The sequence below is a fragment of the Adiantum capillus-veneris genome, chromosome 15, assembly GCF_014529385.1.
Source record: "Adiantum capillus-veneris isolate H3 chromosome 15, ASM1452938v2, whole genome shotgun sequence".
In the NCBI taxonomy this organism is placed as follows: Eukaryota; Viridiplantae; Streptophyta; class Polypodiopsida; order Polypodiales; family Pteridaceae; genus Adiantum; species Adiantum capillus-veneris.
This window is the reverse complement of record NC_140945.1, coordinates 54407151-54695508: the sequence shown is the minus strand read 5'-3', so window position 1 is coordinate 54695508 and position 288358 is coordinate 54407151. Positions and strand designations below refer to the sequence as shown.

Below are 288358 nucleotides of genomic sequence, written 5' to 3'. Positions count from 1 at the left end.
GATGGCTACGAGAGAAAGGTAAGTTGGTAGTAGTTCAGGCTAAAATGTAAGGAAAGCAAGCTCGATGTGATGAGAGACTAAGAACTCGGGTAGGGTATGATGCTCAAACTTTCAAATTTGCAAAGGAACATAGTTGTATACATGAAGAGACTTTGCCACAATGCCTCAATATTGTGTCCTACATTGAGGGGAGCAGGAGCTATGCTAGATGGCTACTATGGTGCTGTGTGGATAAAGGAATAGGCTCGATCATTTAAAGCAAGCTCGATGTGATGAGAAGTTGTGCGCTCAAGTTGAGTATAAAGCTCATAAATTCACGAGAGGCATAATGTGCATACACAAAGGGACTTTTTCAATACCTCAACATTGCATCTTGCATCTAGACGTGTGGAAGCTAAGCCGGATGGCTATTGTGCAGAGTGTGGGGGAGGGAATAGGCTCCATCATGTGGTCTCCTATCCTAAGGAAAAACATACTTTTGAAATTAGAGGAGGGGGGGGAGCGAAAGAGAGATCATTGTATGCTTACAAGTCACGTGTGGAAGCTAAGCCGGATGGCTATTGTGCAGAGTGTGGGGGAGGGAATAGGCTCCATCATGTGGTCTCCTATCCTAAGGAAAAACATACTTTTGAAATTAGAGGAGGGGGGGGAGCGAAAGAGAGATCATTGTATGCTTACAAGTCAGGACTTCAATTTTGTAGCATCCCCTTCAATCTAGCATAATGCCCGAAACACTTGTGAAGAAAAATAACTAAAGAATTTATTTATTGGATCTCATTGCCATCAGATTTTGTGGGGTGCCAATGGTGCTTGAACACAGCTATGAAGATTTTCTGTCATATATTACTAACCTGCATATGCATTGTTGTGATTGGATTAGGATGTGTGATATTATCATATCTTGGTATGTAACACAAAACATAGATCAATATTTGAGATACAAGCATGTGACACATGTAAAGAGCATTGTAGATGGGTGGACCAATTACCTTTTGAATATTAAAAGAAAGCCAACTCAACGCTTAGCCCTCATCTTTTTTTATGTTGTTGGTTTATATACCACTTGAATTTGTAGCATTGTGATCCCAAGGTAGACCAAGGAAATGTGACATCTTTGACTATCACTTTGAAGAATATATATGCATGTATGTCTGAACGATTCGGGAAGTCTTTGTTTAGCAGGAATCTACAAAGATGCTAGTATGCCTTAGAGAGAGAAACGAGGGGATGGCTTGTGGAGGAGAGAGAGAGAGACAGAGGGGTGGGGGATGCCGTGCGCATCAGGATGTCCGAGAGAGAGAGAGAGAGAGATTTGGCTGCAATGGCTCAGGCCGAGTTGGGACATAGATTTTCTTGATGTGCTTCGCTCCTGACTGTACGTGCAAGGCCTCTCTCTCTCTCTCTCTCTCTCTCTCTCTCTCATCGACCACACCACCATGTTGGTGTTCACGTCTGTCCAATTTTTCGGCAAACCGTTGAATTATGTGAATTTTGCATAAGCTACTTCTACCGGCATTGCATGCCAAAACTTGAGCAAGGGGGAGGGTGATGTGGCGGAATAGAAGACGAATGCAAGAGAAGATGGTTGTGCTAGGGCCTCGGCCACACTGTGAACATCGCATGCAGGGGGGAGGGGTTGCTCTTTTCTTTGGCAGAAGAAGGGAGGGGGAATCTATGTAGATTCCACCAAATAATAGTGAAAAAGAGCCAAAAAAAAAAAAAAAAGCTAATTAGTATATATGCCAAAATAAAGCTTTGATTCTTTTCTACCTGGAAGGGAAGAGAGCATTTTAAGAATATACATGTTTTTTTGGGTCTAGCAACATGCAAATCACATACTAGTGGTTTATATATACAAAGAGTCCCACATAAACAATAAGGTCAAAGCTGCACATTGCACATTAGCATTTTTTTAAAAATGAAATCAAAAACATTAAAATAGAAACAATAAAATAAATAGACATTGGCAAAGTAAAACAAAGGAAATTTTAATGCTTTCAGAAAACAAGGTGAAGAGTCATTAAGACCTACTAAAGGTAAGACCCATCATCACAGGGGATAAGAGCTATGAAGAGCGGGTATGGATGAGTGATTACAATCACATGTCATTTTTTGTATTTTACCATAAAATTTTATTTTCTATTATACCCATATAATTACAAATGGTTTATATGTTACGGAGGGTCCCACCTAAACAAGAAGTTGAAAGGTTCACACTGACATTTTAAAACAAAATAAATGTAAAGAAAGTAAAATAAATAAAGAAACCATTGTCAAATTAAAACAAAAAAAAAGTTGAATGTTTTTGTAGAAAAAGATAGCATAATAGACATAGAATACAATAAAATTAAAAAAATTAGTAATTCTTACATTTTGTGAAAAATTTATATATAATAAAAATAATAAAATAAAATAACATTTTAAACATTAAAAAATTAATATTTTTTTTAAAAAAATATAAAGTTAATAAACATAAAAAATAATAAAACAATTTAATGAAATAAAAATTTTTAAAGTCCTTAAGTGAAAGGATCCTTTATCAATACCTCATATCATGGAATATATTGTTTAGTCCTTTGTTCTCCAAACTTTTATGAATATATTGTTTAGTCCTTTGTTCTCCAAAGCTTTTTTTTTTTAAAAGCATTCCAAAAAAGTGAATGCAGTCTTTTAAGTTTTAGAGAATAGCATTTGAAGGTTACTTCTTCTTTCTATTAGAAGACTTTTAAGCCACTTAGGGGACAGTCTCGCATTGAAAACTGAACAATCTTCACCCTTAACGTACTAAAGCATTTAGATGCCAAAAAAATGGTTTAATAAACATAGAAAATAATAAAACAAGTTAATGAAATGAATCTTTATGAAGCCAAATGAAAGGACTCTTTATAAATTAAAATATCAATAAAATTTCATTGAGTCAATGGTTCAGATCATGGCATCAAATTCCTATAATGCACTCTTAAATCCTTGTTTTCTAAAGCCCTTTTTAGCATACCAAAACATTAAGGCAAATGTTTCACATCATGGGACATACTGGTCTATTCATGACTTCATTAGTTAATTATCCAGATTCGATTCGTTTTGAATCTTTCAACTTAAAGCAAAATTGGATAAAGCTCGTTCTTGTGTGTGTTTATTGTTGGAATTAGGGTTGCAGAGAAACACACACAGCTTGGAGAAGACGAAGGAAGCTCAAGGCACACAATAGAGAGTGTGTTACTTAGTGTGCAATGAAAAGATAGATAGCCCTAGAGTGATGGGCGTATATACAATGCTCGGGGGGAAAAACCTCCTAAAGAGGGAAAAAATGCCCTGGCGGTCCTAGTGTGTTCACACACATCACTACCACATGTATATGGTAACAAATCCCCCCTGGAGTGATGCGGTGAACGAGAGCTGGCACATGAGTAAAGGGAAGTGCCATGCCCTGAGGACATGATCAGTCCACAAAGGGGAGTAAGCCCAAGGCTTTGCGGAAAGCTTCAAGCTTCTCACGAGACAATGCCTTTGTGAAAAGATCTGCAAGGTTGTCCTGTGTTGGCACATAAGCCAAGCTGATCTCTCCTGCTGAGAGCCTCTCCCTGACATAGTGGTAATGCACCTCAATGTGCTTTGTGCGAGCATGAAAAATTGGGTTCCTCGCAACTCCCAATGCGCTCTGACTGCCAGTGTAGATAGTGTTGGCAGTGTCCTGTCCAACACCCAAATCAGCCATAAGGCGTCTGAGCCATACACACTCAACCATAGCTGTGAAGACTGCCCTGTACTCAGCCTCACAACTCGAAGTGGCCAGAGTAGGTTGCTTCTTGCTCAACCATGATATACATGAACTGCCAAGCATGAAACAAAAACCACTTGTGGACACTCGCATGTCAAAACAACCAGCCCAATCTGGGTCCGAAAAAGCATGTAAGTCTGGCGGCAATGATCCCCCCTTGGGATAAAACAAGCCAAGATGTAAAGTGCCACTAAGGTAGCGGAAAATTCTCTTGACAGCCTGCCAATGCTTAGACCCTGGGCTATGCATAAATCTGCTGACTTGTGAGACTGTAAACTGAATATCCGGCCTCGTGTTGCATACATAAATGAGGCAGCCAACAGCAGTTTGGTAAAGAGTGACATCAGCAGGATCGCCAGCATCATGTAGACTCAACTTCAAACCTGTTTCCATGGGAGTGGCAATAGGTTTGCAATCCTCAAGTCCAAACTTACATAGCAATGTCTCTATGTAACTTTTCTGACACAAGGCAATACCACCATCACATTGCTTAAACTGTATGCCCAAATAATGATGCAACAGCCCCAAATCTTTCATCTTGAAAGTAGCATTCAAATCAGCCTTAAATTCAACAATATGTCTCTCATTTGGTCCAGTGATCAACAAATCATCAACATAAAGAACCACGATGAGAAATACATCACCCTCACGCTTTACATACAATGTGCTTTCTTTTGGACTGTTACGAAAGCCTTGTTTGACCAAATGAGTGTCAGCTTTCTCATACCAAGCACGAGGAGATTGCTTCAACCCATACAAAGCCTTGTTACATTTGCACACTTTTTCCTCTTGTCCTTTTATGACAAAACCGCGAGGCTGCGTTACATAAACTTCCTCAAATATGTCACCATTCAAGAAAGCAGTAACAAGGAAAGCCTTGTTTGACCAAATGAGTGTCAGCTTTCTCATACCAAGCACGAGGAGATTGCTTCAACCCATACAAAGCCTTGTTACATTTGCACACTTTGTCCTCTTGTCCTTTTATGACAAAACCGCGAGGCTGCGTTACATAAACTTCCTCAAATATGTCACCATTCAAGAAAGAAATAACAATGTCTGATTGATTTACATCCCAACCAAAATGAGCTGCCAATGCACATAGAAAACGCACAGTAGTCATACGACAAGTGGGAGCAAAAGTCTCTTCATAATCTATGCCTTTTTGTTGTGCATAACCCTTTGCAACAAGTCGAGCCTTATGGTGATCAATCTCACCATCCGGCTTGCGTTTCAACTTGTAAACCCACTTCGTACCAATGGCCTTTTTGCCAGGAGGCAAATCACATAAAGTCCATGTGTCATTTTCTATAAGTGCATCATATTCTGATTGCATGGTAGCCATCCAATTTTATGAATTCTGTGCTTCATCAAAAGACAGAGGCTCCTCAACATCATGTAAACTAGACACAGCCAAAGCATAACAATCTGATGCATAAGATGCATGGCGAGAGCCTGAACGAGTACGACTAGACAAAGGTGCATCCAATTTACTGTCACGCAAAGTGTGCACCGGCCATTTTGGCATACCTCTAGCCTGCTCATTTTTAGCCCTTTCCTCATCAAGTACATCATGTACATCTGCATCAGTAATAGGCTGATCTAAAACATTTTCAGAAACCACCATAGGTTGTACATTTGCCTCATTGGAACTTACATTCGTATTTCCACCACTGAAAAGAGGCAACAAAGTGTCATAAATGTCCTGTGAGCTTACATTACTGTCTCTAGTACATGACAGCAAGGGCTGAACAGAATCTTCCACAAACACTACATCCAGAGAAACTAGAATACGTTTTGTTTGCGGATGATACAACCTGTAACCTTTGCTTTCAGCACTATAACCAACAAAAATACAGTTGACAGCCTTATCATCCAATTTTCTGAGCTGCACTTGTGGCACCAAAGCATATGCCAAACAGCCAAAAACACGCATGTGCTCAATAGAAGGTTTTTTATCATGCCATGCTTCATATGGAGTAATAGACTGCAAAGCTTTCGTAGGACACCTGTTAAGTACATAAGTGGCACACATGATGGCCTCAAGCCAAAAAGAATGCGGTAAAGCTTGACTTTTGACCATACATCGTGCCATTTCCGTCAGTGACCTGTTTTTCCTCTCAGCAACACCATTTTGTTGAGGTGTATAAGGCACTGTACATTGGTGTTTTATCCCACGACTAGCCAGAAATGCATTAAATTCATCAGACATATACTCCCCCCCTCAATCGGAACGGAGGGTACCCATAGTACATTTCGAGACATTTTCAGCCAAAGCCAGAAATTTTTTGAAGCACATAAAAACTTCGGACTTCGCTTTATGCAGAAATACCCATGCATGCCTGGAGTAATCATCAATGAAAGTCACGAAGTACAGGTAATTGCCCAAGGACGGAGTTTGCATGGGCCCACAAACATCAATATGCACAAGCTGCAACCTGCATGTGGCCCAAACTGAACCATCCTTTGGAAATTTCGAACGCTGCATCTTACCCAACATACAGCCTTCACAAACATGTTTGACAGGTGCTTCAAGAGGTGGCAAAGAAGCAACCATATCAGATTTCTGCAAACGCAGCAAACTGGCAAAATTCAAATGACCAAAACGTGCATGCCAAAGTTTTGCATCTGAAATAGCCCTTGAATCTGCAACAGCATTTGCAAAGTTTTGTCCACACTTGTCATACAAAGTGAGCTTATACAGCCCACGGCACAAAAGGCCAGATGCAACAATTTCATAACCAAAACTGAGATCATGAACTTTACATCTATCATCCACAAATTTGACTGCAAGTCCAAGTCTAGCAATTGCGGATACAGACAAGAGATTCTTCTTGATCCCAGGAACATAAAGTGCATCAACAAGTGTGAAGGAACTGCCATTAGCAGCAGTGAGCACAATCTTTCCAACTCCCTGAACTAGATAAGAGGCGTTGTTGGCACAAGTGACTGAATTCCCATGAGGGACAGACTCAAGAGAGGTAAACAATTCACGATGTGAGGTAATGTGCTTTGTAGCACCACTGTCGAAATACCACACATGTGAATCTGCTGCAACGACTGACAAGCATGCATCATGGACATCAGGATTGTAAGTGCACTCTGCGCTAAAAGCCCATTCTGCATCAACATCAGCAACACAGTCTCCTTTCACAGAAGACTCAACAATGGCTGCATTTGTAGTGGAACCAGCATTTGCAGTGCAACCACCCTCTTTCTTGTTAGCCTCTTTAGCCTTCAACTTAGGACACGACTTGATCAAGTGATCATTGGCTTTACAATAATGGCAACGCGTCTTCTTTTTGCCCTTATCACCAGAATTTCCAGACGAAGTACTGCCAGCAGAAGCATTAGGAACATAACTTTTGCCACTCGCAGCAGAACCATAAGAAGTGGCTGCATTGCTGTTACCACCCTTTCTTTGAGAAGCAATAAAAGCCTGTTCAACTGCACGCTGCCTAGTCCTGTTTTTTCTGGAAAGTGACTCTTGCAACAGCAATGTGCATAATGCATCAAACTTGACAACTTCAGGATTTCCTTGGGTCATCAGTCTCCAAGTACTAGCAAAAGTCTGGTAGGAATCTGGTAAGGTATCAAGAATAGTCTGCACAAGGGAACTGTCTGAAATGACTTCACCTGCAAAAATAAGCTGCTCATTGATCTCCTTGACACTAGCAAGGAAAGTGTCCATATCATCTTCCTCATGCATAATCTTCGACTCCATCTCTTTACGCAGCAAAGCAATTTTAGCCTCATTGCGGCTTGCATAAAGACCTGCTAAAATATCCCAAGCCTGTTTTGCAGATTTTGTTGAACGGATGTGAGGAACAATGGTGCGCTTCACAGACAACGCAATCAATGCATGAGCCTGCGCATCCTTAACATCCCAACGAGCTTGTTCTGTCGTAGGCAAAACAACTCTAACGGCTGCAATCCTTGCAGCAAGACGTGCAACATCCTCAACATCACCTACAACCTCAGAACCAGGACGTACATCAATGCCCTGCACAATGCTCCAGACACCCTTTGACACAAGAACATGTTGCATCATATAAGCCCACATAGGGTAGTTGTCCCCATCCAACCTGTCCTCAGCAGCAAACATCTTGAACACATCTGTGTTGTTGTTGTCAGCCATGGTAAATGTTGCACCTGATGTGAAAACTGCCCGAAAATAGGAGAAACGGAGCGGGAACAACCTGTGCTATATAGCACAAACCGTAGAAGACTGTAAGGCACCTGTTATGCAGAAAACGGCACTGAGAAAAATTATGCACAAAATGACGAAATAGCCTGTGCAGTACTGCCTGTAGTGGAAACGGAGGCTGAAATGAGCCCAAATCAAAATTCTGAGCAGACCTAGCTCTTTGAGCTATCCCAAGAATTTTGTGGACCTGCGAACGCTCGCCAAAGCTCACTGAAATCGGAGAAGGTGATCAGGCGTGTGCTGGAGCAGCTGGCGACTAAGCCCGGGAGGACGTGACCTGCTCTGATACCAATTGTTGGAATTAGGGTTGCAGAGAAACACACACAGCTTGGAGAAGACGAAGGAAGCTCAAGGCACACAATAGAGAGTGTGTTACTTAGTGTGCAATGGAAAGATAGATAGCCCTAGAGTGATGGGCGTATATACAGGTGGTAGTGATGTGTGTGAACACACTAGGACCGCCGGGGCATTTTTTCCCTCTTTAGGAGGTTTTTTCCCCCGTACATTGTATATACGCCCATCACTCTAGGGCTATCTATCTTTCCATTGCACACTAAGTAACACACTCTCTATTGTGTGGCTTGAGCTTCCTTTGTCTTCTCCAAGTTGTGTGTGTTTCTCTGCAACCCTAATTCCAACAATTGGTATCAGAGCAGGTCAGGTCCTTCCGGGCTTAGTCACAAGCCACTCCAGCACACGCCTGCTCACCTTCTCCGATTTCAGTGAGCTTTGGCGAGCGTTCGCAGGTCCACAAAATTTTTGGGATAGCTCGAAGAGCTAGGTCTGCTCAGAATTTTGATTTGGGCTCATTTCGGCCTCCGTTTCCACTACAGGCAGTCCTGCACAGGCTATTTCGTCATTTTGTGCAGAATTTCTATCAGTGCCATTTTCTGCATAACAGGTGCCTTACAGTCTTCTACGGTTTGTGCTATATAGCACAGGTTGTTCCCGCTCCGTTTCTCCTATTTTCGGGCAGTTTTCACATCAGGTGCAGCATTTACCATGGCTGACAACAACAACACAGATGTGTTCAAGATGTTTGCTGCTGAGGACAGGTTGGATGGGGACAACTACCCTATGTGGGCTTATATGATGCAACATGTTCTTGTGTCAAAGGGTGTCTGGAACATTGTGCAGGGCATTGATGTACGTCCTGGTTCTAAGGATGTAGGCGATGTTGAGGATGTTGCACGTCTTGCTGCAAGGATTGCAGCTGTTAGAGTTGTTCTGCCTATGACAGAACAAGCTCGTTGGGATGTTAAGGATGCGCAGGCTCATGCATTGATTGCGTTGTCTGTGAAGCGCACCATTGTTCCTCACATCCGTTCAACCAAATCTACAAAACAGGCTTGGGATATTTTAGCAGGTCTTTATGCAAGCCGCAATGAGGCTAAAATTGCTTTGCTGCGTAAAGAGCTGGAGTCGAAGATTATGCATGAGGAAGATGATATGGACACTTTCCTTGCTAGTGTCAAGGATATCAATGAGAAGCTTATTTCTGCAGGTGAAGTCATTTCAGACAGTTCCCTTGTGCAGACGGTTCTTGATGCCTTACCAGATTCCTACCAGACATTTGCTAGTACTTGGAGACTGATGACCCAAGGAAATCCTGAAGTTGACAAGTTTGATGCATTATGCACATTGCTGTTGCAAGAGTCACTTTCTAAACAAAACAGGACTAGGTAGCGTGCAATTGAACAGGCCTTTATTGCTTCTCAAAGAAACGGTGGTAACAGTAATGCAGCCGCTTCTTATGGTTCTGCTGCGAGTGGCAAAAATTATGTTCCTAATGCTTCTGTTGGCAGTACTTCGTCTGGCAATTCTGGTGATAAGGGCAAAAAGAAGATGCGTTGCCATTATTGTAAATCCAATGATCACTTGATCAAGTCGTGTCCTAAGTTGAAGGCCAAAGAGGCTAAGAAGAAAGAGGGTGGTTCCACTGCAAATGCTGGTCCACTGAAAATGCAGCCATTGTTGAGTCTTCTGTGAAAGGAGACTGTGTTGCTGATGTTGATGCAGAATGGGCTTTTAGCGCAGAGTGCACTTACAATCCTGATGTCCATGATGCATGCTTGTTAGTTGCTGTAGATTCACATGTGTGGTATTTCGACAGTGGTGCTACAAAGCACATTACGTCACATCGTGAATTGTTTACCTCTCTGGAGTCTGTCCCTCATGGGAATTCAGTCACTTGTGCCAACAACGCCTCTTATCTAGTTCAGGGAGTTGGAAAGATTGTGCTCACTGCTGCTAATGGCAGTTCCTTCACACTTGTTGATGCACTTTATGTACCTGGGATCAAGAAGAATCTCTTATCTGTATCCGCACTTGCTAGACTTGGACTTGTAGTCAAATTTGTGGATGACAGATGTACAGTTCATGATCTCAGTTTTAGTGATGAAATTGTTGCATCTGGGCTTCTGTGACGTAGGCTGTATAAGCTCTTTTTGTATGACAAGTGTGGACAAAATTTTGCAAATGCTGTTGCAGATTCAAGGGCTATTTCAGATGCAAAACTTTGGCATGCACGTTTTGGTCATCTGAATTTTGCCAGTTTGCTGCGTTTGCAGAAATCTGATGTGGTTGCTTCTTTGCCGCCTCTTGAAGCACCTGTCAAACATGTTTGTGAAGGCTGTATTTTGGGTGAGATGCAGCATTCTAAGTTTCCAAAGGATGGTTCAGTTCGGACCACATGCAGGTTGCAGCTTGTGCATAGTGATGTTTGTGGGCCCATGCAAACTCCGTCCTTGGGCAATTACCTGTACTTCGTGACTTTCATTGATGATTACTCCAAGCATGCATGGGTATTTCCGCTTAAAGCGAAGTCCGAAGTCTTTATGTGCTTCAAACAATTTCTGGCTATGGCTGAAAATGTCTCGAAATGTACTATGGGCACCCTTCGTTCAGATCGAGGTGGGGAGTATATGTCTCATGAATTTAATGCATTTCTGGCTAGTCGTGGGATAAAACACCAATGTACAGTGCCTTATACACCTCGGCAAAATGGTGTTGCTGAGAGGAAAAACAGGTCACTGACGGAAATGGCATGATGTACGGTCAAAAGTCAAGCTTTACCGCATTCTTTTTGGCTTAAGGCCATCATGTGTGCCACTTATGTACTTAACAGGTGTCCTACGAAAGCTTTGCATTCTATTACTCCATATGAAGCATGGCATGATAGAAAACCTTCTATTGAGCACATGCGTGTTTTTGGTTGTTTGGCATATGCTTTGCGGCCACAAGTGCAGCGCGGAAAATTGGATGATAAGGCTGTCAAATGTATTTTTGTTGGTTATAGTGCTGAAATCAAAGGTTACAGGTTGTATCATCCACAAACAAAACGTATTCTGGTTTCTCGGGATGTAGTGTTTGTGGAAGATTCTGTTAAGCCCTTGCTGTCATGTACTAGAGACAGTAATGTAAGCTCACAGGACATTTATGACACTTTGTTGCCTCTTTTCAGTGGTGGAAATACGAATGTAAGTTCCAATGAGGCAAGTGTACAACCTATGGGGGTTTCTGAAAATGTTTTAGATCAGCCTATTACTGATGCAGATGTACATGATGTACTTGATGTGGAAAGGGCTGAAAATGAATAGGCTAGAGGAATGCCAAAATGGCTGGTGCACACTTTGCGTGACAGTAAATTGGATGCACCTTTGTCTAGTCGTACTCGTTCAGACTCTCGCCATGCATCTTATGCATCAGATTGTTATGCTTTGGCTGTGTCTAGTTTACATGATGTTGAGGAGCCTCTGTCTTTTGATGAAGAACAGAATTCAAAAAATTGGATGGCTGCCATGCAATCAGAATATGATGCACTTATAGAAAATGACACATGGACTTTATGTGATTTGCCTCCTGGCAAAAAGGCCATTGGTACAAAGTGGGTTTAAAAGTTGAAATGCAAACCGGATGGATCGATCGATCGCCATAAGGCTCGACTTGTTGCAAAGGGTTATGCACAGCAAAAAGGCATAGATTATGAAGAGACTTTTGCTCCCACTTGTCGTATGACTACTGTGCGTTTTCTATGTGCATTGGCAGCTCATTTTGGTTGGGATGTACATCAATCAGACATTGTTATTGCTTTCTTGAATGGTGACATATTTGAGGAAGTTTATGTAACGCAGCCTCGCGGTTTTGTCATAAAAGGACAAGAGGACAAAGTGTGCAAATGTAACAAGACTTTGTATGGGTTGAAGCAATCTCCTCGTGCTTGGTATGAGAAAGCTGACACTCATTTGGTCAAACAAGGCTTTCGTAACAGTCCAGCAGAAAGCACATTGTATGTAAAGCGTGAGGGTGATGTATTTCTCATCGTGGTTCTTTATGTTGATGATTTGCTGATCACTGGACCAAATGAGAGACATATTGCTGAATTTAAGGCTGATTTGAATGCTACTTTCAAGATGAAAGATTTGGGGCTGTTGCATCATTACTTGGGTATACAGTTTAAGCAGTGTGATGGTGGTATTGCCTTGTGTCAGAAAAGTTACATAGAGACATTGCTATGTAAGTTTGGACTTGAGGATTGCAAACCTATTGCCACTCCCATGGAAATAGGCTTGAGGTTGAGTCTACATGATGCAGGCGATCCTGCTGATGTCACTATTTACCAAACTGCTGTTGGCTGCCTCATTTATGTATGCAACACGAGGCCGGATATTCAGTTTGCAATCTCACAGGTCAAGAGACTTATGCATAGCCCAGCGTCTAAGCATTGGCAGGCTGTCAAGAGGATTTTCCGCTACCTTAGTGGCACTTTACATCTTGGCTTGTTTTATCCCAAGGGGGGATCATTGCCGCCAGACTTACATGCTTTTTCAGACTCAGATTGGGCTGGTTGTTTTGACATGCGAGTGTCCACAAGTGGTTTTTGTTTCATGCTTGGCAGTGCATGTATATCATGGTTGAGCAAGAAGCAACCTACTGTGGCCACTTCGAGTTGTGAGGCTGAGTACAGGGCAGTCTTCATAGCTACGGTTGAGTGTGTATGGCTCAGACGCCTTATGGCTGATTTGGGTGTTGGACAGGACACTGCCAACACTATCTACACTGACAGTCAGAGCGCATTGGGAGTTGCGAGGAACCCAGTTTTTCATGCTCGCACAAAGCACATTGAGGTGCATTACCACTATTGCAAGGAGAGGCTCTCAGCAGGAGAGATCAGCTTGGCTTATGTGCCAACACAGGACAACCTTGCAGATCTTTTCACAAAGGCATTGTCTCGTGAGAAGCTTGAAGCTTTCTGCAAAGCTTTGGGCTTACTCCCCTTTGTGAACTTATCCTGTCCTCAGGGCATGGCACTTCCCTCTACTCATGTGCCAGCTCTCGTTCACCACATCACTCCAGGGGGGGATTTGTTACCATATACATGTGGTAGTGATGTGTGTGAACACACTAGGATCGCCGGGGCATTTTTTCCCTCTTTAGGAGGTTCTTTCCCCCGTGCATTGTATATACGCCCATCACTCTAGGGCTATCTATCTTTCCATTGCACACTAAGTAACACACTCTCTATTGTGTGCCTTGAGCTTCCTTTGTCTTCTCCAAGCTGTGTGTGTTTCTCTGCAACCCTAATTCCAACATCATGCTCTACTGCTTGATGGCACTTTCACTCCCTCTGCATATTATGCTCTCACTAAAGTCTTCCACAGTTGCGCTCTCCTGTAAGTCACCTTCGCTACCTCTCTATCTCTATCTCTGCCATCATGTTCGCGTCCTCAGACTGGGGAACAGCACTGGCATGCGACCCTTCGACTCCCTGCCCTACAATCTTGTTCCTTCCCATCGACCACCATCAAGAGCAGGTTTCGTCCACCTGTAACACACACACACACACACACATGGCCCTGTGCTGTCGCCTACCGACCTCGACGATATCTCTCTCTCCGCCCTCCTCTCGACATATGGCACATCTCTCTCTCTCTCTCTCTCTCTCTCTCTCTCTCTCTCTCTCTCTCTCTCTCTCTCTCTCTCTCTCTCTCTCTCTTCCACGGGCCCTCTCCTACATTTTTCTCTTGGGCCCATGCAGTGTTCCAAAAAAACATTTTTTTTCCAAACATACCAAATTCAAGAGGAAATTTTAGGAAATCAAGTAATTTTTTTTTATCTCTCACATTATTTTTCTCTATTTTGAGACAAAATTTCTCCTTTTCCCCTTGCCCTCAATCGACATTTCAAAAATTGAAAATGACACAAAATTCCCCCTTTTCCCCTCGCCCTCGACCAGCATTTCATAAGAGAGAAAACAATGAAGCAAATCGTCTCCAAAGCGTACATAACCAACCAAAATTCTAGTTTTACCAGTCTCTATCGAAAAGCCACTAATTTTTAAAGGTTTTAAGATATTTAATCTCACAACCAACCAGGTGTATTTTGGAAAATTTGAAGGGCATTTTGGAAATCCATGAGATTAATGAGGGTATTTTGGGAATTTCCACAAACTAGAGGGGCATTTTGGTAATTTTCCCTTTATAAAATTAGATTTTCTTGGGATTTCACACTGTTTTTGCCCTCGAATGTCATGGATGCTTGCGAGTCAGCCATCATTGATATCATCGCCTGTGTCATCACCTGCATCATTGCTGATGTCATCGCCTGCATCATTGCTAATGTCATCGCCTGTATCATCGCTAGAAGATTCTAGAAGCTTGGAGGAGGTTTCGGAAGAATCTAGGAGTTTTTGGAAAGCTCTAGAAAGTGGAAGAAGGATCTAGAAGGTTCTAGAAGAACTAGCACGAACAAGAAGGTTCTAGAAGATTCTAACCTCCTCAAGCACTAGTATAAATAAGGGTCTTGAGCCACAAGCCCCCCAGTCTTGCCAACCAAAAAAACTCTCTCTTTTTGTCTCGCTATCACATCCACGTGCCATGTCTATGTGAAACACACACACACACACACCCCCCCCCCCCTTTTTTAATTTTCATCCAAACTTTCACAAAAGCTTCTTGGCTGACTCTTATAAAAAGAAACGAAAAAAAGATTGTAGGACATACTGGGATCAAAGTCCTATAATGCACTCTTAAAATCCTTGCTTTCTAAAGCCTTTTCCAACATCCCAAAACATTAAGTCAATCTTCACATCATGGGATCAAACTCCGATAACGCACTCTTGAATCCTTGTTTTATAAGGGCTTTTTTAGCATGCCAAAACAGTGAATAAACCCGTATTAACAGAGGTGTTTTTAGTCATCTCTCTATGTACTAACTCCATCCTCTCGATTCACAAGAGGCGACAAATTATCTAGAGAAAAGCTCATGAGATGTACAATCAATGATTGAAAATAAGATGGAGGCTAAGCTACCCCTAAGACCATGTATCCCACTAAAAAGGTAGGTGGAAGGTTTCCTTTTTCGAGAGGGAAGGTATCGCCCACCTCTAAGGTGGGTCTAGAAGCTCAAATTTGAGGGTGCACTAATCAAGCAGTTCCATCTTCTCTGCAAGTCCCTTTCCCTACCTTTGCCACCAACTTGCCTAAACCCAGTCTTAGGCCTCAAAAACATGTATGTTATCAAATTTAAAAACCAATTTTTACTATTTTTAATATATATATATTTATTTAAATATTGCACTTTTTTAGGATAAATGGTACGCATTAGGATCTCAATGATATTTTATACCCATGGTCTCTTAAAAAATAGTCAATTTTAGAGTCATTTTTGTAGAATGAGGTGTCAAGCCACTATTGTGGCTCAAACACAAGCCAAGTGTTAAAAAAGGATAAGAAATTCCAAAATGGCCGAATGGAATGAAGATTTTCTTATGGAAGGTGTATGGGAGCCCTACCAACAGGGGTGAAGATATGCATCAAGGGGATTGGTCCAGATAGATGCTCGCAATGCAGAACATCTTGTGAAGACCTCCCCCACCTTTTCAAGGAATACCCTGGAATATGTGGTCTTGCAGGGAAAGATTTTAAAATGGGTTCAAAAGACGTGGAAAATAGGATTTTTCAAGAACGATCTCTTCTTCGGAGTGAAGGAGTTCAAGAGCCACACTTTGCTCATCGCAATTCAAATTGTGAGATTTTACTACTTTAAATCTATTTGGAAGGTGAGGAACTTCCGTCAGGAACACCATGGGATTTGCAAAGTTTACAGAGATAATCCAAGAAATCAAAGGGACTACCATTGCCATCGCCCTCTTGTGTCCTTCTTCAAATGAGAAAAATTGCAGGTTTTTGATAAGGCAAGTATTCCCCCCAGCTTGATCCACCATGTTGGTGCAACCAAAGAGTTTCGATGCTAGAAAGCATGGAAAGCAATGTCAAGGGTTCTTAGAGATGTATACGAGAATGTCAAGGTAGAGATGCGATGTTTTAAAGAAGGTTCTTCATGTGCAAAGACACTTAGGACATGCAAGGCAAGTTGAGAAGTGATGGCCATGTGGTTAGTGATAGAAAAAAAAGTGTGTGTGTGGCTTAACTTGACTACATGACGATGGCCAAAAAGTCCTAATCTGTAAAATTATTGCAAAATTAATTTTGTGTAAAAATCTTTCCGAACATTTTTTGGTCTCACGCACGTAGGCTAATTCTATATCCTTTGAGAGATATTTCAATTTTTGTAACCTTCTGTTTTTCAGGCTCCGGGCAACAGAGAGAAGGAGAGAGAGCTTTGAGAGAGCCTTTTTGTGTATGCTCCACCATAGTCAATCACTTGGGAAAGAATAAAACTTAGATTGCATCGTCTCTGGTGTTGTATCCCACATTCCTTCTTCTCTTCTCTTCATTTGTGCAAGGGCATCAGTGTGTGTAGGCAGTGTGTGAGTCCCCCAAGCCAATTGAGATGCGTGCAAAGAGAGAGGGGGACAGAGAGATGGTGGTTGAGAATTGCAAAGCAATTATGATGATTTAAATGCAATAAAATGTGCTTTTGGGTATAATTGTTTGGTTATGTTTATACAAGTGACTGCATTGAATTTTGGTTATTCGATGTGTTTTTTTGAAAGGATTGCGGTGCTATGATTCCACTTGAGCTATAGAGAGGTGTGTGTGTTGTCAGGTGCGTTTTTCCTTTCTTCCTTTTCATCTTATGATGCCCCCATGGGAGTTGAGGTTTTGAGGGAGATTTTGGAGGGAGCTTTTTTCCATATTTTTGCTCAACTGAGCAATTTTTAAAAAATGCTCGCTTCACTATAAAATTGATTTTTGAAGCGAGCTTTTTGGAGCAAGCTTTTTTTCTTAATCCCTCAATATCTCTCTCTCTCTCTCTCTCTCTCTCTATATATATATATATATATATATATATATATATATATATATATATATATATATATATATATATATATATATATTCCTCTCTCTCTCTCTCTCTCTCTCTCTCTCTCTCTCTCTCTCTCTCTCTCCCCAATTGTATTACCTTCGGGTCCGTCCCTCCCCTCCAGTGCTCGAAAACAATCATTATGTAAATTCCTGTTGCTGAATTTGCCAAAAGGAAACTTTAGAAAATTAGGTTTATTTTGTGGGTAATTATTATGCTCTCTTTCCATTTTTACTAACAGTGAGTTGATGTTGTGTCTATTGGAATTCTGAAAGTTGAGGAGAAGGCATCGCCTAAGTTGCATTTATATGCCCATATAACAAAACTTGTACGTATATTTTGGTATTATACGTTGTATACCCATATTATACGCGTATCTTCGAATAAACCATATTGCAATCAAACCATATTTCGATCGAAATATTGTTTGCTTTATAAAAAAAGGCACATTAAAAGTTCAAACGAGCTGTCACGTCGTGACACCGACTTCGCTGATAGAGAGAGAGAGAGAGAGGGAGAGAGAGAGAGAGCAGAGAGACAACTTGCATCGATAGCAACAGTACCCTTGCAATAGTCAGGTAATCTCTTCTTTTGTTTTTTATGTTTTTTTTTTGTGAAATTTATTTGCTAGCGTTGTTGCTGTCGCGCTTTGCTCGCACCTCAGTGTTAGTTTGCAGGTTGTTTTTGCTAGCACTATTGTTGTGGAGCTTTGCTCACACCTCAGTGTTAGTTTGCAAATTTGTTACTCTCTTTGCCTGTGTTGACTCTCGTGTCACACTATAAAGAGAGAGAATTTAGATACCCATCCTTGGCTGTGTTGATCCTCGTGACACACTACAAGGGGGGTTAGAATTTAGACGCTTTGTCCTTGCCATGCTGCTGACCTCCCTGATGCAGTGCAGGGAGTAGCTTAGGATGTACAATTAGATTTTCCATCTCTGGTTGTTGCTGACCACCTTGTCGCACTGCAAGGAGGGATTAGCTATCTTACATCCTTTCTTCCTAGTTGTTGATGACCATTGCGTTGTACTACTGGAAGATCGGATTTAATAGAATAGATTCTTTGTCTTTGTTTGTTGCTAACCACGTGTTGCACTGCAGGGAGGGGTTTAGGATTTTCAAATCCTTCGTTCTTGGATGTTACTGACTATTGCGTTGCACCGCAAGAAGAATGGATTTAATAGATTCTTCATCTCTGTCTGTTGGTGACCATCGTGTTGCACAGCAGGGAGGGGTTTAGGGTTGTCAAATCCTTCATTCTTGGTTGTTGCTGACCATCACGTTGCACCGCAAAAAGATTGGATTTATTAGATTCCTCGTCTCTGCTTGTTGCTAACCACCATGTCGCACTGCAAGGAGGGGTTAGGGTTTTTAAATCCATCGTTCTTGGCTGTTGCTGACCATCACGTCGTACTGCAAGAAGATTGGATTTAATAGATTCTCCGTCTCTGGTTGTTGTTGACCATCGCATCGAACTGCAGGTTGATTGGATTTAATAAATTTCTCATCTCTAGCTGTTGATGACCACCATATCACAATGTAGAGAGGGGCTAGGTATTTTAAATCCTTTATCCCTGACAGCTGTTGACTTTCACGTCACATTGTAGGGAGATTGCTATTATACTCTTTTTTGTCTCTGGCTGTTGTTGACCACCCATCGCAGTGCAAGGAGGAATTATATATGTTTAGGTATTTCGTTGCTAGTTGTTATTATTGTCCATGAAATGTTTTTGTTTAGAACTATTTACAATCATATATGTCAAATTCATATATATTCTAGATCTACCTTACTTATATTTGCTTCATGTATTTTTAGGCTTCAGTCATGGCAGAGACAAAGTTGACGTATCAGCATCGCAAAATCATTTATGATGCTCTAGTTTTATCTCTCTATGTAACTTCAGACGATCATTTGCGTCGGGAATTTGATCCACTGTAGGCAAAGTTCGATGATTTCGTGATTGAACTTGTGGAACAATGTTAGCTGAAACTGTGCAGTGCATTCCCTGTTTCATGTGACCCGGCTCTGCGCACTAATAGAGTAATGCATAACACAATAAGGCAATTATTAGGCCAGGTCACTAGAAGCTTTGAGAGTATGGTTCATCCAAAACTCAAAGACAAACCTGGAATCAAAGAGCAAATGCAGCTTGTGGCACAGCTACATTCAGAATTGAAGAGCAAGGATAAGGTCGAAGGCTCTTCAAAACGTCCTAGGAGAGAAGAGTATGTGCCTCCTCCTTCAAGTGTCGAGCCCTTAGCTGTACACCTGGATGATACTACATGTCCTCCTATCCTACACTTACTTGGGGAACATTCTATCTTTCACTTGTAGGCACCCCAATTAGGTGAAGGACGTTTTGCAAATGTGAAACAAGTTTCAGTGGCCCATCCTCTCTTCAAAGATCCTGTCTATGAGGAAAAGATCTACAAGGACCAGATAGGAAGCAAGCCAACATTACAAATTGTGCTAGAGGAAGCAAAGCTAATAGTGTTCAACATCGTGGCATGATATTGCCCCGTGCTCTTTTTCGTTATAGCAAAAGGCCTATGTTGGTCTTCAAGCTTTGGAATGGAGGTCACCTTGAGTAGTGGATTCAGGCATGTCATCATGATGGAAGCAAGCCTGCAGTCAAAGAGTTTCAACACACATCTGGAATTGTACAACACCTTATAAAGAACATTTTGCTGATCTGCAATGCTCTTCTGCAGACGATGAAATTCGTCCATAGTCACGACTTCATTCACAACAATCTACACACTAGAAATATTCTACTACATTTTGGCGAGCAAGGAGTGTATGCTGGGATCGCGGACTGGGGACAACTTACACCATCAAACACTTTGGCAACATTTCCCAAGCTGCCATATCTCACCCCTCAAACTAGAGCTCAATTCTAGCGAGATTATCCATGGACTGCCCCTAAAAATATCAGCACCAATCCTCCTCCTTTCACCAAAGCATCTAATATATATAGTCTCTCATATATTCTTAGACGCTTGGTTACATGTACTCTAGAGCCCTCTAAGGTTCTCAATCCATCTTGTCATTGGAAAATTCTGCAAACCCTTAGATAGGCCTAAAATATGGGATTTAAGTCTTTTTTTGAATGGAGCTCATAATGTTGGCTATCATGTTGTAACCAAAATTGGCTTGAAGCCTGTTGATGATTAGACCAGTAACAATATTTTTTGTCATTAACGGTGTGCAATGTGTGGTGATATTTGAAACTAGGTCATTAATCATATTTTCAGTTACGTCTTTAAAGTTCTTCAAGTAAGGGTTTTAAAGTATTTCAAGTTTGATCGTTCAAATCCTTTAAACTATCTCTCTTTTCTAAGTGCTAAGACTTCGCTCATTAAAGTTTATTGTTTTGCATTTCAAGTATGGAAGATATTGCTCCCGACCAGAATGCACAGTAACTTAATGATCCTTTGCTTAACCATGCATTGGCACAACAAATTTACAAAGAGGAAGAGATTCGGGTGGCTCAAGGAGATCTTAGCACTTTGGCTGCGTCCCAAGAAGACGAATCAGAACTTCAAGGGGAGCCACTAAATTACAGGCAATGCGAGCAGTTATGCCCAAATCATTTTATACGCAATACATTATTTCGAATTAGTGGAAATGCTAAGGCTTCCACTCCCTTGAAAGTTTCAGGTTTGCAACACACTGTCCTCGCGAGAAGTATTCTTTCAAGATATATCCAAGTATATAGATCACCACCAAATAATAATCAAGTGGCAATTTACTTTGTGCAACAATGCTATTGTTATTATGTTTTGCAGCTCAAAGTAGATTGGAGCGATCATCCCACTACAGGAGGCATCGGCAAAGGACGCCCAACCGAGAAGATTCATGCATGGGAAGCCAATCAAGAAGACCCTCCTCGCAAGAGAGGTTACACATATTTGGCCTAAGAAACCAAAGTCATTGAGCAGCTCGCAACCCAAGGCATGGATTTGGCAAGTCAAGGAGAGACCCAAGCCATGTTGTGCGCGAGTATAGCAGAGCTAGAAAGAAAGTTAGCATGGTACGAGGCAAGATATGGACATGTTATCGAAGAAGAGATGGTCAATGCGGGTCCAAGAGATTCATTTGGCAATTCAGAATTTCGTGTATTTGATCTTTTAGGGGATCCATCCCATGATTTAAATTAAATTTCCCAAACAATACTAAGCTCTTCTTGTATCTTAAATCTCAAGATTTGTAACTAAAACCTCTTTTTATGTAAATCTCTATTTGTTGGAACAAATGAACATGTCGGATGCTGTTGTAATTGTGTAAGTTTTATTCTCTCTTCCTCCCTCTTTCTGACAATGATAGAAAGAAGATGGAGAGAAAGAGAGACGATGAGATAGGAAGAGAGAGATTGTGAAGCTAAACTCCACACAACTTTTGCATTACAAAATTAATTGAGAATATAGTACAAACTTTATAGCTCATCCATCCCCTCAATCACAGGCACCATGTCATCAGTTTCTTCGACATCTGAACATTCCGTATCAATATCTTTTGGGTTCCATTCCATTTCATCATCGGAGTTGAGCTCATTTGCAATTGCTTTGTATATTTGAAAGCACCCAAAGCTTTCTTCTGTGGCACGTGTGGCTAACTTTGCTGGCATGCATAAGTCACATGTTACAAAATACATACACCACTCGTTTAGGACTTGATCGATTTTTTTTTTAGTATGCATGAAAGCAAACAAAGATCAATTTCTTTCACAACTACCACTTGAGGCAGCAACAAACAATAATCTCATAGCCACATGTTGAAGCTCCACTTTTTCTCCACCATACTCTTTCCACCAAACTGGTGTGCTCATCGTCTTGATAGCATCTATATGCCAAGGATCCCCAAACATTCCTTCTCTGCTAGTATATGCCGTCTTTTGTGTGTATGCCACATGTCCTTACACATTGCCTAAAAGTTGGGCACACACTTTCTTGAAATCATTGATCACTTTATTGTTTGAAGATTGCTCGTGCATCTAGAACTTAGGATCTAAGACAAACCCTGCTCCATGTAAAGGAGTATGCAGCTGCTCCCATCGTCTTTTGACAAATGACATCATCATGGATTTCTCTTTTCCTACATAAGACGTACAATATTTTAACTTGCGAGAGGCTTCATGCATGTACCAGTAAACCTGTCCAAAAATAGAGGCTTTTTTGTCCACTAATCGTATCAGATAAGTGAAGGGTTCTGCGAGAGTAATAATTTTGTCTACATTTCTCCAAAAAACATGAGAGTTTACAAGCTGATAGCATTTGGAAGCATCAGGTTCATAATTGGGATATTTATCAATCCAAATGTCCCATCTTCAATCTACCACTGTTTCAACAAGGGTTGCTCTAACCTGTTGTAGTGTAGAGAGAACGTAATACGCTGTCGCAAAACGGGTCACACAAAAAATCTGTAATTTTCTTGTTGGGGACTTTGTTCTAAATAAAGCGTAAGAAAATAAATGCTCTCTTATAAAATTCATCAATGCATCTAGTAGAGTTTGCTTAATAGAAGGAACTTTTCCAAAGTCCTTTAAGAGCAGATTCAAAGTGTGAGCAGCACATGGAACCCATGTAATCTTTGCATACTTTCCTTCAATTGCTTTTCCAACTGCTTTGTAGTTAGATGCATTATCTGTGACAATGGCTATCACATTTTTATGTGCCCTTGCTCATCTGATCAAATGCTCATATACGCCAGCAAGATGTCAACTAGTTTTCTCTTTCAAGGATGTATCGATCGCTTCAAGAAAGATGGAACCTCTTGGAGAAATCAACATCACATTAATCAATGGTTTCTTTTGACAATTTGTCCAACCATCTAGAGCGATTGTGCATCTATACTGTGGCACATAATCAAGAGTTGTGTGCTTCAAAATACTCTTTGATGTAGTTTTTACTTTATCTAAATATTTTGTACGCATCTTATTATAATCAGGTACCACAAAACCCTTCTTCGTTGTGCTCATTAAAGCATCTTTGAAGATAGGATTTAGAATGACATTAAAAGGAATTCCACATGCAACAAATGCTTGCGTCCACTTAAGATGGAGTTCAAGCAGCCAGTGTTTATCAAATGCTTGATGCAAAGTAGGACCACTTGGTGCAGGTTCTCCTCCAGTCCATACTTCCCTTCGGCTTATGTTAGCAAAGCTTGCGGTAGGATTAGAGCTACAAGCCCTAGCAAATGATGAATGACACCCTCCTTGACCTTGAGCACAGGGGTCAAGGGAGGGTTTTGATCATTCTCGAGTGTCATCTCCACGTCCCTAGCCATAGATGGAGCCATCATTTGAGACCTCCCTTTTTTTTCCCTCAAGATGTACTCTCTTTGCACTGAGGGCCCAGTTGGGAAATTTTTCTTCAATACCTCTTGGGGGATTTTTGCAAGCTGTCACGTTTCCAAGAATTTTGAACACATGTTCTTTTATCCTGTGAGCATTTTCGCTAAAATTATGGCCGCAGGTCTTACACCTCAACTTTGATATAGTCTTTTCACTGACCAATTCATCTACATAGTTCCACTCATATCCTTTCACCATCTTCTTAAAATCTGCAAACTCAAACATGACTAATTACTAAATACTGATCTAAAATTGAACTCTAATGCCATTTACATTACTTTATTTGTCAACGTTAAAAAAAAAACATAAATTTTCAACCTCTTTAAATTATAAATACCAAAAATAATTTGTTTTCAAGTGTTAGCTTCTATTACCTTCTGAGTGTGAGTAAACTCTACACAAAGAAAGATATCTTTAAAAAACCTACCTAAATTACCTCCAAGTGTGAGTGTAACTCTATACATGGCAAGCAATCAAAATTCACTACTTATCTAAATCTCTTCTAGGTGTGAGAATACCTCTACACAAAGAAAGAGATTATTATTTAATCTACCTAAATGTCTGTAGTGTGAGTATTTCTCTACACATGACAAACAATCATTAGGTAAATCTAACCTAAGTTAGTTCCAAGTGTGAACATAGTTCAACACACAACAAGTAACTCCTAACTTTAACTATCTAACTTAAGTTACTTCTAAGTGTGAACATAGTTCAACACAAAGCAAATAATAGTTACTCGACAATTTTTATTTGCATAGTGTTATAGTTTATTTTTCCAATAAGCTACTATGGCTCGCTTGTAAATAATTGGTGAGAACTCACCCTAAGAGGTTCATGCAATAAGTGATAGCCACCACACAAAGCCTAAGTGGAACTAAGTGTAAAGAGGGACCTCCAATTTTTGGCACCAATAAATAATATCAAATATTAAATACTAAACTTTATAAGAGGTTCCATGGACTTTGGGGCTACAATTTGGAGGCCATTAATTTGAAGACGGCCTTGAAAGTTATAAATTTAAACCATCTGAATATAAATTTAGTACATATGACAAAGAATTGACGGCTGTAATGCATGCTATGAAAATTTTGAAACGCTATCTAATGGGTACTGGACTTGATAAATAAAACGGATCAACAAAGTATCAAATACTTATTATCTCAAACCCTAATAGATGATTTGCATATTAAGTGGGTTGTTTTTATTCAGAGTTTTTGACAAGTACTAACCTGGTAAAGAAAACGGTGTTGCTGATGCTTTGAGTCAAAAGACGTTCTCTTAATAATCTATATATTATTATGGGTACTTCTTTTTATTCTATGTCTGATACTTATGCACAAGATGATGAATTCAAAACCACCTGGTTACATATGCTTGAAAATTCAATGCACACCTCTCTTTCATACAATTTACAAGAAAATTTCATTTACTTCAAACAGAAACTGTGTGTCACAAAACCATTTCGTGTCTTACTCATTGAAGAATTATATAAACCACCATATGTTGGACATAGCAGTTTTAATGTTACTTTTTAGAACTTATGTCGTGATTTTTATTGTCCTACTATGAAAAGTAATGTTAAATAGTATGCTTCATCTTGTTTGATTTTCCTAAAGATTAAAGTAGCAACATGTAAGAAATGGAGTCTTTTAGACCCTCTCTCTATTCTTGAAAGACCTTGGGAACACATTTTTATGGAATTTGTTATTGCTTTTCCACTCACTGCTCACAAACATGATATGATTTAGACTATTATTGATCGTTTCTCTAATCACGCATATTTTATTCCATGCAAGAAAACTCTCACTAAACATGAAGTTGCACTTCTCTTTTTAAAAGCTATTTTTTCATCATCATGGTTTGCCAAAACTAATCATATCTGATAGAGATTCCATATTTTGTAGTGCTTTTTGGACTACAATTTCTAAAAATCTTGGCACTACACTTGATTTCACTTTTTCATTCCATCATGAGTCTAATGGTCAAATAGAAGTCACTAATCACACTATTATTGATTTAGTGAAAGCTTATGTGTCTTCTCAACCCAAGAAATGGGATGATTATTTGCATATTTTACAGTTTTCTTATAACAACACCACTCACTCTTCTACATGTAAATCTCCATTTGAAATTGTGTATGGTCACTCTCTCCCTAAGTCCTACTTCAAGAGTTTCTAACATTGTGTCTGATGCTAATACTTTCCCTACATATTTTCATGATATTTATGAAAGTGTACAGTTTGCTATTAAGCATTCACAAGAGCTGTACACTAAGCATGCTAATAAGCACCGCAAAGCACATGAATTTAAGGAAGGAGATTATTTTATGCTTCGAATTGAAAAGAGAAAATTTAAAAGCATTGATACAAATATTTTTCTTAAGCATTCTCCTCATTTTTATGGTCCATTTAAGATCTCGGTTGTGATAACTAATGTTTCATTTTGCTTAGAATTACCTTCACACTGGCACGTTCACAATGCATTATACATTAGTTTATTACAACCCTTTCGAGGACCCTATCTATACATCATATATATGAGGAACCACCTACACTTGTAGATCAAGAAGAGCAACTTATTCTTGACCAAATAGTTGATCATCAAACCACCACTACACGCACTGGCATGGTTTATAATGATTATCTTTTGACTTTTAAAGGCCACCCTAGAGAAGATTCTAAACGGATGTCTGAAAAAAATTTCAAAATTTCCTAATCTTCTCCACACTTTCGGTCCAGTTGTTGATAATCTATTGAGCAACTGAGTATACTTACTATCCTTGGAGGGAGGCATGTTATGAGATTGGACACCCTTCTGTTGTATGTGGTTAACTACAATTGGGATAGCTGGCATCTACAGGTTAATTATTATGATGCCTTTCTATTTTTACTAGCACTGAGTTGATGTTGTGTAGATTGTAATTTTGGGAGTTGAGGAGAAGGCGTCGCCAATAAAGTATTCTCGGCAATTTTTATTTGCATAGTGTTATAGTTTATTTTTCCAATAAGCCACTATGGCTCATTTGTAAATAATTAGTGAAAACTCACCCCAAGAGGGTCATGCAATAAGTGGTAGCCACCACACAAAGACTAAAGTGGGACTAAGTGTGTTTCATCAAAAGACATAGGCTCCTCAACATCATGTAATCTAGACACATCCAAAGCATAACAATCTGATGCATAAGATGCATGGCGAGAGCCTGAATGCGTACGACTAGACAAAGGTGCATCCAATTTACTGTCACGCAAAGTGTGCACCAGCCATTTTGGCATACCTCTAGCCTGCTCATTTTCAGCCCTTTCCTCATCAAGTACATCATGTACATCTTCATGAGTAATAGGCTGATCTGTAACATTTTCAGAAACACCATAGGCTGTACATTTGCCTCATTGGAACTTACATTCGTATTTCCACCACTGAAAAGAGGCAACAAAGTGTCATAAATATCCTGTGAGCTTACATTACTGTCTCTATTACATGACAGCAAGGGCCGAATAGAATCTTCCACAAACACTACATCCCATGAAACCAGAATATGTTTTGTTTGCGGATGATATAACTTGTAACCTTTGCTTTCTGCACTATAACCAAAAAAAATACATTTGACAGCCTTATCATCCAATTTTCTGCGCTGTGTTTGTGCCACCAAAGCATATGCCAAACAACCAAAAACACGCATGTGCTCAATAGAAGGCTTTGTATCATGCCATGCTTCATATGGAGTAATAGAATGCAAAGCTTTCGTAGGACACCTGTTTAGTACATAAGTGGCACACATGATGGCCTCAAGCCAAAAAGAATGCGGCAAAGCTTGATTTTTGACCATACATCATGCCATTTCCGTCAGTGACCTGTTTTTCCTCTCAACAAAACCATTTTGCTGAGGTGTATAAGGCACTATACATTGGTGTTTTATCCCACGACTAGCCAGAAATGCATTGAATCCATGAGACATATACTCCCCCCCTCGATCGGGACGGAGGGTGCCCATAGTACATTTTGAGACATTTTCAGCCATAGCCAGAAATTGTTTGAAGCACATAAAAACTTCGGACTTCGCTTTAAGCGGAATACCCATGCATGCCTGGAGTAATCATCAATGAAAGTCATGAAGTAAAGGTATTTGCCCAAGGAAGGAGTTTGCATGGGCCCACAAACATCACTATGAACAAGCTGCAACCTGCATGTGGCCCGAACTGAACCATCCTTTGGAAACTTAGAACGTTGCATCTTACCCAAAATACATCCTTCACAAACATGTTTGACAGGTGCTTCAAGAGGTGGCAAAGAAGCAACCATATCAGATTTCTGCAAACGCAGCAAACTGGCACAATTCGGATGCCCAAAACGTGCATGCCAAAGTTTTGCATCTGAAATAGCCCTTGAATCTGCAACAGCATTTGCAAAATTTTGTCCACACTTGTCATACAAAGTGAGCTTATACAGCCCACGACACAAAAGACCATATGCAACAATTTCATCACCAAAACTGAGATCATGAACTGTACATCTGTCATCCACAAATTTGACTACAAGTCCAAGTCTAGCAAGTGCACATACAAACAAAAGATTCTTCTTGATCCCAGGTACATAAAGTGCATCAACAAGTGTGAAAGAACTGCCATTAGCAGTAGTAAGCACAATCTTTCCAACTCCTTGAACTGGATAAGAGGCATTGTTGGCACAAGTGACAGAATTCCCATGAGGGACAGACTTGAGAGAGGTGAACAATTCACGATGTGAGGTAAAGTGCTTTGTAGCACCACTGTCGAAATACCACACATGTGAATATGCAGCAACTGACAAGCATGCATCATAAACAGCAGGATTGTAAGTGCACTCTGCACTAAAAGCCCATTCTGCATCAACATCTACAACACAGTCTCCTTTCACAGAAGACTCAACAATGGCTGCATTTGTAGTGGAACCAGCATTTGCAATGGAACCATCCTCTTTCTTCTTAGCCTCTTTGGCCTTCAACTTAGGACACGACTTGATCAAGTGATCATTAGCTTTACAATAATGGCAATGCATCTTTTTTTTTCCCTTATCACCATAATTTCCAGACGAATTGCTTCCAGCAGAAGCATTAGCAATAGAAGTTTTGCCACTCACAGCAGAACCATAGGAAGTGGCTGCATTGCTCTTACCACCCTTTCTTTGAGAATCAATAAAAGCCTGTTCAAGTGCACGCTGCCTAGTTCTGTTTTTTCTAGAAAGTGACTCTTGCAATAGCAATGTGCATAATGGATCAAACTTGACAACTTGAGGATTTCCTTGGGTCATCAATCTCCAAGTACTAGCAAAAGTCTGGTAAGAATCTAGTAAGGCATCAAGAACAGACTGCACAAGGGAACTGTCTGAAATGACTTCACCTGCATAAATAAGTTGCTCATTGATATCCTTGACACTAGCAAGGAAAGTGTCCATATCATCTTCCTCATGCATAATCTTTGACTCCAGCTCTTTACGCAGCAAAGAAATTTTAGCCTCATTGTGGCTTGCATAAAGACCAGCCAAAATATCCCAAGCTTGTTTTGCAGATTTTGCTGAACGGATGTGAGGAACAATGGTGCGCTTCACAGACAACGCAATCAATGCATGAGCCTGCGCATCCTTAACATCCCAACGAGCTTGTTCTGCCATAGGCAAAACAACTCTAACAGCTGCAATCCTTGCAGCAAGACCTGCAACATCCTCAACATCGCCTACATCCTCAGAACCAGGACGTACATCAATGCCCTGCACAATGTTCCAGACACCCTTTGACACAAGAACATGTTGCATCATATAAGCCCACATAGGGTAATGTCCCCATCCAACCTGTCCTTAGCAAAAGCAACAAACATCTTGAAGACATCTGTGTTGTTGTCAGCCATGGTAAATGCTGCACCTGATGTGAAAACTGCCCGAAAATAGGAGAAACGGAGCGATAACAACACGTGCTATATGGCAGAAACCGTAGAAGACTATGAGGCACATGTTATGCAGAAAACGGCACTGTCAAAAAATCTGCACAAAATGATGAAATAGCCTGGAAACGAAGGCCGAAATGAGCCCGAATCAAAAATCTGAGCAAACTAAGCTCCACGAGCTCTCTCGAAATTTTTGTCAACCTGTGGACGCTTGCCAAAGCTCACTGAAATCAAAGAATGTGAGTAGGCATGTGCTGGAGCAGCTGGCGACTAAGCCCGAGAGGACGCAGCCTGCTCTGATACCAATTGTTGGAATTAGGGTTGTAGAGAAACACACACAGCTTGGAGAAGATGAAGGAATCTCAAGGCACACAATAGAGAGTGTGTTACTTAGTGTGCAATGGAAAGATAGATAGCCCTAGAGTGATGGGCGTATATACAATGCTCGGGGGGAAAAACCTCCTAAAGAGGAGAAAAATGCCCCGGCGGTCCTAGTGTGTTCACACACATCACTACCGCATGTATATTGTAATAGTATCGGTGCAAGGCATCGGTGTGTATAGGCTGTGTGTGAGCCCCCCAAGCCAATTGAGATGCGTGGAGAGAGAGAGGGGGAGAGAGAGATGGTGGTTGAGAATTGCAAAGCAATTATGACGATTGAAATGCAATAAAATGTGCTTTTGAGTATAATTGTTTGGTTATGTTTATACGAGTGACTGCAATGAATTTTGGTTATTCGATGTGTTTTTTTGAAAGGATTACGGTGCTATGATTCCACTTGAGCTATAGAGAGGTGTGTGTGTTGTCAGGTGCGTTTTTCCTTTCTCCCTTTTCATCTTATGATGCCCCCATGGGAGTTGAGGTTTTGAGGGAGATTTTGGAGGGAGCTTTTTTCCATATTTTTGCTCAACTGAGCAATTTTAAAAAAAAGCTCGCTTCACTCCAAAATCGTTTTTTGAAGCGAGCTTTTCGGAGCAATCTTTTTTTCTGAATCCCTCAATATCTCTCTCTCTCTCTCTCTATGTGTGTGTGTGTGTGTGTGTCTATATATATATATATATATTCCTCTCTCTCTCTCTCTCTCTCCCTCTCTCTCTCTCTCTCTCTCTCTCTCTCTCTCTCTCTCTCTCTCTCTCTCTCTCTCTCTCTCCCCCCCCCCCCCAATTGTATTACCTTCGGGTACGTCCCTCCCCTCCAGGGCTCGGAAAAAATCATTATGTAAAATTCCTTTCGCTGAATTTGCCAAAATGAAATTTTAGAAAATTAGGTTTATTTTGTGGGTAATTATTATGCTCTCTTTCCATTTTTACTAACAGTGAGTTGATGTTGTGTCTATTGGAATTCTGAAAGTTGAGGAGAAGGAATCACCTAGGTTGCATTTATATGCCCGTATAACAAAACTTGTACGTATATTTTGGTATTATACGTTGTATACCCATATTATACGCGTATCTTCGAATAAACCATATTGCAATCAAACCATATTTCAATCGAAATATTGTTTGGTTTATAAAAAAGGCACAGCAAAAGTTCAAACGAGTTGTCACGCCGCGACACCGAATTCGCTGATAGAGAGAGAGAGAGAGAGAGAGAGAGAGAGAGAGAGAGAGAGAGAGAGAGAGAGAGAGAGAGAGAGAGAGAGAGAGAGAGCAGAGAGACAGCTTGCATCGATAGCAATAGTGCCCTCGCAATAGTCATGTAATCTCTTCTTCTGTTTTTTAAGTTTCTTTTGTGAAATTTATTTGCTAGCATTGTTGTTGTGGAGCTTTACTCGCACCTCAGTGTTAGCTTGCAGGTTTTTTTTGCTAGCACTATTGTTGTGGTGCTTTGCTCGCACCTCAATGTTAGTTTGCAGATTTGTCACTCTCTTTGCCTGTGTTGACCCTCGTGTCACACTGTAAAGAGAGAGAATTTAGACACCCATCCTTGGTTGTGTTGATCCTCGTGACACACTGCAAGGGAGGTTAGAATTTAGATGCTTTGTCCTTGCCATGCTGCTGACCTCCCTGTTTGCAGTGCAGGGAATAGCTTAGGATGTACAATTAGATTTTTCATCTCTGGTTGTTGTTGACCACCCTGTCGCACCGCAAGGAGGGATTAGCTATCTTACATCCTTTCTTCCTAGTTGTTGCTGACCATTGCGTTGCACTACTAGAAGATCGGATTTAATAGAATAGATTCTTTGTCTTTGTTTGTTGCTGACCACGTGTTGCACTGCAGGGAGGGGTTTAGGATTTTCAAATCCCTCGTTCATGGATATTACTGACTATTGTGTTGCACCGCAAGAAGAATGGATTTAATAGATTCTTCATCTCTATCTGTTGCTGACCATCGTGTTGCACTGCAGGGAGGGGTTTACGGTTGTCAAATCCTTCATTCAAGAAATAGGTACAAAAATGTTGAATTTTTACCATTCTGCAAACCTATCATCAAAGTTTCTATAGTCACGCAGGGCTAGGTATTTTATATCCTTTATCCCTGTCAGATGTTGACTTTCACGTTGCATTGTAGGGAGATTGGTATTATACGCTTTTTTGTCTCTGGCTGTTGCTCACCACCCGTCGCACTGTTGTTGCAGGGAGGAATTATATATGTTTAGATATTTCGTTGCTAGTTGTTATTATTGTCCATGAAATGTTTCAGTTTAGAACTATTTACAATCATATATGTCAAATTTATATCTATTCTAGATCTACATTACTTATATTTGCTTCATGTATTTTTAGGCTTCAGTAATGGCAGAGACAAAGTTGACGCGTCAGAATCGCAAAATCATTTGTGGTGCTCTACTTTTATCTCTCATGGAACTTCAGATGATCATTTGCGTCGGCCATTTGATCCACTGTAGGAAAAGTTCGCTGATTGGTGATTGAACTTGTGGAACAATGTTGGCTGAAATTGTGCAGTGCATTCCCTATTTCATTTGACCCAGCTCTGCGCACTAATGGAGTAATGCATAACATAATAAAGCAATTGTTAGGCCAGGTCACTAGAAGCTTTGAGAGTATGGTTCATCCAGAACTCAAAGTCAATCCTGGAATCAAAGAGAAAATGCAACTTGTGGCACAGCTACATTCATAATTGAAGAGCAAGGATAAGGTCGAAGGCTCTTCAAAATGTCCTAATATAGAAGAGGATGTGCCTCCTCCTTCAGGTGCCGAGCCCTTAGCTGTACACCTGGATGATACTACATGTCCTCCTATCCTACACTTACTTGGGGAACATTCTATTTTTCACTTGCAGGCACCCCAATTAGGTGAAGGACGTTTTGCAAATGTGAAACAAGTTTCAGTGGCCCATCCTCTCTTCAAAGATCCTGTCTATGAGGCAAAGATCTACAAGGACCGGATAGGAAGCAAGCCAACATTACAAATTGTGCTAGAGGAAGCAACTCTAATACTGTTCAGCATCGTGGCGTGATATTGCCCCGTGCTCTTTTTTGTTATACCAAAAAGGCCTATGTTGATCTTCAAGCTTTGGAATGGAGGTCACCTTGAGCAGTGGATTCAGGCATGTCATCCGGATGGAAGCAAGCTTGCAATTAAAGAGTTTCAACACACACCTTGAACTGTACAACAGTTCATAAACAACATTTTGCCGATCTGCAACGCTCTTCTGCAGACGATGAAATTCGTCCATAGTCACGACTTCATTCACAACAATCTACACACTAGAAATATTCTACTACATTTTGGCGAGCGAGGAGTGTATGCTGGAATCGCGGACTGGGGACAAAGTACACCATCAAACACTTTGGCAATATTTCCCAAGCTGCCATATCTCACCCCTCAAACTAGAGCTCAATTCGAGCGAGATTATCGATGGACTTCCCCTGAAAATATCAGCACCAATCCTCCTCCTTTCACCAAAGAATCTCATATATATAGTCTCTCATATATTCTTAGACGCTTGGTTGCATGTGAGCCCTCTAAGGTTCAAGCCATCTTATCATTGGAAAATTCTCCAAACCCTTAGATAGGCCTAAAATATGGGATTTAAGTCTTTTTTTGAATGGAACCCATAATGTTGGCTATCATGTTGTAACCAAATTTGGCTTGAGGCTTGTTAATGATTAAACTAGTAACCATATTTTTTGTCATTAACGGTGTGCAATGTGTGTGATATTTCAAACTAGCTCGTTAATCGTATTTTCAGTTACGTCTTTAAAGTTCTTCAAGTTAGGGTTTTAAAGTATTTCAAGTGTGATCGTTCAAATCCTTTAAACCATCTCTCTTTTCTAAGTGCTAAGACTTTGCTCATTAAAGTTTATCGTTTTGCATTTCAGGTATGGAAGATATTTCTCTCGACCAGAATGCACAGCAGCTTAATGATTCTTTGCTTAATTATATGTACACTATATAACATATGATGCAACTTAGGGCATCGACAATAAATTATACTCGACAATTTTTATTTGCATAGTGTTATAGTTTATTTTTCCAATAAGCTACTATGGCTAGCTTGTATATTATTGGTGAGAACTCACCCTAAGAGGTTCATGCAATAAGTGGTAGCCACCACACAAAGCCTTAGTGGAACTAAGTGTAAAGAGGGGCCTCCAATTTTTGGCACCAATAAACAATATCAAATATTAAATACTAAACTCCATAAGAGGTGCCATGGACTTTGGGGCTACAATTTTGAGGCCATTAATTTGCAAGATTCCTCTCTCTCTCTCTCTCTCTCTCTCTCTCTCTCTCTCTCTCATGCTATGCTATGTGTGTACTCTCTAATCTTGTCTACATCATCTTCCCCTTACAATCTTTCGCTATCAATTCTATATTGTGTGTGTGTGTGTGTGTGTGTGTGTGTGTGTGTGTGTGTGTGTGTGTGTGTGTGTGTGTGTGTGTGTGTGTGTGTGTGTGTGTGGTGTCAGTCTAGGTGTGTGTACTTGGGTTTTGGAAGAGACGGTGAGAGGTTGACAAGTATGCATGTGAGCAAATTGGAATTGAAGCAACCGTTTTCCCCTTCTCCTCCCAGTAGTGGTATTAGAGCATCTGGTTTGAAGGGAAATCAGCAATTGATTTCAAATTTTAAGGAGCAATTTGCAAATTTGTAGCACATCAAGTTGGCAAATCAAGGCTAATCGACGACTAATCGACAAACCGACCAACTAATTTTGCTTATCGATGATCGAGATTTGGTGAGTTAAGTTTAAAATACAATTTAAAGGCTAAACTTGTGGATTGTGGATTGTGAAGGCGAAAGTGGGAGAATCGGAGGAGCAAGAGATCTTAAAGAATATGAGTCAATCGACGATTCCGGTTTGACATCAAAAAAAGAAGCTTGGGAAGAGGTAATTTTGGCTTAAGTAAAGAGAAATGGGAGATCAAGGCTCCAAGTGAGAGATTGGAAGCTGCAAGGATTACCCATGACGTCTCACTCCATGATGCGAGCTCCAATCGAGGATAGCAGACGGCCTTGAAATATAGTCTTCAAACCTTTGCACTAGTACTCGGCTACCTTTTTGAAACCCTGTGTTAACAAAACCATGTGTGGTACATGGCTCGATGTCGACCTCCACCAAATCGAATCTAGTAACCATCAACTTGATCGCCCTGGCAAGTGGAATGTTTTTCCCTTCATGCTCGCAGGCCAAGGAGGTTTCTATTGGTTGCCATCATTATTTCTCTCCCTCGCGTTGTCTATTTCTCGCTACCAGTGCTTTTTCTCTATGCATTCACATTCCACTTCAGTTTTTTTTTTTTTAAAGTGCTTATTGAAGTATTGTCCGGCCAGTCGTCCACTGCATGCCCCAAGCCCCCTTGGCCACCCATTCATTCTCAGGTCCTCAAGGGTGAAGACACCCCCCAATTACCTTAAATACTTGGTCAGTCATCGAATACCAAAAGAGAATAGAAAATAAATAAATTTTCTTCATTTCCGTGGCCGCCTACAATCAAAAACCTTGACTTCCCTGCTTCACCTTGTCCGGATAACTTTAAAAACCCTTTGTCGGAACATACCTATGAAAACTTCATCAAAATTCCTTCAACCTCAGATCGTCAAAAGCTTCTCAAGCTCTACGATTTCCATTAATCAAGGATCTCGTCGATTCACATTTCTCATTCAAAATATATTGTGAACACAAAATTATGTGTCTATTGACATTGCCATTGGAAACAAGGGAGTTGAGACATTAGGCAAAAAATCAATTTTCTTGCAGATCGACTACTCAACTGATCTCAAACGTGCCTGGGTACCGCATCTTCGAACTGGATGCCATCATCAACCATCAAGCTAAGTGGAAATTACTTCTTTTATTTCCTTATTTTCTCATTATTTTGCATATCAATTGTTTACACCTGTATATTTTATATTTATATATATATATATATATATATATATATATATATATAAGAAAAAAAGAAGAAAAATCACGCCAACATGGCCCATTTTCCACAGCCACCTAGTATTGCTAATCAGCTTGCAAACTTGCATCGATCACTTGCATATGAATGCATGCAAAGGTAGGAACTAGAAGATAAGTTGTTGCACGCTGCTCGCATTGAATATGAACTTGCTCCAAAGAAAAATAAAAGTAGCAGAAAAGCTTTCATGTTTAAAGATTTTGATGACTCTAAAGATGCCAGCACGATACTGGCATGGGTTAGTCAACTAGACGACTACTTCCATGATGAAAACGTCCTCGAGCATGACATGGTCAAGTGTGCATCAAATCACCTTAGAAGTAGAGTTGCACTATGGTGGAATGCCACCAAACAGCACAATAGAAGACATCACACCAGAAGTTGTTTTTACCCATTTCTTACCCACACTGTACAAAGCTAAAGCATGGCCAATGGGACTTGATTCACCAAGGTAGAAATGAAGATGTACATACTTATATTGATCGTTTTTGGAATTGTCTCATTCAGCTTCAAGCTATCTAACATGTCAACCACAGGAAACTAAAGCGTAAGTATATATCTAGGTTAGCATTGCCAATTGGTGCTGAAGTGGACATGTTTGAACCAGATTCATTGTCAAATGCCATCAATTTGGTACTCAATGCAAGGCGGACATCAACTTCACATTGATCAATCTACTAACACTAATTGTAACAAGAAAATTACTTCCTCTCCTAACCTTGATAGGAACAAAAACTAGAGTCGTACTTTCTTCAAGAGGTGTAGATTTGACAACTCTACTACATCTTTTCAACCTCATGGCAACAACAACAACCCCATGCAGCAGAGAGGCGACCAAACCCCTTCCAATAATCAATGCCCTAATCAATCTTCCAAAGGTAATAAAAAGGTCAAATGTTTCAAATGCTTCTAGTTAGGCTACTATGCAAATAAGTGCACAAACAACCTTGCTAAGAGCAACGGTTATCCCAATGGCTAATCTAATGGAGTCACATGCAACCACAACCAAAGACCATTCAACAACAACTGCCCAAACAATGCACAAATTAACCTCATCGAAGATGATAATCCCGACAACAATGAAGTCAAGGTCAATTATGTTGAGGGCTATGATCCTCAGTATGATGCCAATGATGATCCTTCTCCACGTACGTATTCCTATATCTCCACACACTCTTCTCAAAGTGAAAGGCATAGTTAAAGGTGAAGATATCACAATACTTTTAGATGATGGTAGTAGTCATGATTTCATCTCTACACAATTGGCACAACAACTTTCTCTTTCACAACTCTCTTCACCTCACAAAGTAAGAAATGTTTTTAATAATCAATGTTTCAACTGTAAAACTCAAGTCACTGTTGAATTTTGCATTGGTGAATTTTCTCATACACGTACATTTATAGGTGCACCACTGCATGGTATTGATATGATTTTGGGGATGCCTTTTTGACATAAATTTAACCCACCAATCAATTATAAAACATGCACTTTAACTCTCACTCATGAAAACAAAACCTACTCCATCCAAGAAATCCTAGAACATCAAAAAAATCTGCAACTCTCTTACACTCAAGCCAAACAAGCAATTCAAAAGCAAGGAAAAGCATATCTAGTGCTTATACATCAACTATCTACTCAAACTTAAACTCCTCAAGACTCTTCACATGATGAATTTCTCTCACAATTTAAACATTGTTTCATGCATGATTCGCCTCTTGGAATACCATTATCACGTCCTAAAGACCATAAAATTGGTATCATACCGGGTAGTGAACCACCCTGTAGAGCACCATATTGTGTAAACCCAACCACACATAGGGAAATACAAAATCAAATCACATATCTACTGGATTGGGGCCTTATTAGACCTAGTAGTTTACCATACGGAGCTCCAATACTTTTTTAGAATTTACAAGAAAAATGGAACATTACGTATGTGTATTGACTGTGTGGCTCTAAACAAGATCACCATTAAGAATAGATTTGCTATTCCCAGAGTGGATGATTTATTGGACAAACTCAAAGGGGCGATCATTTCTAGCAAAATAGACCTTAAATTGGGATATCACCAAGTTAAAATGTTTGAAGAAGATGTTTACAAAACTGCATTCTAAACACAAATGGGACACTATGAATTGCTTGTCATATTTGGTCTGACAAATGCACTAGCTACTTTCACTCGTATGATGAATAAAATTTTCATAGACCACATCAAGACTTTGCCATTGTATTTTTTGATGATATTCTTGTGTTTATTAGCAAATTTGAGCAAGAACATAAGGAGCATTTAGCACGTGTCTTGACCTTCTATCACAAAACCACCCATACTTGAATCTCAAAAAGTGTTCATTTTGTCAATCTGAAATTGAATATTTGGGACACATTGTCTCACGAAAGAGAACACATGTAGGCCTCAAGAAAATTTAATCTATACAATCATGGCCTAGACCCAAAAACCTGCATGAGCTATGTTCTTTCATTGGTCTATGCATTTATTACGAGAAGTTTGTTCGTAATTTTGCTTACAAATCTCATTATTTGACTCTCCTATCAAACAAAAACACCCCGTATGTATGGATTCACTTACAAGAAAGCTCATTCATTGCACTCAAGAATGCTTTGACTAATACACCTAGGTGTGTTACAATTGCCTGATTTTGATCGACCATTCTTTGTGGTAGTCACTGATGCTGGTGAAAAAGGTATCAGTACAGTTCTTATGTAAGATAATCATACACTTGTATTTGAAAGCTATAAATTTAAACCGTCTGAATATAAATTTAGTACATATGACAAAGAATTGACAGTTGTAATGCATGCTATGAAAATTTTGAAATGCTATCTAATGGGTACTGGACTTGATAAATAAAACGGATCAACAAAGTATCAAATACTTATTATCTCAACCCCTAATAGATGATTTGCATATTAAATGGGTTGTTTTTATTCAAATTTTTTGACCCAAAATTAAGTACTAACCTGGTAAAGAAAACGTTGTTGATGCTTTGAGTGAAAAGACGTTCTCTTAATAATCTATATATTGTTATGGGCACTTCTTTTTATTCTATGTCTGATACTTATGCACAAGATGATGACTTCAAAACCACCTGGTTACATATGCTTGAAAATTCAATGCACACCTCTCTTTCATACAATTTACAAGAAAATTTCATTTACTTCAAACAGAAACTGTGTGTCACAAAACCATTTCGTGTCTTACTCATTGAAGAATTACATAAACCACCATATGCTGGACATAGAAGTTTTGTTGTTACTTTTTAGAACTTATGTCGTGATTTTTTATTGTCCTACTATGAAAAGTGATGTTAAATAGTATGCTTCATCTTGTTTGATTTGCTTAAAGATTAAAGCAACAACATGTAAGAAATGGAGTCTTTTAGACCCTCTCTCTATTCTTGAAAGACCTTGGGAACACATTTCTATGGACTTTGTTATTGGTTTTCCACTCACTGCTCACAAACATGATATGATTTAGACTATTATTGATCGTTTCTCTAATCACGCATATTTTATTCCATGCAAGAAAACTCTCACTAAACATAAAGCTGCACTTCTCTTTTTAAAAGTTGTTTTTTCATCATCATGGTTTGCCAAAACTAATCATATCTGATAGAGATTCCATATTTTGTAGTGCTTTTTGGACTACAATTTCTAAAAATCTTGGCACTACACTTGATTTCACTTTTTCATTCCATCATGAGTCTAATGGTCAAATAGAAGTCACTAATCACACTATTGTTGATTTAGTGAAAGCTTATGTGTTTTCTCAACCCAAGAAATGGGATGATTATTTGCATATTTTACAGTTTTCTTATAACAACACCACTCACTCTTCTACATGCAAATCTCGATTTGAAATTGTGTATGGTCACTCTCTTCCTACTCCTACTTCAAGAGTTTCTAACATTGTGTCTAATGCTAATACTTTCAGTGCAAATTTTCATGATATTTATGAAAGTGTACACTTTGCTATTAAGCATTCACAAGAGCTGTACACTAAGCATGCTAATAAGCACCGCAAAGCACATGAATTTAAGGAAGGAGATTATGTTATGCTTCGAATTGAAAAGAGAAAAATTAAAGCATTGATACAAATATTTTTCTTAAGCTTTCTCCTCATTTTTATGGTCCATTTAAGATCTCTGTTGTATTAACTAATGTTTAATTTTGCTTAGAATTACCTTCACACTGGCACGTTCACAATGCATTATACATTAGTTCATTACAACTCTTTCGAGGACCCTATCTATACATCATATATATGAGGAACCACCTACACTTGTAGATCAAGAAGAGCAGCTTATTCTTGACCAAATAGTTGATCATCAAGCCACCACTACACGCACTGGCATGGTTTATAATTGTTGTCTTTTGACTTTTAAAGGCCACCCTAGAGAAGATTCTAAATGGATGTCTGAAAAAAAAAATCAAAATTTCCCAATCTTCTCCACACTTCCGGTCCAGTTGATAATCTATTGAGCAACTGAGTACACTTGCTATCCTTGGAGGGAGGGATGTTATGAGATTGGACACCCTTCTGTTGTATGTGGTTAACTACAATTGGGATAGCTGGCATGTAAAGGTTAACTATTATGATGCCTTTCTATTTTTACTAGCACTGAGTTGATGTTGTGTAGATTGGAATTTTGGGAGTTGAGGAGAAGGCGTCGCCAATAAATTATTCTCGGAAATTTTTATTTGCATAGTGTTATAGTTTATTTTTCCAATAAGCCACTATGGCTCGTTTGTAAATAATTAGTGAAAACTCACCCCAAGAGGGTCATGCAATAAGTGGTAGCCACCACACAAAGACTAAAGTGGAACTAAGTGTAAAGAGAGGCCTCCAATCTTTGGCACCAATAATCTATATCAAATATTAAATACCAAACTCAAAAGGAGGTGCCATAGAGTTTGGGGCTACAATCTTCAGGCCATTGATTTGCATGCTCTCTCTCTCTCTCTCTCTCTCTCTCTCTCTCTCTCTCTCTCTCTCTCTCTCTCTCTCATGCTATGCTATGCTATGCTATGTTGTGTATTCTCTAATCTTGTTTTGCATCATATTCTCCTTACAATCTTTCATTATCAAATCTATACTGTGTGTGTGTGTGTGTGTGTGTGTGTGTGTGTGTGTGTGTGTGTGTGTGTGTGTGTGTGTGTGTGTGTGTGTGTGTGGGATAGTCTTCATGTGTGTACTTGGATTTTGGAAGAGATGGTGAGAGGTGGACAAGTATGTGTGTGAGAAAATTGGAGTTGAAGCAATTGTTCTCCCCTTCTCCTCTCAAAATCTCTACACATGGATAGGAGGTCATTTGGTAGGTCAAACCAACCCCTAGAAGGATGCATATGAGTTCTACCCATGCTTCTCTCCCAAGTGCATGAACCCTAGAAGATTTTACACATCACACATGATGTTACACACTTATATACTCCTTATCCTATATATTGAGCCCAGTCTATGCTCATTTGCAATACAAAAGCTATGTGATTTTGTTCTACATTATGTAATGAGAACTTGATCACTTTCATTATCTCTTGTGTCATTAGCATTGTGGATTAGCTTAATCTTCCATTGCTAAGTATGATGATTAGCCAACCATGAATGCAAGCTTGACACATCCACCTCATCACACTAAGCCCATCACATTTCCCTCACACTTAAGAATATCTCTTCTTCACTTTCCATGAAAGTGAGGTGCCGACTTTTCTCATCAGTAAACTTCTTGTATCTGTTTTGTGTTTGAATGCATTTGAATGAGCAGTGTTGAGCATATCCATATGATCTTGGATGAAGTCCTTGACTTGTTGAATGGTTTTTGTCATCAACCCCATTGTTACTCGTGACTTAGGTTGAGAACCGTATACAAGACTCAAAAAATACTTGACTTTTTTCGGCTAAAGGCTTTAGAAGTAGTCAAAGCAATCCATTTGTATGTTGCTGCATATATGTCTATGCTAAACACTAGGGCCTATCAAATCTAGTGTGCATGCCTTAGCAAAAATTTATCCAAGCCTCTAGTTCCATTATTGGATTGTTGTGTGCTTGGCTATGCTCATGGCTAAGCTTATTCTCATAGCATACCTTTGAAAAGAAACTAAACACTTCCCACCTTAAACCGTAGCAATTCACAATATACAAGGAAAAGACAATGAAATATTTTCATTGGCATGAAATAGCTTTTGTTATGTCTATACTAGGCATGCATAAGTGCAACCAAAAAAATTGGAAACAACCATCCGTTAATGTTTTTTGCAGTACTTGTTACATTAACAAGTCTTACTAGATTTCTAGCACTGAAATTGTTCCCAATACCTCGTCCTTCAAATGGTCTAATGATGGATTTGACCAGCACATAAGTACTTTGTCTTGACACATAATTAAGAAAAAGGCCCCAACATCAATCCTAGAGACTCATATTCTCCACATGTGTAATATGTCTCATATAGTGATGTCAATTAATGCGACATCCGTCAAGTGTAAGAAGTACTTTTGTGTGGAGGAAACTTGAAACACTCAACGATAGGAGTGAGAGAGACCCTAATAAACCTTTCTTTGCACTGGCTAAATTGAACTACATGAGTTCTTAAGCTGTGACTAACAACATGTGCCAAAGAATAGTTCCCACTTTGTAGTCCTATGATTTTGTTAAGAGAGATGACCCCTAAAAGAGTATATCATACCCAGAGTGGACCCTTGATTCCATCATAAGGAAGGATAAGGAAAAAATATTAGAGGAGGTACCTAGTACAGCTAACCTCTAATTCTTCTCGTAACGGATACCATGTAGCTGTGCATGACCATGTCACTTGCATCAAGAGAAGTTGTGCAAAACCATTGTGCAACCTCAAATAACTCTTGGTTTTATGTTGGACACGTGAAACCCTTGGTTGGATTTGTCTACATTGAATCTTGCTACCATTAGTGATTGAAAGCAGGTTGATAAAGTTGACTTATCTATTGCCACTTGATAGTTTAGAACTTCTTTCCTTGAAAGCACAAGTGTGATGGGTCAAATAAGAAACCATCAACCTTAAAGAGTTAATTGGCATTCATAAACTTGGTCATACACAAGCTATACAGCTCATATAGACATAGTCAATTCTATAGACTAAACATTCGATCCTGTCAAGTTGGAATCTTATTCACAACTGGGGCATTGAAACAAACTTATCTTCCCATTTAAAGACAAATAAGATTCTCGACACCCCAGCAAAACTACTTGGACAAGGTTTTCCCCAAATATGCCTTGCATATTCACAAGAGATATGCCCGACAACATAACCCAATTATAAATGTGCGGTTGCACGTCCATAGATTTGTAAGGGAAACAAGAAGTTTCCTTCCTTGAAGCTCTTTGAATCCTTGTCAAATGCAATAAAATGTCCTTCACAATGATGTAAAAGGACATACCATGCATGGAAGCAAGTACATAAGCTACAAAAGTTCAAGGAAGGGGCCAGGAGCATCACCTTGTTTTCTTTTGATGGCACTTATGGCCACACAAATAAGGTGCTCAATTTCATTCAACAGTTTGATGCCGCATTTGAGATGAGAGATTCACTAAGCAATCCAAGTTATGCCATGTAGCTATGTACCTCCAAAAGTCCACATGTCAATGGTGGGCTAGTATGAGAACCCAAGAAGCCGAGCCAAAGACTTGGAAAGAATGTAGAATTGCTATTTTATGATAGTTATTAATCGATGAATCCAAAGATGATATGGTTATGTCTTGGGACGGTTTTAAGCTTGAGAAGAGAGAGAGTCAATCCAAAAGTATGTTTTGGGATCGCCATCTCAAAGCCACTTTCTTCAAAATAATTGACTTCTCATAGAAAAAACAACAATATTGTGATGGTATTTTTGAGGATATATGCACATATGTTAATGCACAAAATCCAAAGACAATCTCAAAAGTCATCCACCACTCCATGATTTCTAGCAAAATATTCTATTCCAACAAGATACCTTATAAAGATAAGGTATATGAGCAGAGTCAGAAGGATCCCTATAATGAGTGTGTTTCTCAAGATCGAAAGGTCAATGAAAAGAAGAAGGAGAAGGGTATATACAAAGGGAAAAACAAGCTCTCACCTAAAGATCGTGAGAAATATAAGAAGGAGAATTAGTGTTTTCAGTGTGGAGACCAAGGGCGCACACATCGTGCACGCCTCACAAAGAACACCAAGAAGAGCGCCCCTTATGCTACCCATGTGTCTCTTGTTCTATAGAGGTCACTAAAAAAGCTACTCATGGGGTAGGACTAGGGATCAAAGTACTTTCATTCTCTTTGATCATTTACCACTCATAACTTGATAGTATCAAATGCAAAAGATAGGACTAGAGACGGCCTGCTCTTGTGCTTTTAGTAGGTTGTGTTGGTTCCTCCAAGGGAGTGGTTCCCTGTTTAGTCAGTGTCAGGTGCTCTCAGAGTGTATGGTTCTTTCAATTTTCTTGGGGTGGCTTCCATATTAGCTGATGTATATGATGGTTGGGGTCTATTGGTTGTTTTGTCATGGGTCCGTTGTCTAGTCTATGGACCCTGATGATAAATGCGGCTCATGTTGAGCATGGATGTTGATGTAAGTTTTTTGGATTTTATTATACTATTGTGGGTTGCAAAAACAAAAGAGTGAGGGCATGCGAGATGAGAGACAGAGAGCAAGTGGCATGTCCTTATAGCAAGTAATTCTTTTGTGGCTCATGTTGCATAAATACTTGCTCGGATTTTTGTTCGCTCGGAAAATGTCGCTCGGTGTATGGTAAGACTCTTTTAGTCTATATTTAAGCCATGAAGGAACTTGTAGTATTGCATAAAGGAAGAGAATCCTTTAACTAGTCTTTGCATCCAATTCAGCATCTTCAAGTGGATAATTGCTAAACTTAATCAAATGCCTACATATTACCTTCTCATTTTGCAAAACGTTGTCTTCATGTTTAAGGATAGCCTCGGGTTGTAGGATCTACCCTTGCTCATCAAACTTTGAAGGATCCTCTTCAATGGGTTCCATTGGAGGTGTGCCCTTAAACGGCTCAAGTAGACTCACATGAAATGCATTATGTATATACCAATGCTTAGACAACTTGAGTCTATAAGCTATTGTATCATTAATTCTTTCTAAAATCTAGAATGTGCCATAGTACCTCTTACTCAGTTTAACATATAACTTTTGATGTCCTATGGATTTGCCTTGCCAATTCTTGCCCATCTTTTGAGATAATTCAACCTAAGGGAATTTGAGTAAAAATCATTCTTCTTTCTTACTCTAAAGGACTTCTATGTTTATCAGCAACTCTTTTTTTCTTCAACTCTTTTTTTCTTTTGTTGTGACACTTGAATAGCTTCTTTTATCTTTTGAAAAGCTATTTCAATGTCACGCACGTTCTCATCGACTAAAAATATATTTTAATGCATCAGTTAAGATAGATGGAGGCATGAAAAGGCCTTCAATTATCTCAAATGGAAACTTACTTGTAGAAGTATGCATCGTGTTATTATATGCAAACTCCACCAAAGGTAAGTATTTCTCCCATTGATGACCTTGGTCTTTCTCACCAATGTAGTTGAGAAGATCAAGAATAGTCAAATTTGGGATTTCACTGCCCATTCATTTAAGTATGATATGTTGAAGACATGTGCCCATGTTATCAAATAGCCCTCTAGAAGAAACTTATCTTACATGGATCTCTCTCAAAGATCATTGAACTTGGCATACCACGACACTTAAAAATTTGGGAAATAAACAAAGTAGCAATGCAATGCAATTTAATAGTTTTTTTAATAGGAATAAAATGATCTTGTTTACTAAATTGATCAATCATTCTCCAAATGCTTGTATTTCCATGTATTGATTTTGGCAAGCCAAAGATAAAGCTCATAGATATATTCTCCCATATAGCTTCTAGGATTGGCAAAGGTTGAATAATCTAGGGGCCTTGTATCTATCATACTTGACCTTTTGACATACTATACACTGCTCTACATAGTCTTGAATGTCATGTCGCATAGTGGGCCAATAGAAATAAGTTTCTATTGCTTGGGTTGTGGCTTGAATTTCATGGTGCCTTGCATAAGGAAGTGCATGGGATTCACACATTACCTTCTCACACAGATTCTTTTGTTATGCATGTTCATGAACCATGCAATAAAAATATGTCCTTTAGTGAGAAAGGTTCATGGGTTGGTCTTATCCTTCTCTAGGTTATTCATAGTAACTACATAGTCTCCATATTTTGTATAATTGTTAATTATACTTGTAAGGTCATGATTGTATGCCATAAAGATAATGTTGACCCTAGGCTGACATGAGAGTGCATTGGCAACTGCATTGTGATTTCATGGAATGTGAGCTATATGAAAGTGAATTGCAAAAGAAAATAAGCCCACCTCATTTGTTTGTCAAAAATCTTGGTTTGTATTAGAAAGTACTTGATACTTTAATGGTCTATCCGTATGATGAAAGGTGTGCCTACCAAGTAATGCTTCCATGAATCTAATACATGAATAAATGCAAGCAATTCTTTTTCATAGATTCCTAGTACCTACTCTTGTGTGTGTAGTTGGAAAATTTCATACACAATTGAATGTCCTTCTAGCTTCTCAAAAATGTCCTCTATGCAAGGAATGGAAAATGATTCTTTATTGTGCTCTTATTTAGTGCATGACAGTTCACTCGTATAGGGTAGGACCCCTCCTTTTGCAGTAAAAGCACAAGTGAGAAAAAAGGAGACGAGTTTGGATGTACCATCCACTTTTCTATAAGATCATTAACTTGGGAGATAATATCTTCTTGTTGGACATGAGAAAAAGAATAAGTTTTGAGATGACTACGACACTGGAACTACTTTTAGATTTGCCATCTAGCTTAAGGAGAGTATTTGCGCTTAAATGTGGATCCCAAGTGAAAATGGACTACCTTCCACTTGATCCATGCATCTTCGAGGACGACTATAATTTCAAGGAAGGAGTATGTCATTAAAATTAAGTTTTGATGGATTTTAGACTTTACAGTGGCCTTTCTCTCTCTCTAGAAATGAATATACTAGAGAGAGAAAGCACATGTTGAAGGAAAATGAGTAATGTAAGGAAGTTCAATAATGTCTAAGAAAGTGTCAAAAGATGAGTTCCACTTTTTAAGTGCATGAAAACTCATCCTTAGATCTCACAAGAACTTTACAAAACTCAAAACAACCAAATACGACTTACAACGGTGGAAACTCGAGGCAAAGTGGGTAGAAGCCATGTGGATGGGTATGAGGACTTAGAAAGTTCATATGACTCCTCAAAGTTTCTAAAAGTGTTCAAACCTCCATATGTCATACTCCCATGCTTTGCTCTTCCACCTTCTCCTAAAAACTCAAAGATTTCAAAACAATTTAAACCTCTATGTGTCATACTCCCATGTTTGGACTCTTCCACCTCCTCCTAGAAACTCAAAGCCACTATTTTTGAAAAGGGAGGGAAAAAGTAGTTTTTATAAAATTGAGCATAACTCCCTCGTACGAGGTCAGATTGCAAAAACTTTAATCAAAATTTATCTCCTTTCAAGCTCTACAACTTTGTAGAAACTTTGTAGAAAAAATTGAGAGCTAATTCTAAAGCTACAGAGGTCATCTAATGGGATTGTCTGAAATTTCAAGAGCCTTTACTTGTAATCTCTATACTACCATTTAATAGAGCTTCTTCTTATCAAGCTCATGATCAAAGACCTATGGATTCCACTCATTTTATTAGCTATATATTCTATGTTGAACATTCATTGATGCTTTGACGAGGAGGAGAATGACAAATGATGATCAAGGAAGCCAGTAAGTTGCTTGGGTCATGGAGATCTTAGCCTCCACAATCTTATGTATACTCAACCTTCTCTTTGTTGTAAAGAGCTTCAAGAGCATGAGTAATGAAAAGCCTTTTAAGAGGGGTCGGCTTTATGAAATCCAACCTTCAGCTTTGTGTCATTTCATGTTAATAATCTTCTTCTTAATTTTGGTTATAACCATGCTAGTTGAAAATGTATGTGAAAATGATGCTTGGTTATGCACCTAAAAATGTAGCCTATGCTAAGGTGAATTTATGCATAAATCAAGCTAAAGTTAATTTAGGGTTCATTGTCCCAAAACTTCAACCTTCATTTTAGCTTTCTACCATTGTGGCATAGCAAAACATACCTCTCCCCACACCAAGAATCCTTAGATATAGAGAAGGCTTTGGCTTATCAAAAAACGCGGGGGGGGGGGGGGGGGGGGGGGGGGGGGGGAGGAGAGAGAGAGAGAGAGAGAGAGAGAGTTAAAGGGAGGAATTTGATTGGCAAGTCACTGCAAGAATGGTCCCCAAAAAAAAAGGTGAACCTTTAGATAGGGTGGCATTCAAAAAGAACATTGCAAACAACATCACATAAGGCCCTTAAATAGAGGGACCCTTTCACTAGCTAAAGAAAGGCACACACAAATTCTCGTCGGTATCTCCCATGTGGTTCCTTAAATGAGATACAAGGTTCAAATTAGGCGACGACCCACCAGATCACCATGTAAAGAAGTGACAAGGGGAAGCAAATTTCCGAGAGGTCACCCATTCTAGTGTTGTTCATGCACATGTATGCTTTCACAAAGTGGTCTAGCCATTTAGACCCCAAAACCTTAAGGTGCTATGGACCTCCAATCCAACCAATTTATGCAAGCGTTACAACTAGGCACCATTTATAGTTCACACGTTGGGTTTACATCAACAATTGTCTCCGTAATCCGGCTTCCTTCATCATTACCATTTTATTGTCCTCCACTTGACATTAGATCCTTCATATGGAACTTTTGGCTTTCTCTCAACCATGATTTTTTAGTTTACTCATCAACCGTGGGTTGGTTTACTCCAGAACCAAGGGTTTTAGGTTTTCCTATAACCTAGTACTAAAAAAAGAGCCTCCCCTCAAACTAGGTAAAGCGGTCATCAACTTCATGAGGTTTGTGGTTCACAAACATTTGGTTTATGAGGTTTACCCAACAACCTTGGCTTATACCGATTGCAGTGACATGGGGGAGTAGCTTCTCAGGACGTCACCCATCCCAATGTTGTTCTTGCATATCACACTAAACTGCAAGGTTTTTACAAACTGATTTGGTCATCTAGACCCCAAAACTTGGTATTAGGAACCTATGATCCAACTAATTCATGCAAGCTTTACAATTAGGCACGACCCCAAAACTTGGTATTAGGAACCTATGATCCAACTAATTCATGCAAGCTTTACAACTAGGCACCACTTATAGTTCATGAGTTGGGCTTGCCCCAACAAAACTACGGTGATCTAGGGTGTGGTGAACTAACATGAGCTAGGGTAGTGTCCACATGCTATTGTCACATGAACATCTGATGCGCTATAGCATGGTGGTAAGGTTTTTGCAAAACCATGAGGTCCTGGGTTCAACCCCGAGAAATACAAAGGCAATGAGCTCGGGGCGACATTTTTGTCCCTTTGGAGAATTGGTCGATTTAGATCACCCAATGATTCAGGGTCGTTGATCCCCCTTAGACGAGTGTGCTAACACCTCGTGTGATCATAGTGATGCACTCGAACGAGATGATGGCTTGCATGTTCCACTTAGTCTCTTTGTCCTCTTTGTGTGTAGTCACACAACATGATGGACAAAGCAAGTAGTAGATGACGTGCTCTTCCAGCTCGCCTCCACTAGTGCAACCCTTGTATCCAAGGGGTAGTGATAACCCTACAACACCCTATGTGTCTTCAGCCAATGAGAGAAAGAGCTCTTTGACTTTCAACAACTACTCTTACAAACTTCCATTATTGAGTGGGATAGAGAGGGTGCCCTAGGCATCTGATTTTTACATGACCACCATTACGGCTCCCCACCAGGTCAATGTTGTTCAGCGGCAACATCTTACAAGGGCTTTAGAACCCCATTCCATTGAGGGGCTAGGGAGACTACAAACTTTGTAACAATGTTGTCCCAAACAAAATTAAAGAGCATCAAAGGGTGTGTTGCATCCCCTACAAATGTTTGAATTTTGGTAAATATATTGCAGTGCATAGTGATTTTGTTGATGCACTGGTGATTCTAGCTTGTGATGACAAGTGAAACCCCTTACTTAGGCATTGCAGCTACATTGGCAACTTTTTCCATGCAGCTACCGGTACCTAGGATAAAATGATGCACGGCTACTGCAACGCTTCTATTGTTTGCACTATAACCTTGCAAAAATGGGGCTCTTAGATAGGGAAGTTTTTTGGAGGCCTTTCTTCATTCTTTGTAAGGCAACATTCAGACTATGCACTTAAGTAGCTGAGACAAGGGCGAAATCCTTTCATGGAAAGCGCGAGTTAGTTGGAAAAAAGTTCACACTTTTCTAGACCCACCATTTCAGTGGATGACACTCCCACCTTGAACGCAAAGGCTTCCAGCTTGTTGAATGGCGGGAGGCAAATCTTTGTAAGATGAGCTCGGGACCGGAGTTGGAGACTTGTTTAATCCAACAAGCCTATCGAAGCCCATTGGATGCCTTGAGTGGTGTAAGCTTTGTGATACAGGGGAGCATACGCAATCTGAACTGGAAGGTGGAAGAGGCTTTTCGTTTGAGTGCACCTTGTTGGGCAGTCTGAATGAGCCCTAAGGCATGTTTCTGTAAGACATGTTTTTAGCATGCCAAAACAAGCTTGCTTTTTCATTTGTTTCCAGATTTGTGTTAGAGCCGAGTCCCACTATGCATTAGGGGCATTAGTCATATTTAATATAATTTGGAATATTGTGGTCACACAATACTAATTATGATTTTAGTAATATGTAAGGGACAACACCCTAGAAAATAGTAGTGGTACTAAGAGCCCCATCCTGCCTAGTGCTAGGGGGGACTCGTTGCTCTGCAACCACTAAGCGCTATGGTCCCATACGATGCTTGCAACGTTTAGAGAGGTTTAACCAATGCATTGCACCCTCTACAAGTTTTTTACTCAAAACGAGATTTTATAGTGCATAGCCTCACCAACGGGCAATTCTAGGTTTTATGAACTCATCAAGACTTATGCGTTGATTCAGGATGAAAAGAATAGTATATAGACCTACCGCAATAGTTCGCTTGCGCACTCCACAAAGATTCCTTCAAAAATGCGAACTTAGTGTGACGACAATCATTACATGCAGTGAGTGATTGTCAAATCCCTCCCTAACCCACACAAGTGCTGGGCGGGATGGGGATCTAATACGCATGACTTTCTTTGTATTAGGGAGTTACTACCATGATGAAGCAATGAGAATTTGGAACTAAAAGCTCTCCAAGATTGTGGGTGACACAAGCATGGGGGCGTGGGATCTACAGTGAGACCATCGAGCATCGTAGATTTTGTCAGCATCGTTAAAAGTAATCTTTTTGTACCCGAGATTACTTTCGATCACATTTGGTATGAGAGTAATCTTGGTCCCATACCATCACAAAAAATGTGTGGGTGCTCGTGGATAGGACATGGGAGTCGCAAAGGTGTCAAGGTTCAAAGCTTAGCTGCGAAGTAATCTCGGGTACAAAGTAATTACTAATTGGGTGCCATGCCCGAAATTACTTTTCCACGATCTACAGCTCTCCTTCATCCCACCGTAGATCCCACCCATCAATGCCTGTGTCACTTAGTCCCGAGGGTTGCCCGCCCCCTTTCCTATTTGAAGTTACGTTCTCCTTTGCTTTTATTGGCACTATCGTAAGGCAGGGTCTATAGGGAGGAAATTTTCTAGCATGGCCATAGGAGGTTTGGCCAATGAAAATTTGTAGCGGGAGAGTGTTTTTTTTAGGTGGAGGACATGCATGAAAAATGCTATTTTTGTTGGGTCTTTTGGGCGTGAAGACTAGAAAGTATGTTTTCGTGTTGTGGTTTTTGCATTGTTGTCGCTCAGCACCCCAGAATGAAAGGTGTTCTTTTTGTCAGAGGGTAGTTTTTTGCAAGTATGCAGTACATCCATGGCAAGATGATGTTGATACACAGGGCTCGTATAGTTAGGTGTGCTGATGATAGCTGAGAAGTAGTGCATGCCGTCTGAGGTGGAGCCGGCATCTCTCTCTCTCTCTCTCTCTCTCTCTCTCTCTCTCTCTCTCTCTCTCTCTCTCTCTCACACACACACACACACACACACACACACACACACACACACACACACACACACACACACTCATTCTCTGCGGTTATCTCTACACATACAGCAATGAAAACGCGTGCAAGCTATGGAAGGAGTCCAAAGAGAAAGAAGTAAGAGGGCGCCCAACATGAGGAGTGTGTTGCTTGGACCCTTGAAGCTTTATTTGCACAAGCGTCCAACTGGAGTCTTGTGAGGATGGAAAAAGTTCTCATGGAAGTTGAAATTATCAAGCATGCCTACGCTATTAAGTAGAAAGCTCTCCTGGAAGCTTTTTTTGGTGATCATCCACCCTAAAACAAGTAGCCGAGGGAGATCTTAACTTGATGCAATATCCCAGCCATCAATGTTGGTTCAAGAGTAGCTTAGCTCTCTGCAAGTCACCAGTATGAAGAATGAGAAGTCACTTAGGCAAATAGTTTCCTTCTGGCCAATGTGGGATTCAAGCCCTGATGCCAAGCGCTCTCTTTCTCAAAAACCATGAAAAAATTTAAGTTTCAGGGCAGAAGGAACATTGACTTTTATGAAGCTCGATTCTGTTTGTGATTTCCTACCGCACAAAGGTGAAAGATGAGAACAAGTTTAAGGTCTCTTCAAATCATGTTCTCATGCCATCTCATAGTGATCCAGTAAAGCATTGGCTTCCTGGATGAGGTTGAAGCATCGAGGTAATGATTGCAGTCCTGGGAGGAGCAGTCTTTTTGCAAGGTCCACTAGTTTTTGTGTCTCATCCATTGTTAAAGCCTACAGACAAAGCTGGAGATGAGCCCTAGCAAGTGCAGTTTTTTTGCAAGATCTAGCAGCTTTCGTGGTTGCCAATACTTAGCAATTCTCAAGTAGGATTTGGAGTTTGGTTTTGACATTGTAAAGGAATGTTGGTGTCCCGCTTTTTGATCCCTTGATTTTAGCCACCTGTGAGGAAGCCATTGAATGCCAATCTGACGACAACGCCCATCACAACTCAGGCTTGAATACAAATGATATTAATTCGTCAAGATTCAAAGTCCGAGTCCATCTCAGATTTGGAAAGTCTTGCCTCAAGAAGGCATGGTGTACCTTGAAATTAGGCTTAGTGCAAAGAGCTAATAGACTAGAGTCATCAGCTTGTCCTCTGTTGAGCTTCATTCATATCAGTATACAACCTCTTGTCTCATGTCTTATGCAGAACATCCTATACATGACCCTCTCCACCAAATCATCCGAATCATTCACATGGCGACCTATAATATTGCCAACAACTATGAAAACCCTCACCTCAGAATTGGTGGCTACGATCCTCTTTGGCAAAGACAAATGATGCAGTCACACGACCATCCTACCTATCGTATTGCTTTGAGGGAGAGCTTACCATGCTTAAGGCTAGCTAATCATGAAGAATTTCAATTTCCAAAGCCATGAGGATTTTGATTCTGGAAATCGCCATGATGTTAGGATTTTGAGGAAGCCCATCTGCATTGAGAGAAAGTGCTTTCTTTAGCAGGAAAGTTGCCTTCTCCTTCAAGAATGATGAAAACTGGGCTGGAAGAGGCTACCTTGACAGCTTTGAAATGTTCAGTCCTCCTGGTGGAGAGAACAAGGTTCTTCTTTACGTTGGTTTTGTGAGGGAGACACTTGAATGCTTATAAGATTGATATTGAAGGGATTGCAAATACGCGTTGATGAGAGAGATGTATGGATGCATTTCAACTTGAGAAAGGATCACGGCAATTCATACCTTGTGACCTACTTTTAAGTCAGATGTCCCGATTGCAATGAAAATGGGCTTATAATGTGTCACCATTGTGATTGGTAACTTATGTTGGGTATTAGTAGGCAGTCGCAGTGTCACGCATAATACTTTTGAAAGTAAATGTCGAGAACTTTGGGTTCTGTAAATAATCACTCAAGCATTTTAGGAAGCTTAGTTTCTACTAAATCCTAAGCTTTGAGAGAACAGAAAGATCAAGAGATGGCTAGAATGTCACACGAAGAGGCCAAACTATGTACAATTACTGCTATTTCTAATTCTGATTGGATTTTGTCCTGTAAAAAGAAAGTCCACAGGCGGAACTAGGCAACTCCCAGGGGATGGGACACTAACTTCGGTGGAGCCTTGGTCATTTAGCGGCTGGTGGCTCACATGAGTTTAGCTATTGGAACTTGGTTCTAGTACATTGTTCCTTGGTCAAGGTGTTCCATCATGCATGGTCCAGTCCTTGTCTAGTACCTTCCGGGATTTAGCAACCGATGCATTAATCCTGACCTTGAACTCCTCATGCTCTCTCTGAGAGACAAAACACATAATAAATCAAATAATGCTCTCTATATTTTCAAACTGGTGAAATGTAGATCTCAAACACAAAAAACCTTCATTGCTCTACGCTCCTTGACAAAAGAGGGATGCACTTTGTCTTTCAGGTAGTCAATTTATTGTACAAAGTACATCTCAAGAGATCTAGGTTTGATGGCAAAGTTCTTATAAAAAGGAATCCACTTCCTAGCAAACTCGGAGGTCTCTGACACTGCCTCAAACATCATCATTGTAGCTCCTTCATCAAAGAGATAGGAAGAGACCTTGTCGACTAGATAGTCGATAGCCATGATAGACAAAATTATATTTGCAATAACAATTGGAGGTTCCTTCATGGGTGCACAGTACTTACAAATACATCGATTGCTGCTAATTGTGATGGCCTTTCATCCTTCTCATACCTAACCATACAACGACCAATTCTCAGCCCACAACATCTTCAACTTCAAGAGGGTTTGGATCATAACATCAGCAATCAATTAGAGCACCTAAGGGGAGGCTCTCTAAATAAGTTTCTTGATTGATAGGAAGCAACTTTGGAAATCGATCAAGGATCCAGGAGAATGCAAACCAAAATCTCACAAATTATTGAGACCATCCATAACCCATAAGCATCAGGCAGAGGGTTCAAAATTCGGAAACGGAGGAAGAATGTGAGCACTGCAAGCCGTATGCCAATAATCATCCTATAAGGATTGATCCGTGCTGACAATATGGGAATCTTTTGAGATAGAGGGTGCCTTTCCTCATCCATTCTGTATAGCCTCTTTAGATAATGGCTCTCTATGTTGTGTGTGTGTCTGATGGTCTGAGTGGAAGCATTGAACACCCCTCAAATATATTGAAGCGATGGTCCTATGAACCACATAGGGAGGTTGCCAATGTGCTTTCCCTGCTCATCCCGGTCCTAATTCGAGGAGTGTGTCATGAAGACTTGGGAGGGAGCCAAAAAGAGGTGACCAAGCTATTGCACCCCAAGCAAAGTTTATGTGAGGAGGGATAGCAACTATGAGGCACAAGATCGGATGCCAAATCTGTTGTAGTAAAGTGCAGTCTCAATGGCACTATCTTTAATGAAATGATTTTTTATGAAGTTTTTAAATGAAAGGACTTTATAAATACCTCATATCATGGGATCAAACTCCTATGAATACACTTTTTAATCCAAAAAGTGAATGCAACTTTGGAAAATAGCATTTAAAAGACTATCATGTCTTTCTATGCACAAGACGTTCAAGGCCGCTTGGGACACTTGGCAAGCAATGAAAATTGAACGACTTTCACCCATAGTGCACTAAGACCTTTAACATGCCAAAATTACTATGATATAGCCCCAAATTTAAAGGACCATATACATTGTCTATCCTATGAACCATAATCTTTAGAGATATCCATCCACAACATTGAAGGAAGATCCAAATAGTGTTTGGGATATTGTTTTAGATCTTTTGAATACTGATAATAGTTCAATAATATTTCTAACTAGCTATTCCAATTTTTAATGAGAGGGCAGTGCCCTCGTCTACTATAGACGACGTTGTTGAGAAAGAATTTTGTTCTCACAAACATCTAGTGGGACTAACACTAACAATTTCACTAAAATCTTAAGAGCATAGGAGGATTCTTCTTGGGAGAAGCAAGCGCTTATATTTGGAGCATTTGCCACTTCAAGAAACACCACCTCTGTTGCATTCTCGGGAAGAAGATGCCCATTGTGTCGGGAACTAGCTATGCTCTCTGCAGGATTGCTTGCAGCTGGAGAAGGAAAGGGCTCGCCATCATTAACGCTGTTATGGCGGCACCTCCGCTTATTCTGGCGGCGCTACTACTCATCGTCGCGGCGGGCAGCTACGAGTTATACAGCACGGTACCCTTCGCCGTCTTGCTCACTACTTGCAAAGGCCTGCCTTCTTGCTCCCAACAGCAGCCATCGATGGCACAGCCCTGCAGCAAGGGAACTCAATTTCTCGAGCTTCTCCGCTTGAACGGGTCCTCTGCTTGCCACCATGTGCGCACCCATCATGCCCTTGCCCTCGGTTTGCCTTCGGAGGGCAAGCTTTTGCGCCTCCGCACTGGCCACCCTTTCACTTTTCACCTCATCTCTGTGGCCAAAAACGGCACCCAACGCTGCTCTGGTGGCGACTTCTACGAAACACAGCTTGCGGGCACACATTGGATGTCGCGTCCTCCGGTGGTGGATATGGGTGATGGTACGTACTCTGTTACCATCTCTGTTGATGAGGGCTTTCCTGGTATGTATGATTTCAAGGTTGTGCTGTTGTTTGACAACATGCATGGGCTGGACTTTGATCCTAGGATATGGGGGTTGCAAAGAGAGGTATTGAATTTACGAGTGGAGATGATGGGCTCGCGGGCGATGACGATAGCCACACCATATGACTTGCCGTATCGGTCTGAGGAGCAAGAATTGATGCTGAGAAGAAAGATAGGGAAAGTAGAGGCCCCAGGAATGCAACACAGAAATATATGCAGAGATGCTGGTGGCGTAGATGAAGCCGGGCACTGGACGAGAACATGGTACAATCGCACATGCACAGCTGATCAAGACGGTAGGTACAAATGGTGTGTCGATGAAATGCATGCAGGTAAGGCCTCTTTACTAGAAAGTAATGGCTGGATTTACTCTAAGCCAACTTGTTCTTTCATGATTTGGGATAAGGAGCAAGCCTGGCAATGCTTGCAGGGGAGGTGGCTTCTCTTCTGGGGGGACTCCAACTTGCAAGATAGCATCTCCAACCTCCTCTTCTTCATACTCGGTTTTCCCAAGCGACCTCACACCAACCGCATCTCGCACAAGCTTTGCACCAACCCTCACAACTCCTCTCAAGCTGTGCTCATTTCTCTCCTCTTCAATGGTCATTATGATGAGTCCAAGAATGGCCATGGCCTTGCCTCATTGTACAACTCGTCGTACCGTCTTCGTCTTCGACATTTGTATCGATCAGGATGGGAAGACGGCTTTAAGCCAGATGCGATTATCATCACATCAGGCCTCCACGATGCAGAGCATTTCCGGACCGCGCATGATTTCTCTACGGCGGCAGGCTTTGCCGCTGATTTTTGGCGTAACCTTCTCATCCATGAAGGAGTTGATCCTAAGAAAACAAATTCCACAAAGAGGAGCCATGCACCTATTGTGGTTCTTCGCACTGCAGTTGCACCGGCAGGTGGGGCCCGTGCTAAGGACAAGCAAGCCAACCCTCACAAGATGGAGGCATTCAATGCAATTATGGTAGAGAGGTTTTCTAGGGAGCTTGGAAGAGAGGGTGTGGTGGTGCATGTGTTGGATGCTTATGATGCCACATTTCCCTTTCATTTTGACCACAATCATAGTGATGGGCTGCATTATGGAAGGGAGCCCAAGAGCGGGCTTTCACCGTGGTTTGGGCGCCCACATCATTATTTTGTGGACAACATGCTGAATCACATGCTTCTAAATTGTTTGTGCTCACATTTTCCTCCAAGTAACTAAAGGAATTTTGAACAGAATCAATGCTAGGAAATTAAGCAATTCATCATAGAGTTCAACTTATTGCTCAATACAAAGGCATTGGTGTGTCGGTTTACAATTTTCTCCTGAGCAATTTGCGAACATTGACAAGTATTATCATTGAATAGTCATATAGAGATGAGTTGGGTGTCCAGCAAGTGGATGTGAATCCACAGCTTTGATGTATCTCGGGCTCGAATGGGGCAAAGATTAACCAAGTATGACCATGTCCTCTCTCTTATCATGTCTTGGGTCTCTTAATTTTGGTAAGGAAAACACTTGTGGGCTCACAAATCATGTTTTTAAGCATAAACTTGATCATTGCGCTTTTGTGGCATGTCTAGTTTCAAGTTCAAATATTATAATACAACCAAGAGAAATCTACAAATGAAAATGCTCTCACATAAACTTTACTAATGCACACTTCAAAGAACCTTATTTTCTTATGTATCATTAAGAAAGTGTAATCTCTATTGTGGATCACCTCTACAGAGGACTTTACACGAACTACCTCTATACATTGTAGTTGTGTCATACATTGGCTTTCTTTTTTTCTAAATTTCGTGAATTCTTTTGCCCATATCAGTGTCTTACGTAGTCGCACATGCCTTCAAAACTCAAGTGTAGGTGATTGCATCTAGAGAGATGCTCTCACTTTCCATCCTCTAAAAAAAGCCCAGAGCTTCCTCTTGGCCTTGCCCCTGTTGGGCATATCCTATAATCAAAACATTCCAAGAGAGGGTGTCCCAGGAAGGCAACTCTTAAAGCCCTTTTTGTGCTTTTTGAAGTAGACGACATGTGGTAGACATGTCAACCAAGGCATTGCCAAGAATGATGTTTTCTTTCAATAGTCCTTGACTAACAATATAATCATGAATTCTTTTGTCCATATCAATTTCTTACAGAGTGCCACATACCTTCAAGGTGAAAGCGTAGGTGATTTCATCTATGTTTTCTTTCAGTAGCCCCTAACTAACAGTATCAACATGAAATGTATTGCCCCTATCATCATCTTCAGTAGTGCCACACGCCTTCAAGATGTAATTGTAAGTGATTGCATTTAGAGAGATGCCTCACTTACTATTTGCTGAAATGAGCCGTAGCTTCCTTGGGCAACATGTATGCCAAATGCGGTCTACTTTAGAAAGCACAAAAAGTGCTTGAGGAGCTACCTGTCCGAGAACTCATTGCTTGGAGTGCACTAGATTTTGGATATGCCAAAGAGGGGTAGGGCTAGGAAGCTTTGGGCTATTTTCAACATATGTGAACCGAGGCATCTCTCCAATTGCAATCCTATGCTTGCATATTGAAGGCGGGTGGCACTACGCAAGACACCGATATGGGCAAAAGAATTCACAATGATATTAATAGTCAAGGGCTATTGGAAAAAAACATAGTGCTTGGCACTACCTTGGTCAACATGTGTGCCAAGTGTGACGTACTTCAGAAAGCACAAAAGTGCTTGAGGGGTGTTGGAAAAAAACGTAGTGTTTGGCACTACCTTGGTCAACATGTATGCCAAGTTTGAGGTACTTCAGAAAGCACAAAAAGTGCTTGAGGGGCGTCCTGTCCAAAATGTCAACTCTTGGCCTTGTAGTGATTGTGGGATATGCCAAATAGGGATAGGGCAAGGAGTTTCTCGGCTATTTTTAGCGGATGCAAAGGTAGTACATCTCTCCAGATGAAGCCACCTATGCTTTTGTCTTGAGGGCATGTGGCACTATGCAAGACGTTGATATGTCAAAAGAATTCACAATGATATTGTTAATCAGGTGTGCTAAGAAAAAACATCATGCTTGGCAGTGCCTTGGTTGACATGTATGCAAATATGCTTGAGGAGCTACTTATGCGGGATCTCATCTCTTGGAGTGCACTGATTTCTAGCTATGTTGTCACAACTTGGTGATTCGGCAAGCTCCAATAAGCAGGCCAACTCGCAGATCTCGGCCAAGAGGCCTAAACCTTAAAAGAAGTAGCAAAAGGAGCAAAAAAAAAGATCCAACTTATGAAGTTGGCTAAGTGGCCCAAATAATAAATGTGTTAGGATTTTTTAATCCTAACCCCCAACAACTTATGGTACCCCCCCCCCCCCCCCCCCCCCCCCCCCCCCCAAATGGGGCCTAAAGTATATAAAGCAAACATCCACACACACAATCTCAAATTTGGACAGTCTATGGCCACTTGCTTTTGGACTAGATACTTTTGGATTAAGTGCTCTTCATGAGATGCTTTTGGTAGGCCAAGGGCTTTAAAATATGTGCTTTGGCTCTTTCTCTCGCATTCTACCCATGAGAGAGGTAGACTAGAGCCACAAGAGTTGTACCTTGTTGAAGAAATATAAAGAAATATTGAAAGAGGCACCACAATTAGGGGTAGTGCAGTGTGGGGGTGGGACTATGGCACTCCATGTACCTTGCATGGATTCTCTCTCTCTCTCTCTCTCTCTCTCTCTCTCTCTCTCTCTCTCTCTCTCTCTCTCTCTCTCTCTCTCTCTCTCTCTCGTTCGTTGTTGAAGTTCCTAAATTTCTATTCATGTTGTTCTTTTTAGTTGGCATGTGGTTCCCTCATGTTACATATGCCCAATAGCAGCAGGAGCACAAAGCTTTGGGTTGTTTTTAGCCGATGTAAAGTGAGTGCGTCTCTCCATATTAACTCACCTATGCTTTGGTCTTGAAGGCTATGCTTACCGCACGTACAATTGCCTCTCTCTCTCTCTCTCTCTCTCTCTCTCTCTCTCTCTCTCTCTCTCTCTCTCTCTCTCTCTCTCTCTCTCTCTCTCTCTCTCTCTCTCACACACACACACACACACACACACACACACACACACACACACACACACATACACACACACACACACAAATAAAATCACAAGCAATAAACCATTAGGATTAGAGCTTACATAATTCTCTGCAAAATGTGTATTAAGCCTCAATACAGTTGGAGGTCAGTACAAAAAAAGCAGAGTTTTCAAATCATTGATATGACGCATATAGCATTGCATGAGGGAGTTAAAATCCCAAGTGCTAGTCTCATTCTGCACAATCCATATAGAACCAATGGGGGGCAAGGACTTACTTGCAGCAGCTAGTGGCTCCAATGAAAATTTTGCAGCTCCGTGGATTACCTCTCTTGGAATGTTTGATTGCAAGATATGCCAAACAGGGGCAAGGCCAAGAAGCTTTGGGCTTTTTTTTAGAGGATGCAAAGTGAGGGTATCTATCCAAATACAATTACCTTTGCTTGAATTTTCCATGGAGCTACAAAATTGTGATTGGAGCCACCAGCTACTGCAAGTAAGTCCTTGCCCCCCATTGGTGCTACATTCAAGCGTCGGTAATTGTTTTTGAAGAGATACCCTCTCTTGGAATGTTTTGATTGCAGGATATGCCCGACGGGGACAAGGCCAAGAAGCTTTGGGCTTTTTTTACAAGATCCAAAGTGAGGGTATCTCTTCAAATACAATTACCTACGCTTGAATTTTGAAGGCATGTGGCACTACGCAAGACATTGATATGTGGAAAAACAATTCATGATAATATTTTTAGTCAAGTCTTTTTGAAAGAAAACGTCGTGTTTGGCAATACCTTGGTTGACATGTATGCCAAATGTGGTGTACTTCAGGAAGAACAAAAAGGGCATGAGGAGCTACCTATCCGGGATGTGGTCTCTTGCACTTCATTGATTGTAGGATATGCTGAATAGGAGCAAATCCAAGAAGCTCTAAGCTAATTTCAGTGGTGGATGCAAAGCATGGGCATCTCTCCAAATTCAATCACTTATAGCTGCAACTTGAAGGCATGTGACACCGTCAAGATGTTGATACGGGCAAAACTCTTCACGATGATATTGTTAGTCAAGGGCTGGTGAAACGACAAAAAAGATGAAATCATCTTCAAAAGGCATGTGGCACTACTGAAGACACTCATATGGGCAAAAAGTTTCAAATCATATTGTTAGTCAAGAGAGATTGAAAGAAAACATCATGATTGGCACTGCCTTAGTCGGCATGTATGCCAAATGTGGTCTACTTCATAAATCACAAAAAGTAATTGAGAAGCTGCATGTATGGGATGCCTCTCTTGGAGGGTTGTAATTGTGGGATATGCCCAACAGGGGCATGGCCTCGAAGCTCTAGGCTATTTTTAGAGGATGCAAAGTAAGGGCATCTCTCCATATGCAATTACCTACACTTGCATTTTGAACGCATGTGACACTATGCAAGACACAGATATGGGCAAAATAATTCATGATGATATTGTTAGTAAAAGAAAACATCGTGCTTGGCAATGCCATGGTCGACATGTATGCCAAATGTGGTGTACTTCAAGAAGCACAGAAAGTACTTAAGGAGCTACCTATCCGGCATGTGGTCTCTTGCACTTTCATTGATTGCAATATATGCCAAACAGGGGCAAGGGGAGGAAGCTTCGGCTCATTATATAGCGGATGCAAAGCAAGGGCATCTCTTTAGATGCAATCACTTATGCTTGCATCTTGAAGGCGTGTGGCACCATTCAAGATGCCGATAGGGGTAAAAGACTTCGCGATGGTATTGTTAATCATGGGTTGTTGAAAGAAAACATAAATTAAATGAGCTACGCTTTTTTCCTAACTTGGCATGTGGCACTACGCAAGACACTGATATGGGAAAAAGAATTCAAGAATATAAGGTTGTTGAAAGAAAACATTGTGCTTGACAATGCCTTGGTCGACATGTCTCCCAATGTCTACTTCAAAAAGCACAAAAGGTGCTTTAGGAGCGTCCTGTTTGGAATGCCCTGTCTTGGAGTGTTTTGATTGTAGGATATGTCCAACAAAGGCAAGGCCACGAAGCTCCATGTTTTTTCCAGAGGATGCAAAGTGAGGGCATCTCTCTAGATGCAATTACTTACGCTTGAGTTTTGAAGGCATGTTGCACTACGCAACATTGATACGGGCAAAAGAATTCACGAAACATGGTGCTTGGCATTTCCTTGGTCAACATGTACGCCAAATGCAGTCTACTTCAAAAAGTGCTTGAGGAGCTACCTATCAAAGATGTCATCCCTTGGAGTGGATATGCCCAATAGAAGTAGGGCCAAGAAGCTTTGGGTTGATTTCAAGAGATGCAAACCGGGGCATCTCCCTAGTTGCAATCACCTATGCTTGCATTTTGAAAGCGTATGGCATTGCACAAGACATTGATATGGGGAAAAGACTTGAAAATGATATTAATAGTCAAGGGCTCTTGGAAAAAAAAACATAGTTCTCGGCACTGTCTTGGTCAACATGTATGCTAGGTGTGGTGTACTTCAGAAAGCATGAAAAGTGCTTGAGGAGCTTTCTGTTCAGAATGCCAACTCTTGGAATGCTTTTGTCTTGAATGCATGATGCAACATGCTGATATGTTCAAAAGAATTTATAGTGGTAATGTTAACCAGACGTTGTTGGAAAAAAACATCATGCTTGGCAATGCCTCGGCCGACATGTATGCAAAGATGCATGAGGAGCTGTCTATGCAGGATGCCATGAGTCTTGGAGTGCACTGATTTCTAGTTATGCCCAACAGCGGCAGCATCACAAAGCTCTGGGTTGTTTTCAGCGGATGCGAAGTGAGGGTGTCTGTCCATATTAAATCACATATGCTTTGGTCTTGAAGGCTATGCTTACCTCATGCTTATCCATAACTTGATAAAAAAACACCATATAGGCCATGACCGTACCTTGAAATATGTAAACCTATGCTCCATCCAAAACAACCAACTAGGTGTTAACTAAGTATAAAAAAGATTGAAACAAGAAACGCTCACTCAATCCTCTAGGATCACCAAACTCACTCTTTATAAGAGATGTCGAGGGGACTTTAAAACCCCCATCCTCATTTACATATGAATTAGATGGTCCCCTTTTCTCCATAAATTTTTATCCTCTCTCAAAAATTCATTACATAAAATGGGGACCTTGTAATAAATTATCCTCTACATTTATCACTCACTACACTTAAATATTTTTAGGTAGACCCTCATAACTGACTCGTGCGCGCGTATGCTCCATCAACCACCCAAAAATAAAAAGTCAAAACTAGATGAAAAAGGAGTAAATAATGGCCATTGGACAGGAGGTTTCACAAGATCTTCTTATTTTTTTAAAAAGAAATACTCACCAATGGTGAATGGAAAATATATTAAAAAACCAAAAAATTATATTACACATTCCATGCACACCAAGTGCCATGAGATTCAATCCAAAGCGTAACAAAGAAGACCACAGTACTGTCTAGGGCTTTACATGGAGCCCATATCCATTGCATATAAAAAAGAGGCTGATTACAAATAGGTAGATAGCATACAACACTAAGGGGGGAACCATGACCTCCGTCACCATCCGAAAAGACTTCATCAACCGCCCATCGCTTGAAAGAGCCAGATTTGAGAAGCTTCCAAGTCACCAACAACATGAAATCTTAGGCTTCCAATGGAGAGCCAAGCACCATTTAAAGAAGCTATCCATAGGGAAGATATGTCGCCCAACCTTCGAAGAGCAAGCCTCTCCTGATACACGAATAATGGGTTGGGGGGGGGGGGGGTTGGGTTGACCAAACAGCAATGGGTGGGGCTCTCGGGCCTTCCTCCCAAGGCAATCCTAGCCCCTCATGCCTTTTCCCTTTCCCCACACTGCAAGTATGCCCAGCACATGACGCCAAGCAATTGTTGGGTTTTCAAGCCCTTGTCATCTGTGTCTAATTCGTGTGGGAAACTACTCTGTCAACAAACTAATGCAAACTGGTCTTTTGTGGAGTTTACATGATCACAAAAAGTGAGGCTAATATTAGCCTTGCAATACTATATATGTAAAAAGCTTCATCAATTAATAGCGTGGCTTTATTTTTGGTCAATTTGCTTCTCTCTCTCTCTCTCTCTCTCTCTCTCTCTCTCTCTCTCTCTCTCTCTCTCTCTCTTCCTCTTCTACATGTGCTATCCAACTCTATGGAAAAGCTCTGTCTTCATCCCCCATAGGCCCACTGCCCCATTAGTGGTATCAAAACCCATGCGGTGCTCGACAACATATCAAAATGTCATCACAGAGCACCCAGGTAGTTTGGGTAGCATATCAACACACCATTGTTAGTAAGCATAGGTGGTTGCAGTAAGGCACGTCATCAATAAGTAATTGTGAAGCTGCATTTTAAAATGCTCCTAGGCGGGGAGAGCGGGGAGACAATTTTGTAGAGCATTTTAAAATGTTGTCTACCACATGTGGCATAGTGCAAAGGTTGAAGTTTTTTTTTTTGCTACGTTTCAAAACACCCTTGGCAACAACGATGGGCAATAGTTCAATAATTCAGCAATGACCAGCATGAAGATCTTGAGCATAAAAGCCATAAGTACTCTTAATTTGAACCCTATAGGCTATATTGTAGGTCATGGAAATCTCATCGTCTAGTCCCTAGGTATCGAACTTGGCAAGGTGCTATTTTTTGTGGGTTTCCCCATGAATATGTATGCCATTTTTGTCAAATTAGCGACTTTTCTTGACAAAGAAAATTACAATACATTTTGGACATCTTGAAGGTCACTTAAACCATAGAAATTTGCTTTCAGAACATGGTACAAGTCTTAAAAGATTTTTTTAAATCAAAAACATTGTTACATGTCTTAGGTTTGTCATGTCCCAATTGTACGGGTTATAGTCATGGCCACGAATAAAAAGTTGGTAAGACCTCCCAAGTTATTTATTTGGTTTGAATCCTTGTTGTTCCCACTCTGATTGTTGTTCGAGGGAAACACACACACCCCAATGTTGTTAAGGGGGGGAGGAGGGGGGGGGGGGGGGAAGGGGTTTCTACTCATTCTTTCAGGTGATGTGTTGAACTCTTCATGGTATGTACTCAACCCATTTTCAACAGTTTGGACTTGACAGAGGGATTGTTAGGTTTCAAGCCCTTGTCATATTTGTCTAGCTCATGTGGGAAATTGCTCTATCAATAAAATAAAGCACACCGATCTTTTGTGGAGATTACATGGTCACAAGAAGTGAGGCTAATATTAGCCTTGTAACTCTATATATGTAAAAAGCTTCATCAATCAATAGCGTGGCTTTATTTTTTGTCAAGTTGTTATTCTCTCTCTCTCTCTCTCTCTCTCTCTCTCTCTCTCTCTCTCTCTCTCTCTCTCTCTCGTTTTATTTCGATTGCACGTGCTCTCCAACTCTATGGAAAAGCTCCATCTTCATCCCCCATAGGCCTGTTGCTGCCCCAACAACAATCTGCCCTACCACATGCCACCTTCAACAACTAGATTGTGTGAGCCTCATAGGCACCAGAAGGGAAATGATAGAGATCCTCACAACCCCTAGTTATGTGGGGAATTTTTTTGAGGCAACACTCACAAACAAAGAGTGAGATTATATAGAAATCCAAGAAAAATTACAAGGAGAACCTTGCTCAAACCAAGCCAAGGTATCAACTAATCACATGGAAATCATAACGGACGCACTACATCATATATGAGTCCTAAAAGGCTGGCATTTTACAAGGAATCCAGTAACATGTTACATTGAACAAAAACAAAGAGTCACGGTCAGGAAGGGTGCCACCATAGAAGACCTCCTCACACAAGGTGAGTTGTGCCCAAACTAGCCAAAGCATAACATACATAACCAACCAAATCAAGTAGAGAAACTGGGATCAACCCCAGCAGGCAAATGGGGAGGATGAAGGTTGCCACCAAACTAACAGACAACACCTACCTATCCCCAATTTGTCCTTTGTCTCCACATAGCACACCACTCCAAGACTTTTTATAGTAGTAAATCACCAAACCGAGAGACTTCACAGTAGCAATTTTGAGCGACTACACTAGAATATTGCAACTCACAATTTCCACAACACATAGAACCATTTTGCTACAATAGAAGGGACACCTTCCACCATTTCCAAAAAAAAGAGCTATTGCTACGAGGTGGCCTAGCAATGGACATTGGGTAGTCGGGAGCCTCCCACCTGGGGCTATTCCTTCCCTACCGTGATGCATTGCTCACCAGTCCTAGATGACCTATCACTATTGTTCCCAGCTTCCCTTTTGCAAGGTAGAGAGCGAGGCAGAAGATGAAGCGTAGAGCGTCCCAAAAGCTTTTGGCCCTCAAGTTTCTTAAGAAGCTCAGCAATTGTGTGGGGATCTTATTAGTTGATAGTCCTTGAAGCAAAGATTTACACATATGAGTTTCTTTCACTTATCTCTTACTCATTGTTTACCGCCCATTGTAGAAGAATTCCACAACATATTAGCATCATAGACCTAAAGCAAGAATCTACACACACGGTCTGATTGTACTTTTTCTTGAAGTACTGAAAAATGTGAGTTAATGTTATATTAGCATAACATAAAGAAGTACATACCAGCAGCCATGCTCAATATGAGCCATGGGATCCAAGAAACATAATAAGAACACCGGATACATCAACTAGCAAGGGAAGTCACCCCAAGAAAATCAACAAAAAAAGATAACTAAGATGTTGTGATGTTGTGCATCCAAAGGGGGAAACTCAGAGAAGATACCGCTACCTTGGTGTTGTCAACTTTCAAACAGATTTGTGGCAGTTGTTATTGGACTACCATGGTTGATATGTATGTCATATCTTGAGGGGAATCTTACCTGGAATGTCATCTCTTGAGTGCATTGATAGCAGGGTATGCTGATAGACTTGTGCTCGGCACTACCATGGTCGAGATATATGCCTAATGTGGTGATTTGGTGATACATGGTTGGCAAATAATTGAGCTTGGCAGCTATGCTTTGATTAATATGCAAGCCAAATGTAATGTCAGATAGTGCCCTAGTTGATATGCATGCCAAATAATTGCACTTAAGAGTGCAACAAGTGTTTGAGGAGCTATTGAGTGTGATATCATGCCAGATAGAGTAAGCGCAAGCAGACCTATAAGGGAAAAATGTCATTCTCAGCATTGCCTTGGTCATTATGTAGGTCCAATGTGGTGCCCTCCCGAAAGCGCGTAAAGTTCTTGATGAGCTTTCAATTCAAAATGTCTTCTATTAGGGCACTTTGATTGCAAGATATGCCCAACCTAGCTATCATAGAGAAGCACTGGGCGGTTATCATCCGATGCAAAGTGATGGCTTCTCACCAAAGGCGGTCACTTATGCTGGCATTTTAAAGGCATGTGGCATTACGCAAGAACTTCTCATGGGTTAACAAATTCATGACGATATTGCTAGGCAAGGGCTCTAAAGACAAAGTATTTTGTAGAGCTTTAGTCGACATGTATACCGAGTGAGGTGGCTGCACAATGGCCGCCCAAGGGAAGGAGCTATGGCTTCTTAGAGGAGGGCCGCCCAAGGCCAGTGGCTCTATGGCCGCCCAATAGGGTTTTAATAAAGGAGCTAATGTGAAAATGAAGAAAAAGGATGAAAGGAGCATGGCGGTAGGCAACGAAGAGCACAAATGGGGGGGGGGGGGAGGGAGAGATAAGCTCGTAGCACCCATGGTAGGCCTCGGATGACAACGCTCAAGAAGCAAACGAGCAGCTCACCGTGCGCCTTTTTGGCCCTTCTCTCGAGATGGTTTTTGCATTGCTCCATCCAATCGATTGCCACATCATCACCCGGGTTCATGTGCCACGTCAGTCACGGCGCCATGACTGATGGGCTGGGGAAAAAAGGAGAAAAGGGGGAGGAGATAAGTAGAGGAGAATAATGTGAAGGGAAAAACAAAAAGAACAAGGTGTGAAGGGAAGGCAATTGGGGGGACGATGAAGCTCTCTCCCTCTCTCGGTAGGCATAAGGTACAGCTCGAAGGGATTTTGCTCTCTCTCTCTCTCTCTCTCTCTCTCTCTCTCTCTCTCTCTCTCTCTCTCTCTCTCCCTCCCGACAAAACAAAGGCATAAGCTCTCTCTCTCTCTCTCTCTCCCTTGCTTGATCTCAACCTAAAGCAAAGGGAAGGAAATGAAGGGAAGGGATCAGCTCTAGATAGAGAAGCATAGGCTCTCTTGCTCTCGACTTTGGTACAAAGGAAGACGAAGGAGGAAAGGTAAGCAATAACAGCTCTCGCCCTCTTGACTTTGTGAGTCAAGCTAAAGAGGAGGAAGCAAAGAGGGGAGTTAAGAAGAAAGGAAAGTAGGGAGCAGGAAGCAGGTAAAGAAGAAGAAGAGGAAGAAGGGATTGTTTGATCTTATTCTCTACTGAATAGGCTATGGGCAATGGAAGTCTCAAACTTGGTAACGCCTCTCTCCTTCTTGACCTCGACATTGTCAAGGATGGCATGAAGAAAGGCATATTAAAGTAGTTACCTTCAAGGTGTAACCAGGGTTGATTTTCTACTCTCTCGGGCGGATTTTGGGAGGATTAAGCTCTCATTAGCTCAGGAATTAATCTAGTAGTGTCGTTAATGGCAGCTTTTGTAAACAAACTCCACTGTGGTTAACTGTTAGCAGCTTAAGGCTTTCAGGTTGTCACTTTCATATAATCTAAGTGTTATTCGAGTTATTTGCTTGGTGTAGTGCATCTGGTCTCTCATTTTTTTCCACGGCGAGTAGCCCGGTGCTGACTCGGCTCACCTCGTGAATCCATTATCCCCGACATCTTTGGTGAACCCGACGCGAAACTGAGCTGGGGTGGGAAATTTTTGCAAAGAAGATGACTACGTTGCAAGAGGCAGTGATGCAATAGATGATGCAGCAATTTTCTCCCTACATGTAGTAATAGCAGACTGCACAACAACAATATTTGCATGAGCGGATTCAAAAAGCTCGACAAGCAGTTACAAAAAATTACAGCGATTCGAAGGTCGAGATGTTTCAATTTTTTTGCCAAGTTTATGAGCAATCCATGGAGGATAATGGGATTGATGATCATGAAGTAGTTGAAGGTTTTCACTTGATTGTCGTGCCAGAGCTTAGGGCTCGAATTGGGGAGAGACAAACTGCACAAGGACCAAATTGAGAGAATTTTAAAAAGGCATTACAAGAGGAGTATTTTCTTGAAGATTCTCGGAGGGTAACTAAGCAAAGTTTTATGAAGTGGATCCAGCAGAAAAACAAGGACTTATTCGCAGATGCTCATCAAAGAGGTTAACCAAAGGTTAAGAGAGAACTTTGGGGTGTTGTTACTACCCTGAGGTCTGACAAAGAATATTTCATAGGTGCTTCAATTGTGGTAGAGACAAATTGTTTACCATTGATAGGGATGATTGCAAACTGCACTACTCCAGACATTGCAATGTTGCGATGGATAGCCTTTATTAAGTCTCTTAACCCTGAGTTTTGTCACATTGCAGACAGAGATAACCCTATAGCAGATATGTTGTCAAGGGCCAGATATGGAGATGCTTACCACTAGTGATGATGTGGGCTTAAAGTTCTACACCTCTTCTCATTTACATGCAAGTTGTGGTACTCATGCTTGTGTTCTTGAAGTCTTTTATGAAGAGATGTATGATGGAGGATGGGTTTTGATAGGCCGTTACCTTGGCACTCTTACCATACAAGAGGGATGGAGTGATCAAGAGTACAAGGGATCATGAAAAAGGCTTATGGCTATTTCTTAAAGGATGGTCATCTGTGGAAGCAACCAAAGCATTCAAGAGGGGTACCACAATGGGTTGTTTGTGATAAAGCAACTCAACAGAAGGTGATTAAAGAGTTTCATGAAAGCTTATGGGTTGGACACAGAGGGGTATGGGCAACTTTTGTAAAAATCAAGGACCGCTATTGGTGGAAGGGAATGTACAAATTTGCAATAGGTACTCTAAGCTCATTGCCATCGAACTCACATAATTTATATGTTGCATTATCATAAGCATGAAGTACAACATACGGCCCAAAACAATGTTTGACCATCTTTCGCATAGCAGAGTATTGGTTTTCCAAGCTACTATCATAAACAAGTACCCAATCTCCATCTTTGATAGCATAAGGCTGTAGTCTATGCTTCTCATCAAATGCTGCTTTATTCTTTAACCTTGCCTCCTTGAGCTTTTCTGGCCTGGTCAATATCTTCTTGATGCCTCTCAAATTGGGGAATATGCAAATCAAGTAAATCTTTTGTAGACAGACCTACGTCCCATGGCATTACAGTCCAAGACATAACCGCCTCCTCTGTAGGCATAATGGGTTTTTTTCCATGCATCAATTCAAATGACATATAACCTGTAGAATATTGTTGGCATACTAAATGCAGGGGAAAGGATCAAACTATTCAAGAAATGGGAAGGTGAGTTCTTGCTCCATTCCAATCCACATGTGTGTGCAATCAAAGGATGCCACTCCGGCTGAATACTCTTCTCTATAAGCACTGAAGAGTGACTGCAAATCATCTCCAAATAGTGAACAAAGCCCTCATGATGATGAATCCCTCATGATACTCTCCTCTGTAAGCACTCAAGAGTGACTACAAATCATCTCTAAATAGTGAACAAAGCACTCACAATGATGAAGCTCTCTCGTTGGCAACCATCGACTCTAATACCACAATGAAGGGAAGCAGAAGAGTGGAGTCAAATGCGTGCAAGCAAGAGAGAGAGAGAGAGAGAGAGAGAGAGAGAGAGAGAGGAGGAGAGAGAAGAGAGAGAGAGAGAGCATAGACACACCAATATGGTGAGAGAGAGCACAAGACACATTGATATGGGGGGGGGGGGGAGAGAGAGAGAGAGAGAGAGAGAGGGAGGGAGGGAGGGAGGGAGAGCACAAGACACACCGATATGGTGAGGGAGAGCCAGTCCCCTTCTTCATGGCAGCACACAATAGTGCATTAGTTTGTGTGTGGCTCATAATTGTATATCTATACAGACATAAGTTATTGATGGGCGATGGGTGCCGCCGGCCTATAAAGTCGGTAACCCAATACCTTTGGCTCTAGGTCCCTATCCACAATGGTGAGGACTCCACTATACCCATATATTCCCTCTTGGTAGAATGCCATCTTCTTGCCCACTGCTTGCTTTCTTTTGTTGAATGCATCCAGGCAATGCTCTTGGATGGCCTAGGAGTTACCTTCCCTATCTTTAATTTCTTCCCAAAAGAGGGCGTTTTTCTTTTGGGTTTATATTCCCTTCACCTTCTACAACTAGATAACAATATCTTCCATCGTTGGGAGAGGGATACAAAATCCTCTACCTCAAGGAACTCGTCCTCTGTATTCTCTCTCTTGTTGTCCTCCTCCATTGGCATTCTTTCAACCTTAGTCTAAGAGCTTGACAACTTTGTTGTCGTGAGGTTCTCAGGATTGGTATCCTGCAACACATCAAAAAGGTTGTCATACAAAAAGGGGGTTTTGGGATTATTTGGTGGAGTTATATGTGTTATTGTTGTCCAATCGCCTATTGCTCGGAGATTCTCATGGACTTGCATCGAGTTGTAAGAGATTGTTCTTACTTATTTCTCAATGGTTGGTATTTAAGTGGGTGTGAGCTGTATCAATCCTTTTGTATCAAGAGGGTAGGTGTTTTCTGTTTGGTGGCATATGAGAATCAAGAGCGAGGGGCTTTCCACTGCTATGCTTGGCTTGCAAGGACTTCTCTAATTTCTCAAGGGTTTTTTGTGTTATTAAGGTTTTGAGAGTTGCCATTGAGATGCCTATCCTTCCCTAATTGTTCACTATCCTTTTGTGGTGGATTTTGAGCGTGGTGTAGGCTTGTCTCTTTCCCCACCCAAAGGGCCTGCTACCATGACTATAAAAGCAGGGTAAGCTCTTGCAGAGTGCCCAAATTTGTTGCACTTAAAGCAATCTCTTCCAAAGTCTATCCAAAAAAGCTCTCAGGAGGAGGCTTAGTAAAGACGCAGATTTGGCAAACCCTAAAGGTTGGGATATATTTGCCAGGAGTATACTGTTACCATATACATGTGGTAGTGATGTGTGTGAACACACTAGGACCGCCGGGGCATTTTTTCCCTCTTTAGGAGGTTTTTTCCCCCGTGCATTGTATATACGCCCATCACTCTAGGGCTATCTATCTTTCCATTGCACACTAAGTAACACACTCTCTATTGTGTGCCTTGAGCTTCCTTCGTCTTCTCCAAGCTGTGTGTGTTTCTCTGCAACCCTAATTCCAACAATTGGTATCAGAGCAGGTCACGTCCTCCCGGGCTTAGTCGCCAGCTGCTCCAGCACACGCCTGCTCACTTTCTCCAATTTCAGTGAGCTTTGGCGAGCGTTCGCAGGTCGACAAATATTTTTGGTGAGCTCGTAGAGCTCGGTCTGCTCAGAATTTTGATTTGGGCTCATTTCGGCCTCCGTTTCCACTACAGGCAGTACTGCACAGGCTATTTCGTCATTCTGTGCAAAATTTCTGTCTGTGCCGTTTTCTGCATAACAGGTGCCTTATAGTCTTCTACGGTTTGTGCTATATAGCACAGGTTGTTCCCGCTCCGTTTCTCCTATTTTCAGGCAGTTTTCACATCAGGTGCAGCATTTACCATGGCTGACAACAACAACACAGATGTGTTCAAGATGTTTGCTGCTGAGGACAGGTTGGATGGGGACAACTACCCTATGTGGGCTTATATGATGCAACATGTTCTTGTGTCAAAAGGTGTCTGGAACATTGTGTAGGGCATTGATGTACGTCCTGGTTCTGAGGATGTAGGCGATATTGAGGATGTTGCAGGTCTTGCTGCAAGGATTGCAGCTGTTAGAGTTGTTTTGCCTACGGCAGAACAAGCTCGTTGGGATGTTAAGGATGCGCAGGCTCATGCATTGATTGCGTTGTCTGTGAAGCGCACCATTATTCCTCACATCCGTTCAGCAAAATCTGCAAAACAGGCTTGGGATATTCTAGCAGGTCTTTATGCAAGCCGCAATGAGGCTAAAATTGCTTTGCTGTGTAAAGAGCTGAGTCGAAAGAGTATGACATTAGAGGAGGATGATATGGACACTTTCCTTGCTAGTGTCAAGGATATCAATGAGCAACTCATTTCTGCAGGTGAAGTCATTTCGGACAATTCCCTTGTGCAGACTGTTCTTGATGCCTTACCAGATTCCTACCAGACTTTTGCTAGTACTTGGAGACTGATGACCCAAGGAAATCCTGAAGTTGTCAAGTTTGATGCATTATGCACATTGCTATTGCAAGAGTCATTTTCTAGAAAAAACAGGACTAGGCAGCGTGCAGTTGAACAGGCTTTTATTGCTTCTCAAAGAAAGGGTGGTAACAGCAATGCAACCACTTCTTATGGTTCTGCTGCGAGTGGCAAAAGTTATGTTCCTAATGCTTCTGCTGGCAGCAATTCGTCTGGAAATTCTGGTGACAAGGGCAAAAAGAAGATGCGTTGCCATTATTGTAAAGCTAATGATCACTTGATCAAGTCGTGTCCTACGTTGAAGGCCAAAGAGGCTAAGAAGAAAGAGGGTGGTTCCACTGCAAATGCTGGTTCCACTACAAATGCAGCCATTGTTGAGTCTTCTGTGAAAGGAGATTGTGATGCTGATGTTGATGCAGAATGGGCTTTTAGCGCAGAGTGCACTTACAATCCTGCTGTCCATGATGCATGCTTGTCAGTTGCTGCAGATTCACTGTGTGGTATTTCGACAGTGGTGCTACAAAGCAACATTACCTCACATCGTGAATTGTTTACCTCTCTCGAGTCAGTCCCTCATGGGAACTCAGTCACTTGTGCCAACAACGCCTCCTATCCATTCAGGGAGTTGGAAAGATTGTGCTCACTGCTCTACTGGCAGTTCCTTCACACTCGTTGATGCACTTTTATGTACCTGGGATCAAGAAGAATCTCTTGTCTGTATCCGCACTTGCTAGACTTGGACTTGTAGTCAAATTTGTGGATGACAGATGTACAGTTCATGATCTCAGTTTTGGTGATGAAATTGTTGCATCTGGGCTTTTGTGCCGTGGGCTATATAAGCTCACTTTGTATGACAAGTGTGGACAAAATTTTGCAAATGCTGTTGCAGATTCAAGGGCTATTTCCGATGCAAAACTTTGGCATGCACGTTTTGGTCATCTGATTTTGCCAGTTTGCTGCATTTGCAGAAATCTGATATGGTTGCTTCTTTGCCGCCTCTTGAAGCACCTGTCAAACATTGTTTGTGAAGGCTGTATTCTGGGTAAAATGCAGCGTTCTAAGTTTCCAAAGGATGGTTCAGTTAGGGCCACATGCAGCTTGCAGTTGTGCATAGTGATGTTTGTGGGCCCATGCAAACTACGTCCTTGGGCAATTACCTGTACTTCGTGACTTTCATTGATGATTACTCCAGGCATGCAGGGTTTTCGCTTAAAGCGAAGTCCGAAGTTTTTATGTGCTTCAAACAATTTTTGGCTATGGCTGAAAATGTCTCAAAATGTACTATGGGCACCTCCGTTCCCGATCGAGGGGGGGAGTATATGTCTCATGAATTTAATGCATTTTGGCTAGTCGTGGGATAAAACACCAATGTACAGTGCCTTATACACCTCAGCAAAATGGTGTTGTTGAGAGGAAAAACAGGTCACTAACGGAAATGGCACAATGTATGGTCAAAAGTCAAGCTTTGCCGCATTCTTTTTGGCTTGAGGCCATCATGTGTGCCACTTATGTACTTAAAGGTGTCCTACGAAAGCTTTGCAATCTATTACTCCATATGAAGCATGGCATGATAGAAAGCCTTCTATTGAGCACATGCGTGTTTTTTGGTTGTTTGGCATATGCTTTGGTGCCAACAAGTGCAGCGCAGAAAAATTGGATGATAAGGCTGTCAAATGTATTTTTGTTGGTTATAGTGCTGAAAGCAAAGGTTACAGGTTGTATCATCCGCAAACAAAAACGTATTCTGGTTTCACGGGATGTAGTGTTTGTGGAAGATTCTGTTCAGCCCTTGCTATCATGTACTAGAGACAGTAATGTAAGCTCAAAGACATTTATGAAACTTTGTTGCTCTTTTCAGTGGTGGAAATACGAATGTAAGTTCCAATGAGGCAAATGTACAGCCTATGGGGGTTTCTGAAAATGTTTATAGAACAGCCTATTTGATGCAGATGTAAGATGATGTACTTGATGAGGAAAGGGCTGAAAATGAGCAGGCTAGAGGTATGCCAAAATGGCTGGTGCACACTTTGCGTGACAGTAAATTGGATGCACCTTTGTCTAGTCGTACTCGTTCAGACTCTCGCCATGCATCTTATGCATCAGATTGTTATGCTTTGGCTGTGTCTAGTTTACATGATGTTGAGGAGCCTCTGTCTTTTGATGAAGCACAGAATTCAGAAAATTGGATGGCTGCCATGCAATCAGAATATGATGCACTTATAGAGAATGACACATGGACTTTATGTGATTTGCCTCCTAGCAAAAAGGCCATTGGTACGAAGTGGGTTTACAAGTTGAAACGCAAGCCGGATGGTGAGATCGATCGCCATAAGGCTCGACTTGTTGCAAAGGGTTATGCACAGCAAAAAGGCATAGATTATGAAGAGACTTTTGCTCCCACTTGTCGTATGACTATTGTGCGTTTTCTATGTGCATTGGCAGCTCATTTTGGTTGGGATGTACATCAATCAGACATTGTTACTGCTTTCCTGAATGGTGACATATTTGAGGAAGTTTATGTAACGCAGCCTCGCGGTTGTGTCATAAAAGGACAAGAGGACAAAGTGTGCAGATCTAAGAAGGCTTTGTATGGGTTGAAGCAATCTCCTCGTGCTTGGTATGAGAAAGCTGACACTCATTTGGTTAAACAAGGCTTTCGTAATAGTCCAACAAAAAGCACATTGTATGTAAAGCGTGAGGATGATGTATTTCTCATTGTGGTTCTTTATGTTGATGATTTGCTGATCATTGGACCAAATGAGAGACATATTGCTGAATTTAAGGCTGATTTGAATGCTACTTTCAAGATGAAAGATTTGGGGTTGTTGCATCATTACTTGGGTATACAGTTTAAGCAATGTGATGGTGGTATTGCCTTGTGTCAGAAAAGTTACATAGAGACATTGCTATGTAAGTTTGGACTTGAGGATTGCAAACCTATTGCCACTCCCATGGAAACAGGTTTGAAGTTGAGTCTACATGATGTTGGTGATCCTGCTGATGTCACTCTTTACCAAACTGTTGTTGGCTGCCTCATTTATGTATGCAACACGAGGCTAGATATTCAGTTTGCAGTCTCGCAGGTCAGCAGATTTATGCATAGCCCAGGGTCTAAGCATTGGCAGGCTGTCAAGAGGATTTTCCACTACCTTAGTGGCACTTTACATCTTGGCTTGTTTTATCCCAAGGGGGGATCATTGCCGCCAGACTTACATGCTTTTTCGGACTCAGATTGGGCTGGTTGTTTTGACACGCGAGTGTCCACAAGTGGTTTTTGTTTCATGCTTGGCAGTTCATGTATATCATGGTTGAGCAAGAAGCAACCTACTGTGGCCACTTCGAGTTGTGAGGCTGAGTACAGGGCAGTCTTCACAGCTACGGTTGAGTGTGTATGGCTCAGACGCCTTATGGCTGATTTGGGTGTTGGACAGGATACTGCCAACACTATCTACACTGATAGTCAGAGCGCATTGGCAGTTGCGAGGAACCCAGTTTTTCATGCTCGCACAAAGCACATTGAGGTGCATTACCACTATGTCAGGGAGAGGCTCTCAGTAGGAGAGATCAGCTTGGCTTATGTGCCAACACAGGACAACCTTGCAGATCTTTTCACAAAGGCATTGTCTTGTGAGAAGCTTGAAGCTTTCCGCAAAGCTTTGGGCTTACTCCCCTTTGTGGACTGATCCTGTCCTCAGGGCATGGCACTTCCCTTTACTCATGTGCCAGCTCTCGTTCACCGCATCACTCCAGGGGGGATTTGTTACCATATACATGTGGTAGTGATGTGTGTGAACACACTAGGACCGCTGGGGCATTTTTTCCCTCTTTAGGAGGTTTTTTCCCCCGTGCATTGTATATATGCCCATCACTCTAGGGCTATCTATCTTTCCATTGCACACTAAGTAACACACTCTCTATTGTGTGCCTTGAGCTTCCTTCGTCTTCTCCAAGCTGTGTGTGTTTCTCTGCAACCCTAATTCCAACATATACAAAAAGCAATAAAAGGTACAGCCCAAGAATGAAGAAGTCATGCAAGGATTGTGTGAAGCAATTGAAAGATGAAGTAGATTTGCTAACCATTCAAAAGCGCGAAGGGTCGGCCTCCGAAGTGGAGCACAAGAGGTGACTGGAAGCAAAAGCATGCTTGGCTGAGCAACAGCTTGAGGATTTTCAAAAGGCAAAATTAGTATCTAGAGAGATCTACCTTCAATCGGAGGCTACCAATCAAGCGTACTTCTTCATGGCCCTAAAAGTGAAGAGGAGTTGAGGCCTTATCCACTCGCTCACAAATGGGGACGGGAATGAAATGCAAGACCCAGATGAAATGGCTAAGTTGATGCTTGATCACTTATGCCAGATCATAGTCCAATAAGAGGCCCACTCCTTTGAAGTGGATGAATCTAGAGTAGCTCTTCTCAATTTTTTCTATTAGAGGATTTCACAATCGGAAGCAAACCTGCTAGAGAAGGTTTTCATCGAGCATGAATGCTCACTCATGCTGCAAGCATTAGGCAAGGAGAAGTCCCCTAGATGGGATGGATTGATGACTAGGTTTTTCAAGGAATTCTGGGAGGATCTAAAGTCCTTGATCACACGAATGGCTAACCAAGCCCTACTTGAAGGAGTACTGGATTCAAGCATAAAAAGGGGGGCTTATAAACCCTATCCCTATGCAACTTTGTTGCTCTCAAGTGAAACACTAGTGGCCCATCACTATGATGTCGGTGGCATATAAAATTATTGCAAAAATTGTCACCCTCATGCTCTCTCCCCTCAAGGACAAAGCCATTAGCCCCCACGAACATGGATTTATCAAAGGAAGGTATCGAGTATGCAACCTTCACCAAGCAAGAGTGTATCCTACTTCAGCTTGACCTTGACAAAACCTATGATCTAATCACATGGTCTTCATAGAAGATTTCATGAAATTGTTTAGCTCTGGACCTCGGCTATGTCATTTGGTACACACGCTTGGTGCTCTCGCAGGCAATTTAAGCTCATGTTTGATAATAGAACTATGGGTGCATTTGAAGTCAAAATATCAATCAAGCAGGGATTCCCACTAGCCCCTTTGATGTTTTCCATTTGATCTCATGCCGTGGTTACCATGCTTGAAGCCAGTGATTCAAGAGGGGAGATCCAAGGGTTGACCTTGCCTAACAACAATAAACTCTAGGCAAAGCTATTCGCGGATGAGTCTCTACTCTTCTTGAAATCTAACCCTCACATAATTAGGAAGGCTTTGGAGATTGTTCAAATGTTTTTCACAGCCTTAGCAATTGGCTTTAGGCAAAGGACAATGATTCTCTACAAAGCTATTCGCGGATGAGTCTCTACTCTTCTTGAAATTTGACCCTCACATAATTAGGAAGGCTTTGGAGATTGTTCAAATGTTTTTCACAGCCTTAGCAATTGGCTTTCGGCAAAGGACAATGATTATCACAAAAACAAAGTCTTTGATTCATTTTTGTACATCATAGTGAGAATGAGGTATCATTCTAGTGTTTTGTACATAAGATAGTCAAGAACAACTTATTCTAAAGGGAAAGAGGTCAAGTTCGACATTGATGGACAACAGCTTAACCAAAAAGATCCTCAGTAAAGATAGAGTCCTCACATGCATCTATATAAACAAGATAACAGATTCTTTTGCCTTGAATACGTATTACAAGTGTCAACAAACCTATTAGTTGGTATCCATTTCCTACTTAAAACATTTTTAACTTATACCTACCATCCATGTAGTGTTAAATATCAGCAAATATCCATCCTCAGAACAGTAAGCCACAAATGAAAGTGACATGTGTGTGTGTGTGTGTGCACGCGCACGCGCACCTGCCCTAACACAAGGACTATACTCAATGAGTCGACAGTAGGTCCATTGAGTATGGGCCTACTACCTCATCAAGTTGATGAGAATAGAATAGTCAAGTGTGAAGCCAAAGAGCTGTATCATATTAAAAATCCCATGAGTCTCATCGGAGCTATAAGTGACAATGTTAGGATTATGCTTAAGTTGGGCTTTTAAGGCTTTGTTAGCTAGTAGAGAATGGTATGGATGTCGTTCATAGTCAGTCATAGAATTTTTTCATGTTTTAATCAGTTTCTGGATCATCCTAAAATGAACCATCCATCCGAGAGTAGTTTGTTTATAGGTAAAATGTTCTTAAAATCGTAAGAATCAAAATAATTACACAAGGGTAAGTAGTTTTGGATTAACTTGCAACCTAAAACTAGCAGAGTCAAAGACTACAATAGTTGTGAGCATGAATCCGATCTATAGATAAGGAAAGACCACTTAACACCTGTCAACCTAACAAGGAATTACAGACAATGGGTCCATCAATGCCTATAGACAAAAATCTCTAAAGCCAACCTCTTGGTTTCCCATCTTTCTAGGAGAACCTTGTGTTTAGGACGTGTGTGTTATTATTTTTAGACTTATACTTATACACAAAAGAACATAACAGTTCAAAAGACAGGTGACTTTAGAGAAAGAACAATGATTAGCACAAAAACAATTCAACCTTTGATTCATTTTTGTACATCGTAGTGAGAGTGACGTATCATTCTCGTGTTTTCTACATAAGATAGTCAAGAACAACTTATTCTTAGAACACTTTTCACACAAACACACACACAAGCTTATAGCTAGGGAGACCAATTAAAGATTTATATGACTTGCAAATGGGGTTGTAACCTAGAGGCTAAGGTGGATAGGTGATCCAAGATTGACATGCAGGCCTTGTGCATGCATCTCTTACACCATATACGTGGCAATCCTTCCTGTCAAGCTAGACAAATCAGTTGATGGGAAAATAAACCCGCAAACACTAGTAGTGTAGGTACAAACCTCATGTAGCTTGCTTTTTGAGGGAGTAATAACCATGACTGACTTGTAGGTGCATGTGGAAGTAGAGGATGAGGCAAGAATATTGAGCGCAATTGACATGTTGGCATGTCATGACATGGTGGTGTATAAAATCCATGTTGTGCCTTTGCACATGTAGGAGTGCATGTAGCATCCCTAACAGCCTACTCTTGTCGCCAAGGGGGGCTTTAACACACACATACACACACACACACACACACACACACAAATGGTGCCTCAAAGGCTCTTGAAAATTTGGTATTTGAGATGCACCCATGCCTAACACACACACAAGCACACACACAAAGATGTTTCCACACACACACATACACACACACAAAGTTAGAGAGAGAGAGAGAGAGAGGGAGGGAAGAAGAGGAAGTGGAGGAGAAGCAAGAGGAAGAAGAGAAGCTTAAACATCATAGGAACAATCCCACGAGATCTCGAAGATCTCTCCGATGAGTCTTGAACTCAATGACTACCCGTTACTCAAGAGGGAGTTAGGATAACCAATCACCCATGAATACATGTTACTCAAGAGGGAGTTACAATAACCAATTTTCCCACTTGGGCCAAAAACACAAACACCCATGAGAAGAGAAGGTTGTAGGAATAACCCTAAGAGACCACAAAGATCTCTTCGACAAGTTTTGAACTCAAGTTTTATTACCAAAGAGAGAAGTGAGATAACCGATCTACCACACTTGAGGGACATACAATTTTTTCTTCTTATTCCCACACACACACACACACGAGAAGAGAATTTTTATGTCCTGAGACCAATCAAGAATGATACGATGAGTCTTGATCTCAATACCTATTGCTCAAAAGGAAGCTGAGATAACCAATTCACCACACTTTAGAGAGAGAGAATTTTGAGCATTGTCTTATTTGGGTAGACGAAACAAGTCCACAAAAATTTCTACTTGAGGCTTTAAGAGTCTGAGACTACCTGCAATTGTCTAAGTTTTTTTCTATAGGTTAAAATAATCAAAAAGGATTTTTTTTGGGATTCTACTCCAATGCAAAGTTTTATCCCACTTTTTGGGATGGTGTATACAAAAATTCAACAAATCTAGCATCATGGAGGATCAAACCGCACTATGACACATGCATTAGCATTAGTCTTCAGTAGCCTATAGTGAGGTAAAGGGCTAACAAAAAGTAGAATCAAGCCAATGTAGTCTCAAATTATTTTATATTGTAAATGTCTCAAACATATTTGATTATAGATGTTCGCTGACTAGAAACAAGTGTGCCAAATTAGTCTTAAATTGAAGACCTACTTAGAGAGAGAGAGAGAGAGAGAGAGAGAGAGAGAGAGAGAGAGAGAGAGAGAGAAGAAACAAAATGGGATATTCATGGCATCAAAGGGCTAAAATTCTAGGGTGATGGAACCAAAAGTTTCCACTTGATCCATCAATGCGTGCTACAATTATACAAATAAAAGTTGTGCCATATGAATAATATTCCCGCAAATATCTCCTAGACTTATTCGATGAGCTTAAACTCGAGCCCCACTCTACAAGAAAGAGAGAAATAAATAGAATAGTGATAGATAGAGAGGAAACCAAATGTAGCATTAATGTCTTCAAGAGGCTAAATAAAACATGTCAGATGCTCTATGCCAAATATGCCTTATGAGACCAACTGAATGTTCAATTGCCACCCTCATATCCACAATCCTCAAGCATCAAGAGTCATAGGTCAACTCATCATAGAGAATTTTACATGTTTGATTTGGTCCAATATGTCATCGTATAACCTCTCTCTCTCTCTCTCTCTCTCTCTCTCTCTCTCTCTCTCTCTCTCTCTCTCTCTCTCTCTCTCTCTCTCTCTCTCTCTCTCTCTCATATTCTCATTTGATGGTACTGTACATCAAAATTTATTAATCTAATTCCCACTCCCATTAGCTCTATGAGAAAATGCTCTCTCTCTCTCTCTCTCTCTCTCTCTCTCTCTCTCTCTCTCTCTCTCTCACACACACACACACACACACACACACACACACACACACACACACATATTATTGGACTCTCTATATATAATTTTTCTGACCTAGCGCAGGTTTGGATGGATGATTACACACACCAAAAAATTGCTCCACTTGAGATTTTTGTAGGAACCTTCCCATAGTTTAAAAATTCCCATCATTAAGTATTTTTGCCAAATCTATAAGGGTACCAAGTGACGTGGGCAACTCTTATGCAAGAGGGGTAAAATCAAAGTACCGCCTTACACGAGTCCATTATCCACTATCTGGACTTAACCCTGCATGGTGGGTGCGAGCTAAACAACCTTCTACATGTCTACCACCCCTCCCACTGCTCTCGCTCCCTCACAACCACACTCTACATTCTGACTGCCATCAAATTCCGCCTATATTCTCTTGCATGGAGCACCTTCAATTGTATATGAAGGTGGTGGTCTTTGATCCTCAGGCCCTCAGCTTGCAGGACTTCCTCATTGGGCCTTACAGCGCCAACCAATTTTACATGGATCTCCCTACTTAGGTTTAAGGCAAAACAAGTGTACTTTCTCTCTAATTTGTGTTTAGAATATAGAGGACATTGATAACAAGTGCCCCACTTACAAGACACCTGCAGCCTATGAGTTAAGTACTAACTTGTTCTTTTTCTCATAATGGATGGAGGTATCATTTGTGAAGCTTTCTATATTCTACACACAAATCCCTCTAAAAGTCTTTTGTAGCTGCCAACCTTAATGGAAGTATCTTTTTTTTTAAAGAATCCTTGTGAGGTACTTGTATTAAAGTTGATTCTTTGGCTCCCTTCATTGAAAGCTACCTACACACATGCATCCATTTGAGTAATAGATCTTGAGTTCGACTTGTTGGATCGATCTATGAGGTCTCTCTCTCATCGATCTTGAGTTTGACTTGTGAAATCAATCTTTGAGGTCTCTTGGGATTGTTTCTACAACATTAAAAGTTCTCCTCATGTGTATGTGTGTGTGTGTGTGTGTGTGTGTGTGTGTGTGTGAGTGAGAGAGAGAGAGAGAGATACAAACACACACACACACACACACACACACACATGTATGTATGTATATGAGAAGAATTTTTTTATTTTCTAGATGTATAAATTGGTTATCCATATTTCATTTTGAGGAACAGGTTCAAAGTCCTAGATTTACTAGAGATAGAACATATTTTATTGTTATTGTTATTGTTATTGTTATTATTATTACTCTCTCTTTCTCTCTCTACGTGTGTGTTGAGTCGAGCCGTTGTCTCCGAGCCGTTGTCTCATCGCAAGAAAAAACCCGTTGATGATCTCCCTAGTTCTGCCTAGCGTTGACAAAATGCTACCAACTCAATAAGTACAAATTGGATAAGTGAGCAAGGTCTTAAAACATGATCACCTATAATTTCCAATGTAACCGTAGAGCTTCACATGCCCAAGATTTGAGTTGGCTCCAAAATAACCATACTGCTTCAAGTGCCCAACAATGGAGGTGACTTTGACATGGCTTCCACATTGGCAATATGGTTAATTGGCCTCAATACGCCTATGGCTCTATCTTGGTTTCTCCCATCATTTTTTCTTGATTAGATACAATATAATAAACATGATCACCTTATCTTTAAAGACTCAAAAAGGTCATACTCCTTTTGGTCTACCTTGGGCTTGCAATGATACAATGTGGTTGCCAATGGCATAGTAGAGTATCAAGTTCTCGAGAGTTAAGTTGTCTTTCAGCATTGGTGATGTGATTGGCACTGCCATCTAGGATGTTATCTAGAGTTCCCACTTCCTAGGTAGGTAGCAATGCACATCCATCATCTAGTCACAATAGGGCAAATGTAGGTTAGTACTACAGGGTGCATGTAGTTTATTGGGTACATATGTAAGCCCTTAAAACCTAACAACAAAAAAAGCAAAAGAAGGCTGCTTAGTAATTTATCTTTGCAAGCGTATTAGGCATTATGCTAAACCAAAGGGTGCATTGAAAAATGGAGTTTGTGACCATATGCATGCTCTCTCTCTCTCTATATATATATATAAATAGAGAGAGAGAGAGTATATATATATATATATATATATATATATATATATATATATCTTCTCCCCCAAAAAAACATAAAATAATTTTTTTCTCTCAGAGAGGAGTCATGCTCAACATACCAAGCCTATCCTGGCATTGTAGAAATCCATACCAAATCAAAAATCCGGCTTTGCTTTGACTCTCGTTGTTTTTAGACCGGGCATTAAGGCACATGGGAAGAGTCTCTTCATGTGTGTATGCTATTGATTACTACTAAGGTGCAAAGTGTAGATGGGGAGATAGGCCCAAGCATCTATGGGTGGTTTTAGAAGATCATCTCTCAGAGATTGACATACTTTTGCAACCGATGGCAATGTGGTAATTTGGATTGTTATGTGTTTTCATAACTCCAATATTTTAGCTTTCTATTTGAACTCTTCAATTATCATCATGGCATGATTCAATGTCACTCTCTCAAATCACCATTCATCACCAAAGCAGTAGTGATTATATGGGGATGATGATAAAGAGTGGGGTGTCACTTTCAAGGACAAATTCTTTGGCATGTAATTTCATTCTCCAAAAACATGGATATCCTACTTCATTTGAGTGTGTTGGGGCAATAGAATGATGACATGACCGCTTCAAGAGTTAATGAGAATTTTGGATAGCTAAAAATCATTGATGCTTGCTTTTTGTCACTCTCAATCTCATGTTTGCCTAGCTATGTTAGTAGACCGAGTTGCTTGCTAGCCAATGAGCATCAAACAATATCCAGTTCAATGGAACGATATGGAACTTAAAGAAACCATCAATTACTTAATGTTTCAAGTAGGTTATAAGGATAAGTTAAACACATTAATGTTAGCATTACTCTATCCAATAGAAAAAGCTCAATTATAAACAACAACCACACATACAACCCATGCTCAGAATGAGCCATAGGTGCTCAAAAAGAATTACAAGTAGTTCAAAGGATCAAACCATAACAGGGGAGGACAACCCCATCACCAGATAAACAAACCATATGAGCACCATACAATGAGCATACCAGTCATAAAGTTGTTTGAAGGGTGGGGCCCTGAGTCCCAATCAGATACACAGTTCACTCGGGATGTCAACACATCGCCGTTACTACTACTAGCACACAACATTTCCCGAGGGAACAATGAAGTGCAACCAAACACGAGACATGGGATACACTCAACTTCAATCTCCACAATTGAAGCACCCAAGTAGATCCATAAAAAAGAAACAAAGAATCAAGACAAAGGAACTAAGCATGAAGCAGCCCCTTCCCCTCGATCAGACATGCTATCAAAGGGAGCCATATCCTTTCCAAGAACACCATCAGTTGCCATAGAACTTGCCTCCATCTATCACCCAACAAAGGAATTAGCGATGGAGTAACAACCCAAGTTGGATGCCATTTGTCCTCCCTAAGAGGAGATAGGAGGGGTAGCCTCTCCCAAGTTCCAAAAATGGGGGATGACAAGGAAGGGTCGCTATCACAGGAGCCTGATCCCTCACTCCAGAGGAGGCCGATGTCCACCTGCAAGGAAACAATCCTTTAGCGGATCACGCCCATGCCTTGCCCTGCTCCAAAACACACTATGAGCCTCCCTACTCCTGTGAACTCGCAAACAACGAGGAGAAGATGAGAACGCCTCCAAACATGAAAACTTCTTAAAAATTATCACTATTGGTGGATCTTTATTGGATTGTCTTTTGAGATGTTCTAGATGTCATCTCCTCTATTGTTCTATACAAGGTGTCACTATCGATAGTTAGCTAGAGTTGCCTTATCGTAGCTTTAGAGGATTATCTTATTTAATAATAAAGGGTCCAAGAATACAATTGGCACTACATTATTGATGTATAAATAGTATTTGCACATGTTGCAACCTTGGGAGGAAGGCAAGGGAGGAGATTTCCACAGAGTTAGGATTTTCTTCTTCTTAGCTGCAGCCTGCAGCAACATGCAGGTCATAAACTAGTCCCCATAAAACCCTCGTGTCTTTTGAAAATTTTCAATGCCTTGAAGTTTTGAAATAACATCATCTCTTGAATGAGGTGTGCTACCTATCATTCATCCTTTGAATTCTATATTTATAAGAACATTCTATTGGGAAATTTTCATCTCCTCACTATTCATCTTAGCATTTGCTACCAAAAAGATCTTCTCTAGCTACTTAGTGGAGGGTTAAACCACATTTTTTTGCATCCCCAAATTTGTTTCCAAAGAGCGACAAATCTCTCTCTCTCTCTCTCTCTCTCTCTCTCTCTCTCTCTCTCTCTCTCTCTCTCTCTCTCTCTCTCTCTCTCTCTCTCTCTCTCTCTGGTGTAGAACCTTAGCAATTTACAAGAGTATTGAGGGACTCAAACAATCTTTGCATGCAGAGTTTCTCTCTCTCTCTCTCTCTCTCTCTCTCTCTCTCTCTCTCTCTCTCTCTCTCTCTCTCTCTCTCCTCCCCCCCCCCCCCCCCCCCCCCCACATAGTACAAGTGCAAGGGCAACACGGGTGGCTGAAACAAGGGGGAAGGCGGGCACTTTTGAGTGTTGGGCTGAGACAATAGAGGGGGGACCAACTATGGCAACATTGAAGACGCTCATTCTTCATTATGTTTGTTTTTGCGCTTGAAGTTACCAAGTTTCCATTTAGTTTTAAAAATGACTCTCATCAAATCATTATTATAAGCGAAATGAATACTTGAAGTTAATGAAAAAGAAGAGTGCTTGCTAGATGTGAATCATGTTAAGTATGGAGCCTGATTCACCCCTTGTAAATTTTTTTACAATAAAAAAACGAAATTTGTAAGGCTCCCATTATGAGGAGAAGCCATCGTGCGTGAGAAAAATCACTCGCTGGAAAACCAAAAATTCACGTCCGATCAAGAGCTTTGCATTTTTGAAAGTGTTTGGATGTGAGGGTTTTATGCACATAGATAGAAGTCTAAGGTTGAAGCTAGATGCAAAGCTCAAGAAGTGTTTCTTTATTGGCTATGGAGAAGTGGACTTTGGGTTTTGCAGTAATATTATGGCTGGACGGTGGCCAAAAATTATTTAAAATGGTGGGTTGGGGGCCGGTGGCTAGTGGTCAATGTCCGGTGGTCGAAAGTCTTTGGCCAGTGGCCGAATTCAATGGTCGGTGGACGAGTTTTAGGCGGACTTGTCTATTTAAGGATGGTCACACCATGGGCGCATGGGAGAGTTCTACTCAAACTCATCTACATAAAGGCCGCTACACATGGGTGTCTCTCATGAGAGAGGGTAGCCCTTTTGGCCTATAAAAGGAAGCCTCTTCTACACACAAAACGGATTGAAGTGGTGAAGAGTGTAAGGTGAGGTAAAGGTGTGTGAGCTGGTGAGAGTGAAGCAAAGTGTTGCTAATCCCTTTGCAACCTACTTCTAGTTTAAAGTGCAAAAACCATTAAGTGGGTGACTTCTAGTAGATGTATCCCACATTGTAGATGTATCCGACATTGGGTGAACCATGTATATCATGTGCACTCTCTCTCTCTCTCTCTCTCTCTCTCTCTCTCTCTCTCTCTCTCTCTCTCTCTCTCTCTCTATTATCTCTCGTGTGTGAAAATTCTCTCTCCCCATTAACTAAACCGCTCTAATCTCTATTTAGCTACACCTTTATTCCTAACAATTGGTATCAAAGCAAGCTTTTCTTATAGCTAAAACATATAAAGAAAATTATTCCTTGAATTGAGTGGGAGTGATGGTAGAGGAAGGAAGGTAAGGTCAAGATATCAACACTGGAAAAAAATATCAACATTGGAAGATACATATTGAAGAATATCTCTACCAGAAGGATCTTTATTTGCCACTAGGAAGCCCGCAAAGATGGCTGATAAAGCTTGGATCATCCTTGAACGAAATGCATTGGGAACAATCCGGCTATGCTTGGCGTTAACGGTAGCCTTCAACGTTTCAGAGATGAAGACCACGGAGGACTTGATGAAGTCGCTTGACGGATTCTATGAGAAACCATCCGCATCCAATAAGGTATTTCTCATGAAGTAGTTGTTCAATCTAAAAATAGAAGAGAGTGGTTCGGTTGAAGAACACCTAAACGACTTCAACACCAACATAAGTCAGCTTCGTTCGGTGAAGATCAACTTCGACAATGAAGTGGGAGCTCTCCTTATACTATCGTCTTTGCCGGATAGTTGGGACCACCTTGTGATGGCTGTAAGTAACTCTATCTTTGGTTCAAATACTCTCAAGTTTGATGATATTGTGCGTGTTCTCTTGAGTGAGAAAACGCGAAGGAGAAGCACATGTGGATCATCAAGTGTTGCACTGTCAATGGAAACAAGAGGAAGGCCGAATGAGAGGTTCAACAATCAAAAGGGTCGTGATCGTTCAAGGAGGATCAAGTCACACACAAAGTTAGTTCTCAAATGATGGAACTGCACCAAGAAGGGCCTCATCAAGAAGGATTTTTGGTCCAAGAATAAGGAGGAGTCAGAGTCTCAAGACAACAATCCAACATCAAAGGCCATGTGGCAAGTAAAATAGAGCAAGATGCTCTGATTCTATCACTAGACAATGTGTCTAATTCTTGGATAATAGAATCTAGGGCTTCATTCCATGCGACTCCCCACAAGTAGCATTTCTAAGATTACACCAAAGGTAATTTTGGGTATGTATACTTGGGAGATGATGAAGCTTGTGAAATTGTTGGCAAGGTACAATTTGAGTCAAAATTGCAAATGGAAATGAATGGAAGCTAAAGGATGTTAAGCATGTTCCCTCTCTTCACAAAAACTTGGTCTCTACAAGTCAATTAGATAATGAAGGTCACAATATTACATTTAGAAACAAACTTTGGAAGATCTCAAAAGGATCTTTGGTGGTTGCAAAAGGAGATAAGGTGGGTACACTTTACTTGTGTATGGTCAATGCACAATCTTCAATTTGTGCAAGAGCTACGAAATTTGATGGTGCGGTGTGGCACTATCGACTTGGGCATATGAGTGCTAAAGGAATGCAAATCCTTCAATCAAAAAGGCTTCTACCAAGTTTGAAAGAAGTGGACTTTGAATTTTATGAAGATTATGTTTATGGTAAACAAAAGAGGGTGAAATTCCTTAAAGTAGGGAATGAGAGAAAAACTAAAAAACTTGAATTAGTTCATTCTAATGTATGACATCCTGCAAGTACACCATCCGTTGGTGGTTCGTTGTACTATGTAACATTCATAGACAATGCAACTAGGAAAACATGGGTTTATACAATGAATACTAAATTCGATGTGTTTTTCATATTTCAAAGGTGAAAAGCCTTTGTGGAAAATGAAGCAGGTACCAAGCTTAAATGCCTCAGATCTTACAATGGAGGTGAGTATTGTAGCCAAGCTTTTGAAAGATTATGTGCTAACAATGGCATTCGGAGGAAAAGGACAACCCCAAGGACACCTCCACAAAGCGGAGTTTCGGAAAGAATGAACATGATCATGGAGCAAGCACAAAGTATGTGGCTACATGCAGGCCTACCACTTGAGCTTTGGGCAAAAGCAGTAAGTACGCCAGTGTACTTGATCGATCGATCACCCTTGATGGCACTAGATGCTCACTAAATGGAGGAATTCCAGAAGAGGCATGGATAGTTAAATCGGTGAATTGTGCATTTCTGAAAGTGTTTGGATAAAAGGCTTTTATGCATATAGATAGAAATCTAAGGTCAAAGCTTGATACAAAGTCCAAGAAGTGTTTCTTCATTGGCTATGGAGAAGGAGACTTTGGTTATCCCTATGAGATCCTAAAGATGGTAAGATCTTTAGGGATAGGAATGTAATTTCAACAAACAAATATGTACAAAAATTACTTGGAAAGAAAACAAACAAAAAGTGCACGTGATGAGTACATGGATCTTGAGGATAGTGAATAATCAAAGAGTGCAAGTGGTGACAACTTGCAACAACGTCAATCTGATGACGAAAACCTATGCCCCAAAGATCTACAAGAGTAAGTAGACCTCTAGAGAGGCTCATTCCTTCCTTCAACCATCTCTTAGTCTCAAATTCTGGAGAGCCAGAGTCATACGAAGAAGCCATGCAACATGAATCCAAAGAAGAATGGATGAAGAGTATGCAAGCAGAGATGGACTCATTGCATCACAATCAAACATGGAGTTTGGTTGATTTACGTAAAGATAAGCGGACATTGCAAAACAAATGGGTGTACAAGCTGAAGGAAGAAGAAGCTGGGAAGAAGAGGTACAAGTCAAGGCTTGTGGTAAAGGGGTTTTCTCAAAAGAAAGGTATTGACTTCAATGAAATATTTTTTTCTACTATGAAAATGAATTCAATTAGGCTTCTCTTAAGCCTTACCGCTGCTCATGACTTAAATCTTGAGCAAATGGATGTAAATATGGCATTCTTTCCCTCATGGAAACTTAGAGGAGGAGATTTACATGCCTCAACCGAAGGGGTATGAAGAAAAGGGTAAGGAGAAAATGGTTTGTAGGTTAAAGAAAAGCTTGTATAGTCTAAAGCAAGCATCAAGATAGTTGAAGTTCGACCTATGGATGTTGGATCATGGATTTAGAAGATGCAACTCATACTAAGAATTTGGGAGATGGAAATTGTATCATCCTAATGTTGTATGTTGATGATTGTAAGTGATAACATGCAGGATATCAGAAACTTGAAAAAAGAGTTGTCTAAATATTTTCTAATGAAAGATTTAGGTGCTGCAAAGTGTATACTTGGTATGAAGATATCAAGGAACGGGGAGAAGAAGACACTAAAGCTATCTCAAGAGCATTACATCAAGAAGGTACTAAAAAGGTTTGTGATGCAAGATGCAAAATCGGTTTCTACACCTTTGGCTAGTCACTTTAAACTAACCAAGGATATGTGTCCAAAGACACATGAGGAGATAGCTTATATGTCTAAAGTTCCATATGCTGCAACGGTAGATTCTCTAATGTACGCTATGGTTTAGACAAGGCTAGATATTACAAATGTAGTGGAAGTTGTGAGTAGACTCATGGATAATCCAGGTAAAGAGCATTGTCAAGCTATAAAGTGGATATTAAGGTATCTTAAAGGGACAACAATGAATGCTTTGTGTTTTGGAGGCACTAATATTTTCTTGCAAGGGTATGCTGATGCAAATATGCCAGGTGACAAAGATACTTGAAGGAGCACTACTGGCTATGTCTTCACGATTGGAGGCACAATAGTAAGTTGGGCTTCAAATTTGTAGAAGTGGTCTCACTTTCTACCACAGAAGCAAAGTATACACAGATACAAGTCTACGGTCAAAGCTAGATGCAAAGTACAAGAAGGGTTTCTTCATTGGCTATGGAGAAGCAAACTTTGGGTATCATTGACATATTCCCTTTTGTTGGAATATTATGGCCAGACAACGGCCGAAAAGTGGCAAAAAAATGGCCGATTGGTGATCGATGGTCAATGGTCGGTTGGCCGGTGGTCGGAAGTTTTTGGTCGGTGGCCGAATTCAATGACCGATGGAAGAGTTTTAGGCGGACTTCTCTACGGCTATACATGGACGCACGGATGAATTTCAGGCGGACTTGTCTACCTAAGGACGGCCACACATGGGTGCATGGGAGAGTTCTACTCTAACTCATCTACACAAGGGCGGCTACACACGGGTGTCTCTCATGAGAGAGGGCAACCCTTTTGGCCTATAAAAGGAGACCTCTTCTACAAACAAAACAGATTGAAGTGGTGAAGATTGTAGGGTGAGGTGAAGGTGTGTGAGGTGGTGAAAGTGAAGCAAGGCAAGAGCTTCATAAAGGGTTGCTAATCCCTTTTTAACCTACTTCTAGTTTGAAGTGCAAAAGCCATTAAGTGAAGCAAGGCGGGAGCTCCATAAAGGGTTGCTAATCCCTTTTTAACCTACTTCTAGTTTGAAGTGTAAAATCCATTAAGTGAAGCAAGGCGGGAGCTCCATAAAGGGTTGCTAATCCCTTTTTAACCTACTTTTAGTTTGAAGTGCAAAAGCCATTAAGTGGCAGCTTTCCCGTAGATGTAGCCCACATTGGGTGAACCATGCATATCGTGTGTGCTGACTCTCTCTCTCTCTCTCTCTCTCTCTCTCTCTCTCTCTCTCTCTATTATCTCTCTTGTGTGTGATAATTATCTCTCTCCATTAAGTATACCACTCTAATCTCTATTTAGCCACGCCTTTATTGCTAGCAAATCCTTCCCTTTGAGTAAGTAGGTCAAAAGCACATTCTCTCTCTTGACCTCTCTCTTTAGAGAATTCAACCTAATTCACAACAGAAACAGGACGAAGTTGAAGCATTTATCTTTTTTTTTTGTCAATATTTATGTAAGATAAGGGAAACTAGGGTCTGAGAGTCCACCACCCAACCACCCTTTATATAGGCAAGCCCTTGGCCCTTTGCCCTAGTTGGACTCCCCGTTCCACACCTCCTAGCCCGGCCCTGCCCTTGTCTTGTTCGGCCTTGCCGGTGTCCTGACATTACTCCCCCCTTAAGAAGTGTTTTCGTCCTCGAAAACAAAAGTGGGAAGGTTCTTCTCATGAACACTAATGTTTTCTCAAGTGGCATCCTCCATGGATCCAATTGTTTGGTTGACCGAAACACAGTTCCGCAGGAGGTTCAATGAAACCAAGAGTAACATCTTGATTTTCCACATTGTTGTCCATTTTCAACCATCTAGTGTGTAGACTCCATTTAGAATGCACATGAGCATGCTAACCGAGTTATCACGACAAAGATATACCTGAAAGAGTACCGCTTTTCACTTTCTGTGAAAGTGACTTGCTTACCTAAATCATCAGCCAAGTGTAAGTCCTTGACTTGTTCTCAAATTTCATCAGTAAACAATCCCACCCTAACGAGTGTCAAAGTTGAGAACATGACTTATACATGAAGAGACTACCTAGTCGCAACATGCGTTAACTGATATTAAATAAACTCCAAGAAGAGAAATAAATGCTTATTAATTGGATTGCTTCGTACTAATGTATGAACTTTGCATATCCTTTAGCACAAGATTACACTTTATAATCTGCATATCCCCTTGGATAAGTGACAGTATTGAAGTGTGTTTTCCTCCCGGTTTACAGCCAGACGTTCCAGATGGCTGGTAAACGGGATAACAATATCATACCACATTGCTGAAGAATCAACAATGGAATGAATAACCCTCGTGGTTAACTTGAAAAATCTACAAGCATCCAAACCGAGCCATGACCTCTATTGGTGATTGGTAGACCTAAAAAGTAATCGCATAGAGATACTGCACTTAGAGTGCAAAATGCTTCATAAGCAACAACTTGAGGAATATGCATGCCATTCCAAATCAGCCTTTGCTAAACACTAGGGCCCATAACACCTAGCGTGCATGCATTTAGCAAAAAACAGATCCGAACCTGTATATCCATGGTGATCCTTGCCAATACTTATGGCAAATGTGATGCACCTAGCACACATTAAAAAGGAATGTAAATAGGTCTGAAAAGAAACTAACTTCTTTCAGTTGCAATCTTGTGCAAGCCTTGCTGAAACGTCTGAACCATAATAGAAGGTGAAACAGTGATCACTTCTAGGTACAAACAATGAAACTTTTTCATGAACAACTTAGAGCCTTGCTATATGTATAAACAACTATTTGTAATGTTGTTTAGTAGTACTTGTACCTTAACAAGTCATTCTAAGTATCCGACAATTTTTGGCCACTGAAATTGCTTCTGATACGCCGTGCTAAAAATGGTCTAAAAAATAGATGTGACCAGAACCTAGGGACTTTGATGTGACACATAATTGAAATAATGGCACCAGTGTTAGTCCGGAGACTCATATTCTCTACATGTGGAATATATCTCATGTAAGGATGTGAAAAAAAGAACAGTAGTCAAGTACAAGATGTACTTGTGTGTGGAGGTAACTCTAAACACTCTGCGATAAGAGTGACAGGGACCCTCATTCATTGCTCCACACTGGCTAAACCGAACTCCTTGAGTTCCTAGACCATGTTGTATCCCATTGACAACATGTGCCAAATTGAACCCTACAAGTAGGTTCGTAATAGCATAAGGCAGAAAGATAGATTGGACACTTGGCCCAAAATACTTTGTACCGACATACCCTTGGCATGGCTTGGTAACATTCAAGCGTACTTATACGTCTTGAAAAACCAAGCAAAGCATACTAAAAATGGAATAACACCAAATCAATAGATTCGTACCTGGAGATTTGAATGTAATGTTCACTTACCCGTATTCAAATGGAGAGGAGCACGTCCCCTACCTGAAAAAACAAACAACATTGCACTGGGAACCCTGGGTGCTGCCGTTGCAATCCAAGCCCTTGGATTAGAATCTATGTAGTCAAACCCCTTGGTAAGACTCTTTGTAGAAACTTCTCAACTAGCAGATAACGGTAACCAACATAGTCAACCGTGTACAGAATGATTGGAATCAACTTGAAAAGTGTGTTCGTCCGCTACCGTGTGGTAGATTGTGGAATTCTTTCCTTGAAAGTATAACTGGGAGAGATCAACTGTGATCCTCAATGCATATCAAACTGACTGCCGAGCTCTTATGGACAACCATGCTATCGCAACTGATTGCTGTATCTATACTTCCTTGTAGAGATCAGATGTGCTGTCAGTTGAAGATTATCAAAAACTCAAATTGAATGTTGAACTGAAAACATGTAGTGCAAACATGACACCCTAGACATTCGTAATGACAAGACTCTTGCTTGTCCAGTGACGTCGATGTGTACTTCCCTGGGTAGATCTTGTTCGATCTTGAGAATAATCACCCAGAGAATGAGGTCTTACCTTTGCCCTAACAATGGCTCTTAGCCAGTGTGGCTCATAGCCATTATGCAAATTAGTGTTCAATGGACGAACTGATGAAGACTAGTTTGAGTAGCATCTTAGCCACGTGTTAGCTGAGAGTTAGAGCACCGTGGCTCAGGCTGAGTTACGAGCAAAACATGTATCGAATGCTTCTTAGAAGATTTTCATTATTCCTGTGAAGAGAGAGAGAACATGCTAGGCTGAGGAACTTTCCTTAAGTGGCGAGTTTGTATATGTTGTGCCCAATCTGTGTCCTCTGATGCATCTTATGCCGGACTTGCAGCTTATCCTATAAGCATGCAACAATCTGCCTGTATACCACTCTCATCGAGAGAGGGAACAGAAACATAAGCCACAGCTTGACCCTCTTACCATGTATGGGGTCGTGACTTTAGAAAAATGACTTAAAATGGTACTTTGCTTGTGAAATAAGTCGAAATATTATGTTCTTTTTAGTGTTTTGTGTGTTGATAGCAACCAACAATCATAGTAATAATCCATCCTTAGTCTGTCCTTGACAGAGTTGTGAGTGTGATAGCGGAAGCGTAATGCATGAAGCGGTAGAATTGAATCCATCACCCTAGCATGCCTTGCATGCAGAATTGTAAGCCCTTGCAGAGAGTGATGGCCTCAACTGTGAGAACCAAAACTATAAGTGCCTTGCACAGTGTAGACTGGTAGGGATTCTGAAGTGCCTTGCACAGTTTAGACTGGTAGGGATTCTAAAGTGCCTTGCACAGGTTAGACTGGTAGGGATTCTAAAGTGCCTTGCACAATTTAGACTAGTTGGGATTCTGAAGTGCCTTGCACATGTTAGACTGGTAGGGATGCTGTGAGTTGATATTCCCTATTGTGCCAGTTCCCCGAATCCCCGTTTCCTATAAAATTGCCAAAGCACTTTGCTTTGCACAATGACAGTAATTGCCAAGTAAAGTGTAAACCGGAAAAAACAAGAAAAACTTAAACTTGGCTAACATGGTCGTTGCTGTAACCAATTGGTCCGATATTCTGTGGAAGAAAACTCGCTTAAAAATGGCGCATAACCCTAGCCATATCTGCTGCACCGGTGGGAGCTGTCGTATGTACAGATACATCCCTTGTATCATGAACGCCCATCTTTCATGTAATGAAATAACTTGCAAGCATTTTGTCAAGTCCATCCCAAGTTTGTATGCTCATAGCATAGACCGAATGTGGCAAGGCGTAGTGCAAGATGCATTAATTGAAGCCATTTGTTTCAAGCAACCTTTGCTTGACGAGTTGGCATTGTGAAAATTCATATGGTGGTCAACAGTGCATTCAGCTTCTAGCTCTAGATGTCAATGTTTTTTCCATGATGCTTCATGTATCTATATTGCCCGTTCCCTAGTAGGGTGCAATAGCTTTTAAATGAGTATGCCTCGAATGCACGGAGACATGCTCCCAAAAATCATGTTTTACTTCGTCTCTAGATAGCACAACGAGGAGAGATCAAAAATTAACAACCGACGTAAGGCACAAATCGGTTTATTGGAATGTCGAAATTGAATGAGAGAGAAAGAATTCGTGCTTCACGGATAATGGACATGCCATGCCTGTCAAAAATTGTGCCAAGAATCGGCAAAGAAGCAACCTGCGGTGCATCATCATTCACTGCTACCTTGATTGGACAAGAATAATTCTTGAAGCAAGAATTAACTTGTGCAAATCTCTAGAATATCTCCTGCAATTTAAATCATACATATAAAACAAGGAAACCTTAAAAGCATGAAACCTCAAATCTGTTGATTAGTCTGAATCCTTGTGCTCTGGTTGAACCATGGTCTAGTCAAACCACGAGCACATCCCTTGGAGCATCTTGAGAACATGCTATTTGTCGAGTTTTTTCTTGAAAGTTGGCTAACACTTTGTGTTGCCAAGTGCATGTGTTAATAGGCCAGTTACGGCTTTCAGCAACCGCCCAAAACACACCTTGATTTGCAGACCTATGTGACATTCAGATATTGTTGAAGGTTTGCATGCTATAAACCGGATGCTTTCCAGTCTCGTTCTTACGTTTTGCATGCCTAATATGCTCGAAAGCTTGTGTTCGGGCCCACCATGGCAAAACCCTGCACCATGAATGCCTTGCCATGAAGTTGACTGGCCATGGCGTTGCACAAAGCCTCAACCCGCTGAATTCTGTCGCAACTGAAGCCGTGGGCCAAAGCCCTTAATTGGGTAGGGCAAAAATAAGGATTTTTTTTTAAAAAATAAAAAAAAAAACTCAATTCTCTGCTGCCGCCATGGCCGACTGCGCAGGTAGGGAAGCACTCCTCTACGCCGGTGTGGTCGTCTTGCGGCCGTGCAACAGAACCGAAGGTTGCTGCTGTAACCGGCGCACATCCAGAGAGCCGCTCCCTGCAGGTTTTCATGCAAGTCGAAGGTTCGGCCCTTCCTCCCGCTAAGCGGGCTTGCCCGCGGTGCTTATGGCCTCGGCCTTCTTGCCTAGCAAGGGCGTCTGCACATGCGGGTGCCTTGGCCCCGACTACTTGCACAACCGCCTTCTTGCCTAGCGAGAGAGAGAGAGAGAGAGAGAGAGAGAGAGAGAGAGAGAGAGAGAGAGAGAGAGAGAGAGAGAGAGAGAGAGAGAGAGAGAGATTGAGATTTTATTATCGTCCTCGAAGGTCAAATATGACATATGGGACCATAGTTACATGTGATGTAGTATGTGTATGGCTGATGAGTGACTCTCGATGCTCCAAAATTGTGGTGATGAGAGTCGCAATGGAGAGCCCACACTTTGGCTGGGAGAGGAAAGTGTGTAGGTCTAAGTTATGGCTGAAAATGTGAGAGAAGCAAGTTCGGATGTGACCAAAAGCTGAGCACTCTAGTAGTGTGTGGTACTTGTTGGGGTATAAAGCCCAATGTGGTCGCCCAGGTAAGTGGGCGGGCCGCCAGGTATGTACACATATTCTTTTGTAAAAACTTAATAAGAACTCACTATGCTCTGTACATTACAACATAGCGAGTTCACCATATCATCGTGCTCTTCTTCTCGCACTCTCTCTCGCGTCGCACTTCCGCTCGTACTCCTTCAACTGGTATCAGAGCTCAGATCGAGGCTCGGGGTAGCATTTGCAGGTAGCCAGAGTCGCCTGCTCAGATTGGAGTGAGATTCGACAGGCGAAGACATGGCCCCAAATCCTATGGGAGTGCCCAAAGGGCTTGGTGTTCTCAGAATTTCATTCTAAAGTCATCTCGGCCACCGTTCGGCTTTGACAAAGTTCTGCGCAGGCCATTTTCGACTACGTGGTTTCGGTGGGTGTAGATCTGACTCTGCAAATTTGGGGTTTCGGCCTACGACTGCAGGTGCTGAGGATATCGGCACTTCCAGAGTGCTGATTTGTGGCTGTCTACACATCGAAGGACGGCTCACAGTTCTTGGAGGCATGTCACATACTACACGGGCGCATCTACACACAGACTATAGGCGACATCCACTAGTTCATCAGGTAGCTTGTGTTTGCTGCTTGATATTCCAGATTTCATCCTAACATTGCAGGTACTACCACATGGGATGTATTGTCAGAGATGATGTATGTCTGTTGAGGGTTTGATGGCTGTGAGTCACGCAGCAAACAACCGCCGCAGCGGTTACAACATACAGTGGGAAATTTGTGGATGTATGACTTTGTGGGAAGTCTATGTATTGTCAGATTTATTGCAGCCTTTGTTGAGGGTCGAGTGAGGTTTTATTGAGCTGGGGGATTCTCGAATGTTAAGATCCTTTCGGTGATACAGGTCTTGGAGCGATCCCTCGAGCACCCTTAGATAGGCAGCTAGGATGTATTGACTGTGAGTTAGACAGTTGGGATTGCATCTTTGCTTTACTGCCGTTGAGGCATTGTCACAGTCTATGCTTACAGGACAGTGACAGGACAGTGAGAGACAGTACAGGTGCAGGACAGGTTTACCCACAGCTTACAGTGTTAGAGAGATATTGGATTTTTGAGCTGTTTTTAGTCTGTTTTTTGAGTACACCAGAGCCATTTTACAAAGGAGACTCTGCCGAAATTTTTGTAGAATATGAAGCTTTCTTGGTTCATTTGACAGGTTGATATTGGTTCAGAGGTCAGTTTACAGGGGAAACTCTGCCGAATTTTTCCCAGGAAAGTGAACTACTGTGAAGCGTAGCTATGGCTGGATCACAGGACACTGCTCTTTACAATATAAGGAAGCTGGATGGAACCAATTTCCCATTGTAGAAGAAGCAGATTTGGCACGTGTTGGTACAAAAGAAGCAGATAAAACCTATAAAGCTCAAGGGGATAAAACCACAAGATATGGACGAAGATGAATGGAGCAAAATGGATGAATTGGCACTTTCTACCATTATGCTGACTTTGGCAGAAAGCGTTTACTTCAATGTAGCAGACGAGATGTCAGCTTATGAAGCATGGACAAAGCTGAGTGATCTTTATGAGAAGCAAAGTGCAACTTCACAGGTATACTGGCTTAAGAAGCTTGTTGACTTGAAGATGAAAGAAGGGACACCTATGTCCAATCATCTGAATGAATTCAACACCATCTACAGTTAGTTGTTAGCTCAAGGTGTCAAGTTTGATGAACGTGTTAGAGCTATGTTCCTGTTGATCACATTGCCGAAACGTTGGGACACTTTTCGCACAGCTTTGAGTAATTCTGCACCTCCAGATGGTTTGACCATAGCAGGTGTAGAAGGCAGTCTGCTTACTGAAGAAACCAACCGAAAGACAATGGACAAAGTCAAAGGAACAGCCTTAGTTGTCACGGGAAGGACCAAAGAAAAGTACAAAGGTGGAAAGAGGAATCAGTCTCGTAGCAAGTCCCGCAGTGCTAAAGGCAAGAGTGACATAGAATGCTACCATTGTGGCAAGAAGGGTCACATGAAAAGAGACTGCAGAGAATGGAAAGCAGAAAAAGGCAAAGAGAAAGCTGAAGACCATGGTGAGAAGAACAAGTCCTCAGTGAAGATTCAAGAAATAAATGTGACAAACACTGTTGCAGAGGATGACAGTCTAGTGTCAGGAGACATCTACTTCTTGAAGAATACAATGGACTCAGCTCTTCTTACAACATCTGATGGACATGCACTGAGTGACTGGATTATAGACTCAGGGGCATCACTTCATGTGTCTCCAAACAAGGAGTGGTTTACCTCTTATGTGACCACTAAAGATCATGTTCGGCTAGGCAATGGGCAGACATGTGAGATCTTAGGTGTTGGAGATGTTCAATTGAAGTTTCAGAATGGCTCTTCTTTCACGCTGAAGAATGTGAGACATGTTCCCGCAATTACAAAGAGCTTGATCAACACAGGTTTACTTGATGATGCTGGCTACGTCACCACTTTTGGACAGAACATGTGGAAGATATCCAAGGGTTCGATGACAGTAGCACATGGAGTAAAGTCTGGAGGACTTTACATGATTTATGTATCAAATGTCTTTAAAAATGTAATCAATGTAACTGAGCAGCCGAACGTTTCTTTGTGGCATAGCCGGTTAGGACATATGTCCAAGAAGGGAATGGAAATCTTGTCTCGTTCTGGTTATTTGCCTGGCTTTTCATTTTAATGATTTTGAATTCTGTGAACATTGTCTATATGGTAAGCAAACACAACAGCCACATAAGCATAGAAGCAATAGAAGAGATACACAGTTGACACTTGTTCATAGTGATTTGTGTGGACCTATGCCTAACCTATCTCTAGGGGGAACTTCTTACTTTATGACATTTATAGATGATTACTCAAGGAAAGTATGGGTTTACTTTCTCAAGCACAAGGATGAAGCGTTTAGTGTTTTCAAAACGTTTGTGACACTTGTGGAGAATCAGAATGGCAAGAAGCTTAAATGCTTACGCACTGACAATGGTGGAGAGTATGTTTCAAAGGCCTTTCAGGACTTTTGTGAGTCAAAAGGTATAAAACGTGAACTTACTGCTCCTTACAATCCTCCTCAAAATGGTGTTGTTGAGAGGATGAATAGGACCATACAAAAGAAGGTCAGAAGTATGTTGTCTAATGCACAGCTGCCAAATGGGTTTTGGGCTGAAGCTGTATCAACAGCTGTTCATCTTATAAATAGATCTCCTAGCAAGGTTTTGCAGAAGGATTCAATGCCAGAGATGGTATGGTCAGGCAAAATGCCCTCATACAAGCATCTCAAAGTCTTTGGCTGTGAGGCATATACTCACGTTCCAAAGGAATTTAGGAACAAACTTGAGCCAAAGAGTAGAAAGTGCATCTTTGTAGGCTATGGTAATTCTGGTGAGATGGGGTACAGACTTTGGGATCCCGAATCCAGAAAGGTTATCCGCAGCAATGATGTTCACTTTAATGACTCCAAATATCATTCTAAACCAGAGAGGGTTGAGGAGATTAGAAGAGTTGTCTTCCAAGAAGATGGACCTGCACATGCAAGACAAAATGTCAGGGCTCAAGAGGAGCAAGGACAGGATAGATTGGAACCACAAGTTGTGGCTGAGCCTGAGCCACCTATTTTGCGTAGATCTGGACGTATCACGCGACCTCCTGATCGGTTTGTTCCATCTATGAACTATGTCATGTTGAATGATTGCAATGAGCCTTCATGTTACAAGGAAGCAGTGCAAATGAAGGACTTCGGGAATTGGCAATTGGCCATGCAGTCAGAGATGACAGCTCTGCATAAAAACCAGACATGGAAGCTAGTTAAATTACCACAGGGCAAAAAGGATCTACCTTGTAAATGGGTTTACAGGTATAAGATCACCGCTCATGATAGTCAGCCAAAGTACAAATCAAGGCTTGTTGCCAAAGGCTTTAAGCAAGAACAAGGCATTGACTTTGATGAAGTCTTCTCTTCGGTGGTCAAGATGACTACATTGAGATGCTTTCTTGCATTGGTTGCCATATTAGATTTGGCATTGCACCAAATGGATGTCAAGACAGCGTTCTTGCATGGTGATTTAGATGTGGAAATTTACATGCAGCAGCCAGAAGGGTTTGTTGAGAAAGGCAAGGAAGATTTGGTATGCCTGTTGTTAAAGAGTCTTTATGGCTTAAAACAATCACCAAGGGCATGGTACCATAAATTCCACAAGTTTATGCTTTCTCAAGGCTACAAACGTAGTGAGTTTGATCACTATCTATATACAAAGAAGGCTAAGGATGGTAGTTGGCTGATCCTTATTTTGTATGTGGATGACATGTTGATTGCTGGCAAGCACTTGGAAGAAATTTCAGCTTTGAAGTCAAAGATGGCAAAATCGTTTGACATGAAAGACATGGGTGAGGCAAGTCATATACTTGGTATGCGCATTGAGAGAGACAGATCAAAGAAGTTGATTTGGTTATCTCAAACAGAGTATATTGACAAGGTTTTGCAACGTTTCAATATGGAGAAGGGAAAGGCATTGAGTGCTCCATTGCCACCATATGTGAAACTTAGCAAACAAGATTGTCACGTGTCTGAGGAAGAACAGGCTGAAATGGATAAGATTCCATATGCGTCTGCAATGGGTAGTTTGATGTATGCAATGATTACTACTCGCCCAGACATTGCATTTGCAGTGGGAGTAGTAATTCGATACATGTCAAACCCAGGCAAGAAACATTGGGAGGCAGTGAAAGAAATATTGAGATACCTGAAAGCTACAAAGAGTATGCGTATATGCTATGGGAGTCAGGAACTAAGTGTAAAGGGTTTTACACACTCAGATTATGCAGGTGACTTAGACAACCAAAGGTCTACGTCAGGGTATGTCTTTACATTGGCTGGTGGAGCAGTATCATGGCGTTATAGATTACAAGATTGTGATACTCAGTCTACTACAGAGGCTGAATATGTTGCAGCACCAGAGGCATGCAAAGAATCAATTTGGCTAAATCGACTAGTAACAGATTTGGGAATCAAAGAAGAGATGCCTGTGTTATATTGTGATAGTCAGAGTGCTATACAATTGGCTCGCAATCCAGTTTATCACTCAAAGACAAAGCATGTGGATGTGAAATATCATTTCATCAGGGAAATGCTCGAGGAGAAGCAAATTCAGCTTGTCAAAGTTCACACCACTGAAAATCCTGCTGATCTACTTACTAAAGGACTTCCCTCAGAGAGCTTTGCGCATTTTCGCAAGCAGTTGGGGTATAAAGCCCAATGTGGTCGCCCAGGTAAGTGGGCGGGCCGCCAGGTATGTACACATATTCTTTTGTAAAAACCTAATAAGAACTCACTATGCTCTGTACATTACAACAGAGTGAGTTCACCATATCGTCGTGCTCTTCTTCTCGCACTCTCTCTCGCGTCGCACTTCCGCTCGTACTCCTTCAGTACTCAGACTCTCGAACTTGCAGTGAGCATAATGTGCACAGTCGATTTGACTCTTCTCCATTGCCCCCAACTACAAAACCATGTTCTTCCCTGAAAGAGGAAACCATACGCACACTTACATGCTTAAGCCTATCCCCTTGTCGGCGATACGGACTATCGCAGCCATTCGGCTAAGCTCCCATTTCCTTCGATGCGAGATAGGACGTGAGAGAGAGAGAACACCAGCATGCTTTCATGCAACCTCCCCCCTCCTCCATGGCTCCTTCTCCCCTAGCTCTGATACTAGTGTAAGACAAGGGAAACTAGGGTCGGAGAGTCCACCACCCAACCACCCTTTATATAGGCAAGCCCCTGGCCCTTTGCCCTAGTTGGACTCCCCATTCCACACCTCCTAGCCCGGCATTGCCCTTGTCTTGTCCGGCCTTGCCGGTGTCCTGACAATTTACCCTACATAAGAGCCTAGGGTAAAGTAAAAGGCCTTCCCTTAAACTTTATGGAGGCACCAACAAGAGAAGCAAGAGACACACCAACTTCATGGCCAAGGAAGTTGGCTTTAGCAAGTGAGAGTATTTGGTGAGACTAGTAAATCACGCATGTAAATTCTAGACAGATGCATCGGACTTAGAGCCAGATAAGGGCGTGCAAAAATTGATGCAAGGAGTTCAAGCATTTTAGGCACCCTTAAGTTTTGCAGTCACCTTGGGAAAGGTATTTTTAGTGGAAACTAGTTCATCTTGCATCTATTCTGAAGCTAGGACTACAAAGATGTACATGCCACATACACCAAGGTCAACTATATGTCGGTCAAAAGAGAGAGGCGAGCATGCTCTCAAAGGAAATGGACACTCTTCAAAGGATAACACTTTAAAAAGATTCCTTTGCCTACCATAATGATGTCCTTGAAGCATCCATGTTGAATGGCAAGGGATGTTTGTATCATGCCTAATCACTCTGCATGAGTAAGAATTGGCCAATAAGGGTCTCTAAGAGAGGCTGCAGTTTAGAACTCGTACAACTGTCCTCACATTGTTAATCAAATAAGGACAAAAGAAGACTTTTGATTAGAGGGAAACAAAGTGGAAAGTTACATTGGCCTACATAAGATGGTTAGAGAAAGTGCATGATCCCCTTCTAAATGCCCCTCTTAATACAAATGGGAAAAAATAGTTTGACATCATTGAATTTGCAACATGGCTATGCATTGCCCTAGCAGTTAACACACCTCTTGAAACAAATAAGAAAGAAAAAGTTTCAAATTATTAACTTGCCATATGGCACTAATCAGGAAGCTTTATCCAATGTTCCACAATTGCTTCCCAAGAGTTCCAAGACTCCCCTAATGTCTTCTACATGCGAAAAATGTGGTTAACTTGCTAGAGCAAGTCGCCTACATTAGTGAGAGTGACTTGCTCTCCCCTCACTTGGAGGCATTCTAAAATTTAGAGAGTGGTTTAAATGTCGTCGCATTCTAACATTTAGAGAGCGGTTCAAATCCGGAGCTTCTTCTTATAAAGGGAAGTGGAGGTGTAAAAGTGCCTACCCACAGGTGTACTAAAATAAAACCACCTACGTTCAAGTGGACACCTCTAATTAAAGGGCCTATTACAGTTCATGCACACCCATACATCACCTTGTAGTTGGTTGACGGCCCTCACTTTTCGGTAACCATTATGAATAACTAGCACGGCGGGCCGCCTTTGGCGGGCTCTCTCTCTCCCCCTCTCTCCCTCTTTATCACGTGCAAAGGGGCTTGTTTTTGTTTTGGACTTTAGCCTTCAGGTCGTAGGTTGCGACAAGTGTAAAGGGCTTCCCCTTCCACCATATTATGTTAGTAGATAGTAGATAGTCGATGTTCCTGAATCCTCACTCTTCAGTAACCTTTATGACATGTTCTCTTTCTCTGTACATGGCTTTGGGTATGCATTCAAATTTCACCTACGTGGCCCTCTGCTATCTAGTCTATCTGTCTGTCCTTCATGTGCTGGCTATTTTTTTAACGTACGCTTTATTTGAGACAGTGAGTTCGCAAGTGATTCGCGCGTTGCGCTCGCGCGCGCAGAGAGAGAGAGAGAGAGAGAGAGAGAGAGAGAGAGAGAGAGAGAGAGAGAGATTGAACACCCACACAGAAAAGAGTCGACAATCACACAATCAGCCCCAAGAGTCTATTATGACACAATTTAACCAGTGAACCCAATCTATGAGCGGTGATGGAAGATGTACTGGGAGCTGCTTCGAAGCTGAATAGTGATGGTGAGTTATCCTGTTTCTATCAAACTCTAATGTACTTAGAATGTTTGCGGGCATGTCTTGTGCTGTTTCTATATCCAATTCAAATTTGTGGATATTCTTGACAAATGCTGAAAATGTTGTGCATCAAACTGGTATTGATAATAGTTTTTAAAGACCTTTGGAGTCCAAGAGAGGCTTCCTTTGTGATGGCACTACCTTGAGAGATCTTCCTTGAATTGATCAATCTGGTCAAAAGTACATCAAGAACGTAAACAAAGTGTTATGTCAAGGTATGTAGGACGTCTTGGCCTAACACATTGTCATTGCATCACTAATGCGTCCTCCATTACCGCCAAAATGTAGGACGTCTTGGTCTAACACATGTCATTGTATCACTAATGCGTCCTCCATTACCACCAAATTTGAAATGAAGTTCCTCCAGCCATTACCTGAAGTTTTAGATGATGCAATCACATGTCAATATGATATGCAACTAATGACCTTGAGGATCAGAGGAAATGCCAGCCTGGCAGGGCTCTCTCTCTCTCTCTCTCTCTCTCTCTCTCTCTCTCTCTCTCTCTTTTCAAAGGAAAAAGTGGGGCTTGTGACCCTTTGCATTACACAAAAGTGATCATAGGTCCACATACTAGAAATATGGAGAAACCTTGAAATATGAACAATGAGATCAAGGGGAAAATCCCAAACAAACCACAAGGTTCAGCAAAGGTTAAAGATACTCTAATTAGGAAGTGATGAAGAGGCTCTCTAGCTATAGAATCCTTCACAAATCTGCCAAAAGGTTTTCCACCTCTCTGCGGTCTTGATGGAGTTGCTAATGCCCCCCTATCTCTTAGGGGATGATCTTAGGGAGATAGTTTTCTAATTTTTGGCGTGTTTCCGCCATTGTTTTGCCCACCTTGTACTGTTGGCGGTGAGATATAGGTTGCCTCTTGGTGGCCCCAAGCCTAGAGTATTTTTCCTAGATACCCTGTCCCATTGGTTCCCACATATGGGCCTCGTTATTATTTCTTGACCTATTTTCTTGGTTGTGGGGTTTTTGGGGGAGGTCTGGCAATTGGACCTGGTCCCTATATAGGGAGGGGGGTGCCCACGCCATGTATAATTTTGTGCAATTGCAATCAGGGCCAACATTTTGGGCCTCTTACTCTCCAACATTTTTCTCTCTCTAGCAACATTTTCTCTCTCCAATGTTTTCTCTCTCTAGTTTTTTTTGAGATTGCCCTCCCTCTCTCTGGATCCCTTGGGTTATTGTAGGTCTCTTTCCTTCTGTGCTCATGCCCTAGGCTACTCTCCAACTGTGCGCACCTTTTAGATCTAGGAGATTACTGCGATAGGGTTGCTCTCAGCGGTTCCACATTTGGAGGTTGTTGCTATTGATCATCAAACACGAGAGGTTGTACCGCACACCTATTGCAGCTGTTTCGTAACTGTCCCGCCATGAGAGATTGCCCAGGCACTAACGTAAAATTTTTAGGTGGAGCAGAATTGAAATGATGACAAGATCTAGGCTTTACACTTCCACAAATCTTTACTTCTTTCCTTGCTTGAATGTGTGCTACTTAGCACGAATGATGGTTCCTTTGAGAGAGAGAGAGAGAGAGAGAGAGAGAGAGAGAGAGAGAGAGAGAGAGAGAGAGAGAGAGAGAGAGCAAGGTGGTACAATACGTATTTGTACGTACCGTATGTCGTTCCGTATGGATAAATTTTTTATGTACGTAAACATAAGTAAAAGAGAACATTTAAAAAAAAATTCTATTCCTCATTAGAGATTTAGAAAATGTCTATCATGAAAACTACGTGGGGACAGTTTAATCATAACCCTAGGTGCAAAAGTTTAATCGATATGCTGGCCGCTCGCATCCGGACGCCAAAATCACCCAAAAAATTAAATAAATAAAAATGCCGTATAGTACGATCAGTCTCGTGTACTGTACGGTTGATCGTACTGTACGGATCAATACGGACGTACTGTACATTACGGTTTAGTACGTACGGACTGGTACAACCTTGAGAGAGAGAGAGAGAGAGAGAGAGAGAGAGGGAGGGAGGAGAAGAAGAATAAGAATAAGAAGAAGAGTATTTTAATGTCGTAGGAAACTATCCCAAGAGACCTTAAAGATCTATCCCACAAGGAGAGTTGAACTCATGACCTATTATTCAAGAGGGAAATGACATAATTAATCTACCACACTTGGGTGATAGAAATTTTCCTCTTTTTATTAGCACACGCACACTTGCATACACACACACCCGAGGAGAGAGAGAGAGAGAGAGAGAGAGAGAGAGAGAGAGAGAGAGAGAGAGAGAGAGAGAGAGAGAGAGAGAGAGAGAGAGAGTCACAAATTGATGATGTGGCATTCCTGCCCGGACACACACGCAGGCAGATTGTACGGGCATTGACGTGGCAAGCCGTATGGATCACGTAATTCGTACTGACAGCTGACGTGGTAGAACATACGGAATTCTGCTTTTTGCGTTGACATCTGTACGGAATTTCCGTAAATTGCGCTGACTGCTTTTCTTGCAGTTTTTGGACCAAGATGCTTTTGGAACACTTTGCTTTTGAGTTTATGGCTTTTGAGGCTCTGCTTTTAGCATCCCTTGTAAGAATAAAAAGGGCCCCTCACTTCTCAGAGCATTTGGATGCAGAGTCTAAGAGCTAACGACCCACGGAAGTTGTACTTTGCTCAAAGATTAATACAAAAAGAAATACCCAAAGGAGGCGCCAGTCTTTGGGGCCGATCTCTCTTGGCACGGAACTCCGCCGGGCCGTGTCGACTCAATAATTGTGAAGTGTTTTAAGTGAATCTCTCTTGTGTCGCGACAAAATCTAGACTTGGGGTGCCCAAGTTTGTCACAGTGGTATCAGAGCACGGCCGATTTCTCTTCAACGGGGAAATCCGATCTTTCTTCTCGCGGCACCTATGGATTCCAAAAAGAATCAGACGACTCCATCTACCACCCCTAAAGCGAGAGGCAGTACGGGAAATTCAAACGAATTAGCAGAGAATGAGTACGGGCCACCTTGGCCCTCACAGTATGAACTCATGGAGATGCAACGTCAACAGCAGGTTGACGAGTGCGCAAAGCAGATGCTTCAGTTTGCGAAGGATCCCCAGTATGCAAATTTTTTGACCCAACATTCGATGGATGAAGTGCACACCCGGTGGCAGAAAGTCATTAAGACACCAATCAAACCGGCAATCAAGAAACCTCCTACTCCGAGGATGTTCACTGAAGAAGAACTTCATGATGTTGTCGAGACCCGAATCAATCAGCTTCTAGACACGAAGAAGCAATTGAAGAAGCGCAACAAGGGGACTGACTACCCCTGTTACTTGGGCTGTCAATCTTCTTTTGCAACTGCATGAAAACAGAAGAAGCGTGTGCGTTTTGAAGGACTACCCAGTTCTTCTTTCTCTTCTTCCGACAGTTCTTCTAGCTCTTCCTCTTTCGACTCGGGCCAGGAGGATAGAAAGGGAAAGAAGCGAAGCAAGAAACAAAGTTTTGGAAAGAACAAGAAAAAGGCAAAGAAGATCAAATTCCGACCAGTTTTTGACAGTTTTACGGAGGAGTCATCCTCTGACAGTTCAGACTTCGACGATCACATGTTTTATGCAAAGAAGAAACACTTTTACAGAGCCAACTAGTATGATTTCCTCGAAGACAAGAACAAATAGAAGGAATTTAATAAGGGTGGACAATCAGTGAAATTTGAATCTTTTTCCGGATTCCGAGATGCTCCGAAGGCTTTGGCTTTTATTCAGCAGTTTGATATAGCCTTCTTCGGAGAACATTACTTAGAGCACTCCAAGATTAGGAGGGCAACATCATTTTTGAAGGGAAATGCACGAAAATGGTGGTCCACTCTTCTTCTGAGGAAAAAAGCCCCGACCAAGTGGTTGAAGTTCAAACGGATCTTTATTTTTTCTTGGTTGACCCAGGAGTACGAATGAGATTTGAGAACCACTTGCAACCATCTTTGGATGACTAAGGGTGACACTTTGGACGCATACTGTGAAAGGTTTTGGGATTCTTTTCTACCGAAGGTCACTTTCAAAGAACAAATTGAGTGGTTTTGCTGCAGACTCCCTATAGAGATCCGAGATTACTGCCTTGGAGCAAAAGTCTGAGTCCATACAACAACTGATGGGACATGCTAAGTGGGGATTCTCGATACATTCGGGTAACTTGACCTATCCCACTGATGAAGTTTTGACTTAGAGGACCATACAGACCTTGACAAACGACAATAGAAAGAAGAAGAATTCCCAGAAAAAGAAGAATGCATGACCCTGTTTGATTGCGGAATAGAGAGCCGACTATCTCAAAGAGGGGAAGTGTTTTGGTTGTGGGGAACAAGGGCACATCTCCGCGAAGGGCCCCAAAATGGCACGAGGACAAACTGAAGAAAGGCTTGAGAGTTCTAGAGTAGCGGAAGAAAAGGCAAGATGAAAGCAGGACTGGTACCGGATTGCATGGAAACCGACCCAAGTTAGATAGATGAAAGTACGGAACTTTGCTGCGCATGGGGCAAAGTAAAAGATCAGGAAGCCCTCATTTTCTTTGATGGAGGAGCCAAGGTCAACTTCATTTCACCTGAATTGGGGGCTCGATTCGAGATTACGCCCGACAGGATGGGGCCACCGGCGGAGGCAGTTCTGGCGGCACCCGGACGGGATGTAGCCATTACACCTGTCATTGGCAAACTTCGGTTGCATTGTCAGGGGTATTAAGGGCACAAGGACTTTTACATCATGCCTTTGGAAAAGTGTGGCGTCCTCTTAGAAATCCCTTGGTACCATAAGAACAATGCCGTGGTCGATTATCGGGTAGGAAAATTGTACTTGATGTAAATTGAAGGGCAAGTCCGTCCCTATTGTATCGGCGTTGGCCATTTTAAAATTAATGAAATCCAGTCTTTTGTTTACTCGATCTTTTTGGAAGAATTGAATGATGAACGACGAACGAACATGTTTGAATTGGACAAAGAACGGCAATAATTTCTGCACACATGCTAACTGTTTCTCAGAAGGCCTGCCAGGCGTGTTACCTCCATCTCGTCCTGAGGACCACACTATTGATCTGATCCCTAGAACCACACCACCGAACTGGCCACCTTACCGTGTTAGCCGAGCCTAGAATGAACAAACCATGAACCAAGTGAAAGACCTTGAAAAGGGTCTCATCTAGCCTAGTACTTCACCTTAGTGTTCTCCGGTTTTACTAGTACTAAAGAAAGATGGATCTTGGAGAATGTGCATTGACTATAGAGCTCTCAATAAAATCACCATCAAGAACAAATTCCCGATTCCAAGGATCGATGATATTCTTGACAGACTTCAGGGATCCTCTTGTTTTAGCAAGATTGATTTGAAAAGCGGATATCATCAGATCAGAATCGCTCTGGGAGATGTCTACAAGCCAACCTTTCCGACAAGCTTTGGTTTATATGAATTTTGGTGATGCCTTTTGGACATAGAAATGCTCTAGCAACTGTCAACTGAATGACTGATAGGATTTTCCAAGAGCATAACTGATAGGATTTTCCAAGAGCATCGATCTTTTGTGGGCACTTTCTTTGATGATATTATAGTTTTCTCCAAGAATGAAGCAGAGCACCGACACCATCTACTACATGTCTTTCAGGCATTGCGCGATCATAGATTGGTTATTAATGCCAAAAGAGAGTTTTTCTTGCGGGAAGTACATTTCTTGGGACACATCGTCTCAGTAGCAACCCGTCCAAAATTGAGACTATCCACGATTGGCCTGACTTGAAGAATGTTCATGAAGGCTGAAGCTTTTTAGGCTTGTGCTCTTACTACCGGCGGTTCATTCGCGGAAGTTTGCAGAGATAGCTTTGATTTTGCACTTATTGACTCAGAAGGAGTCCCTTTCTCGTGGGGACCGATAGAGGTGACTGCTTTTCAGACACTTAGGAAAAATTGACTACTGGACTAGTGTTGGCTTTGCCAAATTTGCAAAAGCCATTCGAAGTTTATTGTGACGCTTCTGGTCGTAGTCGGGGAGCGGCCTTGATGCAAGAAGGCCATGTGATTGCTTATGAAAGTAGAATGTTTTCAAGGCTAGAATTGGTAGCCCAAATTTATGAGAGAGCAATTGGTAGTGATCCATGCTTTTACACAGTGGCGACATTATCTACTCGGAGCCGGTTTCACAGTTTTTATGGATCATTAGAGTCTGCACTACTTCTTGTCATAGAAGCAGCTTCCGGAAAAGCAAATGCAGTAGGCTCACATCTTGTCACAGTTTCACTTCGAGATTGCCCGTGTTCAGGGACATAAAAATTTAGTGGCAGATGCATTGTCTCGAAAGCCCCTTGTCTTGGCTATTTTCGCGATCCATCATAGAAGCTTCGAGGATATGGTTGTCCAATATGCCACAGATCCAGACTTCAGCATGTTACTCAGATACAAAATGGGGAGAAAGTTCCAGGATATTCCATACGGGATGGCTACTCGATGAAGAAAACGATGTTGTGTGTCACACAGCCTTTGAGGGAAATGGTCTTGACAGAGTGCCATTGTCCACCGTTTACGGGTCACCGCGGCATCGATATTACCTTGAAGGGGGTAGAACGTTATTTCTTTTGGCCGAGACTCAAGAAGGCTTTGGACAACTTTGTTCGCGGTTGTTTAGTATGCCAAAAGGTCAAGTTTGACAGGCATAAGGCACAAGATTACTACAGCCTTTACCCATTCCCACCCGCCCTTGGGAAAGTATTGCAATGGATTTCATCTTTGATCTCCCGAAGACACAGAGTGGGCACGATGGCATTTGAATTGTCCGATGGCATTTGAATTGTCATTGACAGATTTAGCAAGCAAGCTCACTTTATTCCAGTGAAGAAAACAGTCAAGCCGGACCATTTAGCGAGACTGTTCATTGCAGAGATATTTTGGTTACATGGCATGCCTGAGACAATAGTCTTCAACAGAGATCTCCGATTCACGAGTTTGTTTTGGAGGGCTATTTGGGAGAACATTGGCACACGGTTGCAGTTCTCGTCATCTTTCTACCCGCAGACAGTTGGGCAATCTGAGATCACAAATTCAGTTGTTTTTGATTTGTTGAAGTCTTATATCTATGATCAGAAGACTCAATGGGAATTTTTTTTGCCTTTGGTGGAATTTGCCAATTTTGCCTACAATAACACGGTTCACTCTTCGACGGGGAAAGCGCCATTTGAGATAATTGAAGGTGCTTAGAAGGTTCCTCCCTTTCTCAACACTAAAGACAAGATTTTTGAAGCCGACCAGTACACAAGGGACTTGGACACTGCTTTTGCCAAGGTCTGCGAGGCTCTAGAGAAGTCTCAAGTATGACACAAGAAGGCAGCAAATCGACATCGAGGCGACTTGAAATTAAAGGAAGACGATTGGGTGCTGACAGTATTCTGCTGTATGACTTTACAGAATGGAATTCCTGAGATTGACATGAATGATTTGTACTCTCTCATGTGTCTTGTTTGAACTTTGAGTGCAGGAACTGAAAGACGAAATGACTGCAGCATTTCGGTATTAAAATTCTTTATAGACATGATCGCAATAAGGATTAGTTAATCCGACATCAGTGTGGTCCGGGATGGGTCTAGATGCGGTTACTAAATACGTTGTTGCAGTCATGGTCTGAGATTTGGGATGAATTTTTTTGTGATTGATTTGTCATGTGATGTCCTGTGATGTCATGTGCAGTGATGTGATTGTCGTCTTGTACAAGTGCTAGATGTGTTGTGTCTAGTGCATCGGTACTTAGAGTCAAATGTCTACTGAAATGGTTTATGGCCTCTGTCTGTTTTGCAAGAGTAATCGAGGGCGATTACAATTCTTTCAAGAGGGGGGTATGTCACAAATTGATGACATGGCATTTCTTCCCGGACACACACGAAGGCGTTTCACTGTACGGGCGCTGACGTGGCAGGCCGTATGGATCCCGTAATTTGCGCTGACAGCTGACGTGGTAGACTGTACGGACGCGTTGGCTGTTGACGTGGTGAAACGTACGGAATTCTGCTTTTTGCGTTGACAGCTGTACGGAATTTCCATAGATTGTCTGGCTGCTTTTCTTGCAGTTTTTGAACCAAGATGCTTTTGGAACACTTTGATTTTGAGTTTATGGCTTTTGGGGCTCTGCTTGTAAGGTGCAGCGGAAGTGATTGTTGAACTTTGCTCAAGATGAGTGCTCCGAACTATGCTCAAGGGTTCCTTTTACTTACGAAAGGGAGAGCCTTCCGTTCCTTTAGTGAGAGAGTGCAATGATCACAAACAAAGTGAATGACATTGTGAATGAAGGTGGAGAGAGAGAGAGAGAGAGAGAGAGAGAGAGAGAGAGAGAGAGAGAGAGAGAAGAATACGACACTAGACGGTTCTCAAACCCTCCTCCAAGGGCCCCTCCTCTCTATGGCGCTAGGTTTCATTTATAGTAGCTTAGCAAATTTTCCCTACCCAGTTTTCCAACAAAAGTCACTTATTAAATAATAAGTGAAAAATGGATAAATTTGGAAAATGGGTTCTATGCACTGTAAAATGCTCATGATGGGTACTGAATGTCATGCTGTGCGCAACCAGAGGATATGCAACTACTCTTAAGTGCCTGGACATGCACGGCCTTCGCACAGGCTCACAAAGGTGCCATAACACTTCCTAAGCTGACCTGAACCCTAGACCTGAAGTAGCTTGTCCACATGCACATAGGGTTAGATGTGCACGTGACACTGCTTTCAGCATCCCTTTGTAAGAATAAAAAGGGCCCAAGGGCCTTACTTCTCAGAGCATCTGTACGTAGAGTCTAAGAGCTGAGGACCCGCGAGAGTTGTACTTTGCTCAAAGATTAATACAAAAAGAAATACCGAAAGGGACGCCAGTCTTTGGGGCCAATCTCTCTTGGCATGGAACTACGCCGGGCCGTGTCGACTCAATAATTGTGAAGTGTTTTAAGTGAATCTCTCTTGTGTCGCGACAGAATCTAGACTTGGGGTGCCCAAGTTTGTTAGAGAGAGAGAGAGAGAGAGAGAGAGAGAGAGAGAGAGAGAGAGAGAGAGAGAGAGAGAGAGAAAGAAAGAAAGAAAGATTTTTAACGTCTATGTCAGGCCGAAATCGGCCTATGAGACAAATCAAATGTACATGGTGTGTATGTCATCCGTCTATCGGAAAGACAAGTGAAACAAAAACTGATACAAAACTGAACTGAGTGTAGGTAGTGGGGTATCTGAGGAGGGATGGAGCTCTATCTCTAGGGGTATATGCATGTCTATATGCTCAAGGTAGTACAATCATGAGAATGCATCAAGCTATCTAGCTCCATCCTGTACTAATGGGGGGATGTAAGATGTGGTACATGGGCGGGTCTGGTGCCAAGGCTGCCCGGATGAAAGCTGTCGGGTCGGCCCTCATCCGGGCCACTCGCTCCTCAGTGGCACGGCACTCCCGGGCTCGGATCTCCTCGATCTGTCGGTGGTGGGAGCTCGCGCCCATGTAGCCTGTGACTCGTGGTCGTCGTCTAGCTCGGCTCACCTCCGCCTGTGGGAGTGTCACTCCCCTCTGAGTGTCTGGTGGGGGAGGGGCGGTAATCCTCTGAAAGAAGTCTGTGAGCTGCGACTGTCTCCCCTCTGTCTGTGTAGCTGTAGTAGTGTGTCCCGATGGCTCTGTATCTCTAGTAAGAACCGTCCGAGCTGTCTCTGATCTCGAGAGTCCATGATCTCTCGGAGAGTGGGCTGTCCTCTGAATAGGGCCTCATACCTGCCTCTGATCTCAGTGTATGCTCTGCATCTACATACAAAGTGCTCCTCACTCTCCACCTCCTCTGTGCAGGCTCTGCAGACGCGCTCCTCCCTGGGAACACCAGTATGTCTCCCGATCTCAATCTCTAACCTGTGTGAAGCCACTCTCAGCTGACCAATCGCCACCCGTGAGCTATGTGGCATATATGTGTCCATGTAGCGTGGTCTCTGTATGAACCCCCCGGACAATATGGTGAGAAACTGGTCTCTGTAATCTGACATCCTCGTCCCCAAGCCAGGTGACTCCCAGACTCTCCTAGTGTATAGCTGCCACAGATCCTGTCTCAGTACCAAGTTCCTCTCACTGCGAGAGAGGTGAACATATGGTGAGTGGGGGTCGTACTGGAATGGTGGTAGACTCTCCATGTCAAGACCGTGTCCCTCAAACCATGCTCTGACCTGTGAGTACCATGCTCTCTCATGCCCACTCTCTGATAGCTGTATAGCTGCCTCAAATGCTCTACGAGTAAGTCTGTCAGGAGGTAGCTCTCTCATCCTCTGGATGAAGCAGACTGTTTGGAATAGTGCCTCTACCACCATGGGTGGTGTGGCGAGCTCGGCTCTAATAATGTCATGTGGCACTGTCTTCTTGCTGCGGAGCAAGCGTGAGATCATACATACCTGTGGCCTCTCAAGCTGTGTCCACTGGTCAGCTGTCAATCCTGGTGCCCATACTGCTGCCGAGTACATCAAGGCCGGGGTGACTAAGGTGTCGAAAAGCCACCCCTTCGTGCGGGGTTCCTGAAAGTGTGCCTGGTGGCATCTCCGCTCTAGCATGGCCAGAGCTGCATATCCTCGGGTGAGCCTGTCAGCAGCAGCCTGCCTCATAGTGAAGGGTCCTGGTAGGCTGGTGAATGTGATGCCAAGGTAGACATAGGAGGTGACTACATCAACCTTTCCTCCTGCTGCTGTGAAGGTGGTAGCGCTCCTCACTGCACTGGATGTGTGAAAGATCATAACCTTGGTTTTGCCAAGGTTCACAGTCAACCCCCTGTGTGTGTTGAATTCGTCCAAGGCCTCAAGATGGCGTTGCAAGCCCTCGGGTGACTCTGAAATCAACACAATATCATCAGCATATAACATGATGTGGACCGGAGTACCTGCCAAGTCGCTCCCCTCTCCCCCTGCTCGCAGTATGTAGTCGGAGATCTCGTCGATGTAGAGCCCAAAGAGTGTCGGGGAGAGTGGGCATCCTTGCTTAACACCAATGGTGCTAGCAATGGTCTCTGAAAAACCGCCTGGGCAACGAACTCGACCCGTCACCTTCTCGTAGAGAGCATATATGGCCCAAATCATCTCTGTTGGTACCCCAATGCTGTGAAGGCGCTGGAAGAGTCTCTCGCGTGGGACTGTATCAAAGGCCTTGCGGAAATCCACAAAGCAGCAGTAAAGCCTCTTCTTCCGCGCCTTTGCCCCATCAATGAGGCAGCGCAGAACGAAGATGTGATCAGTGGTGGAGAAAGCTCGTCTGAAACCTGCCTGGCCTGGAGCTCGTAAACCCTCGATCTCTGCGTAGCAGCTGAGCTGTGCCTCAAGTACTGCTCCATATAGCTTGGCCATCGTGTGGCCAATCATGATAGTCCTGTAGTTCCCTGGATCCAGGGTGTCGCCAGATTTGTGGATAGGCACTATGGTGTGCTGTGTCCACTCCTCTGGGAAGCCCTCCCCTATAGCCCGGTTGAAGACATGTGCAATCAACGGGGCTATAGTGGAGGCCGCATAAATGATGTGCTCACTCTGTAATCCAGTATGGTCAGCTGATCGTCTGTGCTGCATGCGGCGTATGGCCCTCTCTACCATCTGTGCTGTAAAGAAGGAGGAGCACGTGGGGCGTGGCTCGTGTGGCTGTGGGATAGGAGGCTGTCCTGGCACCTCGTAAAGTCGCTCTGCATAATCATGCCATATCTGTGGATCCTCAATAGTTGTAGTCGGACGTGGCTCGCGCAGGGTGCGCCATGCTGTCGCGCTATCCATGCTCATGAATAGGCGGTATAGCTCAAGCTCCTGTGCCTCTTCGAATGCTCGCCGCTTTTGGCGTGTCAGCGTCTTCATATGCCGTCTGGCCTCTCTCTCTGTGATCTCTCCTAAGGCTCGCTGTGCGCGGAGGCGTCGGTATAGCTCTCTGCACTCATCATCATACCAGCGGTTCTGAGGCATAGTCCCGGGGGGGGAGTGCGTCCTGTGTGAGTGGTGTGTGGAAAGGAGCTAATAGCTGAAGTGTGGAGAACGGAAGAGATATGTGATGTGAGAACTGAGAGTGGTGTGGATGGGTGGAGGAGGCATAGGCCATGCTCGACCTCGGCCGAGTAAAGAGAGGCTAGCTCATGTGTGAAATGGATGGTGGTGTGTGGAGTGTGTGCTGTGGAGCTGTGTGGGATGGTATCTCCGGTGATGGAGAAAGAGAGGTATGTGTGGTCGGCTCCGATGGGTATGGGTGGAATGGTGAAGGATGTGATAAGGTGTGTAGCCTCCCTGGGTCCCAGAATATAGTCGACTGTACTCCCCCCTCCCTCTGCAACTCCATGTGGCATACAAGTCAGGCCCCCTGAGGTGGGCCGCTGGACCATCCCGTTATAAATAACGAGACGGTGCTGGGAGCCAAGTCGAAGTAGATGTCGTCCGTAGGCTGTGACTGGAGCTCTGTCTGCTGTATCTCTCATAGTAGCCTCCTCATCTAGAGTGTGTAGTGCCTCTGGGTCCTCGTGGTCATATGCCTCACACTGCTCACTGCGCGTACGAGCATTGAAGTCTCCCATAAGGAAGACTTCACCCAGTGTGGAGTACTCCATAATCTCCTCCGTGAGGCATGCGTACGGTGACTCCTGCTCAATAGGGGCGAATCTGGAGCCTGTGGGAGCAAAGTAGCAAAGGGCAATGTAGACGATCCTGTCTCGTGAGAGCTCGAGGCGAATCCACATGTAGCGGGCCTGTGGGTCCCGGGCAACAATCTGTAGTTTACTGTGAAGCCCCTGTCTAAAGAGTATGGCCACTCCTCCTGAGCCACGAGTGGTGTGCTGGCGCATACACCCCCGATGTAGAGACTCCCACTGGAATCCATGTATCTGTGGTAGCCCTCTCTCTGGGCTCTCGTGTGTCTCTGTAAGTAGAATGATGTCTCGACCTCTCATCACCTCCTCAAGTCTCTCTGGGTGTGTCCATAGGTCTCCATTGCAATTCCAAACTGTGACATGAATCTCCTCGTGTGTCCCACAGGCCGCGAGTCGCTATGCGATGGTCTTGCCATCAATGATAACCCTACCATCTCGATATATTGCCTTCTTCCCTTCTTTGCGGGCTTGGTGGACTCTAGGCATGCACGCGCGACGGTGATCTTGTTGCATCTTTGTGAGGTCATCATCAAGATAAATCGGGGGGCCTTCTAGCCCTCTCAAGATGACCCTCTTTCGGAGGAAAGAAGTTCGAGACTCCTCGGAGGCGAATTGGAGGATGAGAGCTCTCTTCTTTGGATCTTTGCCGGCTCTCCAAACTTTGGAGAAAGGGATCTCTTCTTCCTTGTATCCCACTTTCTTGCATAAAGCTTTCCCATCGCTCTCGGGTGTAGACCCTTCTTCTTCTTTGATGCCGGTCACTCGCACATTGAGACGGCGAGCTTGTCGCATCTTCTCCTCCTCGATGGTTGTGTGTACGATGAGTACCTCATCTTTTTGGGCTTCCTCTCTTGCAACCTTCTTGATGTTCTTTTTGACCACTTCGACCCATCCTTCTTTGGTGGCCTCTAATTTGTCCTCAATGCTTGCGGTGAGGGCTTTGGTGATCTCCTCCTTGAGGGCTTCCTTAGCCTCCTCTTTAATCTCTCCTTCTTCGGGGGTGAGGGATGTGATGGAAGCATGAAGGAGATCGATTTGTGCCTTCATCTCTTCTTGCTCTTTCCTCCATCTCTCCCTCTCCTTCCCGTTCTCCCGTTCCCTTCTCTCCTTCTCCTCTTTGAGATTTTGGATTTCCGCTCTCATGTCCTCCTTCTCTTCGTTCCATAGCTTGATGAGGGTGGCTTTCTCCTCCTCCCATATCTCTCTCTCCATCCGCCATTCTTTCATGTCCTTCTCCAATTGTGCAAGCCTCTTGTTCGTGAGCATGAACGTTGTCTTCATTGTCGATGCCGGCGTCTTGATGATGGGGGAAGACATGGCTGTCTTCGTAACTACCCTCTCTTCATATTGTTAAGAAGAGGGGAGAAGGGGAAGAGAGGGAGTACTTGTGTGTATGCGTGTATGTGTGTAGTGTGTGTGTGGGTATGTATCCGTGTGTGAGAGATTGGGGGCAGCGGGCCTGGTGCACTTGGTAATGCTGCCACAGTGAGGCAGCGGCAAGTGCTACAGCCTTGGCAGCGTGCAGTCGCAACAGGTCAGCTACAACGGGTTCAGCAGCAGCAGCAGTGGCGCGCGCAGGGGGTGAAACAGCAGCAGCAGTGGCGCGCACAGGGGGCAGCAGCAGTGGCGCGCGCAGGAGCAGCAGCAGAGAGAGATAGTAGACACAGATGTAGGGGAAGAGGGGAAGAGAGAGAGAGAGAGAGAGAGAGAGAGAGAGAGAGAGAGAAGAATGACTCCTGATGGAGTCCCAACCAACCCTCTCAAGGGGCCCCCACACCGTTGCTGATGTGGTATTTGCTTTTGATTGCGTAAATGGAATGTACATACATGCGAGACCTCAATGTAGTCTCTACTGACCCGAAGGGGAATGTTGCCGCAGTGACTCTTCAAAATGAAGCACCTCTCGGGCACCTTTGGATCCGTCTTGATGAGGGGTTGCTGATGGCCAAGGGGTAGATCTAGGGCTGATTGACGTGAGAGGATTGAAGGGCTGAAGGCTTGCTGCAAATGCAGCAGATCTGACGCGCAAAGCAGGGCTGAAAACGTAGCTGATGATGGAGCAAATGATGGACAGCGATGGGAGCACTCAATGCGGCGAGGGAATGGCTGAGAAGAGGTTCAATGGGCTACCGAAGGTCTAGGATAGAACGGAGAGTTTGTGTTAGCAAACAGGAGGATTTCTGGCAAGGAAGATGGGCCGAAAGCTGAAAATGCTGGCTGCAGGGCTGATCCAAAGCAGAGGGTGCTCGTGATGGGAAGCGAAAACGCCAAGGCTGCAAATGCAAAATGCTGGGGCTGATCTGGCACTGCCTGATCTAATGAAAAAATGCTAGGGCTGATGCTTGTTTTATACTGAATTTTTAGTGCCAAGTCGGGAAAATTGTGGCGGGTCAGGAAAATGTGCAAATGTGCACATATCGGAGTTTTCAGTCGATAACTCACTATACTGTGAACCATCTGACGAAAGAAGAGGACCGACACGTTCCTCTAGCCTAGACCTACATGCACATTGTGTCAGATGCTTATCAAAGTGTAATAACATTTGTCAAAACGCGTGGACAAACCAGTTATGAAAGAGGGTTCCAAAACTGAAAAACCTAATCTAATGGACTTGTCCGGCCATGCAAGTCTTGCAAATGGGCTCATAAAATTGCCGGTACTAATCCTCCTAGGATTTTATTCACTCCTATCTAGAGATACGTACAGAATTGGCTCTGGAAGTCGATGAAGCATGTTTACGTGGTAGATAGAGCCATGTGCACATGACATCCCCTCTTGCTCAAGGTGAGGTACGAGTTGTCACGGGGACAGGCACCACGTGCCAATGGAAAAGAACAAACTGAACAACTTTAAGCACCTCAGATAACAACTCAACTGGAAGAGATGCACGACACACGAGACGGGGAGTGGTGGAGTTCCACCCCAAGAGAGCAGTGGCCCCAAACTTGGCGCCCCTTTCGGTATTTCTTTATATTGCTTGAACTTGGTACAACGCCGGTACTCCATCTTCTGCACCATCACGCGGAAGCATGCCAGAGAATGAGCCCTTGGCTCATATTTTAAGGCCCTTGGCCTCTCAAAAGCAGTTACATGAAAAGCTATCAACTCAAAAACATCTGGTCCAAAAGCACTAGCGTCAAAAGCTGCCAGCACGTTTCACGGAAATCCGTACACTTGCCACGTAAGCAACGCAAATCGCGGAAGTCAATACAATCTGCCACGTGGCACTGTAGCGCAAAACGTGGGCATCCGTACAGTTGCCACGTCATTAGACTCCACGCAAATCTTTGTGTGTGTGTGTGGGTCCCGCTTTAATTAATCTCTTTAGGTTACTTAAGCCCCATCAGAGGGGGTCCCATAAGTTGGTGTCCCATAAGTTGGTGGGAACTCTTCTTTAGAAATAGGCCTCTCGGCAAGACTTTGCAAGTTAGTAAAACTTCTTGTGCCGCTTCTACTTCTTTTGCTTCTTCTAGGGTTTAGGCCCCTTGACTGGGATTTGCAAGTTGGCTCCGTTCTTCAGTGGCTTGACACGTCAGCAGTTTGTGACATCCCCCCTTCTTGAAAGAAATTAATCGTCCGTAATTACAACATATCTGCAAAACAACTCAAGTTAGCTCAAAAATTTCCGAGGGTCATTTCGAGGGACAATCCGAGGACAATCAGTTTTCTCATTCCAGATTGGAGCTCTTGATATCCTGGGTCGTTGGCTTCCTACAAAAAATCTCATCCAATGAAGAGTCTCATTCGAGATTGGAGCTCTTGATATCCTGGATCGTTGGTTTCCCAGAAAAATCTCATCCAATAAGGAGTATTCAGAGGTTGGCACATTACAATGCAACACAAATTCATGCTCACATATGCATGTTACAAGACATAGAAACATAAAGCCGCCGATGAACACCCCCGCCCCGCAATAACCATCTTGGTCCGGGCCATGAGCTGTTCAACGACTCCCGTCACTCCTCCCGCAAATAACCTAAAAAAGGTTCGGGCCATGAGATATAGAGGCCTTTTACAATCAAACGGCCCCCAGACTGCAGCTTGCGTCGTTTGGAGGTGCTGAGAGTAACCATTGCTCTGACTTCTCAATACTCCCCCAGTAAATAACCATCCAAGTTTAGGCCATGAGTAAAAACAACACTTTTCAAACATTCAATACTCCCTTTGCAAATAACCACAAGGGTCCGGGCCTCCATCAAGCATATCTATGGTGACTCTCCCCCACCACCCTCCCCCTAGTTAGTGGTAGCAAATTTTGAGCTCGTGGGTGCAAAGTAACAAAGGGTGATGTATATAATCTGCTCTTGTCTAGTCTCCAAACGGATCCAAATGAAACGGACCTCTGAATCTTGTGCTAGAACCTGTATCCTGCTTTGTTACTCCTATCTGAAGAGAACAACTCCTCCTCCAGACCCTCAAGAAGTGTTCTGGCGTGTATACTTCCGGTGGCTGGACTCCCATTGGAACCGGTGGATCCTCGGTAGGCCTCTCTCTAGGCTCTCATGCCTCTGTATGAGTAGGAAAATGTCTCAACTGCTCATCACCTCCTCTAGTCGCTCTGGATGTGTCCATAGATCACCATTCTAGTTCCAGACTGCAAGGTGAATCTCTTCATGTTGTGTCCCATAGGCCACGAGTTCCTATGCAACGACCTTGCCATCAATGATGACCCGGCCATTGTGGTATGATGCCTTCTTCCCTTCTTCACATGCTTTGAGCACCCTAGGCATGCATGCCCATCTATGTTCTACTTGTATCGGTGTGGTGTTAAGAGTTCATATTCGTGTCCGCTGGTGGCTCGAGTATCTCCGAGGAGCTTAGGGAGTGGGGGCTGTTTTGTGGCTGTGCCCAGCCGTATTTGAGGTAGACGTACCTTTTCTCAGCGGTGCACTCCACAGTGTTGCCGACCCAGTAGGCTGGTGTTCCCCTTCCCCTCTGTGCTGAGCCCCTACTTTCAAGCAATCTAAAGATTTCAGAGAAGTGTGGACATCATCTGTCTCCCTCGAAAACTAGTATCGAGGATTTTCTAGCTTTTCATGGGTTGTGCACTATAGCGACAGTCTAGTATAAAAGGATGGATGATCTGCAGCAACTTCAATAGGTCTCACTGAAACGGAGAGCTCTTGGATAAGTGGTATAAGAGCAAGCGGGGCAATATACATAATCCACTGTCCTGGCACAATGCTGGGTAATTTTCAGCCTGTCCGCCAGAACATGTATCGGAGGGAATGAGCAATACTTGTAAAAAGACAGGCGTGCATGAATACTATCAGATAAAGTGAATAAAGTGATTTAGGTTTCATAGCAAATAAACTGATTTAGGTTTTTTTTTTCTCTTTTCTTTTCTTGTGTCCCTTGCTTTTATAGTTTTATGAGTGCTTTATTCCCTCTTATAATTCGTGAGTTCAGACTATTCTGAACCTATGAAGGTATACATAATCCACTGTCCTGGCACAATGCTGGGTATTCAGCCTGTCCGCCAGAACATGTATTGGAAGGAATGAGCTATACTAGTAAAAAGATAGGCGTGCATGAATACTATCAAACACCTCTTCATTACATGTGCCTCATGACAAGGCAAATATGGATTTTGTGTTTGTACCACAGCTATAGCTATACCAGTTGCTTGCACGGATTTGGTTTTGCTCGAATCTCCATTCAACTAGGGCATATTATGCCATTCCCTCATGGCTTATATTGTGATAGGGAATGGCATGTCCAGATGATTAGGAATGCCTTTATCTTTGTCTCTCAGTGAGGACTCAGACGTGGACTTATGGTGGTAAGGTGAGGGCTGTAGTGCTGAGGCAACTGTCTTTTTCTCCGTGTGAAGGCCCAACTGCTTCTTCGGTATTTAAACCCTCTTTGTGGAGCTTATCCTGCAGGCATTGTAGATGTTAAGAGATTCTGAAATTGTCGTGTAGATGATGATGATCAAGAGCCACAAGTACTGTGCATTGAGAATTCATTTTGTGTATAAGGATAGACAGGTGCTCTGCAAAGATGTATATTTGACATGCTTTCATATGTCTGATGCAGGTAATTTTTGCCCGCCAAGAACTGAAGCAGAGCAAGAATTAATATCCTCTGGCTATTCCCCTGGTTTATGTAGCCAAATGCGTCTCCTGGAGTATGATGATCACTTCATTATTGAGCCAACAGATAGCAAAGTTTATCCATTTCTTGTTATAAGTCGTAGTGAAGGGAAGCTACAACTGCTAGGTGCGACAAATTTCAAAAACTTTTACTGCTCTAGAAATGCACATTTGTATACAAATTTTAACTTTTTGTTTATTTTTTCCTCTGCTCTAGAAAATGCACAAACAACTTCAACTTGTTGTTTTTGCTCTTTCAAATTCTTATGTTATTAGTCCACGATTCAGCTTTGCTATTCCTTTTCAAGTCTGAAACTAGCAAGAGAATAGGGTTGTTGGCAAGGTGTATGTAGAGCACCTAGTGATCCCAAAGAGCAAAGTGGGAGATACGATCCAATTTCGAGTGATAGTCGTCTCTAATGGAGCTTGTCATCTATGACAATTAAAGGTGCTGGGTGCTTTTTGGTATAGAGATTAACTGCAAGGCCCGTTGATTTACCAAAATGGTCAGCATATTCTTGTCCAAGCATTCGTTAACTATATGCAGATTAGAAGTGTCAAGCTTTGCTTGTGGTTTGATTAGAGGTACCTCCACACCGCTTTCAATTTAGGTTTCTATGCTTATTGTCATGCTGCAAGGACTTCCACTTTTCCCCATTATTTAATTGTAGTGCCTTTAGTGACGTGAAGCATACATGCCTGATTTGAGTGATATAGCATCACATTCAGATTGCTTGCTTCAGCTCCTCAACCTTTCTTTGATTACAAGAACAACCTTTTTTTTTTTGTGATGCTTGCTTCCCAGATGTGATGCCGCAACTAAATGGACAACAGCTGCTGAGGTCAAGCACCATCTATGGAGTGCTCGGTGTCTTAACTCTGTTAGCAGGTATATCCAAGGCTGAATCTAATGTCTTCTATTGTTGCTAGGTATCAAGCTAAACCTAAGGAGTCTTCATTAAAATTTTAGACTTTGTATCCACACTTAAAGTCAATGGCATTATAGTCTCAAGAAAGTGTTCTCTATTTCACGCAGAAGGGGGTGGGGGGGGGGGGGTGCGGCTTTGTTTAATGTTTGTGGATTTTTGTAACATGCAAAGAGGTAGCTGGTAGGAAGAGACCATCACTTGAACTTTGTTTTTCTGAAAGAATTAAAGAAGGTCGTATTAAAAAGTTCCAAAACCCCAGCTTGAGCCAAGCGATAATAAGGTACAACAAGATCGTCAGGTGTGAACTCCATTGTGGAATAAAAGAAAAAGTCCTAAGTGCATTGTCCTCATGATATGTGACAAAATATAGTGGCATAGAATAAAGGCACCATACAATGAAAGAGGGGATATCTAATGAATCTTGATGACACTTCACAAAGGGTAGCTTTCTTATTGGCCTAAATGTTGAGACATACATTTTAGTATTCTAGGCAACTAGCTTTCTTTTTGTAGCATCTTTCTCAGCAGAGCAATCTCACTGTCTTTCTGGTCCATCTAAAAGTGGGGTTGTCAGAAGAAGCTATGTCTACTCAGGATGTTGTGGGTTATTATTGTCTGAACCTGAAGTTTACGAAATTTTGGACAGGATCCTATGTGTTAGTCATCACAGAAAGATTGCATGCTGGCACATACAAAGAAAAGGCTGTTTACCTCGTTCAGTCTATGCAGTTTCTTTTTTGTAACTCAAGCCTGGGCACATTAACACCACAAGAGGTTGTTTTTCAATCCTTTTATTTATAACTGACAGTCATTTCATTTGCACCTGTCCTTATACTATGGTACACTATCGTTGCTGTCCACAGTCCACTTGACATCGCTTATTGTTGCAACAAATGCTTACAGAAAAAAGATGAAGCTCACTTTGTCAGCTTACTACGGACTGTTGAAAGAACTCCAGGCTTATTTTTCTCATATGACACTGATCTTACTTTGAGGTAGCTGTAAATGATTTTTATCTTATTGTTCATGATACAATATTATCAGAAACTGCCATTAGCTGAATAGCTGCTAGGTTGTCAATGTAACTGTCTTTTTTTGACCTGGTTTTTAGCTTGCAAAGAGCAAACAGTTTTATTGAAGTCAGGAGATCACAGCCACTTTGGAAGCAGGTGCTCCTCTGTTTTGCACGTTAATTTTGTTGCTGTATTGGTTTGGATTATCTATTAATGTATGTTATTCGTGTTTTCAATCCATGATCTGACAGAAGCTTTTGAGAGGCTTGTAGTCTTAGATGATCGTATTTCTGAGGCAGCAATTTGAAAGAGATGGTTGCCTCATCTCTTGATGGCTAAGAACAGCAAGTAACCAAAGATCCTTACCAGGAGATGCCACTCAGGAAGTGACATATCTGGAGTAACTTGAGAATGTTCCAACTAGAATTGCATCTGCGTAGCTCATTATAAACAATCTAAAGACCTGCTATGAAAAGAAATCCATTTTTGCAAACAGTTCTAATACACTCAGCTCCGTTCTTACTTTTCTTTGCCCAGAACTAAATGGTGATCGACTGATTTTCGTGGAGATACCAGGACTAGATTAGAGGGATTTCTCAGAAGCCACCCAACACAGAAATGTGTCTTGCCAGCTTCTGCCTCATAAAAAGAATCACTGATTCGATCAAAAGACACTTAATGGGGAAGAGTATTTCTGGTTCACAAAGCAGTTGTAAGTCAGCTGCAGAAAGGAGCACTCTGGCAGGGTACCTCCCTAGGGCTATTGTTCTTTCTTAAACAAGATGAAATGCTTGCTGAGCCTACTTTATTCCAAAAACATACTGAAGGCTTCTGTGCTAGATAGTTAATGTTGATGATCAAGCCATCATTGTATGGTTTATCTGAAAAGGGGAGGGGTCGGTTGTCTTGGCAGTAGAACGCAGTCTCAAATTTTCATTCTGAGAGTGAATCGTGATTCTGCTCAGACCAGGATAAAATTAAGCTAATGCAAGTTTATAAGACAAGATAAAAATACCATGAAGAACCCAATGCATTGTTTCAAGGTTTGAGTTGATATATACCAAAAGGAGCTGATTTCTAATAAAAAGAAACAACCAAGGAGGAGAATTAAACCTATCTTGAACCTTCTACACAAGATGCTTCATTTGGAAAAAATGTGGCACTTTCGGACTCATGGTAGTCTTATCTCCCAGGTGGCACAAAAACTGCATGAGTACCACGAATGTGTAGTTATGTTATCCAGAACTCAACTTCCCTCATCTCAAGTGCATTTTTATGTGGAAGAGAGGAGGAAATAATTTGACATTAAGTCCCTTCTAAGAATTATCCAGCATTCACTACTCTCAACAACTGGCTCTTTCTTCTACTTAGTCATTTCACTTTCTAATACTTGTTGCAGTATCATTTGTATTGGACACTGTGATCATGATGTAATCATTTGGTCTCATAGGTCTTTAAGGCCTTTTGCAGAAGTTAATAAACATTTCAATCTCATTTTCAATTTCATCTTAAGTGCAGTTTGTGAGTGGGACAGAGAAGGAAAATCATTTAGTCGATCATTAAGGAAAATTACGTGCATGAGAAAAGATGTATTTTTCATCCATATTATGTTTAATGTAGGCTGATCCAAGATTTCTATGGAATCACTACATTTCAGAGGACTTAATCGAAAACAAGGTGACTCATTTTACTTGGTTGTGTTGGAACATCCTGCTACTTGCTCTAAATTTTTGGTTCCGATGTTGGTTTGAAGTAAAATGCTGTTTGCAGCTAGATCCATATATTCTGCCAGTTGTTCAAGGCAATATCCTTCAATTTGGAAAATTTAGTCTTTGATTCTTCAATTGATTTCTCTGCAAAGAACGTTGCTCCCCTTAATTTCTCAATACGTTTTCAAGAAATTCGGCTACCTGTAAGAGAGCATCAGTTGAACATAGTTCTAATTGCACGGAGGTGTAATCGACGCATGGGTATATTTTTGGATTTTCAGATCCTCTGTACTGTAGAAAGTTTTGTTCTTTTAGATTGTGACATTTATGATTACTGGCAGGAACAAGAATGTGGCGAAGAGGAGCAGATCGTGAAGGACATGCGGCCAATTTTGTGGAGACAGAACAGATAGTAAAGACCGACTTCTATGTTGCTTCTTACGTGCAGGTTCATGCCGCTTTTACAGCTTTCATCTTTTGTCTTGTTGCTAGTGTGTCAGAAGGTCAGGTTTCACAATCCCTCAAGTTGGTACAAGCCACATCAATGAGATGTAATCATAGATATTGTATCCTGAGATGTGGTTGGACATTAAAAGAAGTAGATGTAATTGTAGACACTGTATCTTGAGTTGTGGTTGGACATTATGTTGCTTCGTATGTGAAGGTTCTTTTACAGCTTTCAATGTTTGTGGTGTTGCTAGAGTGCCAAAAGATCCAGTTTCACTGGTACTAGCCACACCATGGGCTGATGTATTAAGAGATGTAATTGTAGATATTGTATCTCTAGATGTGGTTGGGCAATGGATTCTTAACGCCTGAGGTATGAGGCTTTCAGCAATAGTGGAAGCGGCAGAGGAGTCTTCCGTTGACTGGCCGGAAGACATGTGGAAGGTTCCAGACGGCATTGAACAGAAAGGAGGGGTTGGAGTCTTTTTGTCTTTCAAAATTCTAAGTAGTGCCTTTGCAGGCTTGAAAACAATGCTGGGCCTGTATATGCATATTTGCCTGTTAAAGAATGGACCTGTTAGAAATGTGCAAATGAGGAAAAGGGAGATTGTGTGGAGTTTGTGGCTGGCAGAAAGTTTGTGGGTGACGTTGGATATCTGTCATGATCCTACTTCTGAGACTTTATTTTTTGTTTCAGAGCCATTTTAGAGCTAAACCTGAAAATGGAAACTGAAATGAGGAGATTTTTAAAAGAGTGCAAGCCTTTTGGAGCACAAGGAGCAAGGCTGTAGAAATAATTTTTTTCTTTTTTTTGGAAAGTGCAGGAATGTATTAAAAGGGAAATAAATAGTTTAGTTAGGCTCATACCTCTAGGCATGAATATTGGTATATGCTAGTGGTTATTTGATCAGTCAGAAAATTGACGTGTTCATATAGTTTCTGGCCTTTTGTAACCGCATAAAAGTAGCTTCTGAGTGTTAGTCAGATAGTTGTCGTCTACATTTCCTTCTGGCTTTGTAAAGATCATAAAAACAGTTCAGAAAATTGTGGCGTTCATATACTTTCTGGCCTTTTGAACCACATAAATGTAGCTTCCAAGTGTTAGTCAGGTAGTTGTAGTCTATGCATTTCTGGGTTTGTTAAGAAACATAAACACCATTTTTGAGTTGCCTGTGCTATGGTTGACTATGATATCTAGACAAAGGTACACATTACTGAACATATGTTTATGGTTCTGGGCAGGTTCGAGGCTCCATACCATTGCTATGGGAGCAAATTGTGGACTTAACCTACAAGCCTCAACCAAGACTCGTCCATATTGACCAAACAGTATGTGTGCACGCTTGTGTGTGTGTGTGTGTGGGGGTGGGGGGTGGGGGGGGGGGGTCTGTGTGTGCATGTGTTTGTTTTTTTATTGTATTCTCATTTTTGTAAGCAAGAGTGGGCAGTCTCATGAAAGATTCTCTTTAACTTTGCACAGCTCCTTCCTTGCTTGTACTACTCTGTCTTTTGCTCAGTAGACATTTGTGGAACCGTGGACTTCTTTTTTTGAATTAACATTTTACCCTTCGTCTTTCCCTTGGAAGTTTCTATATCCGAAGTATTGGATATAGGTGTACGCGTAGCGAATGTCAAGGAGCTTGTCAACATTGAATAGCCATCTAAAGCATGGTCTATAAGTCATTGAATACTGGAAGTTTCTGCTTCAGACAATATCTCTGAAGTTCTTTAGGTAGACTGCAACAATATCGCTCCATCTGCTCTTTAAAGGAGAGGCTGCCTGGAGACCTTCCAAAAAGAAGCTACTAGTATAGAAATATCCCAAAATCTCTAACTGTAGGTGGAAAGTGTATCTTCCTTCTGCATCCTCAAATGATTCCATGCAGTTAATACTTGTGCTTCATATTGTGGTGTCAACCAAAGAGACGAAAACAGTCTCTTAAACCCCACCCAACTGCGAGGTGCCTTTCGGTGGTTGGATTTTGACTTATATTCCTTGCATGCCTTTTAATGTCAGAACTTGAAAACTGTTAATGCTTCTACCTGAAAACAAGTTGCATCGAGACACGATAGAGCGCAGTTGTCTACCCAGATGCTAAGTTAGGTGCCCCTTTTGGTACTTCTCTTTATAGTAACAATCCATAGAGTTACAACTGCCAGGTAGTTGCTCTGCGGATTTGCAACCATGCACTCAATCTGGCAATGAGGACCGCCAGTGCACTAGTTAATAGGCACTGAGGCCAGGAGAAACATTTATAAAAGCTGGCGTTCCCAAAAGCTCTATCAGCCAAAAACAGAAGATGACCCAAAAGCTTGTCAAGTCAACTGTTGTCACAAACAGGGGCGCACAACAATATCAAATGTACTCTGATACTTTACTTAAGCTAATGAGATAGAGAGAAGGAGAGAGATAGAAAGAAGATCGACATTGTAGTGGGACCAAAAGATTGGCTGGTCCCCCCTCAAAGAATATCTGTATTAATGGTGACTTCTAAGCCAATGAGATAGAGAGAGATAGAAAGAAGATCGACACCGTACTGGGACCAAAAGATGGGCTGGTCCCCCCCTCAAAGAATATCTTTATTAATGGGGAGAATTTAACATATAATCAATCAGACTCGATGGGACTTGGAAGCGTTTGCTTCCTAATCTCAGGGCAAAACCCTAATTTGAGGAACTTTTGTTCCTCACTCAAAATCCTTGAGAACCAAGGTTTTCAACTGTGGAACACAATATCCAGTCTCAAGGCACGGTATCCCTATAACTCTATTTCGACTCTATACCCAGAGTCCTCTTGAATAGAAATCTTTGCATCAACTCTTCTATCGTGGACATGAAGTCCCTCCTCGGGAATCTCTACTCTTTGATCCAAACTCGAAAGTCTACAACACTCAGATCTATAAATCTATTCAGAATCTTAGGGTGCGGAACCCGTTGGGCTGATCTGGCTTTGTTTCCACAAAGCGCTTTTCTCTTGTAGAGGCACTTGCCGTCCTTTGCTCCTACTCCTCCGTGCGAAGGGAGAGCACCTGCAAACAAACACTTTAGATCAAACCATCTAAACATAAATAGCATCTCGTGTGAAGATTCATCGGAAAGCAACTCCTTAGAACTCTGTGTAGAGGACCTTTCCTTTCAAATCTATACACCAGAAAGGCGTGCTCTCGGGTTCTTTCTCATAGATCAGCCTTGTCTACGATGTAGGCTGAAAACAGAGAAAAATAGCAGCTTGTCGTGATGGAAACAATCTTTGGAGGTATTTCTTCGCAATGAAACTCTTCTACTTGGTCCTGGGGACATCTGGTACATTGTGGTCAGCTATAGGGGTCGTTGGCATCATCATCTTGGTAGCTGAAATCTGCAGCAGCCTATAGGAAGCTTTGGCCCTTCTCTTCCTGATGCTTGAGAGTGGGGGAGGAGGCGCTTTCATATGTCCAGGTAGCCCCGTACGAAAAGGGGTCCTCTTCCTGTCTTTGCAGGAATAGAGGAGAGAGAGAGAAATAAAATGAAATGAAATGTTATATTAACGTCTTCGAAAGGCCAAAATGACCTCTCCATACATCTCCATCCATCTGTATTACCAGATCTCCCATGGTGGTCTACTGAGGGTCCCCCTACCTGAACTCCATAGAGCATAGCTGGAGTCACTAGAGTGTCAAAGAGCCATAGCTTTGTTCGCGGTTCCTGAAACTGAACCTGCGAACACATCCTCTCCAGTCCTCCCAAAGCTGCATATGCTCTCGTCAGTTTAGTCTCTGATGCTCTCCTTAGTGAAAACACTGGTCCACTGAATACTACCCCAAGATAGGTATATGCATCTGTGTACTCCACAGTCTCTTGGCCATACATAAATGTGGGTGCCGACCTCCTGACCCACTGTGGTGTGGTGTTGAACACCATAACCTTGGTTTTTCCCAGATTGACGGACAATCCACTGTCACGAGCAAATGTATGCAGAGCATCCAAATGACGCTGCATCCCCTCTGGGGAGTCTGAAATCAGCACAATATCATCAGCATATAATAACAGCGGAATCCATGTCCCTGCTAGCTGAGCCCCCCTGTCTCCCTGCCGCTCTGCATAGTCTGAAAACTCATCCACATACATCCCAAAAAGAGTCGGGGATAGTGGGCATCCCTGCTTTACTCCAATAGTGGGGTGGACCATGTCAGACATTCCCTTAGTGGTGCGTACCCGTCCCATCACTGTCCTGTATAGAGCCAGAAAACCCCATATCAGCTCTATAGGCACACCCATGTCCTGTAGTCTGTGTATAAGTCTGGCTCTCGGTACTGTGTCAAAAGCTTTGCGGAAATCCACAAAGCTACAATAGATTCTCTTGCCATGGTGTTTACCCTCCTCAATAATAGCTCTGAGTGTCAGAATCTGGTCAAGAGTGGAGAAACCTCTCTTGAAACCTGCTTGCCCTGGTGCTCTTATTCCCTCTCGCTCTGCCCATCTACTCAGCTCCTGCTCAAGGACGGATGCATACAACCTAGCTAATGTGTGGCCAACCATGATGGTGCGATAATTCGCGGGAATCATGGGATCTCCTGACTTGAAAATAGGCACAATCGTAGACATACTCCAGGTCTCCGGGAAGCCTTCATACATGGCTCGATTAAACATCATAGCCAGGAGCTCTGCAAGCATATCCCTAGCATGGATGAAGTGCTCTGCTACTAGACCATCATGATCATGCTCTCTCCTTGTCTTCATCCTGTCAATGGCTTTCCTTACCCTCTCGGTAGTAAAGAAAGAACATGTCTCTGGGCATGTCTCTAGTGGGTCCGGCAGAGGTGGTTGCCCTGATGCTGTGTAGAGAGATGTGGCATATTCCCCCCATGTCTCAGTGGAGGTGACCGCGGGTGGTGGTGAATGCTCGTGGAATAGCCTCCATGCTTCGCCCGAGTCCTGACTTATAAATAGCTGATATAGATCCCGCTCTAGCTGAGATAGATAGGCCCTTTTCTTTCGTCGCACTAGGCGGCGAAAGATAATCCGTGACTGTCGATGTGTGGTAATACCCGTGAGCACTTCCCTCTGTAGTTTGATCCTCGTCTCTTTGCACTCCTCATCATACCAACTGTTCTGGGGCATGTTCCCAGATCGTCTCCTTGTGGGCTGGCTGTGGGGGTATGCCTCTGATGCTACATCATGGAGCGTCTCTGTCAAAATCTGAGTGAGTTCATCTAGTGGCCGTCTCGGCTCCTGGGTGCATAGCTGCTCCCCCCCCCCCCGTAGAGAGAGAATGGCCCCTTTTGAGAGGAGGGAGTTGTAGCGTAGAGAGAGAGTGGTCTTTCCTAGCGTAGAGAGAGAAAGAAGTTTAGGCCTAGAGAGAGAGTGGATGGATTTGAGGGGTAGAGAGAGAAAATCCGAGAGCATATATATATATATATATATATATATATATATGAATGATATATTAACGTCTTCAAAAGGCCAAAATGACCTATGAGACCATCAGATACAAAGTGGTGAATCTAATACAATGTCTGAAGTACAAGTACTGAAAGTACAAAAAATGAAAACTGAAAATGGAGTGTGAGATATGAAATGTGAAATGTGAAAAGTGAAAATGTAGAAAAGGCCCTCAATGGCAATTTGGGTGTCGTGCTAGAATGCCTCTGATCCTCTGCTGGAGTCTCCGTCGATGGAGTGTGCTCCTGTGTCTCGGTCGTGGTCGTCTCGATCTCCCGAGCTCGGTCGCCCTGTCAATGAGGGTGCCTCTGGTATGAATGCGGGTACAACCCTGTGCTGGTGGTTGGTCTCTTGGCTCCCTCGATCCAAAGAAGTCTGTGATTTGTCTCTGCGACTGTCGTACTCCATGTCTCCCCAGCAGACTATCTCTATGTTGGTGTAGCTCAAGTAGATATAAGCCAAGGCATCTCTGGTCCTGATACCTCATGACTCTATCTAGGGGTCCAAAACCCTCCCTGAATAAGCAATGGAAGCGCCCTCGTATCTCATAATACACAGTGCAGTGGCATATGTAGTGTAGCTCTGTCTCTGGCTCTCTACCGCATAGTTGACATATCCTAGACTTTGGTGGTATCCCTCTGAATCTACCCGTCTCAATCTCCAGCTGGTGTGAGGATGTGCGAATTTGACCAATAGCACATCGCAGACCATGAGATAAATGAGTGTCCATGTAGTTCGGACGAGTCACAAACCCATCTCTTGAAAGTTGGAGAAGGTGCTCTTTGTAGAAAGCCATCTTCGTGCCCAACTCCTGTATCGGCTCTACCCATGTCCTCCTGGTGTCCAACTCTAAAAGATCCTGACGAATGAGTCTAGTGATCTCCGTCCGTGTGACTGGCAGGGAGGGTGCATCCAGGGAATACTGAAAGGGGGGCAATCTATCCATGCTGAGACCATGCCTCTGAAACCATGAGGTCATCTGTGCATACCAACATGATGCATCTCCCTGCATCGCTAACTGTCTAGAGGACTCAAGAGCCAGTCTAGTATATCTGCCTCTATGTGTATCCCATAGACTGTGCATAAAAGACACTGATCTAGTAAGAGCCTCAATCTCTATAGGAGGGGCGGCTACCTCCGCTCGAATAATCGCATGTGGTACAGAGGCCTTGGCTCTAATCATCCGGGATATCATAAATACCAAGGGTCTCTCCATATTCCTCCAACTGTCATGATTCACAGATGGTCCCCAAACTTGGACCCCATAAAGCATAGCTGAAGCAACCAAAGTATCAAAGAGCCATAGTTTTGTTCGTGGTTCTTGAAACTGAACCTGCGAACACATCCTCTCTAGCCCTCCCAATGCCGCATAGGCTCTAGATAGTCTAGTCTCTGCTACTCTCCTCAGGGTAAACCTCGGTCCCGTGAATACCACCCCCAGATATGTATATTCATCTGTGTACTCCACAGTGTCCTGGCCATATACGAGTGTAGGTGCCGATCTCTTGACCCATTGTGGTGTTGTGTTAAACACCATAACCTTGGTTTTACCAAGGTTCACAGATAGTCCACTATCCTCTGCAAAGTTGTGCAATGCATCCAAATGTCTTTGCATGCCCTCTGGCGACTCTGACATCAACACAATATCATCAGCATATAATAACAAGGGGATCCATGTCCCTGCCAGCTGAGCGCCTCTGTCACCCTCTCTGTCAATGTAGTCAGAGACCTCATCTACATACATACCAAAAAGTGTAGGGGACAAAGGACACCCCTGTTTCACTCCAATAGTGGAATGAACAATGTCATAAATCCCCTCAAGAGTGCGTACCTGGCCAGTCACTGAGCCGTATAAAGCCATGATCCCCCATATGATCTCTGTGGGTACTCCCAACTTCAGTAGCCTGTGCATCAATCTGGCCCTCGGCGCTGTGTCAAAAGCCTTGCGGAAGTCCACAAAGCAACAATACATCCGTCTCCCATGTGCCCGACCCTCCTCAATAATGGCTATGAGTGTAAGAATATGGTCCAAAGTGGAGAAACCCCTCCTGAATCCAGCCTGTCGTGCTGCTCGTATGCCCTCATTTTCTGCCCATTTACTCAGTTTGCTGTTCAAGAATGGATGCATACAACGGTGCCAATGTGTGCCCTATCATAATAGTACGGTAGTTCCCTGGCACCGTGGGGTCCCCTGCCTTGAAAAGAGGTACAATAGTAGATAATCTCCAGGACTCGGGTAGTCCCTCACACATGACACGGTTAAACAACCGCGCAAGAACCTCTGACAGTAAATCTCTAGCATGTATCAAGTGCTCTGCCACCAAACCATCATGATCATATGCTCTCCTAGTCCTCATCCTGTCAATGGCGTTCTTCACCATCTCAGTGGTAAAGAAGGTACTAGTGGCTGGACATGGCTCTAGAGGGTCTGGTAATGGTGGTTGCCCAGGTACTATATATAATGATGCTGCATATTGACCCCAAATCTCGGGAGAGGTAATCACTGGAGGAGGTGAGTGCTCATGGAAGAGACGCCAAGCCTCACCTGAATCTCGGCTCAAAAAGAGCTGATACAAATCACGTTCCATCTGGGCTAAAAAGGCCCGCTTCTTCCGTCGCACTAAACGCCGAAGGGTAATCCGAGACTGTCTATATGTAATGACTCCAAGTATAAGCTCGCTCTGAATCAGAACTCTCATCTCTCTGCACTCCTCATCATACCAACTATTCTGAGGCATGTTCCCAGAACGTCTTCTCTGATCTGGTTGAGTGTGTGGGTATGCCTCTGCTGCTGCCCCATGCAAGATCTTCGTCAATAAAGTGGTGATCTCCTCTACTGTATATACAGGCTCGGCTGCCCCCATCTGTCTGTAAATCTCTTCCACATAAACTGAATCCGTCTCTGGTGTAAAAGTATACCGTGTGTGTGCACTCCTCCGTGGTGTCTGAGAGACACTATACTGGAAAGAGACTGAAAAAGTCAGGAGAGCATGATCCACTGCTACTCCAACAGGCCTAGTGCCCACACTAAGATCCTGAATATGAGAGATGAAGCTCGGTGAAGTCATGACATAGTCCACTGTACTGGCCCCATGTCTGTGTGGAAAGCATGTGAATCCCCCAGACGAAGGAAAAATCTCTAGACCATTAAGTATGGCCAGACCATGCGTAGTTGTCATCTCCATGAGATATCTCCCATACTCTGTGTGCTCTTTATCTTGTGAGTGTCTGTCAAGTCCCATCTCCGATATATCCATCTCTCTAAGCATCTCCTCCGAGGTATCATAAAATACCGTTTGGGAGTTGGCCATCCTGGCATTAAAGTCTCCCAAGAGAATGAGGGGATTGCCCTCTAGGTGAGGTATAGACTAATGTGCTAGGGGGAAAGTAACATATAGCAATGTATAAGAATCTGCCTGTCTCAGCTCTCAGTCTCACCCACATGTATCTCGCCTGGTCATCTCTCCGGACAATCTGTAATAGCGGTTGCAACTCTTCCTTGAATAAGACTGCTACCCCTCCTGAACCTCGACTTCCATGCTGGGATCTTGCGTCTGGCCGACAAGCTGTCTCCCATAAATAACCAGTCACACTTGGCATCAACTGTCCAGATTTTTGATGTGTCTCTGAGTAAAAGACAATGTCTCTATCTCTGAACCTGTCTTCAAAGGCACCCACATCCAGCCTATATGATCCATTACAATTCCATGCCGCCATCCGGAGTGTGGTCCCATATGTCTCGCACCGTCATGCTGTGCGTTTTTCCAAAACCACTACTTTCCCTCCTCTGTAAAAGGCAATTTTTCCCTTCTCCCTTGCTGCCTTGATCTCTGGCATCAACTCTTGCATATGTGCTATTTGTGCTAAAGTAAGGTCATCCCCCATAAATATTCCAGTTTTCTTAAGTGCTGGTCTCTTCTTCAGGAATTCCTTCCTTGCTTCCAAAGTCGGGAAACGCAAAATAAGTGCTTTCTCTTTGACGTTTCCCTTCTCATCCACTCCCTTCTTTCCTACTCTCCAAGCACCTGTGTGCATAGGTTCCGGGATGCCCATGCGCTGCAAGAGTTCCTTCACTCCGTCTTCTACATTTTCGGTGTCTTTGATACCAGTAATACGCACATGGAGGGCTCTAGTCCTCCTCTTCTGTTCCTCCTCAATGGTCATATTGATGATGGTAGAAGTTTGTGCGGCTTCTTGCATCCGGGCCTTCCCTTTCTTTGCACCTTCGATCCATTTTTGTGCTTCATCAACTTTCTCCTGTGTTTTAGAAAGGTGCTCTGCCCATGAGGAAGCCTCTTTCGAGTTTTGTTCTTCTCCTTCGCGCAGAGTTTTCACCTGCTCCTTAATATCTTCGAGCTCCTTTAACATCGAGGGCTGATTTCCCCCTTCAGTTTTGGGCATAATTTTGCAAGCTGCAAGTTCCCCTTTAAGCTCTGCAATCAATGCATCTTTTTCCTTCATGCATTTTTCCACATTGGTTTTCCAAGATTCAAAGCTTGTAATTGCCTCATCCAACTTTTTCTGCATAATACATTCCATTACATTCACTTCTGCACGCATTAGAGCCTGCATCTCCCCTTTCACAGATAGATACATCTCATCATGCCTACCGAGCATCGCTTTATCTAATTCTTTCCTCATATCTGCATACATAAAATTCTTATAACTATCTGCGTTTGCGTACATCTCTTTCCTGATGTCATCTCTCATAAAGCTGAGCTCAGATTTAATCATCACTTGAACCCTTTCCATCATTAAATCATCTTGGACTCTGACGGTTTTCCTGCTCGCAGTGAGCTTGGTGAGAGTATACTATCTCTGTTCCTCTGCTTGAAAGTGGCTTTCATTTTTTGTGGGGTGGTGAAGCCACTTGCATCACCATCCTCAACTGGTTGGTCCATCTAAGAAAGAAGAACAAAGCGAGCACTGAGTCAAGGCCCTCACCAGCGGAGGTCTCGCCTCCGCCCTGGTTGGCCTCTCCCTAGTCACCAGGTACTTGCCCTCGTCTTGGCTGACTCCTCGCCCTAGCCCTGGCAGGCTGGTCTCGTCCCGCCCTCTTGACACAGGACCAGCAACTTGCCCAGGCCTAGCAGCTCGCCCTTGATCAGGTTCAGCAGCTCGCCCAGGACCCTCGTCCAGTAGAGAGAGAGCTCGCCCCCTCGTCCCTCGTCCAACAGGTTGGCAACGCGACCGCTCGCCCTCGCCTCAGCCAGCTCGCCTTCGCCCACGATCCTCGCCAAGAGCCTGCTCGCCCTCGCCCTCGCCCTGAGCCTGCTCGCTCTCGCCTCAGCCAGCTCGTCCCTCAACCATTAGGTTGCCCTCGCCTGAGCCTGCTCGTCCCTCGTCCCACGTCTGAGCCTGCTCGTCCCTCATCCACAGCAGGTTGCCCTCGTCCCTTGCCACAGCAGGTCGCCCTCGTCCCTCGTCCACAGCAGAGGTCGCCCTCGCCCTCGCCACAGCAGGTCGCCTCGCCCTCGTCCACAGTAGGTCGCCCTCGCCCTTGTCCAGAGAGAGAGAGAGAGAGAGAGAGAGAGAGAGAGAGAGAGAGAGAGAGAGAGAGAGAGAGCGTAGAGAGAGAAAACCCGTGACTCTGTCCGTTTAGAGAGAGAAAAAAAAACTCTTCCTCTCTCCAGTACCCCCTCTCCCCCCCCCCCTTTGTCGCGGCCTCTCAATCATGAGAAAGCCAAATAGCAAGGATGACCCGGTGGAGGATGCCATCCAAAAATGCAAAGAAGAACTGAGCGAGTCCGTCAGCAAGATCAACCGCCACCTCTTAGGTACTATTAACGGCCTCGACGCACACGTGGCAGCACAAGAAAGCACGATACGTACACTCGAAGATCGTGTGAAGGCCCAAGATGAGGAAATCGCACTACTCAAGAAAGAGCTTGCAGAGGTTCTATCGCAGAATGTCCTTGAAGATAGAGAACTTCAACCCTCTATCATTGAAGAGCTTAACACGATCAAGGAACAAGTACGGGCCATCAAAGAAGGTGGGGAGCAACAAAAAGAAATGACGACCTCGTGGGTAGATGTCATCACAAAGACCCAGCAGAAAGCAGAAAAGGCCGAAAAATGGATCGAGATTGTCAAGAAAGGGAAAGGCAAGGAAATGACTCCCACCCCCACACCAACCATCATCAACCTGACACTCGAAGAGGAGCAAAGGAGACGTGTGCGGGCCTTACACGTAAGGGTATGTGGCCTTAGAGACCAAGATAATGTAGACAAAGAGGTGAAAGAACTCATGACCTTGGTGGGGGTCAACGAGCAGACACATACAAGGGCTTGGAGAGTGGGCACTAAGAAAAGTGGGAGCAATGGAGAAACCTCGAAGGAAAGGGCACTCATTCTCCGCTTCCCCTCTATGAACGTCTTCAAAAGGCCAAATGGCAAAATGACCTATGAGACCAAAAGGTTACATGTGGTGAATCTAATAACAGGTCTGGGTCCAAAAAGTACAAAGCATTGAAAAGAAAATAGTGGGTAGGGGTGGGGTGAAAGCTGATACAAAGGGGATACAAAGGGTGAGCTGATACAATGGAGCTCTCTGACAATAGAGGCGTCATATACATATACATAAGTATCCAAAAGGCTGTAGAGGTTTGATGTCCTCCAAGGTAAGCACTTTGTTGGGACGGCTCCTATGTTGTGCCAGTATGGTATGGATCCTGTGTCGCAATCTGCGTCGATGTCGAGAGGGCCCCCTCATCCGTGGGCGATGGGACCGCCCCAACTCTATCGCTCGATCAAGCAATATGGCTCTGGTGCCTTTGGTGGTGCTATGCTGTGGGGGCTGCTCGAACTCTTGTGTCTGTGACTGAAAGAAATCTGTAATCTGCCGTTGTCGTTGGATCTCTCTCATTGTGCCCCTCTTCAAGAGGTCCTCTCTGCGTCTGCGAATCTCCAGTAAGTATAATCCGAAGCATCTCTGATCGTGGTATCTCATGACTTTAGAAAGTGATCCAAAACCCTCTCTGAATAGACAGTGAAAGCGGTCTCGTATCTCAATAATATATTGGCAGTGATGTATGTGATGTAGCTCTGTCTAGGGCTCTATGTGGCACACCTGACAAATCATGGACTCAATGGGTACTCCTCTAAATCTGCCCGTCTCGATCTCTAGCTGATGTGAGGATGTGTGTATTTGACCAATAGCATATGATCACAAAACCATCCTTAGTAAGCTGGAGAAGATGCTCTCTATAGAAAGACATCTTCCTACCCAACTCATGTGTAGGATGTCCTCTTCGTATCCAACTGAATCAAGTCCTGTCTGATGAGCCTAGTAATCTTTGCCCTAGTGAGAAAGATGGAGGGTGCGTCCAGAGAGTATTGAAATGGGGGTAGCCGATCCATACTAAAGCCATGTAAGTGAAACCAAGATGCCATCTCTGCATACCAACATGATCTATCTCCCTACAATGCCAGCTATCGCGAAGACTAGTGCTAATCGAGTATATCTGTCTCTAGGGAGAGCCCAGGTGCTATGCATAAATGAAATTGATTGAGTGAGTGCCTCCAGTACCAATGGAGGTGCAGCAAGCTCCGCCCTAACAATGTCATGTGGTATTGAGGCCTTCGCCCTAATCATATGAGAAATCATAGACACCAAGGGCCTCTCCATACATCTCCATCCATCAGTACTGCCAGCTCTGCTATGATGATCAATTGAGGGGCCCCATATCTCCACTCCGTACAACATGGCCGAAGTGACCAAAGTGTCAAAGAGCCAAAGCTTTGTCCGAGGCTCCTGGAACTGAACCTGTGAGCATATCCTCTCAAGTCTCCCCAATGCTGCATAGGCTCTGGTCAATACACGCCTCAGGGAAAATACTGGACCACTGAAAACCGCCCCAAGATAAGTATATGCATCTGCATACTCCACAGTCTCTCGACCATATGTAAAGGCGGGGGCGGACCTCCTTACCCATTGTGTCGTAGTGTTAAACACTATTACCTTGGTCTTACCAAGGTTCACTGACAATCCACTGTCCTAAGCAAATGCATGCAATGCATCCAAATGACGTTGCGAGAATTTGAGATCAGCACAATATCATCAGCATATAATAGCAACAGAATCCACGTCCCTGCAAGCTGAGCACCTCTATCACCCTCTATCTGTACATAATCTGACAACTCATCTACATATATCCCAAAGAGAGTGGGAGATAGGGGACAGCCCTGCTTCACCCCAATAGTGGAGTGAACCACGTCGGACATGCCCTGAGTAGTGCGTACCCGCCCTACCACTGTCCTGTATAAAGCTAAGATCCCCCAAATCAGCTCTGTGGGCACCCCCATGTCCTGCAATCTACGTATGAGTCTGGCTCGTGGCACTGTATCAAAGGCTTTGCGGAAATCCACAAAGCTACAATAAATCCTCTTGGCATGGTGTCTACCCTCCTCAATAATGGCTTTGAGTGTCAAAATCTGGTCAAGAGTGGAGAAACCTCTCCTGAACTCTGTCTGTCCTGTTGCCCTTATGCCCTCTCTCTCTGCCCATATACTCAACTCATGCTCAAGAATTGATGCATATAGCCTAGCCAGAGTGTGACTAACCATGATGGTGCGGTAATTCCCGTAAAGCATAGGATCTCTCGACTTGAAGATAGGTACAATCGTGGACATACTCCAAATCTCAGGAAAACCCTCATACAGGGCTCTATTAGACATCGTAGCAAGAGGCTGCAAGCATATCTGTGGCATGAATTAAGTGCTCTGCTACCAGACCGTCATGATCCTGTGCTCTTCCTTTCTTCATCCTGCCAATGGCTTTCCTTACCCTCTCAGCAGTAAAGAAAGTACATATCTCTGGACATGCCTCTGGAGGGTTAGGCAAAGGTGGTTGCCCCGATGTATAGAAAGATGTAGCATATTCCCCCCATGTCTCTGTGGAAGTAATGGCTGGCGGTGGAGAGTACTCGTGGAAAAGCCTCCATGCCTCACTAGAGTCCTGACTCATAAACAACTGATACAGATCACTAACTGAGATAGGTAAGCCCTCTTCTTTCGTGGCACTAGGTAATCCATGACTGTCTATGTGTAGTATACCCATGAGCACCTCTCCCTATAATCTAATCCTCTCTGTATCTTTTGTTGCAGCCTTCGTCGGTAGTGGGACCCCCCTGAGGTGGTGGACGTCTGGATCTGCCAAGCTCAATGGCTCGGTCGAGGGAGAAATGAAATGAAATGTTATATTAACGTCTTCAAAAGGCCATAGTGACCTACGAGACCAAAGAGTTACAAGGTGGTGGATCTGATACAAAGTCAGAGTAACAAAATAACAACACTACAAAACAAAGATATATACTATGGGATCCTAGAGTGGTCGATGTGAACTAAACAAAATACTAAGCAAAAATGGGCGGCTTGCTGGGATAGGTGAATCACAAGAGATCTAGCATCGGTCGTTGGCGGATCTCATCAATCTCCTCCATGGTAAGTAGTCTGACCGGGCGTCGTGCATGCTTGGCTAGCGTGCTCCGAATCTTCTGACGTAGCTTCCGTCGATGCTGTGTAGTACTCCGCAGTCGTGGGCGCCTAGATTTCCCCAGTTCAATCGCTCGGTCGATCAGTGTGCCTCTGGTGTGAGACGAGGGGGAGCTCTGCTATGGGAGTGGCTCTTGCGGCTGTCTCGTGTCTGCTCTGAAGAAGTCTGTGATCCGTCTTTGAGATTGGCTAGCCTCGCCATTCATCAGGCTATATCTGTGTCTGCGTAGCTCGAGCAAGAACAAACCCAGGCATCTCTGATCTTCGTATCCCATGACTCTTAAGAGTGGTCCAAAACCCTCTCTGAACAAGCAATGGAAGCGGCCTCGTATCTCGTAGTAGACGGGGCAGCGGCATGTATAATGCAGCTCTGTCTCAGGCTCCATGTCACACAAGGGGCATGTCCTGGCCTCTGCTGGTACTCCGCTGTATCTCCCAGTCTCAATCCGCAGGTGGTGAGAAGATGTGCGTAACTAGCCAATAGCACATCGTATCCCATGAGACAAGTGGGTATCCATGTATCTGGGTCTCGTCACAAAACCATCTTCCGTAAGCTGGAGAAGGTGGTCTCTGTAGAAAGCCATCTTCGTGCCCAATTCGTGTGCTGGTTGTATCCATGTCCTCCTGGTGTCTAGCTGGGTCAGGTCTTGGTGATCTCTGATTGTGTAAGAGTGAGAGATGGTGCATCCAATGAGTACTGGAATGAGATGGTCGTATCCAATGAGATGGTGCATCCGCGAGAGAGAGAGAGAGAGAGAGAGAGAGAGAGAGAGAGAGAGAGAGAGAGAGATGAAATGATATATTAATGTCTACAAAAGGCCAAAATGACCTATGAGACCAACAAGTTACAAACTGGTGAATCTAATACAAAGTTTGTGTGCTAAAAGAAAGACTAACATCCTAAACAAAATGTTGTTGTGAAAGTGAAAGTGGGGGGAAGACTAGAGACTCTCTAGTCAATACAAAGGTACAAAATATTGAGGGATGCAAGAAACTTAAGCTACTAAGAAGGGGATAATCCTCCATCTCAGAGTACATCCAACATCGGTCGGTGTCGAATCTCCTCGATGTCCTCCATGGTCAAAAACCTGACTGCGTATCGTGCTTGGCGTGCCAAAATAATTAGAATCCTCCTCTGTGATCTCCGTCTATGCTGGGTTGCCCTCCTCTATAATCGTGGACGCTTGGATCTCCCTAAGTCCATTGCACGGTCAATCAGTGTGCCTCTAGTGGAGGTGGGATCCAAACTTTGCTGCAGAACCTGTTTGTCTAGCTGTCTAGTGGTAGTGACTGGCTTGAAATATTCTGTAACCTGCCATTGAATCTATCTCTCTGGTCGCCTCAACAAGCAATCTCTATGTCTCCTCAACTCAAGCAAGAACAGACCCAAGCATCTCTAGTAACAAACTTGGACACCCCAAGTCTAGATTCCGTCGCGATGCAGTAGAGATTCACTTAAAAATTCTTCACAATTAAAGAGTTGACACGGGCCGGCGTAGTTCCGTGCCAAGAGAGATTGGCCCAAAGACTGGCGCCCCTTTCAGTATTTCTTTTTATTTGAGCAAAGTACAACTCTAGCGGGTGCGCGCTCTTAGACTCTGCGTCCAGATGGTCAGAGAAGTGAGACCCCCTTGGGCTTATTTATTCTTACAAGGGATGCTAAAAGCAGAGCCTCAAAAAGCAGTGCTTCCTAAAGCAACTTGGCCAAAATCTGCCAACGAAAAGCAGTCAACGCAATTGGAGGAATTCCGTACAGTTCAGTCAGTGCAAAAAGCGGCGCCCATACAGTCAGCCATGTCAGCTGTCAGCGCGTTTTGCTGCTCCGTACAGTCAGCCAGAAATTCGTACGATCTGTCCGGGTTCTGCCACGTCATCAATTTGTGACATACCCCTCTCTTGAAAGAATTGTAATCGCCCTCGATTACGCCCGCAAAACAGACAGAGGCCATAAACCATTTCAGCAAACATTGACTCTTAAGTACCAACGCACTAGACACGACACATCTAGCACTTGTACAAAGACGACAATCACATCACTGCACATGCCATCACATGACAAATCAGTCACAGAAAAATTCATTCCAAATCTCAGACCATGACTGTCAGCAACGTATTTAGTAACTGCATCTAGATCCATCCCGGCATCATTGATGCCGGATTAACTAATCCTTATTGCGATCATGTCTATAGAGATTTATGAGACCGAAATGTTGCAGTCATTTCGTCTTTCAGTTCCTGCACTCAAACAAGTCAGATGAGAGAGTACAAATCATTCATGTTCAATTTCGGGAATTCCATTTTATAAAGTCATAGAGCAGAATACTGTCAGTATCCTTGAAACCCAAAGGGATATCAATGACTCTATTCAATCGAGGTAATCTGTGACAAAGGAGCGGAGTGACTCCCCTCTTGTGCAATCCCTCTGCACCATATTCAACCCTGTTGATCTGCGGGATCTGTCACAAGACGGGCACCACGTACCAATAGAAAAAAAACAAACTGAACAGACTTTTAGCACTTCAATAACAATTGAAACTGAAAGAGAGAGAGAGCACACGCGACACGGAGTGGCGGAATTTCACCCCAAAGGGTATTGGCCCCAAACCTTGGGGCCCCTCTCGGTATTTCTTTATATTACTTGAACTCAGTACAATGCCGGTACTTGCTCTCTGCACCTTCTCACGGAAGCATGCGAAAGACTGAGCCCTCTGCATTTATTTAAAGGCCCTTGGCTTGGAAAAGCAGTTTACATGAAAAGCTTGAAACTCAAAAGCAACTGGCCGAAAAGCTGGTGCTGAAAATCAGCCAGTGTAAATCACGGAAATCCGTACAGGCTACCACCTCAGCACAGTCAGCATGAAACGCGGAAATCCGTACAAGCTGACACGTCGGCAAGTCAATGCAAAATTCGGAATTCTGTACTGGCTGCCATGTTGTCAGGATCCACGCAAATGTGTGTGCTCACTTGGGCCCCATCGGACGGGGTCCCACAAGTTGGTGGGAACTCTTCTTTAAAAATAGGCCACTCGACAAGACTTTGCAAGTTGGTACACTTGTTATGCTGTTACTGCTTCTTCACTTAGGGTTAAGGCCCCTTGGCCGAGATCTGAAAGTCGGCTCCGTTCTTCAGTGGCTTGACACGTCAGCAGTTTGTGACAGGATCTCTCGGAGTAGATGTAGCTAAACTGAATGCTTCCAGGTAAAGTTCCAAAATCTGAGTAGTATTTGCTAGGTCCTCCTCCTCCTCCATCTACTTCGCATCTAATGCATGATAGTTCTTGAATTTAACTAAGAACCGCCGAATCACTTTACTTTTCACTTTTCTTTCCTTGTGTGCCAAAATCTGTTCAGGAACGAGTATCTCCTCGCTCACTTCCACTTCGGGTTGCTCATCTGGCTTCCCATCAACTGGCACCTCACTTTTAAAAGGTTTCAAGAGACTCACATGGAATGCATTGTGAATCTTCCAAGTATCTGGCAGCTTGAGTCGAAAAGAGACATCATTTATCTTTTCTTTAATCTGGAAAGGGCCATAATACCTCATGCTAAGCTTTGGAAAAAGCCGCTCCTTTCCCTTTCGTTTCCTTAGGCGTGCCTTTTCAAAACGTAAGAGCAACCAATCGTCTTCCTTTAGTTTCAAGTCTTGTCGATATCGATGTGTTGCCTTCTTATGTCGTGCTTGAGACTTCTCTAAAGCCTTGCGGACCTTGGCAAAAGCAATGTCCAAGTCCCTCGTGTACTGGTCGGCTTCAAATATCTTGTCTTTAGTGCTGAGAAAGGATGGAAACTTCTTAGCACCTTTAATTATCTCAAATGGCGCCTTCCCCGTCGAAGAGTGAACCGTTTATTGTAGGCAAATTCCACCAAAGGCAAATTTTTTTCCCATTGAGTCTTTTGATTAGAGATATAAGATTTCAACAAATCCAAAACAACTGAATTTGCGATCTCAGATTGCTCACGTGTCTGCGGGTGGAAAGATGACGAGAACTGCAACCGTGTGCCAATGTTCTCCCAAATAGCCCTCCAAAACAAACTCCTGAATCGAGGATTCTGTTGGAGACTATTGTCTCAGGCATGCCATGTTGGAATTAGGGTTGCAGGAAAACACACACAAATTGGAGAAGACGAAGGAAGCTCAAGGCACACAACAGAGAGTGTATTACTTAGTGTGCAATGGAAAGATAAGTTAGCCCTAGAGTGATGGGCGTATATACAATGCATGAGGAAAAAAACCTCCTAGTGAGGGAAAAAATGCCCCGGCGGTCCTAAGTGTGTTCACACACATCACTACCACATGTTTATAGTAACAAATCCCCTCTGGGAGTGATGCGGTGAACGAGAGCTGGCACAGTGCCATGCTCTGAGGACATGATCAGTCCACAAAGGGGAGTAAGCCCAAAGCTTTGCGGAAAGCTTCGAACTTCTCATGGGACAATGCCTTTGTGAAAAGATCTGCTAGGTTGTCCTGTGTTGTCACATAAGCCAAGTTGATCTCTCCCTGACATAGTGGTAATGCACCTCAATGTGCTTTGTGCGAGCATGAAAAACTATGCTCCTCGCAACTGCCAATGCGCTCTGACTGTCACTGTAGATAGTGTTGGCAGTGTCTATCCAACACCCAAATCATCCAAACGTAGCTGTGAAGACTACCCTGTACTCAGCCTCACAATTGGAAGTGGCCACAGTAGGTTGCTTCTTGCTCAACCATGATATGCATGAGCTGCATGAAACAAAAACCACTTGTGTACCAGCCCAATCTGAGTCCGAGAAAGCATGTAAATCTGGCGGCAATAATCTCCCCTTGGGATAAAACAAGACAAGATGTAAAGTGCCACTCAAGTAGCAAAAATTCTCTTGACAGCTTGCCAATGCTTAGACCCTGGGCTATGCATGAATCTGCTGACCTGTGAGATTGCAAATTGAATATCCGGCCTCGTGTTGCATACATAAATGAGGTAGCCAATAGCAGTTTTGTAAAGAGTGACATCGGCAGGATCACCAACATCATGAAGACTCAATTTCAAACTTGTTTCCATGGGAGTGGCAATAGGTTTGCAATCTTCAAGTCCAAACTTATATAGCAATGTCTCTATGTAACTTGTCTGACACAAGGCAATACCACCATCACACTGCTTAAACGGTACACCCAAGTAATGATGCAACATCCCCAAAACTTTTATCTTGAAAGTAGTATTCAAACCAGCCTTAAATTCAGCAATATGTCTCTCATTTGGTCTAGTGATCAACAAACCATCCACATAGAGAACAACAATGAGAAGTACATCACCCTCACGCTTTATGTACAATGTGCTTTCTGTTGGACTGTTATGAAAGCCTCGTTTGACCAAATGAGTGTCAGCCTTCTCATACCAAGCACGAGGAGATTGCTTCGACCCATACATATCTTTCTTACATTTGCACACTTTATCTTCTTGCCCTTTAATGACAAAACCGCGAGGCTGCATTACATAAACTTGCTCAAATATGTTACCATTAAAGAAAGCAGTAACAATGTCTTACGGATGTACATCCCAACCAAAATGAGCTGCCAATGCACATAGAAAACGCACAATATTCATACGACAAGTGGAAGCAAAAGTCTCTGTATAATCTATGCCTTTTTGCTGTGCATAACCCTTTGCAACAAGTCGAGCCTTATAACGATCAATCTCACCATCCGGCTTGCATTTCAACTTGTAAACCCACTTTGTACCAATGGCCTTTTTGCCAGGAGGCAAATCACATAAAGTCCTTATGTCATTTTCTATAAGTGCATCATATTCAGATTGCATGGCAGCCATCCAATTTTCTGAATTCTGTGCTTCATCAAAAGACAGGTTCCTCAACATCATCTAAGCTAGACTTAGCCAAAGCATAACAATCTGATCCATAAGATGCATGGCGAGAACCTGAAGGAGTACGACTAGACAAAGGTGCTTCCAATTTACTGTCACGCGAAGTATGCACCAACCATTTACGCATACCTCTAGCCTGCTCATTTTCAACCCTTTCCTCATCAAGTACATCATGTACATCTGCATCAGTAATAGACTGATTTGTAACATTTTCAGAAACCCCCATAGGCTGTACATTTGCCTCATTGGAATCTACATTCAAACTTCCACCACTGAAAAGACGCAACAAAGTGTCATAAATGTCCTGTGAGCTTACATTACTGTCTCTAGTACATGACAACAAGGGCTGAACAAAATCTTCCACAAACACATCCCGTGAAACCAAGATACGCTTTGTTTGCGGATGATACCACCTGTAACATTTGCTTTCAACACTATAACCAACAAAAATACATTTGAGAGCCTTATCATCCAATTTTCTGCGCCGTGTTTGTGGCACCAAAGCATATGCTAAACAACCAAAAACACGCATGTGCTCAATAGAAGGCTTTCTATCATGCCATGCTTCATATGGAGTCATAGACTGCAAAGCTTTTGTAGGACACATGTTCAGTACATAAGTGTCACACATGATGGCCTCAAGCCAAAACGTGCAGCAAAGCTTGGCTTTTGACCATACATCGTGCGATTTCCGTAAGTGACATTTTTTTCCTCTCAGCAACACCATTTTGCTGAGGCGTATAAGGCACTGTACACTGGTGTTTTATGCCAGAAATGTATTAAATTTATGAGACATATACTCCCCCCCTCGATCTGAATGGAGGGTGCCCATAGTACTTTTCGAGACATTTTCAGCCATAGCCAGAAATTGTTTGAAGCACATAAAACACTTTGGACTTAGCTTTAAGTGGATATACCGATGCATGCCTGGAGTAATCATCAATGAAAGTCACGAAGTACAAGTAATTGCCCAAGGACGGAGTTTGCATGGGCCCACAAACATCACTATGCACAAGCTGCAACCTTCATGTGGCCCTAACTGAACCATCCTTTGGAAACTTGGAACGCTGCATCTTACCCAAAATACAGCCTTCACAAAAATGTTTGATAGGTGCTTCAAGAGGCGGCAAAGAAGCAACCATATCATATTTTTGCAAACGCAACAAACTGGCAAAATTTAGATGCCCAAAATGTGCATGCCAAAGTTTTGCATTTGAAATAGCCTTTGAATCCATAACAGCATTTGCAAAATTGTGCCCACACTTGTCATACAAAGTGAGCTTATACAACCCACGACATAAATTGCCAGATGCAACAATTTCATCACCGAAACTGAGATCATGAACTGTACATTTGTCATTAACAAATTTGACAACAAGACAAAGTCTAGCAAGTGCAGATATAGACAAAAAGTTCTTTTTTGATCCCAGGTACGTACAATGCATCAATAAGTGTGAAAGAACTGCCATTTGCAACAGTAAGTACAATCTTTCCAACTCCCTTGACCGGATAAGAGGCGTTGTTAGCACAAAGGACTGAATTCCCATGAGGGATGTCTCGAGAGAGGTAAACAAGTCACGATGAGAGGTAATGTGCTTTGTAGCACCACTGTTTAAGTACCACACTTGAGCATCTGTAGCAACTGACAAACATGCATCATGGACAGAAGGATCATAAGTGCACTATGCACTAAAAGCCCATTCTGCATCAACATCAACATCACAATCTCCTTTCACAGAAGACAACAATAGCTGCATTTGTAGTGGAACCAGCCTCTTTCTTCTTAGCCTCTTTGGCCTTCAACTTAGGACATTGCTTCTTTTTTTTTCCCGAGAAAAAGATCCTTTTATAAGTTAATGAAACTGCCCATAGGGCTACAACCACCTCTACAAGAGAGGGCTACAACAATAACGAGGGAGAGACTCTCCCTATGAAAAAACAGCATATGTACAATGAGGCTAAATAAAGAGATGAGAGAAGGGAAAAGCCATATAGGTGGACGGTAGTGCCATCTGAGCACCCCCTGGACCATGGTGAAGAAAGGCCCAGGGCGCCAGAGTCGAAGGAAAGCCTCTCTACACTCCCGCATGCGATCGGAGGTGCCCTGGAGTCTCTCAAACTGTCCTTTGAGAGTATGGATCAGGTCTAGCCAAAGTTCCCGAACAGTCTCTGCTGGTGGTACAGGGCGAGCCTCGAAGAGGCGGAAGCAGCGGGCCCGCTAGATGAACCAGAGTGTCAGGCCGCAGATGAGCTCCCAACACACCTCTCTCTCATTGCACCACTCCTATGGAGTATGCTCTGTAGTAGGCTGGATTGTAGGTCGACCCCCCTGCATCACTATCATCCTGCTGGTGGAGGATAGCTCAAATTGAAGTGCCGAACGCGTGAGAGTGGACCAAGCAGCTGCCCCCAGAGTGTACTGCTGAGCTGTGGAAAGAGCCGGCATCAGCCGAAGAATACGAAGCCAAACCTACTGTGCCAAAGGACAGTCCCAAAGACAGTGGCGCTGACTCTCCATAACATGGTCACAAGCTACGGATGCTACCGAGAGACCACTATGTACAAGCCAACTCCCAACTGATGTAGCTCGATGTGCAACCAGCCACTGGAACAAAGTGACTCTCCGCGGCTGTCTGGAGTCCCACAACCTCTTCCAAAAAGCTGCCAAGAACTCAACTGTGAGACCCTCCTCCTGCCAATGAGGTGCTGTAGCAGTCCTCACACATGCTCTGCACCCCTCTCATGCCCTGTAGCTGGATGCCCTGAAGCTCCTCTGACAAGCCTGAGAACTGTAGCCAGTCACCTAAAGTGCGTGCTGGACCCTATGCCATGGGACCCCACGAAACATGAGGCCTACTACCAACCAAGTGGCCTCTCTGAGTGCTAACCATGGGGTTTTAAACAAGGGGCTATCTCAAGCGCTCCTCCGTGTAAGTAGGCTGGCGTTGCTCCAGGCCTCTCCAGTTGCTCCCAGGATCGGAGCAGACTCACAGCGAAGCGCTCTCTGCATGCATTCTGACGCTCTGACTGTGGCTCTACAGAGAGTAGATCACGATAAAAGTCAATAGCAACTGCATGCATGTCCTCTGACTTTGACGCAACCGACCCGTCGGGCCTCCTCAACTGGCTGACCTTGGCATGTGAATGCCTGGGTCCCACTGTCTCAAAGAAAGTGCCTGTCACTCTGTCACCCACCTGGGTCCACTGAGATGCCTGTTGATGGCGCCTCTCCTCTGTGCGAGCTCCTAGCGAGCCTGTTGCAACTGCTCCTCCAACCAAGGACTGTCTGGATGTTGCTCCTGCCTCCTCTGCAAGGAAGCAACGCCCCGTCGGAGACGCTGCTCCTCTCTCGCTGCAGCCAGGTGAGCCGAAGACTCCTGAAGAAAGAGTCGACTGAGCTGAGCAAGTCCTGAGGCCACTTCGTCAATAGGAGAAACTTGTATGTCAAAGCTCTTTGTCCAGAGAGCCACCACTCGCTCTCTGAGCGCAGACTCCGACTCCAGAGTCCAGCAAGACCCTCTCAGGGATGTGTAGCATCATGCTCCCCCTCCTTTGCCTATGTGTCACTGTGAGGATCACTGGTGCATGGTCCAAAAAGGAAGTCCCAGCCAGAATGCCAACTGTCCCACCCAAGTCACAGAAGTGGTCACTAGTGTAGAAGCGATCTATCCGAGATAGATTCACTCCTCCCACTCTGCGGTCCGAACGAGAAAAGGCCAGGTTGTCTGGGGGCCTCACAAAGCTAGAATGCTGCCACACATTTGAAATCCGCAGTCATACAAAACCTCTCCCAAGCTGCCAACTCAACTCCATGCACAGTAGTATGGCTACCTCCAATCTTGTCAGAGGGGTCCTCCAACATGTTGAAGCCACCCCCAATGCACATTGCTTTGGCTGCGGCAGAGACTGAACAATCTGAGACCAAAACTCTGCATGTGTACTCGCCACATTGGGCGCATAGATGTTCAGAAGCCCACGAGGCAACCCTTGAACCTGCATAGTGATCCACCGAGCCCTGCCTGGCACAATAATCCCGCTGCCCACAATGGCTTGCTGCAAAGAATCGGCAATAGTCATACATATGCCGCCCTGGATGCTTCCAGGTCCAAATGCAGCTGACCAAAAAGTCTCATATCATCCACGCAAAAGCTGACCACAACGTTTAATGCGGCTCTCACACAGATGATGCTCCTGTAGCATAAGAAGGTGAATCTCTCCTCCCACAAGGCATCGCTGAAGCTCCTGACGCAGTCGGCCCCTTTTACGTTGAAACTGGGGTCCACCTAATCCTTGCATGTTCCATGAGACGATCCTCATGGGGAGCGAGAGAGAACTGATGCTGCAGCAGCAGCTAACCCTGCTATCTTCGAGGCAGGCTTGGATGGGAGTAATCCGCATCCGAGCGTCCCCGAGATAGGCGTGGCTGCAAAGAGTGTCTAGCCCAAGCCCAAGTAGAACGAGCCGTGCGCAAAGCAACCTCCTCTGTCTAGGAGTCCTCATGTATGTGTACATAACATAGCGGGCTCTGCGTGCCAGCAAAGAAGTGAACCACAATGTGTCTACATCCTGCTGAGTCTGGAGGTTGTGACAGAAAACTTGGCCAATGGCCACAGAGTCTGAAGCAAGTTTGTAACCCCTAGGTCTCCCATGTGATGAGAGAACTCTAGGGCTTGTGTCTGCAGCCACTCCAACACTGAGTCTAGAGTCCACTTAGCCTGGTCCCTGCCGCATAGGGGAAAAGAGAAGCCAACCACTGAGTCCAAGGCCTCTATCCCCCTACCTGCAAGGAACAGAACATGAACTTTGAAGCAGGTTGCCTCAAGGTCTGGTGAGGGGTCGCCGAGAAACCGTGTAAAGTCGTAGGCAAAGAAATTCCAACGACGACAAATGTCGAAGCTCGTCAGACCACGAGGAACTGCTGCAAAGGGGGGCGTTTGCACCAGAAGAGGGGGTCGCAAGAAAGGCTGGCCCTCTCTCACCAAGCGACTCGTGGCAAAAGCGATGCCAAGAGATCTCCTAGCAGCCGGGGAAAGCCCTGCCCCGTGGGACGACTGGGGGGATGGAACGGGAGCAAGGGGGCTCGAGGGAGAAGGGGGGGGGGGGGGGGGGGGGGGGGGGGGGGGGGGGGGGGGGGGGGGGGGGGGGGGGAGGGAGGAGGGCGAGATAGAAAGGTGGAGGGGGCCCGGGGGGGGGGGTGTTGGCGGAAGAGGGGGGAACTCAGGGGGAGGAGGGGCTGTCGAGGGTGAGTCTGAGGTGGAGGCTGGAGCAGGGATCTCGTCCTGCTGAAGAGGGTTGAAACGGTTCCCTGTGGGAACCCACTACTGCTAGGCAAGATCCTGGGGACCACTCTGAGTGCCAGGCTGGCATGGTGGCCCTTGCGGACGTCGACCACGAACCTGCTGCCAACCCTCCTCCGCTTGAGCCCCAGGTTCGGAGGGTGGCCCAACCTGCATACTCTGAGACTCTGTCTGCTGCTGCTGGCCAACCCTTGAGGGCTGGGGTTGGGCCTGTGGTGCAAGTCGGGGTCTCCTCCATGGACAAGCCTTCGCAAGATGGCCCATCTGTCGACAAATGAAACAGTGATTCAGGAGGCCCGAATACTCCACGCTCTGTCATAACCAACCCCCACTCACCCAAGGAAGTAGGGTGACCTTCGAGAGAGTGTGGGTGTCCCTAACGAGAACACGTATTGACCATCTCCGTCTGCTTTCCAGGTTTGAGGAGGGAGTACCTGCCACTCTTGTCCAAGATAGACTCAAAGATTGGGAATGTCCTGGAGACACCTCGCAGGCAGCCTCTGTAGCTGCCAAGGCGACTGGCATCCCCACAATAGTTGTTTATGTTCGGGACACCCACACTCTCCCGAAGGTCATCCTACTATCTCAGGTGAGTGGAGGTTGGTTCCGTCAGAGCGTGGAGGATTCGAGCCTCCCGAATCAGTGTTTCATTTGCAGACAGATGGGCCATTTGGCAAAGGCTTGTCCTCACAAGAGACCTGGACCCACAAGGCATGCGCAACCTCCCAAGGCTGAGCATGCCCAGCAGCCAGACACATAGGATGCACAGGCTGGTACCTTGACGGAGACCAACGATCAGACAGCTGACGGTTGGTAGTAGGTGCCTAGCCGCCGCCGACAGGTGCGCAGTGTCTGCTCTAAAGAAGTCTGTGATCCGTCTCTGAGATTGGCTAGCCTCTCCCCTCATCAGGCTCTCTCTGTGTCTGCGCAGCTCGAGCAAAAACAGACCCAAGCATCTTTGATCCTCGTACCGCATGACTCTGGAGAGTGGTCCAAAGCCCTCTCTAAACAAGCAGTGGAAGCGGCCACGTATCTTGTAGTAGACGGGGCAGTGGCATGTGTAGTGCAACTCTGTCTCAGGCTCCATGTCACACAGGAAGCATGTCCCGGCCTTTGCCGGTACTCCACTGTATCTCCCAGTCTCGATCCGCAGTTGGTGTGAAGATGTGCGTATCTGGCCAATAGCACATCGTATCCCATGAGACAAGTGGGTGTCCATGTATCTGGGCCTCGTCACAAAACCGTCCTCCGTAAGCTGGAGAAGATGCTCTCTGTAGAAAGCCATCTTCGTGCCCAACTTCTGTGCTGGCTGTATCCATGTCCTCTTGGTGTCTAGCTGAGTCAGGTCCTGGTGGATGGGCCTGGTGATCTCGGACTGTGTGAGAGTCAGAGAGGGTGCATCCAGTGAGTACTGGAAGGGGACGTTATTAAAGAGACTCAACAGAAGGCAAATGAGGCCGAGAAATGGATTGAGGTTGCCAAGAAAGGGAAAATCAAGTAAACAACAACGTCCACACCTACCATAATTAACCTGACACTAGAAGAGGAGCAAAGAAGGCGTGTGCGCTCTCTACATGTGAGAATTTGCGGCCTTAAAGACAAAGATAATGTGGATGAAGAGGTAAAAGAACTCATTGCTTTGATGGGGGTTCATGAACCGATGCACTTAAGAGGATGGAGAGTGGGCAACAAGAAAAATGAGAGCAAGGGGGAAACCTCGAAAGAAAGGTCACTCATCCTTCGTTTTTCCTCCATGGAAGCGAAGAAGAACTTTACCAATGCAAAGAGACCAACTCTTAAGAAAACGGGCATCTTTCTCGGGGATGATCTTACCCTCTCACAGATCGCTCATATGCAGGAGGTAATGCCAGAGATTAGAGCGGCAAGGGAAAAAGGTAAGATTGATTGTTACCGAGATGGAAGAGTGGTGATATTGGAGCCACGCTCCACATGACGGTGTGAGACCTATGGGACCACACTCAAAGTTGCTACCTAGAAGTGTAATGGATTTATGTGTCTTGATGTGGGTGCTTTTGAGGAAAGTTTTAGTGGGAGAGACATCATCTTCTACTCTGAGACACATCAGGCCCCTGGACAGACTATGCCTAACATTAGTGGATACAGATGGGAGACTGCTTGTAGACAGGAGACACGATCAGAGCACAGAGGGCGGGGCTGAGGAGGAGTGGCAGTGTTATTCAGGGAGGAGTTGCAACCATTGATACATATAGCTCGCAGGGATAAGCAAGCTAGGTACATGTGGGTGAGACTGAGAGCAGAGACAGATAGATATCTTTACATTGCTATTTGTTACTTTCCCCCGAGTACGTCAATGTATGCACCACCCAGAGGACAGTCCCCCTTTTCTATTTTGGATGATGACATTTGGGAGTTCTCTAGAGATGGTACAATAGGGGACTTCAATGCTAGGACTGCCCACAGTTTTTTATGATACTTCAGAGGAGATTGTAACACACTTGGACACTCCAAGTCAAGAATCAATCACGACAGCACCAAATAACCACTTCAAAACAGTTCATAGTTCACAAAGATTTGCACTGCCCTTGCGGAGTTCCGTGCCTAGAGATATTGGCCCCAAAGACTGGCGCCCCTTTCGGTATTTCTTTATGTATTAATCAATGTTCAAAGTACAAGAGAGCGGTTAGGGTTTCACTCTCAGACTCTGCGTCCAGATGCTTTGCAGAGTGTGAGCCCTCACCGCTTATTTAGATTACAAGGGTTGCCAAAAGCAGAGCCCCAAAAGCTTCAAAAATAAAAGCAAGGTTTTCTCTCTCTCTCTCACACAAGCTCTCTTGAGCTTTTAATAAAAATAAAAGCAAGGTTTCTCTCTCTCTCTCTCTCTCTCTCTCTCTCTCTCTCTCTCTCTCCCATGCGTAGGAAAACAAAGCAAAACTGCCGTAGCCCTGCTTTTGCTTCGCAATTCACGGAAACAGGCCATGTCAGCAGTTCAGCGCTTTTCACGGAAATTCAACTGCTGCTTTTTAGGGTTAGGGTTAGGGTTAGGTCAGGGCAGATTTTAGGGTTAGGGTTTCTGGCAGAAATTATGTTTTAGGATTAGGGTTTCCAGCAGCAGTCAAGCTTTCCTCTCGGGCAGACACGTCATCACTTTGTGACATACCCCCCTCTTGAAAGCATGGTAATCGCCCTCGATTACACTTGCTAAACAGACAGAGGCCATAAACCGTCTTAGCAGACACTGATTGTTAGTATCTACGTACTAGGAACACACATCTAGCACATGTACCAATCGACAGTCACATCACACGACATCACAGGACATCAGTAGACATCACAAGACATCACATGGCATTCAACATTCATTCGGATCTTAGACCATGATTTATCGGCAATATAGTGAGCAATCGCATCTAGATCCAGTCGAGACCTCATCGATGTCCGATTGACTAACCCCTATTGCAACCATGTCTATTCGACATCAATCAGACCAAAATGCTGCAGTCATTTTGTCTATCAGTTCTTGCACTTAAAAGAAGTCAAGAACAAATCAGTATCATAATCAGGAATTCCATTTCATAAAGTCATACAACAGAATACTATCAGCTCTCAGTATCCCTGAAGCTCAAAGAGACATCAGTGATTCTAGTATCAAAATCGAGGCATCTGTTGACAAAGGAGCGGAGTGACTCCCCTCTTGTGCATCCCATTGCACCAGATCTCCGGCCAAGCTGAATTCTGGGTTCCATTTGGAGTAGATTATGCTAAACCAAAAGCCTCGAGGTAAAGTTTCACAATGTGAGGAGTATCTGCTAGGTCCTCCTCCATCCACTTCGCATCCAATGCACGATAGTTCTTGAAGTTAACCAAGAACTGCCTTCGGACTTTACCTTTATTCTTCGTATCCTTGTGTGCCAAAATCTGTTCAGGAACAAGATTCTCCTCGTTTTCTTCCACTTCGGGTTGCTCAATCAGGCTCCCCATCATCAGGCACATCATCTTTAAAAGGTTTCAAGAGACTCACATGAAATGCATTGTGAGTCCTCCAGGTATCAGGCAGTTTCAAGTCGGAAGGAGACATCATTTGTCTTTTTAGTGATCTGGAAAGGTCCGTAGTATCGCATACTAAGCTTTGGAAAAAGCCTCTCCTTTCCCTTTCTCTTTCTCAGGCGTGCCTTCTCAAAACGTAAGAGCACCCAATCATCCTCCTTCAATTTCAAGTCGCGACGATGGCGATCCGCTGCCTTTTTCTGTCGTTCTTGAGATTTTTGCAAAGTCTCGCGAACCTTGGCAAAAGTCGTATCTAAGTCTCGCGTATATTCATCCGCTTCAAAAATCTTATCTTTCGTGCTTAGGAAGGGTGGAACCTTCGTAGCACCTTCAACAATCTCAAATGGCGCCTTCCCCGTCGAAGAGTGTATCGTGTTATTGTAGGCAAATTCCACCAAAGGTAAATACTTTTCCCATTGAGTCTTCTTATCCGAGATATAAGACTTCAATAAATCTAGAACCACTGAATTGGCAATCTCATATTGCCCATCAGTCTGCGGGTGGAACGATGACGAGAACTGCAACCGCGTGCCAATGTTCTCCCAAATTGCCTTCCAAAACAAACTCGTAAATCTAGGGTCTCTGTCGAAGACAATCGTCTCAGGCATGCCATGTAATCTGAAGATCTGGGCCACAAACAATCTCTCTAAGTGATCCGGCTTGACTGTTTTCTTCACTGGAATGAAATGAGCTTGTTTGCTACATCTGTCAATAACAGTCCAGATACCATCGTGACCACTGTGTTGTCGGGAGATCAAAAATGAAATCCATTGCAATACTTTCCCAGGGGCGGGTGGGTATGTGTAAAGGTTGTAACAATCCCTGTGCTTTATGCTTGTCAAACTTGACCTTCTGGCATACTAAGCAACTGCGCACAAACTCTTCCACATCCTTCTTGAGTCTTGGCCAAAAGAAGTATCTCTCTACCCCTTTCATAGTGGTAGCAATGCCGCGGTGACCCGTAAAAGGTGGACAGTGGCATTCAATCATAACCTTTTCCCTCAACGGCTGTGTAAGGCACAACATGGTTTTTCTCATCAAGTAGCCATCCCGAATGGAATATCCTGCTACTGTCTCACCATCCCGTATCCGTGTGAAAACGTCTGCAAAATTTGTATCTGTGGCATACTGGTCAACCATATCCTCGAAGCTCCTATGATGTATCGCAGAAATAGCCAGAACCAATGGCTTCCGAGACAAAGCATCTGCCACCACATTCTTCTGTCCGTGCACATGGACAATTTGGAAGTGAAACTGTGACAAGATGTTCGCCCATCGCATCTGCTTTTCCGAAAGCTGCTTCTGTGACAAGAAGTAGCGCAAACTCTGATGGCCTGTAAAGACAGTAAAATCTGCTCCGAGTAGGTAATGCCGCCACTGAGTAAGAGCATGGATGACCGCCAAAAGCTCTTTCTTATAAATCTGTACTGTCATCTCCGGCCTTGAGAACAATCGGCCTTTGTAAGCAATGACATGGCCTTCTTGCATTAAGACCGCACCCAGACTATGACCACAAGCATCAAAATATACTTCAAATGACTTCTGCAAGTCCGGCAAAGTCAAAACTGGTCCTGTAGTCAATTTCTCTTTCAATGTCTGAAAGGCAGTCACCTCTGTGGATCCCCACGAGAAAAGGACTCCTTTCTATGTCAAGATATGCAAAGGGGAAGCAACCTCTGCAAACTTTCGAATGAACCGCCTGTAGTACGAACACAGTCCCAAGAAGCTTCTAACTTCATGGACATTCTTCAAATCGGGCCAATCACGGATAGTCTCTATCTTGGCCGGATCCATTTGACTCCTTTCTGTGTCAAGATATGCAAAGGGGAAGCAACCTCTGCAAACTTTCGAATGAAGTACGAACACAGTCCCAAGAAGCTTCTAACTTCATGGACATTCTTCAAGTCGGGCCAATCACGGATAGTCTCTATCTTGGCCGGATCCATTTGCACTGCTGCTGCTGAGACAATGTGTCCAAAACGTGTATCTCTGGTAGAAAAAAATCACTTTTCTTTGCATTAATCACTAACTTGTGATCTCGTAATGCCTGAAAGACCTGAAGCAGATGATCTTTGTGTTCTGCCTCATTCTTGGAGAAAACAATGATATCATCTAAGAAGGTGCCAACAAATAGCCTGTACTCTCGAAAAATCCTATCCATCATCCGGTTAAATGTTGCAGGAGCATTGGTTAAGCCAAAATCCTGTCCATCATCTGGTTAAATGTCGCAGGAGCATTGGTTAAGCCAAAAGGCATCACCAAAAACTCAAATAACCCAAAAGTCGTCCGAAAAGCTGTCTTGTGGACGTCTCCCGGCGCGATTGTGATCTGATGATATCCACTCTTCAGATCAATCCTGCTGAAGCACGAGGATCCCTGTAATCTGTCGAGTATATCAACGATCCTAGGAATTGTAAATCTGTTTTTGATGGTGATTTTGTTGAGAGCTCTATAATCGATGCACATTCTCCAAGATCCGTCTTTCTTCAAAACCAACAACACTGGAGAGCAATACGGTGAAGTACTAGGCTGGACAAGACCCTTTTCCAAGAGGTCTTTCACTTGGTTCATAATCTCTTCATTCTGTGCTCGGCTCACACGGTAAGGTGGCCGGTCGGTCGTGTGCTTCCAGGTATCAGATCAATGGTATGATCTTCAGGACGAGCAGGTGGTAACTCTCTGGTAGGCCCTCTGAGAAGCAATCGGCGTGAGAGTGGAGAAAATCTTGGGTTCTTTATCAAGTTTAGACATATTTGTCCTATCCTTATCGCTCAATTCTTTCATAAAGATCGAGTAAACAAACAGACTGGATTTCATTAATTTAGAAATGGCCGAAGCCGATACAATAGGGACAAACTCGCCCTTCAGTTTAATATTAAGTACAATGGTCTGCCCTTCTGTGTAGTCAATGTCGCTTTCCTCGCCCATAATCAACCATGGCGTTGTTCTTGTGGTACAAGGGAATCCCTAAGAGCACATCACAACCTTCCAAAGGCATTATGAAAAAGTCCTCATGCCCCAAATACCCCTGACAATGCAACCAAAGTTTGCCAGTGACAGGTGTAATGGCTACGTCCTTGCCGGGTGCCGCTAGAACTGCCTCCGCAAGTGGTCCCATCCGATCGGGAGTGATCTCGAGCCACGCTGCCAATTCCGGTGAAATGAAGTTGGCCTTGGCTCCTCCATCAAAGAAGATAAGGGCCTCTTGATCTTTCACTTTGCCCAAGCTCGGCAAAGTTTTGTACTCTCGTCCATTTTGTTGGGATCGGTACCCACACAATCTGGAACCAGTCCTGTTTTCATCTTGCCTTTTCTATCACGTTCCTCAGTTGCTCTCGAACTCTCAGGCCTATCGTCGTCCTTATCATTTTGTTCTTTCTGTGCCTTTTTAGGGCATTTCACGAAGATATGTCCATGTTCCCCGCATCCAAAGCACTTCCCCTCCCTGACGAAGCGAGCTCGCTCCTGATGAGTAAGCTTGGGTCGTGCATCCTTCTTCTCTGGGTTGTTGTTTCTCATTCTACTTTCATTCCCTGAAGTCTGTTCGGCTCATTGTGTCATGACCTCATCAGTGAGGTAGGTCAGACTGCCAGAGTGAATGCAAAGCCCCACTTCGCATGACTCATCAACTCCTGAATAGATGCTGACTTTTGTTCCAAGCAGTGATCTCGGATCTCTGTAGGTAGACCCAAGGTAAACCGCTCAATCTGTTCTCTGAACGAGATCTTCTTGAATGAAGAGGCGGGTAGAAAAGAGCTCCAGAATCTCTCACAGTAAGCATCCACTGTATCGCTCTTGGTCATCCGAAGATGGTTCCAAGCAGCTCGTATATCGCGTTCATACTCTTGTGTCAACCAAGAAGAAATAAAAAGCTTCTTAAATTTCAGCCATTTAACTGGCGTAGTCTTGTTTAAAAGAAGCGTGGACCACCAAGTTGGAGCATTCCCCTTAGAGTAAGAGGCAGCTCTCCGAATCTTGGAGTGCTCTGAGTAGCATCCTCCCGCGAAAGCGATGTCAAACTGCTGTATAAAAGACAAAGCCTTCGAAGCATCTTTGTATGTCAAACTTGATCGACTGTCCACCTTCCTTAAACTCTCGAACTTTCTTGCTTTTATCTTCCCGTAGAAGAGAAATCGGCTGTGCTCTAATACCACTTGTAACAGACTTGGACACTGCAAGTCAAGAATCAATCACGACAACACCAAATAACCACTTCAAAACAGTTCACAGTTCACAATAGATTTGCACTGGCCTGACGGAGTTCCGTGCCTAGAGATATTGGCCCCAAAGATTGGCGCCCCTTTCGGTATTTCTTTGTGTATTAATCAATGTTCAAAGTACAAGAGAGCGGTTAGGGTTTCACTCTCAGACTCTACGTCTAGATGCTCTGCAGAGTGTGAGCCCTCACCGCTTATTTAGATTACAAGGGTTGCCAAAAGCAGAGCCCCAAAAGCTTCAAAAATAAAAGCAAGGTTTTCTCTCTCTCTCACACAAGCTCTCTTGAGCTTTTAATAAAAGTGCTCTCTCTCTCTCTCTCTCTCTCTCTCTCTCTCTCTCTCTGACTCTTACACAGTCAGAGGCACCCTCTCTGACTCTTACACAGTCCGAGATCACCAGGCTCATCCGACAGGACCTGGCTCAGCTAAACATCAGGAGGACATGGATACAGCCAGCACAGGAGCTGGGCACGAAGATGGCTTTCTATAGAGAGCATCTTCTCCAGCTTACAGAGGACGGTTTTGTGACGAGGCCCAGATACATGGACACTCACTTGTCTCATGGGATACGATGTGCTATTGGCCAGATACGCACATCTTCACACCAGCTGGCGGATCGAGACTGGGAGATACAGTGGAGTACCAGCAGAGGCCAGGACATGCCCCCTGTGTGGCATGGAGCCAGAGACAGAGTTGCACTACACATGCCACTGCCCCGTCTACTATGAGATACGAGGCCGCTTCCACTGCTTGTTTAGAGAGGGCTTTGGACCACTCTCCAGAGTCATGCAGTACGAGGATCAGAGATGCTTGGGTTTGTTTCTACTCGAGCTGCGCCGACACAGAGAGAGCCTGATGAGATGAGAGGCTAGCGAGTCTCAGAGACACATCACAGACTTCTTTAGAGTAGACATTGGACACCCGGAGGAGCTACTACCACAGGAGAGCTTGTCGCCTCACACCAGAGGCACACTTATCGATCGGCGACCGAGCTGGGGAGATCCAGACGCCCACGACTGTGGAGGACTAAACAACACCGACGGAGGCTGCATCAGAGGATTCGGATCACTTTGTCCCGACATGCACGACGCCCAGTCAGACTACTGACCATGGAGGAGATTGATGAGATCCGCGAGCGACCGATGCTGGATCTCTTGTGATTTAGCTACCCCAGCTAGCTGCTCTGCCCCATTCACACCTAGCAGTCCAGGATTCCATAGAATATTTGTTTTGTCATTTTGTTACTCTGACTTTGTATCAGATCCACCACATTGTAACTTTTTGGTCTCATAGGTCACTTTGGCCTTTTGAAGATGTTAATATAACATTTCATTTCATCTCTCTCTCTCTCTCTCTCTCTCTCTCTCTCTCTCTCTCTCTCTCTCTCTCTCTCGGAAAATAAAGCAAAACTGCCGTAGCCTTGCTTTTGCGCCGCAATTCACGGAAACAGGCCATGTCAGCAGTTCAGCGCTTTTCACGGAAATGTAGCTGCTGTTTTTTAGGGTTAGGGTTAGGGTTAGGTCAGGGCAGATTTTAGGGTTAGGGTTTCTGGCAGAAATTAGGGTTTGCAGGTTTTAGGGTTAGGGTTTCCAGCAGCATTCAAGCTTTCCTCTCGGGCAGACACGTCATCACTTTGTGACAGAGATGCTGAGAGAGCTGGATGTTGCAGAGACGGGCCTATCCAGACTATCACAGGATGGGGAACGTACTGAGTATGGATGACACTTGATACACATGGGGATTCCACATGGATTGGTCATCTTGAATGGCCTACAGAGATTTCCCGATGTGGGGGGTTTTACATGCTTTCCACACAGACATGGAGCCAGCACAATGGATTATGTCATGGCACAGAGTCTCATCTCTAGTATCCAAGATCTCACAGTTGGACCCAGACCTGTTGGTGTGGTAGTGGATCATGCTCTTGTGTTGCTGACCATCTCTTTCCAGTTCAATGTAGCACATAGGCCACAGGTAGCAGCCCCTACTCGCTGCACTTTCACGCGGGAGCCAGACTGTGTATACATACATGGGATCTACAGACGCATGTGTACAGAAGAGCCAGGGCGCCCTCTAGAGGAGCTTATTATATACTGACACAGACATTACATGATGCAGCAGCAGAGGCATACCCACACACCCAGCCTGAGAAGAGATGCCGTTCTAGGAGCGTGCCTCAGAACAGCTGGTATGATGAGGATTGCCGCGAGACTAGAGCTAGACTTCAGAGTGAGGTGCTTTTGGGGGACATCACTCACAGACAGTATAGATTGACTTCCGGTGCCTAGTGCGGCGGAAGAAGAGGGCATTTTTGGCTTGCCTAGAGTAGGACCTATACCAGCTATTCTTGAGTCGGGACTCACGTGAGGCATGGCGGCTTTTTCATGAGCCCCCCCCCCCCCCCCCCCCCCCCCCCCCCCCCCCCCCCCCCCCCCCCCTTGCCATTACCTCCACAGAGGCCTGGGGCCAATACGTGTCATCTCTGTACACAGATCCTGGACAACCGCCCCTCCCCCGATCCATGTCCCCACACATGTGCTTTTTTCACCCGCTGAGATGGTGAGGAAGGCCATTGAGAGGATGAGGACTGGGAGAGCATATGATCATGATGGCTTAGTGGCTGAGCACTTCATGCATGCCAGAGATCTACTAGCAGAGCTTCTAGCAGCTATGTTTAACCGTGCCATGTGTGAGGGCTTGCCTGATACCTGGAACCTGTCTACTATTGTACCTATCTTCAAGTTAGGAGACCCTATGGAGCCTGGGAATTATCGCACTATCATGATCGGAAACACATTGGCACGGTTGTACGCATCCATTCTTGAGCAGCAGCAGCTGAGCAGATGGGTAGAGAGAGAGAGGATACGCGCAATCGGGCAGGCAGGGTTCAGGAGAGGTTTTTCTACTCTTGACCATATCTTGATACTCAGAGCCATCATTGAGGAGGGCAGATCACTTCGGAGACGGATCTATTGTAGCTTTGTGGACTTCCGCAAAGCTTTTGACACAGTACCCAGAGCTAGATTGATGCGCAGATTACAGGAGATGGGAGTACCCACAGAGCTCATTTGGGGGGTCATGCCATTATAGAGGTCAGTAGTGGGGCATGTACGCACCCCAGAGGGCCTATCTACAGCGGTTCACTCCACTATTGGGGTGAAGCAGGGTTGCCCGCTCTCTCCTCTATTTGGTATGTATGTGGATGAGGTTTCTGACTACATTGAGAGAGATGGTGTTAGAGGTGCACAACTCGTAGGGACATGGATTCTGATGATATTGTGTTGATCTCCGACTCTCCGGAGGGGATGCAATGTCACTTGGATGCTTTGCATAGGTTCACCCATGAAAGTGGTTTGTCTGTCAACCTTGGTAAAACCAAGGTTATGGTATTTAATACCACCCCACAGCGGATCAGGAGGTCAACGCCCGCATTCACATACGGCCAGGAGACAGTGGAGTATACAGATGCTTACACTTACCTTGGAGTGGTTTTCAGTGGACCAGCATTTTCATTGAGGAGAGCAGCAGAGACTAGACTGACCAGAGCCCATGCAACATTCGGTAGATTAGAGAGGATGTGTTCACATGTTCAGTTTCAGGAGCCTCGGACGAAGCTCTGGCTCTTTGACAATTTGGTGGCTTTTGCATTGTTCTATGGATCTGAGATTTGGGGACCTTGATTGGACCATCACGGGAGGACAGGTCGCACTGATGGATGGGGGGACATGGAGAAGCCACTAGTCTCTATGATCTCGCGGCTCATTACAGCCAAGGCTTCAGTACCACGTGCCATTATCTGGGCAGAGCTAGCTGCCCCTGCACTAGTGGTGGAGGCGCTCACCAGATCTGTCTGCATACGCTGCACGTGGGAACTTCCAAGAGACAGATATGCCCGCCTTGCACTTGAGTCCTCTCGACAGTTAGCCATGCAGGGAGATACAGCATGCTGGTATGGGGAGATGACCTCATGGTTTGAGAGAGAAATGAAATGAAATGTTATATTAACGTCTTCAAAAGGCCATAATAACCTATTAGACCCGAAAGTTACAAAGTGGTGGATCTGATACAAAGTCAGAGTAACAAAATAACCTAACAAAAGTACAAAACAAAGATATATACTATGGGGTCCTAAGTTGATCGATGTGAACCAAGCAAAAAACTAAGCAAAAAATGGGCGGCTTGTTGGGATAGCTGAATCACAAGAGATCTAGCATCGGTCGTTGGCGAATCTCATCAATTTCCTCCATGGTTAGTAGTCTGACCGGGCGTCGTGCATGCCTGGCGAGCGTGCTCCGAATTTTCTGTCGTAGCCTCCGTCGATGCTGTGTAGTTCTTCGCAGTCGCGGGCGCCTGGATTTCCCCAGTTCAATCGCTCGGTCAATCAGTGTGCCTTTGGTGTGAGACGAGGGGGAGCTCTGCTGTGGGAGTGGCTCTTGCGTTGTCCCGTGTCTGCTTTGATGAAGTCTGTGATCCGTCTTTGAGACTGGCTAGCCTCGCCATTCATCAAGCTATCTCTGTGTCTGCACAGCTCGAGCAAGAACAAACCCAGACATCTCTGATCTTCGTATCCCATGACTCTTGAGAGTGGTCCAAAACCTTCTCTGAACAAGCAATGGAAGCGGCCTCGTATCTCGTAGTAGACGGGGCAGTGACATGTATAGTGTAGCTCTGTCTCAGGTTCCATGTTACACAAGGGGCATGTCCTGTCCTCTGCTGGTACTCCGCTGTATCTCCCAGTCTCAATCCGCAACTAGTGAGAAGATGTGCATATGTGGCCAATAGCACATCGTATCCCATGAGACAAGTGGGTATCCATGTATCTGGGTCTCGCCACAAAACCATCTTCCGTAAGCTGGAGAAGGTGGTCTCTGTAGAAAGCCATCTTCGTGCCCAATTCTTGTGCTGGTTGTATCCATGTCCTCTTGGTGTCTAGCTAGGTCAGGTCTTGGCATATGATCTTGGTGATCTCTGACTGTGTAAGAGTGAGAGATGATGCATCCAATGAGTAATGGAATGGTGGCAGCTGGTCTATGCTGAACCCATGTGCCTGAAACCATGATGTCATCTCCCCATACTAGCATGTTGTATCTCCTTGTATGGCTAATTGTCGAGAGGATTCAAGTGCTATGCGAGCATATCTGTCTCTAGGAAGTTCCCATGTGCGGTTTATGAAGGAGACTGATCTGGTGAGCGCCTCCACCACAAGTGGGGGGGCCGCTAGCTCTGCTCGGATAATGGCCCATGGTACTGATGCCTTGGCTCTAATGAGCCACGAGATCATAGAGACGAGAGGTTTCTCCATGTTCCCCCATCCGTCTGAGCGACCCGGCCTCCCGTGGTGATCCAGTGAAGGTCCCCATATCTCGGTTCCATAGAGCAATGCTGAAGCCACCAAGGTGTCAAAGAGCCAGAGCTTTGTCCGGGGCTCCTAAAACTGAATCTGCGAACACATCCTCTCCAATCTACCCAATGATGCGTGTGCTCTAGTAAGTCTGGTCTCTGCTGTTCTTCTGAGTGAGAATGAAGGTCCGCTAAAAACCACTCCAAGGTAAGTGTAAGCGTCTGTGTACTCCACAGTCTCCTGGCCGTATGTGAATGTAGGTGTTGACCTCCTGATCCACTGTGGGGTGGTATTAAACACCATAACCTTGGTTTTACCCAGGTTGACAGACAAACCACTTTCGTGGGCAAATGTATGCAAAGCATCCAATTGATGTTGCATTCCCTCTGGGGATTCGGAGATCAACACTATGTCATCAGCATATAACAAAAGTGGAATCCATGTCCTTGCCAACTGAGCACCTTTATCCCCGTCGCTGTCAATGTAGTCAGAAAGCTCATCCACATATATACCGAAAAGAGTGGGAGAGAGCGGGCAGCCCTGCTTCACCCCAATAGTGGAGTGAACCGGTGTAGAAAGTCCCTCCGGGGTGCGTACATGCCCTACTACTAATCTGTACAATGCCATGATCCCTCAAATGAGTTCTGTGGGTACTCCCATTTCCTGTAATCTGCGCATCAGTCTAGCTCTGGGTACCGTGTCGAAAGCTTTGCGGAAGTCCACAAAGCTACAATAGATCCGTCTCCCATGAGATCTGCCTTCCTCGATGATGGCCATGAGTGTTAGGATATGGTCAAGAGTAGAGAAGCCTCTCCTAAATCCTGCCTGCCCAGTTGCACGTATTCCTTCCCTCTCTGCCCATCTACTCAGCTGTTGCTCAAGAATGGATGCATACAACCGTGCCAGCGTGTGCCCAATCATAATAGTGCGATAATTCCCAGGCTCCATGGGGTCTCCCGATTTGTAGATAGGTACGATCGTAGATAGGCTCCAAGTGTCCGGTAGGCCCTCACACATGGCACAGTTAAACATAATTGCTAGCAGCTCTGCTAGTAGGTCTTTGGCATGCATGAAATGCTCAGCTACTAGGCCCTCATGATCATATGCTCTCCCACTCTTCATCCTGTCAATAGCTTTCTTCACCATCTCAGCGGTGAAAAAGACATATGTGTGTGGGCATGGGTCGGGGGGGTTGGGGAGGGGCGGCTGTCCAGGTACTGTGTACAAAGATGATGCGTACTGACCCTAGGTCTCTGTGGAGGAAATAGCCGGGGGGGGGGGGGGGGGGGACTGCTCATGAAAGAGCCGCCACGCCTCACGCAAGTCTTGACTCAAGAATAGCTGATATAGATCCTGCTCGAGTCGAGCCAAAAAAGCCCTCTTCTTCCGCCGCACCAGGCGTCGGAAGTCGATCTGTGACTGTCTGTGAGTGACATCCCCCAACAGCATCTCCCTCTGAAGTCTGGCTCTAGTTTGGGGGCACTCCTCATCGTACCAGCTGTTCTGAGGCATGCTCCCAGATCGGCGGCTCTGCTCAGGCTGGGTGTGTGGGTATGCTTGTGTTGCTGCCTCATGTAATCTCTGTGTCAGTATAGTAGTTAGCTCCTCCAGACGTCGCCCCTAGTCCTCAGTGCATAGGCGTCTGTAGATTCTGTCCATGTATATATAGTCCGTCTCCCTTGTGAATGTGTAGCGAGTAGGGGCTGCTACTCGTGGCCTGTGTGCTACACTGAACTGGAAGGTGATGGTCATTGACACCAAAGCATGATCCACTGCCACCCTGACCGGTCTGGGCCCAACTGTGAGATCCCTGGATACTAGAGGTGGGAAGCATGTAAAACCTCTCGCAGCAGGAAATCTCTGTAGGCCGTTCAAGATGGCCAATCCATGTGCAGCGCCCATGTCTATCAGGTGTCGCCCATACTTAGTATATTCCATATCGTGTGATAGTCTGGAAAGGCCCGTCTCTGCCACATCTATCTCTCTTAGCATCTCCTCTGAAGTATCATAAAACACTGCCTAGCATTGAAGTCCCCGAGGATGATAATGTCACCGTCCCTAGAGAACTCCCATATGTCATCATCCAAAATAGAGAAAGGGGACTGTCCTCTGGGTGGTGCATAAACTGATGTACTCGGGGGAAAGTAACAAATAGCTAGATAGAGGTATCTGCTTGTCTCTACTTTCACTCTCACCCACATGTACCTAGCCTGCTCGTCCCTGCAGGCTATATGTATCAGTGGTTGCAGATCCTCTCTAAATAACACTGCCACTCCTCCCGAGCCCCGCCCTTTGTGCTCTGAGTGTGTCTCCCGTCTTTAGGCTGTCTCCCACCTATATCCACTGATGTGAGGCATGGATTGCCCAGGGGCCTGGTGTGTCTTAGAGTAGAAGATGATGTCTCTTCCAGTAAAGCTATCCTCAAAAGTACCCACATCAAGACGCATAGATCCATTGCAGTTCCAGGCAGCTACTTTGAGTGTGGTCCCATAAGTCTCGCACCGTCATGTGGAGCGTCGCTCAAGTATTACCACTTTTCCGTCTCGGTAAAAAGCGATCTTGCCTTTTCCCCTTGCCGCTCTAATCTTCGGCATTACTTCCTGCATATGAGCCATCTGCGAGAGGGTGAGATCATCCCCGAGAAAGATGCCAGTCTCTTTAAGAGTTGGTCTTTTCTTCAAGAATGACTTCTTTGCTTCCATGGAGGGAAAACGGAGGATGAGTGCTCTTTCTTTTGAGGTTTCTCCAATGCCTCCATTTTTCTTTATGTTGCCCACTCTCCATGCTCTTGTGTGTGTCGGCTCATGAATCCCCAGCAAGGTTGTGAGTTCTTTTACTTCTTCGTCCACAATGCCTTTGTCTTTAAGACCGCAAATTCTCACATGTAAAGCGCGCACCCTTCTCCTCTGCTCCTCCTCTAGTGTTTGGTTAATGATGTTGTTGGGTGTGGACGTGGGCATTATCTCTTTGTCTTTTTCTTTCTTGGCCACCTTGATTCATTTCTCGGCTTCATCCGCCTTCTGTTGGGTTTTGGTAAGAACATCCACCCAAGAAGTTGTCATTTCTTTGTGTTGTTCTCCTCCCTCTTTGATGGCCCGTACTTGTTCCTTGATTGTGTTGATTTCTTCGATTACTGAGGGTTGCAGTTCGCCCTCTTCCAGTGTGTTTCTTGATCGGGCTTCGGCGAGTTCTTTCTTGAGTGACGCGATCTCTTCCTCTTGGGTCGTCACTCGGTCTGCCAGCGTGCTTATCTTGCTCTCTTGGATCAGCACACGTCCTTCAAGCATGTTTATTGTGCCCCAGAGATTGCGGTTCATCTTGGTAATGGTCTCCGTCATTTCCTCTTTGCATTTTTGAATGGCATCCTCTAGGGGGTTGGCTTTATCGTTCGTCTTCCTTATGCTTGATCGTCGTCCGCAAGGGGGTTAGATGTACGTGTGCACCCACCCTAGCAGCGGGCGCGGCAGTTGGGCGTGTGGGGGAGTCGTCCGCAAGGGAGTCGCTAGATGCACGTATGCACCCACACTAGCGGCGGTCTCGGCGAGTGGTGGAGCGCGACGCGGTACGGCCCGGGGGAGATAGCGGTAGTTACAGATTGGAGAGAGAGAGGCGGGGGGGGGGGGAGTATGGTAGATAGAGTGGAGGGAAGGGGTGCGGGCAAAAAAATAATAATAATAATTTAGAAAAAAAAATAAAAAAAAATAAAAAATAAAAATTTAGCTCCCTACGCGTAGAGGATGGACGTCCTACGCGTGAAAGAAAAAAAAGGCGGGGTAGGGGGGGGGGGGGGGGGAGAGACATACTACGCGTAGGAGAGGGGGGGGAGACATACTACGTGGAGAGAGAGAGAGAGAGAGAGAGAGAGAGAGAGAGAGAGAGAGAGAGAGGACTGAATTAAGTGCTGAGAGATAATGTGTGTGTGTACTACTGAGAGAGGGCTACAACAGGTAGCGCTACCTCTTTCTAGCCAAGCATATGAATTTGTGCTACCAAATGGTGCTAATGAGAGAGAAAGGAGAATCGTAAAATTTCCACGCTGGTCTTTTTCCAAAATCTCTCGCTACTTGTTGATTTTTTAGTCTTATTTTAATGTTATAAAGTGCGATCCCTTTCGTACTAGCTTGGCTACTCATTTTAAAAGCTTTTTTAACTTTTAGGCTTAAAAATGAGTGCTAAAATGTGGGTTTTTGGCCACTTGGAAGCATGTTTGGCGTTGTTGTTTCCACACCTCTCCATGCTCAGTCTGCCTGCTCTTGCCTACACATTTTTATACTATGTCCGGCTGGCCACTCTCTTGGGTGGCCGAGTAAAAACGTTAAATCGTGACTTTTTAGAACAAATTGGGGACACCATCTTATTCATGTGCTTGTTCTGATATGTTCTGCACTGCGTCCAGCTACTGTTCTACTTATCATACTAACCAGATATCGACAAATTTCCAAATACACATTGCACCGGAAAATTTACCTGTCTTTTAAATTATTAATTGGTACCAATAAATACATGAATTAGTTCTGTGCGCACAAAAATCATTTTTACTCATTTAGAGTCATAGCTAAAAATATTACAGTTGGTTGGGATGCCATCTGTGCATCTTTCTCCTCTTTCTCTATCTCTGCATCCCTACCTTATCTCTGTGAGCCTCTCTCTCTCTCTCTCTTTCTCTCTCTCTCTCTCTCTCTCTCTCTCTCTCTCTCTCTCTCTCTATATATATATATATATATATATATATATATATATTATATATATATATATATATATTATATATATATATATATATATATTATATATATATATATATATATATTATATATATATATATATATATATATATATATATATATATATATATATATATATATATAAACTTTGGCCTTTTGAAGACGTTAATATAACATTTCATTTCTCTCTCTCTCTCTCTCTCTCTCTCTCTCTCTCTCTTTAGACAGGGGCTTCACAGTAGACTACAGATTGTTGCCCGGGACCCACAGGCCCGCTACATGTGGATTCGCCTCGAGCTCTCACGAGACAGGATCGTCTACATTGCCCTTTGCTACTTTGCTCCCACAGGCTCCAGATTCGCCCCTATTGAGCAGGAGTCACCGTACGCATGCCTCACGGAGGAGATTATGGAGTACTCCACACTGGGTGAAGTCTTCCTTATGGGAGACTTCAATGCTCGTACGCGCAGTGAGCAGTGTGAGGCATATGACCACGAGGACCCAGAGGCACTACACACTCTAGATGAGGAGGCTACTATGAGAGATACAGCAGACAGAGCTCCAGTCACAGCCTACGGACGACATCTACTTCGACTTGGCTCCCAGCACCGTCTCGTTATTTATAACGGGATGGTCCAGCGGCCCACCTCAGGGGGCCTGACTTGTATGCCACATGGAGTTGCAGAGGGAGGGGGGAGTACAGTCGACTATATTCTGGGACCCAGGGAGGCTACACACCTTATCACATCCTTCACCATTCCACCCATACCCATCGGAGCCGACCACACATACCTCTCTTTCTCCATCACCGGAGATACCATCCCACACAGCTCCACAGCACACACTCCACACACCACCATCCATTTCACACATGAGCTAGCCTCTCTTTACTCGGCCGAGGTCGAGCATGGCCTATGCCTCCTCCACCCATCCACACCACTCTCAGTTCTCACATCACATATCTCTTCCGTTCTCCACACTTCAGCTATTAGCTCCTTTCCACACACCACTCACACAGGACGCACTCCCCCCCCGGGACTATGCCTCAGAACCGCTGGTATGATGATGAGTGCAGAGAGCTATACCGACGCCTCCGCGCACAGCGAGCCTTAGGAGAGATCACAGAGAGAGAGGCCAGACGGCATATGAAGACGCTGACACGCCAAAAGCGGCGAGCATTCGAAGAGGCACAGGAGCTTGAGCTATACCGCCTATTCATGAGCATGGATAGCGCGACAGCATGGCGCACCCTGCGCGAGCCACGTCCGACTACAACTATTGAGGATCCACAGATATGGCATGATTATGCAGAGCGACTTTACGAGGTGCCAGGACAGCCTCCTATCCCACAGCCACACGAGCCACGCCCCACGTGCTCCTCCTTCTTTACAGCACAGATGGTAGAGAGGGCCATACGCCGCATGCAGCACAGACGATCAGCTGACCATACTGGATTACAGAGTGAGCACATCATTTATGCGGCCTCCACTATAGCCCTGTTGATTGCACATGTCTTCAACCGGGCTATAGGGGAGGGCTTCCCAGAGGAGTGGACACAGCACACCATAGTGCCTATCCACAAATCTGGCGACACCCTGGATCCAGGGAACTACAGGACTATCATGATTGGCCACACGATGGCCAAGCTATATGGAGCAGTACTTGAGGCACAGCTCAGCTGCTACGCAGAGATCGAGGGTTTACGAGCTCCAGGCCAGGCAGGTTTCAGACGAGCTTTCTCCACCACTGATCACATCTTCGTTCTGCGCTGCCTCATTGATGGGGCAAAGGCGCGGAAGAAGAGGCTTTACTGCTGCTTTGTGGATTTCCGCAAGGCCTTTGACACAGTCCCACGCGAGAGACTCTTCCAGCGCCTTCACAGCATTGGGGTACCAACAGAGATGATTTGGGCCATATATGCTCTCTACGAGAAGGTGACGGGTCGAGTTCGTTGCCCAGGCGGTTTTTTCAGAGACCATTGCTAGCACCATTGGTGTTAAGCAAGGATGCCCACTCTCCCCGACACTCTTTGGGCTCTACATCGACGAGATCTCCGACTACATACTGCGAGCAGGGGGAGAGGGGAGCGACTTGGCAGGTACTCCGGTCCACATCATGTTATATGCTGATGATATTGTGTTGATTTCAGAGTCACCCGAGGGCTTGCAACGCCATCTTGAGGCCTTGGACGAATTCAGCACACACAGAGGGTTGACTGTGAACCTTGGCAAAACCAAGGTTATAATCTTTCACACATCCAGTGCAGTGAGGAGCGCTGCCACCTTCACAGCAGCAGGAGGAAAGGTTGATGTAGTCACCTCCTATGTCTACCTTGGCATCACATTCACCAGCCTACCAGGACCCTTCACTATGAGGCAGGCTGCTGCTGACAGGCTCACCCGAGGATATGCAGCTCTGGCCATGCTAGAGCGGAGATGCCACCAGGCACACTTTCAGGAACCCCGCACGAAGGGGTGGCTTTTCGACACCTTAGTCACCCCGGCCTTGATGTACTCGGCGGCAGTATGGGCACCGGGATTGACAGCTGACCAGTGGACACAGCTTGAGAGGCCACAGGTATGTATGATCTCACGCTTGCTCCGCAGCAAGAAGACAGTGCCACATGACATTATTAGAGCCGAGCTCGCCACACCACCCATGGTGGTAGAGGCACTATTCCAGACAGTCTGCTTCATCCAGAGGATGAGAGAGCTACCTCTTGACAGACTTACTCGTAGAGCATTTGAGGCAGCTATACAGCTATCAGAGAGTGGGCATGAGAGAGCATGGTACTCACAGGTCAGAGCATGGTTTGAGGGACACGGTCTTGACATGGAGAGCCTACCACCATTCCAGTACGACCCCCACTCACCATATGTTCACCTCTCTCGCAGTGAGAGGAACTTGGTACTGAGACAGGATCTGTGGCAGCTATACACTAGGAGAGTCTGGGAGTCACCTGGCTTGGGGACGAGGATGTCAGATTACAGAGACCAGTTTCTCACCATATTGTCCGGGGGGTTCATACAGAGACCACGCTACATGGACACATATATGCCACATAGCTCACGGGTGGCGATTGGTCAGCTGAGAGTGGCTTCACACAGGTTAGAGATTGAGATCGGGAGACATACTGGTGTTCCCAGGGAGGAGCGCGTCTGCAGAGCTTGCACAGAGGAGGTGGAGAGTGAGGAGCACTTTGTATGTAGATGCAGAGCATACACTGAGATCAGAGGCAGGTATGAGGCCCTATTCAGAGGACAGCCCACTCTCCGAGAGATCATGGACTCTCGAGATCAGAGACAGCTCGGACGGTTCTTACTAGAGATACAGAGCCATCGGGACACACTACTACAGCCACACACAGCTACACAGACAGAGGGGAGACAGTCGCAGCTCACAGACTTCTTTCAGAGGATTACCGCCCCTCCCCCACCAGACACTCAGAGGGGAGTGACACTCCCACAGGCGGAGGTGAGCCGAGCTAGACGACGACCACGAGTCAGGCTACAGGGGCGCGAGCTCCCACCACCGACAGATCGAGGAGATCCGAGCCCGGGAGCGCCGTGCCACTGAGGAGCGAGTGGCCCGGATGAGGGCCGACCCGACAGCTTTCATCCGGGCAGCCTTGGCACCAGACCCGCCCATGTACCACATCTTACATCCCCCCATTAGTACAGGATGGAGCTAGATAGCTTGATGCATTCTCATGATTGTACTACCTTGAGCATATAGACATGCATATACCCCTAGAGATAGAGCTCCATCCCTCCTCAGATACCCCACTACCTACACTCAGTTCAGTTTTGTATCAGTTTTTGTTTCATTTGTCTTTCCGATAGATGGATGACATACACACCATGTACATTTGATTTGTCTCATAGGCCGATTTCGGCCTGACATAGACGTTAAAAATCTTTCTTTCTTTCTTTCTTTTCTCTCTCTCTCTCTCTCTCTCTCTCTCTCTCTCTCTCTCTCTCTCTCTCTCTCTCTCAAGTATCTAAAGGGAACTATCAATAATACAAAGTTGCATTAGAACAAAGGGTTTTGGAAATGTGAATTCTCGATTCTACCTATTCTCTCAATTCTGCTGCATTTGACAATATTTATGACACGCGTTAGATTAATTTTTATTCAAAGTTTTCTGCACGTATGCAGGCCAATGTAGTGAAGCGTCATTTTCATGACCTTAAGCAACGGTATGGTTCAATTCTAGTGGTGGATCTGTTAAATCAAGTAAATACATTCTTCCTTATCATCAGAAGCAATATGTTTTGCTGCTTTTGAGAAGCTTTTCGTGCTTAGTTTTCCTTGCCATTTTCTTTGGTTTAAATATGGCAGAAAGGAAGTGAAGAGATACTTAGCTTGGCATTTGGCAATGCCATGCAAAATCTTGTCAATGAAAATGTTAGGTATGGACTTTCCTTTGTAATAGATTAGAAAATATTCTACTGCTAAAAGATGTTCTGGCCCTTTCTTTGACCAGTCCCTTTGGTTCATTTTTTAAATTGTGAAACAATTGCTTATTGTGTGTGAGATAATTATTTCGTTTGCATTGTCTGAAAAGCAGGAACGTCTCAGAATTAGAATATTTAAGCCTAGGTTTATTGATCTGGTACGCCTGAAAATATGGCTTCAATAAATCATGAAGTATGTCACCCCATGCCTTTTGCTAGACTAAACTTCTCGTACAAACGGGGAGTCTTGTGCAACTCTTGTGATTTGCTAAGAGATTCATGTATGCCCTTTATTGGTGATAGACGGTGACAGAGATTTTGTCTTTTACATTGTTGGGAAAGTTTGTTTCTAATAATTTTTACTTTGCCTGAGCTGTTGCATTTTCGTATTATATGTGGTTGTTGGCACATGCTGGATGTTCTGGGGACACTTGGTCTTCATGCCTTGGCTATGATCTGACCTGTTTGCACTCCTCTGCCTGCGGAGCCCTTTCAGCCATCACTGAGTTTTAGATTGCCCAGAGACTCACATGGTATGGCGCACATTCTCCACCCTTCTGAATCTTGTGGGCCTTGTTGATGGAGTTCTCACTATATTGGCTTTTGTAGTGTCAAGGTCCTCGTCTATATTTTTTAGGGGAAAGCTGAGGATCCTGTCTTCATGCCTTCAATCACAGGCAGCTTTTATGGGACTTTGAACATGTTGCAATCTTCAGTGCATGAGTTCTACATGCAGTCCCTGAAGTCTAGTTTCTCATCTTTCCCAGGAGCCTATTTTCTTTATTATCTCGGACATTCTCTTGCAGAACCCTCATTGTAAGCACACTTTTAGCCGCCAGTATGTTATTTTTCTTTTCTCAGGTGTTGGGGCAGGACTTCCTTCCTTCAATTTTCTGGCAAGGTAGGTTACTTTCTGCCTCATGGTTCGTTCTTCATTCATCTCACAGACAACCTTCATATCTGGTCCCCACAATTGTCCCCCGCACCCTCCCCAACCCCACATCAATTGATGTATGCCATTCTACACCCTTCGCTATGGTATCTAATGGAGTTAGCTAGATTATGTATATCATACTTGTATACCAAATGCATGTAGTTTTGCAGTCTGATCCTCTAGCCATAGAGCTCCAACCTTCTCTACAGCACATTACCCTCTCCCACTTATTGTATACTAGAGTCGGTTACCTCTTTGAATATTAGCTTTACTTTTAGTTTTGTCATTCTACTTTGTCTTTTTTTGGGATGAGATATCACAGGTGTACATTGATTTGTCTCATAGGCAGAGTTCGGCCTCTAGACATTGTTTATAAAATCTTTCTTTCTCTTGTTAATAAAGCTTATACATCTAGATGGAACTCTTTAATCCAAAGTTGGAATCTCTTAGTTGTAGTCCCCTAGAATATGAGAATAATATTGAATCCAAGGTATGTTAGAATGGTATGAATATTTCTGCAGGTATATACCATTTGACTTCCATAAAATCTGCGGGCACATACATTTTGGGCGCTTGTCTCTTTTGTACGATCAGATTGAAGAACATTGCAAATGGCAAGGGTAAGTGCCAGAGCTTATGAAGCAAAGTTTAATTATTCACACATACTAAGTATCACTTAATCTTGTGAATTGCCTTGTTAGTTTTTTTTTGGAAAAATCTCATGAAGTAATCCAAAACCAACAAGGCATTATTCGAGTGAATTGCGTGGATTGTTTGGATCGAACGAATATCACACAAGTAGGTTTTCTGAAGCCCCTAGTTATTATTTCTTTTCTTGTTTCTTGCTGTGTTCTTATTTATTTGAGGCATTCCTTGACTTTCATAGTTTGATTGCAAATGTCGGAACCTAGAGCATTAAAATGTCATTTGAAGAGTGTCAAGTCTTTAACTATTTAGTAAAGGTGGGCTTCTTGTGAAGTGCACAATGTCTGTAGGAAGGGCACTGATTTTCTTTGTTTTTCTAAATCAAAATGAAAATGGCAAGCTTCAAGGCTGAGTAGGTAATTTCAAGTGTGAGAAGTTTAGAAAACCATGCAGGAAATCGAGGGGGACAAACTTCCTTGGAGGTCACCCATCCCAGTATTGTCGTCGCACATGCATGCTAACTGGAAGATTTGTCTAGCCATCTAGAGGGCAAAACCTTAAGGTGATGGGAACTCCTGTCTATCCAATTTGAGTCCTCTTACATGTTGGCAATATTGCCAATTTGTCTAGGATTATTGGAAAGGACACAATGCAAGAGGCCATTTTGTAAGCCAACGAGTCTTAGAACTCACGAATGCCAGCAGTTTCGCCTTTAGAGTGCAAGGCACATGCCTAGCTATGGTACGATATAGAAAACCATGCAGGAAATCTAGGGGAACAAACATATAGGGAGGTCATCCATCTCGGTACTATCGCCATACATGCGCGCTTAACTGAAAGCTTTCTCTTATTGGTCTAGCCATCGAGACCCGAAAACCTTGAAGTGATGGGACCTCCGTCTATCCAATTTGAGCTTCTTGCATGCTGGCAACATTTACCCAACAAGAATATCTAGCGACAAGTACCTAAGACATAGTTACAGGGGACGGGGGGGACGGGCCCTAGGGCCGGGGAACGGCCGTAACCGGGCCGGGAACGGCTGGGAACGCCGAGGGACGGACGGAAAACGGGCCGGACGGGCGGGTCGCAGGGGGGACGGACCGGGGACGGTCGGGGCCGGACCGGGGTCGGACGGACTGGACGGGGACGGCAGGGGTCGGCCGGGGTCGGATTCAAAAAAATGGCTGTTTTTGACCGTTTGCAACGGCTCTGTGCAGCCCCAACTGCCATATTTTTTAAGCCTTGGCCCTTGGGAGGCTATAAAAGGCTCCCTTGGGCCTCTTAATACTCATAGTCTCAATGCTCAATGCTGCATTCCATTTCCCTCAAGCTCATTCCATTTCCCTCAAGCTCAAGGCTCAAGTTTGAACTTTGAAGCTCTCCTCTCCCTCTTCTACCCACTTTGAAGCTCTCCTTTACTCTCTCTCCACACAAGCTCTCCTCTAACCCTTCTAACTTCTAAGCTCTACTCTCTCGAGTCTCTCCACCATCATGTCATCTCAAGCCAACTCCACTTCTCAAGCCGCTTCTTCTCGAAGGAGGCCCGCCGTGCAAACGTGGTCGTGGTGGGATGAAGTCGACTTTAGCTCACGTGGCAAAGGTGGCGGTGCAAGACCATGGACGTGCAAGCTATGTCCATACAAGAGATCGGGTGGTTCAAACAAAGTGTGAGCCCATCTTCTTCATGAACCCGGTCACGAGGTGAAGTTTTGCCCTCATGTAGCCACATTGCCCTCAGTGTGTACAGCAACATTGCCTCTAAGAAGAGGAATCGCCTTGGCGTTCAGAGGGCCAATGATTTGGTGTTTGTGAGCGCTAACTTGCGCATGCTTGCCAAGAGCGTCACACACAAGGCAGATCCTTTCACTGAGTGGGAGATGGCACAAGAGAATCCATCTATGGCCGATACTCTTTTGGAGGAGCTAGAGGAGGATTTCGAGCCTCAATGCGAGCCTCCCGAGCCGGAGCCCTCATACGTTGCTGACGACCTCGACTACGACGACGATGTGGAGATTCTGCAGGCGAGCACTTCTTGAGTTTGATGATCATTGATCACTTGACTCTCGACTCTAGACTCTTGAGTCTACGACTCTACCTACTACATAGCCCTTTGTACTTTTTGTTATCCTTGAGGCCTCAGGCTTGTCCTAAGTCCTTTAGGCTTTTTGACTCTTGAGCCCTTGTGGCATGCACTTCTCATTTTGTATCCATCGATCATCGATGTTTTATTAGCACATTTCAGCCTATATGACTCGTGTTCTTTGGTCTATTTAGTGTAAATTTATGGTCAAAGTGATGCTCTATGTGTGTGGCATGTGTGTAGGTCAAAAAATGCCAAAAAAACTCTTTTTTTTTTTGCCATTCCGACCCCTGTCCCCGTTTCCTGACTTTTGCCGTCCCGACCCCGTTCCCGACCCCGACCTGCCGTCCCATGTAACTATGACCTAAGAGGTTCGAAGCTCATTGGAGAAGTTACTTTGTTCCAAATCTGCATCAATGTCTCCATGGGTTGAGGCTGACATCTATATATTCCCTTCTGTTGAAACTTTGTTTAATTTAATCATTGTTAGATAAAAATTTCTGAAGCACCCTATGCTAACTTTTATCGCATTTTAGCTTAATATAGATGCTTTGATTGTTCACAAGGTAGAGGCTTTGTCACTTCAACACAAAGAAGGAGATTTAAGAAATTCAGTCTTCATATAAGTCCATCCATGAACATTAAGGCTTGTTGGGCTTGGTAAATAGCTTGTCTACGGGAAGTGCTTCTAGTCAAATTTAAGAAGGATGGGAGAGAAGAAGGGGAAAGTTTTGTTTTTTTTTTTTGGGGGGGGGGGGGGGGGGGGGTACGGTTGGAACACCGCACTCATTATCTCCGCTATAAGGCAGTTTCAGAGCATTAAGGTCTCAAAATTTGTATTGGAGGTAACCCCAGCAGGTAGTACTAGATGTTAGAGACAGCAAACTTTGCTCACTTAGCTGCTGACAAGTTATTTTCTCTTTCTGAAAAGTGGTTTCTCTCTCTAATTGTTTGTTTGCTCTTACTAAGCTTTGCTTTTTGGATCACAAACCTACGGGCTGATTTGCGTTGATTTGTCCTGCCACTAGATCTGCTTTTTTCCTACACGTGTATATTTTTTTTGCAGATGCTTTTGGGCAGGAAGCTTTTGGAGCTAGGACCTATAAAAGTGATCGTGGGCCCACACAAACACCTTGCTTTGGCCCACATGCTTCCCATGCTTAGCTACACCAATATCCAGCTCTAAGGCTAAATAAAGAAACTTCTTAGCGGGGCACTGTTTGTGGCTGATGACAATCACTGATATTCTCAAAGCATTCTAGCTCTGCACGCTGTTTGTATATCTGTTTGCAATGTTTAACAGTTTTTGGTGCAATTACATAGTAACAAGAAACGACGTTTTGGGCTGGCTGAAACGGAATGCCATTTCTTGATGATTTCGGCCATTCTGAAACAGCGTCTCATAACATTTTTCTTCAAGAGGCTCAAAATCATTTGTCCTCTTTTAATATGAATGCGTGTTTTTCTGATGGTAGTCTTTTTTTTTCAAATCTGTGTTTCTATGCATGCACTTTGTGTGCCTGAGCTCTCTCTGTCTAGGGTTCAAACATGCACCTGGAGTGCTTTGCATTATCTTCTTGTGGCTTCTGAAGGCATTTCTATCGCTTTTGGGCATTTTATGTGGCTCTATGTGTGCATCATGTGTTGGGTAGGGAGTTTGTACAATATATTGATTTTTTTTTTTAAATGAAAAAAGAAACTCTGTTTCTTGACTGTTTTGGTCTTGGTGGAAACTTGGAAACACTGGCTTTTCAGTTTATATTTCTTCCGTTTTCGTAGGCCGCTAATGAGAAAAATGCTCACAAAGTGCTTGCTTAGGCAACAATTTAAGCAAACCCTCTTTCCATGATACCAGCAAATCTTCATTCCCAATGCCGCATTCATCATGAAAAGCAAAGGCTCTTTAAGAATCTCCTAGAAAGAAAGGAAGAACTCCGCATTAAGCCCATCCCAACCAGGGGATCGCCAACGGCCCAATGCAAGCAACGCACATTGCAATTCAGAATCCGTGAAAGGTTTCTCAAGGCATTGTGCATCTTGAGAAGAAATGATTAGTTGCACATGAGAGAGCAACATCTTTCGTACCTGATAAACTGCTGTAGATGGTTCATGAGGTGCAGCAAACACCTGTCTATAATGCGAGACCATAGCATCAACAAGTTTTTGTTTGGATGATGTCCAAGCACCTGAAGAGCTTTACACGCTTAATGTCCTGGGAAAACCTCGAGTGATGCAGATTCTTTAAAAATTGTTTCGAAGCACAACCTTTATCCACAAAGGCCCGTTGACGAGCACGCATATGCCATTTGTCAAGATATTTATCAAGGTGGCATAACCCGCCCACATTGTAAGAGATGCATCTTATGTGATTATGCATGGGAAATCATATGTATAGGTGGCAAAAGAACATAAGGAATTAGGTAGACGTGCCCATGTGCACGTCTTCTTCCAGCACATCCGTGTTAGAGCTGATCTGTTGGTTCAGTGCAAAAAAAGTTTCCACAAAATTTACATGCGAGGTGGAAGCTTCACCAACAAGTACATCTTTATAAGAATGCATCACTTTCTCCCATGTGTCAATCAATGTGCGATTATCATTGCATGGAAGTTGCTTGAACATTGCATTCTTATTAGCATTGACATGCGGAACATAATTGTGAGAGGAGGGCGGAGTGCGAATCTTCACCGTCTTCTTAGGCACCTTCCAAGCGTTAGAATCAATAGACCCCACATTCTTACTCTTCATAGCATTGCCATTACCAAGAATTGCAGACTGTGAAGGCTTGACTTTCCCTTTTTCTACATTGTGAGCTACTGTAACCATTGAGCCTCCATTCTGCTTAGCCTCACGGATAGGTTTTCCGGTAGGGACTGGAGCAGACGACGGGACCCCTGAAGGAGGGGGCTGCAAAACGGGTTCAGGGCATTCAAATTGCATGCGCCCAAATTTACCACATCGAAAACATGAATTTGTAAACTTGCCCATTTGAGTTTGAATGGGCACTTGCGGGCACTTGCCCGGGTCCCCCAATTCAACTATAATGCCTTCAGGGATAGGTGTGTCAGTATCCCAAAGAATGCAAAACTTATTGGTGTTCGCATCCAATTTCGGAGGACAGATCACCTTTCCCAATTGTGCAGCCAACAATGGTAAAAAGTGTCTTCATGTGCGAGGGAAGTCCACTATCTTCACCCACACCGGGCATTTATGGCGGATTAGACTTTGATAATTCTTTGTCAATGCCCACCACAAAACATGGATCATCTGCATGCTATAGATTTCTGGCTTCAATTTGCGCCAACAAGACTTCATAAAATCCACGAGCATCAAAATAAACACCACAGATAGCCTGACGTTTGAGAAGAAAATCAACGCATTGCTCGATATCCTGCGCAGTAGGCATTTTCCCGGGGAAAAACAAGATGACTGCATTCATAGCATATTGCGCAATCGGGTCCATGAGTTCATGCATTGGAATACGCACTTCAAGAGCTGGTGCCAGACCGCTTCAAGCTTTCCTGGCTTCCTCAAAGTCCTCATACAGACAAGTTTTGATCTCAGAAGCTTAAATACACACAAAGATTTGGACACATATCAACAAAACCCTACCCAAAGAGCAAACGCCTAGAAGAAGCATTGCGAATCAGTACTCCCTTGATGCACCAGTGTTGTCTCTTTACACAGGTGGAGATTACTAGACTCATTCGCCAGGACTTGACCCAGTTGGACACCAGGAAGACATGGATAGAGCCGACACAAAACTTGGGTACGAAGATGGATTTCTATAGAGAGCATCTTCTTCAACTCATAGGGGATGGGTTTGTGATTCGACCCAGCTATATGGATACACATCTATCTCATGGGTTATGGTATGCCATTGGTCAGATATGGACATCTTCACACCAGCTTGAGATTGAGATTGCTAGATTTAGAGAGAAACCAGCAGCTAACAGGATATGCCGCCTATGCCATACAAAGCCAGAGACGGAGATGCATTATATATGTCAATGCAAAGTGTATTACGAGATACGGGGTTGCTTCCATTGTCTATTCAGAGAAGGCTTCAGTACCTTCTCAAGAGTCATGAGCTATCAGGACCAGAGATGTCTTGGACTGTATCTACTTGAGTTACAGAGACACAGCGATAGTTTACCGAGGAGATCTGGAGAGAGACAATCCTAGAGACAGATTACTGATTTCTTCACACCAAACACTAGACAGATAGAGGAGCAGCCACCATTGCAAAGCTCAGCTGATACTCACACCCGTGGTACTCTCATTGACCAAGCATTCGAGCTAGGGAGATCGAGTCGCCCACGATTGAGGAGAGGAGCTTCACAGCATCGAGGGAGACTACAACAAAGGATTTGAACCATACTATCCCGACATCCAGAGGACAGATGATGATGGATTCATCACCCATTGTATCTCTGTCTTGTATTGGGCACCCATTGTATCAGTGCTCACACATACCCCACGCAGTTCCAGCTAGTACCACTTCAAGTTTCAATTTAGTATCTCTTTTTTTGTACTCAGACATGGTATCAGATTCACGAGTATGTGATAGATTAGTGGCTTTCTATAGATTGCGCTACTCGAGAAGGAGCTTGCAGAGGTGCGATCCCAAAACACTCTTGAAGAGGGAGAATTGCAACCCTCAGTAAAGAAGAATTCAACACGATAAAAGAGAAATTGCGGGCCATCAAAGAGTGGGAAGAGAAGCACAAAGAAATGATGACTTCTTGGGTGGATGTCATTACAAAGACTCAACAGAAAGCGGATGAGGCTGAGAAATGGATCGAGGTTGCCAAGAAAGGGAAAGGCAAGGAAACTACGTCCACACCCACCATTATTAACCTGACACTAGTAGAGGAGCAAAGAAGACGTGTGCGCGCTTTATATGTGAGAATTTGTGGCTTTAAAGATAAAGATAATATGTACGAAGAGGTAAAAGAACTCATGACTATGATGGGGGTTAATGAGCCGATGCACACGAGAGCTTGGAGGTGGGCAATTAGAAAAGTGGAAGTAATGGGAAAACCTCGAAAGAAAGGGCACTCATCCTTTGTTTTCCCTCCATGGAAGTGAAGGACTTTTTGAACAAGAGACCAACTCTTAAGAAGACAGGCATCTTTCTCGGGAATGACCTTACCCTCTCGCAAATCACTCATATGCACGAGGTAATGCCGGAGATTAGAGCGCAAGGAAAAAAGGTAAGATTGCCTTTTACCGAGATGGAAGGGCGGTGATATTGGAGCGACGGCCCACATGACAGTGCGAGACCTATGGGACCACAATTTTATACATGCCAGGGATCGCAGAGCTTCTAGCAGTTATGTTCAACCGTGCCATGTGTGAGGGCTTGCTTGATACTTGGATCTTATCTACTATTGTACCTATTTTCAAGTCACGAGACCCTATGGAGCTTGAGAATTATCGCACTATCATGATTGGACACACATCGGCACGGTTGTATGCATCCATTCTTGAGCAGCAACTGAGTCGATGGGCAGAGAGGGAGGGTATACGTGCAGCCGGGCAGGCAGGGTTCAAGAGAGGTTTTGCTACTCTCGAGTCCTTGACCACATCCTTACACTCAGAGCCATTATTGAGGAGGGCAGATCACATGGGAGATGGATCTATTGTAGCTTTGTGGACTTCCGCAAAGCATTTGACACAGTGCCCAGAGCTAGATTGATGCGCAGACTACAGGAGATGGGAGTACCCACAGAGCTGATCTGGGGGATCATGGCATTATACAGGTCAGTAGTGGGGCATGTACGCACTTCAGAGGGGGGGCTATCTACATTAGTTCACTCCACTATTGGAGTGAAGCAGGGCTGCCCGCTCTCTCCTACTCTATTTGGTATGTATGTGGATGAGGTTTCTGGCTGTATTGAGAGAAAGACTAGCCCTTCATGTGCGTGTTACAGGTCTCAAGGACACTGAAAAAGTAGAAGAAGAAGTGCAAGAGTTCTTGAAGTGCATTGGTATTTCTGAACCCATACACACAGGTGCTTGGAGAGTTGGCAAGAAGGGAAGTGATGAGAAAAGTAGGCCCAAGGAAAGAGCACTCATTATACGTTTCCCTACATTGGAAGCTAGGAAGGAGTTCCTGAAGAAGAGACCAACACTCAAGCAAACTGGGATATTTTTGGGTGATGACCTCACTCTAACACAGGTAGCACACATGCAAGAACTAATGTCAGAGATTAAGGCGGTGAGGGAGAAAGGGAAAATAGCTTTCTACAGGGGAGGGAGAGTAGTGGTGTTGGAAAAACGCACTGCATGACGGTGCGAGACCTATGGGACCAACCTTAAAATGGCAGCATGGAACTACAACGGATCAATGAAGCTAGATGTAGGTGCATTTGAGGATAGCTTTAAGGGAAGAAACATTATTTTTACTCGGAAACGCATCAGACTCATGGAGGCACATTACCTAGAGTGACGGGATACCGTTGGGAGACTACTTGTAGGCAATAAGTGAGATCAACGCAGAGTACAGGGATCAGGAGGTGTGGCAGTCCTATTTAGGGAGGAGCTGCAACCCCTCATTCGTATTGTTCGGAGGGATGAGCAGGCCAGATGTATGTGGGTCAGAGTGAGAGCAGAGGCAGGGAGGCTACTCTACATTGCAATATGCTATTTTTCCCCCAGCACATCTCATTATGCATCGCCCAAGGGGAAGTCGCCCTACTTGATATTGGATGAGGAAATATGGGAGATCTCTAGGGATGGAGATGTCATTCTTTTGGGAGACTTCAATGCTAGGACGGGCCAGTCTTAGACAGCTTTCTACAATTCCTCAAAGGAAATGTTGAGACAATTGGATGTCAGTGATATGGGACTGGCCAGGTGTGCGCAGGATGAAGAGCACACTGGATATGGGGGATATCTAACAAATTTGGGGATTGCACATGGACTGGCCATCTTGAATGGCCTCCAGAGATTTCCACCGTTGAGTGGGTTCACTTGCTTTCCTCATAGACATGGGATCAGCACAGTGGATTATGTTTTGGCTCAGCCCAGTTTCATACCATCTATTCAAGACTTTATAGTCAACCCTAGGCCTATTGGGGTAGCATTAGATCATGCTCTCCTCACGTTTATCGTCTCATTCCAGTTCAGCACAGCTCGACTGGCACAGACACCTATGCATACCCGATACACTTTTACTTCAGAGACTGATTCTGTCTACATAAATGGTATCTTCAGACGCTTCTGCACAGAGGATCCGGGAAGACCTTTGTGGGAGCTCACTTACATATTGACAGAGACAGTACAGGATGCAGCAACAGAGGCATACCCCCATACTGAGCCTGGGCTACGCCAACGTTCTGGGAGCACACCCCAAAATAGCTGGTATGATGAGTGCAGAGAGACGAGAGCCCGACTTCAGAGGGAGGTACTTCTAGGTGTCATCACTCACAGGCAGTCATGGATTGCTTCTCGGCGTTTGGTACGACAAAAGAAGAGGGCGTTTCTAGCTCGGCTAGAGCAGTATCTATATCAGTTGTTTTTGAGCCAAGATTTAGGCGAGGGATGGCAACTCTTCCATGAGCACTCCCCCCACCGGTCATCACTTTTACGGAGGTGTGGCGTCAATATGCATTATCTCTCTACACAGTCCGGGGGCAGCCCGGACTGTGGCAGTCCGGGGGTAGCCACCTCTTCCAGATCTGCCAGAGCCATGCCCACACACATGTGCTTTCTTTACTACCGAGAGGGTAAAGAAAGCCATTGAGAGGATGAAGACTAGGAGAGCATATGATCATGATGGCCTGGTAGCAGAGCATTTTATACATGCCAAAGATTTGCTTGCAGAGCTTCTAGCAGTGATGTTCAATTGTGCATTGTGCGAGGGGCTACCTGATACTTGGAGTTTGTCCACGATTGTACCTATCTTCAAGTTAGGGGACCCTATGGAGCCTGAGAACTACCGCACTATCATGATCGAACACACATTGGCACAATTGTACGCATCCATCCTTGAGCAACATTTGAGTAGATGGCAGAGAGAGGGTGTACGGGCAGCAAGATAGGCAGGTTTTAGTAGAGGTTTCTCTACTCTTGATCATATCCTGACACTCAGAGCCATTATTGAGGAGGGGGGATCACGTGGAAGACGGCTCTATTGTTGCTTTGTGGACTTCCGCAAAGCCTTCGATACAGTGCCCAGAGCTAGATTAATGCGCAAATTGCAAGAGATGGGGTTTCCAAAAGAGTTGATTTGGGGGATCATGGCTCTATACAAGTCAGTAGTGGGGCATGTACGCACTCGAGAGGGGATTTCTGATTTCGTTCACTCCACTGCTGGGGTGAAACAGGGCTGCCCGCTATCTCCTACACTATTTGGCATGTATGTGGATGAGGTTGCTGACTACATTGAGAGGGATGGTGATAGAGGAGCACAGTTGGCAGGGACATGGATCCCACTACTGCTATATGCTGATGATATTGTACTGATTTCTGACTCCCTAGAGGGGATGGAGCGTCATTTAGATGCTTTGTACACATTTGCCCACGATAGTGGATTGTCTGTTAACGTGGGGAAAACCAAGGTTATGGTGTTTAACACCACACCACAGTGGGTCAAGTGGTCAGCACCTACTTTTACATATGGCCAAGAGACGGTGGAATACAAAAATGCATATACCTATCTAGGGGTAGTCTTCAGTGGAACGGCATTTTCATTGAGGAGAGCAGCAGAGACTAGATCGATGAGAGCTTATGCAACCTTGGGAGGTTTGGAGAAGATGTGTTCGCAGGTTAAGTTTCAGGAACCTCGAACAAAGCTGTGGCTTTTTGACACTCTAGTGGCTTCAGCTATGCTCTATGGGGTTCAAATTTGGGGGCCCTCAGTGGACCATCAGTGGTGGTAGCACTGATGGATGGAGATATATGGAGAGGCCTCTAGTCTCTACGATCTCTCGGATGATTCGGGCTAAGGCCTCAGTGCCACATGAGATTATTTTGGCTGAGCTAGCTGCCCCTCCTCTCGTAGTTGAGGCCCTTACTAAATCAGTCTCCATGCATAATTTATGGGACCTTCCCAGAGACAGATATGCTCCGCGAGCACTTGAGTCATCCCGACAACTAGCCCTACAAGGGGACACAACATGTTGGTATGGGCAGATGACATCATGGTTTCAGTCACACGGCTTCAGCATGGATAGATTTCCTCCATTCTAGTACTCCTTGGATGCACCTTCCCTTTCTCTCACACGGATGGAGACCACTAGACTTATATGTCAAGATTTGATTCAACTAGGTACCAGAAGCACATGGATACAACCGGTACAAGAGTTGGGCACAAAGATGGCTTTCTATAGAGAGCATCTCCTCCAACTAACAGAGGATGGATATGCGATGAGATTGGCCTATACGGACACTCATTTATCCTATGGGATACAATGTGCTATTCGTCAGATGCGCACATCATCGCATCAGCTAGAGATTGAGACTGTTAGATTTAGGAGAGTACTAATAGAAGCCTAGATATGCCAGTTATGTCATACAGAGCCAGAGACAGAGTTACATCACTTTTGTCATTGTCCGGTATACTACGAGATACGAGGCCACTTTCACTATCTATTCAGAGAGGGCTTTGGACCGTTGGCTAGAGTCATGAGATATCAGGATCAGAGATGCCTCGGGTTGTTTTTGCTAGAGCTGCGCAGACACAGGGAAAATCTCTTGAGCAGACCAGGTAGTGGATGAAACAGGCCCGTAGGGCGGTAGGCTTTGGCTTTCACCCGAAATTCTTTACTTTAGACACACACAAAGAGAATCTACAAAGGAAACCTGCGACGACTGGATTAACACTTAAGCACACACACGGCTCAAAAGCTACAATGCTCCGAGCAGACGCCGACAACGTGTAGGCCCCAAAATTGCTGCCCCTTTCGGTATTTCTTTATACTTTGAGAGGGTAAATTACAAAGTAGAGTCCTGGGAATCCTTTACCTGTATCCAGCTAGATACCACCTATTTAGGCCAAATTTCGGCAGCATAACAGCCTCAAAACTTGCGCGAAACCAATTCCCCTACTGGAACTCACTTCCACTGGCATAAACCCTCTGATTCCTACCCAAAAGCAGTAAATTCAGCATGCTGTATTTACTGGTTTTTGCCCTGTTTTCAGCCCTAAATAGTCCCCGAACTGTCCTCTACCAGTGGGGCACTGTTCCCAATGGTTCTGGCGTCCGTATGGCTAAAAAATAGTCAAATTACAGCGCATACACAGCGCTGAAAACGCACTTGTACGGTGAGGTTATGACCCCCACGGGTGCCTGCTTTGGAGTAGCAGTTAGCTACCCCTATTCTTGCTCAAGGAGGCTCTTGCCTCAACAAAAAAGAATGAAACCACACAGCTTTACATCAGTCAAATGAAGAGCCCTCTTGTGGGGCATCACATAACTGCACGTAGGGGGAGAGAGAGAGCAGTGTGTAGTGTGCAGGGCATCACTCCTAGCACCACACTATACATAGAGAGGAAAGCAAGCACTCCTTAGCTCTTAACCTGTGACAGGTTCTCATTGAAGCATCCCCCTAGCATAAATCGAGCGCCCCCTCTTCTGCCCTTGACCTGTAATGCATCTGTCAACAAATAGATGCAAAAGGGGAAGATTTCCATGGCTGCCAAAACCTGCGTATTGTTGAAAACGCAGAAAAACAGCCTTGTAAACACGCATCTGATGCCTTCCAATGCTGAAAATGAGCTCCTTGGTCCTAGGTAAAGTCATGGGAAGCTAAAAAATGCAAAGAAATGGCTGAAAAGCAGAGTTATCAGCCTCCAAAACTGCTCCAAAAAGTCAATTACGACTTCTATTCTCCCAGACTTGGTAAATTGGCCAAAAAGTGCCACTTGGCACTCATACATGCAATTTCTCCGCATTGGGCTTCTCGCTTAAATATTTCTTAACTGGTGCATCAATTGACTTTGCAGCAGAGTAATAAAATGTTCTCCTTGTCATTATGAAGCTAATGACGCGAACAGATTTCATGGTTCAAAATAGTAGTTTCCTAAATTTTTGGAGATGCTTCCGTTGGGCTCCCATTGGTCTTTTGACCATCTATCCCCATTGGCACCGCATCCAAAAATGCAATGTGGCCCAGGTGACCCCACCTTGGCTTTGTGCCCACTGCCTTTATTGAGTTCACTTCCTAGTATCCACCAACTTGCTAAGTGCGACGGGGGGACCTACATGAGCTTGAACTGAGCCTAGACATCCTTTTACTTTACGAGTTCTAATGCCGACCAACTTCCCGTCTGCGGGTGAACTACCGTTTACATTGGCCATACAATGTTCGACCATTTGCAACTTCAAAAAGAGCGTCTCAAAAATTAAACAAAAATCATTGAAAAGAAACCAACAACTAAGGTTAGCACTTTCCATGTCCTCGTGACATACCCCGCTCTTGAAATTGTAAACGTCCTCGATTGCATACCATAAATACATGCCACTGATGATCTTGTGTTGTTAGCACTCTTTTATCATCACATGTATCCGCAAGAAAGGTGGTAACACATACATACAAATGACTTAATGAGACCTTCATACTTTTGTCATTTCCATCTATTACACTGAATTCATATGTTCATATGATGTGCTAGCTCTATCATTATCCCTCCTTTGCACATGTTGGGTTGGGGCATAAGTAGGCTGTAACCCAAAGACGTCATGGTAAAGTTGCAAGACTCTGATAGTTCATGCTCTTCCATCCACTTTCCATCCACAGGTGGATAGTTCTTGAACTTCACCACACAGCATCTTGCAACCTGTCCCTTAACTTTTTACCTGTGCAAGAGGCTCCTGTCTCTGCAAACGAGCATAATTCCACAACATTGTAGCGTACTACCCACGACCAAGTAAGCTCAAATTTCAAGATAATTTACCAATGCGTCAAAGAATCCAAGCAATCCCCTCAGAGAATCGGCGAGCAGCGTGCCACTTGGTAGACCCACATCACTCCCGCAGGAGATCTAGTGGCCAATCTATTGCCGTGAGACCTCTCCCTATCTCATCTTGGTTCATACTTGCAAACCCTAAAAACGCAGCAGAAAATCAGCTCTAATTTGACCACTTTTTGGCAAGGTGAACATGCTGAATTTCCTGTCTGTCCTGTGAAGAGGAATCCTCTTCCTTAATGCCCTTCTCTTTGTCAGCCATAGTGTAATCCCACGTTCGTGTACTTTGTGTCTTTACCCAAAACAACCGAGGCTCACTCTTTGAGGAAAAAGTGATTGACTTCCCGGCAACGGATCCTTGAAACCAGCCCATGGGGCGGTAGGCTTTGGCTTTCACCCGAAATTCTTTACTTTAGACACACACAGAGAGAACGTGCAATGGAAACCTGCGACGGGAATTAACACTTAAGCACACACACGGCTCGGAAGCTAGAATGCTCCGAGCAGACGTCGACAACCGGTAGGCCCCAAAATTGGCGCCCCTTTCGGTATTTCTTTATACTTTTATAGGGTAAATTACAAAGTAGAGTCTTGGGAATCCTTTACCTGTATCCAGCTAGATACCACCTATTTTGGCCAAATTTTGGTAGCATAACAGCCCCAAAACTTGCGCGAAACCAATTCCCTTGTTGGAACTCACTTCCACTGGCATAAACCCTCTGATTCCTGCCCAAAAGGAGTAAATTCAGCACGCTGTATTTACTGGTTTTTGCCCTGTTTTCAGCCCTAAACAGTCCCCGAACTGTCCTCTGCCAGTGGGGCACTGTTCCCAATGGTTTTGGCGTCCGTATGGCTGAAAAACAGTCAAATTACAGCGCATACGCAACGCTGAAAACGCACCTATACGGTGAGGTTATGACCCCCACCGGTGCGTGCTTTGAAGTAGCAGTTAGCTACCCCTGTTCCTGCTCAAGGATGCTCTTGCCTCAGCACAAAAGCATGAAACCACATAGCTATATATCAGTCAAATGAAGAGCCCTCTTGTGGGGCACCACAAAATTGCATGTAGGGGAGAGAGAGAGCAGTGTGTAGTGTGCAGGGCATCACTCCTAGCACCGCACTGTACATAGAGAGGAAAGCAAGCACTCCATAGCTCTTAACATGTAACAGGTTCTTAATGAAGCATCCCCAAGCATAAATCGAGCGCCCCCTCTTCTGCCCTTGACCTGTAATGCATCTGTCAACAAATAGATGCAAAAGGGAAAGATTTCCATGGCTGCCAAAACTTGCGTATCGCTGAAAACGCAGCAAAACAGCCATGTAAACACGCACTTGATGCCTTCCAATGCTGAAAATGAGCTTCTTGGTCCTAGGTAAAGTCATGGGAAGCTCAAAAATGCAAAGAAATGGCTGAAAATCAAAGTTATCAGCCTCCAAAATTACTCCAAAAAGTTAGTTATGAGTTCTGTTCACTCAGACTTGGTAAATTGGCCAAAAAGTGCCACTTGGCACTCATATATGCAATTTCTCCGCATTGGGCTTCTCACTTAAAAATCTCTTAACTGGTGCATCAGTTGACTTTGCAGCAGAGTAATAAAATGTTCTCCTTGTCATTATGAAGCTAATGACGTGAACAGATTTCATGGCCCAAAATAGTAGTTCCCTAAATTTTAGGAGATGCTTCTGTTGGGCTCCCACTGGTCTTTTGACCACCTATCCCCCCTGGGACCGCATCCAAAAATGCAATGTGGCCCAGCTATCGGGTACTTTCCTGTGGTGACCCCACCTTGGCTTTGTGCCTTTATTGAGTTCACTTCCTAGTATCCACCAACTTGCTAAGTGCAACGGGGGGACCTACATGATCTTGAACTGAGCCTAGACATCCTTTTACTTTACGACTTCCATTGCCGACCAACTTCCCGTCTGCGGGTGAAACTAACGTTTACATTGGCCATACAATGTCCGACCATTTGCAACTTCAAAAAGAGGGTCTCAAAAATTAAACAAAAATCATTGAAAAGAAACCAACAACTAAGGTTAGCAGTTGCCACGTCCTTGTGACAGTGGGAGACATTCACAGAGGGAGATCACCAACTTCTTTAGAGCAGGGACTGAGTAGCCAGATGAGCATGCTTCACAGCAGACTTCAGAGCCCACTTCTACCATATGTATATTAGTGGACAGAGTCACTGAGCTCGAGAGAGTTAAACGCCACGTCTACGGGGGCGACCACCACATTGACGGAGGCTCCAACAGAGAATCGGGACTATTCTAGCACGACATGGGAGACGCCCAATACAATTATTTACAGAGGCGGACATTGACGAAGCTCTTCAGCGACCGATGCAATACTTTCTCCGACAACGCCCGATGCCGGTCATCCTTGGGCATGGATGATGATGATGATGATTTTCAGGTTGACGATTTGAGTGTTTTAGTTTTAGTCTCTCACTTTACTACATTTTATTTTTGTACCCAGACATTGGATTAGATCCATAAGGATTGTATTAGTTTGGTCTCATAGTTCATTCTGGCCTTTTGAAGACGTTTAATATAACAATTGATTTCTCTCTCTCTCTCTCTCTCTCTCTCTCTCTCTCTCTCTCTCTCTCTCTCTCTCTCTCTCCGGTGCTCGTATGCCTCGCGCTCCCCCCCCCCCTCTCCACCCCCCCTGTCTCGCACTGCCATGGTCCCTCGCGCTCTCTCGGTAGCCCCACCCCTCACCCTCCCCCTCCTCGCCGCCCCCCTTACTGCCCCCGCGCGTAGAGAGAGAGAGAGAGAGAGAGAGAGAGAGAGAGAGAGAGAGAGAGAGAGAGAGAGAGAGAGAGTTGAGGAAATTAAAGCGTAGAGAGATAAAATTAAAGCATATAGAGAGAAATGAAAAATGTAGAGAGAGAAAGGGTAGAGAGAGAAAACCTGCACGCATAGAGAGAGAAACTTGCACGCGTAGAGAGGAAAAAAAAACTCTCTTCAATTATTTTTGCAGTGGATATCCGCCTAGGTGATTTTTCCCCCTCTTTCGCTTTCCCACTTTATTTGCTTCTTCTTCACTTCATTCGATTTCTCTCCCTCTCCTTTTGCGGCCTTCAATCATGAGAAAATAAAATGGCAAGGATGACCCTATGGAGGACACCATTCCAAAATGTAAAGAAGAAATGAGCGAATCCATCAACAAGATTAATCGCCACCTCCTAGGTACTATTAAGGCACTCGATGAGCGCGTCGACACAGGAAAGCACGATACATACACTTGAGGATCGTGTGAAGGCCCAAGATGAGGAAATTGTACTACTCAAGAAAGAGCTTGCAGAGGTACGATTGCAAAATGTCCTCGAAGAGGGAGAGCTTCAACCCTCAGTAATTGAAGAGCTTAACACGATTAAGAACAAGTGTGGGCCATCAAAGAAGGTGAGAGCAACAAAAAGAAAGGATGACCTCGTGGATAGATGTCATCACAAAGACCCAACAAAAAGCAGAAGAGGTCGAGAAATGGATAGAGACTGTCAAGAACGGAAAGGGTAAGGAAATAACCCCCACCCCCACACCAACCATCATTAATCTGACGCTAGAAGAGGAGCAAAGGAGATGTGTGTGGGCCTTACACGTAAGGATATGTTTCCTCAGAGACCAAGCTAATGTGGATGAAGAGGTGAAACAACTCATGACTCTGGTGGGGGCTAACCAGCAGACACATACGAGGGCTTGGAGAGTGGGCAATAAGAAAAGTGGGAGCAATGGGGAAACCTCGAAGGAAAGGACACTCATCCTCCGTTTCCCCTCCATGGAAGCGAAGAAGGACTTCTTGAAGAAGATAAGCATCTTTTTTGGAGATGACCTCGCCCTCTCGCAGATTTCTCATATGCAAGAGGTAATGCCGGAAATTAGAGTAGCAAGGGAGATAGGGAAGATTGCTTTTTACAGGGATGGAAGGGTGGTGATATTGGAGCGACGCTCCGCATGACGGTGCAAGACCTATGGGACCACACTAAAGATGGCAGCCTGGAATTGTAATGGGTCACTCCGTCTTGATGTAGGTGCCTTTGAGGATAGTTTCACTGGGAGAGACATCATTTTATATTCTGAGACGCATCAAGCCCGTAGGCAATCCATGCCACAGGTGAGCGGATATAGATGGGAGACAGCCTACAGATAGGAGACCAGATCAGAACATTGAGGACAGGGCGTAGGGGGAGTGGCAGTTTTATTTAGGGAGGAGTTGCAACTATTGATATATATAGCGTGCAAGGATGAGCAGGCTAGGTACATGTGGGTGAGGCTAAGGGCAAAGACAGGCAGATACCTCTACATTGCTATTTGTTACTTTCCTCCTAATACGTCAGTATATGCATCACCTAGAGGACAATCCCCCTTTGCTATTTTGGATAATGACATATGGGAGTTTTCCAAGGATGGCGACATTATCATATCAGGGGACTTCAATGCTAGGACTGCCCATCACCAGACAATATTTTATGATACTTCCGAGGAAATTCTTAGGGAGCTGGACGTTACAGAGATGGGCCTATCCAAACTATCATAAGATGAGTACACTAAGTATGGCAGATACTTGATAGATATGGGAACTGCACATAGATTGGCCATTTTGGATGGCCTACAAAGATTTTTGACAGTTGGAGGTTTTACATGCTTTCCACATTGACATGGTGCGAGTACAGTGGATATGTTATGGCCCAGCCAGGTCTCATTCCATTCTTTCAGGATTTCATGGTGGGCACTAGGCCAGTTGGAGTAGCAGTTGATCATGCTATCTTGTCTTTCACTCTTACGTTTCAGTTCAGCACAACTCCATTAGAAGAGGCCCCCGTGCACACTCTTCGTGAGGGAGACGGATTCTGTGTATATGGATGAGATATACAGGTAGCTTTGCACTCAGGAGCCGGGACGGCCACTAGATGAACTCATTCAGATATTGACAGAGACGCTTCATGATGCAGCATCAGAGGCATACCCCCATAGCCAACCTACACGGAGACGATCTGGGAGCATGCCCCAAAAAAGTTGGTATGATGAAGAGTGTAGAGAGACGAGGATCAAATTACAGAGGGAAGTGCTCATGGGTATTACCACACATAGACAGTCACGGATTATCTTTTTCCGCCTAGTGCGACGAAATAAAAGGGCTTATCTATCTCAGCTAGAGCTATTTATGAGTCAAGACTCAAGCGAAGCATGGAGGCTATTCCACGAGCATTCACCACCACCAGCGGTCACCTCCACAGAGACATGGGGGAATATGCCACATCTCTCTACACAGCATCAGGGCAACCACCTTTGTCGGACCCACTAGAGACATGCCCTGAGACATGTACTTTCTTTACTGCCGAGAGGGTAAGGAAAGCCATTGACAGGATGAAGACAAGGAGAGCACATGATCATGATGGTCTGATAGCAGAGCACTTCATCCATGCCAAAGATATGCTTGCAGAGCTTCTTGCTATGATGTTTAATCGAGCCTTGTATGAAGGCTTTCCTGGGACTTGGAGTATGTCCACGATTGTGCCTATTTTCAAGTCAGGAGATCCCATGATTCCCGGGGATTATCGCACCATCATGGTTGGTCACACATTGGCTAGGCTGTATGCATCCGTTCTTGAGCAAGAGCTGAGTAGATGGGCAGAGCGAGAGGGCATACGAGCACCAGGGCAAGCAGGATTCAAGAGAGGCTTCTCCACTCTTGACCGGATTCTGACAATCAGAGCTATTATTGAGGAGGGTAGACACCATGGCAAGAGGATCTATTGTAGCTTTGTGGATCTCCGCAAAGCTCTTGACACAGTGCCGAGAGCCAGACCTATACGCAGACTACAGGACATGAGTGTGCCTATAGAGCTGATATGGGGTATTCGGGCTTTATACAAGACAGTGATGGGGTGGGTACGCACTACTGAGGGCATGTCTGACATGGTCCACTCCACTATTGAGTGAAGCAGGGATGCCCCCTATCTCCGACTCTTTTTGGGATGTATGTAGATGAGTTTTCAGACTATGTAGAGCGTCAGGGAGACAGAGGGGCTCAACTAGCAGGGGCATGGATTTTGTTGTTACTATATGCTGATGATATTGTGTTGATTTCTGAATCTCCAGAGGGGATGCAGCGCCATATAGATGCTTTGCATACATTTGCTCGTGACAGTGGATTGTCTGTCAACCTTGGGAAAACCAAGGCTATGGTGTTCAACACCACACCACAGTGGGTCAGAAGGTCAGCACCCACATTTACATATGGCCAGGAGACTGTGGAGTACACAGATGCATATACCTATCTTGGGGTAGTTTTCGGTGGACCGGTGTTTTCACTGAGGAGAGCATCTGAAACTAGATTGACGAGAACATATGCAGCCTTGGGAGGACCGGAGAGGATGTGTCCGCTGGTTCAGTTTCAAGAACCGCGAACAAAGCTCTGGCTTTCTTACACTCTAGTGACTTCAGCTATGCTCTATGGAGTTCAGGTATGGGGACCCTCAGTAGACCATCATGGGAGAATTGCAATACAGATGGATGGAGATATATGGAGAGGCCTTTGGTCTCTATGATCGCTCGAATGATTCGGGCTAAGGCCTCAATGCCGCATGAGATTATCCGAGCCGAGCTAGCCCCCCCCCTCTCCTGGTTGAGGCATTGATTAGATCAGTATCCTTTATACACAGTTTATGGGATCTCCCCAGGGACAGATATGCTTGGCTTGCCCTAGAGTCGTCTCGACGACTAGCGCTACAAGGCGATACAGCATGTTGGTATGGACAAATGACAGCATGGTTTCAGTCACATGGTTTCAGCATGGATAGATTGCCTCCGTTTCAATACTCTCTGGATGCACCCTCCCTGTCTCTCACACGGACAGAGATCACTAGACTCATAATTCAGGATCTGATTCAGCTAGATACCAGGAACACATGGATACAGACGACACAGGAGTTGGGCACGAAGATGGCCTTCTACAGAGAGCATCTTCTTCAACTCACGGAGGACGGTTTTGTGACTAGGCCTGCATACATGGATACTCACTTATCTCATGGGATACAATGCACTATTGGGCAAATATGCACATCCTCACATCAGCTCCAGATCGAGACTTGCCGATTTCGAGGGGTACCAGTACGGGCCAGGATATGTCACGTATGTCACTTAGAGCCAGAGACAGAGCTGCACTACACATGTCATTGCCCGGCGTACTATGAGATACGCGGCCCTTCCACTGTCTGTTCAGAGAGGGTTTCGGACCATTTTCTAGAGTCATGAAATACGAGGATCAAAGATGTCTCAGATTGTTCCTGCTAGAGCTGCGTAGACTTGGGGAGAGCTTGTTGAGGACATCAGGGGAGAGACAGTCTCAGAGACGAATCACAGATTTCTTTACACCAGCCAAGGGAGAGCTAGAGGAGCAGTCATCACAGCAGATCTCAGAGCCGACCCACACTAGAGGTACGTTGATTGACCGAGCCATTAAGCTAGGCAGATCCAGACGCCCACGACCTTGAGGGGTCTCCGACTATCGATGAAGGTTGCAGCAGAAGATACAGATCACTCTAGCTCGACATGCAAGATGCCCAAGCAGAGTACTGACCATGGAGGATGTGGATGAGATTCAACAACGACTGATGAGAGATTTCATTTGAACCCATCCAAACAACCTTCCCCCCCCCCCATCTGGTTTCAATTCCGAATCAGTTTCAGATTCATTTCCCTTAGTGTTTCAGTGTTAGTTCTTTGTACTTTCCGTACTTAGACATGGTATCAAATTCACCAATTGTAACATTTTGGTCTCATAGGTCATTTTGGCCTTTCGAAGACGTTAATATAACATTTCATCTCTCTCTCTCTCTCTCTCTCTCTCTCTCTCTCTCTCTCTCTCTCTCTCTCTCTCTCTCTCTCTCTCTCTCTCTCTCTCTCTCTCTCTCTCTCTCTCTCTCGCGCGCGCGCGCGCGCTCCCCTCCCCTGCCTTGCTGCCCCTCGCGCTCCCCTCCCCTGCCCCTCGCGCTCCCCGCACCTCCTCCCGGCTGCCCCTCTACCGCCTACAGAGTGCCGCGCTGGTCCTCTGTTGCGCACTGCTCCCCCCCTCGCGCTGCATTCGCAACCCCGCCCCCCTCCCCCTCGCTCCGCCTGCACAGCCCCGCCATTAGCTGCTCCCCCGCTGCCTGCGTAAAGTACCCCCCTCTCTCTATACCCTCTACGCGTAGGATGTCCCCCCTTCCTCTATGCGTAGGATGCCCTCCCCCCCTCTTTTTTCAAGCGTAGCATGCCCGCCCCCTTCTCCTACGCGTAGTTTTTTTTTTATAAATACGATATCAGATTCCCGTTGTTGTATATGCCTATGCTTGCTCTAATAGGTCAATTTGGGCTTTTGAAGGCATTAACATATCATTTCATTCCATTTTATTCTATTTATTTTTCCTTTCTTTCTTCTTGATACCCCCCTCCCCCTCTCTATCTCTCGTCTGCACTCTAATTTACCATTTCACTTTATTTTATCTTATTTCTTTTTGATACCCCCTCCCCCCTCCCTCCATCTCCCGTGCACTCTCTCGCAGCTCCGCGCCACCCCACTCACCCAGCTACCGTGCCCGCTGCTAGTGTGGGTGCACGTACGTTTAGGGACCCCTTGGTGGACGGCGATCAAGCATGAGGAAGACGAACGATAAAGCCGACCCCCTAGAGAATGCCATTCAAAAATGCAAAGAGGAAATGACGGAGACCATGACCAAGATGAACCGCAGTCTCTGGGGCACAATAAACATACTCGAAGGATGTGTGCTGATCCAAGAGAGCAAGATAAGCACGCTGGAAGACCGAGTGACGACCCAAGAGGAAGAGATCAAGTCACTCAAGAAAGAACTCGCCGAAGCCCGATCAAGAAACACACTGGAAGAGGGCGAACTGCAACCCTCAGTAATCGAAGAAATCAACACGATCAAGGAACAAGTACGGGCCATCAAAGAGGGAAAAGAACAACACAAAGAAATGACGACTTCTTGGGTGGATGTTCTTACCAAAACCCAACAGAAGGCAGACGAAGCCAAGAAATGGATCAAGGTGGCCAAGAAAGGAAAAGACAAGGAGATAACGCCCACGTCCACACCCAACATCATTAACCAGACACTAGAGGAGGAGCAGAGGAGAAGGGTGCGCGCTTTACATGTAAGAATCTGCGGTCTTAAAGGCAAAGGCAATGTGGAGGAAGAAGTAAAAGAACTCACAGCCTTGATGGGGATTCATGAGCCGACACACACAAGGGCATGGAGAGTGGGCAACATAAAGAAAAATGGAGGCAGTGGAGAAACCTCAAAACAAAGAGCACTCATCCTCCGTTTTCCCTCCATGGAAGCAAAGAAGTCATTCTTGAAGAAAAGACCAACTCTTAAAGAGACTGGCATCTTTCTCGGGGATGATCTCACCCTCTCGCAGATCGCTCATATGCAGGAAGTAATGCCGGAGATTAGAGCGGCAAGGGAAAAAGGCAAGATCGCTTTTTACCGAGACGGAAAAGTGGTAATACTAGAGCGACGCTCCACATGACGGTGCGAGACCTATGGGACCACACTCAAGGTAGCTGCCTGGAACTGCAATGGATCTATGCGTCTTGATGTGGGTGCCTTTGAGGATAGCTTTACTGGAAGAGACATCATCTTTTACTCTGAGACACACCAGGCCCCTGGGCAATCCATGCCTCACATCAGTGGATACAGGTGGGAGATAGCCTACAGACAGGAGACACGCTCAGAGCACAGAGGGCGGGGCTCGGGGGGAGTGGCAGTGTTATTTAGAGAAGATCTCCAGCCACTAATACATATAGCCCGCAGGGACGAGCAGGCTAGGTACATGTGGGTGAGACTAAAAGCAGAGACAGGCAGATACCTCTATCTAGCTATTTGCTACTTTCCCCCGAGTACATTAGTTTATGCATCACCCAGAGGACTTTCTCTAGGGACGGTGACATTATCATCCTAGGGGACTTCAATGCTAGGACTGCCCATCACCAGGCAGTGTTTTATGATACTTCAGAGGAGATACTAAGAGAGCTAGATGTTGTAGAGACCGGCCTTTCCAGACTATCACACGATGTGGAATATACTGAGTATGGGCGACACCTGATAGACATGGGCACTGCACATGGATTGGCCATCTTGATGGCCTACAGAGATTTCCTGCTGAGGGAGGTTTTACATGCTTCCCACACAGACATGGAGCCAGCACAATGGACTATGTCATGGCACAGCCGAATCTCATCTCTAGTATCGAGGACCTCACAGTTGAGCCCAGACCGGTCGGGGTGGCAGTGGATCATGCTCTGGTGTCGATGACCATCTCCTTCCAGTTCAGTGTAGCACACAGGCCACGAATAGCAGCCCCTACTCGCTACACATTCACGCGGGAGACGGATTCTGTATACATGGACGGAATCTACAGACGCCTATGTACTGAGGACCGGGGGCGACCTCTGGAGGAGCTAACTACTATACTGACACAGACATTACATGAGGCAGCAGCAGAAGCATACCCACACACCCAGCCTCAGCAGAGCCGCCGATCAGGGAGCATGCCTTAGAACAGCTGGTATGATGAGGAGTGCCGCCAGACTAGAGCCCCGGAGGGACTTTCTACACCGGTTCACTCCATCATTGGGGTGAAGCAGGGCTGCCCGCTCTCTCCTACTCTTTTCGGTATGTATGTGGATGAGCTTTCTGACTACATTGACAGCGATGGGGATAAAGGTGCTCAGTTGGCAAGGACGTGGATTCCATTTCTGTTATATGCTGATGACATAGTGTTGATCTCCGAATCCCCGGAGGGAATGCAACGTCAATTGGATGCTTTGCATACGTTTGCCCACGAAAGTGGTTTGTCTATCAACCTGGGTAAAACCAAGGTTATGGTGTTTAATACCACCCCACAGTGGATCAGGAGGTCAGCACCTACATTCACATACGGCCAGGAAACTATGGAGTACACAGACGCTTACACTTACCTTGGAGTGGTTTTTAGCGGACCTGCATTCTAACTCAGAAGGGCATTGGAGACCAGACTTACTAGAGCCCACGCAGCTTTGGGGAGACTAGAGAGGATGTGTTTGCAGGTTCAGTTTCAGGAGCCCCGGACGAAGCTCTGGCTCTTTGACACCTTGGTGGCTTCAGCATTGCTCTATGGAACCGAGATATGGGGACCTTCACTGGATCACCACGGGAGGCCGGGTCGCTCAGACGGATGGGGGAACATGGAGAAACCTCTCGTCTCTATGATCTCGAGGCTCATTAGAGCCAAGGCATCAGTACCACGGGCCATTATCCAAGCAGAGCTAGCGCCCCGCCCCCCCCCCCACTTGTGGTGGAGGCGCTCACCAGATCAGTCTCCTTCATAAACCGCACTTGGGCACTTCCTAGAGACAGATATGCTCGCATAGCACTTGAATCCTCTCGATAGTTAGCCACACAACGAGATACAACATGCTGGTATGGGGAGATGACATCATGGTTTCAGGCACATGGGTTCAGCATAGACAGGTTGCCACCATTCCATTACTCACTAGATGCACCATCTCTCACTCTTACACAGTCAGAAATCACCAAGCTCATCCGCCAAGACCTGACCCAGCTAGACACCAGGAGGACATGGATACAACCAGCACAGGAATTGGGCACGAAGATGGCTTTCTACAGAGACCACCTCCTCGAGCTTACGGAAGTTGGTTTTGTGGCGAGACCCAGATACATGGATACCCACTTATCTCATGGGATACGGTGTGCTATTGGCCAGTTACGCACATCTTCTCACCAGTTGCGGATTGAGACTGGGAGATACAGCGGAGTACCAGTAGAGGACAGGACATGCCCCTTGTGTAACATGGAACCTGAGACAGAGCTACACTATACATGCCGCTGCCCCGTCTACTACGAGATACGAGGCCGCTTCCATTGCTTGTTCAGAGAAGGTTTCGGACCACTCTCAAATGTCATGGGATACGAAGATCAGAGATGCCTGGGTTTGTTCTTGCTCGAGCTACGCAGACACAGAGATAGCCTGATGAATGGCGAGGCTAGCCAGTCTCAAAGACGGATCACAGACTTCTTCAGAGCAGACACGGGACAGCCGCAAGAGCCACCCCCACAGCAGAGCTCCCCCTCGTCTCACACCAGAGGCACACTGATTGACCGAGCGATTGAACTAGGGAAATCCAGGCGCCCGCGACTGCGAAGAACTACACAGCATCGACAGAGGCTACGACAGAAAATTCGGAGCACGCTGGCCAGGCATGCAAGACGCCCGGTCAGACTACTAACCATGGAGGAAATTGATGAGATTCGCCAACGACCGATGCTAGATCTCTTGTGATTCAGCTATCCCAACAAGCCGCCCATTTTTTTGCTTAGTTTTTGCTTGACTCACATAAACCAGCTTAGGACCCCATAGTATATATCTTTGTTTTGTATTGTTGTTAGGTTATTTTGTTACTCTGACTTTGTATCAGATCCACCACTTTGTAACTTTCGGGTCTCATAGGTCATTATGGCCTTTTGAAGACGTTAATATAACATTTCATTTCATTTCTCTCTGTCTCTCTCACACACACACACACACACACACACACACACTGCGCGCACTTTATCAACCTGCCTTATTATTGGAGGCATGGCACTTTATGAACATTTACTCATGCTCAAACACCCTTTCACATATTTGAATGAGTTCTATAAGTCTTTTTCTTTCTTTTGGAGTCTCAAGTTTTTTAATCTCTCTTCCCGTTAGTTTGAAGTGAGGGCCAAGGCTGCAAACTGTCATGCTTTAGTTGCCTCACCTTATTGTTGATTGTTGTTAACATGGCAGTGGTATAAATGTGCTCTTTTGACCGGGAAAACATAGCTTTTCCTTAAGTAGCAAGTAATATTTTTTTAACGATATTTAAAGAGGCTAAAGCGTTTGTCTCACTTTGTTCTGGATCCTTGTACTCATAGAGTCATATTTCTTGTACATGGAAATCTTGAAGCATTTGTAGTTCCTGTTTAAGTAGGACGTTATGCTTTTGTTAGCAATAATAACTATAGAAGCTTCAAGCAGTATCACATCTTCCAATCTGGAATTGTTTCTTTTTCAGAGTTTGCTTGGACGGAAGGCTTTGGAAACTATTTTGCAAAGCATTCATGTTTTTGGGGAGGGAGAGCTTATATCTGATAATGAATATTTTGAGCTTCAATTCAAAAGATGTAGGTGTATTTTTTTCTTTCTGAAGTCCTTGCTTGTCATCGAAATACGAAGCCCATGATCTGTCATGCAATAGAAAGTGCCTACAGAAAAAAAGAATGTATGTCTATAAGTGAAGCTGGGAAAATTATATCCCAAAATAATGTTTGTTCCAAAATGAAACTAGAAAACAGAGCCCCTACAGTGGGTGATGGACTTCCAGAGCATCGTAGCCTTAGAAAAATAACCTCATGGAGCATCAGAGGTATTTTATAATGATTTCAGACATCCCAAATTCATTCACAATTTGATTTGAAATTTTGAAGAGCTTTGTATTAGATAAAAGCACAGCACTTGAAGCATTGTACATTTTTCCTCATTGTACATAGTTACTAGAAACAGAGGTGACATGATAATACAACAAAAAAAGGTTCTACAAATAATCAAAGACCAGTAGGAATACTCCCATCTGGGATACCCATTCCTTGTCTCTCCAAAACTGGATACGGATATCCTCCCCTAGTTATGAAAACAGGGAACTCTTCTTGAGACAGTTTTGGAGTTTCTGCCACCCAAAGAAAGGATTAAAGTAGAGGTTTGGTTTTAAGATTTGGAACAGAAACCTTCATTAGAATATATGTGCACACAAGTTGAAATATGAACTTAACTAGGAGGCACCTTGGAGGTGCATAGTCCCATCTGGGACAGCCATTCCTCATCTCCCCAAGGCTGGGCATATGAACCCAGCATAATTTCCAACAGTTGTGGAAAGGGAAATGCAATGCATTTTGAGACAAAATTTTGGACTTTTCTGCCACTCAAAGAAGAGGTCAAAGCAGAGTTCTGATTTTTAAGTTTTGAACAAACATTTTTCTTGGAATATATGTAAACAGAAGTTGAAATAAACTTCACTACGTTGCGACACCAAGGAGTTGCTTACTCTCATCTGAAATATCCATCCTCATCGTCCCAAAGACAGGATATGTGAACCGAGCATACTTCTAGGAGTTGTTGAAACAGGGAACGAAGTGACAGAGTTTGGAGTTTCTGTCACCCAAGCAGACTTTTGGTTTTTAGAATTGGAATAAACATGTTTCTGGACTATAATGTGCATGTAAGTTCAATTCTGGGTCTTGTATGCAACCGAGGAAGAAAGCCTTTACTATTAAAATCCATGGGGTAGCAAGAAAATTCCTTTGTGAAGCATACAATTGGTAATAGGATAGTAAACAAACACCGTTTAGTGCACTATGAAACTTGGCATCAATTGTGCCGTGAAACTTTGGCTTGCATGGGAGTTATGTAAAGAGCGAAATAGTGGAGGAGAAGAAATTGGCGTTACCAAAAGCTCTTTTCGTTAAAAAAACAGTGTATGTCCAATAACATATTTACTAATTCGGACAGGAACTAACGCCCATAGACCAGCCTAGGGCTGCCCACAAGGGGTGCTCTGCATCACAAAGCCTGTTCACACATTGCTCCGCTCCCCAAGTGCCCCTGCCCAGCATCGCTAAATAAATCCCACCACCTCACCCTGGCGAGGCACTGCCGCAAACCAGCCCCCACTCCCTCTCACCTGTCCTTGGGAGATACCGGGACCGAATCCAAAGAGATGCATAACTCCTAGCACCCCCTTTCAACTCTTGGAAAGGAAGACAGATCAAAAAGTTGGAGTGAGCAAGCTACATTTGTAAGGTGAGGCTTTCGTGGTTGAGGATACCTGCAACAAGACTCCAAGGTCGAACATTACACGGCTGTTATATCATCCAACCACTACCCCCAAAAGACGTCCGGGAAGTAAAATGTTGTCCGTTGGAGAAGAACCCAGCTCTAACAAGAATATCCTCAACTCAACCGACTCACAAGTTGCACAACCAGCATCTGCAGAAGGTACTACTGGTGACGGCTCCAAGGGAAAGCATCAAAACTAAGGATAAAAGGCATAAACTATTGGTATCCGGATCATTTCTTAACTCTCAAATTCTCGGCCTTGAGGAAAGAGTCGGACACTTGCACCTCCGGTCACAGACCACATGCCAAAATCCCCAAGTTGCTATGGGAAGTCCAAAGAATGCAAACAACCGAGGCTATTTAGAAATCAATTGTCCAATGACGATGAACCAAAGGACTGCACCAACCACTGTGTATCATGAGTGAACTACAAACTACATCGGAAGGAACTTCATCAGGACTAAGAGTGAAAATTGCTATTGATTGCGAAAGAATATCACCCCACTCTGAGAGTGAATTCCTATTGGGAATATACATTCAATAGAAAGGAACACACATCGATGTTGAGACTGCACCTAATACGGCAAGATCAAGAGATCCTGCACCCAAGCTCTTCAAGAGAAGAACAAGGTGCTATAGAAAGCCACCACATAGAGTGTCAATCTTGTCCGCTGTACATGGAACGAAAAGAATTAAAAGGAAGTAGTCCGCGGAAACTGACTCTGAAGCTGACTCCACATCCCCCTCTGAACGGAGAGCACTCGGGCCATGGACAATTGGCACAACTCTCCAACAATCTCTACCTGTGCAATTGGACCACCCAAGGTAGGTGACTTTGAAAGAAAATATACCTGGGGAACGGGGCACCAAGTTTGGGAGAATCGAGAAGAACATCGCCCCGCTTTGAAGAACGCTTGAGCTAAGTATAACTGGTTCCTAGTCCAAGAAGGACCACTATCCACTTGTACGAAACTATATGCTAGTCTAATGGTAGGTGTGTCCTTAATGGTATAGTCTCGAAGGATCAATCCGGAAGACAAACATAGGAACTAGTGCTCGAATGCATTGCAAGGACCAACGATCACACCATAAGTCTGAAAGACGAAGCAACCACCGAAGTGGCTCAAGAAACATCCGCCAAGATACTAACTGCATTGTGGGATAAAGCACGCCATCCAATGCCACAAAAAGCGGGCAAGGAAACCAAGGACTGAGAAGACACAGTGCATGGTACTCCACTGAATGGAGCACCAGTAATCAACTAAAGATGAGCTCCCTGTGTAAAAGAGGTATCCTTAGGAAAAAAAAAATACCTCTAGAAAGAAACACGGAACAACTTGGAGTAAAACTACTTCCTTTGTAACTGAATAGCAAAACCCAAATTTTATAGAACTCGAGACCCAAAAAGGATCACAGCATTGGTAAACTCAAACTACTAAGAATTGGAAGACCTAGAAGGTCATAACCTGAGGATCATGTTTGACAAAGAAGCCATCGAGGTCTAGTAGGACCTAGCTACTAAAGCAAACTCCCTAAGATCAAACCATACGTCCGCCACTCCGCGGCATCCGTCAAGATCAATCCTATAGAGACAATCCAATACAATGTGCCAAACTCCATAGAGACTTGGAAGAGCACATGTACTTCCATTGTTGTAACTTACCTGCACCAAAATTGCTCTTACCACTTGCACTGAAGAAAATACCCACCACTCTACTACGCAATCAATATCAAATATATAACATAACACCACTACTCAAGGTGAGAGTAAAGGAACTGCCTAGGGGACCTGCAAGTTTGTAACATGCCCATGAAGATCAGAATGGGTTGCCCCAAGGTTAGAGCTCTCCAAAGGGATGTACGGGAGAGAGCTCCAATGTTGTTGACTGCGGAAGTAGGAACTACATGTCCCCACCATCTTCCGATACCGCGTACAAAATTGTCATATAAAGAATCTTGACAAATCTATTGTCGAACAACAAGAATACCGCCCATAAGAGATTGCAAACCTATCCCACAAACGGTATCGATAAGATCACAGAAGGGCATCGGTGTGTCCAAGTGTGTCAGGCTACACTTGTTAGAGTTTTGGTATCTCTCTCGATTCGTCCAGTCGGTTCCAGAGAACATCTTGGGGAATAAATGACTCTTGGAACGGGAAGGACAATAAAAGGGAATGGAATCTAGAACGCCACACTATTTTGTTAATGTGTTTATGAATTGATTTTCATGTCTCCAAATGATTGAAAAAGAGGCATCTCAAGGAAAGAACCTTAAATGATCTTATTAGTGGTGATGAAGATGCTTGTTTCTCACATGAAACTTGTTCACAAGTATAAATTTACACAATCTCTGACATTTCAGAATGGCAATGGGAGCGGCTCTCCCGGAACGTGTTTCCCCGTTCCAAGGTCTTGGAGCAACGCTCCTTACCCCTCTATGTCTTGACTCAAGTGTTCTTCCAAGTTCAGTCTGTTGTTTCAATTCATTTGTGGTATTCTTTGTAGTGATTCACCAGCTGTTTGAATGGCCAGGCTGCCCAGCCGGTTTCGCCTATATGAAGAAGTTTTTTGTTTTGCAAATGAGCCAACTTTTGATGAGCTACCTTTTGACTGGTTGCAAGGAGACTTGCAAGTCGACCAGACACCAGCCCATGATGTGTGTGCTAAATCAAGCTGCGGCCAACCTAGACTTTCGAGGAGGAACCCCCCACTACTCTTTTCTAGGGCCCAATCAATGAGGTCAGCTTGGGGACCTGGAATTACCAAGACCTGGTAGGTATATCACTTGAGCTGGGTGCCCCATCCCATTAGTAACTGCTGCCTGACCAGTCAGAGGATGATCCTACAAGCTCTAAACCTAAATATGTGGTGGCAGTGAAACTGGAATTCAAGAAGCAGAAATATATTTCCACTTGAGCACTCAAAATGTCTTTCCCCTAAGGTGATAACCCTCAAAAATCTCTCCACAAGATCTAGACTATGTGGATTTCTGAGCACTCAATAAGGCAAGTTGCAACTATCCAAGATGAGATTGTATGACCATTCACAAAAGAGGGTCCAAGAGGATGTAGCAGGCCATCCTTTCTATAGTTTCATGGGCAGGTTTATTGGCTACAACCAAGTGGCTATCCATCCGTCTGACTAGATTAACACAACCTTTGTGACTCCCTGGGGCACCTTCATAAATACTAAGATGGACTTTGGCTTGAAAAGTGCTCCACCCTCTTTGGCAGAGTTGTCCACATCATCTTCATGAAGGTCTCTGCCTTGGATTTGATCTGTGCTTGAAATCTCTTGGCCCTTTCTTACAGGGACTTATAAAGTAGCTACTGACAAGCTAAAATAGGCAAAACAACGCTTGCGGATCTGGGTACTCGACGTTTCCGTACACTCAAGCTGCTGGTAGTTTGGATGCTGACAAATGCAAGGTAGCATTCTGTAGATATTGGCAGAGAGTGATGGGAGATAATAACATATATACACGTTCAAAAGGAAGGTGGATTTACACTGTGTGTCTCTTGTATGGCAGTAGCAACTGTTGAAGCTTGCAACGTTGCAGAGAGTGATATGCCCTTTTCCTGTAAAGATTTACGCTGTGTGTCTCTTGTATGGCAGTCGACAAATGCTGAAGCTTACAACCTTGCACAGAATGATTTGCCCTTTTCTTGTAAAGATATTTTTTATGCATACGAGGCTTGCAGCAGCCCTTTTTTTAGTCAAACTTATGCTGTTCGTTAAAACCTTTGTTTGTGGTCTTGAAGAGTTGTGTGGAAGAATTTCTGAGACTCTGCATGCGTAAATATGACTGTGAGCTTATGTTCTTTTTATGTGAATTGGACAGAGTACTTCATAGTATTAGCGTAAAGTATTAAGAAAATTGAGTGTGTTGTATTATATATGGTGCAAACAGTGTGGGCTACACATGGGGATGATATTAGCATACAATATAGTGGCACACAAGCGTTGAAAGGAGACTTTGTAAGGTACATATGCTAGCTGATTAGAGATGCTTTGCAATTTCTAGTCAGGAGCAGTAGCTAAAACCTGTTTTTTAAAGGTATGGAAAGCGGACTCTTATTGGATTTTTGCAAGATGGATGTAGTGCTTTGGCTCGGTACTACCTTAATAATTTTCAAGATGGAAGCAAGCAGGTAATTACGTGGGCATGTCAAATTCCCAAAATAATTGATTTTTAGTTGCGTAGTACAAAACTAGTTTGTTTCTTGTCTGTGATGTTTTGATTGACAGTGCAGGATGCACTTGATCTCATAAGTGGACAGTATGTTGTCAATCGGTGGAAACCATCACCTTTTCAACTAAATGGTTTTGAGGCATTTGCTGTAAGTTTTCACTTTGCTATCACACTTCAAAACTTTTGCTTCTTAGAGGGCCTGCATAAGGTGAAGGGTAACAAATTAATGTAAATGAACACATTTTGAACAAGGTTTTCTTTTTCATCTTTGAAGGGAAGGAATTCATATGAAAACAACAAACATTCTAAAGGGCCCTAAAATAAGGAGCAAACAGAAAAGGGATGATCCATCGTCATTTCTGCTGTTCACAAAGGGGCGTCTCAAGTTAATGTCTCTCTTTTCTTATCGTTGGGGGTAGAGACTCCATATCGCGTCCAAATAACGCCGGTAGCTACAATAGGTTAGTCCGAAGTTCTGAGCATTGGTCTTTACCTAGCTCACCAACAATTACTTGGTAAAGAAGCCAATATGCTGGTATATTTTTACATCGTCGGTCTTGTCCTCCATCATGCCAATATAAGTCCTTGAATCCTTTAGATGTTCCCTTGTTCTCCTTGTACAGAGGAAGGATGGTTCATGGCACAAGTGTATTAATTACCATGCATTGAACAAAGTCACTGTCAAAAAACTCGTCGCATTGACATCATCTTAGATTGGCCTTAAGGATCTTGCTTTAGCCAAATAGACATGAAGAGTGGGTATCACCAAGTTTGCATCAAGCCTCAAGATGTTCCAGACAACCTTTGGTTTTTGGTTATGCCCTTTGGATCGATAAATGCACCGGCTACATTCAATCGACTAATGGAGCGTATTTTCTGCAAATACTGAGACTTTGTTGGCACATTCTTTGACGACCTTATCATCTTTTCCAAGAATGAAGAAGAGCATCAATGGCATCTCGCCTTAGTTCTTGAAGACTTTTGGACTCTGAGATTAGTTATTGAGGGCAAGAAGAGCGAGTTATTTATTAAAAGATCTACTACCTTAGACACATCATATTTGTAGATGGTGCTCACATGGATCTAGAGAAGGTTAAGATCGTTCAAGAGTGGCGCTATTTGAAATTACTACATGAACTCTGCAGTTTCCTTGGACTTGCTTCTTGTTATCAACGGTTTTTCAAGCACTTTTCTGCTATTGCGTATCTAGTGCATGATTTGACGAAGAAATGAGCTGTTTTCAGATAGACATCTAAAGGAATCAATGCTTTCAAAACTTCAAAATCCAAATTGTCTACCAATCTGATGCTTGTTGCTCAAGTGTGATACTTGTGGCACTAGTCTTGGAGCAATCTTTGAGTAGGATGGGTATGTCATTGTCTAGCCTCATCTTCAACTGAGGAGAATCGAGATGTCAGTAACATTTACGAGGAGTTACTTATAATGTCTTACACGCTCTTTAATCTTGGATATGTTTATGTTATTGGAGCAAAGTTTTTCATTGAGACCAATCATTGTAGTCTTATTATTTCATGAAACAAACAAAGATTGATGAGAACCAGATGCGTTGGGCCAATTTCTTATCACTTCTCATTTTCAAATCCTTTTTTGAAGGGACAAACAACAAGGCGGTTGATGCACTTTCACACCGACCCATGCGGCTGCCATTGCTATTGCTAATTATTTGGAAGTTATTGCTTGGAGGATTTATACCCTATGATCCCCCTAGATACACTTTGAAGGAAGGCTACCTCCTACACCATGGCAAGCTGTGTATTGCATGACCATTGTAGCCCAAGGTTCGACTAGAGTCTCATGCTCCTCCATATGTGGGTCATCGTAGAGTTCAACCTACTAAGAGTGCCATATAGACTTTCTTCTTTTGGCCAACTCTGTGCAAGGATGTGGAGAAATACATTAATGAATGTCTCATTTGTGAGAAGGTGAAGTATGATCGACACAAGGCATCCGGATTTCTACATCCTCGTCCTATTCCTACTTAGCCATTGGAGAGCATAGCTGAAACCAGCCTATAGTTGTACTAAAGGGCGGTAAAGCTTTAACTTTGACCCAAAAATATGCCGTCTAAATTTCCCTGCACTTTATGACACAAAGTAACTTCCCAAAAAAACCTGTTACCGGAATTCACTTCTTCAAAATAATCCACGACTTTGTAGCTAGAGTCAGACTTTGTAAATCATTAATTTATTTACGAGAAAAGAATTATCTAATTAGTTGTGTGCACATCAGAATAGATTTAGCAGTTCTAGGCCTCAGGTGCGCCCAAGTTTGGGCCAGTGCACCTCAAGGAGACCCTAGCAGAAAATACCCTGAAGCCCTAGCGATTGGGAAATCGGGTCTTCAATGAAGGGGTAGATAGTAGCCTCAGATTTCAGGCTCAGAAAATTACGCGCACTAGTGCAAGCACAGGAATGAGATGGGGTCCTAAGAATAATAACCCTAAGGCCTGAATCATTTTACGGCCTTAGGATAAGTCAGTTAAGGTATTTTTAAATTGTCTATGCCGGACCAAATGACCGGACAAGTGCGAACAGGTAATGCCAGAGCAGTGTCGGTACGGCATTGCGCTGGGGAGCAGCTAACAATTTCATTAGTAGCATCTGTGTGTGCAGTTGTGAGTTAATTTGCACATTTCATTAATAGCCTAGGGATTTTTAAAAGTGAAAGTTGAAGGGTTTTTTAAGTTATTAAGTAAGTGTGCCAAGTGGCACACTTACCAATGCAAACTAACTCTCTCTCACTCTCACTCTCACTCTCACCTTCTCTCTCTTCCTAGCGCCCCCTCTCCCTGATGGCTATTTAGGAGGCCCTACTCCCCCATTTTCAATGTTGGCAGTGCTCCTACCCCCCCTATTGTGAGTATGCCCTACGCATTGGAGCCCTCCATGGAAGCTTGAGAGCAGTCCCTTGTGACATATGTGGTGGCCTTGTGCTCCCATTGTCTAGAACAAGGGCTCTCATAGCCATAGCCAGCGTTTGGTGAGGTTTCATCGCGAGAAGTTGCAGCAGGCACTCTCTTCGTAGAGTGTGGTGGCTGTAAATTCTCTATTTTCAGCCCTTAATCACCTCCTTTAGGTTGAATTTCAGCAAAATACATATAGAATCTAGTTCTTCTCTACCTACACTACGCGTACACCAAGTTTCGTGCAATTCCATCGCGGAAAAGGTCTCTTTTTCGGCTCTGGAAGGTACTCAGGTAACATTTTTAGGTTATGTGCAGAAAATTACAGCAAGCATGTGTGCGTGCATTTTGCGTGTTTCTCCCTTGTTTTTGTTGCAGGAATAATTATGCATAAAGGGACTCAGTTAGCGGAAGGTAGACTCTCACTTTCGAGAGCTTCCGTTGAGTTTTGTGGAAGATAGACTCTTGTTTTTGAGAGCTTCCCAAAATCTCATAGCATAGGGAAGATCCTCTCAGTATTCAGAGAGTAGCGTTCGCACTCTTTCAGTCAGAAGCAGAAAGAAAGAATAGAGGACGGGCTATTGCCCCGTTCTTGTACTTGTAAAGATTCTCCCTTAGTAATAAAGATATTCTCTTTATGGGGGGGGACCAGCCCATCTTCTGGTCCCCAATAAAGTGTCAAGCTTTTCCTCTCTCTCTCTCCAATTCTCTTGAGTATTTGAAGTACAATTAAAAGTCAGTTTACGCTTCCGTATTTTTGTGACAGTGGTATCAAAGCAAGGTCATCCCTCTCTTCCTAAAGGGATTGACGAGTCTTGGCAGACTGCAGAAATGGGAGGACGCGAGATAGAGTTCTCTCTCCTTCAACAGCAGGTGGAAGAGTTGCAAAAAGCTCTCTCCCATCCAGAAGTCCAAAAGATTCTCCATACTCTTGAGAAAGGGAAGAAGAAAATGCCAATGGGGTCGGGAGAAGTCCCGCAGAACCCAAAGGCGCCAGAACCAAGGAAAGATCCTTCGATTGGAACCTCCCCCATGCACGAGAGGCAGAGGAAACCTCCAGAACGTCATGTGCGGTTTAACCCAAAGGTTCAAGAGCAGGATTCCCCTGATTCCCCTCAGTTCTCTTTCATGAAGGATCTGGATGACATCGTTGCTCCGGAAGACATGTTTCTTGACGATCCGTCGCAGCAAGAAGTGCATTCAAGGGAAAAGACTCCTGTCCATAAGGAGTCTAAGCATAGAAAGAAGGAGCATCATAAGAAGAAGCACCACAGGCAGAAAACATTCAAGTCGGGAGACAAAGATGTGAAATTCGACACCTACCATTTTAAAGAAAGATCCAAGCTTCGCCATGTTAGTATGTACCTGAAAGGCACCGCTAGCAGTTGGTGGTTAACTCTTATCCTGGAAGATCGTAAACCCCAAGATTGGACTGCTTTCAAGGAGGAGTTCTACGCACAGTTCCTTCCTCCATACTATGAGGAAGAGGTAAAGAAAGAATGGGATCGACTTTTACAGTCGGAGAACGAAACTGTTCCACGCTATGTGGATAGGTTTTGGGACGTTCTCTTGAAAGTCACTCCATTCAAGAAGATTGACGATTCGGAAAAGATGCGCAAGTTTGAAGCAGGATTGCATGAAGCCTTGCAAAAGGCTATAAAGCTTTACCCTCGAGGTAACTTGCAGATACTTATGGAATCAGCCCGCATAGCTGATGGAATACATGACAAGGGTACTCCTAGGAAGATGGAGCAAAGCACTTACCATGCCAAGCAAAAGGCTCTCCATGAGCAGCCTACCTCTACTTCTTCTTCTCAAAAGAAGAAAAGAACCGCCTCCGAAGCAGAAGCAAAGCCAAATCAGCCCAAGAAAGGGAGATATCTCTCTCCTGCTGAGTTGCGAACCTACATTAGTGAAGGAAAATGCTTCAACTGTGGACAAGTTGGTCATATGAAGGGTGACTGTCCTACCAAACCTCCACAACCACCCTCTTCCAATGCAGTCCCAGATGTACAAGGAAATACAACCAAGGATGGAAAAGAAAGAGCTCTTCTTAAAGCATGGGGTAGCATCAACAACTTCATCTCTACCAAGTTAGCTGATGACCTGAACTTACAGCCCAATCGTTTTGGAGTTTCTATTCAAGCACAATCTGCTTTCAAAGGGCAGAACTCAAACTCCACTCCAATCATAGGGAAGTTGAATCTAAAGGTCGACAACTACAAGGATCAAGAGTCTTTCTTACTAGCTTCACTTGAAGGATGCGATGTTATCTTGGGAATGCCTTGGCACTACAAGATGCATCCCATTCCGGACTATGTTCAGAAAACCTTATCTTTTGCTCATAAAGGAAAGGAGTATCTTGTACTTGCAAATGCAGGTGATTGGCGTATCCCTATCGCCAATCACATTGCCATCAAGAAAGAAATGAAAAAGTGTGTTTCAGCGTACTTGATTTTTGCAAGAGAGAGAGAGATGTGTCTGTTTGACAACTTTCTTCCTCTTTAGAGCAAAAAAGACTGAAGTTATTAGAAAGTTATAAAGATTGTTTTGCAGATGAACTTCCAAATGAACTCCCACCTTCGCGACATGAGGATCATACAATTGATTTGATCCCAGGAAGTTCTCCTCCAAATCAGCCCCCTTATCGAGTTAGTCTAATGCAACAAGAGGAAATTCTCAAGCAGGTTAACAAACTTTTGGAGAAGGGCTTAATAAGGCCTAGTACTTCTCCATATTGTTCACATGTCTTGCTAGTACAGAAAAAGGATGACACATTCCGCATGTGCATAGATTATAGATCTCTAAACAAGATCACAATCAATAATCGATTTTCAATCCCTCGGATTGACGACATTCTTGACAAGTTACAAGGAGCAAGTGTTTTTAGTCGTATAGACTTGAAGAGCGGTTATCATCAAATCCGCATAGCTCCTCAGGATGTGCATAAGACTTCATTTAGAACAACCTTCGGGTTGTATGAATTCTTAGTGATGCCTTTTGGACTCACTAATGCACCAGCCACATTAAACAGAATGATGGATAGAACCTTCCACTCATATAGAAGCTTCACAGGCGTTTTCTTTGATGACGTCTTAATCTTCTCAGATGTAGCGCGGATATGTGTCGTGCTCTCTACAGTGTGGGTGCCCCTCAGTGCAATGTGCGCGACAATCTCACTCAAACAAATGGAAACTCTCTCCACAGAATGAAACACGGGAACAATGGATAACAACAATAGAGGCACAACAGTGGACCAGAACATGCGGACTCGACTAGCTCAAAGAACCATGTACAGACTTAGGCGTGGCAGCACAATCAACTCCAGCCCAGGACTCACAGGTACAAAATGGGGTGTCGAGGCTCAGATGTGCAGGGATGGTGAAGCAGTTCTCAGTGTAAGACCCGCTACCTAGACGACGAATCGACCATCTATATAAGATAATGATAATGATCCAACGGCCACTACTCATAGATACAATCATACAGAGCCACCAACGGCCCATAAATGTCACCAGCTAAGTGTGACCTGGCCACATGTCCACTAGGCCACCATCCGTATCCCTGCCACGTGTCACTGCCCAGAGTGTCCGTCCAGTGTGAACAGACCAGACCAACTGTACTAACTGTAACTGTGTCTTGTGAAAGTGACACTGTAGCCTGCTACAGGTTGCCTGCCACAAGACTGGTCACCGTCTCGGTGAGCCAAAACTGAATGAACTGCAAATGTAACTATATGTACAATGAAAGGTGGGGTAAGAGCACAGTCGTGTCACCCAAGGGAAAGTGTCGTCGCCACTGTTGCTCCAGAGGTATCCGGATCGGGAGGAGCCATCAGATCGATTGTGTAACTATGCGGTTGCTGTATAGTGCTCTGCATAACCTGGTTTCCTGTGGTTGTAGCAGCCATCTGCTGTACAGCGGATGGAAGCACCTGCCCTGAAGTGAACTCCGGACGCCTAGTAACACATCCATAGCGGTGTGCACTAGCAACACCGTCACAGCAAGGAACACTCTGGCTCTGCATGTGTGGCATCTGGACCTGAGACCCCTGCTGAGTGAAGTATTGGAACTGGGGCTGTGGGTAGTGTCCCATGAACTCCTGAGAGGGACCTGTTGGGTAGTGTCTCATGAACTGCTGAGAGGGACCTGTTGGGTAGTGTCTCATGAACTGCTGAGAGGGCTGAGAGGGACCTGCTGGCGTTGCAAAGCCTGCTGGATTCTGGACCTGTATCCCTGGCCCAGTCCATCCATATCCCACAGGAGCCTGGGTAGGCCTGTTATCATACATAAGCATTTCTTGAAATCCCTGCACCTGTGCTTTTAGGTCATCAATAATCCTCGACTTTATCTTCAATGCCTGTTGTAGTGCAAAAATCGTTGCATCTCGATCTGCGATGGCACTCTCGGCAACTCGCAGAGATCCCTCCATAGCTGCGTATGTGGCGGAGTGATGCTGGTGGGTTGCAGCTAGCTGCTCCGCGCCTAGCTCGATGGTGGCAATAGCAGCTCTGGAGTTCTGAAGTAACTTCTCTGAAAGCTGAAACAGAGAAGTGGAGTCGGTCCTACCTAAAGATCCCTCAGATGGATGTGATGCTGGAGGGCGCATGTGGCACAGCTGGCGAGCTAGAAGTAGGTACAGTTGGTGTAGTAGGTGTCTCGGAGATTGTTGCTGTAGGTGGAGCGAGAGATATGTTGACCGGTGTATGAGTGAAGATGGGAGAAGAAGGAAGAGGATCCTGTATGGTTGAAGTGACCATCCTGTCCTAAGGAGCGGCAGTAGACACTGGTGCCGGCACAGCAGAACCAGGTGTAGAAGTAGAGGTATGACGCTGAAAATGTACCCTAGTCTGCTGGCTCTCAGAAACTGGCAAGGAGAGTAGAGACTTCACTGTATCCTTCACCACTTTCGCCTTGATCTTCTTTTTCTTGTTGACTGTGGGGTCAACCTGCATGCTCAAGGTTTTCCTTTTCCCTTTCGAGGTTCCCTGTTCCTCATCCACTTCATTTATGTTAATAGGTATGTTTATGACCCATGCCAAGAGAGGTGCCGCAAATCATTTAAAACTTAACTGCACAGACTGCACTTGGGCCCGAAATCTTTTAGCCCTAGACTGCAAAGAGCGGAAGAGAATTTGGTGGAATCCACATGGGATAGTGTGGATTAAACAGTATAGCCCGTCGCAGTGGGAGAATGTAGTGAGAAGATCTGTTTTTACCTTGTCTTCGTTGGCATCCCGAGCCAGAAAGTAATACCTGAAGATTGCAAGAAGCCGTCTGTTTCGCTCATAATTTGGGTGATCCGAGCTCAATAGCTCTTGACATGCTTGAGTTGTCGCATCCTTGGACAACAAAGAGAAAGTGCGAGTAGTAGACTTCACAGCTGGAAAGTTGGTCATACCCATGGCATGGCCAAGCCTTGTAGCTGTTAGCTTGTGGCCCCGGACCTTTGGAAAGTCTTTCAACAGTTGATGTATCAGTTCTGCTGGAACCGTATCAGGTAAATTTGCATCAGCCAATGCTGTGAGGCCCAGAGTCCGTAGCTGAGCAGTCGAAAGCACCTCACTGAGAGATGGTCGAGGTTGCTTCATATGAAAATTTAATGAGAATGCTGTGCGATTTTTTGAAGAAGCAGGCCTCTTGATTTCATGAGTGATGATTTGCTGCTTTTCTTTTTTCTGAGCCACTTTTGAATGTTCCTCCTGATCACTGGAAGCACTTGACTCGGAATTTACATCTGAATCATCAGATGTTGCTAAGTCTGCTTTGTAGCTCTCATCACTTGGGTCACTGGAGGTAAAGTCATCTATGTCATGGCTGCTGCTGCTTGCAGATACTTTCTCTGCTTCGCTCTCTAATTCTGCAACCAGAGGTTTCCTCCTCTTCAACTCTATGTTTTTCTTGCTACTTCCTTTTGGCTGTTTCTCGTGCTTGTTACCTCCTGCCATGGTGAGGTTGGATGGATGACAACCGGAGCAGTTGAGTAGACAAGTGATGGAAAAGTACTCAGTCAGATGCAGACCAAGTTGGATTTTCTGCAAAACGATTTAGGCTGGGGCGAGTTCGAACAAAAATAGGGCAGGGGCGAAATTGGGTGGGTAGAGGGTAGGGGCGAAAGTGAAAGTGTAGAGGGGTGATGAGAGAGGGTAGGGGCGAGAGGGGTTGCTGGGAGAGGGTAGGGGCGAGGTTAGAGGGTAGGGCGAGAGGGGTGCTGGGAGAGGGTAGGGGCGAGGGTATAGGTAAGGGCAAGAGGGGTGCTGGGAGAGGGTAGGGGCAAGAGGGCGAGAGTTAGAGGGTAGGGGCGAGAGGGGGTGCTGCAAAGGGTAGGGGCGAGGGTATAAGTAAGGGGCGAGAGGGGTGCTGGGAGAGGGTAGGGGTGAGGGGTGTTGAGAGGGTAGGTATAGGTAAGGGGCGAGAGGGGTGTTGGGAGAGGGTAGGGGCGAGTGGGAGAGGGTAGAGGCGAGGGTTAGAGGGTAGGGGGCGAGCAGCAAGGGGTAGGTAGGGCGAGGGGGTTGGGAGACTATGGTAGGTTAAGGGCGTAGCGAGTGTGAGCAGGTACAAAGTGCTAGCAGATACAAAGAGAGGATAATTTTTGAGCAGTACAAAGTTCGAGCAAATACAAAGAAAGGGCAATTTTGACTCCAGATAAAGAAGGGTATTAGTAGATTAAGGTTCCTGCAGCAAAGCTGAAATTTTAATGGCACCAAAGGTTTTTGCTGCTATTGGAATCAAAAGTTCTTTGACATAAACTCTGCCAATTCTTCACATAGACAGTATTGCATTGGGAGTCTCATCCAGTCCTTGATTACACCTTGTTCATTGTCCCAATCGCCATCTAAGCAGAGTCCCCAAGCAGATTCCACTTTTCAAATTGAACAAAACCACTCCGACTAGAAGCTTGACTGAAAGCTTAACTGGAAGGACCTTAATACTTAACCGCAAATAACATTGAGAATAGAAACACTTAGAGGAGTGACTAATTAGAGGAGGAGTGACTGGACTGTAGAAGTTCCTGATAATACCCTATTACCAGGACTTAGTGGAGAAAAGATATCTTAGAGGAAAGGCGGAAACTTGCAGACATAGCAGAAAGTGAGACAGTAACAGAACACCCGTTCTGATGGAAAGATAGTGGGGAGGAGAGAGATGGGACATAGAACCTACATATGGCAAAATAACTGCAGACCCTTTACTCAGAGGAGTAATAGCACTTGATTCTGGAGCCATTTACCAGTGGCAAAGGAACGCCTTCCAAAGTGACTAACTGGACAGCCCCCTGTGGCAAAATCTCATGTACTATGAAGGGCCCTTGCCAGGCTGGAACCAGCTTCTTTGCTTTTTTCAAATATTTTGCCTGATAGAGTAGCACTAGTGTGCCTTGCGTTATTTTCGGCTTTCTGAGGTGGTGATCATGCCACGCTTTGCGACGAAGTTGCTCCGCTTGCAGAGCATGTGAAGCTAAACGGCGGCTTTCATCCAATAAGGTGAGACGGGATATAGAAGCAGATTCCATGCCCCAACTTGCACGCAGACTGCCCACCCTAGGGGATCCGGAGTTGAACTCAAATGGAGCTATGGCTTCCAAACCGAAAGCTAGTTAAAAAGGCGTTTGATTCGTTGTTGCTTTGAAAGATGTGCGGTATGCCCAAAGAGTACCGTGCACAGCCTGAGCCCACGATGCTGGATGGAGATGACATGCTTTCCGTAGGAGGGCGATCAAAACCTTGTTGGTGCTTTCGGCCTGCCCATTGGCTCTAGGGTAATAAGAGCACGACTTGCGATGAAAAATCTTGTAATTGGCCAGCAAAGTTGAGATCAGGTCATTGACAAAATGACTGCCCCTATCACTGGTGATCTCTAAGGGACATCCAAATCTGCATAAAATATTTTCATATAAAAATTTGGCTACTGTATTGCCAGTGCAATCTACTGTCGCCACTACCTCTGCCCACTTTGTTGCATAGTCTGTAGCCACTAGCAGATATTTGCGACTACCTGGTTGAGCCGGGGGATATATTGGACCCACAAAGTCCAAGCCCCATCTCTCAAAAGGTAGCCACGCCATCGAGATATGCAGAGGACGGTTGGATTGCTTACTTGGCTTCGGCCCACAGTGCTGGCACACATCACAAACCTTAGAATATGCTATTGCATCCTTAAAAATGTAGGGCCACCATAGACCACTCTGTAGAATCTTCTGGGCAGTGATGTGACCAGGGTAATGGCCACCAGTGGGACCGTTGTGGGCATCCTCCAGAATATGCTCCACCTCATGAGGCGAGACACAACGCTTCAGAACACCATCTGATCCCGATTTGTAGAGCTGGCCCCCAATTAGAGTGAAAGGCCTGGACTTCAACAGCAATCTCCTCTTCTACAGTGGAGATGCCTTCTCTGGGTACAGCCCAGTAGAGAGAAAATGTAGGACCTCGCCGTACCATTCCGGTGTTGTATCGATTTTAAAAAGACTGCTATCTATCTGCAATCCCGGTAGCTTCTTCACCTGTGTGAATGCGAGAGAGGTGGTCAGCCATTACATGATGCTTACCAGGACGGAGTACCACTTCAAAATCAAACTCTTGGAATAGGAGGAGCCATCGCCATACTCGACCTGCGACCTGTGGCTTATTAAGGAGATAGCGCAAGGCATGGTGATCAGTAATAATTGTGAAGTTGACCCCTAACAAATAGTGACAAAATTTTTGTAGAGCATACACTATAGCCAAACCTTCCCTCTCTGTGGTGCTATAGTTGCGCTCTGCTTTGGTGAGCAGGCGACTTGCATAATGTACAGGGCGATCCAAGTTGAACTCTTTGCTAGGCTGAGTCAGCACAGCACCCACAGCCAGCAGACTGACATCTGTATGCACATGAAAAGGTAGGGCCCAATCCGGGGCAACTAGAATAGGCGCTTCAATGAGGCGTTTTTTGAGGTATGCAAATGCTTCGGCCTCAGGTGTTGACCACTGGAAGGGAACAGCAGCACTGGTGAGCCGGGTCAATGGTTGAGCCACCTGTGCATACATACGTATAAACCTGCGATGATAGCCGGTGTGGCCCACAAAGCTCTGAACACCTTTGGGATTTATGGGAGGAGGTAACTTCAAGATGGCCACTATCTTCTCTGGGTCAGGTGCTAAACCTTGAGCAGAGACCACATGGCCCAACAGTGTGCCCTCTGTGACCAAAAAATGACACTTGTTCGGATTGAGCTTTAACCGTGCCTCTCTGCACCTGAGGAAGACTGCAGAGAGCTGAGAAAGATGCTCCTTTAGATTTTCTATTGGGGTCGAACATTGAGCACCCGAGAAGGTGGAAAAGTCGTCCATGAATATGCGAAGGTGATCAGTAAGCAGAGGACAAAAGATGAGATATACTATGCGATTGAAAGAAGGCGGTGCATTTTTAAGCCCAAAAGACATTCTAGTGTAGATGAAAATACCCAGGGAGTCACAAAAGCTGTTTTGATTTGGTCATCAGGATGTATTCCTAACTGATTGTAGCCGCTGAACCCGTCCATAATACTATACAGTACATGGCCAGCGACATCTTCAAGGACTCTCTCAGTGAAAGGTGTCGGAAATCTGTCCAGGATTGTGACCTTATTCAAAGCCCGGTAGTCGACGCAAACTCGAATTTTGTTGGACTGCTTCTTTGGGGCAATAACCATAGGGGACAACCATTGTGAGTGCTCTACTGGTACAATAATACTTGCTTCTTGCATTTTTTCCAACTCGATTTTGACTGCTTCTGCATACTTGGGATTCAGTTTGTAAGCCCGTCCTTTGACCTGCTTAGCCCCCTCAATCAGAGGAATTGTGTGGACTCCTAGCTCTACTGGGATTCCTTCCAAATCGTGGTAAGACCAGGCAAACACATCCTTGAAAGAGCGCACGAAAGAGATTACCAGGTCGAGTAGAGCGGGCTGATCCCATAACCAAGTGGCTAATAAGATGGGCTGATGGTTGTCAGGGCCGCCTAGGTTGACCTCTCTGACTGGGTCAGGCGGTGCAGTGAGCGAGGCTGCGTCAGAGGGAGAAGACCGTGCCGCCTCCGTTAGCTTCTGGACATTATGAGCTGGCGTCTGATCAATGTTGAAATCAACATACTCTTCCTGCAACCATCCTGATGGAAGCTCTGCAAATGGTAAATCCTCAGATACCTCAAAGTGCTCCGGCATGGGTGGAGAGTCGGATGGAGTAGAGGCTAAGGAAGGAGCTGGGGTGTTGGCCAACTCTTGCAAGGGAGACTTTTTTCCCCTTCTATGGTGGGTTATAGGCTCACCCAGGCCGACGGTTTCCATCAAGGGACCCTCTGAAGGATGGGCACCAGAGACCGGTCCACTTGGTTCTGGCTCACTTGGCTGACTGGGATTACTGGCTTCAGGGGTAGCTTCAGGTGTAGGATCAGGGGGAGAGGGTGAATCTGTTGGCAAAGGTTGAAGAGAGACTACATAGCATGGCATCGAAGAGGTAGCTTCTAACCACTGCAGTAAGTCTTCATCGGACCCATCAAGAGGGACCGGCTGCTCCAAGTCAGGGTTGGACTCTACTGACAAAGAGCTCTGTTGAACGACCGGATCCATACCTCCTTCGAGACGAATTTGTTGCATTGGAGAGCCAGGAGTATGTATCCACATGGCGTCGGTTCCCCAGTCGTGAAGTGCTTTCGTATGTCGCAACCATGGCCTACCAATCAGCAAGGGATAACCTCCCTCTACCTGGGGAAGATTAACTACCACAAAATCCAAGTTATAAGTGAAATCTTGTACCTTCAGAGGCACCTTGTCGACTATGCCCACTGGGTAGACTGTTCTCTGATCGGCCAATGTAACAGTGAAAGGAGCAGGTCGGGTAGGCTTTAGACCTAAGGCCATCATAGTGAATTCGGGCATCAAATTGATTCCAAATCCTCCATCAACGATGACGCTAGATAGCTGGTGCCCAAGAATAGATACAGTGAGGCGAGGACTTTTATAATCGGTGAGGGGAGCAGATGGATAGGAAATCAAATAAGACTCTGAGGGCTGTACAGGGAGGTGCCCGCCACTAGGCCCAGCCCCCGGGTACAGAGACTGAATGACTGACAGGGTGTCACTTCTAAGTGTTGCGTCGAGCCTTAGCATGTTGTATAGTGACACCTGTCGAAAAGTATTTTTCAAGATGGCTTCTGCTGTGGGCTTGGCGCCTTCGAACTGGGCTCCCTTTGGGACCTTAATCTGTTCCAAGTCCGCCACTGCTTCCAAGAAGGCTCCATCAATGTCAGATAACAGTGAAGTTGGTTTGCTCTGAGCAATTTTAAAGGACTCGTCCTTTGGGTGACCAGCTTGAGGAAGTGGGGACTGGCGAGGTGGACCTGTGGGCAAACTGAGACCAAGAGCTGCTCTTTGTACCCTAGTAAGGACACCTGCAGGCTCCTCCACTTGCAGTGGCTTAACCACATGAGTAGCAGGTGATGGTTGAGGCACGGTGTTCACAGTAATCAAGTTTATCTTCGGGAAGGTGAATTCTTGCTGGTTCTGAGTCGAGCTTGAAGACGTGGATGCCCTTTGCGTGGGACAATCCTTATTGTAGTGATCCTTCGAATCAGGGCAATGATGACAAGGAGGGGACCCCTCAGGTAAAGGACACTTGCTCTGATAATGCCCATATTCCCCGCATCTGTAGCAGAGTATGGGCCGATTGGAAGGACGAAACGGGGGACGAGGTGGTTGCTGCATGGAGTTGGAGGCTGAAGTGTAGAAGCTCTGAGGGGTTGAGGTGGCATTAGCATTATAAAAACTTTGAGTCGGGAAAGTACTTGACATACCTTGGACAGCAGGGGTATTGAGCAAAGGTGGCATGTAGTTGGGATGGCCGTGTGGGAAACCATGTTGGATGCTGGTGCTAACCCCTGTTGGAGAGTAGGACCAAGACTTTGCTGTATTTTGTGCAATCCCTTTATATAGTAGAAATCCTTATCTTCATGACCTGATTTTTCGCAGAAGTGGCAATAAGAGCGAAGGGGACTGTCCTGTGGAGGGTGTCCTGGAGAGTGGCATGAAGTACACCATACCATAGCCTTAGTCTCCTGCTGAGACTTGAGCTCTTCTAACTCTCTTTTAAGTTGATCATAAGCCTCTTGATGTGGAGGCTTCTCCTGTCTGAGAGAGAAGGATCTCTCTTCGTGAAGGGCCCGCTGTAACTTTAGGGCTTCCAGTTCCCTTCTTAACGAAGTCAAGGGGTCCGATGGACTGTCCATGAGTACAGGGGCAGTATCTAACTGAGGAGAGTCAGTGAATTGCCTTCTTGCTCCCTCTATTCTAGTAGCAATAGCAACAAAGTCCTCCAGATTGGCTTCAGGACGGAGACTTTCTCTGAGCTTTTGTTGAGAAGGCTTAGGCAGAGCTTTCTCTACCCACTTCTTCACCATGAATTCCCCTGGTTGCTGAGGCAGCTTGGCGACCAGGGACTTTGTTCTAGTCATGAGCTCTGCAAATGTCTCCTTGGGTTGGAGCAACAGTTTGGCCAACTCATCTAGAATCTTCTCTTGATAATCCCCTGGTCGGAAAGCTTCACAGAACTGTTGTCTTAACATGGTCCAAGTAGTAAAGTGGTTTTCAGCAAACTGACTGTACCATTTATCTGCAAGACCATCCAAGGTGGACGGGAAGAGCACCAGGTATTTGTCTTCTCTGTTGAGGCCACGACCTCTGCAAAGAGAGACAAACCTCCGAGCATGGTCGTCTGCATCTTCTGCGGAGAGACCTTTAAAGGTAGGGAACTTGATCTTCACCTTTGCCAGAACACTTGTGAGCTCCTCCATGGCCTCTTGCTCCTGAGTTTGTTGCTCACTAGCTTGCTGTAACAGAATAGGGGAGAGCCTTACCGGAGAAGGTGACCTGGAGGATGTAGAACCGGTCGAAGGAATGGAGGTAGCCGTATGAGTAGGTATGGGTGATGGGGTTAATATGCTTCTACTGGGCACCAAGGGTTGACGTCGTCTGTGGTAGTACTTCAGAGGACTCAGTAGTGCACTTTGACGCTCCAAAGACCTCCTTGTATGTGTCATGCAGTAACCGCCAACCCCACCAAGCTTTGGGCAAGAAGACCTTCACTTGGGCAAGACACCCTTCACTTGGGTGAACATTGGTCTGGACTCTACTAGACCAGGGCGAGTGACTAGACCACCTGGCCTGGACCAGGACGAGGAAGGACTAGACTAGGGACGAGAAGGACTAGACCAGGACGAGCATTGGGTGGACCAGGGCGAGAGAGGACCAGACCAACAAGGCGAGAGACTAGACCAGCTAGATTAAGCTGTCAAGGGTGAAACTGGACCAGACCAACAGGCTGCACAGGCGAAGCGAAGAAACCAGCTACTCAACAAAGTGAGACTTCAGTTGAGGTCCCATCGTGGTCGCCAAAATAAGAGCACCTGTAGCGCGGATATGTGTCGTGCTCTCTACAGTGTGGGTGCCCCTCAGTGCAATGTGCGCGACAATCTCACTCAAACAAATGGAAACTCTCTCCACAGAATGAAACACGGGAACAATGGATAACAACAACAGAGACACAACAGTGGACCAGAACATGCGGACTCGACTAGATCAAAGAACCATGTACAGACTCAGGCGTGGCAGCACACTCAGCTCCAGCCCAGGACTCACAGGTACAAAATGGGGTGTCGAGGCTCAGATGTGCAGGGATGGTGAAGCAGTGCTCAGTGTAAGACCCGCTACCTAGACGACGAACCGACCATCTATAAGATAACGATAATGACCCAACGGCTACTACTCATAGATACAATCATACAGAGCCACCAACGGCCCATAAATGTCACCAGCTAAGTGTGACCTGGCCACATGTCCACTAGGCCACCATCCGTATCCCTGCCACGTGTCACTGCCCAGAGTGTCCATCCAGTGTGAACAGACCAGACCAACTGTACTAACTGTAACTGTGTCCTGTGAAAGTGACATTGTAGCTTGCTACATCAGAGACGGAAGATGAACACTATAAGTATCTCGCCTTAGTGTTTGAAGAATTACGCAAACACAAATTATTTGTGAATGCTAAGAAGAGTGAGTTCTTTCTAAAAGAAATCCACTATATGGGCCATATAGTATCTCACAATCAGGTGAGAATGGACCCTCATAAGATTCAAGCAGTTGTAGAATGGCCTACGCCAACTACAATACATGATGTACGAAGTTTCCTTGGCCTGTGTTCTTATTATCGGCGTTTCATTCGAGCTTTTGCCGCGATAGCAGGTCCCCTCCATGACCTGACAAAGAAGCGGATTCCATTCCATTGGGGGTCTGGACAAAAACAAGCTTTTGAAAAGCTTAAGTATCTACTCAGTCACGGACCTGTTCTCACCTCCCTGATCTTCACAAACCTTTCGAGGTATACTGCGATGCATCTGGAGATTGTGTAGGAGCAGTTTTAACCAAGAGGGTCACGCGATAGCCTATGAAAGTCGGCGCCTTAGAGAGGCAGAGTTGCATGTCTCCATATACGAGAAAGAGCTAATGGCTGTAATTCATGCTCTTTCCATTTGGAAACACTATCTATTAGGAGCTGATTTTATTGTCAAGACAGATCATCAAAGTCTTCGCTACTTTCTCACACAGAGAAAGTTATCAGAAAAACAGATGAGATGGGCGAACTTTCTTTCAATGTTCCATTTTCAGATTTTACATACTTCTGGAACGAAGAATGCAGTTGTAGATGCTCTCTCCAGGCGTCCAAAGATCAATGCACTAACAACAATTTATCATGAGGAACTAGAATCTCTCAGTGAGATGTATCCTCAAGATCCAGACTTCGCCACAATTTGGGCAGATCTTCAAGCTGGTCACTCAAAGCCACCTTATTCCATTAGGGATAATACGCTCTATCGTCAACAAGCAATATGCATAGCTCGGCACTTACGACAGAAAGTGATGGATGAAGCCCATAATTCTCCTTATGTCGGGCATCGGGGAATTGCTTCCACCACTAGTGCCCTTGAAAGGTATTTCTTTTGGCCAACACTCCGTGCGGACATTGAAAAACACGTACGTGAGTGTTTAGTCTGCCAAAAAGTAAAATATGACGGACGTAAAGTTTATGGCAAGCTTCAGCCGCTCCCTGTGCCTAACACACCATGGGAATGTATTGCCATGGATTTTATTACGGATCTTCCTAGATCCAAGAATGGAAATGATGCAATCTGGACTATAGTAGACAGATTCAGTAAGCAAGCACATTTTCTTCCAGTAAAGAAGACGATCAAAGCTGATCACAAGGCTAGAATATTTCTAGCTCTGATTTTTAAACACCATGGATTGCCAAAGACTATTGTCAGTGATAGAGATCTCCGCATGACTAGTCTATTTTGGCAGGCATTGTTCGAAAACTTGGGAACTAAGCTTGATTTTTCATCAGCTTATCATCCTCAAACAGATGGTCAAAGCGAAATCGCTAATGCCACTGTTTTAGATCTCCTCAAGTGCTATGTTTCGGAACGACAATCCGAATGGGAACAGTACTTACCAATAGTTGAGTTTGCGTATAATAATACCATACGTTCCTCAACTGGTAAAGCTTCCTTCGAAATTATTTAAGGGAACCCACTCTTACTTCCTATTATGATAACCAAAGAAAACATCTTCGCCACAGATGAATTTGTGTGCAATATTGATATTGCCCATCAACAAGTAAAGCAAGCGATTCTTCGTACTCAAGAGCAACAGAAGAGAAAAGCAGACAAGCACAGAAGGAATCTCAATCTAGAAAAAGGACAATATGTCCTGCTTCAGTTTGAGAAAGCTAGATTGAAAAAGCGGGTCGGAAAAGGGAAAGTTGTCAAACTTTCCCATAGATTTTACGGCCCTTTCAAAATTACAGATAAAGTCAATGACGTGACTTTCAGATTGGATTTGCCTTCTAACTGGCGCATCCATAATGCTTTTCATGTCAGTCTCCTCCGACCGTATGTTGGACCTCCTCCAGTGGCGCCAGTACAAGAAGATCCTCCAGAAGTTGAAGAGACTGAGGAACTTCTTCAACCTGAACAGATAATACACCACTCGGAGAGACAACTCAAGTCGGGGAGTCTACATCGAAAGTATTTAGTCAAGTTCAAGAATTACACTCCTATAGATGCAAAGTGGATGACTGAGTCCGATCTTAAGGACTACCCAGATATCTTGCACAGTTATGTTGACGCTCTACAGTTGAGGTCAACTGTTTAGAACCAAGAGGGATGTAACTAAGTCAGATTTTGTAAATAATTATTTTATTTACGAGAAAAGAATTATCTAATTAGTTGTGTGCACATCAGAATAGATTTAGCAGTTCTGGGGCCTCAGGTGCGCCCAAGTTTGGGCCAGTGCACCTCAGGGAGACCCTAGGAGAAAATACCTTGAAGCCCTAGCGATTGGGAAATCGGGTCTTCAATGAAGGGATAGATAGTAGCCTCAGATTTCAGGCTCAGAAAATTACGCGCGCTAGTGCAAGCACAAGAATGAGATGGGGTCCTAAGAATAATAACCCTAAGGCTTGAATCATTTTACGGCCTTAGGATAAGTCAGTTAAGGTATTTTTAAATTGTCTATGCCGGACCAAATGACCGGACAAGTGCGAACAGGTAATGCCAGAGCAGTGTCGGTACGGCATTGCGCTGGGGAGCAGCTAACAATTTCATTAGTAGCATCTGTGTGTGCAGTTGTGAGTTAATTTGCACATTTCATTAATAGCCTAGGGATTTTTAAAAGTGAAAGTTGAAGGGTTTTTTAAGTTATTAAGTAAGTGTGCCAAGTGGCACACTTACCAATGCAAACTAACTCTCTCTCACTCTCACTCTCACTCTCACCTTCTCTCTCTTCCTAGCGCCCCCTCTCCCTGATGGCTATTTAGGAGGCCCTACTCCCCCATTTTCAATGTTGGCAGTGCTCCTACCCCCCCTATTGTGAGTATGCCCTACGCATTGGAGCCCTCTATGGAAGCTTGAGAGCAGCCCCTTGTGACATATGTGGTGGCCTCGTGCTCCCATTGTCTAGAACAAGGGCTCTCATAGCCATAGCCAGCGTTTGGTGAGGTTTCATCGCGAGAAGTTGCAGCAAGCACTCTCTTCGTAGAGTGTGGTGGCTGTAAATTCTCTATTTTCAGCCCTTAATCACCTCCTTTAGGTTGAATTTCAGCAAAATACATATAGAATCTAGTTCTTCTCTACCTACACTACGCATACACCAAGTTTCGTGCAATTCCATCGTGGAAAAGGTCTCTTTTTCGGCTCTAGAAGGTACTCAGGTAACATTTTCAGGTTATGTGCAGAAAATTACAGCAAGCATGTGTGCGTGCATTTTGCGTGTTTCTCCCTTGTTTTTGTTGCAGGAATAATTATGCATAAAGGGACTCAGTTAGCGGAAGGTAGACTCTCACTTTCAAGAGCTTCCGTTGAGTTTTGTGGAAGATAGACTCTTGTTTTTGAGAGCTTCCCAAAATCTCGTAGCAGAGGGAAGATCCTCTCAGTATTCAAAGAGTAGCGTTTGCACTCTCTCAGTCAGAAGCAGAAAGAAAGAATAGAGGACGGGCTATTGCCCCGTTCTTGTGCTTGTAAAGATTCTCCCTTAGTAATAAAGATATTCTCTTTATGGGGGGGGACTAACCCATCTTCTGGTCCCCAATGAAGTGTCAAGCTTTTCCTCTCTCTCTCCAATTCTCTTGAGTATTTGAAGTACAATTAAAAGTCAGTTTACGCTTCCGTATTTTTGTGACAACAATGACACCTTGTTGGCTCCAAAGATTGGCGCCCCTTGCTGCATTTCTTTATTCTTATTGAACTGGAGAATACTTATAATCTTCTACAAGCTGTCCCACTTTTATTGGGCTGAAATTTCCCTACTCTAGCCCAATTTCGGCACCTTAATGGCAGTACAAGTCATCACGGACAAGAACCCAAGTAAACGGTGATTTACCAAGTACCTTAGAGCACCTTTATAAACTTGGCGAGAACTTTCAGCATGCTGAATTCTCTTTTTCGGCCTCTAAATTGCACCAAACCACGTCTTTGATGATTCCCTAGCTTCCTTGAAGCTCCTGGAACATTTAGGCATCAAAATTGACCAAAACCCTCAACCTGCGTAAAATTTTGCTCTCTGATTCACGAGCCGATCGCTCTTGTGAGTAGCCCTCAAGCTCCCGCACCTGTAGGGTTAATTTCCTCTTGATTTAGACGAGATTTCTCACAAGAAATCTCTCTAAATCAACCTGTTAGCGCGTACCTGCTCTGAATCAGCAATTAACTGATTCGGTACCTATGCAACAGGCTCTTGCCTCAGAAATTGAGCATAAAATCCCCACAAGTGAACATAGCAGATGAATAGCCCTTGAGTTGGGCATTATGATTATGTATTCAAAAGGGGAGAGAGAGGTGCACAAGAGCAGAATCGTTTTCTACATAAGTCAAGGGAGAAGCCAAGCACAGCATTGAAGCTTGAAGACCTACACCCACTACTCACGCACACTGTACTCCAAAGTAGCCCGAAATCAGCCTTCTCTCTCTCTCTCTCTCTCTCTCTCTCTCTCTCTCTCTCTCTCTCTCTCTCTCAGAATTACACTACATATGCCATTGCACCGTATACTATGAGATACGTGGGCGTTTCCATTGCCTATTTAAAGAAGGCTTTGGACCTCTAGATAGAGTCATGCAATACCAAGATCAAAGATGCTTAGGCTTGTACCTACTGGAAATACATCGGCACAGGGATAATCTAATGAGAAGACAAAGAGCACTACAGCCTCAGAGGCAGATCACAGATTTCTTCAGATTGAGAGAAGCAGGAGGGCAAGGAGAAGCAAGAGACCATCAGCCAGCACAAAGGAGTACCCACATCCATACCAAAGGCACCCTCATTGACAGGGCGATTGAGCTTAGGAAATCGAGACGACCACGACCGAGATGCAGAAGCACACTTCACCAAAGGAGACTACGACAAAGGATTAGAAGCAATCTAGCCAGACACCCAGAATGCTCCTAAGAAGTTTATTTAGTACTTTGTATTTAGTTTTTCACATTTATTTTCACACTTTCACACTTTTCACACTTAGTACTTTAGTACTAAGGTACCCAGACTTTGTAACAAATTCACCACTTTTGTATCAGTTTGGTCTCATAGGTCATTCTGGCCTTTTTGAAGACGTTAATATAACATTTCATTTCATTTCTCTCTCTCTCTCTCTCTCTCTCTCTCTCTCATTCGACGCTCCGGATAGCGGCATGGAATTGTAATGGATCATATAGGCTAGATGTAGGTGCCTTTGAAGACAGCTTTAGGGACAGAGACATAGTTTTCTACTCAAAGACACACCAGATACTGGGACAACGTATGCCACATGTGAAGGGTTATTTATGGGAAACAGCTGGTCGACCAGACAAGAGATCTCTACAAGGTAGTCGGGGTTCAGGAGGAGTAGCAGTCTTATTTAAAGAGGAGCTGAAACCACTACTATAGATTATCAGGAAAGATGAGCAAGCAAGGTATATGTGGGTGAGAATGAGAGCCGAGACAGGTAGATTTCTATATATCGCTATATGCTACTTCCCGCCAAGTACCTCAGTCTACTCCTCACCTAAAGGACAATCCCCTTTCTCCATATTGAATAATGATATATGGGAGTTCTCTAGAGATGGAGACATCGTTCTCTTAGGAGACTTTAATGCCAGAACGGCCAACTCTCAAGCAGTATTCTATGATACTTCAGAGGAAATGCTCAGAGAAGTGGATTTATCACAGAGGGGGCTTACTAGAAACTCACAGGATAAAGAACACACTGAATATGGGAGACATCTCATGGAGATGTCAACTATACATGGTTTGGCCATACTTAATGGTCTAGAGAATTTCCCGTTATCTGGGGGATTCACATGCTTCCCGCACAGGCATGGGGCCAGTACAGTGGATTATGTCATGACTTCACCAAGCTTTATTTCTAGTATCAAGGACTTTAAGGTGGGACCCAAACCAGTTGGGATTGCAGTGGATCATGCTCTCTTGACCTTATCAATCTCCTTCCAATACAATGCCTCTCAAGTACAAAGGAAGAAGACACACACAAGATATACTTTCACGCCAGAAACTGATTCAGTCTATGTGGAAAAGATCTATAATAGGATGTGGGCAGCCGAGCCAGTATATACTGTAGAGGAGATTACTTCTCAGTTAACAGAGATACTACATGGAGCAGCACAAGAGGCATACCCACATACTCAACCTGATCAGAAGAGAGGAGTTGGGAACATACCTCAAAACAGTTTGTATGACGAGGAATGCAGAGAGAAGAGAACCCAGGTCCAGAAAGAGCTTACACTTGGGATCATCACATATAAGCAATCTCGGATTGCTCTTCGGCGTATAGTACGTCGCAAGAAAAGGGCATTTTTAGCCAAACTGGAGAAGGATTTATATCAGCTCTTCTTGAGTCAGGACTCACATGAGGCATGGCGCTTATTTCAAGAGCACTCACCGCCTCCAACGATTACTTCTCCTGAGATCTGGGTCAATATGTAACATCATTATATATGGTATCTGGACAGCCTCCATTACCAGATCCACTAGAGCCATGCCCTGCTACTAGTACTTTCTTTACTACGGAAATGGTGGAAAAAGCCATTGATAAGAAGAGCATATGATCATGATGGTTTAGTAGCAGAACATCTAATCCATGCCAGGGATCTACTTTCAGAAGTCCTTGCTCGTCTGTTTAATCGGGTCATGTGTGAAGGATTACCTGAATCTTGGAAATTATCTACTATCGTACCTATTTTCAAGTCGGGGGATCCTATGATACCCGGGAACTACCGTACCATTATAGTAGGTCACACTTTGACCCGATTGTACGCATCCATTTTTGAACAAAAATTGAGTAGATGGGCAGAGAATGAGGGCATAAGAGCAACAGGACAAGCTGGATTCAGAAGGGGTTATTCCACTTTACATCATATTCTTACGCTCAGAGCCATTATTGAGGAAGGAAGAGCAAATGGGAGAAGGATGTATTGTTGCTTTGTGGATTTTCGGAAAGCTTTTGATACAGTACCAAGGGCCAGATTGATGCGCAGGATGCAAGAGTTAGGGGTCCCCAAAGAGATTATTTGGGGGATCATGGCCTTATACTGGTCAGTAATTGGTTATGTACGTGCTCCAGAAGGGGATTCCGACATTGTTCATTCCACCGTTGGAGTAAAGCAGGGATGCCCACTGTCCCCTACTTTATTTGGTATGTACATAGATGAGGTATCAGATTACATTGATAGAGAGGGTGACAGAGGGGCTCAACTTGCAGGGTCATGGATCCCTTTGTTGTTGTATGCAGATGATATTGTATTGATAGCAGAATCACTAGATGGAATGCAGAGGCAGCTAGATGCATTACATAAATTCGCGGAGGACAGTGGACTGTTGGTAAACTTGGGTAAAACCAAAGTTATGGTGTTTAACACCACACCGCAGTGGGTTAGGAGATCGGCACCTACATTTGCATATGGCCAGGATACAGTAGAGTACACAGATACATACACATACCTTGGGGTGGTATTTGCAAGACCGAAGTTTACTCTTAAGAAAGCAGCGGATGCTAGATTATCCAGAGCGTCTGCGGCCTTGGGAGGGTTGGAGAGGATGTGTTCACAAGTGCAGTTTCAGGAACCACGAACAAAACTTTGGCTCTTTGATACTGTGGTGGCTTCGGCTATGCTTTATGGGGTCCAGATTTGGGGACCATCTGTGGATCAGGATAATTGCAAGTCAATGGAGAGACCTTTGGTATCTATGATTTCCCGAATGATTAGATCCAAGGCCTCCGTACCACACGCGATCACCCGAGCGGAACTAGCGGCCCCTCCGATAGGAATTGAAGCTCTTACCAGATCAGTGTCCTTTATACATGGTTTGTGGGATACAAATAATGGCCGATATACTAGACTGGCCCTCGAATCCTCTCGACAATTGGCAATGAAAGGGGATACATCATGCTGGTATGCGCAACTGTCCTCGTGGTTTCAGAGACACGGGTTCAGTATGGTAAGATTACCCCCCTTCCAATACTCTCTTGAGGCTCCATCACTGGCAATTACACGAACGGAGATTAATAAAATCATCCGACAGGATCTTATACAGTTGGATACTAAGAGGACATGGGTAGACCCTACACAAGAATTGGGCACGAAGATGGCCAACTACAAAGAAAACTTCCTACAACTATCTGAAGATGGATTTGTGATTCGCCCGAGTTACATGGATACCCACCTGTCTCATGGTTTGAGATGTGCTATTGGTCAGATTCGTACATCCTCACACTAGTTGGAAATTGAATTTGGCAGATTAGGGGAATCCCACCTGAGAGCAGAATTTGCAAGTTATGCGGAATGGAGCCGGAGACAGAATTACACTATATATGCCACTGCACAGTATACTATGAGATACATGGGCATTTTCATTGCCTCTTTAAAGAAGGCTTTGGACCTCTAGATAGAATCATGCAATACCAAGATCAAAGATGCTTAGGCTTGTACCTACTGGAACTACATCGGCACAGGGATAATCTAATGAGAAGACAAAGAGCACTACAGCCTCAGAGGGAGATCACAGATTTCTTCGGATCGAGAGAAGCAGGAGTGGAAGGGGAAGCAAGAGGCCAGCAGCCAACACAAAGGAGTACCCACATTCATACCAAAGGCACCCTAATTGACAAAGCGATTGAGCTTAGGAAATCGAGACGACCACGACCAAGATGCAGAAGCACACTTCACCGGAGGAGACTACAACAAAGGATTAGAAGCATTCTAGCCAGACACCCAGAATGCTCCTAAGAAGTTAATTTAATACTTTGTATTTAGTTTTTCACATTTACTTTCACACTTTTCACACTTAGTACTTTAGTACTAAGGTACCCAGACATTGTAACAGATTCACCACTTTTGTATCAGTTTGGTCTCATAGGTCATTCTGGCCTTTTTGAAGACGTTAATATAACATTTCATTTCATTTCTCTCTGTGATTCCGGACATGGTATCAGATTTACTATGTTGTAACAGCTTGGTCTCATAGGTCATTTTGGCCTTTTGAAGACGTTAATATATCATTTCATTTCTCTCTCTCTCTCTCTCTCTCTCTCTCTCTCTCTCTCTCTCTCTCTCTCTCTCTCTCTCTCTCTCTCTCTCTCTCTCTCTCTGCCAGCGACCAGCAGCGCAGGTGACGACGTGCTGCTGTTGTTGGGGATGAGCTGCACGCTGGGCAGGTGACGACCTGCAGTGGAGAGTAGCGCGCTGGGCCTGTGGGGTAGCAAGGTCAGCGGTAGCATAGCACCTTCAGCACCTGCAGCGACTGACGTGCCTACCCGCAGCAACAACACACCCAGCTGCAGCCTTGAACAGAAATTTGCAACAAGGCAACACGCAGGTACTCACTCTCTCTCTCAACATTCAAGGGGATGGGCTGTAAACACTAGGCTTCCCGTGCGCTCAGCCTCGCCTCCTCGAGCTCGACCATGGCACCTCTTGACAGGAAAGAAGTGGAGGACATGATAGCCAGAGCTATCACACAGGCCAAGAAAGATGCGGACAAGGCACTGAACGCCGAAGTAAGGAGGATGACGGAAAAGATGAAGCAGATGGAGGATAACATCAGAGGCCTCACAGAAGAAAAGGAGGCCTGGAAGAAAGCATTCAAAGAACTCCGTGACACCTCCAACACGGAGATACACCGTATACAAGAAAGCATCAACCACCTCCGGATCTCCAAGGAAGAGGGGGAAATCTCGAGCTTCGAAGACATAGAAGTAGAGATAAAAAATAAATGGAAAGCAGACATCAAAGAAGAGATCTAGACAGAAATGGAGGCCAAACAATCAGGATGGGTGGAAGTAGTTAAAAAGAATATCAAGAAGGAGGTATGCGAGGAGGTTCACATGGGAGAGCACTTGAGGGTTCAGCTTACTCTCGAGGAGGAGCGATTGCGCCAGATGAGGAAACACAATGTTAGGATCACTGGCCTTAAAGAGGGACCTTCAGCAGAGGAGGATGCACGAGAGCTTTGTAGCCAACTAGGCTACAAAGAGACTATGCCTTTTACAAAGGCATGGCGAGCCGGCCGTGACACCACTCGAGCTCGCCCGTTGATCATGCAGTTACGAGGAGATGAGGACCGCACCACCTCTTTTCGCAAAAGGGTGCTCTTACGAGGCCTCCAGGGCGGCCATATCTTTATGGACGAGGACCTCACTAGGATGCAGATCGAGCACAGGAAATCATGCATGCCCAGGGTCCTTCAGGCACGGAAAGAAGGTAAAAGGGCCTTCTTTCGAGATGGTAGAATCTTCATCGACGGCCGCCCAATCTCATAGGGATTCGGGACCTATGAGACACATACACTAGCACAGGAGACACCACTCAGAGGGGCAGTCTGGAACTGCAATGGTTCTATATGGACACATCCGGAGCGCCTAGAGGAGATCATCAGTGAGCATGACTTTGTATGTTTTACGGAGACACATGAGAGCCCAGAGAGAGGACTACCTGTAGTCACAGGATTCCAGTGGGAGTCGACTTACAGGACCATCACAGACAGAGTACAGCTCGGGGGTCAGGAGGGGTGGCCATACTATTCAAACAGAGCTTACACAACCGGATACAGGTGATGAGTAGAGACGAGGAGGCATGCTATATGTGGGTACGGCTAGAGCTCACCCACGAGAGAGGGCTATACATTGCCATATGCTACTTTTCACCACATGGATCACGATATGCTATCTAGGACCCCTACTCTCGACTGTCGGAGGACATTTCTCACTACACATCACTCGGGGAAGTCCTCCTCATGGGGGACTTCAACGGGAGGACACAAAGCCGACAGTGTGAGATCTATGATATGGAGCAGCCGGAGATCATGAGGGCACTTGATGCAGAGGACATGGGGGTGAGTAGAGTGTCGGCAGATGGGGGACAGGACAACACTGGATATGGCAGACACCTTCTTGAGCTTGGCAGCAGGCACCATCTCGTTATTTATAACGGGATGGCGAGGTGGCCAGATTCTGGGGGATTCACTTGCTTCCCACACAGTGGCGGAGAGAGCACAGTAGACTATTTGTTGGGCTCTACCCAGACAGCAGAGCTTATACACTCCTTCAGCGTTGCACGCACACCGATAGGGGCGGATCATACTTATCTCACATTCTCCCTTTTTGCTACACAGCTTGCTGACCCCCCCGCCTCCCCCCCTCACACTTACACTACCATTTCTTTCACTCATGAGCTCACTCCTGTTTATATACATCACCTGCATGAGCACCTTATACACTTAGACCCCACAGCCCCTCTGGACACACTCACCACACACATTACATCCATCTTACACGAGTCAACCACTCAAAGTTTCCCACATCGCATACACACACACCCTCCACGCACTGGCACTATGCCACAAAACAGGTGGTACGACGACGAATGTCGAGATCTACACAGACACCTACATATACTGGAGATCAGAGGGGAGATTACACATCGCCAGGCTCAGCGCAAGATGCAGACACTTACCCGTCGTAAAAGACAGGAGTGGCACCAGTATTGGGACATCTATCATTTACTCATGAGCAAGAATAGTGCTGAGGCATGGCGTCGGATCAGACCTCCCAGGCCATCCACTCCTATTCAGGACCCAGCGGCATGGCACAGATATGCCGAGAGCTTATACGAGATCCCAGGACAGCCACCCATACCTACGCCATCGGCTACCCGACCCACATCATCTACTTTCTTCACCACCCACATGGTGAAGAAAGCAGAGGGAGAGGGCATGAGGACACCAGGACAGGCGCGGTTCTCTAGCAGAGGGAGAGGGCATGAGGACACCAGGACAGGCAGGCTTCCGTCGAGCTTTCTCTACTATTGATCATATCTTCACCCTTCGTTGTCTGATCGACCAGACACGGGTGAGGAAGAGGAGATTATATTGCTGCTTCGTTGACTTCCGCAAAGCATTTGACACAGTACCTAGAGAGAGACTTTTCCGATGTCTGGCTGCGCTTGGGATTGGAGAGGAGATGGCATGGGGGATCTATGCATTGTATGAGCATGTATCTGGCAGAGTGAGATGCCCGGGTGGATTATCTGACACCCTTGTGAGCACCATTGGTGTGAAACAAGGTTTCCCCCTATCACCTACACTCTTTGGTCTATACATTGACGAGATTGTAGACTTCATCTTGCACAGGGGTGGAGAGGGTGTGGATATTGCAGGGACTACTGTACACATACTCTTATATGCAGATGATATTGTCCTGATGTCAGAGACGGCAGAGGGACTACAACTACATTTGCAGGCCCTGGATGATTTCTGCTCACAGAGAGGACTCACGGTGAACCTTGGCAAGACCAAGGTTCTCATATTTCATACATCGGCTCAGATTCGCCGACAGAGTAGATTTACAGTAGCTGGAGGGGATATAGAAGTGACAGGCTCATATGTATATCTGGGGGTCACATTCACCGCAGCATCAGGGACCTTCTCCATGACACAGGCAGCCAGAGATAGACTTACCAGAGGATACGCATCACTAGCTCCGATGGAGAGACAGTGCCACCAGGCCCACTTCCAGGAGCCCCGGACAAAGGGGTGGCTCTTTGACACACTGGTCACACCTGCACTCATGTATGCCTCGGCCATTTGGGGACCGGGACTGGCAGACTCAGTATGGACACAGATAGAGAGGCCACAGATTATTATGATCTCCAGGATGATTCGCAGCAAGCCATCAGTTCCACACGACATTATTAGAGCTGAGCTGGCTGCACCACCGATGTTGGTAGAGGCACTCTTTCAGACTATTTGCCTTCTTCGCAGATTCAAAGATATGGATCCAGATAGGATCTCTCATAGAGCCTTCATTGCATCTAGAGAGATGGCACAGGCAGGGGACACTAGCTCATGGTATGCCCAGACAAGAGATTGGCTAGCTCAGCACGGTTTTGATATTGATAGACTACCACCACTCCAGTATGACACCCAGGCCCCGACCTATACCCTCTCACGCTCTGAGCGGAATAGGATCATCAGACAGGAGATATGGCATACATATATTCAGAGGACATGGCGCAGGCCCACAGACACCCTACCTCCTAAAATGCTATATTACTATGAGCATTTTTTGAGGTTCTCAGAGCAGGGATTCATTGAGATTCCATCATACATGCAAGAGTACATGCCACACCGACTTCGGGTCAACATTGGCCAGCTACGAGTGTCATCACATCAGCTAGAGATTGAGAATGGCAGAGCCAGAGGCATACCACGAGAGGAGCGTACATGCCTGATTTGCCAAACGGAGGTGGAGAGTGAGGAGCATTTTGTCATGAGATGCCCAGCATATACAGAGCTGAGAGAGAGATATGGCATTGGAGACTCACTACAGCAGCATATGATAGGCCGAGAGCAGAGGAGGTTTGGCCAATTCCTGGTTGCGGCTTTAGAGGTTCGAGAGCAGTTGTTACAGCCACGCCAGAGTCAGGATAGCAGGACACAGACTACCATCACACAGTTTTTCCGACGAGCAGGACCAGACCCCCCCACACTACCTACACAGAGTAGAGGGCTTACCCTTCTGCAGGCAGAGTCTCAGAGGGCACGTCGGAGACCGAGGCTCCCAGGATATAGGACACATGGGTGTCACCAGAGGGAGATCTCGAGGATACTAACCTTACACCATCAGTATCTAGAGTAGAGTCATGTACCAGCACCAGGAGATCCAGCATTCCAGAGATACCTGAGCAGGCCACCACCGATGTACCACATTCTCTACCCTACATATGTTGCTTGTTTTTAGATACCCTCCCTATCATCTCATGGTGGTATCACCTTGCAGCCCCTAGTTGAGCCTGATGATGCGTGAGCACACCTCGACACGAGGACCCACACTATACATTGTACACCACATGCACCACCCTACCACACCCTCTTGCATAGTGTAAGCTCATTTCAGTTTGTACCCTTTTTTTTATTTTCCGATGCCTAGAGCATCAACACATGTATATGATATTGTCTCATAGGTCGAGTTCGGCCTTTCGTAGACGTTAATAAAGCTTTCTTTCTTTCTTTCTCTTTGATTCCAGACATGGTATCAGATTCACTATGTTGTAACAGCTATGGTCTCATAGGTCATTTTGGCCTTTTGAAGACGTTAATATATCATTTCATTTCATTTCATCTCTCTCTCTCTCTCTCTCTCTCTCTCTCTCTCTCTCTCTCTCTCTTCGATTTGGGTGCCCCTTGCAAGTTGGCCTTATGCTTGTGGTTTGTGAGGTGTCCTCTTGGTGCCTCTCCAACTGACAAGTGTCCAGTTTGCCCCATTTGGTTTAATTCCTAACCCCCTCCAACTTATGAAGTCTTGCCGTAGGGCCTAAGAGACTTTTAACTTAGCCTAGCCACTTCTCTACTAGTTAGATTTCAGTGCCGATCGAGATTGGATGGTGCACCTGTTTCCACATCATATCTTCCAACTTCATGGGATGCCATCTTCTATAGTGAGTGATCGAGATCCACGTATGACAAGTGTTTTTTGGAGAGCTCTATTTGACAACAACAAAACTACCTTTAAATTCTCTTCATCTTTGTATCCTCAAATCGATGGGCTATCCAAAAATGGGGACTCCGTGTTACTTGATTGTTTTGAAGACATATGTTGCTGATCGCAAGAATTTGTGACAAAAGTTTCTTTCCTTGATTGAGCTTGAACTTTGCTTACAATAACACCACTTATTCCTTGAAAAGGTCCTTTTGAGATTTTTGAGGGAGCTCGCAAAATTCTACCCATCTTACTGACTAAGGACAAGATCTTTGAAGTGGACAAATTTGTTCAAGACTCAGATATGATAACAGGAAAGAGCTGCTAACAAACATTGACGGCGGGTCGACATTAGCATTGGAGATTGGGTTTCGTTTTGAAAAGGCAAGGCTAGGAAAAGGAAAAATTTCTCCAAAGCTTAGTCGGTGTTTCGATGGTCTTTGGTCCATTCAAAGTCATTGACAGAGTCAATGGTGTATCTCTCGATTGGGCTTGCCTTACCATTGGAAGATTCACAATTCCTTTTATGTGAGTCCACATTAAACCGTTAGGGAGAGCTACGTGCCGAGCCTGCCAAAGGTTGAAGGTTGAAGAAATTGTGATTCTTGAATAGATCCTTGCACACAAAGATAGGACCACTCGAGGGAAGACAGCATGAAGATTTTTGGTGAAGTACAAGAACTATCCACTCATGGATGCTTAGTGAATGATGAGTTGACAAATCATCAGGATCTGACAGATTATCATGTTCCAACATTATAACATATCGTCATGATCTGAGTATCATCACGATGTGAGAGATCACCACAAATTAATACAGTCTTTAAAATATGCTTTTGAACTTGATAGAGATTGTATACATATGGATTCTGACATGGTACGGCCGATGGCATGCGTCCGTCATACTACTCAAAGGATGTTCACTGGCAGCTGCTTCCGATGGACGATCACATCCACATAGGCATAATCTGGAAACTTGTCCTTTGATGAAATCCAGTGTCTTTTTTATATGCATTAGATTAGTGTACACTTGTGACATTCTTTCCATTTTTGGGGGCACCAGTTTTTGGCCAGTACAGACCTTTTGGCACATAGAGATCTTAGGGTTAGCTTGCAAAAGACCAATGTCATGGTCCCAAACACCCCAGCAGCCTGGGTGACAAGATCCACAGATTGGTATACTTTTTGTGGGGAGCCAGTTGAGTATGTCACTGAGTATGATTACTGTCAAAGGGCCATGTTTTTCGTTGTAAGACTCATCAGAGGCTCAGTTTGCATGAGCATATGCAACACTTGTGCGATAGAGAGGCAGTGCACACATATACAATTTCATGAGCCTTACACCAAGCTATGGCTTTTTGTATGAGGCAGCTACACGAGGTCCAAGCCTCTACCATAAACAGAGGCAGTTATTGACTGAAATGGGTTTTGTGGAGAGATCGGTGCATCAACCATATTGGTCGATCCTTGTTTCACGCAATGTTCTTCCTCCACATATTATGGGAGCTCCTTCGAGGTAGATACCCCAACTTCCAATGTTGTGACTCCTTGGGTGAGTTTGAAAGAAGTACATCATCGGCATTTAGCATTATCAGTATCAACACCCTAGCTCCTCCCCCTCCTCTCTAAAGTATATTTGGAAACCTCATCTATGTAAAGTTCAAATAGCGTAGGGGAAAGCAGACAGCCTTGAAGGGGGGGGGGGGGGGGGGGGGGGGATATGAATGAATTGAAATGTTATATTAACTTCTTCAAAAGGCCAAAATGACCTATGAGACCAATCTGTTACAAAATAGTGAATCTGATACCATGTCTGGGTACAAAAGAACTAGAACAAAGATACTACTACTAGAATCCATCCTCATCTACACTCTGGATGTCGAGAGAGTATGGCTCAAATGCTTTGCTGTAGTCTCCGTCGATGCTGTATAGCCCCTCTCCTCAATCTTTGCCGTCTGGATCTCCATAGCTCCAACGCTCGGTCGAGAGTGCCGGTAGTGGTCGAATGAGTGTGGGCCGAGCTCTGTAGTGATGGCTGCTCCTCTGGCTGTCCCATATCTAGTGAAAAGAAATTTTTAATCTGTCTCTGGGACTGTCTCTCTAGCTCTCCCCAGTAAAGTGTCTCTATATTTGTGTAACTCAAGTAGATATAGCCCAAGACATCTCTGATCCTCATAACTCATGACCTTAGAGAAAGGACTGAAACCCTCTCTGAATAAGCAATGGAAACGTCGTATCTCATAGTACACTGCAATGACATATGTAATGTAGCTCCGTCTCTGGCTCTAGCTGGCATAAGCGGCATATCCTGTTGTCTGCTGGTATCCCTCTGAATCTACCAGTCTCAATCTCCAGCTGATGTGAGGTTGTGTGTATCTGACCAATGGCACACCGTAAACCATGAGACACATGTGTGTCCATGTAGCTGGGTCGGATCACAAACCCATCTCCTCGGAGGTGGAGAAGATGCTCTCTGTAGAAAGCCATCTTCATGCCCAACTCCTGTGGCGGCTCTATCCATGTCCTCTTGGTATCCAGCTAGATCAGGTCCTGACGAATGAGTCTAGTAATCTCCACCCGTGTAAGAAACATCGAGGGTGCCTGAAGAGAGTACTAGAAAGGGGGCAGCCTGTCCATGGTGAAGCCATGCGTTTGAAACCATGATGTCGTCTCTGTATACCAGCATGAAGTGCCCCCCTGAAGAGCTAACTGTATGGAAGACTCAAGGGTCAGTCTAGCATATTTGCCTCTAGTAGTATCCGACAAGCTGTGCACAAAGGAGACTGATCTGGTAAGCGCCTCAATCTCCATAGGAGGGGCAACTAGCTCTGCTCAAATGATCTTGGGGTACTGAGGCCTTGGCTCTTATCAGTCGAGAGATCATAGATACCAAGGGCCTCTCCATATGTCTCCTACCATCCTGGCCTACAGAAGGTCCCCATAGAGGCTACTAAAGTATCAAAGAGACATAACTTTGTGCGAGGTTCCTGGAATTGAACCTGCGAACACATCCTCTCCAAGCCTCCCAAGGCCGCATAAGCTCTAGTCAGTCTAGTCTTTGATGCTCTCCCCAAAGAAAGCCTCGGCCCAGTGAAGACAACCCCAAGGTAAGTGTATGCATCTGTATACTCTACAATCTCCTGGCCATATGTGAAAGTCGGTGCTGATCTCCTGATCCACTGTGGTGTGGTGTTAAACACCATAACCTTGGTTTTACCAAGGTTTACAAACAATCCACTATCCTCTGCAAAACTATGTAATGCATCCAAATGTCGTTACATACCCTCTCGTGAGTCAGAGATCAACACAAAATCATCGGCATATAACAACAATGGGATCCACGTCCCTACCAGCTGGGCACCTCTATCACCCTCCCTGTCAATGTAATCAAACACCTCATCAACATACATACCAAATAGAGTAGGAGACAATGGGAAACCCTGTTTCACTCCAATGGTGGAGTGAACTAAATCAAATATCCCCTCCGGGGTGCGTACATGTCCCATCACTGATCTGTATAGAGCCATAATCCCCCAAATCAACACTATGGGCACCCATCTCTTGCAGTCTGCGCATCAATTGAGCTCTTGATACCATGTCAAATGCTTTGCGGAAATCCACAAAGCTACAATAAATCCGTCTCCCATGTGACCTGCCTCCTCAATGATGGCTCTGAGTGTCAGAATACATCCTCTCCAATCGACCCAATGTCGAATGGGCTCTGATCAATCTAGTCTCTGCTGTTGTCCTCAATGAAAATGCTTGTCCACTAAAAACCACTCCAACGTCAATGTAAGCATCTGTATACTCCACTGTCTCCTGGTCGTATGTGAATGTCACAAAAATACGGAAGCGTAAACTCACGTTTAATTGCACTTCAAATACTCAAGAGAATTAGAGGGAGCGAGAAAACTTGACACTTCATTGGGGACCAGAAGATGGGCTGGTCCCCCCCCATAAAGAGAATATCTTTATTACTAAGGGAGAATCTTTACAAGCACAGGAACGGGGCATACGCCCGTCCTCTATTCTTTCTTTTGTTCTGTTCTGACTACTGACTGAGAAAGTGTTTCCACTTTCTTACTGCTTAGGGGATTTCCCCTCTTCTGCGAGACTGGTTGGAAGCTCTCGAAAAGAGTCTATCTTCCGAAACAGCTCATCGGAAGCTCTCACAGAGGAGAGTCCATCTTCCGTTATGTGTTGCCTTCATGCTCATTCATTCATGCATCGAACACAAAAGAGAAACAAGCAAAATGCACACGCACATGCTTGCTGTAATTTTCTGCACATAACCTGAAATTCTTACCTGTGCACACCCCTACGCCGAAACAGAGGTCTTCTTCGCGATGGAATCGCGCCAAACTTGATGTAGACTTAGGATAAGGAGAGAGAAGAGAATTTCTATGGCTGATCTGCTGAAAACAGCCCTAATCTAGGTGATTAGGGGCTGAAAACAGAGAATTACAGCAGCCGCACTCTGCTAAGAGAGTGTCTACGGCAGCTTCTCGCGATGAAACTTCACCAGAAGGTGTCTATGACTGTGAGATCCCTTGTTCTTGACAATGGGAGCACAAGGCTACCACATATGTCGCAAGGGACTGCTCTCAAGCTTCAATGGAGGGCTCCACCGCGTAGAGCACGCTCACATTAGGGGGGGTAGGTGCACTGCCAGCCCTGAAAATGGGGGAGGGGGGGCTCCTAAATAGCCATCAGGGAGAGGGGGCGCTAGGAAGAGAGAGAGGGTAAGAGTGAGAGTGAGAGAGAATTAGTTTGCATTGGTAAGTGTGCCACTTGGCACACTTACTTTAAAAACTTAAAAACCATTCAACTTTTGACTTTAAAAACTTCTAGCTCATTAAAAAAAAATGTGCAACTAACTAACAACTGCTACCAATGATTCTTTTATGAGAACACCAAAGGTCTGCCGGCGCAATGCCGCACGGGCATTGCACCGCCTTTACCTGTTCACACTTGTCCAGCCGCCCGCCCGGGCACGGACCATTAAATTTAATTTCACGAAACTTACCCTAAGGCTTTATTAGCTTTATTAGTCTTAGGGTCACTGTTCTAAGGACCCCATCTCATTCATGTGCTTGCACTGACGCGCGTATTTTTCTGAGCCTAAAATCTGAGGCTACTGCTTACCCCTTTCTGAAGACCCGATTTCCCAATCACTAGGGCTTCAGGGTAATTTCTGCTAAGGTCCCTCTGAGGTGTTCCAGCCCGCATTTAGGCTCACCTGAGGCCTTAGAACTACTAGGTCTATTCTGGTGTGCACACAACTAATTAGATAATTCTTTTCTCGTAAATAAATTAATTATTTACAAAGTCTGACTTAGTTACATCCCTCTTGGTTCTAAACAGTTGACCTCAACTGTAGAGCGTCAACATAACTGTGCAAGATGTCATGGTAGTCCTTGAGATCGGACTGAGTCATCCACTTTGCATCTAAAGGAGTGTAATTCTTGAACTTGACTAAATACTTTCGATGTAGACTCCCCGACTTGAGTTGTCTCTCCGAGTGGTGTATTATCTGTTCAGGTTGAAGGATTTCCTCAGTCTCTTCGACTTCTGGAGGATCTTCTTGTACGGGCGCCATTGGAGGAGGTCCAACATATGGTCGGAGGAGACTGACATGAAAAGCATTGTGGATGCGCCAGTTAGAAGGCAAATCCAATCTGAAAGTCACATCATTGACTTTATCTGTAATTTTGAAAGGGCCGTAAAATCTATGGGAAAGTTTGACAACTTTCCCTTTGCCGACCCACTTTTTCAATCTAGCTTTCTCAAACCGAAGCAGGACATATTGTCCTTTTTCAAGATTGAGATTCCTTCTGTGCTTGTCTGCTTTTCTCTTCTGTTGCTCTTGAGTTCGAAGAATCGCTTGCTTTACTTGTTGATGGGCAATATCAATATTGCGCACAAATTCATCTGCGGCGAAGATGTTTTCTTTGGTCACCATAATAGGAAGTAAGAGTGGCTTCCCATAAATAATTTCGAAAGGGGCTTTACCAGTTGAGGAATGTATGGTATTACTATACGCAAACTCAACTATTGGTAAGTACTGTTCCCATTCGGATTGTCGTTCCGAAACATAGCACTTGAGGAGATTTAAAACAGTGGCATTAGCGATTTCGCTTTGACCATCTGTTTGAGGATGATAAGCTGATGAAAAATCAAGCTTAGTTCCCAAGTTTTCAAACAATGCCTGCCAAAATAGACTAGTCATGCGGGGATCTCTATCGCTGACAATAGTCTTTGGCAATCCATGGTGTTTAAAAATCTGAGCTAGAAATATTCTAGCCATGTGATCAGCTTTGATCGTCTTCTTTACTGGAAGAAAATGGGCTTGCTTACTGAATCTGTCTACGATAGTCCAGATTGCATCATTTCCATTCTTGGATCGAGGAAGATCCGTAATAAAATCCATGGCAATACTTTCCCATGGCGTGTTAGGCACAGGGAGCGGCTGAAGCTTGCCATAAACTTTATGTCTTGTCATATTTCACTTTTTGGCATACTAAACACTCACGTACATGTTTTTCAATGTCCGCACGGAGTGTTGGCCAAAAGAAATACCTTTCGAGGGCACTAGTGGTGGAAGCAATTCCCCAATGCCCGGCATAAGGAGAATTTATGTGCTTCATCCATCACCTTTTGTCGTAAGGGCTGAGCTATGCATATTGCTTGTTGACGATAGAGTGTATTATCCCTGATAGAATAAGGTGGCTTTGAGTGACCAGCTTGAAGATCTTCCCAAATTGTGGCGAAGTCTGGATCTTGAGGATACATCTCGCTGAGAGATTCTAGTTCCTCATGATAAATTGTTGTTAGTGCATTGATCTTTGGACGCCTGGAGAGAGCATCTGCAACTGCATTCTTTGTTCCAGAAGTGTGTAAAATCTGAAAATGAAACATTGAAAGAAAGTTGGCCCATCTCATCTGCTTTTCTGATAACTTTCTCTGTGTGAGAAAGTAGCGAAGACTTTGATGATCTGTCTTGATAATAAAATCAGCTCCTAATAGATAGTGTTTCCAAATGGAAAGAGCATGAATTACTGCCAGTAGCTCTTTTTCGTATATGGAGGCATGCAACTCTGCATCTCTCAGGCGCCGACTTTCATAGGCTATCGCGTGACCCTGTTGGTTCAGAACTGCTCCTACACAATCTCCAGATGCATCGCAGTATACCTCGAAAGGTTTGCGAAGATCAGGGACGGTGAGAACAGGTCCGTGACTGAGTAGATACTTAAGCTTTTCGAAAGCTTGTTTTTGTCCAAACCCCCAATGGAATGGAATCCGCTTCTTTGTCAGGTCATGGAGGGAACCTGCTATCGCGGCAAAAGCTCGAATGAAACGCCGATAATAAGAACAGACGCCAAGGAAACTTCGTACATCATGTACTGTAGTTGGCGTAGGCCATTCTACAATTGCTTGAATCTTATCAGGGTCCATTCTCACCTGGTTGTGAGATACTATACGGCCCAAATAGTGGATTTCTTTTAGAAAGAACTCACTCTTCTTAGCATTCACAAATAATTTGTGTTTGCGTAATTCTTCAAACACTAAGGCGAGATGCTTATAGTGTTCGTCTTCCGTCTTTGAGAAGATTAAGACGTCATCAAAGAAAACGCCTGTAAAGCTTCTGTATGAGTGGAAGATTCTATCCATCATTCTGTTGAATGTAGCTGGTGCATTAGTGAGCCCAAAAGGCATCACTAGAAATTCATACAACCCGAAGGTTGTTCTACATGAAGTCTTATGCACATCCTGAGGAGCTATGCGGATTTGATGATAACCGCTCTTCAAGTCTATACGACTAAAGACACTGGCTCCTTGTAACTTATCAAGAATGTCGTCAATCCGAGGGATTGGAAATCGATTCTTGATTGTGATCTTGTTTAGAGATCTATAGTCTATGCACATGCGGAATGTGCCATCCTTTTTCTGTACTAGCAAGATAGGTGAACAATATGGAGAAGTACTAGGCCTTATTAAGCCCTTCTCCAAAAGTTCGTTAACCTGCTTGAGAATTTCCTCTTGCTGCATTAGACTAACTCGATAAGGGGGCTGATTTGGAGGAGAACTTCCTGGGATCAAATCAATGGTATGATCCTCAGGTCGCGAAGGTGGGAGTTCATTTGGAAGTTCATCTGCAAAACAATCTTAAGTCTTTTTTCCTCTAAAGAGGAAGAAAGTTGTGAAACAGACACATCTCTCTCTCTTGCAAAAATCAAGTACGCTGAAACACACTTTTTCATTTCTTTCTTGATGGCAATGTGGTTGGCGATAGGAATACGCCAATCACCTGCATCTGCAAGTACAAGATACTCCTTTCCTTTATGAGCAAAAGATAAGGTTTTCTGAACATAGTCAGGAATGGGATGCATCTTGTAGTGCCAGGGCATTCCCAAGATAACATCGCATCCTTCAAGTGAAGCTAGTAAGAAAGACTCTTGATCCTTGTAGTCGTCGACCTTTAGATTCAACTTCCCTATGATTGGAGTAGAGTTTGAGTTCTGCCCTTAGAAAGCAGATTGCGCTTGAATAGAGACTTCGAAACGATTGGGCTGCAAGTTCAGGTCGTCAGCTAGCTTGGTAGAGATGAAGTTGTCTGTGCTACCAGGGTCAAACAAAATAAGAGCCCGCTGGTTGTTGATACTACCCCATGCTTTGAGAAGAGCTCTTTCTTTTCCATCCTTGGTTGTATTTCCCTTTACATCTGGGACTGCATTGGAAGAGGGTGGTTGTGGAGGTTTGGTAGGACAGTCACCCTTCATATGACCAACTTGTCCGCACTTGAAGCATCTTCCTTCACTAATGTATGTTCGCAACTCAGCAGGAGAGAGATATCTCCCTTTCTTGGGCTGATTTGTCTTTGCTTCTGCTTCGGAGGCGGTTCTTTTCTTCTTTTGAGAAGAAGTAGAAGAGGTAGGCTGCTCATGGAGAGCCTTCTGCTTAGCATGGTAAGTGCTTTGCTCCATCTTCCTGGGAGTACCCTTGTCATGTATTCCATCAGCTATGCGGGCTGATTGCATAAGTATCTGCAAGTTACCTCGAGGGTAAAGCTTCATAGCCTTTTGCAAGGCTTCATGCAAACCTGCTTCAAACTTGCGCATCTTCTCCGAATCGTCAATCTTCTTGAATGGAGTGACTTTCAAGAGAATGTCCCAAAACCTATCCACATAGCGTGGAACAGTTTCGTTCTCTGACTGTGAAAGTCGGTCCCATTCTTTCTTTACCTCTTCCTCATAGTCTGGAGGAAGGAACTGTGCGTAGAACTCCTTCTTGAAAGCAACCCAATCTTGGGGTTTGCGATCTTCGAGGATAAGGGTTAACCACCAATTGCTGGCGGTGCCTTTCAGGTACAAACTGACATGGCGAAGCTTGGATCTTTCCTTGAAATTCCCTTCTGCAAATGCAACTTCAAATTGGCGGATGAAAGCCAAAGCTTTGTCATTATCACGCCGTCCATTGTAGGTGTCGAATTTCACATCTTTATCTCCCGACTTGAATGTTTTCTGCCTATGGTGAGGGGAATCAGGGGGATCCTGCTCTTGAACTTTTGGATTAAACCGCACATGACGTTCTGGAGCTTTCTTCTGCCTCTCGTGCATGCTGGAGGTTCCAATCAAAGGATCTTTCCTTGGTTGTGGCGCCTTTGGGTTCTGCGGGATTTCTCCCGACCCCATCGGCATTTTCTCCTTCCCTTTTTCAAGAGTATGGAGAATCTTTTGGACTTCTGGATGGGAGAGAGCTTTCTGCAACTCTGCCACCTGCTGTTGAAGGAGAGAGAACTCTATCTCGCGTCCTCCCATTTCTGCAGTCTGCCAAGAGTCGTCAATCCCTTCAGGAAGAGAGAGAGGACCTTGCTCTGATACCACTGTCACAAAAATACAGAAGCGTAAACTGACGTTTAATTGCACTTCAAATACTCAAGAGAATTAGAGGGAGCGAGAAAACTTGACACTTCATTGGGGACCAGAAGATGGGCTGGTCCCCCCCCATAAAGAGAATATCTTTATTACTAAGGGAGAATCTTTACAAGCACAGGAACGGGGCATACGCCCGTCCTCTATTCTTTCTTTTGTTCTGTTGTGACTACTGACTGAGAAAGTGTTTCCACTTTCTTACTGCTTAGGGGATTTCCCCTCTTCTGCGAGACTGGTTGGAAGCTCTCGAAAAGAGAGTCTATCTTCCGAAACAGCTCATCGGAAGCTCTCACAGAGAAGAGTCCATCTTCTGTTATGTGTTGCCTTCATGCTCATTCATTCATGCATCGAACACAAAAGAGAAACAAGCAAAATGCACACGCACATGCTTGCTGTAATTTTCTGCACATAACCTGAAATTCTTACCTGTGCACACCCCTACGCCGAAACAGAGGTCTTCTTCGCGATGGAATCGCGCCAAACTTGATGTAGACTTAGGATAAGGATAGAGAAGAGAATTTCTATGGCTGATCTGCTGAAAACAGCCCTAATCTAGGTGATTAGGGGCTGAAAACAGAGAATTACAGCAGCCGCACTCTGCTAAGAGAGCGTCTACGGCAGCTTCTCGCGATGAAACTTCACCAGAAGGTGTCTATGACTGTGAGATCCCTTGTTCTTGACAATGGGAGCACAAGGCTACCACATATGTCGCAAGGGGCTGCTCTCAAGCTTCAATGGAGGGCTCCACCGCGTAGAGCACGCTCACATTAGGGGGGGTAGGTGCACTGCCAGCCCTGAAAATGGGGGAGGGGGGGCTCCTAAATAGCCATCAGGGAGAGGGGGCGCTAGGAAGAGAGAGAGGGTAAGAGTGAGAGTGAGAGAGAATTAGTTTGCATTGGTAAGTGTGCCACTTGGCACACTTACTTTAAAAACTTAAAAACCATTCAACTTTTGACTTTGAAAACTTCTAGCTCGTAAAAAAAAAAAGTGCAACTAACTAACAACTGCTACCAATGATTCTTTTATGAGAACACCAAAGGTCTGCCGGCGCAATGCCGCACGGGCATTGCACCGCCTTTACCTGTTCACACTTGTCCAGCCGCCCGCCCAGGCACGGACCGTTAAATTTAATTTCACGAAACTTACCCTTAGGCTTTATTAGCTTTATTAGCCTTAGGGTCATTGTTCTAAGGACCCCATCTCATTCATGTGCTTGTACTGACGCGCGTATTTTTCTGAGCCTAAAATCTGAGGCTACTGCTTACCCCTTTCTGAAGACCCGATTTCCCAATCACTAGGGCTTCAGGGTAATTTTTGCTAAGGTCCCTCTGAGGTGTTCCAGCCCGCATTTAGGCTCACCTGAGGCCTTAGAACTGCTAGGTCTATTCTGGTGTGCACACAACTAATTAGATAATTCTTTTCTCGTAAATAAATTAATTATTCACAAAGTCTGACTTAGTTACAGTGAATGCGGGCGCTTACCTCCTGATCCACTGTTGGGTGGTATTGAATACCATGAACTTGGTTTTACCAAGGTTGACATACAAACCACTTTCATGGGGCAAACCTATGCAAAGCATCCAAGTGATGTTGCATCCCCTCCGGAGAGTCGGAAATTAACACAATATCATCAGCAGATAATAATAACGGAATCCATGTCCCTGCCAGCGGTGCACCTCTATCACCATCTCTCACAATGTAGCCAAAAACCTCATCCACATACATACCAAATAGAGTAGGAGAGAGCGGGCAGCCCTACTTCACCCCAATAGTGGAGTAAACCGGTGTAGATAGACCCTCTAAGGTGCGTACATGCCCTACTTCTGATCTGTACAATGCCATGATCCCCCAAATGAGCTCTGTGGGTACTCCCATCTCCTATAATTTGCGCATCAATCTAGCTCTGGGTACTATGTCAAATGCTATGCGAAAGTCCACAAAGATACAATAGATCCATCTCCCATGGGATCTGCCCTCCTCGATGATGGCCCTGTGTGTCAAGATATGGTCAAGTGTGGAAAAACCTCTCCTGAACCTTGTCTGCCCAGCTGCACGCATTCCCTCCCTCTCTTCCCATCTACTCAGTTGCTGATCAAGAATGGATGCGTACAACCGTGCCAATGTGTGTCCAATCATGATAGTGCGATAATTTTGAGGCTCCATAGGGTCTCCTAACTTGAAGATAGGTACAATCGTAGATAGGCTCCAAGTATCAGGCAAGCCTTCACACATAGCACGTTTAAAGATAACTGCTAGAAGCTCCGCTAGTAGATCTCTGTCATGCATGAAATGCTCAACCACTAAGCCATCATGATCATATGCTCTCCCAGTCCTCATCCTGTCAATGGCCTTCTTCACCATCCCAGTGGTGAAAAAAGCACATGTGTGTGGGCATGGATCGGGGGGGTCGGGAAGGGGTGGCTGTCCAAAAACTGTGTACAAAGATGATGCTTACTGACCCCAAGTCTCTGTAGCGGTAATGGCAAGGGAGGGGGGGGACTGCTCATGAAAGAGCCGCCATGCCTCACGCGAGTCCCGACTCAAGAATAGATGGTATAGATCCTGCTCTAGTCGAGCCAAAAATGCCCTCTTCTTCCGCCGCACTAGGCGTCGGAAGTCAATCTATGACTGTTTGTGAGTGATGTCCCCCAAAAGCACCTCCCTCTAAATTCTAGCTCTAGTCTGGCGGCATTCCTCATCATACCCGCTGTTCAGAGGGATGCTCCCAGAACGGCGTCTCTGCCCAGGGTGTGTGTGTGGGTATGCCTCTGCTGCTGCATCATGTAATGTCTGTGTTGGTATAGTAGTAAGCTCCTCCAAAGGTGGCCCTGGCTCCTTAGTGCATAGGCGTCTGTAGATCTCGTCTATGTATACAGAATCCGTCTCCCGCGTGAAGGTGTAGAGAGTAGGGGCTGCTACCCGTGGACTGTGTGCTACATTGAACTGGAAAGAGATGGTCAATGACACAAGAGCATGATCCACTCCCACCCCAACAGGTCTGGGCCCAACTATGAGATCATGGATACTAGAGAGGACGCTAGGGTGTGCCATGACATAAGCCACTGTGCTGGCTCCATATCTGTGTGGAAAGCATGTGAAACCTCCCGCAGCAGGAAATCTCTGTAGGCCATTCAAGATGGTCAATCCATGTGCAGTCCCCATGTCTATCAAGTGCCGTCCATACTCAATATGTTCCCCATCCTGTGATAGTCTGGATAGGCTCGTCTCTGCAACATCCAGCTCTCTCAGCATCCCCTCTGAAGTATCATGAAGTATTGTCTAATGATGGGCAGTCCTAGCATTGAAGTCCCCTAGAATGGTAATGTCACCATCTCTAGAGAATTCCCATATGATGTCATCATCCAAAATAGAGAAGGGGACTGTCCTCTGGGTGGTGCATATACTGACGTACTCGGGGGAAAGTAGCAAATAGCAATGTAAAGATGTCTACCAGTCTCTGCTCTCAATCTCACCCACATGTACCTAGCTTGCTCATCCCTGCGGGCTAAATGTATCAATGGCTGCAACTCCTCCCTGAATAACTCTGTCACTCCTCTTGAGCCCCGCCCTCTGTGCTCTGATCGTGTCTCCTGTCTACAGGCTGTCTCCCATCTGTATCCACTAATGTGAGGCATAGATTGCCCAGGGACCTGATGTGTCTCAGAGTAGAAGATGATGTCTCTCCCGGTAAAACTCTCCTCAAAAGCACCCACATCAAGACACATAGATCCATTACAATTCGAGGTAGCAACTTTGAGTGTGGTCCCATAGGCCTCACACCGTCATGTGGAGCGTGGCTCCAATATCACCACTCTTCCATCTCGGTAAAAAGCAATCTTACCTTTTTCCCTTGCCCTCTGATCTGGCATTACCTCCTGTATATGGGCGACGTGTGAGAGGGTAAGGTCATCTCGAGAAAGATACCCGCCTTCTTAAGAGTTGGTCTCTTCTTCAAAAAGCCCTCCTTCGCTTCCATGGAGGGAAGACGAAGGATCATTTTTCTTGTTGCCCACTCTCCAAGCTCTTGAGTGCATCGGCTCATGAACCCCCATCAAAGCCATGAGTTCTTTTACCTCTTCGTCTACACTATCTTTGTCTTTATGGCCGCAAATTCTCACATGTAGAGAGCGTACACGTCTTCTTTGCTCCTCTTCTAGTGTCAGGTTGATAATGGTGGGTGTGAATGTTGTTTCCTTATTTTTCTCTTCCTTGGCAACCTCAATCCATTTCTCGAGTCTTTGTAATAACGTCCACCCAAGAAGTCGTCATTTCTTTATGCTGCTCTTCCCCCTCTTTGATGGCTCGCACTTGCTCTTTGATTGTGTTGAGTTCTTCAATTACAGAGGGTTGTAATTCTCCCTCTTCAAGCGTGTTTCGTGATCATGTCTCAGTGAGCTTCTTCTTGAGTGACGTAATCTCTTCGTCTTGGGCCGTCACACGATCTCCCATTGCAGTGATCTTGCTTTCTTGGGCCAAAACATGATCTTCGAGAATTTTTATTGTCCCTAATAGGTGGCGGTTGATCTTGTTAATCGTTTCGGCCATTTCTTCTTTGCATTTTTGAACTGCATCTTCTAAGAGGTCGGGCTTATCATTCTGCTTCCTCATGTTTGGTCGTTGCCAAAAACGAGAGGAAATTTTGCGGTGGAAGGAGACTTATACACACAAGTGCTTCCACATTATGCATACATGGCGTACATTTCCTGCAATTTCTGCAAATTACAACAAAAGCCCGCTTTATGCAATTTCTGAACCTCTGTAATTTCGAATTTCAAAATTTTGCAATTTTCCTGTCTTTTTTTTTCCCTCTGAAAACCGTTTTTTGTCGTACCTGCGGGGGGGGGGGGGCTGCAGGGAGAAACGCGAGGGGGACGGGGCTGGGGGGGCTGGGCAGGAGGCAGTAGAGAGAGAGCGCGAGGGGGCGGGCCTTGAGCGAGAGAGAGAGAGAGAGAGAGAGAGAGAGAGAGAGAGAGAGATGAAATGTTATATTAACGTCTTCAAAAGGCCAAAGTGACCTATGAGACCAGAAAGTTACAATGTGGTGGATCTGATACAAAGTCAGAGTAACAAGATGACAAAATGATAAAATGACGAAATAAAATACTATGGAATCCTAATTGCTAGGTGTGAACTAAGCAGCTAAACAACTAGCTGGGATAGCTAGATCACAAGAGATCCAGCATCGGTTGTTGGTGGATCTCATCAATCTCCTCCATGGTCAGTAGTCTGACCAGGCGTCGTGCATGTCGAGCCAAAGTGATCCGAATACTCTAATGCAGCCTCCGTCGATGATGTGTAGTCCTCCGCAGTCGTGGGCGTCTGGATCTCCCCAGCTCAATCGCTCGGTCGATCAATGTGCCTCTGGTGTAAGGCGACGAGCTCTGCTGTGGTAGTAACTCCTCCGGGTGTCTAGTGGCAGCTCTAAAGAAGTCTGTGATCTGTCTCTGAGATTGGCTAGCCTCTCTCATCAGGCTCTCTCTGTGTCTGCGCAGCTCGAGCAAAAACAAACCCAGGCATCTCTGATCCTCAAACCGCATGACTCTAGAGAATGGTCCAAAGCCCTCTCTGAACAAGCAATGGAAGCGGCCTCGTATCTCGTAGTAGACGGGGCAGTGGCATGTGTAGTGCAACTCTGTCTCAGGCTCGATGTCACACAGGGGGCATGTCCTGGCCTCTGCTGGTACTCCACTGTATCTCCCAGTCTCGATCCGCAGTTGGTGTGAAGATGTGCGTGTCTGGCCAATAGCACATCGTATCCCATGAGACAAGTGGGTGTCCATGTATCTGGGCCTCGTCACAAAACCATCCTTCCTAAGCTGGAGGAGATGCTCTCTGTAGAAAGCCATCTTCGTGCCCATGTCTTGTGCTGGCTGTATCCATGTCCTCTTGGTGTCTAGCTGAGTCAAGTCCTGGCGAATGAGCCTGGTGATCTTGGACTGTGTAAGAGTCAGAGAGGGCACATCCAGTGAGTATTGGAAGGGAGGCAATCTGTCTATGCTGAACCCATACGCCTGAAACCATGATGTCATCTCCCCATACCAGCATGTTGTATCTCCCTGCATGGCTAACTGTCGAGAGGACTCAAGTGCAAGGCGTGCATATCTGTCTCTGGGAAGTTCCCACATGCGGTGTATGAAGGAGACAGATCTGGTGAGCGCCTCAACCACTAGTGGTGGGGCAGCTAGCTCTGCTCGTACAATAGCACGTGGTACTGAAGCCTTGGCTCTAATGAGCCGCGAGATCATAGACACCAGAGGCTTCTCCATGTCCCCCCATCCATCACTGCGGCCAGTCCTCCCGGGATGATCCAGTGAAGGTCCCCAAATCTCAACTCCATAAAGCAATGCAGAAGCCACCAAAGTGTCAAAGAGCTAGAGCTTCGTCCGAGGCTCCTGTAACTGAACCTGTGAACACATCCTTTCCAATCTACCCAATGTTGCATGGGCTTTGATCAATCTAGTCTCTGCTACCCTTCTCAATGAAAAATGCTGGCCCACTAAATACCACGCCAAGGTAAGTGTAAGCATCCGTATACTCCACCTTCTCCTGGCCGTATGTGAATGCGGGCGCTGACATCCTGATCCACTTTGGGGTGGTATTAAATACCATGACCTTGGTTTTACAAAGGGTGACGGACAGACCACTTTCTTGGGCAAACCTATGCAAAGCATCAAAGTGACGTTGCATCCCCTCCGGAGAGTCAGAGATCAACACAATATCATCAGCATATAACAATAGTGGAATCCATATCCCTGCCAGCTGTGCACCTCTATCACCAACTCTCTGAATGTAGTCAGAAACCTCGTCCACATACATACCAAATAGAGTAGGAGAGAGCGGGCAGCCCTGCTTCACCCCAAAAGTGGAGTAAACCGGTGTGGATAGACCCTCTAGGGTGCGTACATGCCCCACTACTTACCTGTATAATGCCATGACCCCCCAAATGAGCTCTGTGGGTACTCCCATCTCCTGTAATGTGCACATCAATCTAGCTCTGGGCACTGTGTCAAATGCTTTGCGGAAATCCACAAAGCTACAATAGATCCGTCTTCCACACGATCTGCCCTCCTCAATGATGGCTTTGAGTGTCAAGATATGGTCAAGAGTAGAAAAACCCCTCTTGAAACCTGCCTGCCTAGCTGCGCGTATCCCCTCCTTCTCTACCCATCTACTTGGCTACTGCTCAAGAATAGATGCGTACAACCGTGCCAATGTGTGTCCAATCATGATAGTGCGATAATTCCCAGGCTCCATTGGGTCTCCTGACTTGAAGATAGGTACAATAGTAGATAGGCTCCAAGTATCAGGCAAGCCCTCACACATGGCACAGTTAAACATAACTGCTAGAAGCTCAGCTAGTAAATCTCTCGCATGCGTGAAATGCTCAGCCACTAAGTCATCATGATCATATGCTCTCCCAGTTCTCATCCTGTCAATGGCCTTCCTCACCATCTCAGCCGTGAAAAAAGCACTTGTGGGGGCATGGATCGGAGGGGTCGGGAAGGGGGGGCTGCTCAGGAACTGTGTACATAGATGATGCATACCGGCCCCAGGCCTCTGTAGAAGTGATGGCGGGGGGGGGGGGGGGGGGAGTGCTCATGAAAAAGCCGCCATGCCTCACGTGAGTCTTGACTCAAGAATAGCTGGTATAGATCCTGCTCTAGGTGAGCCAAAAATGTCCTCTTTCGCCGCACTAGGCGTCGGAAGTCAATCTGTGACTGTCTGTGAGTGATGTCCCCCAAAATCACCTCCCTTTGAAGTCTAGCTCTAATCTCTCGGCATTCCTCATCATACCAACCGTTGTGGGGCATGCTCCCCGAACGGCATCTCTGCTCAGGCTGGGTATATGGGTATGCCTCTGTTGCTGCATCATGTAGTGTCTGTGTCAGTATAGTAGTAAGCTCCTGTAACTAAGTCAGACTTTGTAAATAATTAATTTATTTACGAGAAAAGAATTATCTAATTAGTTGTGTGCACACCAGAATAGACCTAGCAGTTCTAAGGCCTCAGGTGAGCCTAAATGCGGGCTAGAACACCTCAGAGGGACCTTAGCAAAAATTACCCTGAAGCCCTAGTGATTGGGAAATCGGGTCTTCAGAAAGGGGTAAGCAGTAGCCTCAGATTTTAGGCTCAGGAAAAATACGCGCGTCAGTACAAGCACATGAATGAGATGGGGTCCTTAGAACAGTGACCCTAAGGCTAATAAAGCTAATAAAGCCTTAGGGTAAGTTTCGTGAAATTAAATTTAACGGTCCGTGCCCGGGCGGGCGGCCGGACAAGTGTGAACAGGTAAAGGCGGTGCAGTGCCCGTGCGGCATTGCGCCGGCAGACCTTTGGTGTTCTCATAAAAGAATCATTGGTAGCAGTTGTTAGTTAGTTGCACATTTTTTTAATTAATGAGCTAGAAGTTTTTAAAGTCAAAAGTTGAATGGTTTTTAAGTTTTTAAAGTAAGTGTGCCAAGTGGCACACTTACCAATGCAAACTAACTCTCTCTCACTCTCACTCTCACCCTCTCTCTCTTCCTAGCGCCCCCTCTCCCTGATGGCTATTTAGAAGCCCCCCCTCCCCCATTTTCAGGGCTGGCAGTGCACCTACCCCCCCTAATGTGAGCGTGCTCTACGCGGTGGAGCCCTCCATTGAAGCTTGAGAGCAGCCCCTTGCGACATATGTGGTAGCCTTGTGCTCCCATTGTCAAGAACAAGGGATCTCACAGTCATAGACACCTTCTGGTGAAGTTTCATCGCGAGAAGCTGCCGTAGACGCTCTCTTAGCAGAGTGCGGCTGCTGTAATTCTCTGTTTTCAGCCCCTAATCACCTCGATTAGGGCTGTTTTCAGCAGATCAGCCATAGAAATTCTCTTCTCTCTCCTTATCCTAAGTCTACATCAAGTTTGGCGCGATTCCATCGCGAAGAAGACCTCTGTTTCGGCGTAGGGGTGTGCACAGGTAAGAATTTCAGGTTATGTGCAGAAAATTACAGCAAGCATGTGCGTGTGCATTTTGCTTGTTTCTCTTTTGTGTTCGATGCATGAATGAATGAGCATGAAGGCAACACATAACGGAAGATGGACTCTCCTCTGTGAGAGCTTCCGATGAGCTGTTTCGGAAGATAGACTCTCTTTTCGAGAGCTTCCAACCAGTCTCGCAGAAGAGGGGAAATCCCCTAAGCAGTAAGAAAGTGGAAACACTTTCTCAGTCAGTAGTCAGAACAGAACAGAAGAAAGAATAGAGGACGGGCGTATGCCCCGTTCCTGTGCTTGTAAAGATTCTCCCTTAGTAATAAAGATATTCTCTTTATGGGGGGGGACCAGCCCATCTTCTGGTCCCCAATGAAGTGTCAAGTTTTCTCGCTCCCTCTAATTCTCTTGAGTATTTGAAGTGCAATTAAACGTCAGTTACACTTCCGTATTTTTGTGACAGTGGTATCAGAGCAAGGTCCTCTCTCTCTTCCTGAAGGGATTGACGACTCTTGGCAGACTGCAGAAATGGGAGGACGCGAGATAGAGTTATCTCTCCTTCAACAGCAGGTGGAAGAGTTGCAGAAAGCTCTCTCCCATCCAGAAGTCCAAAAGATTCTCCATACTCTTGAAAAAGGGAAGGAGAAAATGCCTATGGGGTCGGGAGAAATCCCGCAGAACCCAAAGGCGCCACAACCAAGAAAAGATCCTTTGATTGGAACTTCCCGCATGCATGAGAGGCAGAAGAAATCTCCAGAACGTCATGTGCGGTTTAATCCAAAAGTTCAAGAGCAGGATCCCCCTGATTCCCCTCAGTTCTCTTTCATGAAGGATCTGGAAGACATAGTTTCTCCGGAAGACATGTTTCTCGACGATCCGTCGCAGCAAGAAGTACATTCAAGGGAAAGGACTCCTGTCCCCAAGGAGTCTAAGCATCGAAAGAAGGAGCACCATAAGAAGAAGCACCACAGGCAGAAAACATTCAAGTCGGGAGATAAAGATGTGAAATTCGACACTTACAATGGACACGGTGATAATGACAAAGCTTTGGCTTTCATCCGCCAATTTGAAGTTGCATTTGCTGAAGGGAATTTTAAAGAAAGATCCAAGCTTCGCCATGTTAGTTTGTACCTGAAAGGCACCGCCAGCAATTGGTGGTTAACCCTTATCCTGGAAGATCGCAAACCCCAAGATTGGACCGCTTTCAAGAAGGAGTTCTACGCACATTTCCTTCCTCCAGACTATGAGGAAGAGGTAAAGAAAGAATGGGATCGACTTTCACAGTCAGAGAACGAAACTGTTCCACGCTATGTGGATAGGTTTTGGGACGTTCTCTTGAAAGTCACTCCATTCAAGAAGATTGATGATTCGGAGAAGATGCGCAAGTTTGAAGCAGGTTTGCATGAAGCCTTGCAAAAGGCTATGAAGCTTTACCCTCGAGGTAACTTGCAGATACTTATGGAATCAGCCCGCATAGCTGATGGAATACATGACAAGGATACTCCCAGGAAGATGGAGCAAAGCACTTACCATGCTAAGCAGAAGGCTCTCCATGAGCAGCCTACCTCTTCTACTTCTTCTCAAAAGAAGAAAAGAACCGCCTCCGAAGCAGAAGCAAAGCCAAATCAGCCCAAGAAAGGGAGATATCTCTCTCCTGCTGAGTTGCGAACATACATTAGTGAAGGAAGATGCTTCAAGTGCGGACAAGTTGGTCATATGAAGGGTGACTGTCCTACCAAACCTCCACAACCACCCTCTTCCAATGCAGTCCCAGATGTACAGGGAAATACAACCAAGGATGGAAAAGAAAGAGCTCTTCTCAAAGCATGGGGTAGTATCAACAACCAGCGGGCTCTTATTTTGTTTGACCCTGGTAGCACAGACAACTTCATCTCTACCAAGCTAGCTGACGACCTGAACTTGCAACCCAATCGTTTAAGAGTCTCTATTCAAGCGCAATCTGCTTTCAAAGGGCAGAACTCAAACTCTACTCCAATCATAGGGAAGTTGAATCTAAAGGTCGACGACTACAAGGATCAAGAGTCTTTCTTACTAGCTTCACTTGAAGGATGCGATGTTATCTTGGGAATGCCTTGGCACTACAAGATGCATCCCATTCCTGACTATGTTCAGAAAACCTTATCTTTTGCTCATAAAGGAAAGGAGTATCTTGTACTTGCAGATGCAGGTGATTGGCGTATTCCTATCGCCAACCACATTGCCATCAAGAAAGAAATGAAAAAGTGTGTTTCAGCGTACTTGATTTTTGCAAGAGAGAGAGATGTGTCTGTTTCACAACTTTCTTCCTCTTTAGAGCAAAAAAGACTTAAGTTAATAGAAAGATATAAAGATTGTTTTGCAGATGAACTTCCAAATGAACTTCCACCTTCGCGACCTAAGGATCATACCATTGATTTGATCCCAGGAAGCTCTCCTCCAAATCAGCCCCCTTATCGAGTTAGTCTAATTCAGCAAGAGGAAATTCTCAAGCAGGTTAACAAACTTTTGGAGAAGGGCTTAATAAGGCCTAGTACTTCTCCATATTGTTCACCTGTCTTGCTAGTACAGAAAAAGGATGGCACATTCCGCATGTGCATAGACTATAGATCTCTAAACAAGATCACAATCAAGAATCGATTTCCAATCCCTCGGATTGACGACATTCTTGACAAGTTACAAGGAGCAAGTGTCTTTAGTCGTATAGACTTGAAGAGCGGTTATCATCAAATCCGCATAGCTCCTCAGGATCTGCATAAGACTTCATTTAGAACAACCTTCGGGTTGTATGAATTCTTAGTGATGCCTTTTGGACTCACTAATGCACCAGCTACATTCAACAGAATGATGGATAGAATCTTCCACTCATATAGAAGTTTTACAAGCGTTATCTTTGATGACGTCTTAATCTTCTCAGCGACGGAAGACGAACACTATAAGCATCTCGCCTTAGTGTTTGAAGAATTACGCACAAAGTATTTGTGAATGCTAAGAAGAGTGAGTTCTTTCTAAAAGAAATCCACTTTTTGGGCCATATAGTATCTCAAAAACAGGTGAGAATGGACCCTGAAAAGATTCAAGCAGTTATAGAATGGCCTACGTCAACTACAGTACATGATGTAAGAAGTTTCCTTGGCGTCTGTTCTTATTATCGGCGTTTCATTCGAGCTTTTGCCGCGATAGCAGGTCCCCTCCATGACCTGACAAAGAAGCGGATTCCATTCCATTGGGGGTCTGGACAAAAAAAAGCTTTTAAAAAGCTTAAGTATCTACTCAGTCACGGACCTGTTCTCACCTCCCTGATCTTCGCAAACCTTTCGAGGTATACTGCGATGCATCTGGAGATTGTGTAGGAGCAGTTTTAACCAAGAGGTTCACGCGATAGCCTATGAAAGTCGGCGCCTTAAAGAGGCAGAGTTGCATGTCTCCATATACGAGAAAGAGCTAATGGTAGTAATTCATGCTCTTTCCATTTGGAAACACTATCTATTAGGAGCTGATTTTATTGTCAAGACAGATCATCAAAGTCTTCGCTACTTTCTCACACAGAGAAAGTTATCAGAAAAACAGATGAGATGGGCGAACTTTCTTTCAATGTTCCATTTTCAGATTTTACATACTTCTGGAACGAAGAATGCAGTTGCAGATGCTCTCTCCAGGCGTCCAAAGATCAATGCACTAACAACAATTTATCATGAGGAACTAGAATCTCTCAGCGAGATGTATCCTCAAGATCCAGACTTCGCCACAATTTGGGCAGATCTTCAAGCTGGTCACTCAAAGCCACCTTATTCTATCAGGGATAATACACTCTATCGTCAACAAGCAATATGCATAGCTCAGCCCTTACGACAAAAGGTGATGAATGAAGCACATAATTCTCCTTATGCCGGGCATCGGGGAATTGCTTCCACCACTAGTGCCCTCGAAAGGTATTCCTTTTGGCCAACACTCCGTGCGGACATTGAAAAACATGTACGTGAGTGTTTAGTATGCCAAAAAGTGAAATATGACAGACATAAATTTTATGGCAAGCTTCAGCCGCTCCCTGTGCCTAACACGCCATGGGAAAGTATTGCCATGGATTTTATTACGGAGCTCCCTAGATCCAAGAATGGAAATGATGCAATCTGGACTATAGTAGACAGGTTCAGTAAGCAAGCACATTTTCTTCCAGTAAAAAAGACGATCAAAGCTGATCACATGGCTAGAATATTTCTAGCTCAGATTTTAAACACCATGGATTGCCAAAGACTATTGTCAGCGATAGAGATCCCCGCATGACTAGTCTATTTTGGCAGGCATTGTTTGAAAACTTGGGAACTAAGCTTGATTTTTCATCAGCTTATCATCCTCAAACAGATGGTCAAAGCGAAATCGCTAATGCCACTGTTTTAGATCTCCTCAAGTGCTATGTTTCGGAACGACAATCCGAATGGGAATAGTACTTACCAATAGTTGAGTTTGCGTATAATAATACCATACATTCCTCAACTGGTAAAGCCCCCTTCGAAATTATTTACGGGAAGCCACTCTTACTTCCTATTATGGTGACCAAAGAAAACATCTTCGCCGCAGATGAATTTGTGCGCAATATTGATATTGCCCATCAACAAGTAAAGCAAGCAATTCTTCGTACTCAAGAGCAACAGAAGAGAAAAGCAGACAAGCACAGAAGGAATCTCAATCTTGAAAAAGGACAATATGTCCTGCTTCGGTTTGAGAAAGCTAGATTGAAAAAGCGGGTCGGCAAAGGGAAAGTTGTCAAACTTTCCCATAGATTTTACGGCCCTTTCAAAATTACAGATAAAGTCAATGATGTGACTTTCAGACTGGATTTGCCTTCTAACTGGCGCATCCACAATGCTTTTCATGTCAGTCTCCTCCGACCATATGTTGGACCTCCTCCAGTGGCGCCCGTACAAGAAGATCCTCCAGAAGTCGAAGAGACTGAGGAAATTCTTCAACCTGAACAGATAATACACCACTCGGAGAGACAACTCAAGTCGGGGAGTCTACATCGAAAGTATTTAGTCAAGTTCAAGAATTACACTCCTTTAGATGCAAAGTGGATGACTGAGTCCGATCTTAAGGACTACCCTGACATCTTGCACAGTTATGTTGACGCTCTACAGTTGAGGTCAACTGTTTAGAACCAAGAGGGATGTAACTAAGTCAGACTTTGTAAATAATTAATTTATTTACGAGAAAAGAATTATCTAATTAGTTGTGTGCACACCAGAATAGACCTAGCAGTTCTAAGGCCTCAGGTGAGCCTAAATGCGGGCTAGAACACCTCAGAGGGACCTTAGCAAAAATTACCCTGAAGCCCTAGTGATTGGGAAATCGGGTCTTCAGAAAGGGGTAAGCAGTAGCCTCAGATTTTAGGCTCAGGAAAAATACGCGCGTCAGTACAAGCACATGAATGAGATGGGGTCCTTAGAACAGTGACCCTAAGGCTAATAAAGCTAATAAAGCCTTAGGGTAAGTTTCGTGAAATTAAATTTAACGGTCCGTGCCCGGCGGGCGGCCGGACAAGTGTGAACAGGTAAAGGCGGTGCAGTGCCCGTGCGGCATTGCGCCGGCAGACCTTTGGTGTTCTCATAAAAGAATCATTGGTAGCAGTTGTTAGTTAGTTGCACATTTTTTTAATTAATGAGCTAGAAGTTTTTAAAGTCAAAAGTTGAATGGTTTTTAAGTTTTTAAAGTAAGTGTGCCAAGTGGCACACTTACCAATGCAAACTAACTCTCTCTCACTCTCACTCTCACCCTCTCTCTCTTCCTAGCGCCCCCTCTCCCTGATGGCTATTTAGAAGCCCCCCCTCCCCCATTTTCAGGGCTGGCAGTGCACCTACCCCCCCTAATGTGAGCGTGCTCTACGCGGTGGAGCCCTCCATTGAAGCTTGAGAGCAGCCCCTTGCGACATATGTGGTAGCCTTGTGCTCCCATTGTCAAGAACAAGGGATCTCACAGTCATAGACACCTTCTGGTGAAGTTTCATCGCGAGAAGCTGCCGTAGACGCTCTCTTAGCAGAGTGTGGCTGCTGTAATTCTCTGTTTTCAGCCCCTAATCACCTCGATTAGGGCTGTTTTCAGCAGATCAGCCATAGAAATTCTCTTCTCTCTCCTTATCCTAAGTCTACATCAAGTTTGGCGCGATTCCATCGCGAAGAAGACCTCTGTTTCGGCGTAGGGGTGTGCACAGGTAAGAATTTCAGGTTATGTGCAGAAAATTACAGCAAGTATGTGCGTGTGCATTTTGCTTGTTTCTCTTTTGTGTTCGATGCATGAATGAATGAGCATGAAGGCAACACATAACGGAAGATGGACTCTCCTCTGTGAGAGCTTCCGATGAGCTGTTTCGGAAGATAGACTCTCTTTTCGAGAGCTTCCAACCAGTCTCGCAGAAGAGGGGAAATCCCCTAAGCAGTAAGAAAGTGGAAACACTTTCTCATTCAGTAGTCAGAACAGAACAGAAGAAAGAATAGAGGACAGGCGTATGCCCCGTTCCTGTGCTTGTAAAGATTCTCCCTTAGTAATAAAGATATTCTCTTTATGGGGGGGGACCAGCCCATCTTCTGGTCCCCAATGAAGTGTCAAGTTTTCTCGCTCCCTCTAATTCTCTTGAGTATTTGAAGTGCAATTAAACGTCAGTTACGCTTCCGTATTTTTGTGACAGCTCCTCTAGAGGTCTCCCTGGCTCCTCTGTGCATAGGCATCTGTAGATCCATCTATGTATACAGAGTCCATCTCCCGCGTGAAGGTGTAGCGAGTAGGGTCTGCTGCTCGTAGCCTTTGTGCTACACTAAACTGAAAAGAGATGGTCAACAACACAAGAGCATGGTCCACTGCCACACCAACAGGTCTGGGTCCAGCCGTGAGATCCTGGATACTAGAGATGAGGCTCGGCTATGCCATGACATAATCCACTGTGCTGGCCCCATGTCTGTGTGGAAAGCATGTAAAACCCCCCGCAGCGGGAAATCTCTGTAGGCCATTCAAGATGGCCAATCCATGTGCAGTCCCCATGTCTATCAAGTGTCGTCCATATTGAGTGTGTTCTCCATCCTGTGATCGTCTGGATAGGCCCGTCTTTGCAACATCCAACTCTCTCAGCATCTCCTCTGAAGTATCATAAAATACTGTCTAATGATGGGCAGTCCTAGCATTGAAATCCCCTAGAATGATGATGTCACCATCTCTAGAGAACTCCCATATGTCATCATCCAAAATAGAGAAGGGGGACTGTCCTCTGGGTGGTGCATAAACTGACGTACTCGGGGGAAAGTAGCAAATAGCAATGTAAAGATATCTGCCTATCTCTGCTCTCAATCTCACCCACATGTACCTAGCTTGCTCATCCCTGCGGGCTATATGTATCAATGGCTGCAACTCCTCCCTGAATAACACTGCCACTCCTCCTGAGCCCCGCCCTCTGTGCTCTGATCGTGTCTCCTGTCTACAAGCTGTCTCCCATCTATATCCACTAATGTGAGGCATAGATTGCCCCGGGGCATGATGTGTCTCAGAGTAGAAGACGATGTCTCTTCCCGTAAAACTATCCTCAAAAGCACCCACATCAAGGCACATAGATCCATTACAATTCCAGGTGGCAACTTTGAGTGTGGTCCCATAGGTCTCGCACTGTCATGTGGAGCGCGGCTCTACAATCACCACCCGGTCATCTCTGTAGAAGGCCGTCTTTCCCTTCTCCCTTGCCGCTTGAATCTCTGGCATTACCTCTCTCATATGCGCAATCTGTGTGAGAGTGAGGTCATCTCCAAGGAATATGCCCGTTTTCTTTAGTGTAGGGCGCTTCTTCAAAGAAGTCCTTAGAGAGAGAGAGAGAGAGAGAGAGAGAGAGAATTTGGCATTCACAAAGTCTCTTTTTGAAATGTTCAGTATCTTCCACTTGCCTCTGCTCTCATAATTGCTGGTCTGACATATACAACAAGCTCTATCTGGCGAGGTAACACCTTTTGGAGTTAACAGCTCTTTAAATAGATGTGCTCTTTGTTTGTTTTTTTGTGTAGTTATCTGCACAGTGAGAGTAGATGCATGGTATTTTCTATGGACTTGTCTTCTTATTAAGTTTTCTGTGATCGAATGCAGTGGGAGAAGATGCATATCATTTTGTAACTTCTGCGCTATGGGCTGGTTTCACTGCTGGCTTAGCAGCCCTTGTTAGAGCAAATGGGCAGCAGTTTTGCAGTCGTCCTCGACTTTGTGGATTAATATAATCAGGTATTCATTCAGTTTTGTGTAGCCCGTGAAAGAATTTGAGTTTCTTAAGCTGGAATGCCATTGAATACTAGCGGCTTGGTTATGTGCCATACTGTTCATGCTCTTGCTGTTCCATCTTTCCTCTAGTTCAGTATTTATTTTAAAGATTCAATCATAAGTGTGCTTTTATATTGACAAAAGTCTTGTTAAGATTGAAGTTTCTTACCTTCTCTTATTTTCCCAAGAAAAAGATCCTTCTAATAGTTAATCAAACTGCCCATTGGGCAACAAACTGCCCCAGCAAAAAAAGGGGGGGCTCCATCAGCATGAGGGGAGACTCTCTTAATGAAAAAGTCAGCTATGTACAGTGATGGCGGAAATGGGAGGAGGAAACAACGACACAGGTGGCCTGTACAGCCATCTAGGAGCCACATGAAACAAGGTGTAGAAAGGCCCTGGACGCCAAAGTCGTAGGAATGCCTCGCGGCGCTCCTGCATACAGTTGGAGCTACCCTGCAGCCTCTCGAGTTGACCTCGAAGTGAGTGGATCAGTTCCAGCCATATATCTCGTACAGTCTCCGCTAGTGGGATGGTGCGGGCCTCCAAGATGCGGAAGCAACGGGCTCTCTATATGAACCAGACAGTCAGGCTGCAAATCAGCTCCCAGCAAAGGTCTCTATCACTGCTCCACTCCTCAGGTACAAGCTCTGCGGCAGGCTGAAGCATAGGCCGGCCCTCCTATCACAATCATCCTGTTAGCTGAGGACAGCTCAAAGCAAAGTGATGGGTCTGTGAGAGTGGACCAAGCAGCAGCACCTCAGGTGTATTGACTAGCAGACGACAGTGCTGGCATCAGCCGTAGAATCCAAAGCCAAACCTGTTGTGCCATGAGGTAGTCCCATAGACAGTGCCTCCATGACTCAAGTGGGCGGTCACACGCAGCACAACCAACCGCATGGCCATTGTAAACCAATTAACTCCCCACTGCGGTAGCTCGATGGGCAGCAAGCCACTTGAACATGGTGACTCTCCTCGGCTGTCTGTTGTCCCAGAAGCGCTCCCAAAAGTGTGTCAAGAGCTCAGTTGTGAGCCCCTCCTCCTGCCAGTGCCCTTCTGCAGCAGGGCGAGCCTCTCTCTCCAAGCAGCCAATATGTGGCGTCCGAGTCGTGCTGTGTACTGGAAAAAGGAATCCCTGGGTGACGAGTTGAAGCAAAAGGGTCCCGCCAAAACCACTCCCCAGGGTCCCACTGCATTCGCGACAAAGGACAACTCTCCCAAGCCCAGAGCCTCCAATGTCCTGTCTCTAGATCTATCGGGTCGGGATCTAACACACAAATCCTTCCTCTGATGCCCACAACTCGAATCAGCTGAAAGCAGCACTCTGTAGCAACTCTGTAGCAACTCTGTGGAGGCGACCCTCTCGTTGAACCTCAAAGAACAAGCAAAGGCTTGGTCAGAGCAGGCCCAAACTGCGATGAGGACCTCCCGGCAGGTAAAGGCCCCCACCCAACTTGGAGCCGCCGGCTCGAGAGGCGTGTGCTATTCTGCTGGTATAGCCTCAACGATGTCCTGACACATGCTCTATACCCCCCTCATGCCGCGCATCAACATGCTCTGGCTCTCTTCAAGGAGTGTTGTAAACTGCAACCAATCTCCCAGGGTGCGTGTTGGGACCCTCTACCATAGGACCCCATGAGACATGGGTTGTATTGCCAACCATGGGACTTCGTGTGTACTGACCAACGGGCTCCATGTGAGAGGCTGCCTCCAGTGCTCCTCAATGCATGTGGGCTTGTGCTGCTCAAGTCCCCCCCTCAGCTACTCCCAAGACTGAAGTAAGCTGAACACAAAACGATCCTCCCATCTCCTGCTCGAGCCCACTCTGTGCATCTCTGTGAAAATCCAACGAGTGGAAGGGCTCCAAGTGCCACCAGTCTGTGGAACTCAACCTCTGATCCAATGTAACAAAAGCTCTTTCCAGCATAGTTACCCGGAACGTGGAACGGGAACGGCGACGGGCCTCCGTGCGGAACGGGGGAACGGCAAGGGGTCCGGAACGGGAACGGCACGGAACAGGAGGCATTAAAAAAGACCCAAATAATGCAATTTTTAGCGTTATGTGTTTGAACTTTGAATACAAGTAGTGTTAGAGTCCTTTGACTCTAATACTCACAAAAAGCATACAATTCCACCTTTTTATGGCTTGATTGCATCGTGTGGTGATGCGCGGTCATAGTACGTTCACAACAGACACAATGCATGCTTGAGATAGAGAGCTTGAGAGAGGCTTCACTTCTTGAGACGGAGGGAGAGAGCTTGAAGCCTTGAAAATTGAGGGCAAGCCCAAGAGAGAGAGCTTGAGAGCTTGAGGCCCGAGCGCGAGGGTAGAGGAAGAGAGAGAGAGCCTTGAGGCTTGTTGCATTTGGGAAGGAAAGGGGTGAGGGGGGAGCAATTTATAAGGAAAAACACACCCAAAATCTGCCCCTTTATGCTTTCTTACCATTGCTGCCATTCGGGGCCGTTCCGAGACGTTCCGGCCCCGTTACCCCCTGCCGTTCCGGTATTCCCTGGTTTGTCGGAACGCCTGGCCGTTCCGGGCACCTGCAGCCGGCCGGAACCCCGTTCCGGCGTTCCAGACCTTGGTAGGGGCGTTCCCCGGTAACTCTGCTTTCCAGGGCTCCTCCCCTGGAACAAGACCCCTGACAATGACCTTCCAAAGCAGGGCTTTATTCTGCCCAGCCGCCCCTGAGAGCAAGGTAAGGTGATGACCTGCCAAGAGACTTCGACCCGAGCCAACTTCGTGTCTCTCCGTGTCCACAGAAAGTTCATGAGTCTCATGAGCTGGCTGATACAAGAGCTTGAGAAGATCCAGCAAGATGTGATGTACCACATGGTGGTGAAGAGCACCTAGTCGGCCACCACCGCCCTGCCAGCAAAAGAGAGCCTCGTCGAGCTCCAATGTAACAGCTTCCTCCCGATGGCTAGGAGGATGGGGGCAGTCTGCTGCTCTAGCGACAAGTCCAAGCCAACCTATCAGCGCTAGTAGCGAACGGGGATCCCTGGAGGGATCCAGCGAAATCCCTCTCCGAGTATCCAGTCAGGCGTGGGAGCATCACCAATCCAAAAAGCAACTGTCTTCCGCCAGTTGATCAATGCTCCCGACGCACAACAAAATACCTCCAAAGGCTGCTCTCACCTGTACAAGTTGTCCTCGCAGCCCTCCAAAAACATGCCCAAGTCATCAGCAAATTCAGCGTCCAAAAGCTCCTTTCCCCAAATGGGTAACTGAAGGCCACGCAAACCAACCTCCTGTGAGGCCAAAAATCTGCTCATCGCCTCTGCATAAAAAAGAAACAGGAAGGGGGCAAGAGGGCAGCCGTGCCGTTCTGAGCATGTAAAGCATGAAGGGTTCCCCTCGACCTCCTGCTAGCATCCCCTGACTATGAACACACTTGTTGAGAGCAGACATCCCTCTTATCCAAGGATCTGAAAAAACCATCCTGAGCAAAGTGCCCTCCAAGAAGTCCGAGTCAACTCTGTTGTAGGCCTTCTCAAAGTCAAAAAGGAGCATCACAAGATCCTCTCCTTGTAGGCGGGCAAGGGCAGTCACCTCCCAAAAGGTGAAGATGTTGTCAAGGATACTACGCTCCTTGACAAAGCCCGTCTAAGTCTCATGTATGATGCTCTCAAGTAGTGGCTAAATTCTCAAACTCAAAGCCTTTGCAAGAATTTTGTAGGCTGAATTGAGAATGGCGATGGGTTGCCACTACCGAATCTCATCAGGAGATCCCCCCTCCTTGGGGATGAGGTAGATAAAACCCTCACTCATGCTATCAGGCATCTCCCTAGTGTGCAAAATATGCTGGTATGCACTACATAGGCCCTGTCCAAGCACCTCCCAGTATTCCAAAAAAAAGCAAGGGTTCAAACCATCAACTACCACGATGGAGTGCTCTAAGAGCCTTGTGAAGCTCCTCTGGTAGGAGAGGGCTCTCAAGTATCTCTCGCATCTCCTCAGTGACGAGGCAAGGCATTTGTGCCCACACCAGCTCTCTGCATGCATCCCTGCGCTCTGACTGTGGCTCAGCTGAGAGCAGCTCTTAGTAGAAGTCAGCTACTACCCGTATGTCCTCAGGCTCTGTGGCAACGGTCCCATCCTGTCTCCTCAACTGGTGAACACTTGATATGTGAATCGCGAGGACTTACCATCTCGTAAAACTCTCCACTAACTTTGTCGCCCACTTGAGTCCATTGGGATGTCTGTCGATGGTAGGCCAACTCATGGCGTGCTCCTCAATGGTGATCAGCTCCTAGCGAGCGTGTTGCATCCACGGACTACCTGAGTGTCTCTCCTGCATCCTCTATAAGGAGGCAATGCCCCAATGTAGCCGCTTCTCCTCCTCTTGTGTTGCAGCTAGTCGTGCTGTTGACCCCTGGAGAAAGAAACGACTAAGCTCCCTAAGGCCATTGGCCACTCTAGCAAGAGCGTCCCCTGTGCATCCAAACTCTCAGTCCATAGCGAAACAATTTGCTCTCTTAGCTCTATATCTAGCAAAATCCTCTCAGGGATGCATAACATACAACTGCCACTCCTGTGCTGGTCTGCCAGAGTAAGGATCACTGGCGCGTGATCAAAGAAGGTAGTCCTTGCCAAAATGCCAATTGAACCATGCAAGTCACAAAAGTGATCACTAGCATAGAAGCGATCTATTATGGATAGATTCACTCCTACTCTGCGGTCCAATCGGGGGAACAAGAGGCTGTCTAAGGGCCGTGCAAAACCAGCATGCTGCCATATATCCGAAATCCGCAAGGTCATACATAGCCGTTCCCAAGAAGCCAACTCAGTCCCATGTACAGTAGCATGATTGCCCACAATCCTGTCCAATCCCAAGCATGTTGAAATCCCCCCAATGCACCACTGCTCTGCATGAGGTAGGGACTTCACCAAATGTGACCAAAACACAGCCCGTGCACTCGCATGGTTGGGCGCATAAATGTTTTGAAAACTCACAAGGCAGCCATGTATCTACATAGGGACCCACTGGGCCCTGCCTAGCACACTGATGACTATGCTCCCAAGGGCCTACTACCATGAGTCCGCAATAGTCATACATACTCCTCCCTGAATGCCACCTTGCCCAAAAGCAGCTGACCAATAGGTCTCATAATGACCAAGCAAGATCTGTCCACAGCGTGTGATACGGCTCTCACACAAGTGATGCTCCTAGAGCATAAGCATATCAATCGCTCCACTTACAGGGCATTTGTGAAGCTTCTGTCGGAATCGACCTCTCTTACCTAAAAACTGGGGTCCACCTAGCCCCTACACATTCCATGAGACTATCCTTATGGAGTCAATGAGATAAGGTTGAAGCTGCCATCGCAGCCAATCTTGCAATCTTCGAGGTTGGCTTGGATGGGGAGTAATCCGCATGCGAGCGATCTCGAGAAAGCCGTGACTGAAATATGACCCGTACCCAAGCAAGGCATGCAATTTGTAAAGCTACATCCTCTGTCCAAGAGTCCTCATGAACATATACATAGCAGGGTGCACTCTTGAGTGTGACAGACTCCCAAGTCTCCCGTGTGGTGAGAGAACTCGAGAGCTTGATCATGGAGCCAGTCGAGCATTGTATGCATAGTCCACTCAGTCTTATCCCTGCCACACAGTGGGGAGGAGAAACCCACCGTTGTGTCCAGGGCCTCTGCTCCTCTGGCGGCTAGAAAAAGTACATGGACTTTCAACCAAGCCACCTCAAGGTCGGGAGAAGCGTCGCCAAGAAACCGTGTGAAGTTGTAGTCGAAGAAGTCCCAACGGCCACGGATGTCAAAACTGGTAAGCCCACGAGGGACTGTCGCAAAAGGCGACACCTGCACCAATAGGGGCGTCCGCAAGTAAGGCCGCTCCTCTCGCGCCAAGCGCCTCATGGAAAATGCATTGCCAAGAGACCTCTAGGCTACCAATAGTGACATGTCCCCTGGGTGGCGGCGGGGTATGAGAGGGGGGAGGTGATGGAGCGGGGGGACTAATGGGAAGGATGAGAGAGGCGGATGGGGCGAGTGGAGGAGGTGAGGTGAAGACAGAGAGGTGGGAACGGTAGGTGGAGGGGGAAGGGTTGTTGGTGGCGAAGCTGAGGTGGAGGGTATCCATCGACTCATCCTGTTGAAGAGGGTCGAAATTGTCCCCATGGGAACCCATTGTTGCTAGCCTAGTGTAAGCCGACCACTAGGGGCTCCAAACTGGTGTTTTTGTCCGTGGCAACGACGGCCACTAATCTACTGCCAGCCCTCCTCTTCCTGGACGCCTGCTCGGACGAGGTGCCTGTCTGTGCTCCCTACGTCTCTGCGTGCTGAGCTTTGCCAGCCTTAGTAGGCTGGGTCTGTGTCGCGGGTGAGGGTCTCTTCTATGGATAGCGCTTCACAAGATGGTCCATTCGTCTTCAAATGAAGCATTGATTCAGGACCCCCGAATACTCCACGCTCCAACGGAGCCAACCAACACTCACCCGAGGTAGTAGGATGACCTTTGGGAAAGTGTGGGTGTCTCGAACCAGAACACGTACCATAGGTATGCCTGCTGTTTTGGCAGCAACAGAAGTTGCCGTGCAAAGTGTCTCCAGCATGGTCCCAATCTCGGAACCTATTCTGGAAAGTAACGGGAGGTACTCTCTCCTTAGGCCGGGGAAGCAAACCGAAATGGACAAGTGTGCCTCCTCGACAAGAACATCGGTAGCAGGATCGATAGAGAGAGAAGAGGAGAGTCGACACGAAACAGTGGAGTTCCGTCCCCAGATGCACCGGCCCCAAAGACTGGAGCCTTGCACCAAGGGTTGGCTCTTCAACACTTTGGTCAACCCAGCTTTGATGTATGCTCCAGTAGTACGGGCCCTTGGACTATTAGCCACCTCTTGGACACAGATTGAGAGACCACAGATATGTATGATATAACGCTTTTTGAATTAGCCCCTACACCCATGCTAGTCAAGTCTATTTTCTTAACAGTTTACCTCCAGACAGATTCATAGCTAATACGGCAAGAGTCTTGGTACTCGCAGGTGAGAGAGTGGTTCAGAGCACAGATTACCACCCTTCCATTGTGACCCGGATTGACCCTTGATCCAGCTCTCACACAATGAGAGGAACACAATACTCAGACAGGATCTATGGCAGCTCTACATCAGAGAGACGTGAATTGCACCTAGGCAGCCTCTTTCCCCGAAGTTTTTGTATTACAATGAGCACTTCTTGACCACACTTGACGCGGGATTCATCCAAAGACCACGCTACATGGACACATACACACCACATAGCTCACGAGTATCACACTTGCCAGAGATAGAGGCAAGAAGAGTTGCTCATACCCCCCGAGCTGAGAGGTTGTGCCAACTTTGCATAGAGAGGACGATTGAGGACGAGGAGCACTATGTCCACATAGCTCACGAGTATCACACTTGCCAGAGATAGAGGCAAGAAGAGTTGCTCATACCCCCCGAGCTGAGAGGTTGTGCCAACTTTGCATAGAGAGGACGATTGAGGACGAGGAGCACTATGTCTGCAAATGTAGGCATATGAAAGTATCAAAGAGAGTTCTGAGGCTCTTTCCACAAGACAGCCCACCCTACAATACATCATGGAATTTTAGAGACAAGTGCCACTTTGAACATTTTCTAGTGGAGATACATAGACATCGAGAGAATCTACTTGCACCTATAGCAGCACTAGAGGGTGGCAGACAGTCACAGCTTACAAACTTCTTCCATAGGACCACAACCCGACTGTCACTTGTCACACAAACGAACAGAGAGGGGTCACCCTACAGCAGGCTAAGGTGGTCAAAGCTAGGAGACGCCCCCGAGCTCCAGGACACAGCTCCAAGACTCCATCGCATGCAAATCCAAGAGATTCAGACTCGCCAGCACTAGGCCAGCCAGGGAGAGATTTGCTCTAAAGCTGGCAGACCCAGCCACAATTATATGCAGAGCCTTTCACCACGCCCACCCATGTACCAGACCTTACACCCCCAGTTTGACATAGGATGGAGCTAGTCAACTTCATGCAGTTCATGATTGGATTTCCCTGAGCATATAGATGTGTACCCATACCCCATAGACATGGAGCTCCACCCCCTGACACAAATTGTTGACGTGTCAAGCCACTGAAGACCTGAGCCGACTTGCAGATCTCGGCCAAGGGGCCTAAACCCTAAGAGAAGAAGCAACAGAAGAAGTTTTACCAACTTACAAATCTTATCGTGTGGCCTAATCTTTAAAGAAGTTCCCACCGACTTATGCGACCCCGTCTGATGGGGGCCCAAGGGCCTAGGGCCATTAATAAAGCAGGACCAGCACAAACTCACAAACTCTCTAGCGTAAAAAGTGATGACATGGCAGTTGTATTGACCTCCACATTTTGCGCTAACTGCCACGTGGCATTGTATGGATTTTTGCGAATCGCGTTGACTGCTGATGGCGTGGCAGATTGTACGGATAGCGCTTTTGTGCAAACTTTTGGGGATCAGATGCTTTTAAAACTTTTGGATAGGCTCAAGGCCTTTAAATGTGTCATGGGCGCATTCTCTGGCACGTTTTTGCGTGGAAGTGCAGAGAACGAAGTACCATCGTTCTACTGAGTTTAAGCAATATAAAGAAATACCGAAAGAGATGCGAGGGTTTGGGGCCAATGCTCTCTTGGGTTGGAACTCTGCCACTCCCCGTCTCATGTGTCGTGCATCTCTTTTAGTTCAGTTGTTATTTGAAGTGCTTAAAGTTGATAGTATAATCTTTTCCGTTGGCACGTGGTGCCCTCCCATTAGAGTGGTGTCAGAGCTCCAGCCGTGTGCTTTTCTGAAAGGATACCAGTCCTTCCAAAGAGCATACAAAATGGAAGCTATGGAGTTGGATAAAGAAGAAAAGACACCCAAGAAAAAACCTAAAGAACCTCCCTTAGAATTTTTTAATGTTCATGTCCTTGCCCCGGACTTACTAAGACGCCCACCCTTAGTCCATTGCGTATCAGGCGCACTCCCGTCTTCATCGCTCTATCTTAAGGGGCATAAACTATAAAGAAGACCACTTGCAAGAGAAGGAGATGAAGGAGTTCGTCTCGGAAACCCTAGCAGATTCCAACTTGAAACTATTCGACATCTCTCAACGGGTCCCTTCTTGAGGTGATAACCTTGGAGGCCTAGAGTGATTTCGATATCTTAAGGCTACCATCACCGCTACACGAACAATGTCTGACCAAGCCAGTTTCGACCATTGAAGAGCTTATGGACCATGCTGCAGTCGACTACAACCTTCTGGAAGAAGTTTAACTCTAATTTTGGTGCAGGTTTCAGAACGGAAGCCCGATTGACTTTCGAGCTTGACTGACATCGAGAATGCTTTTTGAGATTGATTACGACACTTTTTGAATTTTGTTTGAGAAATTGTTTGATGATCTGTTTGGAATTTGTTTGAAATGGATGGTATCTGTTTTAAACGTGTCTTGGTGCCGATTTGAATTGTTTGACTGTGGTTTTAATAGTGGTTTCAATGATTGGTGATTTACTCCTAGGAGGAGTATTGACAAGAATTGATGTTTGAGAATGCTTGCTCACACTCATGGCCCGGACCCTTGTGGTTATTTGCAGGGGGAGTATTGATGATTGAGTGCTATTTTTACTCATGGCCCGGACCCTTGTGGTTATTTGTGGGGGGAGTATTGAATGTTTGTGTTGTTGTTACTCATGGCCCGGATCTGGATGGTTATTTACGGGGGGAGTGTTAAGAAGTCTGAGCAGTGGTTATTCTCAGCACCTCCAAGCGACATAGGCTGAGGTGTGGGGAGCATTTGGTTGTAAAAGGCCTCTATATCTCATGGCCCAGATCTTTTTAGGTTATTTGCGGGAGGAGTGATGAGGGAGTCATTGAACAATTCATGGCCCGGACCAAGATAGTTGTTTGTAGGGGGAGTGTTCGTCAGCGACTATATGGTTCTATGTCTTGTAACATGCATATGTGAGCATTTGTGTTGCATTGTGATGTGCCAACCATTGACTATTCCTAATTGGGTGAAATTGTCTGGGGATGTAATTTTAGTGCATCGAGACACCCATTACAAATCAACAGGGTCTGGATGTGATGGGTAACTTTGCTACACCGGAATATCAAGAGCTCCAATCTGGAATGAGAAAATTGATTGTCCCTCGGTATGTCCCTCCGAATGACCCTTTGTAATTTTTGAGCTAACTTGAGTTGTTTTGGAGATATACAGTAATTGCGGACGATTACTCTTCTTTTAAGAAGGGGGGATGTTACAAATTGTTGACGTGTCAAGCCACTGAAGACCTAAGCCAACTTGCAAATCTTGGCCGAGGGGCCTAAACACTAAGAGAAGAAGCAACAAAAGAAGTTTTACCAGCTTACAAATCTTGCCGTTTTGTCTAATTGTAAAAGAAATTCCCACCAACTTATGGGACCCTGTCCAATGGGTGGCCAAGGGCCTAGGGCCATAAATAAAGCAGGACCAACACACAGTCACAAACTCTGTGGCATAAAAACTGATGATGTGGCAGTTGTATGGACGCCCCATGTTTTGCATTGACTGCCACGTGGCACTATACGGATTTTCGTGGACCGCACTAATTGCTGATGACATTGTTAGGGTAAGGCCAACTTGAGGCACCATATGGGAAAGCCCTCTAGCCACCTACGAAAAGGTAAATGATGACATGGTCCAATAGCAAGAGGATGGAACCTCTCTAGCCAATGATTGTAAAGCACTAAGCCTACTTAAGAGGCTATTCTCTAATGAATTATTGCACTTTGAGCATTATCATTGTGTCTATATTCTCTCTCTCTTTATGCTCTTGCACTCGGCGTAGCCTAACCCTAACCTCCATATCTCTAACCCTAACCTTAACGCCATGGTTAAGCTAGGGCTTCATCCTCCATAGCCTAATGCTAAACCATCAATGATTAGAGAGCACGGTTCCGCATCTAACCCAACAAGCGGTATCAAAGCGGATGGTTTCATACCTATCGCTCTACTAATCTCTATTGCATTAGTGTTCTCAATAATTCCACTACCTAATCACCACTTGGGCACGAGCATGCTCCAGTACCCTTTGGTGAAACTCGCATTTAGCATTGGTCTCTTGCATTGGTTGTGTGTGCATTTTTCCTTGTTTTATTATGTTTATTATCAGCCCATTTTGCATTAGCATTGCTGTCATCGCATTGTGCATTTGCTTTTGCAGTTTATGTGTGTGCGAAGCCATTGTCGAGAGCTTTCAATCAAGCCCATCCACTACACATTTTGAGCTAAGCTTCGTTGATTAATGCTTTGAATAAACTTTAAGCTTGTCAAGCTCTGTTCTCTGGTTTTTTTCTGCGGTAGATCAAAGGTCTTGTGTGCGTTTACCTGACCGCATTTAATGCCAAAGGTATCTTTGGTGGGATAAAAGTCTCAAACCCTTCAAAGCTCTTCAAACATGGGAAACCTTGCTATTTTAAGGCTTGAAAAAAAAAAAGGCTTATTCTTTTCCTTGATGCCCGTCCATTGAGCGGATTTGAACAGTGCGGTAAACCACTTTGGATACCGTTTCGGGTCCAATTGGGCCGGATCGACCTGCCGACAATGCTCCGGGCTCCGATCAACAGCACACTGCACATAGGACGCGTGGCCGATTGCGACCGGCGCCTACCCGTTTGCTTTGGCCGACTGGCGGACCTCATCTCCGCGGTAAATCTCAACCTGAAGCCAATTCAGCTCCGCACTAGCCAGGCCCCGTTTCCCCCGAGCAGGATCTTCACCCCCCAAGGCCCTAGGCCTCCAAAGCCTCCAAGCCATAGAGGCTATTCCCACAACACGCAGCAATAGCACCAAATGCTCATCCAGCTAAGGGCATTTTCCCACAGGGCAGAAGCAGGATCCACAGCAGCTTGTAAAGATCACATTTTGGTAATTTGTTTTCTCGTTTTTAAGCAGAGAGCTGGCCTGCAATCATCCCACATGTTTGCAAGCGTCAAGATATATGAAGCACATATGCATGAAGCTCACATGGAATGTATGCACGTATCCATGCTTTGGCATCTATGCACACTTTTGTAAACGGGTTTAGACACTGCCTGTACACCGAGTGTACGGTTAGATCCCCCATCATCATGAGCACACAAATTGCAATGTATGTGTACTTCGCACCATTGGCCATGAAGGTTGCACCGTCAACACCTCAAACCAACAAAAATCAAGAAACCAAAGCACAGCATCGACATCAACATAACGACGTGAAGATAAAGAAGACGACAACAAATGACGACCTCTTTGCACAAAAATGAATGAATGAATGATTTGTTGTACTACCTAGGACTATTAGTGAACCTACTAAGTCTCACTTGTGAACCATAGTGATAAATCCAATTGAGAACCGCTATGATGTATCATGGGACATTGAATCATGGTGATGAATCAAATTGAACCATAGTGATAAATCCAATTGAGAACCGCTATGATGTATCATGGGACATTGAATCATGGTGCTAAATCAAATTGAACCTCCATGATGTATCAGGTAGATGAATCATGGTAGCCTAGGAGTACACCATGACATGAACATATGAACCCAAAAACACATGAAGTCTTTGTAAAACCCCACGTTTGGCTTAAGGAGGCGTTTGGTAAGGTAAGCCCAACTTGAGGCACCATATGGCAAAGCCCTCTAGCCACCTAGGAAAAGATAAATGATGACATGGCAAGAGGATGCAACCTCTCTAACCATTGATTGTAAAGCACTAAGCCTACTTAAGAGGCCATTTTTTAATGAATTATTGCTCTTTGAGCATTATCATTGTTTCTATACTCTCTTTCTTTATTCTCTTGCACTTGGCATAGCCCAAACCTAACCTCCATATCTCTAACCGTAACCTTAATATCATGGTTAAGCTTAGGTTTCATCCTCCCTAGCCTAATGCTAAACCATCGCTGATTAGGGAACATGCTTCCGCATCAAACCCAACAGACGTGGCAGATTGTAGGGACAACAGCCCTTCTGCGCAAATTTTTGGGGACCGGATGCTTTTAAAAGTTGATGTTTTTCATGCACTGCTTTTGGATAGGCTCAGGGCCTTTACATATGTGCCATGGGCTCATTCTCTGGCACGTTTTTGCGTGGAATTGCAGAGAACGAAGTACCGGCGTTGTATTGAGTTCAAGCAATATAAAGAAATACCAAATGGGGCCAATGCTCTCTTGGGGTGGAACTCCGCCACTCCCCCATCTCGTGTGTCTTGCATCTCTTTCAGTTGTTGTTTGAAGTGCTTAAAGTTGTTGAGTGTGTTCTTTTCCGTTGGCACGTGGTGCCCTCCGTTTACCCCCCACCCCCCTTGTATCCTAGCCTCCCATGTATGAACCCTTCCCCCCTTACCACATGAATACATTTTGTTACTTACTTTTGTCCTTTCTCGATAGATGGAGGGCACACACATGTATATTTGATTGGTCTCATAGGCCGACTTCGGCCTCTCGTAGACATAAAAAGATCTCTCTCTCTCTCTCTCTCTCTCTCTCTCTCTCTCTCTCTCTCTCTCTCTCTCTCTCTCTCTCTAAAAATTCATACGTAGGGCAGTCAAATCCTAAGCTTCCAAAGCCAAAATCGTACCTACAGTAAAAGAAACGAGAATCATTCAAGTGAGAGAGAGAGATAGCTCACTACCGGAATCATCTTTAACTTGGACCTATCGTTCATCAACAGATGTCCTTTAAGCAATTCTGACCTGTACTTCGTCCGAAAAGTTCTTGCAAACCATGCAACTTTTTTACTTGTAAAACCAAACGCCTAAAATCTTTTAAAAAGTTGTCTTTTTATCAATTGAAACCTGGTTGATCTTGTACAAAGTCCTTGGTGTCCGATCCTCGAGTTTTATTTCATTCACAATAATACACGGGGAAAAAGGTATAGGAGGATATTCTTTATGGAGCTACTAGATCAGTGATTTTTCTACAGCAGGAGACTCCTGCAGGGCTATAGGTGAGTCAAAGGTCAAAAGCAGAGATAAGGGAGCCAGGCAGACAGGTGTTTATGCAGATTACGATATACAGATGTAAAGTGCCTCCATGTGTACCCTTGGCCTTGGCTATACCACATCCAACATTAGTACCTATTGCAGATATATCTGATAGTATGGTTGTGAGTGACTTAGTTCAAGAAGAAATTGGAGCAATTTTCCTTGCTAGCTGAACTTTGTAAACAGCTAGAGTCTAGAAGTTCAAATAGATTGGAATCCAAGTGTTAGTATGTGGATTGTGTTTGGTATGTGCTCTATGTGGTTACTCCTTTGCTTGTCATGTCGTATTTGCGGTTTTGAATGAAAAGAGAAGACATTGCATCATGGGTGACATTCTTTTGTAGAAGTTACCCTCATCTGTTGAACCTCCTGAGTGTTACCATGCATCATGGTTTTTGGAAACCATCAGGATGTGTATTTTTAATTCATCAGCACTTTACTGCTACAGGATCATGAGGTGTGAACATACATGAAGGTGGCTTTTGCTTTTGATCCGTCAAGTCCGCAAGGCATTAATTCACTTTAAGGCAATCTAATCAACAGGCTAGAAGACTGCATAAGCCAAAATTTTCTGGTCATTTTTGGCTCAACCAGAAGAGTGTATCATAGAATAAGACATGATGGACTGGGACACTAGGAATTATGAACATTTGATCTCCTAAAGGAGGAAACCCATGAGGCCTTTATTCATTATTTGAGGAAGGCTTTAAAAGAAATATTTCAAGGGACCTATTTGTTGCCATGAATGGACAATCAAAGCGCGCCTAATTCTATCAGGTGGTATATGTTTCTCCAGGTAATTCCTCCATGTGTCCTTTGACTCTGTCATTATTGTTCCTACACATAGGCCTTCCAATATGGAGGTCCATCTAATTTGTGACCCCACTATTAGAGTATATCAGCCTCATAGGGCCACCTGTATGGTTGCCTAGCTTTCAAATTCATTAGGTACAAAAATGAAACCTCTTATTAGAGGTTAAAAGGCCAATTGACTTGCTCTAGCAGGTCACTTCTTATGTAGAGGGCCTTCTAAAATCTAGAGGGTCCCTCTACATTGTAGATGCTTCTAAGCTGTGCAGCTTATTTAATGTGGTGGTGATATATGGAAACGTAGTCCGCTATTCGGAGGGGCCTCGAATAGTGCTGCTATCTGATTCATGAAGAGACTCTCTAAGCACGTAAAATACAAGAGTGCCAAGGGCTCAATAATAAGTGGACCAAGCAAATTGCTCCTTTAGTGCTTAGCTTAAAGGAAATGTGTTCTTTTTATTGAGGGCGTCGTGAGCTTAATATGGTTGAAAAATGCTGAGAGCATAAGTGAAAGCCTGTGAGTTGAAGTCCTTGAGGCAGCTTAGGGTGGGAATGCACTTATTTGGGCACACTTGGTATCTAAAAGTCACTACAATATGTTTAGAAGACTTCAATGAACTTGCCTTTCTATCATAGAGCATTCAATAAATTACTCCATTCTTTTCCTTCTTTTTTTCAATTCAAAATTGTGATCACCCAATTGCAATCCTATGTAGGCTTATTCCCCATCTTGTTGGTGGTAAAATTGTGTTGGTAAACCTTCATAGAATACCTTCCCTCCAATTAGTATACCTACCCTTGCGCAATGAACTACGGTCATGAAGCCTTAAAACCACAATTAAATTTTGAGCCAGCGGTTTGTTCAAATTGTTACAAATTGAGTACAGAGGTGATAAACTAAAATGGTATTCAGAAATGTGCAGCTGAAGACTTTCGATCTTTTGAACAGCAATCATCCATAAGAGAGAGAGAGAGAGAGAGATGCTCACTTGCATTCATACAACAAAAGACAACTATTCATTAGGTCATTATGCGTTTTGCTTCAAAAAAAACTGGTAATATGTTTTCTATTTTCTTTTTATGGCCATATGAGTTTAGGCCAAATTAGGGGTTAGTATTTCTTGCAAGGCAAGTAGTTAGTACTAGTTTTAATTGAACAAAGTTTAACACAATAGTATCTATCTCTACTCTTTCGAAGTGGAGTTTCAAATAATATCCCATTTGGTCTAATTGAAGTACTCATGACACGGTGTGGGTTTAGGACAATCCTTTTGACCACTTGATAATGTCATTATTCAATAGTTGCCATGCATAGGGTATGCAGCATTCTAAAAAATTATATTCCATGTTTTGTATGAGAGGTCTCCTTCCCAAGGGGTCTATGCACTAATTATACAATTTACATTCTTTCATCAATATGACAGTTTCAATATATATCAGAGTGCAAAAGTAATATAATAAGGCAAGAGTTTTCAACGATGGACTTAGCATGGAGTTTAAGTTATAAATTGACTGTATCTAGAGGTGCCTAGCAATTAGTGCTACCTCTAAATGTGTATGAACGAAAGTGCACTCAAAAGAAATGATCCAAGTATATGTGTGCACCGCATTTGTGAGAAGCAAGAAGAGAGAGAGAGAGGAGGGGAAGTGGAAGGTAAAATAGAGTGCATAGATGAAATAAGAGAATCAACAAAGGGGATCTTTTAATGCCTCTTCTAAACTAAATAGACTAACCATGAATTTATGCTATTAAAAACTGGGTATACCATAACTTTAAGATCATAAATGACAAAATAGAAGCCTCGTACCTCGTGTGGGATTAACCGGTTTTCCCATCCACATTTGTATCTATTATAGACAAAGAGAATTTACTTCTTCGTGAGTTAAAACATCTTCAACTTACAACTTACTTGAGCAAAACATAAGCAGAAGTCGCTTTGTCTCTTATGAATCCAAACACTAAAAAAAATTCATATGTATTAGCATGTGGTAGAATATCAACACCAATTGTACTACTTTAGACACCACGTCTCTTTGCTGCTACATTGGGTGTTTAAGAAAAGTTAATGCAAGATCTCAAGTGCACTAGTTGTATAGGCCATTTAACCCTCAACGCATTAATTGTGTAACAAAATAAAAAGAAGATTTAAGTGCTACGTGTTGAATTTAACAAAGCTCTAGGTCATCAACCCTTTTGTATAAAGCTAAGCGGTGATCATAAGAAATTAGTACATTATATCATAGTAGTTTATATATGTACAAACAATTCTTTCAAAGGCAATTAGCTATACTGAGTCTCTATCCTTTCACACTTGACATAATTCACCAAAACCATTTTATAATCCAATCCATAACCATAAATTATAATTTGAATTCCAAGTATATGGGTGAGCATTTCATTCTACTTTGGGTAATGCACAGCTATATTGCAAACC

At 44.5% G+C, this 288358-nt stretch overlaps 4 protein-coding genes and 2 pseudogenes across 7 annotated transcripts; 5 read left to right on the top strand and 1 right to left on the bottom strand.

Annotated features, from left to right (window-relative positions):
- Positions 1-19074: 19074 nt before the first annotated feature.
- On the top strand, positions 19075-53765 carry LOC147440693 (uncharacterized; annotated as a pseudogene).
- Positions 53766-53974: 209 nt separating this feature from the next.
- LOC147440692 (putative cellulose synthase A catalytic subunit 8 [UDP-forming]) lies at positions 53975-55450 on the bottom strand (annotated as a pseudogene).
- A 540-nt stretch (positions 55451-55990) lies between these two features.
- LOC147440691 (uncharacterized) lies at positions 55991-56775 on the top strand. The gene is made up of 2 exons (XM_086483565.1): positions 55991-56533; positions 56640-56775. The coding sequence occupies exons 1-2, from the start codon at positions 56029-56031 to the stop codon at positions 56666-56668; spliced, it is 534 nt and encodes a 177-aa protein (XP_086339691.1). The 5' UTR covers positions 55991-56028; the 3' UTR covers positions 56669-56775.
- Positions 56776-56790: 15 nt separating this feature from the next.
- On the top strand, positions 56791-58053 carry LOC147440690 (uncharacterized). The gene is made up of 2 exons (XM_086483564.1): positions 56791-56929; positions 57028-58053. The coding sequence occupies exons 1-2, from the start codon at positions 56834-56836 to the stop codon at positions 57814-57816; spliced, it is 885 nt and encodes a 294-aa protein (XP_086339690.1). The 5' UTR covers positions 56791-56833; the 3' UTR covers positions 57817-58053.
- Positions 58054-105750: 47697 nt separating this feature from the next.
- On the top strand, positions 105751-285908 carry LOC147440688 (phosphoinositide phosphatase SAC6-like). Of its 4 annotated transcripts, none has more exons than XM_086482534.1 (22): positions 105751-106110; positions 124780-124962; positions 125641-125724; positions 126411-126538; positions 126668-126759; positions 126876-126933; positions 128398-128454; positions 128548-128581; positions 128667-128747; positions 128828-128934; positions 130176-130262; positions 177462-177539; positions 177645-177715; positions 179216-179314; positions 179396-179492; positions 206440-206548; positions 212169-212241; positions 212316-212409; positions 212512-212598; positions 270745-270811; positions 270955-271086; positions 285053-285434. In XM_086482534.1, the coding sequence occupies exons 1-21, from the start codon at positions 106068-106070 to the stop codon at positions 271080-271082; spliced, it is 1857 nt and encodes a 618-aa protein (XP_086338660.1). In that variant the 5' UTR covers positions 105751-106067; the 3' UTR covers positions 271083-271086; positions 285053-285434. The 4 variants fall into 4 exon arrangements, with proteins under 4 accessions (XP_086338660.1, XP_086338662.1, XP_086338661.1 ...); XM_086482536.1 differs by lacking the exon at positions 285053-285434 and adding an exon at positions 281148-281340; XM_086482535.1 differs by having other exon boundaries at positions 105752-106110; positions 285056-285434.
- LOC147440689 (uncharacterized) lies at positions 241167-243489 on the top strand. Its single transcript, XM_086482532.1, has one exon. The coding sequence runs from the start codon at positions 241239-241241 to the stop codon at positions 243114-243116; it is 1878 nt and encodes a 625-aa protein (XP_086338658.1). The 5' UTR covers positions 241167-241238; the 3' UTR covers positions 243117-243489.
- Positions 285909-288358: the final 2450 nt, after the last annotated feature.

Bases quoted from the DNA above. Each gene is read 5' to 3' on its own strand.
- LOC147440691 (XM_086483565.1), top strand. From the start codon at position 56,029: ATGCCCATTGTGTCGGGAACTAGCTATGCTCTCTGCAGGATTGCTTGC. The intron at 56,534-56,639 runs GTACGTACTCTG...CTTTGATCCTAG, and splicing joins GGTGGTGGATATGGGTGATG to GATATGGGGGTTGCAAAGAG.
- LOC147440690 (XM_086483564.1), top strand. From the start codon at position 56,834: ATGAAGCCGGGCACTGGACGAGAACATGGTACAATCGCACATGCACAG. The intron at 56,930-57,027 runs GTAAGGCCTCTT...CAATGCTTGCAG, and splicing joins TGTCGATGAAATGCATGCAG to GGGAGGTGGCTTCTCTTCTG.
- LOC147440688 (XM_086482533.1), top strand. From the start codon at position 106,068: ATGGAAGATGTACTGGGAGCTGCTTCGAAGCTGAATAGTGATG. The intron at 106,111-124,779 runs GTGAGTTATCCT...TGTCTGATGCAG, and splicing joins TTCGAAGCTGAATAGTGATG to GTAATTTTTGCCCGCCAAGA. The intron at 128,582-128,666 runs ATATCCTTCAAT...ATTTCTCAATAC, and splicing joins TCTGCCAGTTGTTCAAGGCA to GTTTTCAAGAAATTCGGCTA.
- LOC147440689 (XM_086482532.1), top strand. From the start codon at position 241,239: ATGAGGACACCAGGACAGGCAGGCTTCCGTCGAGCTTTCTCTACTATT.